At 36.6% G+C, this 236,096-nt stretch overlaps 31 protein-coding genes, 2 long non-coding RNA genes, 1 other non-coding gene and 1 pseudogene across 55 annotated transcripts; 19 read left to right on the top strand and 16 right to left on the bottom strand.

The window, feature by feature from the left end:
• Positions 1–9,960: 9,960 nt before the first annotated feature.
• On the bottom strand, positions 9,961–12,029 carry LOC139778170 (chemosensory protein 4). Its single transcript, XM_071716019.1, has 2 exons — positions 11,729–12,029; positions 9,961–11,336 (listed from the first exon to the last, which is right to left on the bottom strand). Exons 1-2 carry the CDS (start codon positions 11,922–11,924, stop codon positions 11,137–11,139), a joined length of 396 nt encoding a protein of 131 aa, XP_071572120.1. The 5' UTR covers positions 11,925–12,029; the 3' UTR covers positions 9,961–11,136.
• Positions 12,030–13,187: 1,158 nt separating this feature from the next.
• On the top strand, positions 13,188–18,447 carry LOC139778189 (protein sneaky). Its single transcript, XM_071716053.1, has 8 exons — positions 13,188–13,549; positions 14,190–14,405; positions 14,548–14,849; positions 15,546–15,733; positions 15,830–16,001; positions 16,467–16,821; positions 17,237–17,565; positions 17,895–18,447. Exons 1-8 carry the CDS (start codon positions 13,259–13,261, stop codon positions 18,220–18,222), a joined length of 2,181 nt encoding a protein of 726 aa, XP_071572154.1. The 5' UTR covers positions 13,188–13,258; the 3' UTR covers positions 18,223–18,447.
• Positions 18,448–19,098: 651 nt separating this feature from the next.
• On the bottom strand, positions 19,099–22,135 carry LOC139778187 (chemosensory protein 3). Of its 3 annotated transcripts, none has more exons than XM_071716050.1 (3): positions 21,979–22,135; positions 20,395–20,598; positions 19,099–19,439 (listed from the first exon to the last, which is right to left on the bottom strand). In XM_071716050.1, the coding sequence occupies exons 2-3, from the start codon at positions 20,594–20,596 to the stop codon at positions 19,243–19,245; spliced, it is 399 nt and encodes a 132-aa protein (XP_071572151.1). In that variant the 5' UTR covers positions 20,597–20,598; positions 21,979–22,135; the 3' UTR covers positions 19,099–19,242. The 3 variants fall into 3 exon arrangements, with proteins under 3 accessions (XP_071572151.1, XP_071572152.1, XP_071572150.1); XM_071716051.1 differs by lacking the exon at positions 21,979–22,135 and adding an exon at positions 21,737–21,923; XM_071716049.1 differs by lacking the exon at positions 21,979–22,135 and having other exon boundaries at positions 20,395–20,626.
• A 3,757-nt stretch (positions 22,136–25,892) lies between these two features.
• On the bottom strand, positions 25,893–31,184 carry Ada2b (Transcriptional adapter 2B). Of its 2 annotated transcripts, XM_071716040.1 has the most exons (10): positions 30,783–31,183; positions 30,573–30,670; positions 29,769–29,828; positions 29,547–29,688; positions 28,810–29,027; positions 28,127–28,356; positions 27,783–28,014; positions 26,914–26,963; positions 26,275–26,611; positions 25,893–26,196 (listed from the first exon to the last, which is right to left on the bottom strand). In XM_071716040.1, exons 1-10 carry the CDS (start codon positions 30,787–30,789, stop codon positions 26,092–26,094), a joined length of 1,479 nt encoding a protein of 492 aa, XP_071572141.1. In that variant the 5' UTR covers positions 30,790–31,183; the 3' UTR covers positions 25,893–26,091. The 2 variants fall into 2 exon arrangements, with proteins under 2 accessions (XP_071572141.1, XP_071572142.1); XM_071716041.1 differs by lacking the exon at positions 25,893–26,196 and having other exon boundaries at positions 26,285–26,611; positions 26,914–27,003; positions 30,783–31,184.
• A 171-nt stretch (positions 31,185–31,355) lies between these two features.
• Positions 31,356–32,574, top strand: LOC139778191 (cytochrome c oxidase subunit 7A1, mitochondrial-like). Its single transcript, XM_071716055.1, has 3 exons — positions 31,356–31,784; positions 32,249–32,362; positions 32,440–32,574. The coding sequence occupies exons 1-3, from the start codon at positions 31,719–31,721 to the stop codon at positions 32,572–32,574; spliced, it is 315 nt and encodes a 104-aa protein (XP_071572156.1). The 5' UTR covers positions 31,356–31,718.
• A 74-nt stretch (positions 32,575–32,648) lies between these two features.
• Alg12 (Alg12 alpha-1,6-mannosyltransferase) lies at positions 32,649–39,447 on the bottom strand. Of its 2 annotated transcripts, XM_071716033.1 has the most exons (10): positions 39,360–39,447; positions 38,532–38,828; positions 37,960–38,436; positions 37,294–37,426; positions 37,040–37,213; positions 36,721–36,874; positions 36,281–36,425; positions 35,769–35,995; positions 35,182–35,430; positions 32,649–35,104 (listed from the first exon to the last, which is right to left on the bottom strand). In XM_071716033.1, exons 3-10 carry the CDS (start codon positions 38,113–38,115, stop codon positions 33,457–33,459), a joined length of 2,886 nt encoding a protein of 961 aa, XP_071572134.1. In that variant the 5' UTR covers positions 38,116–38,436; positions 38,532–38,828; positions 39,360–39,447; the 3' UTR covers positions 32,649–33,456. The 2 variants fall into 2 exon arrangements, with proteins under 2 accessions (XP_071572134.1, XP_071572133.1); XM_071716032.1 differs by lacking the exon at positions 39,360–39,447 and having other exon boundaries at positions 38,532–39,304.
• Positions 39,448–40,256: 809 nt separating this feature from the next.
• Dnapol-alpha180 (DNA polymerase alpha catalytic subunit) lies at positions 40,257–49,164 on the bottom strand. Its single transcript, XM_071716031.1, has 22 exons — positions 49,102–49,164; positions 48,771–48,983; positions 48,225–48,428; positions 47,723–48,044; positions 47,304–47,634; positions 46,832–47,203; positions 46,368–46,718; positions 46,090–46,291; positions 45,558–45,826; positions 45,290–45,406; positions 45,029–45,212; positions 44,820–44,945; positions 44,559–44,734; positions 44,240–44,480; positions 44,038–44,177; positions 43,723–43,928; positions 43,375–43,639; positions 43,094–43,268; positions 42,857–43,023; positions 42,474–42,722; positions 42,322–42,397; positions 40,257–42,244 (listed from the first exon to the last, which is right to left on the bottom strand). Exons 2-22 carry the CDS (start codon positions 48,784–48,786, stop codon positions 42,036–42,038), a joined length of 4,398 nt encoding a protein of 1,465 aa, XP_071572132.1. The 5' UTR covers positions 48,787–48,983; positions 49,102–49,164; the 3' UTR covers positions 40,257–42,035.
• LOC139778185 (pseudouridine-5'-phosphatase) lies at positions 40,803–42,459 on the top strand. The gene is made up of 4 exons (XM_071716044.1): positions 40,803–40,915; positions 40,996–41,214; positions 41,323–41,555; positions 41,705–42,459. The coding sequence occupies exons 1-4, from the start codon at positions 40,852–40,854 to the stop codon at positions 41,882–41,884; spliced, it is 696 nt and encodes a 231-aa protein (XP_071572145.1). The 5' UTR covers positions 40,803–40,851; the 3' UTR covers positions 41,885–42,459.
• A 215-nt stretch (positions 49,165–49,379) lies between the features above and the next one.
• On the top strand, positions 49,380–51,825 carry Tango11 (transport and golgi organization 11). Of its 3 annotated transcripts, none has more exons than XM_071716046.1 (5): positions 49,380–49,527; positions 50,264–50,494; positions 50,598–50,692; positions 50,759–50,907; positions 50,988–51,825. In XM_071716046.1, exons 2-5 carry the CDS (start codon positions 50,269–50,271, stop codon positions 51,193–51,195), a joined length of 678 nt encoding a protein of 225 aa, XP_071572147.1. In that variant the 5' UTR covers positions 49,380–49,527; positions 50,264–50,268; the 3' UTR covers positions 51,196–51,825. The 3 variants fall into 3 exon arrangements, with proteins under 3 accessions (XP_071572147.1, XP_071572148.1, XP_071572146.1); XM_071716047.1 differs by lacking the exon at positions 49,380–49,527 and adding an exon at positions 49,549–49,786; XM_071716045.1 differs by lacking the exon at positions 49,380–49,527 and adding an exon at positions 49,549–49,708.
• A 585-nt stretch (positions 51,826–52,410) lies between these two features.
• On the top strand, positions 52,411–52,517 carry LOC139778192 (U6 spliceosomal RNA). Its single transcript, XR_011719503.1, has one exon. It is a non-coding gene; the product is annotated as a U6 spliceosomal RNA (small nuclear RNA).
• A 2,370-nt stretch (positions 52,518–54,887) lies between these two features.
• On the top strand, positions 54,888–59,259 carry Ythdf (YTH domain-containing family protein). The gene is made up of 4 exons (XM_071716034.1): positions 54,888–55,557; positions 55,839–55,866; positions 56,512–58,274; positions 58,384–59,259. Exons 1-4 carry the CDS (start codon positions 55,522–55,524, stop codon positions 58,423–58,425), a joined length of 1,869 nt encoding a protein of 622 aa, XP_071572135.1. The 5' UTR covers positions 54,888–55,521; the 3' UTR covers positions 58,426–59,259.
• A 535-nt stretch (positions 59,260–59,794) lies between these two features.
• On the bottom strand, positions 59,795–63,204 carry LOC139778190 (EF-hand domain-containing protein 1). Its single transcript, XM_071716054.1, is given in 4 exon segments — positions 59,795–60,699; positions 61,101–61,552; positions 61,930–62,252; positions 62,703–63,204. Coding segments are annotated over 4 exon segments (1,935 nt in total). The 5' UTR covers positions 63,056–63,204; the 3' UTR covers positions 59,795–59,892.
• A 133-nt stretch (positions 63,205–63,337) lies between these two features.
• On the bottom strand, positions 63,338–69,329 carry Napi-iii (Na[+]-dependent inorganic phosphate cotransporter type III). 2 transcript variants are annotated; one of them, XM_071716038.1, is made up of 6 exons: positions 67,969–69,329; positions 65,698–66,572; positions 65,253–65,459; positions 64,953–65,163; positions 64,126–64,781; positions 63,338–63,671 (listed from the first exon to the last, which is right to left on the bottom strand). In XM_071716038.1, the coding sequence occupies exons 2-6, from the start codon at positions 65,899–65,901 to the stop codon at positions 63,441–63,443; spliced, it is 1,509 nt and encodes a 502-aa protein (XP_071572139.1). In that variant the 5' UTR covers positions 65,902–66,572; positions 67,969–69,329; the 3' UTR covers positions 63,338–63,440. The 2 variants fall into 2 exon arrangements, with proteins under 2 accessions (XP_071572139.1, XP_071572138.1); XM_071716037.1 differs by having other exon boundaries at positions 67,941–69,329.
• A 149-nt stretch (positions 69,330–69,478) lies between these two features.
• LOC139778188 (cytochrome b-c1 complex subunit 7) lies at positions 69,479–70,699 on the bottom strand. Its single transcript, XM_071716052.1, has 4 exons — positions 70,541–70,699; positions 70,376–70,426; positions 69,791–69,957; positions 69,479–69,692 (listed from the first exon to the last, which is right to left on the bottom strand). The coding sequence occupies exons 1-4, from the start codon at positions 70,566–70,568 to the stop codon at positions 69,615–69,617; spliced, it is 324 nt and encodes a 107-aa protein (XP_071572153.1). The 5' UTR covers positions 70,569–70,699; the 3' UTR covers positions 69,479–69,614.
• Positions 70,700–72,628: 1,929 nt separating this feature from the next.
• LOC139778184 (polyadenylate-binding protein-like) lies at positions 72,629–79,077 on the top strand. 2 transcript variants are annotated; one of them, XR_011719502.1, is made up of 6 exons: positions 72,630–72,693; positions 72,755–72,970; positions 74,901–75,208; positions 75,982–76,204; positions 77,013–77,383; positions 78,176–79,077. XR_011719502.1 is itself a non-coding variant. In XM_071716042.1 (5 exons), exons 1-5 carry the CDS (start codon positions 72,657–72,659, stop codon positions 77,327–77,329), a joined length of 1,101 nt encoding a protein of 366 aa, XP_071572143.1. In that variant the 5' UTR covers positions 72,629–72,656; the 3' UTR covers positions 77,330–79,077. The 2 variants fall into 2 exon arrangements, 1 of the variants encoding a protein (XP_071572143.1); XM_071716042.1 differs by having other exon boundaries at positions 72,629–72,693; positions 77,013–79,077.
• Positions 79,078–79,504: 427 nt separating this feature from the next.
• On the top strand, positions 79,505–84,022 carry LOC139778181 (leukotriene A-4 hydrolase-like). 2 transcript variants are annotated; one of them, XM_071716035.1, is made up of 10 exons: positions 79,505–80,428; positions 80,881–80,999; positions 81,089–81,334; positions 81,418–81,486; positions 81,810–82,083; positions 82,269–82,567; positions 82,728–82,991; positions 83,079–83,371; positions 83,439–83,705; positions 83,877–84,022. In XM_071716035.1, the coding sequence occupies exons 1-9, from the start codon at positions 80,380–80,382 to the stop codon at positions 83,665–83,667; spliced, it is 1,842 nt and encodes a 613-aa protein (XP_071572136.1). In that variant the 5' UTR covers positions 79,505–80,379; the 3' UTR covers positions 83,668–83,705; positions 83,877–84,022. The 2 variants fall into 2 exon arrangements, with proteins under 2 accessions (XP_071572136.1, XP_071572137.1); XM_071716036.1 differs by having other exon boundaries at positions 82,323–82,567.
• A 1,096-nt stretch (positions 84,023–85,118) lies between these two features.
• LOC139778159 (polyadenylate-binding protein 4-like) lies at positions 85,119–91,910 on the top strand. The gene is made up of 4 exons (XM_071716002.1): positions 85,119–85,873; positions 88,799–89,109; positions 89,499–90,450; positions 91,052–91,910. Exons 1-4 carry the CDS (start codon positions 85,681–85,683, stop codon positions 91,501–91,503), a joined length of 1,908 nt encoding a protein of 635 aa, XP_071572103.1. The 5' UTR covers positions 85,119–85,680; the 3' UTR covers positions 91,504–91,910.
• Positions 91,911–94,942: 3,032 nt separating this feature from the next.
• On the top strand, positions 94,943–102,750 carry LOC139778160 (polyadenylate-binding protein 4-like). 2 transcript variants are annotated; one of them, XM_071716003.1, is made up of 4 exons: positions 94,943–95,726; positions 98,698–99,008; positions 99,378–100,323; positions 101,868–102,750. In XM_071716003.1, the coding sequence occupies exons 1-4, from the start codon at positions 95,534–95,536 to the stop codon at positions 102,320–102,322; spliced, it is 1,905 nt and encodes a 634-aa protein (XP_071572104.1). In that variant the 5' UTR covers positions 94,943–95,533; the 3' UTR covers positions 102,323–102,750. The 2 variants fall into 2 exon arrangements, with proteins under 2 accessions (XP_071572104.1, XP_071572105.1); XM_071716004.1 differs by lacking the exon at positions 94,943–95,726 and adding an exon at positions 95,798–95,963.
• Positions 102,751–102,895: 145 nt separating this feature from the next.
• Positions 102,896–113,625, top strand: Tapas (tudor domain-containing protein 7 tapas). 2 transcript variants are annotated; one of them, XM_071715999.1, is made up of 18 exons: positions 102,896–105,283; positions 105,630–105,773; positions 106,922–107,078; positions 107,245–107,459; positions 107,825–107,982; positions 108,226–108,331; positions 108,426–108,698; positions 109,021–109,164; positions 109,309–109,650; positions 109,756–109,950; positions 110,042–110,302; positions 110,374–110,625; positions 110,710–111,042; positions 111,139–111,359; positions 111,569–111,767; positions 111,861–111,970; positions 112,051–112,202; positions 112,307–113,625. In XM_071715999.1, exons 3-18 carry the CDS (start codon positions 106,997–106,999, stop codon positions 112,552–112,554), a joined length of 3,291 nt encoding a protein of 1,096 aa, XP_071572100.1. In that variant the 5' UTR covers positions 102,896–105,283; positions 105,630–105,773; positions 106,922–106,996; the 3' UTR covers positions 112,555–113,625. The 2 variants fall into 2 exon arrangements, with proteins under 2 accessions (XP_071572100.1, XP_071572102.1); XM_071716001.1 differs by lacking the exon at positions 105,630–105,773.
• Positions 113,544–122,676, bottom strand: LOC139778157 (uncharacterized). 2 transcript variants are annotated; one of them, XM_071715997.1, is made up of 8 exons: positions 120,773–122,676; positions 120,505–120,688; positions 118,777–120,433; positions 118,146–118,291; positions 117,127–117,483; positions 116,782–116,940; positions 115,331–115,779; positions 113,544–114,790 (listed from the first exon to the last, which is right to left on the bottom strand). In XM_071715997.1, the coding sequence occupies exons 3-8, from the start codon at positions 120,287–120,289 to the stop codon at positions 113,800–113,802; spliced, it is 3,615 nt and encodes a 1,204-aa protein (XP_071572098.1). In that variant the 5' UTR covers positions 120,290–120,433; positions 120,505–120,688; positions 120,773–122,676; the 3' UTR covers positions 113,544–113,799. The 2 variants fall into 2 exon arrangements, with proteins under 2 accessions (XP_071572098.1, XP_071572099.1); XM_071715998.1 differs by lacking the exon at positions 120,773–122,676 and having other exon boundaries at positions 120,505–120,738.
• On the top strand, positions 114,552–115,120 carry LOC139778161 (uncharacterized). The gene is made up of 2 exons (XR_011719496.1): positions 114,552–114,640; positions 114,716–115,120. It is a non-coding gene; the product is annotated as an uncharacterized lncRNA (long non-coding RNA).
• Positions 122,677–122,866: 190 nt separating the features above from the next.
• LOC139778165 (dynein axonemal intermediate chain 2) lies at positions 122,867–126,990 on the bottom strand. Of its 2 annotated transcripts, XM_071716013.1 has the most exons (11): positions 126,811–126,990; positions 126,572–126,733; positions 126,231–126,486; positions 125,903–126,156; positions 125,678–125,837; positions 124,891–125,083; positions 124,682–124,817; positions 124,476–124,622; positions 123,869–124,084; positions 123,696–123,787; positions 122,867–123,318 (listed from the first exon to the last, which is right to left on the bottom strand). In XM_071716013.1, the coding sequence occupies exons 1-10, from the start codon at positions 126,988–126,990 to the stop codon at positions 123,707–123,709; spliced, it is 1,785 nt and encodes a 594-aa protein (XP_071572114.1). In that variant the 3' UTR covers positions 122,867–123,318; positions 123,696–123,706. The 2 variants fall into 2 exon arrangements, with proteins under 2 accessions (XP_071572114.1, XP_071572113.1); XM_071716012.1 differs by lacking the exon at positions 122,867–123,318 and having other exon boundaries at positions 123,499–123,787.
• A 69-nt stretch (positions 126,991–127,059) lies between these two features.
• On the bottom strand, positions 127,060–129,600 carry LOC139778168 (uncharacterized; annotated as a pseudogene).
• Positions 129,601–130,507: 907 nt separating this feature from the next.
• Positions 130,508–134,384, bottom strand: Pdi (protein disulfide isomerase). Its single transcript, XM_071716014.1, has 8 exons — positions 134,014–134,384; positions 132,225–132,556; positions 131,917–132,054; positions 131,587–131,817; positions 131,132–131,503; positions 130,923–131,051; positions 130,752–130,838; positions 130,508–130,596 (listed from the first exon to the last, which is right to left on the bottom strand). Exons 1-8 carry the CDS (start codon positions 134,162–134,164, stop codon positions 130,546–130,548), a joined length of 1,491 nt encoding a protein of 496 aa, XP_071572115.1. The 5' UTR covers positions 134,165–134,384; the 3' UTR covers positions 130,508–130,545.
• A 162-nt stretch (positions 134,385–134,546) lies between these two features.
• On the top strand, positions 134,547–138,492 carry LOC139778167 (methyltransferase-like protein 22). Of its 3 annotated transcripts, none has more exons than XM_071716016.1 (7): positions 134,547–134,904; positions 135,038–135,522; positions 136,889–136,955; positions 137,038–137,169; positions 137,231–137,416; positions 137,487–137,654; positions 137,740–138,492. In XM_071716016.1, exons 2-7 carry the CDS (start codon positions 135,433–135,435, stop codon positions 138,036–138,038), a joined length of 942 nt encoding a protein of 313 aa, XP_071572117.1. In that variant the 5' UTR covers positions 134,547–134,904; positions 135,038–135,432; the 3' UTR covers positions 138,039–138,492. The 3 variants fall into 3 exon arrangements, with proteins under 3 accessions (XP_071572117.1, XP_071572119.1, XP_071572116.1); XM_071716018.1 differs by having other exon boundaries at positions 134,547–134,866; positions 135,017–135,522; XM_071716015.1 differs by having other exon boundaries at positions 134,547–135,522.
• Positions 138,474–145,549, bottom strand: Su(z)12 (Polycomb protein Su(z)12). 2 transcript variants are annotated; one of them, XM_071716007.1, is made up of 10 exons: positions 145,285–145,549; positions 143,766–143,812; positions 143,145–143,322; positions 142,932–143,023; positions 142,629–142,821; positions 142,209–142,574; positions 141,834–142,138; positions 141,344–141,395; positions 141,142–141,277; positions 138,474–141,055 (listed from the first exon to the last, which is right to left on the bottom strand). In XM_071716007.1, exons 1-10 carry the CDS (start codon positions 145,382–145,384, stop codon positions 140,410–140,412), a joined length of 2,115 nt encoding a protein of 704 aa, XP_071572108.1. In that variant the 5' UTR covers positions 145,385–145,549; the 3' UTR covers positions 138,474–140,409. The 2 variants fall into 2 exon arrangements, with proteins under 2 accessions (XP_071572108.1, XP_071572107.1); XM_071716006.1 differs by having other exon boundaries at positions 141,142–141,395.
• A 669-nt stretch (positions 145,550–146,218) lies between these two features.
• On the top strand, positions 146,219–152,434 carry Upf3 (UPF3 regulator of nonsense mediated mRNA decay). Of its 3 annotated transcripts, none has more exons than XM_071716009.1 (6): positions 146,219–146,557; positions 148,073–148,487; positions 148,605–148,756; positions 150,055–150,715; positions 150,997–151,217; positions 151,930–152,434. In XM_071716009.1, the coding sequence occupies exons 1-6, from the start codon at positions 146,408–146,410 to the stop codon at positions 152,140–152,142; spliced, it is 1,812 nt and encodes a 603-aa protein (XP_071572110.1). In that variant the 5' UTR covers positions 146,219–146,407; the 3' UTR covers positions 152,143–152,434. The 3 variants fall into 3 exon arrangements, with proteins under 3 accessions (XP_071572110.1, XP_071572111.1, XP_071572112.1); XM_071716010.1 differs by having other exon boundaries at positions 146,220–146,557; positions 150,055–150,706; XM_071716011.1 differs by having other exon boundaries at positions 146,220–146,557; positions 148,278–148,487.
• LOC139778169 (uncharacterized) lies at positions 148,764–149,717 on the top strand. Its single transcript, XR_011719497.1, has 2 exons — positions 148,764–149,256; positions 149,358–149,717. It is a non-coding gene; the product is annotated as an uncharacterized lncRNA (long non-coding RNA).
• Positions 152,435–155,205: 2,771 nt separating the features above from the next.
• On the top strand, positions 155,206–159,303 carry LOC139778162 (aminopeptidase N-like). Its single transcript, XM_071716005.1, has 7 exons — positions 155,206–156,522; positions 157,155–157,435; positions 157,743–157,957; positions 158,082–158,426; positions 158,519–158,588; positions 158,749–158,862; positions 159,101–159,303. The coding sequence occupies exons 1-7, from the start codon at positions 156,051–156,053 to the stop codon at positions 159,254–159,256; spliced, it is 1,653 nt and encodes a 550-aa protein (XP_071572106.1). The 5' UTR covers positions 155,206–156,050; the 3' UTR covers positions 159,257–159,303.
• A 2,588-nt stretch (positions 159,304–161,891) lies between these two features.
• On the top strand, positions 161,892–165,613 carry LOC139778152 (thioredoxin-related transmembrane protein 1). The gene is made up of 5 exons (XM_071715991.1): positions 161,892–162,137; positions 162,429–162,590; positions 162,746–162,920; positions 163,156–163,257; positions 163,342–165,613. Exons 1-5 carry the CDS (start codon positions 161,980–161,982, stop codon positions 163,648–163,650), a joined length of 906 nt encoding a protein of 301 aa, XP_071572092.1. The 5' UTR covers positions 161,892–161,979; the 3' UTR covers positions 163,651–165,613.
• Positions 165,614–169,926: 4,313 nt separating this feature from the next.
• On the top strand, positions 169,927–171,522 carry LOC139778151 (thioredoxin domain-containing protein 9). The gene is made up of 4 exons (XM_071715990.1): positions 169,927–170,086; positions 170,217–170,454; positions 170,843–171,044; positions 171,133–171,522. Exons 2-4 carry the CDS (start codon positions 170,278–170,280, stop codon positions 171,390–171,392), a joined length of 639 nt encoding a protein of 212 aa, XP_071572091.1. The 5' UTR covers positions 169,927–170,086; positions 170,217–170,277; the 3' UTR covers positions 171,393–171,522.
• A 308-nt stretch (positions 171,523–171,830) lies between these two features.
• Positions 171,831–177,804, bottom strand: Scm (Polycomb protein Scm). 2 transcript variants are annotated; one of them, XM_071715989.1, is made up of 8 exons: positions 177,424–177,804; positions 176,911–177,237; positions 175,755–175,993; positions 175,070–175,637; positions 174,748–174,927; positions 174,086–174,640; positions 173,680–173,834; positions 171,831–173,609 (listed from the first exon to the last, which is right to left on the bottom strand). In XM_071715989.1, the coding sequence occupies exons 1-8, from the start codon at positions 177,446–177,448 to the stop codon at positions 173,475–173,477; spliced, it is 2,184 nt and encodes a 727-aa protein (XP_071572090.1). In that variant the 5' UTR covers positions 177,449–177,804; the 3' UTR covers positions 171,831–173,474. The 2 variants fall into 2 exon arrangements, with proteins under 2 accessions (XP_071572090.1, XP_071572088.1); XM_071715987.1 differs by having other exon boundaries at positions 174,748–174,930.
• A 2,765-nt stretch (positions 177,805–180,569) lies between these two features.
• On the top strand, positions 180,570–223,548 carry LOC139778173 (uncharacterized). The gene is made up of 3 exons (XM_071716025.1): positions 180,570–180,659; positions 180,856–181,029; positions 223,177–223,548. The coding sequence occupies exons 1-3, from the start codon at positions 180,599–180,601 to the stop codon at positions 223,356–223,358; spliced, it is 417 nt and encodes a 138-aa protein (XP_071572126.1). The 5' UTR covers positions 180,570–180,598; the 3' UTR covers positions 223,359–223,548.
• Positions 182,203–220,712, bottom strand: LOC139778154 (phosrestin-2). Its single transcript, XM_071715995.1, has 9 exons — positions 220,630–220,712; positions 211,418–211,471; positions 206,221–206,359; positions 205,398–205,550; positions 196,194–196,341; positions 193,056–193,256; positions 192,487–192,650; positions 184,623–184,904; positions 182,203–184,192 (listed from the first exon to the last, which is right to left on the bottom strand). Exons 1-9 carry the CDS (start codon positions 220,710–220,712, stop codon positions 183,926–183,928), a joined length of 1,491 nt encoding a protein of 496 aa, XP_071572096.1. The 3' UTR covers positions 182,203–183,925.
• A 4,037-nt stretch (positions 223,549–227,585) lies between the features above and the next one.
• On the bottom strand, positions 227,586–231,358 carry LOC139778153 (uncharacterized). 3 transcript variants are annotated; one of them, XM_071715993.1, is made up of 9 exons: positions 231,224–231,358; positions 230,512–230,818; positions 230,250–230,441; positions 230,046–230,168; positions 229,598–229,663; positions 228,821–228,940; positions 228,495–228,733; positions 228,228–228,396; positions 227,586–228,123 (listed from the first exon to the last, which is right to left on the bottom strand). In XM_071715993.1, the coding sequence occupies exons 2-9, from the start codon at positions 230,816–230,818 to the stop codon at positions 227,999–228,001; spliced, it is 1,341 nt and encodes a 446-aa protein (XP_071572094.1). In that variant the 5' UTR covers positions 231,224–231,358; the 3' UTR covers positions 227,586–227,998. The 3 variants fall into 3 exon arrangements, with proteins under 3 accessions (XP_071572094.1, XP_071572093.1, XP_071572095.1); XM_071715992.1 differs by having other exon boundaries at positions 229,598–229,702; XM_071715994.1 differs by having other exon boundaries at positions 227,997–228,123; positions 228,265–228,396; positions 229,598–229,702.
• Between the last annotated feature and the right edge of the window lie 4,738 nt (positions 231,359–236,096).

Genomic DNA, 236,096 nt, shown 5'->3' on the forward strand with positions numbered 1-236,096 from the left:
TATTTTGGAGAAGCAATGCCGATTTTTAAACGATATTTTTTAAATCCTTCTTAAGCCAGGAAATTAATGTGTAAATTAAATGTATATAACGAATTAGTATTATATTATAAACATAATTATTATAAAACGCTTATTACTTCTTATAAAAGTGTTCAAGCGAGCGTTTATCGCAATTTGAAAGTACTATTCATAAATTAGAAGGTATTCTGCGAGTAATCATCGATACACGCGCGAAGAAAGTCTCTGCCTCTGCCACGCTATCGGGATGTCAGCTTAGAAAAATAGCGCTATTAAAACACCAACGGCGAATATTTAAAAAGCGAATTTATCACTCGCGTTTATCGCACGACGATCGTCGCGCGGGCGAGGTATCGGCCAGAATTGGGCGACTTTGCGATTTTTTACGATTTCTGCCGATCATGTGGGCGCGAGCGAACCGCGTAGAAACGACCGAATTAGGCAAATCTCCCTGTCGAGTGCAAAAGCGTTCCGGTCTCGGCGCGAGCTGATTCTGAGACGGGAATGTAACTTTATGGCACTCTTTGTCTCTTAATTGTCATAAGCAGTTTAATTGACTATTTATTCGTCAATGAAAATTGGAGCAGACTCCGAATGTTACGTACAATTTCGAATAAAGATTAAATTGCAACGTGTAAAGCGCGGTTCGAGTGGCAGGACACGGATATCCAGAAATGTTTCCGAAAGACAAATAATTATCTGATTTTGAGTGTTTTGAATTAAACTATCAATTCTGTTCGCTATCACAGGATTAAAACGTGCTGCGCTATCTGCATCTCTACACCGGCTACCGGAACTCTCGAATCGATTATCTACGAGCGTTTATCAGCGTTCGAAAGAGCGATAGGTCGTGACTTCCGGCGCTGAACCGTCAGTACGTTCCCTATCCTCTACGGTAATCGCCATTATCTTCGTTGACTCAGCGGATTTCAGGGTATCTGGTGATCGATCTTGTCGGAATACCTGATCCCGCCGATTCATCGATCTATCCTTTTGGACCCCGCGAATATTAATGGAAACAGCGTTTGTCATTTATGACAGACCGGAATAGGAGATAAAAACGCAAAGATGCCGGTCATTCTGCATTTAAATTACTTTCTCTCCTTAATTTTCTTTTTCGACATATTTTTAAAAGATCGAACTCTCTCTCTCTCTCCCTCCTTTCCCCCCCCCCTCTCTCTCCATCAATCAATATAAATTATATTTAATTATGAAATTTGGTCACGTTGCCAATCTTCTGCCGCGTGAATGAAGAGTTGAGAATATTGACTGTCGTGCGTGGCGATTACGGAAGGGCCATAAATATCGGGCGCATCTCGCTCGGGCCGTTCCGAGAACGATTCGCGCGTTTTACGAATCGCGTAAATAATCTTGCGCATTTACGTCGCAAACGATGATTGTCGCGCGTATTGTATCATCGACTTTATACCATACCGCGTTAACCGCGTAAATTCTCCTCGCTTTCCGCACGTCACCGCCAACTCGTTTGCGCACCGACTTGCCATGGCAGGGTGAAGATGCGTGTCCAAACGCGAACGCCCTATAACTACGTGATTTATCAGCGCGCGCGGGCCCCGCGCTGGTGCCTGAGAGAATTTTTGCAGATAAAAGCTTGTAATTCAATCACTCAGTTATTCCAAAATTATATGTATACATAGGCTGATTAAATTACATTTTAATATTGATTAATATAGATTGCCTTTTTCAATTGTAATAGGCTCCTCTATAAATCCTTGATGAGCATTCGATGATTGTTTTAAAGGCATTAAAATGAACTTTTATTGATGAAATATCGCACTTTGATTAAAAATTGTTCATCAAGCTTAAATTCAAATATAATTATCATCAAATTCTATCATGCCAGTTCTATTATGCCATTGACAATGATAAATTATAAAATAATGATACGAAGAGTTTTGTCGTTTCTCTTTATTACGTTCTATTTTGAATAAAATTAAGAGTTCGAGATTTTTTTTAAGAATTTGTGAATTAAAAAATTTCTAGATAGGAATAATATATCGAAATCTATGTAGCGATGATTTTGAATGGAAAAAATAAGTGTTTCTCGAATCTGATTTCGTTTTCTTTTCGCTGAGTGACGTCTTTTCTTTTTTAAATAACAACGATGTAATATTATAATAAAGCGCCAGGACGGTTTCAGACGTGTCAACCTGGCGGACGTTAGTCAATCCTTGGCTGATCTCGAGAAAAGGTGTCTTCCTACTATAATCACAATAATTGAAAGACAGACCTTGGGGCGGATCGCGCCCCAAGTATGTTTCAATTCGGATGGTATCTGCGAAATAGAAAGCGAGCGGACGAACTGGTGAACGTATCTGGGCGATGGACTGACAGACGGACGGACGGACGCGTATGTCGCATTCCGTGTTTATTATTTTGTCGGTGGGTGGTCCGGAGTGCCGTCTTGGTGGCCGATAGCATCTCTCGTGTGCACGCACCGTTGAACGCAGTCGTCTTGCGTAAGGAAGTAGTCGATTTCTCTCTTCCTCTCCCTCTCCCTCTCTCTCTCTCTCTCTCTCTCTCTCTCTCTCTCTCTCTCTCTCTCTCTCTCTCTCTCTCTCTCTCTCTCTCTCTTCTCTCTCTCTCTCTCTCTCTTCCTCTCCCCCTCTCTCTCTCTTTCTCTTTCTCTCACTCTTTCTTCTTCCATCTAGCGGTATATCACTCTCGCTCGTGTCCTTCCCTACCTACCCTCTTTCTCCCTCTCTCGATCCGAGCCTTTGGGCCGCGCGGCCCTCGCCTTTCTTTCCTTCGTAGAAAGGAGAGTGAGAAAAAGGACAGTGAGGAGAAAGAAGATCGAATACTGCTACGTCGCCCGCGATACTCCGGGCAACGGAGTAGTACCGCGTATGATGTGCGTGCGTGTGATGTGGGCAGGATACTTGGCGAGCGTATCACCGTATCGTATCTAAAAAAAGAGATTCTTTCCTTTTCTCTTTTTCTCTCTTTCTCATGGAGAGATCCGCAAAATTGGCGCGATTGAATGACGATATAAAAAAATGTCGCGATATTCAAAAACAAGTATGATATCTTTTCAGTCATTGACGACTCTTTTTGTTATAAAATTGCTTTGGACATGTATTTTTCGTAAATATAGAATTGATAAGAAGCGAAAATGACAAAAGTTACTCTTTCATTGTCGAACATATCAAACTACGAGATGCGTCACATATGGCAGATACATGATATATATGTCTAAAATAATAAAAGCTTTTAAAATAATTCTATAAATACTTCTCTATATGCTACTCTAAAGAAATAAACTGTAGTTATTCTTTTATTAGTTGTGTGTTAATGATACAATTAAATTTTAATCCGCACAAGTACCTCTTTTATTACGTGAGTTATTAATTTATCCAGTTAACAAGTTACGATATTATACGAACATTAATATAAATCTATCTTAATCTCCTACAATGTTACATATGTCTATAAAAACACGACACATACACATGTAAAATAGAAGAGAGCATTGCACGTCTTGTCTCTTGTTTGATAACGCAATCTAGAAAATTTAGAAATTGAAAAGTAAGTCATTCTTTATCGACGAGATAACTTCATAACTTCAACGTACACATTTACGAGACAAGATAAGAAAAGATAGAGAGTTTATCGAACATGCCGGACGAAAAACATGATATTTATGGGCCAAAAACGCGATTTGATTGTATCGGTTTCGTTATCTAATTCTATCGGACATTTTTTGTGGCAGTTCGGTCCCCCGCTCGCCTCTCAAGCGAGTTTTATGCTCGCACGTGTTTATCGCGAACGAATATCGTACGGCGTCCCGGCTATCGCGGGGCGATCTGGAAATCGCTCGAAACAAGTCGCAGTAGTATAAGCAGAATGGCCTTATAAAATTTCTCGGTGCCTTTATGATAGCGTTTACACGGTCGGGTCTTCCGGGATATGATGCTCGAGCCCACCAAAATCGCCGCGAACGCACAGAATGCGTTACGTCATAAATTCATGATGGCAAGCCTTGCGGATCGCATAAATGTTTTTCACGTTCCTCTGTGCGTCACATCCTTGTGCGCACACTGCAGGAACATTCGGTTATGCTCGGCCTCTCCTTTCGAAGAAATTACAGATATAATAGTTAATATTATTAAATCGAACAAAATTATGAATTATGTATTCTTTGTATTATACCCATTGCATATTTTATTGTATGTATTATATTGTTATACATTTGATGATTGATATATCTATTATTTTTCTTTATTGCGTTTATTGTTTTTCTAGCATAAAGCCATTTAGTCAGTTAAATTAGTCTGCTAACTAGAAATAACTTTATTATAATTAACAATTTGATCTCGGTAAAATAGATCAGCTGAAGTAATAATATATTTTTAATTTTATTATTTCAATTGTGCTAATGTGTCTTTTAGTACGATTTAGTTTAGCACATTAAATTCGCTTAGTAGTAGATATTTTTCAATTATAATTAATAATTCGATATTCTCTTTGTCACTTAGATAATAATTCGATATTATTCGACTATAATGAATAATAAATAATGAATTCTAAGTGAGCTAACGTTTTCAATTATTTTATTAAATCTACTACTTAATAAAATAAAATTATCAAGTTTGTAAAACGTGAGGCAAAAAATTAATAATTTCTTAAATCAATACGCCGAGGCTAACATTTTTTAACAAGACAAGATATCTTTCGAGCAGAAAACTAGAAAACTGTAGGGGACCTACTTACAAGTACAATCGAAAATCTGCGAATTGCGCCAATATATTAAGAAAAAATATATATACATACATATTATATCTTCGATACCCCTATAGTTTGAAATAAAATATAGGTACATATATAGATGTATTATATCTCGCTAGAGATATGTACATCACGCTAGAGAGGCCCGGTCTCGGTTTCGTGCTGTGGGACCCACACAACGACACGGTGCGCACCCTGAAATAAGGTAGCCCAGGCTCCGGCGTCGAGAAGCCGATGTGGGTGGTCCAGGAGAGATTTGCCTTCCGCTAAATATCGCCTTTGCGCCCACGACGTGGGTGGCCCTCTCGCTGCTGGCAGAGGGGAATCCCCCCTCCCTTCCCCTCGCCCGCCCGGCCCCCCCCCCTCCGCTCCGAAGAAGTCACAAGTTGTCTCTTGTCCTCGTTCCTCGAAGGCGATGCTCGCGGTGGCGACCGAAATTTTCATCTTAACGCGGCGTGAACGCCTTTTATTCCGGGAATCGATTCCGCAAACACGATCGCGACACGATGAGAAACAAGGCGCACGTGCTTTCTCTCTCTCTTTCTCGCTCTCCCATCTCGCGAATCTGTAGTCGATCGAGAGGAAACAACGATGCCTACGAGGGTTAAATAGATCGGAAATGATAACGTGAAATCAAGTAGCGAGAGCGTATCTCTCTATTGCCTTCTAATCGAACAGACAAATAACTTTGATCGATATTCATCGATTGTGCTCGTGAAATTAATAAATTTTCTGTGTTAAAAGAAAGAATAAAAGAGGAGAGAAACTGCTAAATATTAAAGGATGAAATTTAAATCAATACTTTGAGTTAAATAACATTTCGTTACTTTTAACTACCATGTGTGTCGGAATTTATTATTTTAATACAAAACAGTATTATTTTCACTCCATTGCTTTAAATTGACATTGTTTTAGGTAAATTAATGACATCTTGAATAGAAGCAGTGGCGACCTATATATAAGAATTGTTAAAAATGATTCAAATTGAGTATAATTTGATTTGATACTATAATGAATTTTACACTAGAACTACCAAGAGTCATTTTGACCCGTTTGACGTTTCTTAATAATTTATTACTCATTTTTAAAACATCTGAAATTTTTCCTGACTTTTATTGAAATTACACAGATAATTAATTTTATTAATTTATTTTCTTTCTTTTTCTTTTTTCTTTTCTAAGATTTCTTCGGTAGAAATAAATATAGATTAATCTCTGGTAGTTCTAGTGTTAACAGTGAAGAAAGAAATCTGTAGCGTGATGTGTAGAAAGTGCGTGAGCGACGATCGATGCTCTAATACGCGTGAGCGATATCGCGAGGGATAGAACCGATAGAGCCGGGTGGATTTATTGCGAAAGGTAGGGAAGAAAGGCGACAAGACGCGTGTGGTCCATCGGACGGCCGACGATGAGTAGGACAGGACCAGAACGACGACAGTATCTTATCCGAGGCACCGGCCGACCGATCGATCAATGGCGAGATCGATGCCTCCTTCGGCCGGCCGACCGATCGGAGTATCGCGGCATGCTTGGCCGCGCAAGTATTTTTCACCCCGCAGGCGGTGGCAGCGGCGGCGACCGGCCGCCGCGCCCCGGCCGGCCGGATCCAACGATAGATTCGTCCTTCTGAATTATCAGCGGTTTTGCAACGAGAAGATGATCGAGAATCGAACTTTTTCGACCTTTATAGAAATATGACTACTGTACCATTGTTGTTATAGTCGACAAAAGGAACATTCGGCGATTAAACATGACTAATTTTATATGTAATGAATAAAAGTAAAAATTATTTCAGAGGTATATTTTTATTACACAGTTGTTGCACGTTAATATATAAATAATTGAATGGATAAATAAATTATCGTTTATTCAGCCTGTATGATAAAAACGTCTATGATATATCCGAGATTGCAGGATGACATCTAATGACGGTTTAATGATATATTATTTATTGACGTTAGAGACGTTATTAATATGTCATTTAACATCACTCTGCTACCTGGAATCTGAAACATTTGAAGAAAATACTATTTATATTGATAAACGGGGAGGGAGGGAGGGAGGGAGAGAGGGAGGGAGGGAGGGAGGGAGGGAGGGAGAGAGGGAGGGAGGGAGGGAGAGAGAGAGAGAGAGAGAGAGAGAGAGAGAGAGAGAGAGAGAGAGAGAGAGAGAGAGAGAGAGAGAGAGAGAGAGAGAGAGAGAGAGAGAGAGAGAGAGAGAGAGAGAGAGAGAGAGAGAGAGAGAGAGAGAGAGAGAGAGAGAGAGAGAGAAAAATATGTCAACATTTGTACGCTCCGTCCGTTTCTCAGAAACGCATTCGTCTTCGTGCGTGCGTTATGAATCCCGACGCGCCTCCGTTCGCATAACGAGGGTGCCTCGATTCTCGAAATCATTATCGCTCGTCAAAAGCCGATCCGGCGTTACGACCCTAAAGACAGGTAGCCTGCTTGAAACGGTCGCACATATGGCGCACCCACACCCGTGACCAATCGCTAGCACGGTCATATCGGCCCTCGTTCACCACGCCCGCGCCGCTATGCCGCGCCGTGCTACGCCGCGCCCGCGCCGCACGCATCAACCAACACGGCTTTAAATGGCGTACCTATACACGCGACGCGAAACCCCGCTTAAAACGCTCGTTTGCATTCTCCGAATGAATGAAGATATTGAGAGAGAGAGAGAGATCCTTCTCTATAAGATTCGATACTAAACGCTAAACGGGCATATAATTATCGTCAATTATCCCATACGAATCAAGTTCGTTACCAAATATATGAAAGAGATCGCCAACGATTTGTATAATATGGTAATTATCAACAACTGCTTGACATTTGACGCTATATTTCCAAGTAGAAAAACTCCGATGACTTAAGTACGTCGATAAACAAAAAAAAAAGGAAAAGGTCAGTTCTAGATCGTGCAACGTCATTTTCGACTTCGATGAACCCTCGACGCCGCGGCCGATCGGACGGTAACGCGCGCGTAAACGCGCGTGCTCGTTCGCCCTGAAATTTTGCCGAGTACAAACGCGCGACGCGGCACGTGGGAAGCCGAACGCCGGGGACTACCGTCATCCCGAGACCTCGATCCCGATCTCGATTTCGATCTCGATCGCGCAAGCGGCCGGCCGAACCGGCCTGCCGCGCCGCGCCGCGCCGCGCCGGTCTCCCGGGCTTCGGGTACTCGTCGCCAGCGACGAAAAATTGCACAACAGCAGGTTTCGTTCGTCGCGGCATATCATATAAGAGAGACAGGGCCGGGGCAACCTAATGCTAATGCGGCTACCATTAGCAAGTAGTGAATCGAATGCAAAGTCGGACGTAAGGTGGGACCACACAGGTCGCGCGTTTGCTCGCTCGCTCGCTCGCTCGCTCGCGGAGGGTTACACGGGGCCAGCAGATGCAGTGCCCCATAAACAGCGGGGCGAGACCACCCAACGCGCTTGTTCCTTCGTTTCGTTCCTTCGTCTGTTTCCTTAATAACCACGATAGCCTGCCTGTTACCGTGTGAGAAGGTGTGCAGGCGCTTCTCTCTTTCTCTCTCTCTTTCCCTCCCCCCCTCCCTCATGCTCTTCTTTCTCTCTCTCCCTCCCCTCTCCCCTCTCGCGCGTGTACGTACGCGTGTATAGTGGATCAAATCGCGAGAGTGGCTCGCTCGTCTCTCTCCCGATCCAAATCGTTTTCGAGCTTTCGTAGGATGACGTCGCTCGACCGGACAGGGGTGGAGGGGATCAGTGTGTAATTTCCGGTAATTGTCGAGTCGCTCTCGCTCCCCGATCGATCCGGTCCCCCCTTGAAGACGTCGTTCGGTACGTCGTTCAGGAAAGCTTGATAAATTGCGCGGCGATTGTCCGTCTCGCCTCTCTCGAATCCAGAGGATTTCTCTTATAATCGCGCGTCGATCCTTCTTCCACGGACGGACGGGGCTCACACGAGGCGTCCTCTCGGAGTCGAGTCGCTCTATCTCCTCTCCGTTCCCTCATTCCTCTCCGCACCGGTTGCCCGGTAACTTCGATATTTTCCTTTTTTCCGCAGTTTATTACGCGATCGTTCTCTCCTCCTTCTTTTTCCTTTCTTCCTCTTTTTTTTTCTCTCTCGTTTCTTTTTTGTATTATAGAGCCCGAGCTTCTGGGAATCACGCGAAGGGTTGCTCTAGCGTGATGACCACCCGCGTTAAGTGCCGAATATCCGAGCTGTGAGAGATATATTTTTGGTAATCTGAAACTTACAAAAAAAGGTCACCCGGGAGATCTCGGTCGCCCTTCGTCGCGTTTCGCTGCTGGTAGCACGAGGAAGTCTTTCCGAGCGATTAAGCATCGCTGCGCGTCGTCGTCCTGCGACGTGCTTCGTACACGTTACTTATTCAAACTTTTTTCACGTGCATAATTAGCTGTAATCATGATTTTCAAGAAAAATTGTCGCACCGAAGTTAACAGTGCGAAATTTGTGTCGCAATCGTGAGGACTATATATTATACCAAAAGTTAAAAAAGAAGAAACTGTCTTCGTTAGATCTTATCTTTTCTTTACTGTAACTTCTAAAGTTGTTACTCTCATATTCTTCTTTCAGCATCCTATTCTGCATCTTTTGCTGATGTTATAATCATCATTCTATGGGCCGATATCACAGTCTCCGATTAACGTGATCCTCCGATTAAACTCACTCTTCGTCTCTTTCTAGGGGGACAGTTAGAAAGAGATGCAGAGTGAGTTTAATCGGAGAATCACGTTAATCGGAGACTGTGATATCGATTAAACTCACTCTGCATCTCTTTCTAACTGTCCCCCTAGAAAGAGACGAAGAGTGAGTTTAATCGGAGGATCACGTTAATCGGAGACTGTGATATCGGCCCTATGTGTACTAAAGGAACCTCTTTATTTAATTCCATTTAGACATAAATAAATAAGGAAATAAAAAAAATATGGATGAGACAAGTTGTCAAAATGAGAGAAAATGAATAATTCTTTTTCATTAGTAAATGAAATTATTAATAACTTCGACATGAAGAATAATTCCTCATCGGCTCAAATGCAATCACAAAGCGGAATCTACCGACGGACATGAGTACTCGTTGTACGGCCATCGATAAAGAAGAGAAATCGCTAAATAACCAGAAATATCTTCCGAGATTTATTTATAATTATACAGACACAGTATATCTCGAAAATATCGTAACAAATATTACTTTATACTTAATATTGGATGCAAATGTGTTTATTTTGTATTATACAGTAAATGTTACAGAATAGCAGCATAAATCTTAGCAAAGTTCATTATAAGAACAAACAGGTAAAGAAAACAAACAGCAATTAATATAATAAGATAATGTATGTTTTTTTGTATTACGACGGGAATGATTAAATATGTAGCTGTATTACAAGCTTTGTAATTGAAACACGTATAGATTTTGAGGAAAAACACATCAGAGTTGAGGCTATCTATCAGGTAATTGCAAAGAGGCTCGAGTGCACAATGTTCTCTTTCTTCTTTATTTTTCTTGTCAATGTATCGCTGTAGATATCGCATTATGGAGTTAGATGTAATCGTTCCTTCGTTGTTATGCAAGGATAATTGTACCGAAATTGCTTCACCTATTTCTACGTGTGGAATCATTATTTGCAGCGAATTATTTTTAATGCTTCTCTCTCCTTTTTCTATCTATGCATCGTACGTTATTTCCCTTTATGTGCGTAATATAATACATTATTGCGATATATACTCTAATTGCACAATTCTAATTATCCTACTACAACACTTTTATTAATTAAACCATTTTCATGAATGATTGGAATGAATCCTTGCCCTTGTATTCTCGATATTGAAATAGAAATACTTTCTGGTGAATCTCTTTTTACACATACATTGCCGATCAATTCTCATTACACGTTATTTACCGATCTACGTGAACAAAAAGACTTGTGAACAAAACGACTCGTTAATTCAAGGACATTAGCTCGTTACGTTAAATAAAATATTCGCCTTTAAAAGTCAAGACTTACTGTCTGATAAATCAAAATAAAGTAAGTACACATTTAAACGTTCAAGCGGGCTTTTAACCAGAGATTTAAATCAAATCTTACGGCAACAAGAGGCTATTACACGTTAGTGCAAAAGTGCAACGTATAATTAACGTAAAACTCTAGTTTGTTTTGTTGTTGACTTTTTTTTAATGTCCCGTCTCAATATACATGGAAACTTCCATGTTCCGAAAGATGATGGAACGCGACAGGGTTTTCCGTTACGCAATCATTACGTAAAGTGAAACCGCCGTGTGTGACAAGGATTACAAGGTAAGCAATCAAATCCGGAAGACGGAGCCGAGGTCGGCATCGGAGTCGGGCATTACGGGTCCTTACGGCGACGGGGAACGGATTTTAGTCGACCCTGCCCCCTTCCCTGGACTTGTTCTCCAGGTAGCGTCGTCGGTACGCCCCGGTAGGGTCGAATTTGTCCTCCAACAATTTCCAGTCGTCCGGCTTATTGTCGATTAGATGATGAGAGATCTTGTCGGCCATATTCTTCTGCGGCTCGCTACATCCGGCGCAGTCGTGCTCCAACGCATCCGGCAGATTTTCTAAAGGGGGACGCATCGAGATTATTAACGCACATGGTATATTATCGGGACGCGCTTTGTCCCGATTCGTTATTGATTGAAGAACGTAGCGAGAGAGCGAGAAATGCCGTACCAGAAATACCTCAATCGATCTTTCAAACCTCCATTTTAAAGAATTCATCTGAAGAATAATATTAAAATAATTTTTATATTTAATAACTATGATAAAATTTTATTTAAAAACTCTATAATAAAAAAGAAGGTGCCTATATTGAAATCTCAAAAATTCTACTTGCTTTCACTGAGAAAATCTCGGCAGTTCCAAGTCTCGAAGTATACACGAGTTATTGGAGTTACGGTTAAAGAGTTAAAGGGCCATGGAGAACGGGCGCCTCGCCGTTCGACGTACTTACTTTTTAGCTCCGCCGCGTCCGGAGTGCAGGGGTTCCGATCGAGCAGGCAACCCACGTATCCGTTCAACAGTCTGTCATTGTTTATTATCGCGTCCACGTCTACATTGTCGAATTTCGTGGTGTACGCCTCCTCGGCGAGAACGGAGGAGGACGAAAGGGCGCACACGGCGATAAGGGCGACGACTAGGTGTCCCATCGTACCGGACAAGAGTGATGCCTTGCTTCCGATTCACTGCTGATGGAGCTCATTACTTCGGATGTCTTATAAAGGAGCCTAGCACGCCTCGTTAGTCGCACGAAATCGTCTTCATGCGTCCTTGCCATAATTTATCGAAAAAAATATGCGAAATGAAGTCACTTCCTGTGTCGATGCAAATAGATATATTTCTCTGAAGAATCTTTTATAAATTTTTTATCGTGAAGTTATTGAATGTCATTAAAATTATTTTAATATTATTCTTCAGATTATTGTATAGATTATTATTACTGTAAGAGAATAATATTAGAAATTTTATGCGTATATTATTATATGCACAACTACTATTGTATATAATTAAGAATCTTATCATTTACGTCATGATTTTTCTATAATAATCGTTATAAAACTTAAAGAAACTTAATGTATTCAAGAAACAAATATCTCTCTTATAACAAAATAGATAATTTAAGAAATGTTACGTTTTTTTTGGTGAGAAAGAAAATGAGAGAAAGAAAGAGAGGCACAGAAAACATAATAATTGTATTAAATAACATTTTTTATAAGTTTGGTAATATGTGTGTAAAAGATTAATCCTGTGTGGTATAACGATTATATTTGCGTCAAGTATAAAAACGTGTAAATGGATAAAGCGCATAGCGATTAAGGAATTTATGTGTCATACGTGAAGAGAATTCTCGTGTTCCGATTCTTTTTTCGTATTCCATAGACGAGATGTATTACGTGTGCGTGACCTCGAGTTTTAGACGACTCGTGCAAGGGACGATTGTATAATCATCGTTATGCATTCCGGCAAAATTTCTCTAATTCGTAAATTTAAATTCCTCGCTCGAGGCATTTTGGCCTTGTATAAATTATCAGCAATTGTAATGCAATATCGTCCTCTGTAGCGGACAAAATTGATTCGCGGAAATCACCTCGTGTGTAATCTCGGCAGCGTACTTTTGAGAAGCATATAATTATAATACAGTGTCACATGAATAAAATAATTTACAAGTACTTTAACTTTGTGATATTTCTCTGCGTTTTTTAGATAAATGTTTTATTTTTAACAATTTTATTTCTAAGCCTGCAATTTATTTTGTACGTTTTAAATAGTTTTGTAGAAATTTTCAATATTTCGATGGATTTTTATGTCTTTAGCCAACTAGAGCCATCTTAGAAAATTCGCACCCGAGGAAAAATCGATTCCATCCGACAGATGGACATTCGTCTGATTTCAGAGATCAACTCTGAAAGTTTCGCGTTTCATAATCCGCGACAAAGTAGCTTATCAGCCGGAGGACTTTTGATTTCGCAAAAGGAGAAAACGAATGCCCGGCTTGGAGCGGATTAATCGCTGCGGCCGTCTGATCGAGGGCGCGCGACGGGATTTCCTGAAATATTATCTGAAAAAATGTCCGACCCTATTTCACATCTGCTACGATCCGATCGGCACCCATCGAAAAGCGAGGGCCTTCATCGGATTTCTCTTCGGATTTGTCGCAGCTGTCGTGTTGTACGAGGGCATAATCGTCGATCTACAATTTGACACGTATACCAGCATCTCTCTGGGAGCCATCCTTGTCGCGATGCTATCGATAGGATGTGCATCATCGATACAGGTAATCTCTTTTCTTACTTCACTCAATTGAGCTAATTACCTCTTTTGCTATATGTGTGTACCCCCTTGTGTTATCCTACATTTATTTTATCGACGCGCTTGACTAAGCATCAACAGTGATGTACCTCTCTCTCCGTGAGAGACATTCTTCTCTCTAAAATTGCATAATCACGTTACTATGTTGACCATATTGCGTACTTTTATTGCTCGGAATCCTTGATGGAGTCGGGTTGAAACGAACGCGTTTGCCTTGTTAAATATTTTACAAATCGGAACTTGCCTAGTTCTGTGAATTTAACTGCGTCGTATATAACATGCATTATGTATAGTCGCGTCACGCACGTTGCCTTGTCCACACAATCCGATTCTTTCTTACATCGGATTACAAATATTTGTTAAGTAAATGCGCGGTTTGACGCGATTTCCATTGATAATAAGAACATGTGGTTACGATAATTATAAGCAGTTTATACATTCACTTTGAAGCAAAATGATTCATTTTTATTCAATTAGCTATATTAGAAGGAACAAGGAAATACATAGGATGTCTAAGCAATATATATAATAGGTATCTTATAGCTCTTACTATATTTAAATAGTTATTACTATTTAAAAAATATTTAAGGTGAGAATTTGAATAGGTGAGATGCATCTGTCTTTTGACAATACCGACCTTCCTCGGCCGATCCGGTCGCAACGTTTTGAGGGCTCTCGTTCTGGGGTACGTAATAGCCGGGCCGATATTCAATCTAACATACAACAGTAAAGAAGTGGTGAGGACTTTCGCTTGCACAACACAGTTGACGTACAATCTCACCCAGACACGCTTCGATCTCATGTTCAAGCCATTCCAGCAGGTGTATCTGCTCATCAGAATAATAATGCAATGAGCACCGTCAGCACCGAATTTCGCAGAAGAGTAGTCGTTTATGCGACGAAACTTCGAATCGCGAAATTACCGATATAATCGAGCTATAATAAATATCTAACGATACGCAGGCGGTGCTCGCCATGAAAGCGGATGCGAACGAGCTGAAGGACACCTTATCCTCGGTGAGAGATTTGATGAGTCCGATAGTCGAGGAAATCGAGGGCGAAGAGGAGATGAACAGGCTGAAAGAGGAGAACGACTATTTGGACGAGCTCCAGGACGATACGAGGAGGAGCGACGAGATCGAGGAGAAACATGAGAAAGAGATCGCGAACGCGAGGTCCGAGGCTGATGTTTACGAGGCGAAGTACAAGAGAAAGATCGAGGCGCGCTGCGAAGAGCAGCTTAGCCGCGGTGCCGAACGGTGCAGGTATATAAGGACATTTAACACGGACCTGATCTAAATAACATCGACGATAACTTCGTGGTCCGCGAATAAGATACGTTTCTCGTGTTTCGTAAATGGATTTCTAGAAATTCATTCCCATGCAGATCCGGCGAATGGTATAGTGATACCAATGACAGGATTGACGAGACGACGATTCTCTTGCAGGAAGATAAACGAAAACCGTAGAATTCATTCTTTCATAGTTTTTGGGAAGAATATTATTGAATATGAAATTAATTCTATTTATTGTTAGCTGTGCGGTTCCTCGTAATAATTTATACATAGAAAGAAAAGAAGGGTCAAATCAAAATTTATATACTCAAAATAACGCGTTCATTATTTTGTTTATATACGCAACAATCTATAAATCTTTTTATAAAAATTTGATAATTTTAAACTTCGATATTACATTATTTTTTCTTGATTGAATTATATAAAATTACTTCATTCAAGCAAGTTTTCTTCGTTTAACGCAATATAATCTCATTTCAAGATTTCAACGTTGAAACTAAAGATATTTTCAAATCAAGAATACTCTTTTTTTCTATGTAGCTGTCGCAAAAATATCACTGCCTTTTAAGCTTCACGTGATACGTGATACATTTTATAAGTCTCTGAATATTTCTTTTGTTCAACTTTATGTTTCTAATTTGTATTTAACATAAGGATGTTTTTCAGAGACATGTTTGGTGACGCTTACGACAAGTGTTACGACACAGTGACGATCTTCGCGGCCTGGCTGCTGTGCTGGCCGATGAAGCTTACCTTCGTGTGCAACTTGGTGCAGGCTCTCGGCGGTTCCAATATCTGCGATCCCGAGGGGAAAGTGGACGCTGGTATCGGCGAGGGTTACGTCGCTTTAAAAAGTGAATATTTTTCGATGATTCGATAAAAATTTAGGAATGAACCCATTGAACTCCCCCCGCGACGTTTTCGCGAGATATTGTCTCCTCTTCGTGAAGGAGCCAGGGATGCGTTCAGCAAAAGTCTCAAGGACGCGAAACTTCAGTACAGAGTGAAGAAGATGCCGGTGATCCTAGATCTTCACGACGCCACAGACGCTGCCCAGGCTGTGATGCACGAATTCAATGCACGCAGAAAAGTCTTTGAGTCAGTGATGATGATTATCAAAAGGTATAGCAAGAATGTAGATAATTTCAAGGATAAATTGTTCCTCTCTTTAGAGTAAAAATAGAAGCAAACTGTGCGGAAAAATTTTGCACGACAGCAAAGCTTGTTTTCTTTTTACTAATAGAACCACACATGTTTATTATATAGTTTAAATATAGTTTAAATATAGTTTATTATATAGTTTAAATATAGTTTTAAATACATTATTGCCTTTTTTTATTATTTGTTTGTATATGGAGGGGTAAAAACCAGAGTAGTGTAAGTTAATTTTTTTTAAACATTTTCTCGTGTGCATAGATGCAATCTGTACAATATATAAATTTGACTTACACCACTCTGGTTTTTACCCCTCCATATGTACGTATATAAGGAAAATTCGGTTCGTTTTCTACTGACCTAAAGTCCATCTTTATAACATATATTTATATATATATATAAATATAATATATATTTTATACAATTATCCAGATGTCTATCCTTCGTTTTCTTGAGAATAATCGTAAGTGCTCAGACGTATCACGAGAAATATCTGGCCGAGATCGAGCATGACAACGTATATGTCACTTCGTACTTCCGTAAGATCGACGCGAGACGAAAGGCTCGCGGTAGTCTGACCCTACTGCCTCTGAAGAAGATCGAGAGGTCGGAATTCGTGGATCCATACAGCCTGCGACCGGGCGAAGTCGAGCGGGTGAATTTGACTGGCCAAACGGTGAAGTTGATCCTCGAGATGATCAGCGTGACGACGTTTATATTGCTGGATAGGCTCTTCTTCGAAGCGCTCGATTTGGTCAGAAGACACTCCCGCATGGAATATACTCAGGTTCGAGATTTGCGAGACGATCCTTGTTATTTCCAGTTTAGATTTGAATTTAATTTTGAATTTAAGTCCAAGATTCTTTCGACAAGTGAACTTTCGAAACAATTCTTCACATATCTCAAGTTTAATTCCCCATTTTTTATTTGCAAATTTGATAAAAAGATTTTCAATTTCGATTAATTCATCTAAACGTAATGCAAAAAAAGGAGGAAATCCATACGATTCTTCGCTTTTGACTTAAGGAAATAACGTAGCTACAATGAAGGTCAAGAGATCTTTAAGCAATGATAAATAATGATTAGCAACTAACATATGCAAAATGGCCAGAACCAATACGGTTTTTCCTAACGCGTTATATAAGTTAATTATTGTTTATCCTGTCCGATCTGTCTTGAACTTTAACTTGTACTTTTTCCAGGCGGGTCATCACGACATGACCTTGGAGGTTCGCGGAATCGGAGTGATAGCCTCTCTGATACGCAGCGTCATCCGCGGATTCAACGTGAAGAGGCGAGTGAAGACCGTGGTGTCCAACAGCGCGTGTCTACCGCGGGCCAGCAGAGTACCGAATTACATGATCCTCAAGATCTACTCGATCTATCTGGCCATTTGGGTGTTGCTGTTCACCGCCGCTTACACCCAGCGGCTGCGGCGCGTGATCTGTTCGTTCTTCTACAGGAAGCGCGAGAAGAGGCGCGTGCTGTACCTCTACAACGAGAGCCTGAGACGTAGACTCGGGCACGCCAGGTAGAGACGGGATTAAATGTATCTCGCGATTATAAGTTCGCACCTCGTCGGATTCTCCTCCGAGTTCTCTATGACTAATTCGAGAAACGGAGGAGGTATACTTTCAAATAGAGAATTCCTAACTGAATAGATTCGAGTCTCCTACGAATAAGAGACTCGGTTTTTTCCACATCGCTCGTTTTGTATGATAAGATTTAATTCCGGATAAAGTAGCTGATCTTACGAATGGTGCTCGAACCATTTTTATGAAACAAAACTCAGATATCAGAATTGATTCAAATCTTCGTGAATATATACATGCCGACCTTGATTCTATCTCCGATATCAAGGTTTATGCGAGCCAGGGTCAAGACTCTGGCCAGGACTCGTCGGCTGGAATACGACATAGATCCGTGGATCGCCCTGAGGCTGCGCTGGCCGGCGCTCTGCGGTTGGTTGGCGATCTTCGCCCGGGCACGTCACAGGTGCCTCGTTTGCGGCGAAGTGGAGCCGAGGAAAGGCCCGCAGTTCCGCAGATGCACGACACCCGGATGTCCCTTCGTCCATTGTCCCGAGTGCTGGGACGACATCGGTAGGATTTGCTATGCTTGCGCGGACATTGGCGAGACAACGACGGAGGACGACACAGACGAGTTTGACACTCACGTAATAAAGTAGAAGGAGGGTTGTACATACGATTTCGTGGATGTTTAATTCGATACGCGGATTGTTATATCATAAACGCCTTATATTATCAAGTCAATTAGATTTATATAATAAAGTTTTTATTTCATAAAAGGAGTTACACGAAGGAAATAACGAGTACAAATTCAGAATTTTACGATTATTTACAAATATGTTTCCAAAAATTGAGGCTTATAATTTCGACGAGTTTTGAATTTCCCGTACTCCATGAAAATAATGTTTTTTTTATAAGATATGCGTAAATACATAATATAAATCTAATTGATTTGACAATTGATATTCAGTATAATGTACAATAGTATAATTAATACCAATATTATATATCAAAAAGTTATCTGTATGCCGATGTATATACACATTATACTGATATTTATATCATTCAGTTTATTATTTAATTGTTATATATAAAAGCGAAAAACATCAATAACATAATCGATATAAAAAATACCGGTTTCAAGATGGAATCATGGAATTTAGTTCGACATTCGAAGATCGATTCTAAATATTTGCGTATTTTTTACATTATCTTCATACTTCGTACATCAAACTCGGGAAACGCAGTAAAAAGTCTCGATCTTTTTATTATGCGTACTTCGCTGCGACGTTGCCTTGAATTTTAATTGCTAGTTTTTATTAGTGTTATTTGAAAGAAGTTTCTTGACACGCCGCGAGCGGAAATCTTCCGCTCGGTGATAGCTATATTCGTGTTGAAGTTTTTTCCGTGTAAAAGAAAGCCGCGCGACTAGGATTCAAGTGAGGAAAATATATATCAGAGGATCCCCTGCACCATCGAGCAACGAAGATAAACACGACGTCATAAATACGCGCGGAACATATCACGATACAGTATATTATGAACGATATTTTATTTGCATACCCGCATATGTTACATTCTAATCGTCAAATCGCAACTAAGAAGGACGGTGAGACAATTAGCATTGCGTCATAATAGTTTTGCAGCATATATTCGTTTCCCTCCACGTCGATTTCTGATTAGATCTCTACGTTTTCCTCCTTGGCCATATCCTCGTACCTCTTCGCGTATTTTCCGTCCGAATCGTATTTCACCTTCAGCTCGTTCCACATATCTCTCTTGTTCAACACCAGGAATTTTATCACCTTTCTGACGAGTGTCTTCTGATGATCCGAACATTTCGCACACTCGGTTTCTAGCGCTTCGGTTATGTGTTCTGCAATTATATGATTATTATTCATCTAACGATATTGAATGCGATCGGGGATACCGATGCTTTGTCTCGATGACGTCAGAATCGACCTTTGACACGCGATACAATTAGCCATCAAAGATCTTAACATGTGATTATAGAGATGTTCTTCCTAACAAATTGAATATTTATTAGTCAAGCGTAATTTAACGAGCGATTCAATGCTTCCTAAGCAAAAACGCTTTACAAGCTTGTTTTAACACAAAAGAAACCGTATATCGGTGAATAAAGTTTTCTTTGCATATCTTACGTCACAAGTTACAAAGTTCTCTGCCTCTCTAAGAAATACGTTTTTAAAGCTGCTTCTGCAAACGATTCTTCTTTTCCAATACATTTACACTCTTCCAGCGTCTTAACGGCAATAAATAATTATGAGATCTTTCGATTAAATATAATTAACATTAGAATCAATGCCACGCACGCAGACTATCCAGACGCGAATAATAATCTAATTTAATTCAACTCGTTTGAAATGTTTTTCTATCCAAGCTGCACTTATAATAGCGAACTCTAATGATTTTTCTGGAAATTTCTTATATTTTATAAAAAATTTTGTAAGAATTGAGACTTGTGAAAAATTCTGAAAAAATATATAAAATTTCCAGATACTCCAGAAATAATTGGATGAGGATTTTCGGAATATTTCAGTATCCGTATATATAAAAACTTCTGATAGATTGCACAGATTTTCTCATATTTATTGAGATTTCTCCAAAGATATGTTGGAAAAATCTGAAATACTTTATTCTTATTTTGTCTGAGTTTTTCTGAAAAATGTTCCAATTCGTATAAAAAGTCTGAAAAATTCTGAGCATTTTAAGAAAGTCTGAAAATTTTTATAGAAATTCTGATTAATAGTATGAAAAATTCCGAGACATTTTTCCACTAGAGAATAAAAGAACACGTGTGCGATACTCACTCTTCAGTTCAACAGCTTCAGCGGGGCATCTAACGTTGGGCTTGTCCAGCATACAATCGACATACCGCTTCAGCAATCGGTCGTTACTAAGAATTTGATCTACATCTATGTTGTCGTATTTATGCGTGTACTCGTCCGATGTGTCCGCGTGGACGTAGACGACGGAAATTACAGCGAACAGGCAAATCACTGCGAGTTTCATGACTGCAACATCCATATACACGTCCGATTAAACGGGATCGAACGAAGCTCGAGTTTGGGGTAACTGCGTGTTGTGCCGCGAGTGATTTTGAAAGAATTTCATGGAATCTACAATCATGTTAACGGCATAAGCGAATATCTATCACTTACGGAAACTTACAACCGATCTCTTACGGAAAAATTATACTACAAAAGATTACTGTAGTTGTGCGAAAAACTGAATTCATACAATAATATTATTATTAGGCTACTAAGATCCAGCCCTCGGATTGTAAGTGGCATTTTTTTCTAATTAACTGTAAGATTCATATAGGTTTACTTATTATTGTTTACATAAATTTTGTATCACGATATTCATCGCGAAAAATTAAGGGAAGATCGATCGCGTTGCGTTTCTTGAAAGAATATCTGCAAGCGCATCTGCTCTTCAATAACATATCAAAATTTGCGAATTTGATTGTTCTTCTTCAAGAACCCTGTTAAATATTAAAGGATGGAATTTAAACCAATACTTTGGGTTAAATAACATTTTGTTACTTTTAACTACTGTGTCTGTCGAAATTTATTATTTTAACACAAATTAAACAGTATTATTTGAACCTCATTATTTTAGTTAAATTAACGATCGACATATTGAGTAGGACAGTGGGCGACCTATAGAAATAATTAAAAGTAATTCAAATTGAGTATAATTTAACACTATGAATTCAACAGTGAAGATCACACGTTGAAGCGGTATTGGATTCGCGCGAGACACGTAATGAAAACACGACGTCGCACGACGATAAAAAATATCGGACGAGGCGTGGTACATTTGCATTTCGATCAGACGCGATTGCGCGGCGAGGAATAAGTCTTGAGACACGTGTAATCTTTTCAGATTAACACTGTTAAATTCGTAGTGTCAAATTACATTCAATTTGAGTCATTTTTAACCATTCCTATTATAGATCGCTCTTACTCAATATGTCGTTAATTTAACTAAAACAATGTTAATTTAAATCAATGGAGTTAAACTAATACTGTTTTGTGTTAAAACAATAAATTTGGACACACACATGGTAGTAAAAAGTAACAAAATGTTACTTAACTCAAGGCGTTGGTTTAAATTTCATCCTTCAATATTTAACAGTGTACAGACCCCTTTTGGGAGAGCGTCACAAATAAATTTCCACATTTAATAATCGGTGCAATTATCTTCTTTTTTGTCGGTTTGCGTTTATGGAACACACTGCCCCATGTGTCGGTGGGGCGCAAACCCGAAAGTTAATGCGACGGTAAATTTATCTGCGACAGTTAATTTAGCTGCGCAATCACGTCCAGCTTCGAAAGCGGAGTCGCGACAAAGGAGTTCGCGCCGATCGACGCACGATAAATGCTCACCTAACACGTATTATTCGCGATCTGACGTAATTGTACGAGATGTACCCGTGTGACTTGACTTTATATAGATGCGAAGAAGCGCACGGCAGGGTGGGAATGGTACCGATTCATTCCGCGAATTCCGCCTTCATCATCAGCCAACACCTTCACCTTCGCACCCGCGATGGAAAACGCTTGCACGCGTCAGCATCGGCTTTAATGACGCACTATCATTTTTCTCTCTTCTCACTAGAGGACTTAAAAATGCAAAAGTGATTATCAACGGAGTGTCATTGCCATGCACAACGATCGCTTCTTCTTGGGGAAAAAAAAGGAACTATCCAGCTGACGCCGTCTCCAATGGGCATAATTTAAAATCTATTTTCCGCGAATGGCACGTTACAGAATGGGATGGAAAATTTTCTTTTTGTAGAAATTTTAGATTTATCACATGATCTATGCATCGATTTTAATCTTCGCATTTGCATACCATTTAAAAAGCGATGTAACTGGCGATTTTTCATTCTATTTACATTCATCTCTTCTTTATAAAAAATTCTATCACGAGAATAGAAGGAGCAATATAATTTCAACGCCTTGAAATTAATATCAATATAAATTATTATTGCGACAACAAAACTGATTATAGATAAAACTGGATTATAAAATTAATATTCAAGGCTCCGCAATGATCGAACGAATAATTCATTTTTGATTTCTGATTTCAGAGAAGTGATTTTTCGAGACTCGCTGTACCTGTAAACATCTCGGGCGATGTTATTTCCAGAAAATGTCAGCTCTATTTTTCATCTCATTTTTTCAAACGTTACTGAACGACTATAACTTTTCAAGACTTGACATGGTCGTTCATCTTTCTGTCATTATTAACAAAAATATCTCAAGCGCAACATACACGCGCATTCTCTTTCTCTCTCTTTTTCGCTCAATTGCATTCGAACTGAAACAAGCAGAAGCGTAAGTAATGCGCTGCGCCGGTTCGAAGAAACGTAGTATACGAGAAAAATATAATTGAAGGATATCGGGTAATTAGAAGAAAAACATCGCAAAAAAACGTTACACGTTTTTAATCTAATAGCTTGATTAGCTATGACTCGATGATCCTACGATGTTTGGAAGCAATTGAGACTTATTAAAGTAATCAGTATATAATTATTACCACGTGCATATTTCACACGAGGCTTTATCTCTCTCTTATCAGTATATAATTATTCCCACGTGCATATTTCACAGGAGGATCAACGTTAACTTGTATTCATCTGGGAGACCAGTGGAGAAGCAAGAAGGTATAGCGTTCACAGAAATCGTCACACAAGTCTTTCTTAAATGAAAATATCGCATAATTTATTTATCGCACAATATGTTCGACGAATATCCTTGTCAGAGTATACATCATAATAAGTAAATTGTAAAGAGTCTAATTTTCTGTTGTTCAATTGAGAAAATAGTGCGCACAGTGTAACACGCGTGTCGAAGATCATATAGACAATTTATTGTGACCGAAGCGGTACTTGATACGTCATTCTTTATCCGACTACAGTTGTTTCGTAAGGATTGTTCTATTAGGGTTAAATTTCGATGTTGACGCGCTATAGCTAAAATATCGACTTTTGCATACATATCGCAAAGACGAGACCTTTAATCGCTGATCTCGATTGCTTACCTACGATACGCACAACGCTTACGAGAGGAAGCCGTCCCAATAATACACATTAGCTATGTATCACCAAATATAGTCGGATAAACGGAAGAGGTATTTGTTTAATATCTATACAAAATATGAGCGAGTCGTTTGTATTTTAGCGTCGCTCTGTTCATACAAATGTTTCTCTTCGCGCGTGCGCGCGCACACACACATACAAATACGCACACACACATACATAACATACGCACGCACAAACGTACAGGCACACAAAGAGAAAGTCTGGATATAGAATTTGTCTACCTACTTAAACCTGAGTAGGTCTTTACTCCTGTTGTTATGTACAAATAGATAGGCTCTCTTTTATATCTACATAATTAGGACCTATATATACATTTCACCGTGTCCCTCTATTTAGACTTACATATACAATTTTAATAAGCGTGAAAATTTCGGGGACAATCGATTTAAATATTTAACATTATGGTACGGCTACGAAATTCCTGCTCTATTACTTTAGTGGTAAGTAATATACAAGCATAAGTTACATTCTGAAAAACATACTCGCGTCGTCATCCAACGTTTCGTAAAATAAAAATCGCAAATTGTTCACATCAGTCGACCCAAAAAGATCATCCGCGAGTCGGATCACTTTGATGACATTGAAATTATCTTAAAAAGTATTCAATGAGATTCGCATCTAAATTGTTTAATTTTTTTATTTATGTATATGATAATATTGATCGATAAATTATTCTTACGTTTTGAATGGGAGAGAATGTAAAAGTACGGCAAAAATAAAAATAGTTTCTCTCAATAATTTTTACATACTTTGTGTATATCGCTTTGAAATAAACATTTCCATAAATGTTTCTTACGGAGGCAGCTTTTGTGGTATCACAAAATTCAACACACGCGTACTAATATTAAAAAGGTTATTTTCGTGGATTTTGACTTTTAAAGTGATGGAAAATAATTACGCTCTCAAAGTATCTGTTAGGTGTCTTTTTCGTTACCGAAAATTTAGTTTAAAATTTTATCGTAATAATAATAATAATAAGGGCGACTCTTTATTGTCGCAAGGTTATAATTCTTTGTGCTTTGAAGCATATTATCGTTAAGAAGGTATTCCCTTGTCGTATATACAAATACTATACAAATAACAGGCAAATTATCCAGTACTATACATCGTACATTAATTGAATATGTGAATATTTGTATCATCCTTCGTCAATAAGGAATTTTTTCAGACCAAATAAAGGAATCAATTATCAAATAGATTATATAGCGTCACATACATAATTATATAATCATGGCTTGCATGGTACGCATAATGTGTATCATAACATATTTTAATTATATGGATTGTCAACCGGTTTATCAAGATTTATCATTCTATATTTCTTGTGAAATAACCAATTTCTTTTATATATTACATCATTAGGCTGAGTTTCCACTGAGCGCGTCACGCGTCGCGTCGTCTGTCGTTAACCAATCTGAACATCCCGTCACAAATAATGTAATAAAATAAGATGTTTTGATTGGTTGCGATGGATGACGCGACGCGTGACGCGCTCAGTGGAAACTCAGCCTTAGTCTTCATTCATATACGTACATTCGTACATATCAATATTTGAATAGCAATATATATCTAGCTAATAAATAACAACAATAATTATCATAGAGTAGTTAATTTCAATAATTTCTATACTGTCTTAAAAAGTTTCGATATATATCTTAGTACACTGCTTTGTATACTACGATATTTTATAACTCAAAAACAAAGATGCATGAATAATCTTGATATTTCCTTATTGCCGAATATGAACATTCAAAACAGAAAGTTGCGCGACGGGCATTATCTACACACGGAAATATAACACAGTGGAAGAATTAATTGAGCAATACGTTCAATGGCTCTACGTAGGCAGTGTTAAGAGATTCTTTCAAATAGCATTTAATTGGAAATGATAAGTAAAATATATTAAGGGCCGATTCTCTAAATATTTGTAAATGCTTGTCACAATTACTGAACTGTTTATTATTTTCGATATTTATAGCTAGCCTATAAGAAAAACCAATTTGAAAACATTATAAAAAAGCCATTTAAAAAAAGAACAAAGAAGCGATTGAACAATTTCCGAGATTTTATCATCGTAGAATCGGCCCTGAACTCATTGCGAGTTTTATCACAAAAAAAACATAAATAGCGCCTGATTATGAATCCATTTCATCCTACGTTGAACAATAGATCGCGTTATATCATAGCAACATCCTTGTTTAAAAGGATCAGCAACAATGCATCTACTATAATATGCATATACATGCGTTTTCTTTTTCTTCCGTTTCCTCTCTTCATCTGTCTTATATTTAACTAAATCAGACTTAAGAATTTTAGTTATATCTAAGACTTAGCTTATAAGATTAGAGATGACTTAGAGTGGCAAAATAGTCGCAAATTTTTACACATTTGATCAATTGGCTGTGATCCAACCGTTAGCTACTAGATAATGAAGAATTTTGCTTTCTGGTTCTGATTGAGGTACAATACTCGATCTTCTATTACCGTTTAAATATTCCTGTGACATTAAAAACGATATTAGCAAATTATATGCAACAGTTACAACAATAAAAGCAAATCGACGTTCATCACTTACTTGTAATAACAATGTCTTTTGCGTCAAATACTGAGTCGGCTTTAGATCAAGTTGAATACATAAGGATTTTTCTTGCTTCGTTAAAAGATGAGACGCAGCCTCCAATTCTATATCTCGCTCTGGGATAGAAGTGCTACCACCGCTGTAACCTTTTTCTTGTGAGGAACTGGGGCTGGAAGTCGATTGATTGGAAGTGTTTGGATTGCTATCCGACTCCGCCCACTGATTGGCTGGAGTCGTCGTCCGATTGTGACTGGTTTGACTGACTGTAGGGCTGGCCAAGTCTTGCTTTACAATGTATTTTCGGTCGATTGAAGAGTAACTTTTTTCTTCTTCTCTGTAAAGAAAAAAGAAAGAAAATGCGCACAATTCCTTTAGCCGTATAGAATATTTTATTAGTAATTCTAGAATTTTAAAAGTTTAACAACAGTCTAAGATATTGTAACAATACTATTGCTGCAACTTGAAAAGGAGCTTTACATAACAACGCTTAACAGAAACAATGAAGCAGACAAAATTTTCATTAAATATATAAATACAAAATAGACAAAGATATGCGTGATGATGTGAGAAGTAGCGATAATTATAAATCCCGCAATACAAAATGTAACATTTGATCCTACAAATATGACATCTCACCTTCTTTTTGAAGTGCTGCGTTGTATTGGCGTGGACGGCCCACTGCTGCCCTAAGTGAAATGCAAACTGATACAATCTGTTCACAAATGCCTGGCAACACGCACCACAAACAGTAGAATTAGTTAAAAATAAGCAAAAGCTAGTATATACAATATAGTTAAGGGTCTCAACTCTTTCTTTTAATTTTTATTGTACATATAAATGTACGATGAGAATAAAAGCCAAATATAGAGACAGTTGTGATTATTTTAAATAATTTTCTTCACATATCCTTTACGAAAGTATGAGATCAATGGAATATATATAAAGTTTATTACAAAAGAAGATAATAGAAATAGTAAAATTGATACATATAACATAATATTAATATATATCTTGTTACAGAGATAAATGTCTTGTCCACACACTTATACATATACAACATATAAATTCAAAGTAAAAGTTAAATGTCTATGTATAAATTAACACTGACACAAGTAAAAAGTTAAATATCTATAATAACGCACACAAAAATGACATGGTATAACAATTATAATAAGAAGCACAATAACATTGCTGCTTAATATCATTTTTTCAGGTGATATTTTGAGTGATATCTGTAGGTATAAAATATTTCAAGTGATATCTGTAAGTCTGAGATATCTTGGGTGATATCTCATAGTAACGTCATACATTGATATGTACTCAGCTTTAGCATGCGTTAGCATTTAGTATTAAAAAACTACGATAATATATCATACTCTTGTTATATAAATATATGACTAGCTTTTACGAATGCACATATATAAAAGTATCATGAAATATAAAATATTCTACATCCATACAGTGCCATAACAAGACGTTATATAAAAATAAAAATGTATACTTACAGATTTCTTTTCAGTCCAGTGATCCACTGTGTCATTTTGTCTTTGAGTCTGCGCAAGAACCTGCTCGAAATGAGCGCATTCCTCGTGTCTCGTAATGCCGTTCTCACGATATCGATACAGCTCCGAGAGCCGTAAGCGCAATTCTCTTTCCCTCTCGAGATTTGTTAGGAACTGTTCGTGCTCTTGTGCTGTGTAAAACTGTGCGAATACACGCATTCTGTCCCTAAATTCTCTGCGTAAAATAAACGAAATGCTTAATACGTTGAACGAGCGAAGACAATTAATCTATCAAAATATTGCGCAAAACACAAAGAAAAAAGTAATAATATTAATATGAATCGTACTTTTCTTCTTTCGTCCATTTTTTCTTTATTCCTTTATCTTTCCTGGATGATGCAAAAAAAGCAGACACAAGCTGGTAATCTCTTACGACGCGTTTTCGTCTGGCTCGCTCTCTGAGATTACTGGTGTACATATCAACTTGTGCTAGTTTAAGTGCGATATCAAGATCATCGTCTTCGGCAGGGTTCAGGAACAATGAAGAAACGAGAGACTCGGCCTCATGATTGTAATCCTGAAAAAGCATCATAATTGTTAAATTGCATTTCTAACAAAAAAATGAGATCATATTTTAAAAATCACACCTTTAGAAGAATAGCGTCACAACTCAAAAATTTACAATTTTCGGGAAAGAAAAAAAACAAATTTAATTCAATTTTTTTGAATTGTGAGATAACTAACGCAATTACAATTATGATATTCTATCATAATGAAATTTATACTGTTTTTTGAGGTCCGGTGGGATTCACTGGTCAATTCACTTACGACACTTCATCCAGCGACCGCAACATAATCAGTTTGAAAGAATAACGATACTTCTGTCCCGTGCAGCGGATTTCGCATATAGACGTGTGACACTTATAGCACGTAGGTAATATTTTAAGCATACTTTTTATAGGCTTAACTCAAAATCGAAATTTGAATTGTGACAGTATTTTTCTAGGATTGAGAAAAGTCCCGATTTTACTCTCTCAAAATCATCTCGTTGAGGCATGTAACCCAGTTGTGCGGCTTCTTCCGGGGTGATGTCCAATGGTGGTAATCTGGACGTGAGGTCAGGGGATAGAGGACCATGATCGGACTTTGTCTGATCCGTAAGATTTGGTACGTAGCTATCCGTAGGTGGCCATGTGTGCTTTCCGATGTTACCATTGAGATACCTAGCGATATATTCTTCTTTCGCTTCTGTAATGATAATGAAATAAATTCTATAATGATGGGATGCCAAATAGCTCAGTGCTAGAACAATTGCCTGCCAAGCTAAAGATCCGGGTTCGATTCCTGGACTCCCACATACATAACACAAGAAATTTAGAATAAAAATAAAAAATAAAGTACCCAAAACTGTATTTAATCCCAAGGTAACTGGGAATTATGGTACTATATTACTCCTCAAAGACCAACAATCTCCAAGCAACAACAATAATAAAATATTATAGTGTAAGGGTGGAGTCCCATGGATCGGATTCCGCGGAAGCGGAACGAGCGGATCACCAATCACAGGACCGTTTCGACGGAATCTTTGAAAGAGTTCTATCAGAATGATCCCGTGATTGGTGATCCGCTCGTTCCGCTTCCACGTAATCCGCTCCATGGGACTCCACCCTAAAAGACGAAGGGAAAACGATACGAACTAATTTAAAAAATCGACTCCAGACTTTGTGAGTTTCTCACGATGTTTACAAAGCATGTCAGTTGAATTACCTTCTGGCGTACGCGTCTCGATATGTTTGCTGATGTCTTCCCAGTTTCCGAAGCCAAACTGTTCGATAGCGTCCAGAAGTCTCAGCTGTTCTCTAGCTGTCCAATTGCCACGGCCATTGAATATGCTGATCGTACCAGAGTCCTAAGTTGATGTTTGTAGAAGTATATTAGTGCTAGCACTTCTGCAGAGTATAATTTCAAAATTGTCTGTTTGGTACATACCATAAATTGATAGGCATGATTATTTTTATGTTGACCAATTTCAGCACCGGCGGAAAAACACTGAAAACAATTTACAAAGTTAATACATCTTTTAATTAATTAATATTATCAATTAATATTTTTTAATCAATATTTCCAATTTTGTAAATAGTTTTCATATTTTTTTAAATATTAAATTTATGGGTCAGAGTATCTCATATTCATACTTTTATACAAAAATAGATTCAAATATCGTATCTTGCCAAAGAATATCATTTCTTGCCAAAAACAAAATGCTTACTCAGTATAAATAATTTAAATGACAAATAATATTCAAAAATATTGATTACTATGAAAGAAACATTTGTGCGCACTTCAATGATCATTACATCACCTGTTAAAAAACTACGATAAATATTCATATACGATTTAAAATTGTAATATCAAAGTTTCATAGACGTCACATTTCAAAATATCCGCCAATACGCCCACGTGTATTTTAGCCATCGCAGCTCCATTCACAAGTTCGTAAATAGAATAAAGGTGCTTAAAAAAGGGGGGAGGGAAAATGGAGGGTGAGAAATGCGGAAACACAAGTGAAACATACCTAAAAGCGGATGTTGACTGAAACTATGAGAGAAGTACGAAATAAAAAGTGAACAGATGGAAAGGAGAAAATAATAAGAAGAGAAAGCGGGGAACGTGGCACGGAGAGGAGAGAAAAGGAGAGCGGAGAAACGGGAAAGGGGTCGAAGAAAGAAACGTGGCAAGGGGGAGCCGAGGCTGTCACGTGACCCAAAATGGTCGTCCGAACGGTCGACCCACCTGCAAGCAAAGGTCGAACTCCGGGCACTCGATGCACTTGACGCGTAAACCCGCGATGTCCTCCTGGCAATAGGTGCAGTTGTACTTGGCGTACAGATCTGAAACGCAAGGCGCATAACGATATAGAGACGGCGATAACGGCAAGGCGGAAGGGGGGGGGTGGGCGGGCGAGCGAGAGGGTCGCTCGACGCCGCGACACGGAATACGCACCCGCCATTATTGTCCCGCTGGATCCTTCCCAGAACAGATTCGGGTGACGTCACCGCATACCATCGGGCCAGTGAGTTTCACGGTATCACGAGGCGCTGGGACGCGGTGCCGCCGCCGTGATCATCATCTTTCCGTTCGCGTATATAGGATCCCGCGCGAGAAGAACGTCGCGGAATCGCGACGCGTCTCTCTCTCTCTTTCTCTCCCCCCTGCGCAGCCCTCCGTTCACCCCGTGCAGACGTGTGTGATCCGCGAGGAACACCGACCAAAGAAAAAAAAAAAAGGACCGGAAGGGTCGTGTTTACGGCTGTTGCGTCGCGCGACGAATACGCATGCGCCGGGCGTCACTCAGCTGCTCGCCACTGTCCGCGCCGCTCTTGATCATTCTTCGAACGTGGCCCTCCGACGACTAGATGACTCTCGCTCCCGCCCCACTTCCGCTTCAACTTACGCCATAGACGTAATAAGTGTAGATCGGGGGGTCGATCCGTGTATCTTGAAACGCGCGAGCCGCGAGGTGAAAATTGCAAAAGTGAAGAAATTCACTAGAGTAGCCGCGATTTTATTTGTCGAAATCTAGTAAATCTGCTCACTTTTGGTAATTTCACTTTTCCTTGATTCTCTCTGGCGCCACGTGACGCGCAATGCTCGCGCCGGACGAAAGCGCGAAAATCGTCGATGTTTCCCCCATTCGACGCTTCGATTTGAATATCTTTTTCAAGAAATTTATCGCCACTCGAATTGATGACGTCAATAGAAGGTCAAAACATTTTTAATATTTTTAAATATATATATATATATATATCACTTTTCTCTGCAATAATTATCTCTTTTTTAAATGAGTGCTCTTTTTTTTAACATTTGGTTTCTTAGCAACCGATAAAACAATGAATATAAGAGCGATAAAATTGTTTATTTTACTTGTCAGCGAGAAGCATGATTTTAAATGGAGTTGTCATTAAATCAGGAATTCCGAAAATGTTCGTAAGGAATGTGCGCAAGGTAACATAATAAATAATTGAGATATTTAATATTCTCGATACAGTATATCATATTAAATATCATGATTAATTATTAATTAAGTATAAATCATTGTTGTATGAAAGAATCGTAGAATATATTTTTATGTATATCTTAAATCGTCTGGGACGAGTCTTAAATGTTATTACAGCTGTAATTAAGTTGTATTGTTGGATTAGTGCCAAATGTATGTCGTGTATCTACTAAATAAAGTTGGAAACGTAGTTACCCAGTTTCAAAATAACTTTTATTAATTAAAATAAATTTTTATACTTTTTCTGTAAATAAAATTTGTCAAAAATTCCAGTTTACATCTTTACAAAGCAAAACTTGATAGAAAGAGGAATAAATAATCTTCTGTGCCAATCTAATGAGTCGACGAAAGATATTTTGCATTTTGAGAAAAAAATGTTTTCTCATTAAGAACTCAATTTAACTCGATTTAGATACAACGCATGTACAGTGCTCCAATATTACGAAGATCGTTCGGCACAAATCAACCGCTTGCAGAGTGCAACAAAGCGTTCGAGAAATTTAAATTGAAGCAAGCAAAGATGCAGGTATACATAATAATTCCAGTCTTAAAAGCTCGACATAAAAATTGCATGTTAATGCATGCATCGTTTTATCTCACTAGTGCGACGACGGGCTTCCAGTCTACTTAAAGGGTGGCATGCGCGATAAAATACTGTTTAACATCACGCTAGCTTTGCTCTTGCTTAACACGCTCCAATCAATCTACACAATTAAGGAGTTCTTGACAAGATTTTAATTTTGCGCGTGTCGAAAGTTCAGCTCTTGGAAGTTCAGATATTTTATTTGGGAATCGACTTGTATAAGCCAGAATATTAAATAATTTCACTTTATGTAAAACATCAATACATCTGGTATATTACGCACGCATACAAACATACACACGACTACATATGTCATGCATTTACGTACATTATTTATATTTAATACCGCTCCTAATTTTGGAAGAGATTTAATAAGGCACTCGATTATACGCTGCAGATGTCGATATTATTCCATCAGTCTGTTAAATATTGTATAATGAATTTCGTGGAAGAGATTTATAATTTATATCAGTTTAAATTTAATTTTTGGTTTGCTACAAGCGAGACGCGGCATATCAAAATTAGAAACTTCTATGTTCAATAAGCAACACTAAATGCAAAAGTCGACGTAAACAGGCAACAGCTCATATCAGTTTAATGTTTACAACTTGTGGACGTATTTATATGTCCGTAATTATAATTTAATACGTAACAAATAAAAATGTAATTATAAGTCAAAAAATGACTATAAGGTATATTCCTACTGTACATAAATTAATATTTTGGCGTATTTGTATAATTTTGCGCTCCGTGAAAATTCGATCATATTTGATATGAATGTATAGTATGCAAAATTGTACAGTATTTCCTTCAAACTATTTTCAAGCTATCGTAAATATCGTACATAAGTATGGGAAAGTCAATTTTATACTTTCCACATATTGATAGCGCGAGCATATTACATATTAAAAAATACAATATTTTTTTATATCACAGAAAAACGTATTTACATTATGTTACAATGTTACACACTTGTTCCGCTAGTAACATTTAATAAAGTTACTTATGAAACATTATTTAATAAAGTTTCTTATAATTCATTCTCTACTTTTGCTATTTTGCTGTGAACTTTCTTTTCCACTAATATTTATATTATTTGAATTTACATTGGTTTCCTCTGCAATCGATTTTCTATTATTTTCTGATATATATTTGTTATTATGCATGTTGGCTGCATGTTCCTTCGGCGATGTCTTTTTTCTTCGTTGTATTAAAGCCTTTAGAGCTTCGTTGAATTGTAATAATGTCTCAGCGATTGGCCGTTCCATATATTTAGCTGCAATTTCATCGAATTGATCGTCTTCCTCCGAGGTTAATTCATGCTTAATGTATTTAAATTGATCTATTATTTCCTTAAGACTTTCTCTAGCATCTTTTACCATCAGTTGACCATTACTTTCCACAGAATAATCAATTTCCTCCGCTATGTGCGAATCGCTCTCAATACGTTTTGTATCATTTGTTGATGCCATTGTATCAGTATCATCACGTATGAAATCTTTCTCAAATTCCTTAAACTGATTTATTATATTCCTTATGCTTTCTCTTACATTTATTGATTTGGGTGTTTTGGCATTCTCTTCTTTATCCTCTTCTTGTACAACTTCTGTCTCAGATAACTCTATGTCAATTTTATCTTGCGACTTTGCAATCTTTTTCGCATCTACTTTTATATCTACAATTTTATTTTCTTCTTCCACTGTATCTTCAGTTTGTTCTAGATTACCTGATTTTATTAGCTTGATTTTACCTTTCTTTTGTGTAACAACTGGCTTCTGTATACTAAATTTCTGTTTACTAAATTCATCATCTTTCATATGTTCTTTCACGATCTTGAGTTCTTCTCCCATTGTTGATGTTTTATCTGTAGATGATGGTTCTTTTAACTCCTGTTCCAATATTTCTATCCCTTTTACCATCTCCGCTGTTACTCCTTTCTTCTTCATTGGTTTTATTGAAAGTTCTATATTTTTTCGTTCATCGTTGACTTCTCTTCTCTGTTTGGCTTCTAGCTTCTTTTCTTGAATCATTTTTTTAACAGTTTCCTTAACACCTTGAGTTTCTTGACGTAGATTTGCACCGTTTTTAGATTTTCCCTTAATGATATTTTCTTCTTCAATCTTCGTTTTTTCATCAGGTTTTACATCACTAATATCAGAAACATCTTCCCATGTAGTACTTTCCATAGATGTCACGTTATCGTCTGGCAAATCATTAAACATTTCTACTTTTTTCTCCATTGTATCATTTTCAGTTTCAACTTCGATATCCGAAAAATTTTGCTCAACAGTTTCTTCGACCTCCTCAAGTTTTTCTATTGACTCCACAAGTTTGTCAACTACTTCCTCTTCAAGTGACGTGTTCAATTTCATGTTTTCTGTATCATTTACCTGGTTTCCAAAATCCATCTTTACAGAAGACCTTGATTTTGCTTTATTAGGATCATATTTGATATTCGATTTTCTTTTCATAATAAATATACTTGGCTTCGTTTTAATCCTAATAGGCGGTAGCATGTTGTGATTTAATGTTATATGCGAAAATCCATCGATAGGATCAATAATATCATGAGTTCTTAGGTAGGGCTTTATATTCGGAGAATACTTGCTTCTTGCTTCCATCAAGAGATGAGTAAACTGTAGCATTTCAGGATCATCGGTAGTGAGGTTCTCTTGTTTTGAATAACTGTAATAAGTGTTTTTTCTATTAAAAAGTACCATGACGCAGGCAGTAAGGAACTTGTTACAGGCAAAATAACTTACACCCAAGAAGCATTGGTCTGTGTAAATCTTGATACCCCGGTTTGTGCAGTAAACACATCAATATGCACATGTACTGGTTCGATTGAGTCTCTCTCAAGTCTGTGTAACTTAGCGATTGCCAATCCTCCAGGATAATTAGAGCTAGCCACGCATAGTAGAAACATGGAGAATATAACATTCAATACAAGATGACCAAAGACTAATAACGCTAGAAAACCATTCAACGTCGTTTTTGCTCTGTTTTCCCATCTAATTTCCAACAAGAAATAGTTTTTACATTATTACATTATATATAATTATAAAGATTCATAATCGGAAGCTTAATTCGCCATCAGTAGCTATAATCTGACCTCTATAATTAAATTCTAGAGTGTTTTATTGATAAAGGGACAAAAAATATACATATTTAATTATTGAAAAAATATAGATTTTTCTTTATATCTTAAGAGCAGAAAGCATAATAATAATAACAATTGTAATTTCGTAATCCTTACAATTATAAATACATTTTAAACAATTATTTTAGTAAATTAGAATTACTGATGGAAAATTAATCAAACTATAATTAAAATGAAACATATACTTACATTCTGTGGCAAGCAGCAGCTGCGCCAATATTCAACAGTGGAAATACGTATATTATGAATCTCAATTCCTTGTGTGGTAAAAATGAAAATAATAGGATGAATATGATAGCTGGAACAGTAAACAGGCGAACTCTAGCATCCCAGATCATCCCAAAGGGAATTAGAAAGTATGAAAGTGCTAGACCTCTCGGCAATGCTGAATAAAAGTACCATAAAAATGGTGATGTCTATTCATTTGTCAAGTTCATTTACGTACTGATTTATATATTGAAAGATTACAAATATCTGTTCAAGGATCTCTAATATCTCAATTAAAAGTGCATGTTTGAGAATTTATGGTAGGTGGCCACATATTATGACCAGAAATTTGAAAAAGTGCTGTAAGTAACCAATCATATATTTCGTAATATGATAGATCGAAAACAATTTTTTCTGACGTTACAATCCAAGATTTACCATCCGAGATATTGAGAATCCTTAACGGAAAAGTTTGTTATGTCTGAAAAGGATACACCCCATTCGCTGCTCTTATTAAGAATAGTGTTGAAATAAAACACTTCGCCTTCTGGCCACACTAAGCGTCTCCAAAATATTGAATCTATAGTAATAGTAAGGGCTAAGAACAATACACCAGCTGGAACCGCAATTTTAAGTAGTCTAAAAATTATTATAAAACATTATTGTATAATAAGCAAAGTAATTTGGAAAGAAATCGTATAAAAGATTAGATATTTTTTAATGATATAAAACTGTAATCGGTCTTTCGTCTCGATGAGATCCAAAGATACTTTCATGTTAATGTATTTAATACACATAACATTTAGAGATTTGACTTGAAAGCTTAAAAATCTGTGCAGTTTTGCAGAAGACCCTTTGACAATTTTAATCATCTCTGTTTGTAATCTTACAGCCATATTAGGAATCAATGGTCCATGACATAATATGTAAATACCTTTGTATAGAAAGTTTCTGGCTCGCTATATCGTATAAAAGGAATAATCCCAAAAGTATGGCGAGTTCTGCTCTGAATATTATTATTGCTGCAGCCGACGACCAGATAAACAACACATGCTTTTGCCTCAGCCATCCAAATAAGGCCACTAATACTACAATATCAGTCCCATTAATTAAAAAGAACATGTGTAATTAATAATATAAATAATGTGAAATTATATGAGTTAAACATTTTAAAATTTAAAATACTGAAATATAAGCTCTTCAATTAACAAAAATCTATACATATACATATATAAAGAGTTTTACTTTATTACCTAAAGGCATAGCCATTATATTTGGCAGTGGACGACTAAGATAGTACATAAAATGATACTGCGTCACAGTTATGATCACAAACCACTTTGCGAACTGCAGCCCAAAGATACTTTGTAAAGCGTGCCTGTATAACTTCAATGTACTTATTACCAATAATCCCAATATTGCTCTTACTAAAAATAAAAAAACTAATGTTAAACTCTTTATTTTACAAAAATATGTGAAATTATTATTATACTTAAAAATTACTTACCCACATACTGAGCAAAAAATTTATTGAGCTTCAGGTAATTAATACCCGCCACCAATGGTGAGGCAAGACCAGATATGACAATAGGCCCCAAAAAAGAGCGTGGCACGACTCCAGGAAATTCATGATGATCATACTAGAACAATAACAAAAATATGATTTGTTAATTAAAAATGTTTTGTGACGCTAAGCGGGAAATTATATCCGAGTGATCTGACTTGCAATAAAAGTATATCTTTATTTTGTCTCTCAGACCTAGAGACAAAGCTGACCCACGTTAACCTATCTCAACATTTTTTATTTATAAATACAAGGTATTGAAAGATCTTCAACCTTTTTCTCTGTCGAGTCGTACGTACATACGCAAACTTTGTATACAGATCAGGTGTTTGCCAGAGATATTCATAGCAGAAAAGGCACAGTATTTAAATAAAGCTCAAAAAATAAGAATTTGTCCGTTAATGCATTATAAATGAATTAGGGGCGGCATCAGCTGATCGCGAGTTTATAAATACGCGTGCCTATCTGGTACTAAATATAATGCGGCACTTTTTACGTGCTGGCTGCTCGATCACGGCAGTCGGCCGGGGCGGACAACGATCGTCGAGCAACTCGGTGGCCTCCATCGAGTCGGACGACCCGATGATCGTTTAATGTTTCAGTCATTACCTCCGTTAAATTGGCGCCGTGATAGAGGATATCGTGCATCGCCTGCAGGTTGAAGCTCTCCTCGACTTTCGTAAACGGGCAGTATAGCAGGTGCATCAGCGATACCAAGATAACCAGCTGATCCATGATCACCGTTGTGCGTTTCACGCAGAGCATACGTTGCCACTCGACGAACTCTCGGGTCTCGTCATGATAAATTCGACGTGTCGGCACGTGAAGGACACTTTTTCTTTCGTTTTCCCTCAAACACACGGTGTAACCACAGTGTTATTGTGAGGCGGGCACCACACCACGTATACTGTTACAAAACGGAGCGACTCGCGCATGCGTCTCCACGCTCCACAAGTTGATTCTCGATCCTCGGCGGAAAATCTCCGGAATCATTTCGTCTCTCTTCCTTCTCTTAGGAATCTCTTTCTTGAAAAAGTCGATGTTGAAATAGCTATAAGCGTCTTCTTGCTCATTAAGTCTCTAAACCTATGATTTATAATGTAATAAACGAAAAAAATCAATCGAGTGGAAAATAATTTGTTTATCTTTATACGTTAATTTAATTTCAAATCGTCTGTTACGTTATTTTAAATCCTGGTCGAACTTCCATCGCAAACGGCTCTCGTTTTTGAATCTTTTAAGTTTCATCAATCTTATCAATCTAATTAAAACCCTGAAAATCGTAGTACGCTGTAATCCTGCAGAGTAGAGATTTATTAATCAAGAAGAATCATTCGCTCGACTCGCAGCAGCGACGAATTGTCTTTTGTATTGGTCCTTCCCGAGGAAATAGGATGCTCGTGACTTGCATTCACCTCCGGAGCAATTCTTCCGATCGCAAGAGAAAATATCTGCTTCTGGGGCGGACGTCCATCAAACTACAAAAAGAAAATAAAATGCTGCTGCGCGAGAAGATGTCTTATTCCTAAAGAATTCTTCAAACTTCAATCAACTCAATTAAAGACGATTTCGACTAAACTCCGATTGATGACGTCTGAAGACGTCTTTCAATGACGTTAGAGACGTATTAAGACGGAATTAATACGTTATTTGACGTCACTCTGCTACCTATGATACTATTTTGTTAATGGATAGACTAATTAATTTGTTGTTGTTTAATACACGGACGAAATAGATTCGGCAAATTATATAATTTAAGTGAAATAATTTACAAGTGAAATTTAACAAGTAATTCTGTCGGTTGTATTAATCGCTGTTTAATTGTCGAGTTTCTTCGAAGTCCTCCTAATTCAATCGACAACATTGCTCATAACAATATTCCTAATTACATAATCGTTGTTCTTATAATCTAATCTATTTCTCCATATATATGTCACAATAAACGACAACAAAGTTAATTAATTCTATTCGTATGAACAAAACAGTATCGAGCATCACTTGATTACTACATTAGTTAATCGGAGTTTGGTCGAAGTCATCCAAAGAAAATTCATCTCGGTGTCATTTGCATCCAACCGAAGATCGTGACAGATCGTGTATTCCAGAGACACGTTTCCTCCGATCCGATTGCACGCGGCACGCGGCAAGTGAGGATTCCGTTGCGCAAGCTCGCCGACGAAGCGGCGGATCATCTGGTGACAGGCAACAGCCAACAGTAGCGACGAAACATTCATAGTGCCCTTTCAGCCAGTTTCAGCGGCAAAAGCAGCCGGTGTGATTACTGTGATTCAGGATTCGCGATGTCACGTGCGAATCGAGACGTTAGGTAGAACTGGATAGAAAGCTCCTTCTCTCACCATTGCCGGGATAACCCGATCATCTCGGTACTATTTGCAACTCCGTTTGATCTGTCGAGAGATTTCTCTCTCCCTGCGGTCTCTCGTCGCTCGAAAGGCTACCGGCAAAAGGATTGACTGATCACGCTTCTTATTTATACGTTCTAAAGGTAAATTATAAAGATTTGAGGCATGAAATAACAAGTGCATCAAAATTTTCACGCACAATACCTACGTGAAGTTTGCATCGAAACGTTTCATTCTCATTCCTCCCCTTCTTCCCCTCAGCTTGTGGTCGATATCAAAAAACGATATATATAGGGTGTCTCGAACGTACTCGTACTTATCACTTGTTATTTCAAGAACTTTTCTCTTAAACTAGAAGTCTCTAAATCAATATTCCTTAGCTAAAACAACATATATAATTTTATATACATGTACGTATACATAATTAGTCAAATGTTTCTAAATTTTGTTTTTTTCTGTGTCTTACGTGGCAATTACCAGCAATAAATATTTTCTTTATTCCGACTTACAATATTTTTTGTTTATTATGAAAAATGATATACCTTGTTATATATTTATATACCTTTTATTATAATATATATTACCTTTGTACATTTATCATGAAAACATCATACAGCTCTATATCAAAACATTTTGCTCATCCTATGCTACATGATAATAAATGCTATACCAGAATACACTGTTATTTCCCCAAAAATTAATATAAATATGTGTATGATATATCAAGAACAGCCTTAATATTCTCTGCGATATTAAAAACAAACGCTCTTATTTTATTGTTGAATACATCTTTTACAACTTATAGTAACCGTTCTCGAAGGAATTATAGCACATTAAAAAATATACTTCGCTTTCGTTTCCTTCATTATAAAACTTGAAATCAAACAATTGTCTTATTATATAAAATACCAATTTTGGTAATCCAGATGTTAAAATGACGAAGAAGGAAAAATGCATTAACACGCGAATAACAGGCGATAGATAAGTAATAGATGAATGATGGTAGATCAAGGCAGTTGACGTAATAATACGTTTTGCAGCATCATCTTTTCGTTTATCGTGGCTGCTTCATCTCATTGCAGTCGTTGCGCTCAAGACATTGGATTTTCGAGTTTTGACCCAGGATTTAAACTGCAAAATGTCCGTCGACGCATATAACAGAGTCACGCACTGCATCTTCGATATGGACGGTTTATTGCTTGGTAAGGTATCGAGACGGAGTCAGATATCTTTCTGACCATTCGATTCGTAATTAGTCCTTATTGTCTGTCTTTTACTTCAGATACAGAATATCTGTACACCAAGGCTTTCAACCGTATCACCAATCGTTATGGCAAGGAGTTCACGTGGGAGCACAAGGCGCAAATAATGGGTTTCAAGAGCAAGGACGTTGCCGGATACGTAGTTAAAATGTTGGAATTACCGTTAACAGCGGACGAATTCAGGCAAGAGATTATTGGGATCTATCAGGAGTTGTTTCCGCATACCAATCCCATGCCAGGTAATGCTCTACATCGTAACACATCCATTGATATCGGACTAAGTTGTTACGTAATTCTGATCGATTTCCTGATACAAATTATACAATCCGTTGTGCACTGTGTAATAGGCGCCGTTCGGTTACTGAAGCACCTGAAAGAGAACAACGTTCCGATTGCGTTAGCCACGGGCTCGGATCGAGAGAACTACGAGTTGAAAACCAGGCATTGGCACGATCTTTTTGAGCTCTTTCATCACAAAGTCCTCGGTGGCTCGGATCCCGAAATCGCGCACGGAAAACCGGAACCTGACATATTTCTCGTAGCTGCCAAGCGTTTCCCCGACAATCCGGATCCTTCGAAGGTAACGTGACTTTCGGATACGGTCGTTTAACCATCAAGTGTAGCTTGTAGAATATCATTTCGATTAAGCATCGTTCAGACTCTAATTTCAAAGCTGATTGAAATCTAAGAGTCAATTATCTACAGTGTTCAAGACAGCTTTCTTTTTAGTGCCTGGTCTTCGAGGATGCGCCGAACGGCGTGAAAGCAGCACTTAACGCCGGCATGCAGGTCGTTATGGTGCCGGACCCGATGCTTCCCAAACGTTATACGAGCGAAGCGACTCTGGTCTTGGACAGCCTCGAGAAGTTTCAACCAGAGAAGTTCGGATTACCGCCATATGTGACGTAGTACATCCTTCTGTTGGTTTATCGCGTGTGACACGGATTTCGTGGACGAAATCATCTTATTTTAAAAATAACTTAATTCGCGTAAAATTTCCTTAATCGCAATCTTTTGTTTTATTTGTATCTTATTCCTTAGCTGATTGGCATGTTTCTCGTTAAACTTCTTTATCCGTGTCGTCGGACAGATCCCCCAGTTCGTCGTAATCCTCTCGCGAACCGGCACTGACAAATATTCCCGCGGAATTGCTGAATATTCCTGTGATATTTACACATGAGAACTTGTTTCGCTTCAATTGTCTGTCAATTGCTTCTTTCAGTGTGTTGTACGCGGCTATCATATCCCGTGGACATTGAGATAACAGATCTGAAAACAAATTGAAACGCTTATTCTTATGTTTCTCTAAATATTGTAATATAATATGCGGCAAAAGAGATTATTACGTTTGTAAGCTGGTTGAGTAATGTCGAACATTTTATGGTAATAGTACAATTGATTGTACAGATCTGTTCCAGAATACTGAAAATGTACAAACGTGTATATATTGTATAGTTTCAAAATAAAAATATATGTGAAACTGATTCAATAAACTTACAACTCGACTCATGGAAACGTCCTTGCACACTGAACAATCTGGAAACTTTTTCGTGAAATCTAATGGCAATCGTCTCGTTCGGTTGGAACAAAGTGGATTTTCGCATTCCAACCAGCCACTATAATACTTGCTAATTGCTTTTCTCATGGCAAGTTGAATTACATTCTGTATCACGTTTGCGTACTTCCAGGGTGGTAATTTACAGTCCTGATTGGGACACATGCTAAGTGATAATTGCCGACCAGAATGCTGCAAAGAATAACATATAAATATTGAACAATATAACTATCACAAAAAATGTTAATTGAGAAGATATGATAAAATATGATAAAATTGTAAAAGAAAAAGAATTATAAAAAGAAGAGAGAAACAGAGGCACTTACAAATTCTGTAACAGTATCCTTAATTACTATTTCGGTATTACATCGCTCGTTTTTACATTTAAATGTCAAAGGAAGACAATTATTGAACCTGTCATCATTAATAGCCAGCGGTAAGTTCAGAGTTGCCTCGCAAGCTATCGTCTTCGGCTTGTAAACATATTGTAAACCTGGCGAACAAATTGGCACATAAAATCATGCATTATTCCATTTGTAGAGCCTACAATAATTCTGAGATACCTAAATTGTTGGCTAAGAAGACGTCGTCGATACCCTCGATTGGGTCGCAGATTCGCAACACTACAGGGAATATTTGACTCAGTAGATAGTAATTAACGTCCACCTTTAATTTCTCACTATTCTTCACTTCGTCAATGTGATACGCTCGTTCCGTCGCGCTTGCATCGGTTCCATCCTAATGTTAAAATAATCTTCATTTCTGCCATCTTTTCGTAGATATTTTTATATTTCTATAATTTATTCGAAAAATTCGCAAATTAAAATTGTAAAATAAAAAAAACCTCGCATATAACGTATGGCAGTGTGTCACCGGCTTTCCACATCCGACCACCTGCTTTATTTAGTCTGAGTGCCACCATAACGTGAGACAATTGTTTTTTATCTGGATACGCATCAGGATTTTTCGACAGTTGTTTGGTGATAACAAATGATGACAGTGGTGCCGTTCTCTCCTTTACACTTTTCGCAACGTTCTGCAGAATTTGCACAACTTGTTCCAAACGCGTTTCGCTCGACTGATCGCAGAGAAGTATGTCCAAAATTTTTCTAAAAGAAGGAGCAAGATAATTTAAATAGATTTAAATAAAATTAATCTATGAAAATATATTATAGCACGTATATCTACTAACTTTCCAGTATCGCAGGCCAACGGACACCAGTCTCTTCTCACAATATCCAGACCCTTGTGTTCCTGCGCCATTTGTATTTGACCATTTGGTAATTTCGACATCGTAACTGCAGCGTATTTCTTCTTTTGCAAGAGCAACAGATATCGGAATACCCCGTCGATATCTAATTCAACTTTCTTGTATCGGTTGTTGACTTCGCGCATAATCTAGAAAATATTTAGTTCTATAATGTCGCTAATGAACATCTCTGCATAACATAAATGTAGGAAATGATATGAATTAGTACAAAATTATACGATGGAGTATCCTTCTCACCTTTCTGCCGATCGAGAAAACGTCATCGTATTCCAAAATGTTGGTATTTATCATCAGAGAATCGGTGTCGCCATAAATCACTTCGTATTGCAGTTTCTCAACCAAATGCTTCGTATCCTCCAGAATCTCCCTACCCTTGGCTGAAGAACAGTGAATGCTTCATGTTATCGGCGTTTTAAATATACAATATTTCGCGTCTTACCTGTTATCAGAGCGGCGAGACCTTTAGCGTAAAATCGACAATGCGTCGCCCCCAAACATCCATACATGGAATTGGCTGTGAGCTTCAACGCCATTTGCCTGATATGGTAATCCATTTTCTGTTCCAGCGATAGATTAGGCGCTTTCATGAGTTGCTTGATCTGCTGTCTGCTTTTGACTAATTTGTGAATCTCCGTCGGGATCACACCTGGCTCCAGATTTGACTCGGGAATATTTAATTGCTGCACCGTGCAAATTACGTTTTAGTCGAGAGTCGAGATATTTACTTCACGGATGTTGTTTGCATGTAAGAGAATTACCTCGACGTCGGCATACGCCGCACCGGGCACGGTGGTGAAACACAAATTGTACTCTTGTATAATGCTCGGATACAAGGAATTGAAGTCCATCAGCAGTACCAGTTTGTCGTAGAAACCTTTCTTCGGATCAAGTACGAGGCCTCCAGCATACGCCGCAGCTTTCCTACGCGGACCATCTAACATATATCTAGCATTAGCACACCTAGTACACATAATAATTTCGTAATAACGACAATGCATAGAAATATATTGAGATCTCACCGTCTCGCCCCTTCTTTTCAATTTTCTTATCCGGCGTTATGTAATCTTTCAAATTAAAAGCATGTAACAACAGATATTCGTTTCTCTCCGCTCTTCCGCCTAATAGCGTCCTTGATAAAATATTACCTATATTCATTCAATTCGCAACATTTAATTATAATTGCATTATTATATTTCATAAATGAAATGAAAAATATAATGAAATGTACCTGCTAAACAAGTGATTTGAAGCGCGAGCGGTATAACGTTGAGATCCATCACTATAGTCATAATGTATTTTGCTTCTTTTAACGTCACATGCATTAGATTTAGCACTTTGTCCGCTGTATTGAAGAACGATAGAGTTTCCGCTGGCGTGATCTCTTTACATTCGTGTTCCTTCGTCTTTAATACCTAAATATTTGTCAAAATTAAGTTGTTTGGTCGGATGAACAATATAATACCAATATTACGAGTATCGTATGACTTACTGCACTGCAGAGTGATTGCAGATCATAACTTCTGACTTTTAAGTTCAATTCCTTCGCCGAAACTTGTATATCACAAATTGGACGACCAACGAATGCTTGATTAAGGATTATTTTCCCCTGTATAAATATTACATGTGTTATTTTATGTTAAAGAAATTATCTTATTTATATGTCAGTTATATAAACATAATTTTAATGTTTTACGTAAATATACCATACTAATTTTACTATTTTAACTTTAATTTATTTAAAGAATTATGTATTTTACCCGAAGTAGGGGAGTAGTTGTTGATTTTAATCTTCCCATTCTGTTCCAATTGGATACTTTTAATGTAAGCATTCTCTGCATCAAAACATCAAACTGAAATGCGCAGTCGTAGCCTATTATTAAATCGGGATCCGCTTTCTGCATTAAAGTTAACAACTCTTCGAGTAACTCGCTTTCAGTTTCGCATTTTATTACTTCGGTATTCGGAACTTTCAGCAAAGCATCACGAATTTGCCGCGGCCACGGAGTATCTCGCGGATGTGTGACAACTGTAAAGAATTGCAAATTAATTACACAGCCTTCATTAAGACATTGTCAATGTCTTGGCAGACGAATGGAAAAATATAATATCTGAGAAGAGTATTTTAAAGATAAAATAATGAGTGTCTTGTTATCTAAGCCAACTAAAAATCTTTTTTCTGTTTCTGAATTACAGAATAAAAAAAATATTGACATTTTAAAATGTTAATTTAATTATTAAAGAAAATGAAAGAAACGATTAATAAATAATGCAACGCAAAAGCAAACTTACAGCAAAATTGACGCTCATAAGGCGGCTTTGGTGGTTCCTTATCGATATTGTACTTATGATTAATTAACACAGCAACCATTACTACTTCATTCTGCAATTTTGCGTTCAAAGACATCCTCACGTTTAGAGTCGCTATCACCATTGGTGGCTTAGGTTTTTCTTGGGAACACAGCGATATATTGTCCATGTCCGAAGTAACCACCTGTTGCATTGTGTAGTATAAAATATACTGTATCAAATTTATTTTTTATTGCTATATGATAAATTCGTTTACATACTATCTGTGGACACCACGCAACTCGTCCTGCAGTGGGCGATATATTCTTAATGTCTAACCAGCAAGGTCCTTTAATTTTTCGTTCTATAAGCAACAACTCTAATGCATTCACTGTTGTGCCAAAGACACGTTCTATCGCCAGACCCGAGTAATTAGAATCAATTACCGGATAGCGTGCATTATATCTGATTTCCAAGTAGTCTGAAGTTTTCGGTGTACCCTCCTTTTCAAAGGCATAATGCTTCTTCACTTCTTTCCACTTAAACTCCGTCATATGCAGTTTGTTGGCATACTCATCGAACTCTTTGTACACATCCTCCATAGTGGTTAATTGCGATTCGGTGTTTTTTATCTGCAATTCACGTAAAAAGAAACTGTATTTGATTTAATAATAATTAGGAAGTACCAGCACATTCATATCGAGTAGATTAGAGAAGAAAAGGTACGTTAAAAAAATATACATACATATTTTCTGGGCAAGACATATATTCTCCTTGGTATAGAATTCACCATAACGCAACACGAACAGTACGTATCGTGGCTTGATACATAAGTCTTGCCGAAGAGATACACAGTTCCAGGATTCTTGTAAGGGTTTTCGTAGGCATCCAGATAATAGAATCTAAATACCTCTTCCTCCTTTTCCGCATCTTTTGTTTTGACCAGTTGCGGTGCTACTTCCGTCAGATCAACGGCATTACCGATTTTCATACTTTTGACAGAAGTCTTACATGCAGCTTTTTGTACATCTATCCCATTTTTCTGAGATTTAATGTTTTTCGCCGACGATGAGAAATCCATGTCCATGCTTCCATCATCAAAATCTATAGTAGATAGCTGCAATATATTTTATGCAATATATATATATATATATATATATAGCTTCGTTCATCTTATTATTTTATAAATAATAAAATAAGCTAATAAGACAACTTACATCTCCAACACATTCACTAAGATCCATCGTAGGGCTCTTCTCCTCCTCGATAATCTGACTTGCATTCTGCTCAACATTATTGGATTCTACTGGTTTTCTTATACTTTGGTCTTCTGGCTTTGACTCTTTAATTTTTGAACAATTATTTGATTCTGCTGGTTTACTTATGCTCTTCTGCGGTGCATCAAATATTACAGTATCATCTTCATCTTCAATTATCTGGCTTTCACTTTGTGTAATATTATTGGATTCCAACACGATTTCCTGCGGCTTTTCAGATATCACTTTATCAACCGGTTTTAGATTTATAGATGAAGACTGATATGTTTGCCTATAATAAATATGTATACGTTTATAGTTGACTTCTACTCGATATAAAAAAGCATACATAGTAGTATAAACAGAATTCATTGACTTACGTAATGTTAGAGTGAATAGTATGACAAAATTTGTTCTTGCTACCTCCTGGTTTAGGACTATTTGTTGTCTTTTTACTCGTAGATATCTCACTAAGCAATTCTCCCAAAATATCATCATCTTTGATCTGAGTTACATTAGCATCTTTCTTAGAAGGCATATTCCTAATCATACTTTGAATATCCCCTTTCTTCTTATCATCTTCCTTTCTTCTTTTTCTAGGTCCAGTCATGTTATGCCTTTGTTTTCTCACTTCTTGAATGCTCTCTTCATCCAGATCATCATCAAAAACTTCCCTTCCATCTTCAATATAACCGCTTTCTCCTTCAATGTTTTAATTCAAATTTAATATATACGTACCTTTTTATGTCTCTGAGAGGCAGAATTAAATATGTTCTTATAACATATCTATTAAGCAAGTTACTTTTTCAATGTATTCTACTTAAATCTAATTTAATAATACAGCAATTTTTTAGCAATTAGTAAATACGAGAACTTTTATACCATCGTCAACTATCCAATCGTCCCGTTGGCGCTTTAGAACGGTGTTACTGTACTCTTTCTCGTCCACTTCGTCGTAAACATTTTCTAACTCTTCAATCTCGTACTTGCGCTTGCCACCGCTCCGAGCCTCCTTCAGTCTTTCCAGAGCCGAGAGTCTACCAGTCTTATCGACTTTCTGACGCCTGGACCTTCCAGACGTAGACGCTAAAACATTGTTCAGTAAGATAAGACTACGGTGATTCTCTTAATTGTACATACATAATAAAATAACAATGTCATATAGGTACAATGCATTCTAACTGTATATCATTTATGGAAGAACTGTTCTTTCAAATTAAACTCAAATTATAAGGATATACTCAATTATGCTCATCTACTGAGTTATCATTTATAGAAATACATGTAAACAAAAGATATGGTAAGGATCCAAATTGAAGGTCCAGGGCAGTTCACGAATGTATAATTGCATTTATCGCGATGGGATACTCGGTTGAAATTGTACCCCCGTCTCATATCATTCTCTCGATCACTTGGCGATCTACCTACCTTGCGAATCGTCCATTATCCTTCCCGTAAATCGCGTTTATCAACACGAGCACGCACGAGGCATTTCGTCCCGTGACAGTCTCGCGTGGTCCCACGAGTTTTGGCGGGAGATGAATGATGAATCTCCCGGACTCCCGGCGAGAGAACCTCGCGATATCTCGCGATTCGAAAGTTCGATTCGATTCGAGATCTGAGTCGTGAGTGAGGTTCGTTCTGAAATGTAATTCTAGCGTAGATATTTCGAGAAAACGGGAGACTGATTGGTAATTGCGTTGTCGCATTATTAATTTTTGTCGTGTTTTGTATTTAGAACGATTTAAAATCATCTTACCTATTACGCGATACTATACGGTCATTTCATTGGCCGATAGGAATCTTTAAGATTACATATAGGTATCTATTTAATTTTTTTCAAAATTAATGACCATATTGTAATCATATTTACTGATCCTTTCTTTTTTCTTTTCAACGTATCCTGGTTGCGTCAATATATAATTTAGCTTGGACGTGATGTAAACGGGGAGCGTTGCAAAACATGGCGTTGAAATTCAAATGACGCCTGATTTTCGCGCGTCGGTCAATTTCGTCGACGTTCGACGTCACGATTTCAGGCAGGAACGGTGCGCCGTTCTATGTCGTGCTCCATGCTCTCGAATTTCAACTTCAACCCGTCAAATTCGTAACGAACTTCAGACAGTTCAGTTCAGACAGCGAAGGTTTTATATCTAACGAGCCGCAGGGTGCGAGAGCCGAGAGGGTAAATATATTCTCTTCTTTACGGTGGAATGCTCGTGTAACAACACCCGTCGATTGGTCGCTAATAATATGCATCTATTCATGATCGCTTTGCGGATGGTGATATAATGCCGGACAATTTCGGAGCGACCCGAGCCTCGATAATGACTCCTAACCGCGAATCTAACGTTTGCCACGGATGAGTGAGTGATAAGAAAAAAAAAAAGAACACAAAAGGACTACACGAAACGCTGACTTCTGGTCTCGTCGACTATGTCTGCGTGAGATGTGTTTATTGACAAGGAAATATTTCTTCGTTGCACCTGATTAACCTATTTAAAGAGAGCAATTGTCCTTTTGTAAATTGAGATAAAGGTGACGTGAGTTCTGTTCTATTTTAGCCGAACTTGTTGCACAGTTCATCTTTCCTCCTTTTCTCTCCAACGTGAGAAGAAAAAGAGGAAAGATGAACAGTGCAAGAAGTTCAGCTAAAACAAACAGGCCTATGGTCAACGCGTCAGCAAGAACCATTGTCTTCCTCGCATTGTCATTGTATATTACGGTTCAATATTTGCACATTATATTAATTTGTAAACAGTCCCATTTGAAAAACGCGCTTATTTTGCCCGTTATTTTCTATAATAAATGGTTTTTCAACATGCCAATGTGTCAAAGTGACATAGCACTTTTATATTTTTGTAACGTTGTACTTGGATTTTATGTAGTCGATTGCCTTCATAATAAAAATGCAATTTCAGTTATAATGTCAAAGACGCACAGTCCAACGCATTTTAATGGGGAAATAGACAACTTTTACGATCCAAACTTTTCTGTGGATATCAACACGCGGATGCGAGTTCCGAAGAGCATTCGTGTAAACGGAGATTACCCGGACGAGGATATTGCTATCACAGATAGAGTTACGTGGAATCAAATACCTGCTATGGAGAAACTTGAAATGCACGTGCCAGAAAGGATTCTTGTTGTCGGTGAGACATTTTCAAACGATTAAACTACTTTCGCGTTTGTTACAGAAATATTTTATTACGCTTGCTCGTTTGCGATAGTCCTACATAAATTTATCTATTGCAGGACAAGAGCAGCATGTCGGTACCAAGGCACCACCGCCAGAGATTGTTTTAGAAAATGCTGTAATGCGCACTGAACCTGCTATAGTCAGAGTACAGGTAATATATTTTAAAAAAATTTACAAGTCGATAAGTTTGCCATTAAATATTTGTCGCTGTCAACAGACACCTCCGAGAATTTTGACTCTGGACAATCATTACTTCCCGGCAGTGGATGAAGAGGAGCTTCTTGAAGATGACGATGAAATCATAAAGCCAATGGAAGTAGCACCTAAAACGTATAATGCAGAAACGCAGATAACAAGACACGTCAGGTAGAGACCTCTTTACATTACTAGAATAGAATCTTTTGCAGAATATCTTATTTCTTATTTGGTGTCGTATCCTCACATAGAGAACAAACACCCTTTAATCCTCTCGACGTGTCTCTACCGCCCAGCGAGGAAGTTCATCACTTACGTCGTCAAGTAGGTAAATTAAACCGCAGAGTGATGGCACTCGAACTAGACATGCTACATCGCCAGCAGAGAGACAAGCTTCTGTATATCGCGACTATAGCATATTTTATTCTAAAAGCCTTCTCCTGGATAACTAGAAACTGAAGCAAGTTGATAAAGAAGGAAAAAGGGGTAAGAGAAATGCCAGAGATATTTATTTCCTTAGAACAAAAAATGTCAAACCAACATCTTGAGCCATTCTTGCTGTAAGAAAGTATAACCAAAGACCTTTTATCAGCGTCTCGTGTGTCATTGGAGATAACGGTACAGCATATGTGTGAATGTTATCGTACGATTAGAAAGACAGATGACAAGTGTAATGATCGATCATCTCTCTTACCGTATTAAAAGTAAATCTCCCTTAACTTTAAAGGATATGTATGTACTCTATTAGATTTGACAATATGTATATGTTATTGTTAATGTATATACAGCATTCGGGGAATTAATAAACTGGGTTAATTTTCATATGATGAATATACCAAATGATAGTCGCACGTATTAAATTTGTTAAGCTAAGTATCTCATTTTCTATATTCTCAGTATTACAATGACATTCTTAGAAACAGTTTATTTGTCGTGCGATATCGTGAAAATGGTATTTATTGCTGTATTTATTCGATTAGTACGACTTATTTCTAAGTAGTTGTTTCTTCTTCGTGGCCATAACACTTAGAATTGTAATCCTAACATATATTGTGACTAATGAGATCAATAAAGTTATTATTATCAAAATTTTATAACATTACAATTAATGTATAAAATTATGTAATTAGGAACAATCTGTACTTATGAGACTCAACGAGTCAACATGAAAACCTTTGTGACAAATTATATTTATTTTTGTACTTCATACTTTTTGTCATTTGGATCACTTATAGATAATTGCTTTTGAAATCATAATAAAGTGTATTAATATATTTTGCAAAATTTTATTTTTTTATCATATTAGTACAAGACTTAGTTTCCTATATATTTTTTGGCAATCTAAAAAAGATTATTACAAATGCATGATTGCATGTAATTTTGATCATCGACAGTTACCGACGGCGAAAAGTTTTCACATAATCCAAATTCGAAGATAAATAAAGGAGAGGGAAACGTACTTGCTTCGGCGATACATATAAAATTGGGACAATATAGAAAACATTTAACATAAATATATTTATAATATATAATAATAATTACATAAAATATAATCTAAAAGTAGTAGTTCCCGATTTCGCCGTTAGACGGCGAAAACTTGTAACTTTTCATTTCTCGTTAGTACACTTGTTTGTATTACTCAATATATAAACCTTATTGTAAGGACGAAGTAATGTACTTGCTTCGGCAGTACATATACTAAAATTGGAACGATACAGAGAAGATTAGCATGGCCCCTGCGCAAGGATGACACGCAAAATCGTGAAGCGTTCCACATTTTTTGCTACCCTGGGTAGCGATCATGTAACTTTTTCTCTAGAGCGGAAACGTGAAAAGTTTCATGTAACTATCTCTTTCTATTGGTGTTGAATAGAGAGAGAGATAAACTTTTCACTTTTCACGTTTCCGTCCTAGGGGAAAAGATACATGATCGATCTTCTGATATATATTTATTATTCATTCATTAAATTATTAATAAAATTATATAATAATTTATATTATACGATTTTATTAATAATTTAATGAATGAATATTATATTTTACGATTTATATTATATTATCTAATTTATATTATACGATTATTTATAAACTAAATGTCCTAGTGATTGAAATGATAAGAAGGCGCGATTAGTTCCATGGTTATTAATTGATAATTAATGGCACTTGGCATCACGAAAGAATTAATGTCTACATAAAAGTTTGTTTATCGGTGTGGTTGAAAAATATTAATAAATATTAATAAATCTATAAATTTAAAAGGAATACTTAAATAAAGTTTCAATAAAATTAAATAATAATAAAATAATTAAAATAATATTGAAATAAATTAAAATATTGAAACTCTTTAGATGTTCTCTTTTAAGGGGGTAGACCAGTGTGACGGGCGTTTTTTCAGGGTCATTTTCAGGAATTAATTTCTAACAAAGTATTTATGATACACCATTAAATTTTTTTTTATTATTTTGAGTACACATTGAAGAACGTGTCCAATTTTTTATGTGTAAAAAAATAAAGAACTCTTCGAGTTAAGTTACTTCGCGCATCCCTATAATTTTCAAGCATGGTCGGATGGTGTACACGATTTTGTGAAAACCAGTCGTCTGAAACAAAAATAAAAAATATTCTCATTATCTATATTGTATTGGCTTTCGGCTGACGGAGCATTTTTTTTTTTTCATTTTTGGCGACGAGAAAAAAATTCCTGAATTTTTTACTGCAATTGGGCAAAATTCAGGAATTTTTTTCTCGTCGCCAAAAATGAAAAAAAAAAAAATGCTCCGTCAGCCGAAAGCCAATACAATATAGATAATGAGAATATTTTTTATTTTTGTTTCAGACGACTGGTTTTCACAAAATCGTGTACACCATCCGACCATGCTTGAAAATTATAGGGATGCGCGAAGTAACTTAACTCGAAGAGTTCTTTATTTTTTTACACATAAAAAATTGGACACGTTTTTCAATGTGTACTCAAAATAATAAAAAAAAATTTAATGGTGTATCATAAATACTTTGTTAGAAATTAATTCCTGAAAATGACCCTGAAAAAACGCCCGTCACACTGGTCTACCCCCTTAACCTTTAGAAGGCGGGGGTGGTCGAAATATCGACCACCCAAAAAACACAAACTATTTGATGTTTTCAGGCAAAATTTGGTGTGTTGAATAAGGGAAAAATAGTAAAAAGAAAAAAAAAATTTTCCCGCCCTCTAAAGGTTAAAGAATTAAGAATATTCTTTAATTTCTTATACTTAAATATTCTTGTAGTATATTTTTAAGTGTTAGTTTAGCATTCTTTCTTATGTATTAATTCGTTTGATAAAAGCATTTTTTTAGACCCGTATTCGTAGTCCGTTCTCATTTCAAGACCGTCTCTGATATCTAATTATGATACATCTTAAAATTGTACTTAAAACGGTATTAAATATAGAGAACCGACTGAATACCGTCCTATGAATACCGGCCTATAAATACCGGCTTTTATGAATGCCGGCCAAAGTCAATGACAAACAGATTCATTCGTATGTACTTGGCCGAAAATGAACGTTTTTTTTTAAGAATCTCTATATGAAATCGTTTGTATTTCGTATGAAGATTTTTGAAGTGCAATTGAAAAAAGTTTGTGAGTCATTCGTTTAATTGTAATTAATTATTTATTTTTACACCCCATGCATTTAGCCGAAATAGATAAATTAATAAAAGTTTTTATATGGAATCGTTTGTATTTTGTATGAAGAGTTATGAAGTGTGATTAAAAAGGTTTGTGAGTCACCCAGATAATGTTAATTAAATATTTATAAACTCGGTAATTAGCCGAAAAATACAGATTTTTAAGTTATTCATGTTGAAAGAAGAAGGCGCTACTGTTCCCGAAGCTCCATTGACTGCCGCACCACCTACATATGTAGGTGTAAATGCATGGGTGTAAAAATAAATAATTAATTACAATTAAACGAATGACTCACAAACTTTTTCAATTGCACTTCAAAAGTCTTCATACGAAATACAAACGATTTCATACAGAGATTCTTTAAAAAAACGTTTTACGAATTCACAGATTCGATCTCTTTCTTCGGAGTCGCGGAGTCGTCGTCGGCTGGGGAGTAATGGGGAGAACCTAGGGAAATTTGCCTGAAATCGCGGATCGACATGCCTGCGAGCGCGAGTGGAAACGGGAGGTCAGTGCACGTCACGTAGTTGTTGCTCGAAGCCGTCGAAGCCGAGGAATCCGTTCGGTGACTTCGGTTCGGTCGTTCGCGGTGGCTCGTCGGCGCTCACAAGTGGGATACGCAGCAGAGAACTGTTCTGTCGGAGACCTCCCGAGCGGGCCGGGGACATTTGGTGCGCGGTCAGGCTCGGTCTGCTCACGCTCGGTTCGCGCTCGACGGCCACGGCTACATCGGGCGAACGCGCGCGCGCGCGCGTGGAGGAACAGCGGGAACCGTGGTAGAGAACGGAATCGCGGACGCCGTGCGCGACGACGACGAAGACGACGACCCGGAGGTGTGTGTGAATAACCGAGCCTACCGCGAGGAAACAAGTCGCCGAGCGAGCGATAGTGAACGAGAGTGAAAGAGACAGACGGACGATCGCTGGATGTAAACGAGCTCGCGATCCCAGCCGGTGCAACCCTTCTCGACTTCGACCGCCTACTCTATCCTAAGAACCTACCTCGTCCCCTCCGATACGGTCGCCACCGCCGCCGCCGCCGCCGCCGCCGTCGTTCGACGCCCGCCGCCGACGTCGACGACGACGACACGCGAGGCAGCCGCGCGAGTCGCAGGTTATGTCAAGCGGATTGGCAGGCGCTGTCTCAAACCAGGTCAGTGTGTTGTGTTGACGCGCTACGCGCCGCGCCGCGCCGTGCCGCGCTGCGCCGCGCCGCGCCGCGCCGCGCCGTGCCGTGCCGTGCCGTGCCGCGCCACGCCGCGCCGCGCCGCGCCACGCCGTTATTGTTGCCGCTACCGCGGCAGACAACTGACACATTACCACCTTCCCACCTTCCCCCCCTTCTCGTACCTGCCTGCCCCCCTGCCACAGTCACGCTGCCGAGGGCTGGCACTTCTCTAAATTTTGTATGTTTTTTCATGCGACGGCATGCAGCGGATGAAAGGACAAACCGGCAACCAAGGTGAGTACCCTGCCAGCACAACTGGCGCCGACGACTTCCCCTGCCTTCCTCCTCGCTGTCACTCGGACGTCTAAGATCCCTCGTAGAAGGAGCGCGTTGAATGAGAGCAGCGAAGAGCGTACTCTTTTATTGGAGGATAATGCTACGTTAATCGTTTGGACGCTCGGAGAAATATAGTTGTGTATACATTGAAGTACTGATAGCCGAAGAATAAGTCTTGTTGCCTGGGTAATGAAGAAATTGAAGCTGGCAGAACGAAATGAAATTCAAAGATTTAAATGCACAGTATCAGTAATCTGAATCTCTGTAGAATACGACGGTGATTGATTTATCATTAGATTTAATTTCAAACCTTTCAACTTGCATAACTGTAATTATCGAGTTAGAAACTTGTCTCTTGTTAATTTACTATCTGAATGATGTAACTCCGATGTAAGGTAACAATAAAAAGTTGTAAATCATCTTAATCGTGCTGTTCTAGTATCCGCAATGCGAGTTTATATTTACTTCGGGAAACAATATTGAAATAATATTAACAATCTCTTTGTGAGGGACGAGCAATATCTTGGCTGCTGTTTTATCACGTGTGCCTAATCGCTACGTATACCTTTGAGCACTGAGTAAACGCAGTTCTGTTTCGGACAGTGAGCAATGGTCCTAAGGAACACCAGCAGCAACAGCAAACAGAGCATGCCGCTGGCGAGGACACTGGTTTCGACTCGTGGCGGGGTGGCAACAATGCTCAGCATCACTCGAGTTATCCGATCGGCACCGGCGATCCGTACAGCCCGTACTACGCCGGTACCTCGTTCCCTTATCAGACCTTCGGCGCTGGCGACGGCACCTGGTCGAACGGCACCGATCCGGTCGCCTTTCTGTCCGGTTACGGCGGTCAAATAGGCCACGATGCCTATGGCATGGATGGCATGTTCTCGGCGTCGGCAGCCGGTGGTGGTTTCAGCGCGTTCGGTCAGCCGCCGTTCAACTACTTTCATGGCAACGGTGACTTCAATACATGGGGCACCCCAAGGAGAACCAAGTATGAGGACTACTATCAGCCACCGCGCGGCAACGAGAGCTATGTTAATCCGGCGGCGAGCGGCACCGGCGAGATCAAGACCATTGAGCAGGGCGTGCAAGGTCTGTCGATCGGCGGCAGCGGCGGTGGTGAGCTACCACGGCAGGATCAGCAGCATCCACAGCAGGCTACGGCGCAGCAGATCAAGCCCGAGCCGAAGGAACCGAGAAAGATAACGTGGGCGAGCGTGGCGAGCCAACCGGCGAAACCGGTGCCGCCGCTCTCGTCCTCGCAGGGAATGAAGAAGAAGGCGGGCATGCCGCCGCCGCCTATCGTGCCGGGCAAGCACAACATGGACATCGGGACGTGGGGCGAGGGTAAGTCTTCCGCACCGCCGCCGCCTACGGCGCCCCCGCCACCGCAGGTACAACCGCCGATTCCGCCACCGCCGCCGCCCGTTCAGAGGCAGCAACGACCGCAACAACCCCCACAGCCGTGCTGGAACAGACAGCCGTCGGTGACGGCGACGCCACCGATTCCACAACCACAGTCGCAAACGCAAATTCATATGCCGCCGCAGTCGCAGCAGCATCAACAGTCGCATCAGCAGCACCATCAGCAACAACATCAGCAAGTACATCAACATCAACATCAACAACAGCAGCAGCAGCAGCAGCAACAGCAACAACTTGCCCAGGGCAATCCATCGCATCCGGTCCTCGACGAACTAAAAGTGAAGAACGACTACAATCCTGTGGATTTTGATCAGACCGCACCTGGCGCGAGGTTTTTCGTGATTAAATCCTACTCGGAGGATGACATCCACCGGTCCATCAAGTATGAAATTTGGTGCAGCACGGAGCACGGTAATAAGCGGCTGGATCAAGCTTACCGGGAAGCGAGTCGCGAAGGTGCGCCCCTTTATCTGTTTTTCTCCGTAAACGGATCCGGTCATTTCTGCGGCATGGCGCAGATGGTCTCCCCTGTTGACTATCAGTCCAACAGTAGTGTCTGGTCCCAGGACAAGTGGAAGGGTCAGTTTCGCGTCCGTTGGATATACGTGAAGGATGTTCCTAATGTGCAGCTGCGACACATTAAGCTCGAGAACAATGAGAACAAGCCGGTAACCAACTCGCGAGACGCGCAAGAGGTCCCGCACTCGAAAGGTATCACGGTACTGCGTATCCTGCATACCTATCGCCACTCCACGAGCATCTTCGACGACTTCGGGCATTACGAGCGCCGACAGGCTGAGGAGGATCAGCGCAAGGTACCCAATGTCATACAGCATCACCATTCTTCCTCCAATCACAGGAACAGGGGACATGCCTCCGATATGTCCAGAGATCACCATCAGCACGGTCACCAGCCTCATCTGCATCAGCGCAAGGTAGATATCTGTTGAGTTACGACTGTTTGATTTGTACTACGACAACGAAATTACCCCCAAACGAGATTGTTCGCTCACGGTCATCTAATGAAACGTTATTCTCTTGCAGGAGCGCGGTGGTCGTGGTGGTAGAGGAGGATCGCGCCAGTAGCGCCTGATATTGCGGAGACGTAATGCCGTTAACGAGAATAATCGATGTAAAGGAAGCACGCTACGACTAATAATCACGTCCTACCACTTACCTTTGCTTTCCTGGATCCACGATGGGCGGCTTCTTCTGTTTTCCTGTGAATCGAACATTCGTTGTTGACCTCGGCCGCGTTGGTCTTTCGTTGAAATGATTAATCCGATAATCAGATTACACTAGCATCGCGTCGGCATCATCGTAAAATAATATATAACCACAACTTATGAGGAAAAGGAAAAAGAAGAGAGGAAACGGAGAAGGATAATACAACAATTTCGAAGGATATTTGATTAAACTCGCTGACGATTATAAAGTATATAGTGTGGTGTTGCGTGCTATTCATCGAAAGGTGTTTCTTAAACGTACAAATCATAGAACAGGACAGAAGACAGGAAGAGAGAGGAAGAGGGGGGGAAAGAGGGAAAGAAAGAAAACGCGGTATAGAAGAAAAAAAAATAAATAAAAACTGTAATATGTGGACTAATCCTTGTAAAATGCTTAAACTTTTGTTGAAAATGAAAAAATCTATACAAGAACATTATATTATAAACAAGTGTCATTTGGATTGGTTATATATCGTTTTAAATACCAATGAACATTCAATCTGGTGCCTGCAGCTCGACAGAAGGGTCGAATTTCCCCTTAATTGTTAATAAGGTGCAGGGGCTTGTTACAACGTTTTCAGTTGTATTTATAACCATCATGCTTCACAAAATGAATTATACAGAAAATTATTGGCGTTTATTTTAGCGCGTATTCTATATCTGTATTGCGAATATATCATCTATTATTATATTATTCATGGACTACAGAGAAATGAGTTGAGGATAATATAACGCGAAAAGTGAAATAATATTACAATTAATCTACTGTAATGTACACGATGACGACGATCATTATTATTGTACCATTTGATGACATTTCATGAGATATGATTCTTATTGTTAAACGCATCTCTGTTTTTTCATTAGATGATTACATTCTTTGCAACGATGGCAACGTTATATCGTGAGTAATACTGAATAATATAAACAAATTCGTGTTCCTTGATTTATAGGGACAAATTTTTCTTTAACGTTAAGCATAAGTAGATACTTCTTTTTGAAAATTAAAAAATTCAGTTTTTAAATTTTATAAAAAATCATGTAAAATTAAAAATAAAGAATAAATATTAAATTTCATATGGCACTCAACTAAAAAACTATTGATAATTCAACGTTCTGCTTTTGATTAAAAAGAAATCTAAATCTGTTTCAAAGAAACAATTTTTTGTTAATATTATTCAGGATTACTCTGTATAAGGTAGTGCTATTTTTATAAAGGACAAGAAAAATTGCTTGTAAAATTTATTAGCAAACCTTATAGGTTTGAATCGATTAAGGGATCGGTATTGAAAACACCGATAAATCCATTTATGCGTTAATTGATTAATTAAGCCGTTATCAATTCTTTATGACCAATCATATCGAATTCTTTGTCCATGCATTTGCTCGCATTAACATCATCCTCCACGTTTTGCGCGATTATATTATCCGCAAGAAGCTTCTGTTCATTTTCCCTTTCTTGTATCTTTTTAGCTTCAATGTCCACGTCATCCTGCAGCGTACCCTCCTGAAGAAAATAATCGCGCAGGTTCTCCCGGACTTCCTGGCAGAATTTGTCGCGGTTCGCCTCAATATAGCGATACACGAACAGATCAGCGCCGGTAATGACGAAGCGATGATTGTACACGTTAATGCGCGCGCCAATGAAAAGATCCTGCGGCGTATAGTACTCCGGATTGTCTTTTCCCGTACACGGCTTCGGAATCAGCCTGGAGGATAGGAAGCAACCCTCGCGTCGACCCGAATTACGCTTCTCGGTCTCGTTGATTTGAATGGTGCCGTCGCTCAGGCTGTACTCCATCACGAAGTCGCGACCCTCATCCTCCGGGTGCACCGCATCCATTCGCGCAGAGTAGCGCAGCTTCTTCGGGAAGTTCGCCAGTTGACGAATAACATTCTTCTTGGGTGGCTTCGGTATGAACGACAAACAGCTGGCGTACGTGTCCTCGGGACTGCCAAACTTTATGTGCGGTGGTATCTCGTATTTCGCCGGCGCTGGCCTTTCCACTCTCGCGGGAACCGGAATCGCGTCTGGCTGCGGTGTACCCAACATGTCGGAGTAATATTTGCGCGTGAAAGCATCGCAATCGTGCAACAGGAAGCGTCGTCCGAATAGGAGGATCGTTTCGCCTACCTGAAGACGAAGTAATAACATGATTCTGAATTCGCTTTTATTTGCTTTATTTAATATTTATATTTGCATATGAACATAAGTTTTACTGAGTTTATTTTTACTGCGCTCCAGTAAAATCAAAAATGTTATTAAAATTCTTTAATATCATCAATTTACAGGTTTTTTTTTAATTCGGTATTATCTTGAAACATATAAAAGAAACTCGCTTCTTGGTCCTTGAACTTTGCTCGTTTCTCCTTTTAGGCAACAAATTTTAAAATTACATTTTGTAATCAAATAGCGTGAATAGGGATATATAAATTATCCATTATTAATACTTAGACCTATTTAATTAAAATGTACTGTTACAACAAAATAGCACGAGGCTGAAAATAGGTCTTACTCAGGCAAATTAGTCTTACTCTAAAATCTTGCGGCGTGCAGTACTCCACGATTTCGGGATCCCCGTATTCCATGTAGATACTCGGGTGCCAAGACGGTAGACTCTGCCAGTTCTTGGGTACGCGCATTCGCTTCAGCAGCATCGCCACGGGATCCTTGCCGTCGTTGGGCTCGTGAATCTCCCGGATTGCCACGGTATCATCCGTCAGGAAATACATCACTCGATAGTGATCGTCGTTCCACGTGGCATCGAACGACAGCACCATACCGTCGTATTCCAGGAAGCGTCGCCGACGATCATCGCCCAACACCCGCGTGATCCCCGTCGGTGTTCTGCACTTGGCGTCGCGCTGCTCCGTGTAAGGATCCGCGGGAAGACTCTCCTTTTCACCGACATCGATGCCTTGACTCGTCAGGAACTCTCTGGTGAACGGATCACAGTCGACGATGTGATAAACCACGCCATAAATGCCTAGAAGAAATGTACTCGATTCTATTAAGGATCGTTTGTATTGTCCAAGGTTGTCGCCCGAGCAAAAATCCTAATTATTGAAATATAAATTTATACATACATGTATGTATATTTATATTTTAACAGTCAGGATTTAATAGCGTTTGGTATTTTAATAGTGCTATTTTAATTTCGTGTGCACATGAGTACACACACACACAAAGTGTCTCAAGAGTTTTTTAATTTCTTGGTCAAAGAACTTATTATTAAATAATTATTTGTGAAAAATATATATGATTTAATTTGTTCTACAATATACCGAGGAATTCTGTACAGATAAAGAGAATGCTAAGAAATATAGACAGAAGGAAAAAGGCGAAAGAAATACATCAACATACAAACATCAATCCCGACATTGAAATCTTTCCAGATGAACAGGTCTCTCTTGACATTTTTCGGGATTCTGCCGCGTCTCACCAGCTTGCCCTGCCGGAAACCAGCGTTCTTTACCACAGGCTCTATCACGCAGAGCGTGTCGTCTTCCAGGTAATAGATGATGTCTACATGACGAACGCGATAATGCTCCTCTGGGGAATTGAAGACTCCTTGGCGAAAGAAGGCCTTGAAGCGGAGGCACTTTTGCGCAAACACCGCGTAATGTGGCACGAATTGCCGATACACGTAGCAAGGCACCCGGCCATAAATCGATGATATATCATATCTGTTAATAATGATAAAAATTAAATAAAGCCAAGTAATTACTTTAATCGCGATTAAATAATAATATTAATACGTACACTATATAATATTTAATTAACACACTTGCTATTGTCTATAAAATGATAATATAATATTGATAATCAAGTATTGTTTACCTGTTTTCATTTTCAAAGTTTATCCGAACGTATCGAGACAAAAGCAAAAGTCATTTTACGTTCATTAATATGTTCATTAATATGAACTATTTTAATTATCCTAATAAATTGGAAAATGTGATTTTATGGCGATTCAATGGATTAAATTCAAAATCGTAAAACAATTATACTAATTACTTTTAATAATTCCAATAATTATTTTAATTAGTTCTGTAAATACATTATTGTTTTATAGAATAATATAATTAATATCAATGCGACGGAGTTTTCGAATAGGAAGGTCTGCAGTTACTTACTCCACGGGATCTAGTCCTTCGGCATATCGAACGGATGCTGCGTCCGTTAATCTTCTTCCGATGCCGTAATTGGTATCGCGTACCACAGGAAAGCCATTTAAAACATCAAGCTTGTGCGGCAATTTGTAATCCTTGACCTTACGAAACGATGCGATTTGTTTAATACGTCGTCATTAGTTATCAAAGCACCAATTTGAAAAACTACACCCCTCGAAATCAATAGCCCACGCAATTCTCCCAATTATTATTCTCTTGATAACGTGGAAATGAAGAGAAAGCTTAATTACAATTATTCGGGCACTTACGCTAATGTCTCGAAAAGTGTATCCCGGTAAAAGGGGAAAATTTGCCATATCAACGATCAAATGTCGTGTCGAGACTAGGAACGACTCTTCGGCCGGACGCCGACATGTTCGCTGTCGATCGATTTACAATTCGCTCCGCTCGGCGCTCGCTCGTTGACTTTAAGATTAAACACATTTCTATAACAACGCGACTGCCTATCGATTTAACTAATTAACCCCCATACCCCATATCGCCATATAACCGGTATCCTCCGCAAAAAGGATGGTGTGGATCTATTCTGGATTGCGATGAGAGGAAGTTGAGAGAAAGCGCCACGAAGCGGATGAAAATTCCTTTGTTCGACCATTTATTTGTTCAGAACTTATTGACAACAGCAGTATTTGGATGGTTTTCTGCGTCTAAAGCGCCTCGGTTGTTCGCAACTGCGAAGGATCACAAACTAATTATCTCGCGGAAAATGGCCATGCAGCCGGCGGACAGGCAGCCGGCCATCGGCACGGTGATCAGCCACGCGAACGCGATATTGCGAAACAGCTTCCACGACACCCCCTCGCCGCCACGCGAGGCCCATCCTACACACACCACCGATCCCACTTTACAGTGCGTTGTTGAGATGGGTAGACCAATTTTACTTGCTAACAGGACCGTCACCGCGGCACCCACCTGCAATCGAAAGTTTCATGTCGGTTTCAACGAGATAAGTAATACATAATTCAATGAGTGGAGAGAAAGGCTCAATGTCTATGAAATCAAATAGGAAATGACTTTGTCATATTGTCTCTGAATATATGTAGAGGAGAAAGAGATAGAGAATAATGGTATATTATTAATTCCTTTAGGCCTACAATGTTCATTGGATTGGACAGCAAATCAGGGATCGCAACTTATACTTTGAGAAAATAAAATAAAATTAAATTAAAAAATTTCATGAGATGTTGCGTGTAATGGACATCAATTCTTATTAGTCATGAAAATCGTGTCATAAATTTATTCTTGTGTACTCAGATATACGATATAATATTTTTCTGCGCGATAAAAATCGGAGACCGAAAAGATTAACTCTGTTTTACGCAAAATTCCCCGAAAATAATCAGTTCTCTAAGGACCGCCCATTTACCTCTATAGTGAATCCGGTCGTGGGAGTGATGCGGGCCAGATCCTGGCCCAAGGTCCGTATAACCCTGCGTCCCCACACCCACAATCCCGTGGAGATACCTAGGCCGCCGTACAGCAGTATGAGTATGGGTGTTTCGGCCTCCTGCCGGGCTGAACCCTCCGCGTATACCGCCCAGAGCGCGATCAGCGGCCCGATCGCGTTACTGACGTCGTTGCCGCCGTGCGCGAAGCTGCCGAACGTCGCGGTGAGCACTTGCAGAAAGGCGAACAGCCTCGATACTTCCGGCTGCTCATCGTCGTCTACTATCCCGTCCATCTGCGCGTTCTCTGCGTCCGCCTGAGTGACCATCAGCAACGGGCTCTCGCTGGTGTTACCGCGCAACTTCGGCGCCAGATCGGCCTTCGCGTTACCATTGCTGCTGTCGCAGGGAGCCTCCGAGATCACCGACAACGCCGTTGTCTCGTTATTCTCTTGGCAGGGGCCAAAGTGCGCCGCCGTCGTTGCCGCTGCTTTCTCGTCGCTGCCGTTCGATGATAATAGTATTCTCGCCCTCTGTCGTGGCACCACGAACACGTATACGTACAACGCAGTGAATTTGCCCGCCAGCAGCGAAATTATCAAGCTACTCCACCACGGCAACTTGTCCATCTTTAATACTAACATATTAAAAAAACACATTTTGAATAAGAAGAAAAATTCAAGATGATGAGGAGTATTGCATGAAGTATATCATTCCCAACAATATATTTTTCTTTTCGCTCTCTTGAAAATATATGATTTCGAATTTTGGGATAAAATGACATACTTCATTTTTCTAAAATACTTACGTTTAGGTCCATCAAGCGCAATTGACATAATATTGATAGCAACGGTCAGACCGTATGCTATGGGGAGAATATAGAGACCTTGTTCAAATGGCTTGTTAGACTGGAGCACCGATTTTCTCAGAACCCAAAAGATACTGGCAGATACAATCCCGCTGAGTACAGGGCTGGCAAACCAGGACGCCGCTATGTTAGCGAGAGCTATCCATTTTACCTGCGACATCAATACGGCTTTAAGTTAGATTACTACATTCATGGGCTATGCTACGTAACGCAATCGCAACGCGTCGTGGTGCTACTAACCCCGGCGGTACCCCGGCACACGAGCGAAAATCCAACTGTAGCACCAACAATGGAATGCGTACCGGAAATTGGAAGTCGTAACGCGGTAGCCAGCAGTAGCCAGATACCGGACCCAGCTAGACTGGATAACGCCCCTATCATCAACTCCTTCTCGTGGCCCTCGTACAACGAGACGTCCAGTATACCCTTTCGCATTGTGTCGGAGACCTGCAGCGGAGGGATAAATCGCCAAGTGAGAACAATTTGCAGAGGTCCAACTTATTACTATCGGTCGCTCTATAAAATCCGTGTGCGAATCTTGCTTTCAGAAATAAAGCAAGCGAGATTAAAGCAAGTTTTGAGAAATATAAACTATATATACATTATTCCTTCGGTTTATAATATTTTTTATTCATTTATGAAATGAATAGGAAAGTTTGACAACGGGCGTTGTCTCGATACCTGCCTTGTATCCTATCAGAACGGCACCGGCGATCTCGAAGACGGTCGCCAGGGCACAGGCTTGGAATATCGTGAGCACCCCGGCGCCGACGCTCGTCCCGAAGCTATTGGCGACATCGTTGGCGCCGATGCCGAACGCTAGGACGAACGCCACTATAAAGCCGACCACTACTATCCAGATCAAGCTCTCATCGTATGGTATACTCATTGTTCTCGTTTCTAACTTAAATCTATTCGGCTTGAGCTTTCGATGCAATGTGTTTGTTGCGTGTATGTTGCTTCTATGCGATTATCCTCCTACTACACGTGTGCATCCGTCAGAAAATTGATAGGCATAAGTTATCATCTTCTCTCTTTTTCCTAAACGCTTCCATAACAAATAATGTCAATCGACTTCTAAGGACCTCGTGGCAAGGAAGAGTCTTTTCTGATACAGAACGTTATATCAATACTGTGTGTAAACGCTTATCCATCAGAATATATCCTTTCTATATATACTTGGATGAATGTATATATAATATATATATATATAATTCTTTTATAATATAATAATGTATCTATATCTTTTCATTGTAGCCCTAATACGATCAATTCTTCGGTAGTTTTGTACATGTAGCAGAGGTAGTGTTTTGGCGCAGCACCTGATTTATCTAACATCGTGATTTCATCGCACATTCGTACGTCAACGATGCACAACTGTGTGCCGAGCTAATATACTCGGAGAAACAAGGAAGGTTACTGGTGGCTGACTATTCTTTCAACGATCGTCGTGTTGTTCCTCGGATCGAGATTGTGACGGGCGATCTTCGTGTCCTCTTGATGCTCCTTTATCAGCGCTTTCCTCGTGTGGAAACACGCCGGTCGCTGTATTCCCCGCATCTGCAAATCGTACAAAACGATCTCATCGACTGTATCTGGCACGACGTATCATACACAATATACAATTTCTATTAACATTGCAAAATCCTCATAGGTTTCTCGTGACTGCCACTCAAAATATATGTTTCAAATCTGAAATCTGACAGTCACAAAATTTAACACTTTTGGTAGTAAAAAAGAATTTGTTCTTTTTCTTTTCTTATCGCTAATTTTTCTCTCTTATTAGTCTTTCCGAAAAAGAACGAGACAAATTTCCCAGGGACGAAACTTCAAACAAGAATTCGTATCTCATGTAAAATATTAAAAAATTGCACATTCCGTATCTTTTAATAGATGACTATTAAAAAAAACCAAATATACAAAATACAAAAATAGATCATCATTTTGCATATCGTTATCTTGGAATAAAATTGGAAAAAAATCTTACAAAAATTACACAAAAAAAGGAGACAAAGAATCATTTAATTAATTCGAAATTTAGTATTCCGATAATGAGGATATCTGAATTATTAGACGAGCAGGCTTTCAACACGAGTTGCAACATTTTTCCTCCCAAATTGAGATACGAACGAGCTGGCGGTGCCGGCTGAATGCAGCATTGCATGCACCCCCCGAGCATTTATTCGATCGTTATACTCCAACCATTTCAATTTCCTCCCCCCCCCTCTCCCTCCGCCGCCAAGAGATTCTAACGAAGCTATTCTCACGTTATCCCCCGATTTTACGTCACTTTCCCTTCTGATGCCACTCAGAATTTCACCCCCGAAATCTCACCCCGAGAGACCGTGCATTCCACGAGACAGCGAGACGAGACGAAAAATGATCGAAGCCGTCCAATTGGCGCCCCCGTAACTTTCAACGCGACCCCTGAGTCATCCACCGCGATTCGATCTTCGAACTATATATAGCGACGCGGAAACTGACAACTCGCGTTGTCACGAGCCCCCAAAATACGCACAAAATTCTCGTGTCTTCTCAATCCCGGGAGGCTGCCCTAAAAATCCCCCGGGACGACGAAATTCCATCGAACGTGCGAAAATTTCAACCTCCGCGTGTCGCCTCCGTTAAACAGCCCGACAATTCGCCGACAGATCCGGAGTCGATTTTCGACCATCAGCGTGCGAACGGGAAAAATGCCGTAGCTGTGTCGCCGAATTAAATTCTCTCCTTCGATTTCTTTCAGACGTCCCGTGTCGGAGACGGTCGGGCCGATTGCCGGGTGCATGCAGAGCGACGATAATCTCTCGAACGTTCCGCCGCGCCGGTCGAAGCTCGAAAACCCGCTTCCTTCGAGAAATGGACACGACCGAGGATCGCGGCCGCGCTCGGCGTGACTTCGAGACTTTAATGTCGAGGAGGCTGAATTACCACGCTCCGAATCATTTTTCGTGCTGACCAGCGCGCGTCGTGTCCTTCGGCACGTTGCTGGCGAGAGGTCGGTGGTCACGCGGTCTCATCCGGCAGGTATGGATACTCGCTCGGCGTTCGAGGGAGGAATACACTCGCGTTCAGGAGGACCAGCGGGCCAGCGGGATCCAACAGCACTCGGAGCCGCCGCGCGAGACGACTCGGACGACGATGAAATCACAACGGCGTTCTTGAAACTTTTGGCGGCCGCACGCACGCTTCTCCTCTCGGAGCGATGCCGCTCACCGCTCGGCTCAGCTCCGCGTGGGGGTGAGATATTGATCCGTCAATTTGCCCGCGAAACGCGTGCCGCACGTATGTAGGGGGATGATGCAACCCAATGACGATCAATGGACGATCCACGAGTACGGCGAGTACGGCCCGGTCGAATCCCATTGGAGCTCTTTCGTTCACCCTCTTCCTCATCTTCGCGGATTTGCGCTGATTTGCAGGACGCTCGTCCATGCATGGGCACTGAGGGACAAGTCGAGGTGCATTAATCGTCTCGCGGTGTGTCGAGGTATCGATTTCGGAGTTGGAGGAAGCTCGAAAAGATGTCAATTTGAAACTCGATGCAAAAGCACATTTAATTTAAAAACGAAAAAAATAATAAAAAGACGGCAATACAATGTGATAAGAATGGGGCTTCGGAAAGTGTGACTTTGGTCAATTTTTCTTTAAAAATTCGCGGACGGAAGGACACGTGTTCAATCACCCTCATTGAGGCTTTCAAATCTAACTATAATAAAATTTCTCGCTAAAATATTCCTATAAGTATATGCGACTTCAAAAATTTCAGTATTTTTCGTATTCAAAAAATTATAATAACCGATAGAACTGCATTTTCTTAATTTCTCTTCTTTCTTGAATGTCCATTTAGAAATTAAAGAAAACTGGCTCTTTTATAAATACTAAATGCTTATCGATTTATAAATATTGTAAATTTTGTAGACATACTCGTTTTATGTGTCATATGAATTTATTGCATTCACTACGCTGTTCTACGCTTTCTCGTGTTTTTTTTCTCGCTCAACTCGTAGACCTTGATGGAGCGTATTAACGTCATTATTATCATTATTATTATTACCGCTTGATTATCGTTTAAATTATCACGCGTACCATCTAAATAATTGATAACGTGCACTTATATAGGAGATATTAATGAGTGACGGATGAACGCGATAACAACCGATGGTAAAATATATACATTTTCCAACAACGACTATTTTCTGTCTGCAATCTATTCAATATCCTTCATGTAATGAGTTAGGAATTATTTAGGGGCATGTGCATTACAATAATTAAACAATAATAATGTTATATTCTATCAATACGCAGCATGTGGCTATTCCTGCGAGATATTTTTCCACATTATCAATTTGAGTCGGCTTATTGTCATTTATTTACTTGCAGTTCATATTATTCATTACTTGGAAGTGGTCGTTTGGGAAATTAGACGGATGTTGCAACGCAACAGAGTACAGAACGTTGCCGCATACTTATTGCTGTTTCCAACAAAAGCAAATATAATTTATTTAATATCTATTCATCTTATGTATGTACAGACCAGCTCTTCTCCGCATTAAAGAACGGATAATCTTTGTTATATTGCTATAGTAATCATTGCGCTACGCTTTACGACGCCTCCCATGCCTCTCTCTCCTCGCGCTCTTTCACAACTTCATCGACGTATGGCTTAAGGTAAAGTACGTCCTATAAAAACATTCTTTCGTTAGCTGAGGAAATTCTAGATCAATCATATTATTACTAGAGTCACATCGATCAATCAATGACAATTGATGTTTACTGACCTCTTCATACTTAGTCCATTCCTCCTCGGGTAGGATTCTCTTGTTGGCGTCCAACTGTATGGCTCTCACTATGCGGAAGTTGCGTAGATCCTTGATTTCCTGAGGCAGGCGCCTCAGCGCTTCGATCACGTCCGCATCTTCAATGAGCAAATCATCCCTCCATAAACCTGTGGGCAGAAAAATTAATTTCTTATAATACAATTATAATTAGTTCTGGATGTACAGTATCCAAACAATTTCTGCACAATCGGTATAATCCGTGAACAAATTGTCATACTCCTTAGCGTTAATTTCTTCATAAAAATGCACACATCCACGTTTAGCTAGTGATATCGAAACACTACTAATCAAGTTCTTGTCATCAAATTTAGCTAATATACAAAATTGATACATAAAAAAAGGCAGCTACAGTACAACTATAGGCATTACTATTTCAAACATAACAAATGCTTGTCTCCAATAGTCCAATAGTCCTCTACACCAGAAAATCAATATATCAACACAACGATGTTAGGTTAGGTCGGGAATTTTACTCCGTTTTTGCGCGATACAAATCAACGACGTAAAAATGTCATTCTTCATTACCGTATTGATTAAATCTGCTGATATTGTAGCACCATTTCTTGAAGCCGACGGCTGAAACAAATAAATGCGTTATGTAAGAATCATTTCACTTGACGATCGATCGCGTGAAGAAACAAAAAAGGAGATTTTATTAAAAGAGACAAGGGAATGAAATTGGCTATTTACTGATCAACTGATTCATTCGCCTGCTCATTTCTAGTGACGCTTTCTACGGGGAAATCGCGAGAAAATACGACGGACTTCACGGTGAGCAGATTAATGCACCGAAATTAAATGGCGGCGTGCGTTCGACTGTCACCACGACGCGCGACACCGGCGCGACCATCGAAGATACGGCCCTGGCAATTCAAAAGAGCAAATAGCATAATTAAATAATAAATATAATACTATCCAACAAATAGTATTTCACATTTTTCAATTATAGAATTGATTACGTTATATAATTATAAAGTTATTTGAAAAATGATATTTGTAGGATAATAACGTGCGATATAAGTATATATAAAGATGTGTGACATAAGGGTGCAGTCCCACGTAGAGGAAAAACCGAACGAAAAAAAAACATAGGCTGCGTTCGGGGAGCGCGCTATTAGCGCTATTTGCTTATTCTATCCTTGTTCTACACTTGATGAGCGATAAAGATAGAATGGTCGCGTTCAGGAGGTCGATATTCTGTATTTTGAGGAGGTGAAAATTACAAAAGTGAACAGATTTACTTGATTTCGACAAGTGAAATCGTAGATACACTAGTGAATTTTCTCACTTTTTGCATTTTCACCTCGTGAAAGATACGTAATAGGCCCCCAGGGGGTCGATTCTGTATCTTGGGACGAGGTGAAAATTACAAAAGTGAGGAAATTCACCAGAGAATCTACAATTTCATTTGTCGAAATCTAGTAAATCTGTTCACTTTTGTAATTTTCACCTCGTCCCAAGATACAGAATCGACCCCCAGAGAACGTTTCTCCAAATATCCGTTCCGATTTTATATGACCGGGTTCCCCATGTACATACATAATACATACCAGGAAAAACGGAAATATTAAAAATCATTTTTTATTAATTATACTTTATAAAAATAATTAACATTATGAGATAATATCTGTCTATGATAAATGGAACAATCTTATGGAATATATTTTACGGAAAAACAAAGATAATTCAAAATTATTGTAAATTTTAGGTAAGAATTCTTTCCGTTTTTCCGTAAAATATCGTCCATAGGGAACCCAGTCATATAAAAGCGGAACGGAATGAAAGTGATTGGTTACCTCCTACTATGCTTCCTTTCCGTTCCGCTTTTTTCCTCTACGTAGGACTGCACCCTGATTTGTCGGCACAAGTTACGCCGCAGTTAGGCCCGGTCTACAATTGATGTTGTAAGTCGTAAAGTCGTAAGAATTGGCCAATCACAGTTCATTATGGCCAGTCTACAATGAGTCGTTAGTCGTTAGTCAGATGTCGGAAGAGAGTCGGAAAAAGTCATAACGTGTTATAAGGCGATCGGAAGTCTGTAATCGGCAATCGTAAGCGATTGGTCAAATGCCATCTCTTACGATCACCGATTACAGACTTCCGATTGCCTTACGATACGCTTATAACTATTTCTTCCGACATCTGACTAACGACTAACGACTCATTGTAGACTGGCCATTAGTCTTCGACCGCAAGGAGAATAATGAACTGTGATTGGTCAATTCTTACGACTTACGACTTAGGGTGCTGTCACATGGCAGTCAGAAATTCGGAAAACGGAATCTCGGAAAAGTAACGGAGAGGGGGTCAACCAATCAGAGTCAGCTCGATCGGTGCGATTTTTCAAGGTCCGGGCTCCCCATGAAACGACTTTTACGGAAAACTAAATGGCATTCTAACCTTAACATATTTTTAAATTAAAGAAATTTCTATATAATTTTAGAGTATAATAAAAAATACGTCGAAGCTTTATTTTTTAATAGACTCTACTACTACGGTAAGTATCTTTTTTCTTCTAAAACAATAAAAATAATTTTTTCAATTTTTACTTATTCCGGAAATATCAGTCCATGGGGAGCCCAGTCACAAAAGTTTCGGACTTTTCCGAGATTCCGTTTTCCGAATTTCTGACTGCCATGTGACAGCACCCTTACAACATCCATTGTAGACCGGGCCTTACGCTTACGCAAGTTACGCCGCATGTGACGATTGTGACGGCACCCTCACAGTTGGTACTGCTGGTAGGTGTCTCCGTGTTGTACACTGTAGTGACACGTTTGTGCATGTTGTGCATTTGTGTGAATGTATGTTCTGTATGTACATACGTTTACTTTTCCCCAGAGGTAGGCACGAGGTAGGCCACAAACTTATATCCACTTCGTGAAACCGTCTCCTTTTTCCCAGCGAGATATTCCACAGCTGTCGCCATGAATTCTGGTGCGCTCAATAACCTTGGAACCTCGCTCTACGTACTCAACCTGCATGTCGACATCACCGAGATGATGCTGGACAAGATATTTTCAACGGTCGGGCCTGTGAGGCTCACAAAAGTATTCCGCGACAAGAATACTAACAGCTCTCTTGGCTACGCATACGTTGGCTTCAAATGCTGGTCCGATGGTAATTTGATATTTTTATTATTATTTTTGTTATTATTATTATTATTATTAATTATCGTTGCCCCATTCCCACAATGGCAGTGGTGGTAATCCACGTGGTCAACGTGAACGTAATCGGTACACGTGAATCGCCACGTGCTACTTTCATACATCGCGCCGACGCGCGCCCTGTTGGATCTGGTTGGATCCTCGTCGTTGCTCCACCGTGGGTGCTTTTCATAAGCGACACAAGTGTCATTCTGTCTTTTTTCAATATCTAGTGAACAACAAAGGGAGCTTTCTAGCAAGCGACACAAAGTCGACGCAAGTATCGTTTTATCTTTGTTACTCATCACCAAAAAAGAAAGATAGAACGATGCTTGTGTCGACTTGTGTCGTTAACTGAAAAGCACCCATCAGTCGTATGTCGGAGTCGGATATTGGAACGTAACCGATGATCCAATGAGGAAAATTCGTTATCGAAAAAGAAATTCTCTTATTGGACCATCGGCATGCGTTTCTGACATCCTACTCCGACATATGACTTGTGCCGGTTCTACAATACATCGCAAACGATGGCAACTGCTAGTTGAAAAGTGTTATTTCTGATTGCCGATTGACAGTTACCGTCGCCAAAAAAGTTAAAAGTTCGCCAACTTTCTTTTTACAATCGCAATTGACAAGCGCAACGTGGAAATAACATTTTTCAACTACCAGTTGTCCATCGTTTGCGACGTATTGTAGAACCGGCTTTATTATAAAACTGGCCTTAATACTTTGACTGTCAGCGTGGTTATCCGGCATTATCATAAGTCTTTTAAGATGCTTGTAAAAAAAAACACTATATTGTTAGCTCTATATTATTTAAAATTCTATATTAAAATTTTAAATGGTACAAACAGCTAAAAATATAGACATATAACAATATAAACAAGTAGATAACAATATAAAGTATAAAGTGCACTATTCAACGTAGTGCTCATAAGGATACAATTTTATCTAATCACATTACACATTATTTCATTACATACTTACCATAATGCAGACTGTGAGTATACTGTAACGCACACGATAAAGCAGGGCACACACACTTTGCCGTAGAACGTAACAGTAAGGTTTCGACCAATCGTGTTGCTCGATTCGGCCGTCTAACCGTACAAGTAAGAATCGAGCAACACGATTGGTCGAAACCTTACTGTTACGTTCTACGGAAAAGTGTGTGTGCCCTGCTAAGACAAAACTTGTTAGGCAGGCAATGTGTTAACTTTTTTTTTAAGCTACACTTTCCGCATTTAAAACGAGATAAATGAACTCGAGATAACTCGAACTTCAGAGATATTTTGTTTGTTATCAATTAGAAAAGCATCTATTTTTATATTATATTAAAAGATAAAATCATGGAAAACATTATTAATATATCTTATTCTGTAATTTTACATTAATTTCAATTGTGAGAGAAAAAAAGGAATCAAAATTTGTAAATTTTAATTGAAAACAACGAATTTACAACCTATAACTTGGTTTAGTAAATGTATTGCGAGATACGCAAACAGAAAAATACAAGATTTATTCTTTTCATATATTATACTTGGGAGGATGAGTTCATAGAAAATCATAGTCGCTGTGCAATTGCTCGTCGCACATTGCGCTCAAGTTATGAGCGAGTTACTTTTTGTACATTTTCAAAGGTTATTTGGAATAAAGACACTTTTGCGTTCCACTCTACAAACATATCCAATACTATAATTTAATTAAAAAATATTGAGTTTTTGCAGATGCATCTTTAGTTTACAAACTTTCGACAGTTGCAAGAGCAAGTGTATTATACACACATAAATTGATTTAACAATAAGGAATACACTTTTAAGCATGGCAGTAAAATATTTAAATTATTCAACTTTCGCAAAGATGATACATTAGCATAAATACATATGTAAACGTTTATGTTTCAGCCGAACTGGCCATTGATATCATAAATTTCTGCATTATAAACGGGCGGCCTATTCAGATCATGCGGTATAAGGACTTTCCCACTTTAAGCAAGTTTGATGACAAAAATGTATCTATTACAAACCTAGACAAAAAGATAGATCATCAAGCGCTGTACGATACATTTTCCGCGTTCGGCAAGATAGTGACGTGTAAGGTTGAGAAAAGCGAATCAAAGGGCACGTCAAAGGGTTATGTCCATTTTGAAACGAAGGAAGCAGCCAACAAATCTATCAAGGAGATCAACAAGATGTTGCGAAGTGGCAGGAAGGTAAAGTAACGCTCTTTACCCATCAGGATAAAAGTTGTCACTCGATTGATTCGTTTATCAAATCCATAGACTTATGTACATAGACTGTGGGAGCGCTTGCAAGGCAAGACTTAATGAAAAGAATAGTTATATTCCCTTTCTATTGTCCTCCGACATGTCCTTGTCGCACAGAAAGAAAAGAAAAGGTTTAAGGTGCCTTTTCACGTTGACGCTCGATCGGCTCGACGCTCATCTTCAGTGAGCAAAAATCTTTAGAAATAATATTTTTTATTTATATATATATTCGTAAAATATTATTACTTGAAGATATTACTTGAAAATAATTAATATTTTACGTATTTCGAAGCCTATTTTTGATTGTACTGAGACGATCAACGACGATTCAGCGTCAACGCTGGATGTTGAATAAATTCAGCTTTATTTCTTGACGCTAGCGTCAAATCGAAACCACGTGACCCTAGAAATAATATTTTTTACTTATTTATATTATATAAGTAAATTTATATATGTATATAAATAAAATATATTATATTTGAAGGTTTTTGCTCGCTGAAAATGAGCGTCGAGCGTCAACGTGAAATGGCACCTTTATAGTTCTTATCACGCAAACTTTCTCCAATAGAAGTTAAGCCAAACAAAGATAGATTGTCCTTGCACTTGTTCTCTCTTTCTCTGGTGTCATAGCTTCTTGTAGAAGCGCTCAGTTCACGTATATAAGTCTTTGATCAAACGAGTGTTTCTTTTTTGTTTCTCAATGTGGATTGCGCTCACAGGTATACATTGGCAAGTTTATCCCACATAAGGAACGCCGAAAGGATTTGGAAGAAAAGGCTGATGTTTCATTGTTCCCAAATTTTCACTTTGACGAGGACATGACTGACAAGCTGAATTACGTTCGGGACGATTACAAGCCACAAAATGCTGATCAAGAATGTCAAGTACTGGCGGCACAGCTTGGCATCTATCGTGACATCATGTTCGCCGAACGTAATACAGGTAATATTAAGGAAATTAAGAATAGAATGTTACAAAAGCAAATTATTATTACGCCTGTAACAATAATTTGCTTTTGTTTAAAGTTAAACCTGTATTTCTTTAATCCTTAAGATACAAACATGGGTATTACGTCCGATCAATTTCTATCCATAAAAGTTTCTTGAAATTTTAAAAAGTTTCCCATTCCTTATCCGCTCCTAAAAAAATGTTCGTCTTGGGAGAGACCTTTGTGTGATGGGGCGAAACCAAAACCATCAGTTCCTCTGTAAATAACGTGTCAAGATAAGAGTTAATCATCCTGATAGAAATCGAGGTGTATATTAGATAAGAATTGGATTAGAATCCGGTCTTGTAAGTTCAACTATGAATCAGTCTCTTGTGTACAGAACCAGGCATTATCCTGTTAAATCCTGTATTGTTATCATTTGTATTATTTATTTTGTCGGAGTTTGTTTTGAATATCTAACAGATTAGTCATGTATAAAGAAGTACCACAGACCGCTATTAAAAATGAAATTAAAAAGTCATAAATGTTTTGAAAGGCTTGAAAGCAACCAGAAAAGTTGTTGTCTTTTAGTGGAATATCTGAAATGGTTTCTATAGAGGATGGTCTGTAAAAATAAAATTATTATTTGTTAATTAAACTTATTTTCTTATCTTACAAATGAATGAATATGTACTTAATTATTGTAACAATATAATTGCCTTAACATTATTATATTGATTATAATATTGTACAATAATAATTGTAGTTGGATTCAAATATTAGTGAAAATAATTGTTACTTTACAATCTCTCTGTGTCTCAGATTTACAAGCAGTTCGTGGTGTCAGACGAAGCCGTTTCAGGACCAGTTTTCGGCGTTTAGAGGGATTACACGTGCGCAGCGAGCAGTCACTGTTCCATTTGCGCGGTTGGCGCAAGCCTTTGACTGGCTCACATTTAGGGCCAGGAGCCGCTCACATCGTTGATCGCAGCGCTATCACAAAAGCAAATGCTAAGAGAATTTCCCGGAGACTCCAAGGAGACATGTATCATGCCTTAGATTCATACAAGTGGGCTTCAGTGTTCCCCTACTCTGGACCCGTTGACTTGAGCATAAAGCGTGGTACTATGGTTCATTAGAACCGGAGATCCGGCTAAGAAGAAGAAGAAGAGACATGTATCCACGACTGACTGGTATCGTTTGAAGATTGCAGAATTTCTGACGCATAACTGCACAGCCAACACGTGACCATTTTGCATGCTCATATGCAGATTATTTCGCATAAGGCATTTCCAGGGTTACATTTGCATGAAAAGAAGCAATGACATTGGCTAGTCATTCCTATACTTCTGGGCTGCGTTCGGAAACGTCACCCGGGTACACACGGGTATACTCCCTTCTCCTTCTAACTCGCTGAGATAGAAAGAGAAGGGAGTATACTCGTGTGCACTCGGGTGACGTTTTCGAACGCAGCCCTGCTGTAGTAGCGAGTGAAGCCTGAAATTGACAGTTTGAGACAGAGCAAGAAAGTTGATTTGCCCCTAATACTTTCTCACTTTTTCTTTCTTTCTCCAGTATAAAATATTTTGTCAAACGCGCGCGTTTGAAAAAAGCACGCATTTGATTAGTGTAACCTATGGAGACGCATGTTTGATGCGGGTTATAACGCGCGGAAACGCGTGCATGGAAACCTGGGATAATGGCGACTCTTGACAGTCGCTCTAAAGGCCTCTGTCCACGATGCTAAAATTTGGTCTAAGTTCTCGGACCAAGTTCTAGCATCGTGGACACAGGCCTTAAGCTAGAGTAAAAAAAGGGCAATTAGGGGCAAATTATATACGTCTTTGGAAAGAAGTTATAACAGTTGCAACAAATGTTGATTTTTTATATAACAAAGTCGGCTGAAAATGTGTGAACTATATTATTTAATTTCTAAAAACCTTCAGAAACTATTTTCTTTAACATATATTCTCTTTTTATAATAGGTCTATGGATGCTTTTGCGTTACACCACACATGCGCCAGAAATCCAGCAATCTTCCAACACTGCTGACCGGTAAGATCATCGGTATATTGCAGGAGATCGACGACAGCAAACCTTTATATGCTGGAGCACATGGAATCCGAGAAGGCCAAACTCGACGAAGCCGTATTACTGTGGTGTGAGCACTTATCAGGCTAAGCGATCGCGCAAAAAAAAAATAATAATAAAACGTCTTATCGATAATCTTTATTTTTAATAAGAAGAATTACATATCGATAAGTTTTAAATTTGATTCGATGTACATCGTGCGTGGTGTTGTCCACTATTTTATTTTATTTCTTTAAATTTATGAAATTATAATCGTGTCAATGTATGTTTTCGTAACGGATTTACTTTTCAAGACGTAACCGGCTCCGAGATATCACTTGAGAAAACAGAAATGTACTTTTTACGATATAAAATTTTAAGGGAGAAATATCTTCGTATTCGGCATATTAGAATGCGGACACGTTTTCTGAATGAGCGGTTACGTTCGCCTTGTGTTTGTTTACTGAAGGAAACGGAATGGTAAAAAGATTCCTAGTTCTAGAATTTTAAGATAATAAGTATTTCTTTCAAGATACATGTATATAAGACTAATGTTCAGCAGATGTAACGATTAAACGAACGGCTTATGAAAAGTTAATTTAATTCAATAGATCTCATGTGTAATAGACAGTATTAGATAGGATATAACCGCAGGCAATTAACGTATACAATTGTTACATCTGCTGAATACGTTTTTTGTTTTAATACTTTTCCGTCTAATATTAGTTTTCAACTATTTCTTACCAATTTTTTTGCAAAGTGTAATTAATTGATTTTATTTCATTATTTTTAAATAAAAATGTTCAGAACAGTGAAATTTTTGTTAAAATGTTATTTTATAATTAATTTTTTAATTATGCTTTAAAATAAAACTGGATTTGATCCGAAAAATGGTTCAAAGTGGTCAAATTTCAAATTAAAAAAAACAAAATTTTGATGTAACGTAAACAAATGATTAGTACCGGGGTGCTACGGAGGCACCTATCATAATCTACCAACAAAACTAAATAATTATTTTGGTTGTGGTACTGTGTAATGAAAAAAATGTGTTGATACGCAGGAAAATTTGTATTTTGTGACTGAATCAAAATATGAAATAAATATGAAATAAGTTCTTTAAAGATGTGATATCAGAATTAAGTCGCGAGCTTGGAAGCCGTTTGTATGATATGTCATGAAAATCTTGGCATTAATTATATGAAAAAAAACCGTCGTTAGTTCTGAAACAGAGAGCTAATATTATTATCGAGGACATAAACGTACTTTCCTTGATAACTTGCACAGTTGTGACTGCATCTGGTTTCAGTTTATCCCTATGGTTTCTATATAATTTAAAAATATTAAAAATATATAGATAAATAATTTTTAACTTATGCAAATATATCACACATGGTATCTTTTATTGCTTAACAATATTTTTCTCAAATTTGCAATACGCAATGTGCGCAGGTTTGTGGAAGTATACGCGATAAACGATAAATATATATCCTTGTCGTCTACACGTTCTTACATCTAATCAATTATCTCGGAAACTTATACATCCTTCAATCTGTGACAAATGGACAAGACATCATAATTACGAAGCATAAAAATAATCATATACATATATCGCATGATTTCTTTCAATAAATATGTCGCGTATTTATTGCACTGTATAGATCGCGTACGATTTTCAATTTTGTGAATTTCTTATCGAGGAACAGCGTTAATACAACGATATATTTAATTTGTATAACGTCATTTCAAAATCGTCTTTTCTTCCGCTATTATTTCCACGATTCTCATGTCGAAATTGTTCAACTGCAAATCTAACGTCTCGATTATATGCTGTAGTGTTATGTTTCAATATTTAAATTTTAAACGAATAAATACAAAAATAAAGCCTAAGTAAATAAGTGTAACCGAAGTAAACAATCCCTCGATTCGTCACATATATATTCAGTCCTTCATATTAGTGGTTGAAAGTCACAGCCTCTTCGGCTATCCGGTATTCTAATAAACATACGATGTTGCCAGACAAAGGAAAATATGAGCAAAGGTAGAACTATATATTACTGCTGTCAGTTCACAACGGTCCGTTACAGAGGATTATTAGGAGCTGTAGAGTGACTGTGCTAAAATGGATATTCTTTCAACAAATAATGATCCATACAGCTGTGCGCTACCAGGTACTTTAATTATTTAATTAGCTACATGAAAATGACGTAAAGGATTTAAAATGTTTTTATTCATTCTTTTTTAAGAATATAGAATGAAATGACAAATGTTAGCACAATTCATATGGGAAGATGAGATTCTCTTCCCATTGTACATACATTTAATATACGTGTCTTTAGTAATTAACAATTTTCAAAATTAGATTGCTATTTCGCGACGTTAATTAACTTACAATATTCTCAAGTGCATAAACTGTGTTAGTATAAAGACTTGAAAATTATTTACGTATTATAAATATATCAAGAAACACGGTAGTGTCTCGCGTAAATGATACCGTACGCAATTATATTAATTTTAATTACAATATATTGTTTTTGTCATGTGCATTACATTTCTATATTACCAATTATTACCAATATTAACTTATATATTTTTTAAATTTATGTACCTGTCTAATTATTAGAACTCGCGCGTGTAAACCATACCCATTTAGAGTTGAATGTGGATTTTGATCAAAAAGTTCTTGAAGGGAAAGCGATTTTGAATATAATAAAAAAATCTGAATGTGAAAAAGGGACTATTGTGAGTATAAGTAGTGAGATATTTCTTTCTACATTCAGCAAAAATTTTGATTTATTATTGATATGTATGGTAATGCCGAATAATTATAGTTTCTGGATAGCTGCAATCTTGATATAATAAAAGTCACAGATTCTAAGACTGGGTCACCGTTATGTTATGATATTGGACTTAATTGTTCTTGCGGAAATATATTTAAGATAGAGTTGCCAGGAAATCGTGTAACATATAAAATAGAGATTGAATACAGAACAAGTGAACATTCACGTGCACTAATTTGGCTAACACCTGAGCAAACTGCCGATGGCAAACATCCTTTCCTATTGTCTAACACTAAGGTAAACTCACAGTTACATATATAAATAAACAAATCAATTTATCTTGATCAACGTACGTTAAATATAGATTTCAAATCTTTTAGTATACATATGCAAGAGCCATGTTCCCATGCCAAGACACACCATCTGTCAAAATTACGTATTCAGCTAAGGTAAAAATTTATACATAGACGGTATTTATATGGATTCTTTACTTGTTTATACATATAAACACAGTAACATGATTATTATTAATACAATTCATAAAGTAATGAAAAGTTTGGAAAGAAATTGTTATGTGTAAATAAAATTAATTTAAATGTATGTTTGTGAATATACATATGTATCTATAATATATTTATAATAATTTATTTATATCTATATATATACATATATGTTTACATGTTCTTTTAAGCTGTTTTGGTAAAAATTAAATTAAACGGTCCATTTATTTTTTTTTATGTATATTTCATGTGTCTTAAATTCTTATTTCTAGATTTCAACACCAAAGAATTTTAGAGTTATAATGTCCGCAAAATTGAAAAATATAATTGTAACTCAAGACCAAGCCATGATATATGAATTTGTTCAAAGGAGTCTAACACCGGCTTACGGGGTAGTTATTGCTGTGGGATCACTAAAGGCGGCGAGAGTTTGTCCAAGAATCAATGTGTATGCTGAATCCAAATTTATCGATGAAAGCCGCACGACGTTTGAGAATTTTGAAAGCATGTTGCAGATTGCCGATGACTTGTATGGATCTCCTTTGGGTAAAACATCAACTAAATTACATATACTTATCAACTTAATAAAACACACACACAATAAGTTTTATTTTTGTAAATTAGAAATCCTCTTTTTTTTATTTATTACTTATTATTTATTATTTATTTATTATTTATTTATTATTTATTATTTATTTATTATTCTTTTGTTATTACATTAAAATTTCTAGATAAACAAAATATATGCGTGCTTCCACCAACTATCTCACCCAAGTATTTCACAGTACAATGTCGAAACGTGATATTTGTATCGCCATCCTTACTTCGCGGAGATATCTCTTTGATCAGTTCACTTGCTCAGCAAATCTCACACTTATGGACCGAGTATTTTGTTGTAAATTATGATCATATGTGGTTGAGTAAGAGTATCGGTATGTTTATTTGCAAAAAAATTTTAAACCGCATGCCGATTAATGGGAAAACGAAGGAATTTTTACGAATGAAAATGGACCGCAAACTGGTAAAAAGGGTAAAGTATTAACTTTTATTACAGATAAAACAAATAAAGTAATAAATAACGTCGAACATGATGCCAGATAACAATATTTTGTAACACACACACACACACACACACGTGCGCGTTTCGGTATTTCTACTATATGTATATTATTACCGAAAATGTATTATAGATTGAAGGATACAAGGATATCGGTATATTACAAAGTTTAATACCCAGATTGGGAAATATTTCGCCTAATGATCTCATGGAACGTGTGCCTTATGAAGTGGGATGTATGCTCTTGGAAAAGTTACAGCATGAATTAGGAGGACCATCGGTATTCGAAAGATATCTTAAATTATATTTTTATACTTTTCTACACAGAAGTATAAACACACAAGATTGGATGAAACACTTGATTGAGTACTGTGCTAATTTTTGTGAGAAAAAAGAGGTGACGCAATTTTTATTCAAATAAATTATGGTTTTATCAGTATTTATATTTTTAGCATTAAAAATAATAAATTTTGTGTTGTTTTAGATGATAACTTCTTTTGATTGGAGCACATACTTTTTTTGCACAGAATCACTTATTCCAGACATTTCAATAACCGCGTTGGAAACAGCATGTTGGAATTTAGCGGAAGAATGGATAAGATGGGATGATAATGCCGAAGATATACCTCGTAAATTCGTAGAAGTAATATCTTATTCTGATATTGAGAAAATAGAACTTTTAAAATACCTATATGATTCGTCTGTCGGCCTGACCGCGATCAAGATGAAATCAATGTCAAATTTTTATGATTCCCATGTCCACACTTATGAAATACGGTAAATATGAGTATCCGCGTTTAGACTGATTCACATTTGCGTAATGTAACACACACCTATTTCTCAGGTTCCGTTGGATACGTTTGTGTATCAAAAATCGATGGGAACCTATAGTTGATACTGCCTTGAATTTTGCCATTCACTTTTCTACGCCAAAGTATGCGTGTTCTATATTTGAAGATTTATACGACTGGAAAGAAATACGTCTAATAACGATCGAAGCATATAGACGCAACGAGAAAAAGTTCGTTCATAAAACACAGGAAAAAATAAATTCAATTATGCGGCTAAATTGACACACATTAACAACCAAATCATCTTTTCTTTTTACAAAGTAAGTCAATATTAACTGACATACAAAGTAATTTATTTATTGTAGAGAAAAAGAGTATAACAAATGTTGTACAATTTATCGAAAGAATGTAAAAATTGATTTTTATATCATACATATTTGGATAACTTAACTAAAATTTAAAAAGTTGTTTATTTTGTATGTGAATTACAGGTCTAAAGATTGAAAACGAGTTGGTGCGCAACATGATATGACAATTCTTATTCTCTAAAAATATTTAAATTTGTGAAAAAAAAATTAATTATATAGAATATAAATAATTTGTTAATAATCGATAAATAAATCTATCTCTGCATGAACATTTCGTTAATTTTTTTTTGTAATAAAATGAAGTACAGCTAGGTTGCTTCATCTAAAACATCAGTCCATGTGACCGCACCCTTAGATTGCAATAGTTCAAGATTTATGCGGTTCGATTTCTGGGATCTCACGATCCCATCATCGAAATTATTTGTTAAAATTATGGATCTAGAAAGCGAACTGCCCGCAGTACAACATATTGGCAACAGATTTGCTCGGCTATCGCAAAAAAATCCGGCATCTCTTTCCGAATTTATTCGCTTTTTACCGGCACAGTCTGCCAATATAATTTGATAACAGATTGTCAACAGAAACCAAACAAAATCTGTCATTTTGTAAACATTTAAATTGTTACGAATCGGATTTTGCTGACAAATTTCTGCAGAGCCAATCCGTCATTATATTCCGTTAGCAGATTTTTTTATATGCCTGTAGGTATTCTATCGACGAAATTTGCAGCAGTCACTTTCAAAATCTGGTCTCGACAGATTTTCCGGGGAGTTAAACGCGCCAATTTCGATCTAAGATCTCATTTGTATACGCGCGCCATTACATGGCGGTGATAATGCGGGGTCTACAATGCGAGTCGCAAGAAATTGACCAATCACAGTCGATTATTCTCCTCAAATTCGACTGTGATTGGTCAATTTCCCACGACTCGCATTGTAGACCCAGCATAATGGGCGCGTTCAGCAGACACAACTGTTGCACAACTGTTGAGTTCGTCTTATCAACCCTCTGCGTTGATTGATTGGTTCTAAAAAAGTAAGAGCCAATCACGTTCGACTGCTACTGAGCGGCTTGGCTGAACACGACCAATCATGGCTGCGTCTTTCTCTCTTGGGAGACACAAGACACAAGTTGTGTCTCCTATCCTAATTTGTGATTGGGTGGATCCAAAGGTAAGAACCAATCACATTCTACTGCTATTAGCCGTTCAGTGAGCGGTTCCTCTACTAGCAGTACTGGCTCAACTGGCTGCACCATTATGGCGCTGACGTTGGCTGACGTGAGCGGCGGAAGGGAGGGAACTACTTCGCTGGAGCGGGCGACGGTCGTTGCGCGGCCCAAGCGTGGATATATAAACGCGCGCAAGGAACAGCGCGCCGTCATTTTTTGGCCCCAGTAAAGGTAGAGTTGTGTTCGCGTTGTGCGTTTGTTGTGTGCGTTTACTTTTCCCCGGAGATAGGCCACATAACCTATGTCCAATTCGTGAAACTAAATAACTCTCCCAGAAAAATCCAAAAAAACGAAAAAAATCGTGAAAAAACTCATCGTAAGAAAAAAATCGCAAAACCGCAGGCGAAAATCATCGCGTGACCCTGGGAAAGATAACCCAGCAGCGTGGTGATAGAAGGGAAGAAAGGGAAAGAAACACCGAGAGAGCAAAAGCCAGAGTGTGAGGCGCCGAGAAACGGACGGAAAATCCATCGTACCCAGTCACGCAACCAAAAAAAAAGGAGAACAGGAACTACGCACGCACGAGGTGAACGCGGCAAGAGGCGCTTGTAAAGAAAACGTGCGCGAGAGACGGCGTGCCGAGAGCGACTTGTCGCGAAGTAGAGAGAGACGAGGCGAAGCGTAATCGCGTCCGCGCAACGAGGACGAACGTCGTTCCGTTTCCCTATTCCCAGCCAGATACCCCACGGCCGCCGCCATGAATCCTGGAGCGCCCAACTACCCCATGGCCTCGCTCTACGTGGGCAACCTGCACACCGACATCACCGAGGCGATGCTGTTCGAGAAGTTCTCGACGGCCGGGCCCGTGCTGTCGATACGCGTATGCCGCGACATGATTACCCGCCGCTCGCTCGGCTACGCATATGTCAACTTCCAGCAGCCGGCCGATGGTAATTTTTCATACTTTCATCATTATTATTATTATCGGTTATTATTATTATTGTTATTTTTATCGTTGCCCCGTTCCCACGATGGCCACGACGACGAGATGGCTGGCGCGGATCAGCGTGGTCGACGCTCGATGCGAGCGTCGGTCGACCGCGCGAATCGCCACCTGCTGCGCTGCGTGCCTCGTACATTTACGCGATACGCGCGGCGCCGCGCCGCGCCGCGCCGCGCCGCGCCGACGCGCGCCCTGTGCCCCGTGCTCCGTGCTCCATTGGACTCGCGCCGTTGCTCCACCGTGAAGCACGTAGAGACCACGCGTCAGAAACGCGGCGGATGATCGCGAACCGAGAATTAGAACTCGACTAATCGAATCATCTTAATCTTAATCCGTTTTCATCCGGTTGATCGAATTCCAATCTCCAATTTGCGATTCTCGACCGTCCACGCGTAATCCAATACGGGCTTAACGGTGGTTAACGGATAAACGGATTTGTCGCGGCAAGGAGAGGAGAGGCGATATTTTTTTTGTCTTCTTGTCGCGCGTTATCTGGAGACACGCCGCCAGAATAGAGTCGTAGAAACAAAATCTCTCCCGAGTTAATACGTTTATTTCGTTTAAAATGCAGAAAGTGTAGCTGCAAAATACAGTTAAAAAAAACAAAGCCACGGGGAATGAAGGAATATAAAGTTAACATATAGATAATGAAGAAAAATCTAAAAGACTAACTAAACTAAAAAAAACATCTCTACTTTTGTCTTTTGATTTTTTAAATTAATGTTAGAATTTCGACCTTGAGTAGAAATAAAAAAAATTCAAGTTTTTTTCCAGTTTAGTTAGTCTCTTACTTGTTAGTTTAGTTTTTTTTTATTGTGACCTCACGTAGAAATTAAAAAAAAAATTTCTTTACAAGGAAAACATTTGTCCTTTTATAAGAAACATTTAGATATTTTTCATTTGTCCGTGCATTTGTTCCTACTATCTGTACTCCGGTCGTTCTTTTCGCGCGAATTCGATCTCCTTCTAGAAGACGAAACAAACCCTCGATTCCACGTGCGCGCTGTTTGAGCGTCCTTCGCCTTACATGACTTTCCCTTTTAAGTAAATCCGAAACCTTTAGCCACCGTGGAAACTTACATCCGTTACTTGTCAAAACAACAAAGAAGCAGGCATTTCTGATGAAGGAATAAAGGAAAAGCGGGATGGAACTTAAGTTTCTTCCTTCTACCTGACTTGGAGTTTTACCCAGTGGATCTGTCCCTTTAGCTCTTTTCCGGCCGTTTTTTTTTCCGCGCGCATTCGATTTCCTTTTGGAAGAAGAAACAAATACTCTTTTTCGCATGCACGTCGTTTGAGCGTCTTTCGTCTCGCATGACTTTCGCTTTTAAGTAAATCCGAAACCTCTAACCATTGTAGAAAGATTCTAAAAGGTTCGTGGAAACTTACATCCGTCACTTGTCGAAACAACAAAGGAGCAGGCATTTCTGCTGAAGGAATAAAGGAAAAGCGGGATGGAACTTAAGTTTCTTCCTTCTACCTGACTTGAAGTTTCACCTCCGGTCGAAATTCCAATGGTGGAAAAGACAAGAGAGACCATCCGTTTCTAGATTTTTCTGCCTGCCTGCCTACATTTTTTGCACGTCTTTGCTCACCATGAATTTTACTCCTTCAATACTTTGACTGCCAGCGTGGTCATCCATAACTAGCATTGTCGTAGTCTTTTAAGACGCTTGTAAAAAATGAACATCGTATATTGTTATTGTAGTTCTACATTATTCATATATTGTGAACTCTATATCACTTAAAATTCCGTAGAATTTTAGAATTTTAAGCGATACAAATAGCTAACAATATAAAGACAAATAGATAACATAAGGGAAAAAATGCGCTATTTAACGCAGTGCTCATAAGAATACAATCTTATTTAATCATATTTTATTTTATACTTACGATAATGAAAATTCCACTGTGACGCACACGATAAGACATACAAAACTTGCTGGCCAGGCAACGTGTTAACTATATTTTGTGGTTACACTTTCCGCGTTTAAAACGATATAAACGAAGATAAATTAGAAAAGTATATATTTTTTATATCAAAAGAGTTAAAATCATGAAAGACATTAATATATCTCATTTTGTAATTTCACATTAATTTCAATTGTGAGAGAAAAAAAGAGAAATCAAAATTTGTAAATTCTAATTGGAAAGAACAAATTTACAACTTGTAACTTGGTTTAGTAAATGTATTGCGAGATACGCAAACAGAAAAATACAATATTTATTCTTTTCATATATATTTGAGACGATGGGTTCATAGAAAATCATAGAAAATCATTATCACTGTGCAATTACTCATTGCGCATTGTGCTTGAGTGATGAGCGAGTTACTTTTTGTACATTTTCAAAAATTATCCGGAATAAAGACAGTTTCTCGCCTCAGTACTGTAATATAGGTAATCCTTCGCTTGGACACGTGGATCTACGGCTTACGAGCCAAAGTCAGACATCTACTCGTAACTATAAAACTGCCAAGCAAAATAAAAACAATGTTTAAACAATGTTTATGAAAACTATAAAGTCGCTAATGTAGACAGATGTATGAATTTTTTCAGATTTTTAAAAATACTTTAAGATACAGGGAAAGTAGCGTCGGAAAAGACAGACCCACGTGTTCACTGGGAAGATACCGAAAAAACGTATTCACTAGCAGGATTAATTTAAAAATATTAAGTTCATGCATTGAGTTTTTGTAGATGCATATTTTGCTTACAAATTTCAGACAGTTTCAAGAGCAATTGTGTAAATTTATTTAATGATAAGAGATACACTTTTCCGATAAGCATGGCGGTAAAATATTTAAATTATTCAACTTTCACGAAGATGACATATATTAGCATAAATACATTTGCGGATATTTTTGTTTCAGCCGAACGCGCCCTTGATACCATGAATTTTGACAATATAAAAGGGCGGCCTATTCGGATCATGTGGTCCCAGCGCGATCCCTCCCTACGCAAGTCTGGTGTCGGAAATGTATTTATTAAAAATCTGGATAAGAACATAGACAATAAGGCGATGTACGATACATTTTCTGCGTTCGGGAATATATTGAGCTGCAAGGTAACGCAAGACGAATCGGGCGCGTCGAAGGGTTACGGTTTTGTCCATTTCGAAACGGAGGAAGCAGCCAACAAATCTATTGAGAAGGTCAACGGGATGTTGCTAAACGGCAAGAAGGTAAAGTAACGCTCTTTATTCATCGATTAGAATAAAAATTGTCACTCAAGTGAGTTGTTCATAAAATACATAGACTTGTCTACATGGACTGCGCCTTCTTATAGGAGCTAGCAAGACAAGACTGATAGTTATATTCCTTTTTCACTGTCCTCAGACATGTTGTCCTTGTCGCACAGAAAGAAAAAAAGAAGGTTTAGCCCTCACCACATTTCATGCAACTTTCTCCAATAAAAGTCTCAAGCTAAATAAATATAGATTGCCTGTGTATCTATTTTCTCTTTATCTGATCATGACGTGTAGCCTCTTGTAGAAGCGCTCAGTCTACGTATATAAGTCTTTGATCAAATTAATGTTCTTTTTTTGTTTCTCAATATGGATTGTGCTTACAGGTGTACGTTGGCAAATTCATTCCGCGTAAGGAACGCCAGAAGGAATTAGGCGAAAAGGCCAAACTGTTCACGAATGTTTACGTGAAGAACTTCGGCGAGGATATGTCCGATGACAAGCTGAAAGATATGTTTGAGAAGTATGGGACAATTACGAGTCATAAAGTAATGATCAAGGACGACGGCAAGTCACGTGGGTTTGGATTTGTCGCATTTGAGGATCCCAACTCTGCCGAGCAGGCGGTGATAGATTTAAACGGCAAGGAGATTGCCGAGGGTAAGCTCATGTATGTTGGGCGGGCACAGAAGAAAGCCGAGCGCCAGCAAGAGCTTAAACGAAAATTCGAGCAGCTGAAGATCGAGCGTCTGAATCGTTATCAAGGCGTGAATTTATACGTGAAGAATCTGGACGACACGATCGACGATGAGCGCCTGCGAAAAGAATTTACTCCATTTGGCACGATCACGTCTGCAAAGGTGATGATGGAGGAAGGACGTAGCAAGGGCTTCGGCTTCGTGTGCTTCTCACAGCCGGAGGAAGCTACTAAGGCAGTTACCGAGATGAACGGACGCATCGTCGGTTCCAAGCCTCTCTATGTCGCTTTGGCACAGCGTAAGGAGGATCGTAAAGCACATCTCGCTTCTCAATACATGCAGCGCATGGCAAATATGCGCATGCAGCAGATGGGTCAGATATTCCATCAGCCCGGTAATACCAGCAGTTACTTCGTACCTACCCTACCGCAGCCGCAGCGATTCTATGGACCCGCGCAGATGGCGCAGATCCGCGCTACTCCACGTTGGCCGGCGCAACCGAATCAAGTGCGACCGAACGCGCAGACCGGTAACTCCGGATTCGCGTCGATGCAAGCTGCACCATTCCGAGCGGCACCGCGCGCTCCTGCTGCACAGGCTGGCGCCTTGCGTAACAACATGTCCGCCAGACCTATCACAGGTGATTATTAAGGAAATTAAAAATATAATATACGCCTGTGACATTAATTTACTGTTGTTTAAACCTTTATATTATTTATTTGACTATCCTGACAGAAATCGAAGCATCAGATAATAATTGAGTTAGAATCTTGAAACACTTGTAAACCCAACTAACGTATCAACGTCTCTTATGTAAAGCCATGTATTATCCCGTGTTATTATCGTTGATATTATTTATCTTATCAGAGTTCGTTTTAAATATCTAACAGATTAGTATATAAAGTAGCACACCTCAAACCGTTATTAAAAATTAAATTAAAAAGTCATAAATGTTTTAAAAAAGGTTTGAAAACAACTAGACAACAAGTTGTTGTCTTTTAGTGAATTATCTGAAATGGTTTCTATAGAAGATGTTTTTTAAAATTATTATTTGTTGATTAAACTTATTTTCTTATCTTACAAATAAATGAATATATACTTAATTATTGTTATGACCACGGTTGTTATAACAGTATAATTGCCATTACATTATTATACTAATTATAGTATTGTACAATAATAATCATAATTGGATTCAGTTATGAAAATAATTGTTACTTTACAATCTTTGCGTATCTCAGGTCTACAAGCAGTTGGTGGCGCCAATATGCAAAGCCGTTCCATGGCCGGACCAGCCGTTGGCGTCTCGCCCGGTCAAAGCCGTCCAACGAATTACAAGTACACGGCAAATATGCGCAACCCGCCGCAAGCAGCCATGGCTCCATTCGCGCCGAATCCTACTGCGCAGCCTGCGGTTCACATTCAGGGCCAGGAACCGCTCACCGCGTCGATGTTAGCCGCGGCGCCGCCACAGGAGCAAAAGCAGATGCTTGGAGAACGCTTATTCCCTCTGATTCAACATATGCATCCGCAACTGACTGGCAAGATCACTGGTATGCTGTTGGAGATTGACAACAGCGAGCTGCTTCACATGCTGGAGCACAAGGAATCGCTGAAGGCTAAAGTCGAGGAAGCCGTGGCCGTATTGCAGGCCCATCAGGCCAAGCAAGCCGTTGCACCGAAAAAGGAATAAGCATTATAACGATAATCTTTATTTTTAATAAGGAGAATTACATTTCGATAAATTTTTAATTTGATTCGATGTACATCGCCGTGTTGTCCACTAATTTCATCTTATTTCTCTAAATTTATGTAATTATAATCGTGTTAATGTATGTTTTCGTAACGGATTTACTTTCCAAGACGTAACCGACTCCGAGATATCGCTTGAGAAAAAACAGGAATGTATACACTTTTTATGACATAAAATTTTAAGGGAGAAATCTCTTCGTATTTGGCGTATTAGATTACAGGGAGTTGCGGACACGTTTTCTGAATGAGCGGTTACGTTCGTCCTGTGTTTGTTTACTGAAAGAACCGAAATTGTGAAAAGATTTCCAGTTCTAGAATTTTAAGATAATAAATTTTTCTTTCAAGATATATGTATATAAGACGGTTAACGTTCAGCAGATGTAATGATTAAACGACCCGCTTATGAAAATTTAATCCAATAGATTTTTAGTATGTAACTGCAGGCAGTTGTTACTTAATAACATGTATAATTGTTACATCTGCTGGATACATTTTTTTATTCTTAATTCCTTCTCATATTTTTTCCCTTTTCGAGACGAACGAAAATCGTCTCTGAATTAAGGAAAATGTTGTGTTTAAATTATTTACACTAGAGCCCGTCGCGTAACGTAGACATAACGTGACTTGTGTTGTAATCATCTGTTTGTTCTAATTTGTCAGAAGGTGGATAATGGTTACTTGGCGTGTTACATTTTGCAAACAAATCTGCGCCTGACGTATGAAAAGGAAATTGGATTGGAACGAAGTTGATAAAATATGTAGCTAGAAATTTAACTGTAATTAATTATGCCGGTTGAGTTAGAGGTGATTCGAATCAAAACTTGAATTAAACTTAATCATCGATTAAGAGCCTCCGCACAAGACTCTCGTATGATAGCGTAGCGTAACGTAACGTAGATCAACGCACAAGAAACACGTATTGACGTATAACGCCGTAACCGATACGTTTCTTGTGCGTTGACCCACGTTTCGTTACACTACGTTATCATACGAGAGTCTTGTGCGGAGGCTCTTAATCGATGATTAAGTTTAATTCAAGTTTTGATTCGAATCACCTTTACGCGCACTTTTTTCTCTGATAACATTACATTCTGAAGTTTCTTAATTATCGAACAATCCGAATGCGAAAAATACTTTGGCTACACCGCTGTCGAGAGAACTCGCAAATTTCAATTAGATTGCAACAGGGAAAGATCTATGCGGTTCGATCTCTCGGATCCCAACATCGAAATTATTTGTAATTTATGAATCTAGAAAGCAAACTGCTCGCAGTACGACAAAATATTGGCAACTGATTTGCTCGGATGTCGCAATAAGTTATCTTTGTCCGAATTAAGGGGATGCTGGAGCCGCAGGCGAACTCGATCAGCGTCGATAAAGAAGTGCTCACCGACTATATCTGTCCTTGTATAGACAAGGATATAGACAAGGATAGCACCTAACCTTGCATCTTCCACTGGTCTAAGTAATATCTTTTTTTTTAGGCTTCAAATCTTACTTCTAATTGCACGATATTATTCCTGACAGTTTTTTATAGAGGGCTGCATCACTATTTTCTATAGAAAAACTGCAGAATTTTTGTATAAAGCAAATATTGTCGTCAGGTGAAGACAATATTAATAAAAATAAAATTTTTTTTTAGTTTATCAGAAAAAATCATGTACAGCCCTCTACATTTTTGTGCGTACTTTAATCGTGTAAAAGGATTTTCCATTCTGTTCAGCCAATTCAAAGATATTGCTTAGACCGATTATGCCTTGTCGCTGTCACTCCAGGATCCCCTTAATATCGCGTTTTACTTGCAGAGTCTGTCGATATAATCTGACAGCAGATTATCGGCAGAAATCGGACAGAATCTGTAACTTTGTAAACATGTATACGTAAATGGAATACGTCATTTAAATGGTTACGAAACGGCAGATTTCACTCAGTTTCTGCAGAGCCAATCCGTCATTGGTCGCGTTCAGCAGACCAAGCCGCTCAGTAGCAATCGAACGTGATTGGCTCTTACTTTTAGAACCAACCAATCAACGCAGAGTGTTGATAAGACGAACTCAACAGTTGTGTCTGCTGAACGCGCCCATTATATTCCGTTAGCAGATTATAGGCCGATATCACAGTCTCCGATTAACGTGATCCTCCGATTAAACTCACTCTGCATCTCTTTCTAACTGTCTTTTCGTCTCTTTCTAGAGGGATAGTTAGAAAGAGATGCAGAGTGAGTTTAATCGGAGGATCACGTTAATCGGAGACTGTGATATCGGCCCTTTATTGTATCCCTGTTGGCATTCTCTCTCCTCCCCTCTCCTCCTCCTCCTCCTCCCTCTCTCCTCTCTCCTATCAACGAAATTTGCAGCAATTATTTTCAAAACCCGTTCTCGATAGATTTGCCTATTCGGGAAAAGTCGAACACGTGAACTTCGATCTAAGATCGCATTTGTATACGCGCGCCATTACGCGGCGCGATAATCGTTGTTTACATTCTTTAATCGACACACATTGCGCGATAATACGCAAATTGCGCAATGTCGTGCAATCAATGCGTGTAAAATGATTGAGAACAGAGCTGACGGTAACTGATGATAAACGCCTGAAGCTTAATAAATTAAGCAGTGAAAAAATAATCGTAAACTTTTCAATTAACGGTTTTTTCTACGTATAACGTCTCCTTTCACAGATGGATTTTCGTTGCACTTTCTGCTCTAGATAAGGACCGCGTTGTCCGTAGGTCTGTATGTTCTTTCTGCACTGCATTATATATTCTACAGTTAAAATGAAACAGGTATATTAGTACAATTAGACGTCAAAGAGAGAGAGAGAGAGAGAGAGAGAGAGAGAGAGAGAGAGAGAGAGAGAGAGAGAGAGAGAGAGAGAGAGAGAGAGAGAGAGAGAGAGAAAAGAGCCAAAAAGTACGGAAATGTCAGCCACGAAGGACAAACCTAAGGGCGTCGAGATAAAAATAAGAAATCTGAAAAGTGCAGGAAAAGTGCATCTAGGAAAGAGCGAACAATCTAGACGCGTTCGACTGGAATGCGACTGACTTCAGGCGCATGAGGCGCATACGCGTGGTCGAGTTTTTAACACGCGATCAATGGCCCGTTGATTTTGAGACAGAAAGGTTATATGTTATATCAGTATTTGTTTTTCTTTTCATTGGCTAAAAGTAACCGAAAGTATCTCTCTGAATAAAAAGAAATTAAAAAAAGTGGCCGAATTGAACGATCGACGCGATTCGGAGATCGCGCGAAATTCGCGCCAGCCATCAGGCGGCTCTGGACTCCTCGAGATGGCGCTGAGGGCGCTTGTGCGGTTCGTGCGGACTACTTCGCCGGAAATTGGCGCCGGTGGTTGCGCGGCTGGGGTATATAAACGCGCGCAGGAAGCCGCGCGACGCTCTTCTGCCTCAGTAAGAGTAGAGTTGTGTTCACGTGTGGTTGTGTGCGTTTCCTTTTTCCCCGAAATAGGCCACACAACCTACGTCCATTCCGTGAAACTAACTCTCCTAGAAAAACCCAAAAAAAGTAAAAAATCTTCGTAAAAAAAAACGCATACAAAAAAATCGCAAAACCGTAGGCGAAAAACCGTCGTAACCTCGTACCGTGGTAACAGCGTGGTGATAAAAAAAAAGGAAAAAAAAAGGAAGAAAGGAGTACAAGCCAGAGTGTGAGCCGTCGACGTCGTCAAAAGAAACCGGACCGAAGGACCCATCTACCCAACAGGCACGCGAAAAAAAAGATTCTCCAGACACGCACGAGGCAGAAGCAAAAAAAAGTAAAAAAAAAAAAAGGAGAAAAAGCGTGCGAGCTAGAAGCTAGAGGGTCCTTGGACGAGCCATATTACGAGGTAGTGGAAAAAGAAGGGGGCAAAGCGAGGAGATCGTCGCGCGTAAGGAGGAAACGTCGTTTCTGCCTGTTTCTGCCTCTGTTCCCCTCGGCGCAGTAAATCTCCCCGTTTGACCCACCGCCGTCGCCATGAATCCTGGTGCGCCCAACTACCCCATGGCCTCGCTCTACGTGGGCGACCTGCACACCGATATCACCGAGGCGATGCTGTTCGAGAAGTTCTCGTCGGCCGGGCCCGTGCTGTCGATACGCGTATGCCGCGACATGATTACCCGCCGCTCGCTCGGCTATGCATATGTCAACTTCCAGCAACCGGCTGATGGTGAGTCATCATCGTCGCCGCTGCCGCCGCCGCCGTCGTCGTCGTCGTCCTCATAATCATCATCGTCATCATCTTAGCATAGCGCCTGTCCCCATGATGGTGATAGTGGTGATGATGGTGGTGGACAACGTGGTGACGCAACGTGGGTCCGCTCGAATGGCCGCCCGCTGCGTGCCACACACGTGCCTCGCCAACGTGCCCACCATATTGGATCCACGTCCTCGCTCGGGCGTAATGGTAGTTAACGGTTAAACGGTCTCGCCGCGGGAGGGGGAAGGATATTTCCTTTTTCTCCCTTTGTCGCGCATTACCTGAAGACCCATGTCCATAACGGATTTAAATGTGATTTTTTTTCTTCTTTCTTCTACCTGACTTGGAGGTTGACCTGAGATCGAAAGGCGGATGTTACAAAAGCGAAAGACCGTCTCGGGGTTTATTTTTTCTATATTGTCCGAGCTCTATTCTCCGTAGATCTGCCCTTTTCTATTTTGACCTTTTGTTCGTTGCGCAAATCTGATTCCTTTCTATGGAAACCCTTGGCGCCACGTGCGTGTTAGTCATGTTTTTATTTTTTATTTTTCATTCATGAAAATGGTTCTGTAAAGTGAGAAAGAAAAAAAGTCTGAAAATGCTTGGTCACGCGAACGAATCTCACGTATCTCGAGACGAGTAACGTTGTCCGCGCGCGGATGTTCGCAGCATTTATTTTTACATGTAAAGCCACGTCGTAATTGTATTCATTCTTCCTTCAGAATTCGATAAATATGTATATGCAAATATAAAAGAGAAATGAAAAAGAATCTGAAGAAACTTTAGTCTACTTTATGTCAAAGTTGCAACCATAAATTGTCGGAAACATCTGTTTCCTTGAATTTTTTTCAAAAGTACAAGGAACGTCGGTTTCTAGAAATCTATTCTAATTTAATATATCTTAATCTGTTTCAACTTCCATAAATATATCTTCGAAATAAATCAGAATAGATTCGTAGAAATCTGCAATCATATGTTCGAGAAGAATTGAAAAATTTTAAAAATAATAGGCTTGTTCGTTTTAGCTGAACTTTTTGCACAGTTTATCTTTTCTTCTTTTCTCTTCAACGTGAAATGAAAAGGATAAAAGATGAACCGTGCAAGAAGTTCAGCTAAAACGAACAGGCCTTATATGTTTCTCACTTGCTCCTATGAAAGAAGTGGAAGAGAATCTCAGTTATTTTTTCTACCTGACATCAGAAGGGCGATTGTGTATCTTGGAACGAAGTGAAAATTCACTAGAGTATCTACGATTTTATTTGTCGAAATCTAGTAAATTGGACCACTTAATTTTCACCTCCTTTCGAGATATACGCTCGATCTTCTGAGGTTGCGAGTCTTTTCAAGAACATTTGAAGGAACTCGTATAAAGATTCATGAAAACTTACATTCGTTATATCTTTCAAAACGATTCAAAGAAATAGATATTTCTGGTGAAAGAAAGAAGGAAAAGCGAGATGGAACTTTCATTTTTTGCGCTACTTGATTTGGAGTTTTACCTGCGGCTAAAATCCCAACGAGAAACAAACGTGAAAGTCTATTTTCAGAAATTTTTTTTTATTGTTTGTGTCTTGTACTCGTCCATTCTTTAATTACATTTTCCGCATTTAAAACGAGACAACTGTAAATGAATTATAGTTCTTTATTATCGATTAAACAAATATCTATTTTTTAAATTGATAATTAAGAAAAATATCTAGGGACAAAATCATGGAAGATATTGACATATCTAACGCCGTAATTCAATTTTAATTTCGAACCTACTGAAGGAAAAAAAGAAAGGAAAGTACGAAGATATATAAATTCTAATTGAAAGGAACGAATCTACATATTCCTCGTTAATTTAATAAATATATTGCGAGATGTGTGCAAGCAGGAAAGTGTGAGATATATTCATTTCACATTTACTTTCTAAATTTTACCTCTTCCTTCACATTTCCTTCAACATCTATGTCAATAAATGTATTCCGTTTTAAAAGCAGAATAATTGCAATAAAATATAGCTACAGGGACCGATCTAAGAGCAAAAAATGAGCATGAAGTTTCCTTTTCTCTCATGGAAAGTGAGTGATTTTCACTTTTTTATTAGTTTAATCTTGAACTTCAGAAAAGAAACTTCGCTTGCGTTCGTTTATTCACATTGGGGGCTATTGGGAAAAAAAATCTATAATATGTGTTATATATTTTATTTTCCCAATAGCTCCCAATGGGAGTAAACAAACGCAGGCTGTCTTCTTTGCAAAATTTATCCGTGCTTTGCATAAATTCGTTTACAAAAGAATCTATTGTTTGTCAAAACATTTTGCAACATTGTATCTCAAAAAACATATGGTGGCACTTGTAAATTATTTTTTCGTGAACATGATTACTTGCAAGTCGATCGATAATGAAAGATAATTTGACTGTACTTTGTTCCAAATTCAAATATCTTTCTTTTCTATCGACTCAATGTGGGGTTCTAGATATTTTTCTTATCAATTCATAGAATGTCTTATCAGACTTTTATCACACGCATTTGTTTTTTTTTCCGATATGAGAGGACGAACTTGAAAGAAATTCATGGACAGTTATTTTCTCTGCAACTACTTATTGTGCATTGCACTTGAGCGATAAGCGAGTCAGTCTAGAGCCGTTCTTGTACGTATCAGTTATAAGTACCTAGTAATCTGAATTAAACACGAGCTCTTCTTTTATTAGTATATTTAAATTTGCAATTTTTAATTAAAAAATTGTGTGCATTAAGTTTTTGCAGACGCATCTTCAGCTTATAAACTCTGGGCAGTGTCAAGAACAATTACGTACACACATGAATATTTATTTAATGATAAGAAATCGGCTTTCGATAAAAATAGCGATAACGTCTTTAAATCTTTTATCTCATTTGACTTTTACAAGGACGAAACATTTTGCATAAATACATTTGCGCATATTTATGTTTCAGCCGAACGCGCCCTTGATACCATGAATTTCGACATGATAAAAGGGCGGCCTATTCGGATCATGTGGTCACAGCGCGATCCCTCCCTACGCAAGTCGGGCGTCGGAAATGTATTTATTAAAAACCTAGACAGAAACATAGACAATAAAGCGATGTACGACACATTTTCCGCGTTCGGGAATATATTGAGCTGCAAGGTTGCGCAAGATGAATCGGGCGCGTCGAAGGGTTATGGCTTTGTACATTTTGAAACAGAGGAAGCGGCTAATAAATCTATCGACAAAGTTAACGGAATGTTGCTAAATGGCAAGAAGGTAAAGTAGCACTCTATAGATTTTAGATTAAGATAAAAATTGTTTGACTTATGCCCATTTCTATCTAGATTAACTTTAATCTTGGTTTAACTTATTTTTTATCTTTTTCTGGGTTTAAGAGTTAGAACAAGATAAAAAGTAAGTTAAACCGAGATTAAAGTTAATCTGCTTTGGTAGAGGTGAACTTTAGACCCACTTTCACTCTTAACCGTAGGTTAACTTACTCTTCGTCTCTTTCTAAGGGGGACGTTGGAAAGAGACAAAGAGTGAGTTAACCTAAGGTTAAAGTTAACTGACCTTTGTGGAACTGGACCTAATATCGAGTTAACGTTTTTCTCCTGTTTCTCAATATGGACCGTGCTCTCACAGGTGTACGTTGGCAAATTCATCCCGCGTAAGGAACGCGAGAAAGAGTTGGGCGAGAAGGCCAAACTGTTCACGAACGTCTACGTGAAGAACTTCGGCGAGGATATGAACGATGAAAAGCTGAAGGAGATGTTCGAGCAGTACGGGACCATCACAAGCCACAAGGTGATGAGTAAGGACGACGGCAAATCACGTGGGTTCGGATTTGTCGCGTTCGAAGACCCGGACGCTGCCGAGCAGGCGGTGATGGAACTGAACGGCAAGGAGATTGCCGAAGGCAAGTTTATGTACGTCGGGCGGGCTCAGAAGAAAGCCGAGCGCCAGCAGGAGCTTAAACGGAAATTCGAGCAGCTGAAGATCGAGCGTCTGAATCGTTATCAAGGCGTGAATTTATACGTAAAGAATCTGGACGACACGATCGACGATGAGCGTCTGCGGAAAGAATTTACGCCGTTCGGCACGATCACGTCTGCGAAAGTGATGATGGAGGAAGGACGTAGCAAGGGTTTCGGCTTCGTGTGCTTCTCACAGCCGGAGGAAGCTACTAAGGCAGTTACCGAGATGAACGGACGCATCGTAGGTTCCAAGCCTCTCTATGTCGCTTTGGCGCAGCGTAAGGAGGATCGTAAAGCACATCTCGCCTCTCAGTATATGCAGCGCATGGCGAACGTGCGCATGCAGCAGATGGGTCAGATATTCCAACCCAGTAATGCCGGCAGTTACTTCGTGCCTACGCTGCCACAGCCGCAGCGATTCTATGGACCTGCTCAAATGGCGCAGATCCGCGCGACACCGCGCTGGCCGGCCCAACCGAATCAAGTACGACCGAACGCTCAGACTGGCACCTCCGGGTTCGCGTCGATGCAAGCTGCACCGTTCCGTGCGGCGCCGCGCGCTCCTGCCGCACAGGCTACCCTGCGTAACAGCATGTCCGCCAGACCTATCACAGGTGATTATTACAGTTATCACAAAATTAGCCTTATGGAATGCGTACGATAATAATTAAATCTTCGTATTGTTATTATTTATATTATTTATTTTGTTATATAGAGTTGGTTTTGAATATCAAACATATTAATTCTAATAAATATTCGAAAAGCTTTATATTTTTGACCGTTTTCGAATCTGAAAGTGGCAATTTATAAATGTCTTTAAGAGGTTGAACAATTAAGAAATTTTTAGCGAGATATCTGAATGTGAATTGATCTGCCTGTGATTTTCAAGATGTTTTAAAAACATAATTCGTATTTGTTGACAAAATTTACTTTCTGTTCATATTTGTATCTGTAAATAGAAGGCGATTTTTAAATGTGACATAAAAAAAGATATATATTTTTTAAAATAATATGTAATTTAAATAATTTTATCGTTTATTATAAAGATTACTATCTATGAATCCATCAAATTTCCTCTATACCTATGATTATTTTGGCATCTACTAAATCACAAAGTTTTATTAATTACATAATTTAATGACTGTTTTTCAATATAAATAGATAAATAGAAGATAAGCAGTGACAAATTTTAGAAACTGACATTGTGTGTACTTTTAAAAATTACAAAAATCTCAAATAGGTAAAATAAGTATATATTGATTAATATTTTTTACAGATGCAGGTTTTGAATTGTTTTGTAGTTTATTAGAAATGTTATATTTTGCTTTTTACTCGCATAAATTTCCTGTCGAACATGAATTCGTAAAAATTAGGTCTAATAATATTTAAACTGACTTGAAAAGACGTGTTAAATTCTTAGGTATCGATAATAGATTTATAATTTGTATATGAAGATATGTAAGTATATATATGTTTCGTGTTTACATACATTTCTATGTATGTATAAAGATGTATATAAACACAGAACATATAGATATAGATGTGTGTTGTATTGTGATAATAACAGTCCTCCAAGAATTTTAAACAGTTGAGATTCGTAACGTTTAAGATTTTAAAACTCCAGACATCTTCGAGACATTGACCGAAATCCATAGAAAAATAGTTTAACAACCGAGTAGTTGGACTTTTCGAAGGAATAAAATGTCGAGTGTGTGGAAATGTTTATTAAATTGTTTAGTATTATTGAAAGTGTTTATAGTGTTGTGAAAAACTTGAGTCTGTCAATTTCATATGTGTAGCGGCGTAACGATACATCTAACGTGATGATATTCTTCCAACCGATCCAACGTGATCGTAATACTTGCTTCTTGTATTGAATTGTAATCAATTCTTTTACGGTCACTTCTTTATGCATTATCTAATTACGAGAAGAATAATAAACTTTTCTTCAGAAGAATGGAACTATGTATAACGCGATGTGTGTGTTCGACATATAATTTCCAGTATTAATTTTGCAATTAAATGAATAACTGCTTAATTATTGTTGCAACAATACAATTGCCACAACATTACTACACTAATTTGTAATATTATATATTATAATGACATTTATTTATTAGCGAAGATTATTACAATTGACAAATTCTTTCTGTTTTAGGTCAACAAGCGATTGGTGGCGCCAACATGCAAAGTCGTTCCATGACTGGACCAGGCGTTGGCGTCTCGTCCGGTCAGAGCCGCCCGTCGAACTACAAGTACACCGCAAATATGCGCAATCCGCCGCAGACGGCCATGACTCTACCTGCACCGAGTGGTCCTTCTGTGCAGCAGGCGGTTCACATTCAGGGTCAGGAGCCGCTCACCGCGTCGATGCTAGCCGCGGCGCCGCCACAGGAGCAAAAGCAAATGCTAGGGGAACGGTTATTCCCTCTGATCCAATGTATGTATCCACAACTGACCGGCAAGATCACCGGTATGTTGCTGGAGATCGACAACAGCGAGCTGCTTCACATGCTGGAGCACAGCGAGTCCCTGAAGGCCAAGGTCGAGGAAGCCGTGGCCGTATTACAGGCCCATCAGGCCAAGCAAGCGGTCGCGCCGAAAAAGGAATAAGCGTTATAACGATAATTCTTTATTTATAATTTGTGAAAATCTCGATTGTTTTTGATGTTGATTCTATGTACACGCGTTATCCCTTCATTTATTTTTTATTTTTCTGAATTTAACTTAATCATCTAAGTATGTTTATGTAACGAATTTACTTTCAAAGACGTAATCGGCAGGTTCAGATTGACTGTCGCTTGAGAAGATGAGAAATGTATGTTCTTTTCACGATGTAAAATTTTAGGAAGGGAGAATACTTCCACACACACAGAGGTTGTGCCATTCTTCGTATATCTTTGGATATGGAGAGTTGCGAGCACTTATACAGAGTTAGTGGGAATAACCGTTCGCCTAGCATTTGCTTACCAAGAAAAAACAAAGTGTGAAAAGATTTCCAATCCTAAAATTTTACGATAATAAATTTTTCTTTCAAGATATACGCGATCGACGTTTAGCGGGTGTAACAATTAATCTGTTTGTTGTTGATATTAGTGAGAAATTAATTTTGTTCTAGAGATCTAGTGGATGGATTGTATAACTCCAGAGGCGATCATTGCCTAATGGTGTCTATAATTGTTACATCTACTGAATGTAATTTTTTTTATTCCCTCCCCTTTTCTATTTCCCTTCTCGAAACAAACAAAATTGTTCTTAAATCAAGAAAACTGTTAAATAAGATTTACATTTTAAAGCATGTAATATAGCTTAAATATCAATGTTATGTGCAATCCATATGTTTGTCACAGTTTATCAGAGGATAGATAATTGGTGCTTAGCTTACGTTCCGCAAATCTGTCGCAGCTGTAAGCTGATACGTGTGAGATTAGGAGTCATAGGATCTCAGCTATCATTCCAATCATTAAATTTGACCTTTGTTATATCTTACGTACTTTATTGCATCATCTTTTGCTCCCCTTTTTTTTAAGTTTTTGATAAATATTTCATTCTGAATGTTTGATTGTGGATGTATAGATAATGTATACGATGTACATTTGCACATTTGTATATGAAATTTATATTATCCTTATACATACATTTACATTTAAAATAAAATGATATAAATGTAATATATATCATTCATTTGCTGCAATAATAACAGTTACGTGTTATCTCTTCCTTCGATGTATTGAATTCTCACCATTCTTTTACAAACAACTCAAAAATGACTTTGAGTTATGTTATTGTAGCAAATAAACTGGAAATATATATACATATATCTTTCAATCTGTATAGTCACGCACGAAGCACTTTCAGGAGATCAGGCGAAATAAGTGAAAGTCAATTAACTTTGGGCGAAATTTTAACAGAATTAAAACTTAAAATACTGATACAATTGTTATCCAATCGAGCCTGACGCTTAATGAAGATTCTTTTGGTAGAAAAACATCACATTTTTCATATTATTAATTAGAATCTCCACAGATCTTGAAAATTTCAAGACTCAGAATTTTTCGGATTCTTTGTACGTATCGGAACGGTTTTCAGAAAAACTCAGACAAAATAATGAAATATTTCAGATTTTTCCCGTCAACACATCTGAATAAAAAGAAAATCCGCGCAAAAAATTTCACATACAGATAGACACTTAATCCTTCGCAGAACACGTGGGGCTTTCAAAGACCCACTCGATATTTCCATTTCGAATTTTACGGAGATTTTACGAACTCATAAAGAAACCCCAAACAAGAATCAGGCATATATATAACGGTAAATAGATTCTTAAAGCCTTTGAAAGTACACTTGAGTTTTTTCAGATTTTTTATGGCACCAATTAGCTTGAAAATCTTAACTGGCATAAAAGACCCGGGTGTTCGACGAAAGCAGCAGAATTATACGTGTTCTGCGAAGGGTTAAATATTTCGAAAATCCTCATCCAATTATTTCTGAAAGTATCTGAAAAATTTGATAATTTCTTCTGAATTTTTTATAAATCTAAAATATGAGAAATTCTTAGAAAATTTCTGAGTAAATATGAGAAATTTTTTAACCAGGGTTTGTCGCACGAAATTACTTTATTCGGGTATTTTAAATAAAAAAAAAATAAATAAAAGTTCTTATGTATTTCTGCTTTTTTTTTATATATGTTACATGTATTTATTCTAATTTGACTCGATAAGAAAGTCGGACTCAGTCACAATTCGCGCCGCGAGCATCCGTTTTCAAACAAAAATCGGCATCGAGTGGTAAAAGGGCGGGAAACCGCTCGCCCGATTTCAATGGGAATAACTCGTGCCCGCGCGGGAGGGAAGCAGTTATATTCTTTTTTCTAATTGCCATCTCGCATTTCCGGGAAGCAGGCACGTGATTGGCGGACACGTCACGAGTCACGACCCACTTCGCCGAGAGTGCGCCGAGTGTCAGCGCGAGCGAATCGGCCGTTGCGTGGTGTTGTGTTGCGCGGGAGAGAAGTGGAGAATGGTGGAGAAGTGGAGAGCGAGCGAGCGAGCCAGTGAGGTCGGCGAGAAAGAGAGAAGAAAGTATACACGAGTAGCGCGCCTCTCGGCTCTCAGCTAGTCCAGATCCAGACTAGTCGGCAGTGTCGGCACCGTCGGCACTTGGCACTCTTGGCAGTCGGCTCGGTTCTCGCTTGTGTCCGTGTGTGGTCCGTGTGCGTCGTAAACCGAACATCGAACGACGAAGATTCATCACGCCAGTCGTGTGCTCGTGTGTGGCGCGTTTTCTCCGTGGACAGTGCGAGGATTCCTTGGTTGCGAGAACATCGGTGAAAGCGAAGCGAAGGGGAGAAGAGAAGGAGGAGGAGGAGGAGGAGGAGGAGGAGGCGGCGGCGGCGGTGGTCAGGTCGCGCCCGCTCAGGTCCGTCAGGTTCGTCTGCTTCAAGCGAGCGCTCCTGCGAGCGGGCGACGGCGACCGAGACGACCGTGAGCTCGTCGTCGTCCAACGCTCACCGGCGGCGACGACGGCAGGCGGTAGCGGCAGCGGCAGCGATCTCGACTGTTCGAAGGAGAGAAGGTACGTTACCGCACACACACACACACACACAACACGTCCTGCCTGCCCCTTCTGCCCCCTTTCTGCGCGCGCGAGCGCGCGCTAATGACCCCGTTCTAATCGTCGCATGGTATCGTGGCCGACTTCGTCGTCGCAGGGGCGACAATACCGATACCGATATTTCGTACTCGATCCCGATTCGCGCCGCTCGCACCGCACCACCGATCACGGCATATGGCAGTGCGGGAAACGTGGAACTTGTCTCTCCTCGCCTAACGGGGTCGTATTTGTTTACATCCGTCAATCCCCGAGCGTTAATTCAAGTGGCGGTTTTGTTATTTTTCTCATGATGCACCAACGCCCGCAGGTACTCGAACGTAGGCTGCGGTTTGCCGGATAGACAGGCAACTTGGGTGTTGGGTGCACGCTCGTGTCCCGCTTCCCGCTGCGTCACAGCCGACCCTTTTGGGCATTGAACGTTGAAGTGGAAATGCGACGAGTATTGGTGAAGGTACTTATTGTGATTTAGTTCGACGTTAAATGTCTGGCGTATTTCCTGGGCAAAATGGAGAAAAGATTGATATTGACAGGTGAAAAAGATAATTAGGCAAGAAGAGGTACAATAAACCATCGAAGGCCTGGAACTAATTCGATGGAACGTTGCTGACATTGCTGATTGTTGGCATTGAAATACCTCGTGCAGCTTTTCTCCCCCCTTTCTCTCGTCTGTGAAGAGAAAATGGTTGTAGAGAGTTTCTTAAGAAGGAATGATGGAGAAATATGAATGACATATATAGGATAGATTTTGATTATTATGTTGATTAATATATCAATCCCAATTAGCGATTATCAATATCCTTTTGTGTATTACCATGTTATTTAGTTATTATGATACATCCGAGTAAAATATGAATGAAATAAACATGTCCTATTAACAGTTAATTATATATGATATGCTAAAAGTGCATATGGTACATTCTTCATATCTTATCACTTTCTTCCGGATGACCACATAATTTCCTGAAATAGTTCTTCCGTGTCTATTTTTAGATTTTTATTATAGATTTATCTTATTTTAATTTTACATTGAAAAAAATCTATTTTGACAAGGTTAAGGTACAACTGTTTTTCCTCATTAGTCTGTAGGGGAACGGGGGGGGGGGGTAGCCCCAGACATTATTGAAATTCAAGTATACCGCGTGTCTATGGCCATTGTTTAAACATTCTGCATATGTCGAGAAACGCAGAAGGGCATATTAGAATGTTTAAACAATGGCCATAGATACGCGGTATACTTGAATTTCAATAATATGCCCTTCTGCGTTTCTCGACATATGCAGAATGTTTAAACAACGGCCATAGATACGCGGTATACTTGAATTTCAATAATGTCCGGGGCTACCCCCCGTTCCGCTATATGAGATCAATCTAACAAAATGTGTATTTTAAAAGATCACTTTCTGCGAACACATGTCCTCCTGCCTTCGTTTATGCCACAGTTGATTTCTTTATCGCTTGGTTTCTTGTTGCTTTCTTCAGAAAATTCTGTTTCTTGTTGCTTTCGGGAATTTTTCGAGAATCTTATGAACATAGAGCTTCATGTTTTATCATATAATTTAATTATATAGGTACATTAATATTTTTTTAAATCTGTTGCAGGTTATCGACTAACCTAACTGAGATTTAAATATCTGTCTTCTACCTGTGTTCTTTCTTTTATGAGAGAGAATCACCATGGATCAAGACGAAGTTATAAAGAATTTACGGTCATGCCTGATATCGTGCAAGGGTGGTATCAAATTAGATAATTTAAGAGGTAAATATTATCAATGCTCTGTTATTACGAAGCAATTTGAAATACAGTTATTTAAGCTTTAATACACTCTACTAATGTCTTCATAAATATTTCTGTGTTTCGCTTTATCTACTAATCAATCATTCTTAAAGACTGACATAAGAATTTTACGATTTTTACTTTGCAGCGGACTACCGTACGATAGCAGGGGAACCATTAACTTTTAAACAATTCGGATATTCCTCTCTCGAAGCTTTCATACGCAGTATACCAGACGTTACAGTGAACAGAAAAGGTGGAGAACTGTATGTGGAAGCTTTACCTTCCAAGACTTCGGCGCACCTTACAAAATTAGTTTCGCGACAAAAGACACGACGAAAAGTACGACCGCAGCCGAAAAAAGTAATCATTTTACTAGTACTTTGTATTTCCTAGAAAGTAATTGCTGCCACACAAACACATATATACTGACTATTTCACTCTAAATATCGATTAAAAACATTATTAGATCCGAATGTGTGTTTTGTAGCATACATTGGGAGCTTTCCAGCAAGCGACACAAGTCGACACAGGTATCGTTTTGTCTTTGTTACTCATTGCCAAAAAAAAAAGATAGAACGACGTTTGTGTCGGCTTGTGTCACTTGCTGGAAAGCTCCCATTGTATCAAATTGTTGAAAAACTGTTATTTTATGCTTGCTCTAATGTTAAAACTTCAACAATTCAGCTATTTCTGTACTGTAATTAATTATAGAATCTCTTTTTCAGTGGAGCCCACCTCGACATGCGAGAAATATTCCGCCTGCTTTTAAAAGTAATAATTTCAGCGGTCGTTTTCAGCCTACCAGGAGTAATTACGTTAATTCTCCAAATTCCTTTACTAGATCAACACCCGACAGGAGTAACCTGTATACAGATTTTAGCAGGTACTTGTAATATTCAAATTCCGCGTTGTTTATTAAAGTAAAAAAATATAACATATCTCGATAATAAGTACCAATAACTACTGTTGTTTTTATTTATTTTTATTTATTTAAGTACGACTTGATACGTTGTTCTCTATTCCTGATTTAATTATAAGTTTTTCGTATAAATTGATTAGTCGATTAAAATTGCTTAATATATGCCGCGTAAGATATAAGTAATTTTATATATTTGCAATATTTTAGACCTATTCCTCTTATGGAGTCTATAGTACAGTACCCGTTACCGCTACCGCAAAATAACTTTAAACCAAGCTTCGTGCCGCTTACGCCACCAAGTTCTCCCACTAAAGTGAGTGCACGTTCAGCCTGCAAATTCCAAATGATTTAAAATTCTTGCAGATTTGAAATCTGCATCATTATTAATCACATTACAATATTTGTAGAGACTGAAAGATAAAGTGACAAATCCCAATATAGCGACTGTAAACCAAAGTGTTAATAATTGTAAGACTATTGAAGAGTTAAGATTCAAAGTATTAAATGACAATACAGCAGCGTCGTCTGTGATAAATCAAAAGCCAAAGACTGTGGAACTGAGACCTCCAAAACTGAGTGAAAGGCTCAAAGTTATTTCTGCAACGCCTTCACCGCCGATTGATAACTACACCAACGGTCGTACATCTACGCCTACCCCATCCATTTTTAATGTCCCGCAGGTAAGAACAGCAGAATGATTCATGTTGAAATGTTGTTGTATAAAGTATAATTATAAGCTATATAATACGAATAATATGAAAGTCTATAGTATACGTGAACTAAAATATAGAACGTATATAGAAAAATATAGATTTTCAGTACTGACAGTGAATGTCGGAATGCAACCATAGTATAACTTGGTTCTTTTTTTAATTTTTTTTTTAAGAATAAGGGGGGAGAATAAAACAAAAAAATAGCTTTTTTTCTCGAGTCCCTTCTCTGGCCTTGATGAAACTCCACAGGTGCGCGCGTTTCTTTCATAATATTTTATTGCTCTTACAGGTAGTACCGCCATTAGAGGCTCCCGATTCTCGGAAAGAGCTGGAGATTTATGCTAATGTGCTAAACTTACCATCACCGGTTTATAAAATGTATTCAAAGAAGGAAAAGAATTCTTCCAAGATCACCATCTATGCCAGCGTGAAAGTAAATACATCGATCAAATTGTATTTATTGAATAATATTATTGCAAGATCCAATTTTTTACATTGATTAATGATGAATTACAATGATTATCTACATTGATCGATGATTACAAAGATTTTCTACATTGATCGGTGAATCTTGCAGGTTGGTACGCATACGTTCCACACATTTCCGGATGACGCAGCGTCCGAGGAGGAAGCAGAGAAGATCGCTGCACGATTAGCTCTGCTAAATCTGGCTAAGGAATCGTCTAGCCCCGAGGTGACGACCGTCGATACGGAATTGATGAAAGAACGCATTTTGAACATCATAACTCGACATCCGAGTGGGGTCTTTATGCATCTACTACCTGAATATTACAACGAACAATATGGGGAGGCCTTGCCCTTTAATTGGGAAATAATCATTGAGAAATGCTCAGATATAAATCAAGAGAAAGGCGTCGGAAATTCCATGATACTGTGTCGATCCTTCCCGAGTTTGAAAGTAATATACAATATACAATACAATATACAATATACAATATACAATATACAATATATTTCGACGATCGCGCAGATCGAAGTAAACATTTATATTTCTCTTTTTTAGCGGTCGGAAAGCAATTCCACTCCATCCAGAAATATTTCCGAGAATATCTACCCGCCTAACGAGAAGATATTATTGAGCCCGATTGGACCTGCCGCACCGGATGTATTACCAGTACCTGAAACGACCATTTGGCAAGTGTGTACTACTCACGTTGTGAACACCGTCGAAATTTGGGTTCGACTCGGCGATCAAAATGTGAGTGTCCGATCGTATTCGTTTATCCATTCGCCTTTTCTTTTATCTTTCGTTTATCTTTTCGCCAGCTAAAAGTCATCTTACTTTCTAGAACGAATTTGTCGATATGATAAACGAAATGACAAGGCACTACAATCAAGAAGTAAATGAACCCATCTCGCCAGTGGCATGCGTAGTCGACGTTTTCTATGCCGTTTTCGAGGATAACTATTGGCACAGAGTTGAATGCACAGATTTTAATGACGAGACCGGAATCGCTACGGTTTTCTTTATCGACGAGGGTTATGAGGAACATTACAAACCTGAAGTTTTGCATCCTTTGGACAAGAAATTTTGCGTTCTTCCACGTCAAGTAATTCATCCGTTTGATTTAGCCGTATATTAATCCGATTGCATCTCATTACGCGCGTTTTTACTTTATAGGCTATCAGAGTAGGTCTTCAAGGATTGAAGGACTTCTGCGACTGCACCCAGATAGTGCCGGAAATTGAAAATCTTCTTATAGTCGATCAATTGTTTTATGTGAAAGTACATGGTATGGATACCGATGAATACGGCTCATCCGTACACATGGTGACTTTTTACGACACCAGCAAAGACGACGAAGATGTCGACGTAAATCAACTCTTATTCGAAAAAATCTTGGAGAGCATGGCTGGTGCATTCAAGATGCATGTAATTGTCATTTAATTTGTTACTACGATTCTCTATTATTGAGATCCTTTTTTTTTACTTATGTGCATTGGCGGTCTATCGCAGGCGGGGCAGGTGACCGAATTGTCCGTTGTGCACATAGATGAGTGCGGTAAAATTTATGCGCAGCTAAACTCGCTCGCTAAAACTGTACTAAACAGTGAAAACATGTCGCAAATGTTTACGAACAAAACGATGACGGTGAATGCGATTAATTTCACGAAAATGTACCTTGTAAAGTGGAATTCGCAGTGGTACAGGGCAAGAGTGACAGATATTCCTGGCGAGCAGGAAGTAACGGTATTTCTAATCGATATTGGTCGAACCATTTTGATACCGAGGGAAACTCTATTTCACATGGACAGAGTCTCGAAGGCTCTGCAGCACATCCCTCCGCAGGTAAAAAAAAAAAACTTTCTCTTTGAACTTAAATTCAGTGTTTTTTTAACATATTGTGATGATAAAACTGACATGTGTTCTTGTTTGAAAAATCAGGCGATACAGATCTTTCTGCACAACATTGACCAATCAAAGTACAACAAGAAGCTTGTAACACGATTTCGTGAAATAGTTTCGGACATGGATTTACTCTTAGCGAAAGTCATCAGGATCAGCCCATCTGGAATTCCAGTGGTCGAAATTTTCAAAAGAGTCGCTCCGAGCAATATGTTGGCCTCGATAAATTCATCGTTGATTTATGACGGCGAACTGTCGAAGTAAATTTTTGCCTATTTTTTAACGAAATGGACCGTATCTATTTTTATGCGCGTTCTTTATGTCTTTATATATTTTTTTATTTTACATTTTATACTATATATATATATATTTACAATTATATATTGTTTACTTCATTTATATAAGTTTTTGTGCTCTTATAACTTTGTACTAACTGTATGAACTTGACTAAAGAAGCTTCTATGTATAGAGTCAACGAAGACGCCAACAACAATACCAAGTCCAAGAAACGTTTGGATCGCAAGGCTTCTCGCGCTCCCGAGGCCGTCGGCAAATTGAATCCACCAGTGATTTCCGACATCGGCCAGTATTTTGACGTCCACGTCACATTGGTCGCGCATCCTGGACATTTTATCGTGCAACCGTTAAACGATACAAATGAATTACAAGTACGTAAAAATTAATAGGCACTTTTCAAGTGTATGTAGAAATTTAATTAATTGATGAAATTATATTCTTATGCTGGATCTTCTCGTTTCCAGGCAATGATGGTCGATTTGCAAAACTGTTATGAAGCGAACGATAATCTGCCTTTGGAATCTGTCGGCGAAAACAAACTCTACGCGGGAAAACTTCGAAATGATTGGTACAGGTATGCAACTTGTATAACTTCACAATGTAAATGAAACGGGTTAATAACAACGATTAATAACAATATTTTATTCACTTTAGAGTATACGTTACTAATATTATTAGCGATAATGAAGTATCCGTATATTTCTGCGACTACGGTGACGTGACGATAATATCCCGCAGCAGTTTGCAACCGTTGAAGAGCAAATTCTTGAAATTGCCGTATCAGGCAGTAAAGGCTAAACTCGTCGGTAAGAGAAAAGCGTCTTTTTTCTGCACAAATGTGTCTTTCAGCTTAAACACTTGTATCAATTCTTTACAAGGAGTTCTAATAATAACTTTTAACATTGTTTAGGAATAGAGCCAATAAATGTCGACTGGACAGTGAACGATTGCGTCGAATTTAAGAAACTAGTGCTTGAGAAGAATTTTGTCTCTGTAATCGTCGAATCCGTGTTCGATCATCTGTCGCCAGTCAATGGTACCATGCTGGGTTTACGATTGATTGACGTTAGTACAGATTCAGACATATACATTGATAGACTATTGGTAGAAGAGAATCGTGCCAAATACATCGAAGGATTTGAGGGTCTTCCTCCTTAGCTCGTTACATTAGTCGGTTGGCAGAAATATTTTTATTTTCTTTACGATTATGTTATTGTTATCCTTCTACAATGCCGTGATAATAGATCGCTTAATGCACTACGAACCTGTCGTGAGAGGATTAACGCATGAAAGTGTTTCTAAGGTTTTATTTTTTTTTCCCGTAACGGCACGGTGATGCATTGGCGCGCACGTGAGCGTTATAAAGGAATAAGAAAGAATATTTAAGGTTTACGTTAATTAAATTCATCTCCAGTTAGTTTTGTTACTTGAAAATTTTCTTTTTTTTTTCTTAAGTATCAAGAGATACGAGCAAAATGATACGCACAAAGCGGGATTTAACTTATCGAAGAAGCTCTTGTTCTTACTCGTTTTTCTTACTCGTTTAAAGGCGTATTTGTGATTACACGCGTGTATTGCGATAGTCTTTAACATTTACCGTTATTATTGTTAATTACGTTTTTGTTATCACATAAAAATGTAATTATCGTTAAAGTTGTAACGAAGTGCAGTTTATTTACAAAGAAGTTTTATTATAATTTTGTTGTATTTTTTTGAAGACATTAGTTTTATGTCAAGTATTCTTTAACAACATTATGTTGTGTCTCTTTTAATTTTTTGTCGTTGGTTAACTTCTCGCAGGGTTATTTCATGATATTAAACGAAACAGTATGATTGTCTAACGACAAAAGATTGGCTGTGTAATATATTAATTAAGTGACAGCATTCCATATATCTATAAATAAAAATATACATCTATATGTATAGTTTCTATATATGTACATTGATATATAGTATATATATATATATATATATATATATTCTTCCATATATATATATATATATATATATATATTATACACACATACACACACACACACACACACACACACACACACATATTGAACATTTATGATTAGTCGCTTCCTGGATTGGAATAATTTACTTTTTTGCCATGTGTAAGCGTGTCGTTAGAAATTCTCACGAAGTTTATTTGTAACGAATATTTTTATTTTTTTATTGATCTGCAACTAAAGTTACAGCGTATAAAATAAAGTTTATGTGTAATAATTTTTTCCGCACGCATTTTATTCCTTTACATATTATTAATAATATAAAATTAATAATATTGTGAAGTTGTTATATGATACGATTGAAGATCGAACATCGTCGTGTTAATGCGAGGCCAATATAAGAAAAAAATAGGAATTTTGAAAGGGCCAGTGCAAAAAATAGAGGTATCACTTATGCTCGCTCATTTTCTATGAGGAATGTAACATTGCTGATCCGTGAGCTGTCGCTTTCAACTACCTGGACGGAATCCATCTCCTCGGCTACGGCAGCAACCTCGACGTTTTTATTGAAATTCGACATTTCAACGATATAAGTGCCGGCGCTATCCGGAGAGCTTATATGCGACGACTCGGGTGTGTTTGTTTTTTTGAGTGCACCTGCCGAGTGAAAATTGAATGAATGACCCGGACTCTTGGATGCGGTCGTGAAGCTGGACTGCGTATTACTATTTCGGAGGGAACCGTCGTGGGATCTCGTGGAGTTTGCGACGCGGTCTTCGAGGAGCATATCTCGTTGAAGAACGACGTTGTCGGACGCATTGGTCCAGAAACCATCACGCTCGTTCGCGCTGGAACTCCGTTTCGCTTCAGCGACGTCGTCGAAAAACATTGAATTGCCGAACAGTATCGAGTCGATCTTCTCGATGATGGAGTGCAGTCGATCCCAGCTCTTCTTTCTCCAGTTTCGCTCCATTTCTCTCGAGTGGTGCGACATCATCCATGGTTCGTTATCATTATTTTCAATTTGTATTATCGTGTGTTCGGTTGTGGGATGGCGAGATAAAGGAATTTCTTTCGTCCCTGCTGTGCTGGGTTTACTTTGACGAGATGGAGGACAGCTCAAGGCATTCAGGATCACTTCGTTACCCCGCGTTTGCGACGTGTCTTCCGTAAGATGTAGTCCAACGTCGCTGCCGCTTGCGTTTTTGTTGTGTCTTAGAACACGTACCGACGTGGGACTGCCGAATATCGAGTATGCCAAAACGTGATCGTAGGGATGGTAATCCACACAGGTAACAATTGTCTTGGCCGAGCTACGCCCACCGTTCGTGTACCTAGCTACGTGTTTACCTGTCTCCAAATTCCAGATATTCAATACGGAATCCTCACTACCGCACATAACAAATCCACCGCAGGGAGATATACAGGCTTTCAATTGTATTCTATAAATAAGAAAGAAGAAAGATTCAATAAATCGAATTAATAAATACACAAATTTTTATTGTAAGAAATGAACCAATGCGTGGGCCAGACAGTGGGAAGAATGAGAAGAACAGCGGTAATGATGAAACAAGTATAATGTGTGACAGAGATTTAGAGGGTTTGATATGTTCACGCAAAAAAAATGATGTGAATAGAGAGGTAGAATAGAGGAAGGTGAAAAAAAACACGAAAGAATGTACAGTGGACAATAAATTAAAATTAAAATAGCAACGTCGAGATATATGATAAAAAAAGAAACAAGGAGAGATGAAGTAAAAACGAGCAAAATGGAAGGAAATAAAGTAAAGAGAAGAAATAAATATCAAAAAAAATGTCACGAAGTTAAAAAAAGTAGGAAGAAGGCAAAAAAAAAAGAGAAAGAAAATTCGGTATTGTTGAATGTTGTCTTCGTATGTTATTTAGGATGTATAAAAAAAGTTAATTGCAATGCTTAAAAACGCGAGTATGAAGAATGCATAAAAAATGTTCAGCCAACGTGCCTTTGATTGTTAAATCGTTTGTACTTTTGCAAAATCACCCCGGTCGCGAGATCTAGCATTCGCAGGCCGTTGTCTCTCGAATGTACGAGGAGTCTAGATTCGAGAGGATGTAAAACAATCGTGTTAATAACGACGCCTTCGATCTCGCGAATTTTTATCTTCCTCGAGATGCATCCCGTCCTCTTCGACGGTATCCTACTGTCTCTGCGGATCGTCCAAAGGATTATCAGTCCCACGCTGTCGGCGGTAATCAAGTTACCGTTCTTTTGAAATACCATAGAATTGACGAAACCCTCGTGGCCTTCCAATTCCTGGTTCAGTTCTCGCTTCCTTGACTTCCTGTCGTCCGCCCAGATGCGAACTACTCGATCGTAACATCCAGTTGCCACGAGCGTCGCATTGCCGGGCCCGTACTTGGCGCAATAAACATACGAAGGATGTGGCAGCATCTGCAATAAATTTGTTTTGTGTACACTTATTTTATATAACGCGAATTTTCTCTCGACACACGTTTCTTTAACGCATGGTACATTTTAAAGACAGTCTGCCACAGGTCGCGTTATATTTTAAACAGTTTTGCTTAATTTGGTGCGTCTTTTTAATTATGTATAAGAATATTTAATAGAAAAAAATAGCGCTAATATGTTAAATACGCAATTATTGTTACTGATAAGGTGCACGATTTTACTTAGTTAGATATTTAGAAAATTAAAAAAGTTCATGATTAATTAAAAATTAATATCATTAATCTTAACGAAACGGATAAACATGAATGAATCACATACAACATAACGTTCATAAAACCTTCATAGTTCCATAATTCATCTCCATGGATGTTTATTGAATTAATTCATGTTATCTTGATAAGATATATTCATCATATAAAATCCATTATAAATGTCCATTACACAACTACCCATTATAAAAGTCCATTAAACATCTACGATCCGTTATAGAAGTCTATTAGATATAAAATTACCCATACAGCACAGATTGTTGCAGAAAGCTTCCAGAAAGGTTTCAAACCTTTCTGAAAGCTTTCTGCAACTTTGAAACCTTTCTGGAAGCTTTCTGCAACAATCTGTGCTGTATGGGTAGATTATATTGGAAGGATATTAGATATAAAAGAATATATGATAGAATTACATATTTAAATTTATACAAGTTATTTAAAATCAAGTTCTATACGTTAATTATTTAAAATTTTCAATAAATTTTGTGTATATTCAGAAAAATTTATAATATTTATCTCTTAATTTTTATTTAATTATATTTTTTCATGATTTTCACAAAAGATTTACACGAATATGAAGTTAAATGGAAGTATCAAAAGTCCTACAGATATTTAGTAGACATGGGAAGTTATATGGACGGCAATAAAGGCTTTGAATTTCTATAGTAGACGTCTGCTCGACATTTATTAGAAGTTTTCGTTCCGTGTGGTCAGTTACCTCGATGTGCTGCACGATCTGATTGCGAACATCCCAGATACATGCGGTCTGATCCGCGGACGCCGACAACAGGCAATGATCGTCGCTGGACCAGTTTAGAGAGTACACGAAACTCTTGTGGCCGAGAAATCGAACGCGAATCTTGCCTAAAGTTTCGACCTGAAATCGAAGTAACAATAACTACTTTATTACAATCAGTGAAACAAACGACAATTTTCAATTGCAATCATATTGTAACTGAATTTTACGACCTTGTCTTACAGAAACTTAATTATTACATCTTTCTTTCATTCTCCTCTCCTCTAGACGCGGTATTTGTTTGCGGTATCTGCGATATTGACGCACCTCGTAAACGACAATCGGGTAATAGTACTCCTCGGAATGGACGCAGGCCAGATACTTGCCGTCGTTGCTGAAGGCGACGTAGAAGCAACCTTTGTCGCTCACTTCCGTCTCGAACATCTTCTCGTTTGGGATTTTACAAGACTGAGCGGCTAATCGCGCCCATTTAGGGAGACCTATCGATTCCGATGTACATTTCGAAAGATCCCGCGAGTCCTTTCGTGCATCATCAAGGAGATCGTTTATCGGCAGCTTTTGATAAAGTACAGGCTCGAGTTTCGGTGGTGGAACTGATGTCACAGTGACCAAAAGACTGCTGGGATACTTGTCCCTGTTGTTCGACTGCCACCAGGTAAAAACCTATACGAGACGAAAGAAATGAATAAAATTTTCTGCGATATGGTATTGTTGCAAAACTCTGCGTAAATCACCCCAAAAAGAATCGTTATCTACTCCGTTGCTATGTTAGTTTTACGGAAAAGTAAAAATTGCATTCCGCAAATAGAAAGTTATACGATCCTTTTCTTTAGAGTCATGTATTACGCTAAATTATAGTCTATTACAGTCGGCAATATAATTCAATGTCTGTTGCTTTCTTCCTGGTTCATTCAACGGATTAGCTAAATTTCTGCCACAAAGGCGACAAAGACTGCGTTTTCATGGGAAATGCGGAATATATGTACACAGAAATGTATTATAAACACACTCACTTATTAAAAACGGTAAAACGGGAATATTTTAACAATGTATAATCGAATAGCAGTACGCGAAAAAATGATTTATTTCGATGTACAGCGCGAGAGAAAAATTCATAAATTTATTCACTCTTCGCTTTTGATGTCGCGTCAAAAATCAAGCGTAACTGCAACAAAGAGCTAGAAATTGTAATTTATAGTAAATTATTCAAAGTGGAATGCAAACACATGCATATGCAATTTTTATGAAAGTTCTAAGGAGTTTAAATGGCAATTCCGAAAACTTTTAAATACTGAAAATTCGCTTGAATAAGAACCCATGAATACCTCGCATTTTTGTCTTCCGTATTTTTTAAAGCTTCGCCTGGGTTTATAAAGCTGCAGTCGCACCTTCTTGCCGATATAAAAAGTATTATTGATGCCTACGGGTTTGAGGAATGCCCAGGCGATTTTGTTCCAACATCCCTCGCTACCTGAAATACCAGACCCAAATTATTAGATTTACATGATGTTTGCAAGCGAAAATAAAACTCAATGTCATCGCCAAACTACAAAATTGTGAGTCACTAAATGTTGCAATGGATATTATCAGTGATATTTACAATCAAGTAATCTATTTAAAATATGCTGACTTTTTTTTCAAAAGTAATATTAGCAACTTTCTTTCGTGAGGATTTTTGTGGTAATTACTTGGATCGATCTTACATTCGAAGGCATTTCTATTGCCCAGTATTTCCCTAAAATGTATCTTATATTAATTACTTAACGTAATTCGGATAATTAATTCATAGGAAAAAGGAAAAAAAGCTCTTTGATGTAAAGTTGCAATAAAAAGGTCTCTCTCTCTCTCTCTCTCTCTCTCTCTCTCTCTCTCAATCATAGAATCAATATACACTCTTAATATTTTTTAAACCAACTAACTACATAATATTCTTATGAGATCTTAGTAGAAACTTGCCAATTTTGTCGTAACTGAGGCTCGCGTCGGCGAAGCTCAGGAGCTCCATTACCTCAAAGAGGATCACCACCTGTTCGCCGTCCTCGCGTCTCATAATCGCGTCAAAGTTGTGCTCGAAAATGAGCTCCTCTTCCCAGACCGGTATCATCGATCTGTTCTTCTTGAAGTCGAACTTGCCGGTGATCATCGGCTGAAGATACGCGCTGCTGTTCTCCGTCGTGCTCTTCAGATACGAGCCCGTGCGAGCCTCCACGATGTGAACCCTGACCATCGGTCGCCTCACGTTCACGTAATCGGCCTCAAGCACGTCCGCCCGGTGAATCGTCACAGAGATAAACTTCATCTCCTTTTCCTTCTCCTTCGTTGCCTCCTTTTCCTGTCTACGTTTTTTCTTCCTCTTCCTTCTGACCCTCACGTCCTCTGCCTCTGCCGCCGAATTCGCATCCCTCGCGGACGAGCTGACGAACGCGTCGTCGCCGGGGTGCTCCTTCTTCTTGAACAACGGTCGCTCTCTCCTCCTCGACGATTGATCGCGCGTCGTTTCCGGTTGGGATCTCCGGCTGCTCGAGACTCGCTCCTCGGAGGTGATCGAGCTCGACCGAACGTCGGTGATTCTCTCCAAACTCGCCGACGAGTCGGGTTCTCTAACGCTGTTTCTTCGGCTTCCCGAGGATCTCGCTTTCGAAGAACGATCGTCGCTGTCCCCCGCGAGACGCTTGCCCATCACCATCTCTTCTCGTCGATGCTTCCTCGAAGAGTCGCCGGACGTAGTCCCAGCCTCATCTACGTCCTCAATGTTCGAGCGGTCGCTCATCCTCCTCATTTCGATCTTGGTGCTCTCCCGTTTGTGATCGGTCTCGATCCGGAGCACCTCGTCCTCGTTATCGGACACGAAGGCCGGATTGTCGAAGAGGACGTCGCTCCGTCGCGGTCTGGTTCGCGGCGCCGGTACCGGCGTTTTACGCGAGTCGTCGATCAACGGGGACGCGTCGTCGCTTGTCTCGGGCAATCGGATCACGCCGGCGTCCTTGGACCAGCGTTTCCGCGGTGGCCTCTTCGGGTCCGTTCTCTCCGCTTCCGTTTCATTTGTCACGTTCGCCACGGTGTTCCATTGCTTCCTGCGCCGCGGTTTCTCCTCGAGAGACTCATCCCTCTTTTTCGGCGCCTCGAATTCCTCTATCAAATCCAACGACTCCACCATCAAATCATCATGTTTGGGAAGATCCTTCGAGGAACTCCTGCGATCAGAGGAGCGATTCCGAGGCGTTTCGCTCGCTCGCGAAGAAGCTTTGGAGGATCGCTTAGTCTCCTTACTGTCCGGGGGTTCGATCGTAAGAGTGTCGTCTCTTTGTTGTTGCCGCCGGCCCGAACTCTCACCACCGTTGTGAACGTCCACGACGACGTTAACCGTCGTCTTCGGCGGTATCGCGCTCTCCGTCGACTCCTCCAAGAAAGAGGACACATTGCGCGATCTCCTCAATCTCCTGCCCCTCGACTCGACGGACTTGGCCATCTCTGCGATTATGGTTTTGGCGGACGTGCCGCTAAGAGAAAGAAGGTCGCTCGCAAGGGAACATCGCGTGTGCTCCAGTTGTACGAGCTGATCGATCACTCACGAAACTTGCAAATTCATCGGACGTGTGATACCATCGCGGCCCTGGAAAAAAATAATTTTGTCCTCGTTGTAATCTTCATTAACATTCATGTGCATATGTAAACTTTACTCACGATATATAAATACTACGCTGACTACGTTGTCCTACGTGTAGCGAGAACCGCGTTACTAACAGGCGGCACACCAGGTGTGGGAGTACTTTTGATTACGCTCAGCGCAGGCATGGATCGATCGATACGGTGGGCGACCACGAACTCGGAACTCGTTCACAGCCCTCTTTATGCATCTCTTCAATTTCTGCGCAGACAAACCTTACACGTTTTAATTCGCAAAATGTTTATACGAGATAAAATGGAAAGTGGGACAAAAAATAATTGTTACCGCGATCGTTTTCCTTAATATTTGCCTCGAAAAATGCTTCCATCAATTTTCCCTCTTGGAACACACTCTCCGCAATTAGGTTCATTAGCACTTGGTTCCAGTAAATTTTCACGGCTAATTTCACGGCTGTTGGATTTCTGTCCTTTATTTCTCTGATCCGAAACGTAGCTCGCCTTTCAATTCCTGGTTACACAAATTGGCTTTGTGGCATAACCACAGGTCAAAAAATCTGCACAATTATATATTTGTTTCTTTAAGCTCCACACAATAGCTCTGCGAACTCTCTCTGTTACATATTTTTTCCACTCAAAGCGAAATAGATATATACCCGGAACTCGAAAGTAAAAGTTTTTCGGAAAGACAAAATCGGTGAAGAAGACAATAGGCCCAAGCGTTAAAGGTGACTTATATATGTGACAGCTGAGAGCTTCCTTAATGGTTTTTTTTTATTTAGAAATGTGTTTCGCAAAAGGAAAAGTAAGAAGAGAAAATAAAAAATAAACTTTTCACGATAAACCTGGCAATTTGCAAAACGTTGCGAAACGATTGTCTGCCCCATTGGTGCGTGTTTCCAGCTCTACCAACTTGAATCCGTTTTCCCAATGCTAATCGCTACAAATGTGGCTATCCATAAATATTCATTATTATATAATTCGGAAAAAAAGCTCTTCGATTCTTTTGCAGGCGAATTAAACTGTATAAATTATTCCATATTTGTATTATTACAGTAAACAGGAGTAAATTACAACATGAATAGTAAAAGAAAAAGAGGAGAAAAAAGAAAAGAGAAAAAAAATACAAAAATAAAATGCAATTTTATTGATTTAAAACAAAAAAAGTATTAGAATAATTATCTGACAATCAAGACTCGGCTAATTTTGAAAAAATCGATTTAGTCAATCGTATGACAATTCTTTCTTTATGTTAACAATATGCATATATATACAAATTAGACACTAATTTAAATATGTGCATATATGTTTGCATACAAGTACAATGATTGACACTATGACTATCCAGATAACGCGTCATATTTATGAAATATGCCCGTAAACTGACAAGCGTTTGCATAAATAACATTGCATGTAAAGCTGCGTCCGCAAATGCTCAGAAATTGTATTGAATTTGTTTCAAGCAACGGTATTCAATATTCGTTACATTTTCCCAGCAACAGTTTACGCCTGGAGGTTTCATTCGGTGTACAGTTTACATATTATTGATGGAAGCAATTTACATATTATTGCTGCAAACAGTTTGCAGCAACAATTTACATATCTTTGCTGTAAAGTATGAATCCTAAACAGAGCTACGATTCATGTTTACACAATGTTTGTGGCAACGATACATAAATTATTTTCAGCGACACATTTACATGATTTTGAACACTTACATTCTGCTATCAGAGTAATATGATTAGACATTTTAATTTAAGTATAATCATATAACCCTGAAAAAATCATCGCAGTGACTATTGTTCCTCGACCGTTTAGGTCAGGTTCTTCCTGGCAAAGTCATAACAGCAAAATAAGTTTGGAGCACGTTGATAGCCTCCCCGAGTTTCATGGCGAAGACCGTGGGATCATTTATCATATCAATCAATGTACTGATAGAATTGAGATCCAGTAGGATATCAGTGAGCTTGTGAGGCATGAAATTCGGGTACATGTTACAAATTAGCGGATACAAGTACTCTCCGATTATCCGCCTTTGTTTCCGTCGCGGCAAAGTGGATAAGTGCGATAAATCAGGCATATTTAGGAAATGCGAATTCTGCATGGGATACATCGTATATTCCTTAAAAAGAAAAAAATTCTTTTAAGAAGAAAATTAACAATCGATACGTGTGTGCAATACAAAATAAGCAAGCTAGGACAATTTTTAGTTATTGAGCAAATCGCGGGTTTGATATTTATTTATGAATTGTAAGCATTTGACCGCTATATTATTATATATTTATATCGGAAAAGTGCGTGATATCTAAATTGGATACACAAACATAAAGTTTACAACAGAAAAACGAGTTTTGTGATAATAAATGTAGCAATAGAATTAATTTGAGACGTGTGAAATCCGTTAAAAAATATGATGAAAATCTTAGATTATTCCGCATATTATTCATAATCAAGAATTCTTCAAAATCATGGAGATTTTGAATTTTTTAAAACTGTTACATCTCCTACTCTATCATATAGTCGCTTAAACACACAACTTGAATCATATTATTATAAATAAATTACTGTACGATCAAACAAAATGACAAAATGGAAGAACGCGTTTCTTTAGCCACAGTTTTCCGCTCCGTTGCTATAGATTGCGACTTGTCGTTGAAATAGAATATGATTCAGCATATTCACACTTACCTCGTTATTTAACTTTATTCAAAAAAACGCAGAATTAGAAAAAATACAGGAAGTGTTCTTGCCAAGTACGAAACAAGCTAACTGACTAAAATTCGTCGAGTATTGCGAGCAAAATAACTAAAAGGGATGTTTTATGTAACTCTCCGTTATCTTGAGGCACCGCCTACTTCTGTCTCTGCCAATCGTCTGGAAACAAAAATCGAAAAAAAGAGGAGAGTCAAAATAAAGGAAACGCTAAGGTGAAAAGGACGAAGAGCGCAAGAAAAGTTTAGGTAAAAATTAAAGAAAAAAAGGCAAGATGGAAAAGGCAAAACGTGACTTCGCGTTTTCTATATGGAATGCATGTATAAAGAAAATGACGTAAAATATTGACAATATTAATATTAAAAATGCAAATATATTATTTTAACATACGTTTGGTTCTTTAGCTGTTTTAACGAAATACAAACTATTTTCTCCTAGAATGTTTATTTGTTACAACTTATACTGTAATAATCCAACTAAGACTGGCTAAAATATCTTATATTAATTATTCATAATTAAATTACATCATTGTAACTTACATATAATTATTTTAACTTATAATCGCACCATTCTGCATCACGTTGTTATTTAGCTCAACGGTATTTGCTTCTTCCGCTTGTCGCGTTAATTCCTGTGCAATAATAATCGATATTTGAAAATGTATCTGCGCGGAGTTGATTAGATATTATTCAGTGACGCAAAATCCCCTTACCGCATTAATCATATTTTCGTATTCCTGTTCGCATTGCACTATCAGTGCATTCTTCAAATCGCCGGAAAATTCTTTAGAATCTTCTCGTTCATCTGGTTTTGCGGAAATATCGGTGAAATCTGATTCACCGTGCGTCTTCAAGGTCCTCATTTTCAATCGTTGTTCCCTGTTTTTCGCTTCTATCACTTTTTCGCGGCGCGTCTCACGATCGAAAAGCTAAAGAAACAATGTGAATAGTGTTACTATACTGTATTAAATTATAATGCCAGAAGCGAAAATTCGTGCAAATATTTTGCGCAATACATTGAGAGATAAATTGGAAATAAACTATATCTTTCTTATTATATCTCACTTATTATATCACAGCCTATAAAGTTGGATCTAAAAATTTTTCTTTTATTAAGCTTTTAAGAATGTACTAAAAATTTATAATTATATAATTGTAACATGTTATCATGTATAACAATAAGAATAATAATTATCATTAATTAGATATGTCGTTAGAGATTGATATGGAAATAATAAAATACTCAGTTTCTTCTTCTATTCTTCATGTCTCTTATGATAGTGGGCAGAGAAATTAATTTTTTATTAATCTGATATTTACCGCGGTTAATAGCAATTTATCGTTCTTTTGATTGATCGTCAAAGCTTCCGAAAATTCGAGCAGATAAGTCGAACCCTTTTTATTCGCCACTGCAGCCAGTTGACCCTGCTCGTGAGGTCGTAAACAGGTCAAGCTTTCGTCGCAGACCTTCGAATGGATTATATCGTTAAAATTTATTATCGATAAGCAAGAGCCTAATTAAATACCTTTATGCTAAGAACCGGACTGTCTTGTTGAATTAGAAAATCCCACACATCTAAAGTCCCATCAACTTTGATCAAGTAATACACGGAGTAACGCGTAGCGCTCCAAGCACCACCGGTTAAAAAATCACGGTGTCCGCTGAAAAAATTGACAATGAATAGCAAGGCCGAAGGTTTGCTAAACGAATTTCCTATTATCCCATTTAGCTTACGGCGTCCAAGCTATGCAGGATTCCCTGCAATCTTCTGACCAAATTCTCGTAGTCCAATCGCCGACCGTCAAGAAATTTTTTACGAATGTCGGGTTTCTTTCCAGACTTATGACCGGCCCATACTGCGCTTTAAATCTAGTTGCGATCTTCTCACCGGGCGTCTTACCTTTGCGGTTCCCTGATATTACGACACCTAAAGGGCAAAACTATTCTCATTGTCATCACTAAATTATCTATTTTTTTCTTTCTCATAAAAGTTCATAATTAAGTTCATTGTTATCGAATAATTACTCGTTGAGTTCAGCTTAGAATTCTATTTAAAAGTTATATCAAGTTATATAACTTTTACTTAATCGCGTACATATGTATATGTGTATGTGTGTATATTCTGATTCTTCAAATGTTTTTCATATTATATAGTGCATAAAATTATAAGTAAAATTATTCCGAATTTAAACACAAATTATAGATTGTCTAAGGTAGGCTTTATGCAATATTTATCGACTGCATTTTTATATATTTTTATAATCCGATATTGAGCGAATAATTTTTCTTATCTCTTCTTGTAATTTTTCGTGTTCTCGATATCACTGTTTTACTTACAAAACATTCAAATTTTTTGAAAAATTATTCAATCACTCCAAATCTCTTTTTATTTTATAGTTTGGTGGAGTAATTTCTTGTATAATATACACTAGCATGAAGTCATGTCAAAGTGTGATGATAATGTTTCATCAAGTTACATTTAAATATGCAGTTCGCTCAACGATGATAAATTGGTCTATACCGTTTTCCAAGCCACACATGAAACGTGTCCCTATCGAAGGTTCAAACTGAAGAGCCGAAATGCCGGTAGCTTTGTCCACATTCTGATCCTCCGGTTTCAGCAAGTCTATTACCAAAGTCTCTGTCGGAACCTGCAGCTTTCTGGTGTCCCACCACTTTATCTACAAACAAACAACATGCAGACTCATCATCGATGCGGTGATTACAATTTTGTGCGAGATTACACCTGTCCGTCCTTCGAGGCGCTGAAAAACTCGGTACCAGTCTTGGAATTAATCCACAGGGTCTTGTCACAGGGATCTCTGTGGCTAAACTCGACCGAGCTGGTGTCTACCATTTCTGACCCTCTCCTAATGTCCCAGTATGCCACCTGTCCTGTCATCAGACCACCTACCAAGGTGTTGCTGTCTTTGGGGTTGTACTCCAATGTCAAAATCGGGCAGAAGGGTTTTAATGTTATGTAAGGATTATTCGGGTTCTCTATACGGAATTGTTCTTCGTAAATATGCCGATCAACAATTAATCAACCTCGATCCCACGCTTACTTAACGCACCTACTTCCCAGATGTACGACGTATAATTGCTGGAGGTTTTTTTGAAGTCTACGTTGCAATAACTGGCCGCAAAACGATTACCCTGGTCCGGCGACCACGACAGATGAGTAATCTGCCGTTTCATCGTTAAAGGATCGCGATAAACGTTCACCGTACGCGAGAATGCTCTTTGTATCAGCGGGGTCGCCTCCACGTCGGCGAAGTATTCTTCGTAAATGTTGCAAGCGTTGTTTTGCAAAATACAGTGCTCCATCGACTTGAAAAGAATGTTTCGTACGAGTGTATAAGGTAGGTCCAATAGTTTTAAGAGAGCCGACAAGAGTTCGTCTACAGATATTTACAGGTAGCAACTGAAGCATCGTGTGAATATACAGTTCATCCTTCTCGATCTTACGCCTATATCTAACTGTCTGTTCTAGATCCTTCATGTTTATGTCCTTCGGCCAACCACCCTCGTAATGAAACATTTTGTTGTCCTTATACGTCGCAGTAGTTGTATTTACCTGAACAAAATATGTATTTTATCCATTATAACTTTGCTGTACGTTTTCCATAAATGTCGATTAAAAATTCTTTATACCTCGTGAACAGCATAGACTTTACTGCATTGCGTAGAGTGTGTCACGGGATCCATTCTAACATAATTACTCATTAACGCTGGATTCGATTTGACTTCCATTTCTACTTTGTCAAAGTCAGAGAAGTTGCATCTCTTCCCGAAATGCATTCTCTTCTTCGTATAAGCGTACTCCGCATCCATCGTGTACAAAGATAAAACTTAAATTAAACGTAGGGAAATGAACAAATCTAGGGTGCACACGCGTTACAATTTTAGTTTAATATTAAAATTTTATTTTCCACACTTATTAAGAGATACTTAATGGCACAAAACATTTCGATTGCTATTACCGTGGCGCAATAATATCATAAAAAATTTTATTTAAAAATTATAAAAAAAAATACATTCTGCAGAATTCCGGTCTATTCCTCCACGAAAAGTGGATATCAATTGGACAATACAAACACAGTGGTTACTATAGTAACAGAGAATATATCATGGTGCGTGCGAGACTTAGCTATCGGTCCTCACTAAGACCGGCACTTCGGGATTTAAACCTTGATAGAGAATAAACATTGTCTTATACGCTTGCGCGTACTCCGCGCTCGCAGGCTCGATGCTAGATTTGACGTTGGGTATCACGTCGCGTAAAACAATTTGGGTCAATGTATTCAGGTATTTGGTGCGCTGCAATTTTTGTATAGCTTCGTATAGCGACAAAAATTGCTTCTTGTTACAGTACTTTATGTTATATGCTTTAGAAAAATCTACAACAAAATTGAGATTAATTGAGCGAAATTAAATCAAGATTTAAAGCTAGTCAACATACGCGTAAAATGTGAAATTACTTTTAAAGTGCTCCATGCAGGAAATATTCCAAACGCCGTTCGACATCCATTCTCTTGATAAGGAAAAATCACAGGATGGGTTTTTTATAATCGGTTCTGCAATATTCTTAATATCACACTGTTTGAACGAGGCTCCCAGCTCGGTGGAAGTAATGATTTTCATGTCATTGGATTGGATCGAATCTTCGCTAAAAATGCTACTAAATGCAGTTATCGATTTTGCTGCCTTATTAAGCAAATGAGGGTCTTCTAACATATGATCTTGCATAGCTATATTCTGCAACAGATGAAATAAATATAAGGAGTCGATCTTGCATAATTTCAAGAGCACGCCCCTTCTCCCTGCATTTACATTACTTACCATCGCTTCAAATTCTTTTATAAAAGTATCGACCGATTTCTTGTATCTAGTTTCTTTAGTATCGTTCAAGTTATCTCCTTCAGTTTTTAAAAACGCGTGGTAAGTTCTCAGTACCTTAACAATATCGTTCGGCACATTAAAATGCTGGAGCGCTTCCACTACATCTATTGCTACAATCTGTTCTTGAACGGATTGACGCGAATTATTCCCATGTAATGGACAATCGTTTTTAATCTTCTCAGGAGAAGAAATTGAAGCGCTCTCGGTAGATTGTCGTGTCATTTTGTGTATCAAGTCGCTTAATTCAGCAGCTGATGCTTCAGGTGACAGAGACTTTCTTGACTGAAATATAAACGCGCGAAAAAAAACATGTTACATTCAAAGTTTTTCAATATTTTATCGTACCATATTATTGCTACGTACATTTTGTGAGATATCATTAGGATTACTATCACCAACTTGTGATTTATTTGCCGAGCTTATCTTTTTAACGTTCAATTTATTTTCCAGTATAAAATTCTTTCCTTTCTTTAACTTTCCTGTGACTTTTGCAGACGATACCTTTGACTGCATTTTATCAAGTGCGTTACTCTGCTTTGTACCGCCGACAGATTTTCTCGTCACGACGGAAGTTACTTTGTCGTTTTGAGGTGCACTTGATTTTTTACACTCGGGGCTTTTCGCGATATTAACGTTTTTCGTTGTAATATTGTTCTTCGATACTTTCCTGCGATCGCTAGTCGACGCAGGATTGGATAAATAAATACTTTCAACCGTGTCCTTCCTTGAGACTTTCTTCTTTGACGCTACGTTAAACTTCAATTTTTCCCGCAACTCTTGCGCCAGAATGATCGCTCTACCTATCCCCGCGGCGATCTCCTCAGCTTCATCCTCATTCTATTAATTGATGATAAATAAAACAAATTCATGCATAGGCAAAACATAAATTATAAACAAAAACACAAATATGAATCATACTTTTTTACAGTTACAGATGCTTTCGTCGGTTTGTTTCTCGACGACGGTTTTCACCTGCCACGGCTTTAAAACGAATGCTGCTTCGTCACAGTCTCGTCTCAATATTTCCTTCACTTCCTCCGTGATTAGCAAAGTGTTATGTAACAGTTCGTACAAACCTGACAAATTCAATGTACGGTCCATTACTTCCGTACGTCTGCGATCCTAGTAAAAGAAATGTAAACAAAATGTTATTATAGAAAAATGAGAAATTAATGAAATGGGAAAAAGACATTTGCCCGTGCCACTCAAAGCGTTAATTACGCAAGTAATGTAGTTATTGCCTCAGGCAACAAGATAGCCATAAATACCTGTTTATGATGTGAGATATAATGGCTGTGTAACCCTCACATCATTTTTGTGCAAACACATTATAATTGATTGCCGGATACAAGCTGAACACGCGAGCTTGAACACTTGATAATTCACACGTATAGAAAAAATATTAAAAACTATATTTATATATACAGCATATAACATATGCTGTATACTATATATCTATATATAGTATACAGCATACATTTACGTATAGTAATGGTAATAAAAAATAGACATAAGCCAGAATAGAATATATATAATCTTCATATATTAAGAATAATGTATATATATATAATAAAGACTTAATTATACATACATACACACATATATATATATGTATATATATATATATATATAATTTTTACTTTTCTTTCTTTTTTCACAATATGTGCCTCATCGCTAATTTCCTAGAGTTTCAGTCAATTAAAACTAGGAGAACATTGAAACGGCTGCCTATCCTAACTATATATATATATCTAAAACCATCACCCGTTGTGACAGTTTTAAATGCTGTAAATTGGAAATGTGTTTATAAACCACTAGCTCTCACAGAGCGCTCGAAGACTTGCTTCCGCTTGCGCACCGCAAGGAGCAACAAATCGTTTAGACATCTGTCGACAAAATAATAGCTTTTATAAAAAAATAAAGAGTGATTTCGAGATGTTCTTAGATTAATAATTTACCCTCCCGTTCCATAACGTGGAGTGATAAAAGCGCGAAACTATGAACGATAAAGCGCCGCAGTTTTCAAAGGGCAGAAAGTCACATCAAGTCGACATGCACATAACACAAATGGCATAATCATATAGAAATATTCATATATTCGTATTATTATCGCGCATTAAATGCCTCAAGTACATTGCAGACTTTTATGATTCTCCGTTTACGTAATTTGCATGCTATTAGGATAAAATAATTCTATATATCACGAAAGTACGCCATTTGATATCAGCTGATATCAGCTGTGACAATAACCCTATGGAAAAGTGCGAACGCAAATTCTTAATTACAAATTGTACACCGCGACATTTACCTAAACTTAATTCCTAAAATGTGTGAGGATGCACCATCGAGTTCTTTTTTTTTATCTTTATAAGAAATTAAATATTTCTGTAAAGCGGGAAATTGTGGAATTCATTGACTGGATGCAGGAAATATAACAGACGAGTCAATGTTGATTTTACTTGTTCTTATAATAATGATTATGTGCGTTTACAACTCGTCCTTCCTTGGCACGTCATCGTCCTCATCCTCTTCCCGAGCCTGTAACGAAATAAATAATACAGCATAGTTACAACATAAGATTATATTCATATCATTAAAAAAATTCTAGAAGGAATTACTACAATTTACTATCTTTCAGTCCAAAGTGTTTGTATTATCCTTTTTTTGCGCTTAAAAACAATCCCTTAACATACCTCTTCTGCAGCTTCGCCGTACGATCCACCGCTTTCAATGAATTGGGAAAGACCTTCGAGTGTCCTCTCACCGTTATATTCCACACCCTAGAGCAAAATTGAAATAAGCGCATTTTAAACATACTGTAAATATGATAATACAAATTGCATGAACGTAAAAAAGGTTCGTACTTCATTCGTCCCCTTCTTGTAGAGTATGAGCGTGGGGAAGTTGCTGATCTTTATGTCCTCCAACTCGTTAGCAGTGGCATCCATCTTCGCGATGACCAACTTGTCGTTGTCCTTGTATTTTTCGCCGAGCTGAAATTATGTTCGATTAACAAAACTGCTTTCGTTTACCTATGTCATTAGGAATAAATTCCAACGAAAAGGAAACGTACCTTCTCGTAAATGGGCGCTAGCTGCTGACAATGACCACACCAAGGTGCGTAGAATTCAACGAAAACATCCTTTTCCTTATCATGGGCAATTTCGTGGAAGTTTGTGCCGACAAGAACCTTCACCGGGGTCTTATCCCAGTCCTCTGGCAAGTCTTGCGTAAGCAGGTGTCTCTTCAATTGGCCCTCCATGAAAGCGGTAACAAATGCTAGGACATTCTCGGTGGTCAACTCTGGATTTTCGGGCTTGTACTTGGCCATGTCTTGTTCGAGCTTGATAAGCCGCATAGCGGGCACATCCTCTCTCTTCAAACCGAAGAATTCCAGGATACGTTCGTGATCGGTCTCATCACAATCGATTGTCACAAACAGGACCTGCGCATGGAATATTTTAAAGCATTATATCAATTCCTTTCTGAAATGATGCAGCAAGATAAGTGACGCCTAAACTTCCGTACCTCGCCACGGTATTTCTTCGCCGGCTCGTGAATACCTTCGACGTATTTCTCAAAGTGACCGGCTTCTTTACTGAGGAACACCAACAAGTGGCTCTTGATGTCTCCGCTGAAGATCTTCTGTGCCGTGTCCTGGTTGAATTCAACAACCAGAGGTAACGACTGTACGGAAATGAAGTTCTGCAAGGCTACCGGCGTAAGCTCTCCATCAAAGACAGCTTTACCTTCATCAAACTATAAAGAATAGAGATTAATTAAATTTGAGATCGCGCTTCCAAAAGAGATATTAATTTGATCCATAATTGTTCCTGTTCTTATACTATACAGACGTACCTTCTTAAACAGCACGACCTTTCCATCTTCGATTCCGTGTTCGCTAAAGACTTCGTCGGCGCTTGTAATACCAAACACATGATCGTCCACCGTGCTGCCAACTTCCAAGAATACCTTGGCGGCATCACTTTCCACATCCTAATAAAGTCGTTACATATTTATATAAACAGATAAGCTGTTGCAACAGATTACTTCTGGTTATTACAATAGGTTTAAAATACAAGAGATCCAGAGGTAGTAAACAAAAAAATGGCAGATTATCCCACGTAAGACAAGGGAATGTAAAGAGGATGATTTTGATTTCGTACCTTAAAGAATCCAACAATGGTGACTTTATGCGCGTCGATGAACGCCTTGGCTTCATCAACCGTGGGCAGGTCTTTGGCAGGCGGGCCAGTCTTCTTGAGCAGCCAATTTACAATCTCGTCGGCCTGACGACCACCGGTATAGTCGATCTGGGCTCCTTTACGGTAAAACTTGAGAGTGGGATATCCCCTCACTAGGTGTTTCTCAGTGAGTTCCGTCTCGATTGTCGCATCTATCTTGCCCAGTTTGATCGGCGAGTTAGCCTCCTCCAATTTCTTTGCCGCCTTAGCGTACTCGGGCGCCAATGCTTTGCAATGTCCGCACCACGGGGCATCTACAACGAGGAAATATAATGTAATTTATCGCAGCTCGATACTACTACTTGCTAGCACGATAAGATAATCATCTCTTAGCAAAAATGTGATCGACTGTAATACTTTTGTCTCTTTCACGACTGAATTCTTTAGTGTTGAACATTTTAATCTTTCAAATTTACAATTCTTGATTAATCTGCAGCTAGATCTATAAGGCATTGCAATTTTGTATCAGAAAATAAAATCTACTGAGCTCTATGGAGTCAGAGCCATTTAATTCGATACAAAAAAAAAATCAGGAAAAAAAGGAGGAACGTCAGAAAACCGTGATGCGGAATTTGAAAAATTCAAATAACATTTCAGATATTTAGAAAATTTATTCAGTAACGTCGGAGTATTTAAGATACCATATGGTCGCTTATGCGTCTCAAAGTCGACAGATAGGCGGCAGATAGCGATCTAAAATTGATAATCAACGTATCGAATTCCGATTCCGATAGGAAGAACGTGATTAATTCTGTCCTCTAATCCGTACACGTCGACTACAATCTGTATCATTTATGGATGCTGCGCCGACGTCGTCATCGTCATTATCATTATCCTAGAGTCATGACGTGACGCTACGCCCGATCCCGCAATCACCGGGGCGATTGCAGTTTACACGACGCGTATAACGGTAAAAAAAATACGCCAAGAAGCGAGAGCCGTCTATCCTCGCAGCTGCACTCCTCTGCACTTTCTGCCCACCCACGAGCGAGACGAACGCGTGGAAAGAGAGGAGGAGGCCCATAGAAAAATTAAAGGAGAGAAAGATGTAAGAATGTAAGAAACAATTCGAGAAGATCGCGAGTGGGCGGCCGAAGGCCGAAATAAATAGATATCAATACATAGACGAACGTCTCGAACGCTCCGAAAAAAAAGAAAGGACGTCCAAATATGGATCTTCTCCGGGCGCTTTTTGCACCTTTTTTCCGTGGCCGTCGCACGTCCGGCGCACAGATTCCTTCATTATTCAGAGAAAGAGAGTAGCGGTGGAAGGGAGGGAGGGGATTCGCGGAAAAAAACCCGACGGAATGTCTCTCGGCCGGGCGATCGCCGAAAAGTCACGACCCCAGACCCCCAGCGTGCCCAACCGGCCTCCCGTTATCGTCCTCTCTCCCTCTCGAGGATGACTCGAGTGATGACGTGTAACGCGGAGCCTCGCATCTGGCGAAGCCGGCGAACGAGCGGGCGCGCGCCCGCGATAAAACGGAGCCCTCCAAACGGAGTCCCCCACGGGTCGCGACCCACGAAACCCTTTCCTCGGTCCTCGAGGGTCGTCGGGTCGTCGGGCCGCGTCGCGGCCGGGTACAGAGAGTGCAGGCGCGAGGGTGCAGCTCCAGAAGAGCAACAGATACACACGCAGGCAGGGTCACCGAGAGACGGAGACTCGCGCTCCGCGGGAGCGGAAAAAGGGAAACGGAGCGTATATACTCACAGAACTCGAGGAGCACGTAGTCGTTGTCCTGGACGACGCTCTCGAAGTTGTCCTTGGTGACCACGAGGACCCCGTCCTCGGTCTCGACCTTGGCGAGGGAGGTCGCGGCCAGGCAGAGTGCCGCCAAACATAATCCACCGACGAATCTCATGCTGATCGGGATATACCTCACTCTCTCTGTTTCTCTCTCTCTCTCTTTCTCTTATCCCTAATCCCCGTCTATCTCTGGGTCTCTTTTTCCTCTTTTCCCCTGGCGTTCCCTGCGGGTTGAAAGCGCGGCCTACCTCGGCTAGGACGAAGACGTCGACGGGACGAGGACGGGAGAAGCGGGAAGACACACACACCGTCCACGAGGAGTACGCGCGATGAATGAGCGGACGCGACGCTGCGTCGGCGGGCTTGTAGGCTCGCGTTGGCTCGCGGACCTCATACGCGTGGCATCGTCCTCATCGTGGGGATCGCTGATTGGCTGGACCCCTCCGGCCGCGGCCACCCGCGCGCCCATCGTCCGTCCGCCAGTCCGCCGTCGCCGTCTCCGGCGTCTCCGCGGGACCGGCGCCGCGGCGGGACGGTGTGTTACCCACCGTCGCGCTGCCGTCGCCGCCGAAGCCTTCGGCCGCTTCCTGGTTTCGGTGAACGATAAAAGCTCGCGTGGAATCGCGAGGCGACACGCGGCCGGCGGCGCCGACGGATTTAGGATTGGCCCGTCATCGGGTTTCGCTCGCGGAGTTGATTGACGTGTTATTCCTCGAACTCGATCGCGGTCATCGCCGCGAATTACCGTTCGATGATCAGCGCGAAAGTATACTCGACCTCGACGGATTGATGCTTGAGCGGGATAAAGAGCCGGGGGGTTCGATTTTTATAATATATTACAGAAGTAACGCTCGCGTAAATATGTAGTATTAAACATTCTTTTTACGGAAATACCATTTATGTTCCAATGCACAATTATTTTATACATATTTTTGATTCGATATATTAAAACAATTTTGTACAACAGATTTATTTCAATATATAACAGTTTTTCATCCTGGCGACATTGAACAATTCCGTATTGGACAAACCGATATAATCTTACGAAACACGGCGATGTTCTTACATTTTTATCCACACGGCGAGTCGCGCGACTTTGCCGATTGTGCCTGGTTGTCAAAAGTCACGTGGCGTCATTGGAGCCGCAATGGCGCCGTGCAGGCAGTGAGGCGACGTTGGCGATTTAACAATGCGACCGAGAACAGGAGCAAGCCCAGGCCCAGGAGAGACGAACGAGCACGGTGACGGAGTCACCGCGAGATTTGTCGACGTCACAGAGATCAGCGGATTAAATTCAAATGACTTCGATCTCAATTCGGCCAGATTGAGGGTTCATAACCGCAACCTCTGTTTGTGCGGTTGCACGGTTGAAGTAATGGCAAAATGACAAGCACAGCTGACGAGAATGCCGCGAAGAGAGCGCGTACCAAGAGGAAACGGCGCGACGATTGTCCGCTCGGAACAAGAGCCAAGGTGTAACGATTAAGCCGCTCTCAATAGATCCATAGAAAAGCGCGATTAGTATTTTATTTATTTTTATATTTTATATAATTCAAAAATACACATTGAGATTCAAACGTTACGTATATTTTTGAAATGAGAGTAATTAATTTGGACGACCAAATCTATTGAGATTTTGAGAGCATCTACTGCAAATTTTGTCAATAGATTGCCAGCAGAAATAATACAGAATCTGCTAGGTAGCAGAATATAATGACAGATTGACTGTAGAAATTGGACAGAATCTGCCGTTTTGTAACCATTTTTAATGTTTACGAAATGACATGATTCTGTTCGGTCTCTGCCGACAATCTGCTGTCAGATTATATTGGCAGACTAGAAGATACTACGTTTACGCGAGCGTTACTTCTGTAGTAACTTACGATATATCACTCGTTTACGCGGAGTAAATTATCGCAAGTTACTACAAAATCCCGTTTACGCGAAGAAATTATCATAAGTTACTACAGAAGTAACGCTCGCGTAAACGTAGTATCTGTCGGCAAAACCCAAGTTTAATGCAAACATATGATGATATGTACTGGATCAGTTGTAATATTTGAGTTAAATCTGCTGCCAACTGTTGTCATGTGGGCAATTTGCTTATTAGATAAGTATGAGAAAAGTGCAAATTTGACGATAAAGGCATCAATGCATCAAAATTTTATTTTTGTATTAATATTTGTTATTATCATGACCATAAAATGCATATTCTTCGTGAATCTCTGAATAATAGAATTTATACAATCAAAGAATTATTACAAATTTTTTAGCAGTTTTTTAAACGACGATAATTGTATGCCGTTTATATATACTTAAATTATTAAATTATTAAGTCTGAAGATTCAACGTAGATTACTCAATACAGTAATAATACAGGGCAACGTGATGGCACAGGGATTATGGATTATGTAATTGTCGTGTTAAGACACAAATTCCCGAAATAAATGCAGTCACGAGGCTGTAATATTGGTCGGTCGCGACGAGCTTCATTATCGTTTGACGGGCGTCGTGGTACGAAGTTAATCCCTGATTTATTTACGCGCGTTATAATTTCCGACGCGCGACTTGAGACGTTACTTAGTGTTTTATCGAGTCTTTATTATTAATATATATATATATATATATGATTAAAAACGAATTAGCATGTTACAAGTGAAATGTCATGAGCTTTACATCATTATATCTTGTATAATATATATTAAATATTATAATAAATAAAAAACTGTATAATAATTTATGTTAATAACCCGTAAAATACGGATCATTAATAATTATATAATACTAAACATATCAGTTTAAAAAGAATACGTTTATTAATAATATCTTTTTATCTAAGATGCATAAAGTAACGTCGGAGATATACACGGAAAACGATCGTATCTCTGAGAAGCTTGGCAGTGGCAGTAAGTCGTGTTTAGCGAATAATATTTTGGACTTGCAGGTAACAAATTAATGCATATCTTAACGTACAGCAATTGGTTTCAGATGCGGTAACTAAATTCGCTTTTAAATGTCCGTCTTATATGATCGAGGCAGAATTCACAGCCGGGACGCTAAATTATGACAGTGACGATGACCTAGATGTAGATAGAGACAGAGAAGGAGTAATTCTAATAGGTACAGAATTAATTATCATGTATACTTGTATATACATATATTCAGTGAATTGCATTTACAGAGCATAGCGTATCTACAGAGCTCAGTTTGGTCGGATTGCAAGTGTGGAGAGCCTCTCTCTTGTTAGCCGACTACATCCTGTCGCATCCAGACTCGTTTAGAAGTCAAATAATTCTAGAATTAGGATCTGGAGTCGGTCTGACCAGCATCGTGGCGAGTTACCTAGCTAAAGAAGTCATTTGCACCGGTAATGCAAATACTCAAAGCCCCCCTCCCCCCCGTTAAGAACTTTAATCTTATTTATCCGAATATTCCAGACATCAACGTGGGTGGTATATTGAATCTGATACAACTGAATTTTCTGAGGAATCATACATACGTTAGATCGAATTATCGCATCGAGGAAGTAAATTTTTTAAACTTACAATGGTCGAAAAAGTTGGAGGAGAGATTGCAAAGCGCAAATGTTGTATTGGCTGCGGACGGTAAACTTAGTAATTCTATATTTTAACAAGTGTAAAATAGATATGAGAAACGATCGTATTATTGTTATTCTTTTTGGATTCGTAGTGATCTACGATGACAAAATCACAGACGGATTTGTCCGCACATTGATGAAACTTCTACACACGAAGAAGAAAAAAACAATTTACGTCGCTCTTGAGAAAAGATATGTCTTTACTGTCGCCGACTTGGACACCACTGCCCCGATGTACGAAGAATTTTTACGTTGCGTAGAAAAGTACAAAATGAATTGGTCTGTGGATCATATAAATATAGATTTTCCACGCTACTTCAAATATGATAGAGTGAAACATTTGGTTTTAATGAAGATACAAAACAATGCAAGATCTGTTGCATATGCATAGCAAATAGTTTTTTAATTAGATATGCGAATAATACATTACGATAACACGTAACATATTATCGTAATTATAAAATATTTCTTAATATTACAAAGAGAAAGAGAGCTTAAAGTTGCCACATTAAGAAATTAAGATCTCTGTAGACGAAATATACTGACGAAATATAGTATTATAATTACTGTAAGTTATAAAAAAAATAAGTTATTTAAAACAAGATTATATTGTGGACATTTATATTTGTCGATACATAAAACAATCAAGTAGTCAAAATTTAGCACAATTTCAAAACAGGATTCAGCTTAAGCTACAAAATCTAAAAATCTATTCCTTTTAATCCTTCGAATTCACGTAACGAATAACAAACGATAATTTAAGGATTAATTAAAAGGAAAAGCGAAGATACTCGGATTGTGATAAAAATGACAATTATATAATACATATTTCTCACGTCCACATATTTATTTCGTACTTTATAATTTCCTATTTACAACCTACCATGAATAATATTATTGGACAGTGAATTAGAAGTCGCTCGAAGAGAACGATAATTCCGTTGAACTTAAAGCTCCGGCGGCACATCCTAAGATTAAAAAATTTCATTAGACTACCTATAGTATAAAGAAGACATTATATATAAAGGAATGTAAGCGCTTCTTCGAACGACCACGGCAGTATAAGTTGTATATGTTACACGCAAATTCATAACATTTCTAATATGATATACTAGAGAGGTCTGAATTGCTCGCGAAAGGACGACGATCGCCAAAGAATGAGACGAGTGTGTTGCGAATGATTAATCTCATTAATTCAAATCGAGTATAATAATTCTGCGATTTTTAGAAATAACAACGAATGATAATATTCGATATTTCTTAAATATCGTCGATCGTCGTTCTGCGAATTCAGGCCTGCGCTTGGTTTGGTAAAAGGCACTTTCACTCTACCGATCCGTCTCGATGTAGAAAATGTAAAGTATAATTTACAGCCTCACAGGTTTTCTTATACTTTTTTTTATGTGTGTGTATATATCTGTTTGTATATATACATATAGATATAAAATTGTTATATATAATATACATAATTATTATATACATAAAATATATAATAATTTTATATATATATATGCACACGCTTGAAATCTCAGAAATTGTAACCGCAACATTTTTTACTCAGCCTATTTCCGAAAATGATTAAATTCAGGGCGATAAAAAGTTCATAAAGTTCGGCTACGATTAATCCGCTTATAAAGTGCGCGCTTTCCTATATAAAAGAATAATCTATCGGATGTAAAAAGACGTCTCGTGATCGCGAGTTGCCTCGCATGCAGAACGTAGAACTAGAAATTCTTTTTCATCGTGCCGAAATTACCTCCAAAAATTAATTTTCAAATTCTGAGATCGTCAGTTCTCCGCTTTTGTTACAATACAAAATTGCGCATGATGAAATTTTGCGTTACTTCTGGAATAGCTGCTTCGCTATGAGTTTCACAGATCAGTTGTGCAGATATACCAGAATTTACCGGAAATGTTACGTAAATAAAAGCATTAAAAAAATGAAATAATAAAAAAACGCCACTGACTAGAAAAAAAAAGAAATGAAGAATAAGTATGATAAAATTCGCATGTTTAGCAAGCATCGTGCTTTATTGTTCGCAATCGGAATCATCGACACAGAGGCGAGCAGAATAAACTCGTTCGCCAGACATCTTCCCTATTATCTCTCTTCTCGATTCATAATAATCATTCACATAAGCTTTAAATTAAATCTCAAATATCGATTTAACAGCTAAAACAATAATTATCCGGTTTACTCAATAATGTCAATTGCATAATTGTCTATATTACTTGCAACAAATACTGTACAAAAAAGAAGATGCAATTTGCATTAAAAACGCGCGAAATCGATCTTACTACTATTGATGAGTAGCTACTGGAAGCTACCTCCGTTCGGGGACGGCTTCTGGCTAGCGGATGCGGCGACGTTATTGTTGTTCGTCGCCATGCTCGCGTCCAGGACCAGTTTTCACCGGTACTCGATGATACTCGCGCTCTCGCCGGCTTGCATTGACAACCGGTGCAACGGGTTTGCGTCGCGCTGCTACTTTTCGTCACTTGCACTACAGAGTTTGTACTTTTGCGGATAGATCGTTCGACCGCCTGCTCAAACGGCGTGCTTGTACCTTCTGATTGAATACACCGTTGGGCATAATCTTGCTTGCGATGCTCCGCGTCGGAGAAGATTATATCGCCGAAGAACGATGGAAGGGCGGGATTCGCCCCGACAACGGAATTTTGCATCGAACTATTGTGAATGACAGTCTTACTCCTCGACGACGGTGGCAACGGCACACGTCATGTTATGTTGGCTTCTGTGCTTACGTACTGATGTTATGCATATTGTTGTGCATCTTGGCATTCTGCGAGTTGGGCGAGGCCAACGGCATGGAGGCGGTTGTCGTCTTTCGCCTGGCGTTCGACGACGAGCTCGAGGAACCGTCGTTGTTGAAGTTGATCTTAACACCGCCCGTCACACCACCTTTGGATGTGTCGTACATTAAATGTGCATGCGCACCTGTAGCCTTCCAATGCTCCACTTGAGACTCGTGTGATTTCTGCAGCACTTTACGCACATCCCCATCCTCGCCGCCCTCCTTCATGATTTCTTGCAGCTTCTGTATGGTCTGGTACAGTATCACCGGACTGATTAGTCCAAAATCAAACAGACTGCACATGTGCAATACGAAGTTGCGATAGAGGTTCTTCATAAGCAACTCCTTCCCCTTATTCTCTAAGAACATTTGGCAAGCTAGTGGTATCTGGCAGTCTCCCACGTATCCATGCTTCATCACATGCAGGTTCCACATTTTCATCAGCTCCTTCTCGCCCTCGTTCACATCCGTAAAGTCGTCGATCATCATCATTGTCTTTGTTTGCAGCCACTTAGGGTCGTTCTCACCCTCGGAATCGATATCCATTTCTTTGGGGTATATAGGCAGGCAAGTTACAGTGTGATGATACAGTCTAAAGGATGTATACATGTTTATAATGTAAATACAAAAGATTATTTATACTATAACTATCGTAATTGTTCATGCCACAACGCTTACCTGTTGTGGCCGGTGATATAAGGCCTCTGACTTTCAAACTCATTCTCGTCAAGTTCAAGAAACTCGGACAGGCTTGGCTTCGTTCTCTTCGGACGGCACACCAGGATATTCGTCACGCTCGTACGTCTGGTTGGTCCTGTTCTTGAAAAAGGTATACTAGACGGTTGTGAAATTAATTCGTGAGGACTACCTGCATACGAACCATCATAGCATTCGTTTATTGCTACGTCAATTCGGGCACCTTGTGGAATTGGCTGCAAAAAAGAAGCATTCACAATCAATTAATGTCACAGCATGGAGAATAGATCTCTTAATTTATTTTATCCAATCAAATTAATTGCTTATTTCTCTCCAAATGTATGATTATCATATATCAATGGCATCAATGGAAAATATTGTAGTTGCAAAATCTTTCAGGAACATTATATCTATGAGGTTTTGTGAAAAACATAGAATCCAGGTACATATCGGTGAAAATTTTGTTGATTGCTTAGAAGTTATAATTATTACCGCCTAAGAAGTACTTACTGAAATAGTCGCTGATAAAATAACGTTTAAAAAATGATAATTTCCTGGAAATATCAAAAATGTGCAATATTTTTTATTGATGCCGATATATGTAAATCGTATATGTGTAAATGTTCAAATTGTACTTGTTACATATAAATAATGTAAATGTAAAGTGTGCTTACCACGTATGTGAATGTGAATCGCGAATGACACAGCTTCAAATGCTTTAGAAGCGAGTACAGTTTGCCGCAGTCCAACGAGCACCAGGGGCAGTGTAGATCTTCGCAGGCCTCTGTCTGCTGCCGGCTGTTATTGTTGTACAAAAATTGATAGACTATCTGCTGAGTTCCATTAGCGTCCACCTTCTCGTTGGAGATGCTAATTCTCGACGAGGGCGTTAGCGGACTAGGCGTTGGCAGTGTTGCGTTATTATTATTATTTGTGCTATTGTTATTGTGATTTACGGAAGATGAACGTTCGAAACCAGCTGAAAAGATAACGGTAAACGTTTAAAGCGACGTTTCCGTGTGATGTGGTGCATATATCGGAGAACTGACCGTTGGCCGATCGATTCTCTTTATTGTCGCCGCTCGGTATCGGAGGTATCGGCATCGGTCTATCCACCAGACCGTTGCTCGGTTCCATCGTCCAACTGAGCCGGAATTTTAACGTCGGTCCTTGCCTGAACATGTCGAACGGTTCGCAGTCTTTGATGTCGGCCACAGTTTCCCAAGAACTATGTTTCTTAGGACTGGATCTAACATTGGTCTGTACTTCCTGCAAACCTAACTCATACTCGCCGTCCGTCAACAGGCATCGATTGTGCTTGTCATACACAGTAAGCTCCGAGCCATACTGTTTCACTTCTTCGCCATTGACCTTTATCGCACCCAAGGACGATTTACGACGCTTTTGAGCTGGTTCTGCAAAAAGACACCGTTTGTAATATATCCTAATATATTAACTGTTGCCCTTACCTTCTAAATCACAGTTAGTTATAAGGCAGCCATTGTTAGACATGCAGTAAACCCTGAGCAAAAGCATATAAGTCTTCGCTATATGACCGTTATTTAAGCTGAAGGATTCATTGGGTATGGAAATCGTGGATGCCTTCGATGGAGGCTGACTCTCGGAAGGATTGATTGGGACCTCACTCGTACCGACTGAAACCTAAACAAATGCCATATCTTAATCGAGAATCAATTCGATGGAAAACTTAACTTAACTAAATCAGTCTTTTTTATTTAAAAAATTTTAAATTTAACAGGTACCAAACTTACTTGCATGATAGGCGAGCTAACGTCTTTTCTTTTCTTATGGCAGATTTTCAGCAACAATGTTTCCACTTTGACAGGCTCCTGCGATACTTCAACTACAATTATACATTACAACTTCAAGAAGTACATCATCGTTACACATGAGACGTCTCACCAAGTATCATCAAAATATTTTCAGATATATGTAGGAAAAAAGGTTGCGTAATCGAGACGTACCTCTTTTATCGTAAAATCCTAAAAACGTAAGAGTCATGTATCCGCGAACACCGAAATTCTGTTCCTGCTTTTTCACTAATTTATCCAGAATTGTTTCGGCCTTAAATCCTCGCCGTGACTTGTGACTTCTGGACATACGTTGCCGCATATACGTTAAATTTCTATATAGAAATATTGGCTAAAAAGAAATATGAAATTTCAATATACATCCATCGATCAAGGAAAATTAGCTTGTGATTTTTAAATAATTTGAATATTTATAACTTATATTAAACTTATATTTTATACCTACCATACCATAAAAATTTTACATATAGAGACATATGCAGACATTTTAAAAAGCATATGAAAATATAAACCACGATCAAGGCAATATCTCAACTTCTCAACTGACAATGAGTCAAAGGAACATATCTTAACTTACCTTCATCAAATGCTTGTATCGTTACGACTATTTACTTTCGTATATCTCGTTACGTTAAAAACTATTGATACACCATATTTTCGAAATTATACATTCGCGTAGAACAAAAACGAACAAAATATAATTAACGCTTTGAGGGCAACGCAAGTTAAAATTACAAGCAAATCAAGGACACAAAGAAGATATCGTCTACTCACTGAAATTTGGTTTCTTGTGCGGAGGAACCGGTAAATCTGCGTTGGTTCTGAAAAAATAAGATATTTAAAGTTACAGACCGAACGTTAAGACATTAGAATAAATTAAAATCTAGTTATACAACATATAAAATTACGCACTACTATGAAAATTTATGTACTGTTACGACAAAATGCATTCCAATTTCCAATGTGAATATTGTTTTCTCTTCATAGTTTTTCTCCGCCAATTTTCATGCCAATTTGCAGTATTGTTACATGTATATGAATGCGTTAAACGCATTATTCGTAATTAATTTATTTTCTTTAATTTATTATAAAATTTTGGATTAGTCTGGATTTTGACAAAGTGTACAAAACAAACGAGAAAAAATATAAGTTTATATCACATATATACCTACATAATGATAACTATATAACTTTGCAAAAATTAAGCTTGTAACTTGGCGATTTTACATTTGCTCTCGTCAGAAATAAAACTTTATTCACGTCCATATTATTAGTACGGGATAGAATCCCCAGATGGCCGCGAGACGATCCACTTTCTCGAATTTAAAAACCGTCTCGTCGGATTTAAAGGTAGCCCGAAACAAGTCGAGATACGATCCTTCAATCAGGTATCAAATGGGAGGTGATGAACGGGTTTGACTCAAAATTATTTGAGACGCCTGCAACCCTAGTTGTTACGACGCTAGCAGGTTAAACCCCTCTGATCCCATAATTTTTTTTTTCATCCTCATAAAAATAACGTCTCGGAGTTTCTCACGGGTACTCGCAAAAGCAGAGTACACATTTCATGTTCATCATCTTAAAACATTTAAACGCATAGCGTAGACATGACAACGTAACAAATAAACGCGCATTTCCATATCTTTGCTCAATTCTCGTCTCTCTGCAATACGATTTGATCGCAATGAAATACTTCATTCGCGTCGATTTGTAAAGCCTTCTCCGATTTTTTTGTGAATCGCGTAAAAAAAAAAAGGTTTTAGCCTCCTTTTTCCTCGCATATATTTCCCGCGAGGGAGGGGGTGTATGTAGCGTACGATTGTGAGGAATTCCTTCTTCCTCGAGAGGAAGAAACAAGAAACGCCCGCGCGACGGGGCCGACGAGAAGAGAAGACTCGGCAGCTCGGCACAGGCGAGCGCGATGACAGGTGTCCGCGCGTTTCGGAAGCGGCGGAGGACGCGGAGGGCGCGGAGAGCGAACCGACGCGCGCCACGGCGGGCGCCCCAGTTGACTCGGCGCGGATAGGGTTAGGTCCGGTCGCGACGGCCAGCGACGGCGGCGGCGAGATAACGGCGGGGCCCCCCCGACGTTCGCGGGGGCGTCGCGCGCCCTCCGCGGGCAGGGTGAGGAGGAGGGAGGGGAGGGGAAGGGGGGGGGGGAGGTATCGACGCGGGGGTGACCGGAGACGAGGTTGCGGACCGCTTATCGCGACACGGGGTGACGCGCGGCCGCCGATAGGCGGCAAGGAGGTGTAAAGGCCGCGGCGGCGGCGGCGATGTTTTTTTCGCTTACTTTCGAAGGCCTGCAGAAAGAGCTCGTGGTCGGCCTGGATCTGATCCATACGAGGTCCCTTCTGCCCGTCGAGATCCTTCTCCCGCTTCTTCGGCGGCATTTTCGCGCGGTCCTCCGTGCACGACGAGCTTCCCCCCTGCGGTAACTCCAACTTTTCTCTCTTTCGGCCGCGCGAAAAGTTGCGACGCGACAACGACAACACCCGCCCCGCGCGAAAACTGCGGCGGTCCGGCGGCGGCCCCACGGCGACTGACGCGACCCCTCGCGGCGCGCGCGCCATATATCCCCATCCCGTCGGCGCGCATCGTCGTGAACGCGGCGGCGCTGAGACGGCGGACCATCCGCGGAGACGATACGCGACCTCTGGCAGGAATCGCGAATCGCCAAGAAGGTTTTTTCGAAGAATATTATTTCTCTGATTTTTTTATACAAATTAATTGAAACATATATTTCATAAATATTTAAAATTCTGAATAATAATGAGGAAATCCGCGCAATTTATTAGAAATTTCATACAGATACTGAAATATTTCGAAAATTCTTATCCATCAGTTATTTCTGAAAGTATTTTATCTGAGAAATTGACATATTTTTTCAGAATTTTTCATAAATTTAAAATATGAGAAATTCTTAGAAAATTTTTGACAAAATATAAGAAATTTTTTCAACAGAGGAGCAATTTATTCTGCCACTTCTTGTGATTTTTTTCAGCACGTGGCGACGATCCGATCATCTCCCGCAAAGCGCGTCCACTGAATTTGTCCAAACAGCTGACAACTTCATGGTTCATGACGAAGTGACACTTATCGCGCGGGGAGAGGCCAATCAACTTCACGAAAAAGCCTGATTGGCTGATCACGTTGATTTTTGCCGCGCGGCAAGCGTTTCCGTCCGTTCTGTCTGCGCGAGCCAATTGGCCTTCTCCTTCGTGCCAAGGACTGCCAGGATCGAGCCAAGATGGCCGCGATAATCGCGTAAACGCGGAGAGGATCAAACGTCCTTCGTTTGATCGTCCTGAGGGCAAAATTGTACGACATATATTTTGGACCGGTGCGAGTCCGGCGCGGCAACGAAAGTTCCTCGAATCTCGGAGGGTGATCGCGAGCGCGTGTCGTGAGTCAGAATGACCGAGGAAGCGCAGCAGCAGTCCGAGGGTGCTGGGACTGCTGGGCAGACCGACAGCTGTTCCGTGCAGAACGACACGCAGACCACTTCGTCGGATGTCGGAAAGGCCAAAGATAACAAGAAAGAAAAATGTCGTCCCATAACAAAGGTTCGCCCGGACCCGATAACGGATGCGAATTTCTCTCGCCGCGACAGGGCAGTTTTTTATGGCTTCCCCCGACGTTTTCTAACGACAGTACGAGACGCGACATAGGTTATGTCAAATAACTCGGCTGATAGAACCGGCCGGATTTTAAATCTAAGTAAAATTTTGAAGCGTAAAATGATCTCAGGCTTGAACAGAGATATCAGTTGTACGAGCTCAATGAACATTCTTTAAACAACGCTCGAACTCCCTCAACATTAGTACATTCCATGCTATATGTATCTCTTTCACCGGTATTCCACGCTGAACTTTCCATATAGGTTGTTTAATATTTTGAGTATATAAGCAGACATATTATATTTCATAAAATATTTCATTTATTGATTGGTATGTTACATATACAATTAACAGACCTAGAATGATCATACATCAGGTACCATCTGTAGTATGTATGACCTAAATGGACAGTTGTGTGACTTAAAACATTAAAAGAATCAAGTCAAAGACTCAATAGGTCATTATTGTTAGACTATGATATATAGAGAAAGATTCAGAATAAAAGTTTAATGATAAATGGACGTAATAGGCCTATGTGACGAGTTGTTGAAGATGCTTCAGTCTTCGCTAACTGGAGAGGCATAAAAAAAATACTGATAAGTAGCTTGTGTGAAAAGTAATTCTTTAATCCAGGAGTAACCACTTTTTTCTCGCTGCATCTCAGCAGCGAGAAAGTGAAGCTCAGTCACAGTAGTTTTCTTTAGTGCTGGTCTACAACCTTGCTTTAAAGGGTATTTAAGCTCTAAGAAATTTAGCTCCGTAAGAAATTGACCAATCACAATCGAGTATTCTCCTCACATTCCATTGTGATTGGTCCATTTCTTACGGCTTAGAACTTAAATACTCTTTAAAGCAAGATTGTAGACCAGCACTTATGGATTGTAAATCCATACCTATTTTCTTTTATTTCTCCTTACTTTTTTAAGGCAATACTGGGTAAATTTATATACATGGGCTCAAGATATCTCATGTACTAATAAGTTGTAAAACAGTCAATAATATACAATATATAGTTAATAATAATGACTTTTAATTGGAGTAAAAAATATTCCAGATAATTGTTTACGCAATAAAAGACTTAGATGACTATTCTCAGATTAAACATACTATTACATTATTCATATATGAATGACCTTCAACTTTATGAAAACCTCACGGGAAACCAAATATGTTTTTCTTTGTAATTTATTTTTTTGCCATGAAACATCAGGGAGAAATGGGGTTTTTTAAATGAAATTTTGATGTTGCTCGTATTGAATGATGGGATACTTTCATAAACAGTGTCATTCATATATGAACAATGCATATGACATGGTAATTGATATATTAATGTTGAGATCAATTGTCTTAGAAAATACAAACTTAAGGTGTTTATACATTTTTACCTGAAGTTATATCTTTTAAACTAATATTTTTTGCGAAGTGTATACGAAATAATGTTATGTTGTTAACTGGGATTAGGTGGTGATCAGAAGGTTGCCCCCAACAATGACTCAGGATCAATTCTTAGAGCAAGTTTCACCACTGCCGGAACATGACTATATGTACTTCGTAAAGGCTGACATGTCCCTTGGCCAGTTTGCGTTTTGTCGCGCCTATATTAATTTCATGGAGCAACAAGACATCTTCATTTTTCGGGAGAAGTTTGATAACTACGTCTTCGTAGATTCTAAAGGTGTGGAATATCCCGCAGTAGTGGAGTTTGCACCCTTTCAAAGATTACCAAAGAAACGAGTGGGCAAGAAAAAGGATCTCAAATGCGGCACCATCGAGAGCGACCCGTATTACATAAGCTTCTTAGAAAATTTAAAAAATCAGGACATTGATTCAAGTGTAGCCCAATCGAAAACCGAGTATTCTTACCAACCACCAGACAGTGAGTGCTTTTCGTTTTGTGTATATTCAAGTAAAGAGATGTATACATATTATATATGCGTATACATGTATGCGTATAAAGGAAAACTTTTAAAATTATAATGATTGTACTGTACAGATACAGTGAAGAAGATCACGACAACTCCACTGCTCGAGTATTTGAAGCTTCGTAAGCAAGAGAAACAACGTCTTCGGGACGAAAAACGTGAAGATAGGCGACGGAGGGATATAGAAAGACGGAGGACTAAAGACGATCCTGTTATTTCTAAGGTAGAGTAATCGAATCGATACGTCAACTGGCAACAAATACAGTACGGAATATTATGGGATAATAACCATTTTGCTTTGTAATTATTTCTTATCCAATATTCGGTCAAGACAGTTTCGTGCTGCGTATATGTCATTCTTTACTGTATTTGCTGATACCAAATATTGATTTTCATCTGCAGCATATATATAATGCGGAAGACGAACAATCACCCAATTTTCCCACATCTCGCCACCCCACAAATGTCAAATTTGAAGACGCGTTCTTTCAATGCTTTGTCGAAAACGGAAGTACATATAAATACGGAGAGAGAGAAGAGGTTTTTCTCAATAGATTTTTATACAGACGGGTGCAAGGGAAATTTTATAAGACTCACGAAAGGTTTTACGAGCACGTTAAAAAGACAAAACCGATTAGAAGCATTGATGTCAAGAAACGATATTTAACTGGCAGTAATCAAGTTAACTGCAAAACTTATTTCTGTTTCTACAAAGGCGATCATGTAAGAAAGTTTTTCATTAGCAAAAGAAAGAACTCATATTTTTCTCCGTTGAAATCTTTAATGCGCCAGAATATATTTGAGATTCTTTTCGTTTACGCTAGTAGCCGCGAATTTCTTCCTGACTTTGACCTGCAAAAAGCTGTGGTACAATGTTTACGCCGAAAGAATCGTATGTTACGTCAATGCGGCGTGTAGACAGAATCAGCTCAGGATTTAACTTTGTGAATTGATCCACTGCTGTATCGTGAGACAGACGGAAAAATTGATGCTGACGAGCTGGTTTGGTGGTGGCTCTCGGGAGAGGAGTGTTTATCGCATATTTATCGCAATTAATTTTATATTTATGGTTTTCTTGAAACTTTATGTAATTCCATACATCCATATATAGGATACTTTGTAACTGTTTTAATCTGTACCCAATTTTTGAAGAGAATTTAAAAAAAAAAGATCTGATTTATATATTTGATAGTGTGCTCATATTTCGTTGTAAGACAAGCGTTATGAAGAAGTAAATAACATGCGCAAAACGGCATAGAGTCTGTGAGACGATAAAAGGCAATAAACTACATTGGAACAGTGATCGACATCAGATAAATATTTCGGCCTGATTTTCATGTCGCCGACCATTATCCCTTCACGTTTTGACAAGTTTGTCCAATGGTCTGTTGCCGCAGGCGGCAAAAAAGGAATAATGGGCATCAACACAAAAATCAGGCCAAATGTTTATCTGATACTGACCATATTAAATTAATAGCATAGATATTCTAAAATAGATGCACAGTGTTTAATTTTTTATAGGTTTTAAGGAATCCAGATTTGGATAAAGAATCGAGCAAAGACGATAAAGAGAACAAAGAGGAGAGGGATAAACTTTCGCCGAAGGAGCTGAAAAATAGAACTAAAAGAGACGAGAAAATAAGAGAGAAATCAATGCGAGATCGAGAAATTAAACCTATCATTAAAGGGTATAGAGAGCGAGTTGACGATAGGAATAAGGAAAGAGAGATCAAGCAACGGCGATACGATGAGAAAAAGCCTTACGGAAGACGCGACGAAAGAGAGGAGAGAAGGATCGATCTCCGAGACGACAGAAGGTATGAGATGAAGGAAGAGTTTAGGGAGCCCAGAGACAGAAAGGTAGAGGAAAGACGCGGAAAAAGTTATGAAAAAATGAGACAAGAGAAGAAAAAGTTGGCAGAAACGAAAAAACAGATTGCCGACGCCAACGGGGACGACAACACAAATTCAAAGAAAGCGAAGGAGGAACATGATATCGTACAGGAGAAGGAAACTGGAAACGGCAAAGAGTCGGTATACAATGGAGACGATTTAAGGCATGCTAAAGACAATGAATGTGAGCCACATAATACTGCCGAGGATAGGATAACAATGGATGCGGTACAGAATTACCAGGATAGTGTGGAAGAAGGAACCGGTTCAGTCAATGCAGGTGAAAAAGGTTTATTCGTATAATTATCATACAAGAGCATTTACTTCTTCCCTCATTTTTTTTAGCGTTATTGATTCCAACATCTTCAGGAACTTAATAATGTCCTTTTATATAAAACTAGATAGAAGCTACTCCCGTCGTAAAATAAGTACACATTTTGACGAATGTTTATCTAGTTAGCAACGCAACAGAATCGATTTTGTAAATCCGCTAAATAAACGAGGGAGGATATCTGTGTACGAATATTTTTGTGACAAATGTAACATGATGTAACGAACACATTTGCACAGATGTCAACGATGAGGACGATTCCGAAGATAAGGAATCAAAAGTTGTAAAGAGGCGTAATTCTCTCGAAAGTAGCGGCGAAGGCGGTGCAGGCGATGGCAATTGCTTACGGCGTCACAAATCGTTAGATGGAGGAGGCCAAAGTAACCTCCAGAAGAATGATAACGAGGAAAAAGAAAAAGATAAGAAAGATCCACGATTGGAGCGTAGGATACGAAATAAGGTGAGAGCTTCTTCGATGACATTATAGCCCGAATTAAGCCTCTCCAATGTAAAACTGCAGTCCCATGGACTTTGATTTTCTCATTAATTTCGTTACAATCACAATTTTTACGGGCAAGTGTTGTAAGTCTCTTGTCCACCTCTGGAGAAAGGCTGTTTGAAAGTTTCTCCAAGGAAATAATCGCAATATTGCAATTTGTTTATTCGCAGTAATTTTGAAATGAAATACATATTTTGGGTTTGTTTTTATCGCGGTAGAATATTTTTTCATTCAAAAATTTTAATGCTATACATATATGCAAGATGAATTCCCTAAATTAAACCCTAGGATCTTTTGCTCAACAAGCAATTATTTTAGTACTGATTTGATCAGTATCTCAAGATGAGAGCTATGTATTGTGTAATTTGTGGATACATCAGGTAAAAATTGCATCATTCAATAGTATGTCTCTGCATGTAAAAAAAAAAGCGTCAAGGGTTTATGATAAATATGCAAAGTAAACATACTTTCTCAAACGTGGAATGTATCCCTTCTTTCAATTACTTTTTTAATTCTCTAAGATCCGCGAATCTATATTTTTTTCCGTGATATATTATTCATAAAACCTATACTTGGTTTCGATGCTTGTACATAAGATTTATATTTTCTCTATCAATCTCATTAACACACTAATTTGAGTGAAAATATTGATTGACTATACAATCGATTGTAGGATCGTCCAGCGATGGAGATTTACCGACCTGGCATGGGCAAGTTTAGCAAGCAACGACTGGAACGCGAAAAATCCAACGACGAACGGGCATCCCTGTCGCAGAGCCCCACGCCAAATCCCAGCGTCTCTTCCGCGACCGGCAAGTCTGGAAAAGTTAGCGCGGAAGTACGCTCAATGACGTTCAAACGTAGCATCACTCGTGATGTAGCATAACAGATTCTCATTTCCAATTCTTATCATTCGGACATACTCCACCAGACTCGCGAAAGACGCTTTGACTTCTGCGCACGGCAGAATTTTCATCGCCATGTATAATATAATTTTCCTCGTACTGTATAAAACATACCGCCATCTTTGACATGTGTTAAAATGATAATTCTATAAGCATATGTTAGATAAACATTTCACGCACAGTCTGATTATATCATACATTTCGCGGGTTTCTTTTCTTTTTTTTTTTAGATGCAATTTTATTACTGTAATAATAAAGAATTAATAAATACAATATGGTTTTTTGTATTAAAATATATTTAGAACAACTATGGGAATATCGATTTTAATGATTAGGTGAGTTTTTTTGAACAATTTTCCAAAGATTATTGAAATCTTTTATCGTATAAAGCAAAAACAGTGAACTACAGGATAAGGATATGTAGTAGGGACAATTCTTCGTTTTCGACTCAGCTGCGCAAATTTGCTTGCGCATCTCAAGCGACCATGTTCTTTGGATGGAGTCACTCAGCTACAGTATGCTACATAGGCCGCTTTCTGGCATTACTGGACCTTATAGATACATTTCTAGCATTGAGGAGTCATAACGGTAAGCGTTCATTACAATTAATTCTAACAAAAGTAGATATATACCTATTAGCACAATTTTAATGTTATTTGATCAAAAATTAGTCACCGGAAATAAAACATTTACATATTACCCTTTGAATGTGTAGATAAGAACATGTGTGGAATGCAAGCATAATAGTTTTACAATTATCAAAGATACCTCTCCCAAAATTGTCATATTAACATTAAAACGTCTCAAAACAGTATATCATTCTTGAGCCACAATACATTTGCAATAAAAAAAGAAATGTTTTAAAATTTCAATTTTTATTGGATTTGTTTGCGCAATTAAATGTAAGAAATGTTTAATACCCCTTACACAATAGCAATTAAGTTAACGTATTGCCCGTATCTGTACTAAAACTATTATTATTTATCTACATTAATTGTAAATTTGTTAAATAAAAATTTGTACAATTAATTTTTCTAACCAACTAAATACGAAAAAGTCGTGGGACAATAAACGAGCAAATTAGGTAATTACAAATTATGCAAATTAAACAAAATGTGATTTATATCGGACTGTCTAACTTCCGACAGTTAGATATATAGTTAAATCACATTTTATTTAATTTGTAATTTTATTTTGCTAGTTTATCATCCCACCGACCTTTCCGGCTGTTTTGCAAACACGAGCCTGACCTTAGTTTATTGTTTTTCTCAAGTTTTGAATAAAATTGAATTTTCACATTACATTTTGTTTACATTTCTTAGTCTTCGAGCAAAGATACGTTCCTGAAAATACCAGAAATCTATTTGGAAAAGTGCTATGGAATTTATAAAATTCCTACTAAGTGGCCATCTAATACTCATCTTTGTTACGGCTTTTTCTCCCGATGGAAATCCAAACATCGAGTTCGGCATATTGTTCGATACCGCGGTACCCGAACTCACAGCTGATTTCCGTTTGCCTGCTCATATAGTACCGAGACATTATAATATTGAATTAGACATCGACATGTATACTTTTCACGGCACATGCAATATCAGCCTCGACACAACAACAATCAACACTCACAACCTTCCGTCAAACATAAGTTTACACTCAGTAAATTTGATAATAACTAATGCCACGTTGATTAAAGGTGTTGGTGCAAATGCATTGAAGTATAACTTACATGATATTATATATGTTACCAAGCAGGAAATTGCCATTCTTGATTTCAAGCATAAGTTATCACCTATATATAATTATACTCTGAATATCGTATTTTCGGGTATCGTGGCTGAATCGGGAGGCTTATTCAGAACTTCAATAACTTCATACGTAAACAGGGATGGACATAAAGAGTGAGTATAAAAACATTTTCTTTCTCTATAAACACTATTAATAAGATTTAAATTAAAAGTTTGTTAGCTATACCGAGAACTTGCACATTATATGCGATATTTTAATCATTTAAATAGAAAGTTTTGAAATAAATTTATAGAATTTTAGAGGGATCTAGAATATGTTAATATCATTTTATTTTAAAGAATGTGCGTTTATATAGGCCGGTATTTATAGTCAAATCTTATTTCAAGACCGTCTGAAGTAATATCCAGGTAATATCTTAAGATGCTAATACGGTTCTGTGATTGGTTATAATGACACTTTAAGATTGTACTTAAGACGGTCTTAAATATAAGAACCGACTATGAATAACGGCCTTAGAGAAGATTAATATTTTGCAAGGGGTGGTAAAAACTGAGTTGACTATAATTTTAATTCGAGGCCAATAAGAGCCCATCTAATATTTCAGAAACATTTCAGAAACATTAGAATTTTGCAGAAATGTTTCTGAAATATTACGAAATATTACATGCCGAGTGGGAGCCTAGTGCTCGAATATATGTGCCGTAAAAAGACGATCTTTTTCCCCTTTTTCCTTTCAATTTTGTTTACTGTACGTACTCATTGCAGATGTAAAAAAAAATGATCAACTCCCTACTGGTTTCGATTTTTACTAATTGTAAGACCATCTTTAAATGATAGTTCTATATGCAGTATATATAAATTTTGTATTACACGTTAAAATATCGCGCATGAAACGAAAAGAATGCAACTATTAAAAAAAGTAAATGAGTAAACAATTTTCCTTATTAAATAGTCAAGAAAGTTTAGAAAAAGTTTGTGATTTCTCTGCAAAGTACATAATCCTTTCGGCGGTTTAAGAGTGAGCTTAACTGCTCATGTTACAACACTTAATCCATTAAGGTGTTTGTAGAATTAATATAAATTTATACAAAACAAATCTTAAGCGTATTTGCAATAATACAAAAGTATGTAAGATTTGCAGTAAGATCTGCAATGTCAACGTTGCATTATATTTGAATTATAAAAATGTTTTAAAATTTCTGCTTATATTTATTTTAATAGCACTTTTTTTATTTCTATTTGCACAGCTTTTATAGCACAAAATTTCTAGCACTTTTTCGTTACCTGTCTTATATTCTCTTCCATTTCTTCTTTTTCAAACATATCTTTCTTTATTTTTATATTTTATTGTTGCCATGTCAAGTGATGTCTTAGTGTATTTCTGTAGTGATAATTTATTTTGTTGTGTTCTGATGTCGGTTTTTTAGCATTTTTTCATATTTCTAACTCAAATAAACCAGATTTTCTTTACAATTTTTACTATTTCTTCTTATTTTTTCTATGTTTGATAGTTTTTTCTTATCTCTTTTATTAACATTTGACATATAAGATTTCATTGATTTTTTTTTCTCTTTCTATTTTTTACTTTACACTAAATGTTTTTTTAATTAGTTTTTGTTTTATCTTATAAAGATAACTTATAAAAATAAAGGAATGTTGTATGTGTTTAATGTTTAATTGGAAATGAGGTAATAGATTATTAGAAATGCTGTATGTTACATTTTTAGTAATTACTTGAGCTAAAATTTCGAACAAGAAGGTACATGATGTGTGCCATTGAATCTATATATCTTTACATCTTTATTGTTCCTCAACTTTTCTGAACTTTTTCATCTTTATTTAAGATATAATATAATAACTCTAAATAAACCACAAACTAATCACCTCATTTTCAATTAATTTTTCTTTACTGCATGCATGAGATACATATCTTTTTTCATCTCTTCTATCATTTAATCATGTTCTTACACAAATTTATATTAATCATTCACGTATCTACTTACTTCTCACGTTTGTAAACGAATACACATATTATTTATTAGAAGAATTTATCTTTTAATAAATCAATTAAGTTATATCTCAAATTAATATATCTCTTTTATTTATATTATTATATACAAAAATCATATAAATTGATACAGACATGCAAACATACAGCACGTATAAATTAAGTAGTAGTTTTATTTTTCTTGATGTGATCTGCTATAATTTATATATAGTACGTATACAATGTTACACTAATCAGTTTTATTTGCAAATTTCTGTTAGCTCAGCTTCTCCGAACGATTTCTGGTCTGCCATGCAAGCTGCGCATAATGAAGCAGTAATTACAGGACAATTTAACATAACAGAAATGATGGAGCCTTGGATAAAGCAAAATCATTATCCTGTTCTAAATGTAATGCAATATTCTGAATACTATACCACAGTTAACGTTTCGATACACAATACACCAGAGGCTCGGTGGATTCCTGTGACATATACTACACAGTCGGATATCAATTTTAATGCTTTAGTTGGTGTTTTGTTACAACCACCAGTTTCGTATGTGGATTTTGGATTTAATGCAAGTTATTCAGAAGATGATTGGATAATATTTAACATTCAACAGCTTGGTAAATATTAAGCAATTGCATTTTATTATACTTCTGTGTCTGCTCTATATGATAAGATTTAGTAAAACTGTAAAAAAGGGATCAATCACTTTAATCTTAACATACGGTTGTATGTCAGAATCAAGGTCGTTGGAATTGCACAATTTTCTATAAGTTCTTTTATTTTATTCTAAATGTGTTACTCCTTATATTTTATATTTATATTTTAGTTACATTATATTACGTTAAAATTTGTTCACGCAAACACCTGATGTTGATTTTTATTTATTAATAATTTATAATATTTAACACATATTTTTGTCAGCTGTGCAATAATCAAATTATTAGTCATTAATTCAATTTTCACAGTAATACGTATAATATATAGAAATAAAGATCAATTTTGCAAAAATTTTCATGTTATCCTATTATAAATGCGTTGTCGAGTAAATCTCTCCAGGATACTTGACTTAATGTTATGTTTCATAAGTGCACAGATAATTAATTCGAATTTTTTATTTACAACACAAGCAGATTTAAACATTCTTTTTATCTGATTCAAAAGTAAAAAGATAATGTTTGGAAATATTTTTCATCAAATGCGATATCAAAATGATTTACTGGCAGATAACGTTTTGTTTATCATATTACAGGATATTATCGTGTCAACTATGATGACAAGAGTTGGACAAGAATTGCACGCTTTCTCAGCTCTGAGAACTATGCGGAAATTCATGTTCTCAATCGTGCTCAAATCATCGACGACGCGTTTTACTTTATGATGTCGGGCAAACTTAATTCTTCCATATTCTGGGAACTCACGAGCTATTTATCGCAAGAGACAGACTATGTAGCATGGTATCCCATGCTTAAAGTTATTGAACGCATGTCATATATCTATCCATTTCGCGAAAGTCAGCAAGTCAAGATAAAAGTAAGTTTTGTTAAAAAACCTATGTGCAATTGGTACGGTTAGAACATCGATTTTGTATTAAGAACTAATAGGTAATTTGTCAAAAATTAATACATGACGTGCGAGACCCTACCGCATCCCTTGATCGATTATATGTATACAATGTGTGTGCGTCTGCCATAATATTAAAATATATGCAATGATTAAAAAATGAATAAAGAAATATCAGTATCTTGTATTGTTTAAAATTTTAATTAAACGTATATTTCCCATGCTACATATTTGAAAATTGACTAACGATAAAATTATATTGTTTTACAACATTTAGGAAATAGTACTTAGCCGATTGGTTCTTCCACTTCTTCGTAAAATAGGATACAAAGAGTGTCATCCCGACGAGAATAACGAGGAGTGTCCTAAGGACGAGAATCACCTTCTTAAAAGTTTGAGACAAGAAGCCGCAAAATGGGCGTGTGTTTTTGGCGATGTTGACTGCAGGAGAGAAGCTAACGCTAAATTGAGATCGCATCTATTAAATCTTGCGTAATTTTTCGTATAACATTGTTTTATAGTTATACTTTTATTGTATTTCCAATTGCTTCATAAATTATTTTTTCTATCGCGATTATAAGAATACGAGTTCAATTTTTACGATCATTCTTTTTAGAATCGACTATTCTTTGCCGTGGTGGAGAAAGTGGACATTTTGCCATGGTTTGTCGACAGCGGATAATGTTACCATTTATATAGTATATAATATCTACTTAAATCAAAGTGATACCAAAATATTAGAATTTTTGACTTGCTCCGATAACTATCGTCAAGTCATATTAATGTTAATGGAAGGAATGAAATCAACACCTCGTATGGGGGGTTCTACTCGAGTAAAAGAACAAAATAAGATTATACCGAGAGACTATATTAATATGTTTCATTATATTGTTGAAAGATATGCAAATAACGAATCAGCACTTAATTACATATTATCCAATTGGGTCGAAATCAAGCCCGAGTAATAACATTCTCTTTTATAAATATATTCTACTTGAAATTATGATAGTTTATATATGCCAACTATATATTATGTCTGTTTTGTTTTTATAGAAAAATTAGTACAACTGCAGCATTAATTGACATTATAAATCATGTGTATTCTCCGAATCATCTTGATAAGGTAAATTTCATTTTACTCATTTTCTAACAATAAGTCAAACGCTTCTTATATTTTGCTTATTATCTTTTTATTAATCGGACTTCATATCTCAGATTATACCACAAGTATTTCATAGATTATAAATATTTTGATTAAAATGTTGAAGTAATATCTGTTTTAGATAAAAAAATTTGTGGAGAATATGCAGAGACAAATACTAACTGATGCTGTTTTCTGGAGAACTGATGAGTTCTCTGGCACAGACGTAACTGGTTTGGCATTTACCAGACAAGAGGTTTGTATACAAATCCAAAAATATGATCTTACTTACAATTAAAATACTTATCCGAGCATCAATATTATTTTAAGTTTACAATTAGCTGTGCACAACAAGTATACTTCATGTGTTTAATATTCAATATGTAATATATATTCTTTCACATTTTTTATGCAACATATTATAATATCTTACTTCAAAATTAATTATTGTATAAGATTTACAGTGTGTACATAATGTTGAAATTGTTTTGCAGAGATACGAAATGATTAAAAATAACTACGTCAGTGTATTAATGTCGAATATTAAAAGCAAGATAGACTTACGCTCATCTCAAATCAAAAGACATATTCTCTCGTATTCATGTACGTTTAACTTTATAACAGGAGACGATAAATGCAAGCATACTTAGTTGTAAAATAAACTTAATTATAAAATAAATATATTAATTGCTATAAACCTGATGTTTTATGATAATTGCGTAATTAAGTTTAATACATTTAATAGTTATCAGTCATTTTACTCATTTTTATGTACAGGATGTTTCTGATCCAAGCTTATAGACTATTGATCTTAAGGATAGAAAAAGTTTATACGGACATGTGTCCAAAAAAATGTACTCAAGTTATTACAGACTTTTTCTAAAATATTAAAAATAAATTTTCAAAAATTTATTTGTTATTAAAATAGCCAATGTAAATTTCAAGTAAACATTTATACTAAATCAAAAGTGTGATGACTTCCTCATGCAATAGTATATCTTTCTCGCAGCATTTTATTACAAACTATCTAACACTCTCGAAATTTTTGAAATGCAAGTTGTTTATTCAGACATGTTTGCATGAATCTTTTTTATCCAATAGTAAAAATAGGCTCTCAAAGTCTGGTCAGATTTTTCAGAAATAGCTTTAACAAATTAGTAACTTTATTTATATTTAGTACTATATATATATATATATATATATATATATATATATCTATAATAAGACATTTTATTAATAAGAAAGATTATTACTTTTTATTTATTAAATCCTCAAACTCCGTACTGATATTTGATCTTCAAAAAAAATTTTTCTACTTCGAAAATTCGATAAAAAAGTTTTATTTGTCAATTGTTATTTGACCTGAGTTTTCTATAACAATTAAAATATTTAAACTTGGAAAAACCACGCCAGTATACTAAGATCAAAATTTAAATATCTATCTTAAATCTATCTAAACTTCTCTCGCAGAAATTTTGCAAGTTGATTTATTCATCACATGTCGAAAATCTTTTTTATCCAATAGATTTCAAAAATAGGTTAATCTCAATAGTCTAGGTCAGATTTTGATCAGATTTTTTAGCTTTTAACAATATTAAATAACAAATTTTGCTTTATAATGTTTTTCCTACTTATTTATAAAGAGTATTTATAGATATAATCAATGAACCGGGAAGATCATTTGCCGCGTGTCGGGTACATTCGGAAAGGCCGAATGGGCACTACCATCGATGGATATAAGCATCGTGGACGGTGTCAAGTGGTTAGCGTATTTCTTTCTTGGAGGGGTCAAGTGTGCCCTAAGCTGAAACGATTTGTCCCGTCGCTGCTGACGACACCTGGGAGCATCACCAAGTCATGGGCCAGGTAAATCGTTATTCTATCTCCTTTTGATTTCACGTTGATTCATCGAATAGATTACATCAATTCAATACGATTTTTCAGGTTGATACCACGCACTCAAGCAATAGTACAAACGCTGCAGTCGCAGGGAGTCGTGTCCAAACACAAACTGCTAGAAATCTGGGGTTCGGATAAAAATGTGAGATTTTAATTTATAAAATAATATTTAGATATTATCATAGACTTCTATACAATACTAGACCGCTGACAGACATCTCGCCCGTGATGCTTGCCGCCATGTTGATTTTAGTCAAGATATGCTATATTACTATTCTATACAAGTGGTTTTATACAAGATTTCTATACAATAGTCTGGCATATACCGAATGTCCAAAGAAAGGGTTTAATACTACAGGAGTAGTGGTCGATTTCGGCATCCAAGTACGCTACACGTCGAAGGCATGACTTACAAACTTATTGATAACATGTACCAATCTTTAACACAAAAACATTCGCCTGCTTCGTTATGTACTGTAATAACGAATGCAGATAAACGCACATCAATGAGCAACTGAACACCCGATAGTGACTTATTGTTAATTCAATATGGCCGCACCCTTCACTAACACTTGCACCTTGCACTCGCATCAGCTTTTCGGCAGTGCGTCCATAGATGTTAGTGGTCTAGTATAAAAGTCTGTGGTAGTATATATTTATAATAATATATATATATATATATAATATTATTATATATAGTATATATATAGTATATATATATATATATAGTATCTATAAATAAGACATTTTATTAATAAGAAAGATTATTACTTTTTATTTATTAAATCCTCAAACTCCGTACTGATAAGGTTACGCCAGAGAGGAACTTGAGAGCGATCACGCGTTTTGCTTTAGGCCCGTTCGTTTTAACTGAATTTCTTGCACAGTTCATCTTTTCTCCCTTTCTCTCGAACGTGAAAAGAAAAGGAGAAAAGATGAACCGTGCAAGAAATTCAGCTAAAACGAACAATGTTTCTCTTTCGAATAAATTCAAGAATCGAGCCCAAGCGGCCAATTCTCTTTTCTCCGTTCGCTAAGCTTTTGTCAAGAGGATGCGTTCCGAAATTTACCGAAACCAGCGTCTCTTGTTCGCTCACGTTCTATTCATGGTTCCTTCTCGCATCTCGGACCAATTTCTGATTGGTCAAAGAAAATGTCCGCGTTCAGCAGACACAGCTGTTGCACAACTGTTGAGTTCGTCTTATCAACACTCTGCGTGGATTGGTTGGTTCTAAAAGTAAGAGCCAATCACGTTCGACTGCTACTGAGCTACATTGGTCTGCTGAACGCGGCCAATGGCTACTGCGCATCCTTGTACTTGCTACACCTGTCTTCTTTACATCATGGTTCTATTATGGTTCTATTAGCTCCTCGTTATCCGCGGTAGTCGCCACTCGCCACTGTACTGTCGTATACGGCGTATGGCGCCGGTGAGTTTTGGTTAAAGTCGCCGAGTGAGACGTCGCACGAAAGGATGGGTCCCGTATTTTGTGCCGTTTACGTCGCGCTGTTGTCCGTACACGCGAGCGCGTTCGCGGACATGCACACGCGGCGAACGAAGGACAGCCTGGTGGAGCAATTGAACGAGGATAACTGGGATCTCATGCTAACGGGAGAGTGGATGGTCGAGTTGTAAGTGTGCGACCGTGCACGTCGACATCACGTCGTGGTTGATGGCGTGTCAAAAATACTCCGAATTTGATTGTCATTGACGAGCGTTAAATTCCCGTGAAAAATACGCGGGGGAGTCACGCAGTTCGATTTGATTAACGTGATATATGTTTATTTTATATTTGATAGCGTTGTGAGAGAGCTTTCATATTTAAACTGAGTTTTACAATTATTTTAACGTATATATGTTAAAATCTGTGACAGATGATATATAAAATAGTTTGTTAGAATCTAACATATGTTATTTGTTAGTTATGCGCCATGGTGTCCAGCGTGTAAATCACTTGAACCAGTCTGGGAGGATCTGGCATTATCGAAGAAGGAGCTAAATATCAATGTTGGAAAGATAGATGTGACGAATTCTCCAGGTCTTAGTGGTAGATTTATGGTTACAGCTTTGCCCACAATATATCAGTAAGTTTGTTATACCAATAATTTATATTATATTTTGTTGTTATATATGTTATATATGTTAACATAATTACTTTATAATATTTTGTAAATTAATTAAGGAATTTGTATTATAAATTCAATAACTATATATCTTGGAACTTTTTTTAATCTTCTAGTGTGAACAATGGGATATTTAGGCAGTATAAGAGCCCAAGAGATAAATCCTCGTTGACCGAATTTGTGTCTAAAAAGACTTGGATGAAAGTGGTTCCGATATCTAGTTGGAAAAGTCCAACTTCAATCCATATGTCAATTTTAAGTCAATTTTTTAAGCTGTCCCAAGTATTACGAGTAAGTATATATGGAGGGGTAAAAGCCTTAGTGGTGTAAGTCAAATTTTTTTAAAATATTGAGTTGTGTGCAAAGATACAATTTATATATTGTATAGATTGCATCTATGCACATAAGTCAATATTTTAAAAAAATTTGACTTACTATATATGTATATGTATATATATTTTTATACGTTATTACATTATTACATCTGTTACAAAAATTTTAATGGAACATTACTGTCTCTGCTCAGAATATCCACAATCAACTTTTAGAAGATGTTGGAGTACCTGTGTGGGGTAGTTACTTGATTTTTGCTATTGCAACAGTTATTTTAGGCACAATGTTAGGATTGGTGAGCGATATGTTTTATATTATGTAACATATAAAATTTATTTGCCTAGCAAACAGGTGATGTTAACTGTATTTATCATTGTAGTTCATCGTGTGTTTGATCGACTTCATTTTTCCACAAAAACCGGCACAGCAACAAGGCAAGAAGAAACAGAGTGGCGCAACGGACGGTGCTACTCAGGAGAAAAGTTCAGACGAGGATGAAATTGCAGAAAATATTGGGGATGATTTAATAGACGAAGAAGAATCTGAAGCAGAGGAACCTGAAGTGAAGGAATCTGAAGCAAAGGAATCCGAAGCGAAGGAAGTTGAAGCGAGTGAGAAAGATAAAGATACTAAAGCTGATACTAGTAGTCCCAATGTTCGCAAGCGTAAGCCACGCAAGGCTGATTAGAGATACTAATTTGTTTTATGTAAATATTCAACAAACATGAATTACTTGCGACTAATCTTTGGTGATATGCTCCCAAAGTCATTCCTGTGCGCCAGTACGATATGATATTGTTATCCCACATCTCAAAATATGGATAAGTAGTGTGGATCATCCAAGTGAATGATTCGAAGAAACGACGGTGTCTACCGTCACTTGTATATGTTTAAAAATTCCAGTGAGAAAGAATTTCAGATTATTATTGTCTGTAAACATTTTCTTATCTACAAATACATTTTGAAAATTTGAAAATAGATACCTCAGGTATTATTCAGTAAAATTTTAGGATCTTGCAGGCGTTTCTGCTGTCGAATATTCTCAGGGCTTAATCCTCTCGTTGAAGCAATGAGAAAATGTAAACATGTTGGAAGGACCTTTTCAAGATCACGATAAATACGTTTAATAGATTAGCAAGTCGTTTATTAGATGGTAGCTGAAAGTTTTTGAACTAAAGAATTCTTTTGATTATGAAGCATTTACTTTTTGCATGCTTTTGCTACAAAACGTTTCAAATTTCAAGAAGATCTTATAAATCGAAATATTTGTATAAACTTTTTTTGAGACTAAGTCTAAAAGACACTTGATATTATTTTTTAAATTATTTATATTTCATATAGTGATAAAAGAAAGAAAATGTTGAAGTAATAATTGTATGAATATCGTGTTTAAGTATCTAATCTTTAGCCATCGGGAAAAGAACTATAATAGCATATTACCTTCTTTAAGGTTATAACGTTACAAAACCATTTATAAATCTATTTATTAATTATAGTTGATATATAAAAATATTACAAATCTATTTACATTCTTTTTTTCGATCACATTTTTGAATAAAATATTTTAAAATAGTAAAAAATGAATTGAAAACTACTTAAGAGTAATTATTACTTTTATAAGACTTATATATGCACTCATATTTCTTAAGTTCAAATATATACAGTTATAGTATTTTGCAATTATAGTCATTTAATATATGATCGCGCATTTATTTATATGAAAAGAGAAATTACAAGTCCTTTCATAAAAACTGATGTTCTAACTAAAGTATTAATGTAATATATTAATAGCTGATGTTTATTGTTGTCAGCAATTAAGAATTGTGGTCATTGCATACGCATTATTTCTGATAGCTTTTTTATAGCCTTTTTTACTGTGACCACAGAATTAGCCTATTATGTGTGGAATATTTTATATGCTGCAGATGTTTCTATGAACCTGATTTTTCTCTTTCTCTGTCAATAAATTATAGGAATTTCCATCAATGATCCATGAAATAAAGCAAAGTGTTGCAATAAACAGTACTCGCAATAAAACATAAATGGCATGTTTAGAAAGGCCTACTTTAGCTTGTTACATTTGAGTTTATTTTTACAATTACAGTATAAAAAAGGATTTTTAATTACAAAGAACATAATCAAAAAGCTTTTTTCACTTTATTGCAAGCATGCATGCATACATGCTACTACACTTGAAATATGAATAAATAAAGTCTCTGCCCTTAAAAGGGTATGATTATCGAATATTGTTTACATTTTTATTTGTATAATATATATTCGACCATAATTCTCAGTGATTTTTTTTATTGCAATGTCTTCCGCATATTATTTTCAATACATCGGATTAAAATCTCCATGATAACAACGACATTTATATATACATATATAATACAAGTTCCCGTTATTTAATAGTATTTGGCATTGGTATAATATGGAAAATTTACTGCTTTGCTGTGTTCCATATTTAAACCGATTTTTCCGCTTTTCTGGTACACGATTTATATTCATGCCTTTAATTATTCATTCTCTGATAAGTAGGACGTTATTAATTATGCTAATATCAAGGAAAAATCAGCGTGAAGCTAATGAAAATCTCTGTAATATTTACTGCCTGATAAAGTTTTAATAAACGATTTAAATCAATGATATAATTATAATGGACTTTTTGTAAACATCTGTCAATCCGATTTATTTTAAAATGTGATATCATGACTAGTAATTTAAGTGAGATAATTTGTGTGTATTTACTGATATTATATAAATTAATTAAAATTATATAATACGCTAAATTTTAAAGAAGAAAGAACATTCCAATAAGATAGATATATTTAGCAAATTTATATATATTAGTAGAGAATTAGAGATAAAATATTATTAAAAATCTTTTTCGAGAGTTTGTGATTTGTTTAAAAAAAATTATTTAATTAAAATATTTAAAATTTACGATATATATAAATAAATATACATATTTTTTTAACACTTATAGCGTCAGTACATCCATTTTCGAAATTGGTACTACGTAGCCACGTTCATTTTCCGACACTGCCGATAAAACATCATTTTAGTGCGCGTCCGTGCATATCTGCAAATTACGCGGTTTCATCTGATAATGCACAATTGATAATGATAATTTTATTTAATCTGGTACTAGTATCGAGGAAAAGGTATATATATAAGCAATATTTTTAAAGGCTGTCCTGCTTGTACCGAATGTCATTGCGATTAAATGCATTTTGGACTTTGCATTTTCTTAGTTATAAATTAAATATTAGTTTTTATCTTAGGTTTTAACTAACATCCGTTAGAAACAGGTCAACCTATAGAGGCCCTCCACCGCCCCCGCCGATTCCGATCGGCGGTCCTCTTTTATTTACAATACATTTTTTTCACATTTCTATCGTTTATTTTATTTCTTTTACAATTTACTTTACAATAATGTACAACATTATAAAAGAGTTACATTACAAAATTGATTTGAGAATATACGATAAAATTATATACAATATTTCTTTTTGATATAAAATTATGTATGCAACATTCGGTATGCGTACAATAAAACGAAATTCTCAGAAAATAAAACATGTGGCTATTATGTAACATTTTTTTATTATTAAATAACTAGTTCAAAGTTTTTTTTTATTTTATTTTTAATATACGCGAGCAATCACAACCAAAAAAAGATTGTTAATAAATGTATCACTTATATTACTCAATCAAGCAGAATGTCAATTATTGTCATACTATTTTTGCGAAACTCAAAGGAAATGACCAATACGCGAAAAAATTAACAAAGCTTTGATGTAAGGCAATGATCAAACTGAAAAATACGCGACGAATGAATTACGATCTCAAATCAATTCCGATATGAATTAGGGACTCGTCGCAACGTGCACGCGAGTTCCCTATAATTATTTCTTTACGCGATAATAAATGTCATTTCACAAACATTAAACGTTTCTTAAAATCGCGTCTACGACTTTAATTACATATATAATTACATATAATCAAATAAACTGAATGATATAATTAATTGCGCGTATGAACTTTAGTTCTCGTTTTACTTTCAACAACGAGATCGATTTTATAAGCTTTAAAAAATCGCGAGCAAAAATCGTGTTATCACCGCGTTCAGTGGTGGAGGATAACTGGCCCAATAATTTGACCAGATCACGATCCCTCCGCCGAGTGGCACGCCAGGTAGTATTCGACACCGAGAAGAATGATCCGCATAGTAGAGAGCGAGCTGTGCTCTGCTACTATCGTGTTCCACGAGATCAATCCGCGAAGAAAAGTTAAGTGACCCGTTGAACACCAAAGATTCCGCTGCGGGAGGAAACGAATCTCGGATCTTCCGGACTGCTCCCGATAACGGTCATTTCGGCAGTGAGTTAACGACTATCACCTCTTTCCAAATATTTGGATAATGCAAGTATTATGCAACTCCCGAATATTTTCACGATAATTTAATTGGTATTCAAGTATTCATCACAACAACTACCTTATAACATCAAGATTCGCGCGCGAAAATATATTCTTCCATTATTAAGAAGTACATTTTTTTATTACAAAAAACATGGATAGAACAATTCCTATCGAAGAGTGGTTACAAATAATTATATTTAGAAATAATAAAATACATAAATCTTTATTATGGTTTATTAAATGTGCGAGTACAAAAGTTCTCGGGTACCGAGAGTTCTCGCGGCGCGCGCAAGTAATACGCGACACGTTCAACGTTGCCGTCGGTGTCGGTGTGAGACGTCGTCGGTCGTGTAATTCTTTTCTCGTGAACGAAAAGAAATTCGATTACGGGGTGTTGCAAGCTGAAAATTGTAATTCCTAAAAAACTGCTTTCTTTAGATACTTGTGCTGCGAAAACTAACGATTTGCGGACATTTTGTCATTAGGGAAAGTTATTGTACTCGCCTAGCACAATCCGGCACAATTTTAAAAAATTTGAAAATGTGAATTTCTTTTCTCACCTCCATCCCCTTTGGCTCATTATTTTCAACCCCTGCTACTTTCGATTCTTTTTTAGCCGTTTTCTTGTTGTGCCCGTCCAGCACAACTCAGCACAAGTCGCAAAATTTCATTCCCTGTCACGGTTCAAAAGTTATAGCGATTTGAAAATTGGAATTCCTAAAAACTGCTTTCTCTAGATGGTTGTGCTGCGAAAACTAACGACTTGCGGACATTTTGTCATTAGGGAAAGTTATTGTACTCACCGAGCACAACCCGGCACAATTCTAAAAAATTTTAAATTGTAAAATTTTTTTTCTCACCCCCATTTCTCCCCCTCCCTTAGCCCATTATTTTCAACCCCTGCAAATATTTTTTATCTGCCCAACAAAAAGAGATATCGAGTTTATTCCAACGGCACAACGTGGCACAAATTATTATCTATCAACCAAAAAAAAAAATGGGTTTATTTCGATAAAAGTGCGGGGCTAGTATAATTTTGTTTTTATTTTTTTTCTTAATTGTTATCGAAGTTATCAATCTCGCGTTTGCGGCACAAGTCAGCACAAATTCAGCACAATACGGCACAATTAAAAAAAAACTGAAAATTCGAAAAGTGCGGGGCTATCAAAAATTTTGTTTTTTTTAATTTTCTCGAATACGCTTTGAGTTACGGAGTTGCGGTTTGCGGCACAATACAGCACAAACATAGCACAATACGGCACAATAAAAAAAAACTGAAAATTCAAAAAGTGCGGGGCTAACTTCACACACGTGAATACAATTCCGTTATTCGTTCAAAAACAGACACGTAATTCGCTCGTTCACGTAATTCGTTGCGTTTACAAATGTTTTAAATTTATTTGTATGTGATTGTTTATTCTTCCTAACCTCTACTTTATAGAAAATTAACATTAAATTGTATCGTTTGTAAAAATTTCTTCGTGATCTTTCTTGCAGCGCGGTGATCGCGCATACCATAAAAGACGATAAACCGACGTCATCAAGATACTTAAAAATTATAAAACATTCTCTGTTGCTTGTTCTCCAAATATATTATTCGTTTTGCTTACAAAAAATTTTTGTTTGTCTCGTATTCGGATTTTTAAATTGATAGGAGATACATATCTTTTATTTGAAATAACCCAGACAGCACACATATCCAAAAGCGGGACATAACACGTCTAAAAGACGGGACATCTTATATGTCCCGATTTTGGACATTGTGCTGTCTGGGAAGTGTGAAGGTGAAAGAAGAGAAAAAGTGAGAGAGGGAGAGAGGGCTATTAGATATTTAACATATAATATAAATATATAAAATAAGTTTATATTTATATTATATGTTAAATATCTAATAGCCCTCTCTTCCTCTCTCACTTTTTCTCTTTCCGACACTGTCGATAAAACATCATTTTGGTGCGCGTCCGTGCTACATCTGCAAATGTATACACAACAAAATGATGTTTTGTTGGCAGTGTTGGAAAATGAATGTGGCTAGTACCAATTTCGAAAATGGATGTACTGGCGCGGTAGTGTACAGGGGCTTTTGACGGTCCCATGAAAAAGGCTGGGATGGCCCCTCAGGCTTCTCTCTGGCAAAGGTGATAAGAGAAAGAAAGAGAAAAAGAGAAGTGACAAAGAAATTCAAAGATACTGCATTGCTCAGTTCGGGTCGATTCTGTATCTTGGGACGAGGTGAAAATTACAAAAGTGAGGAAATTCACTAGAGAATCTACAATTTCATTTGTCGAAATCTAGTAAATCTGTTCACACTTTTGTAATTTTCACCTCGTCTCAAAATACAGAATCGACCTCGTGAACGAAACGCAGCCATTTGGGCGCGTTCAGCAGACACAACTGTTGCATAACTGTTGAGTCCGTCTTATCAACACTCTGCGCTGATTGGTTGGTTCTAAAAGTAAGAGCCAATCACATTCGACTGCGACTCAGCGGCTTGGTCTGCTGAACGCGACCATTTGTTGATCGTTGATCGTCTACCGACTCCCACGGCCACGCTTTCAGCATCAGCGCAGTGACATTTCTATATATGGTTATTGGTTAAAAAGTGCCTTGGAATTATAAGTACATACAGCGAGTTAAAATAAAAGTCGAGTTGTCACCGAATTGATAAGTAAAATTCCTGTCTTAAACGCCGAGCATTAAAAGTATGAATCGTAACTTTAACAAATTGATTGATATTCTTTAATCATATTTTGTATTTAACATACACGCTACATGTGGAAAACTATCTTTATTTTGCATTGTAACCTTTTATATCTCGTTTACATACATCAGACCGGCAAGAAGATAACGGACGCCCAAGATATCCACAAGTATTCTTCCAATTGACAGCAGTATGGAGGCAGTACTTGAACAGAACATCAAAAAAGTTGCCAATCACGTTGAGCAGCAGTTGGACGCAGAATTGGAGAAATTAGACAATTTGGACATCAGTGATTACGAAAAGATACGCGCGCACAGACTAAACGAGCTGAAACGGATGCAAAAACAAAAGCAGGATTGGTTGGCTTCGGTAATATGTCATGCCATGTTTATATTCGCCTTAGAGCCTCTGCACAAGACTCTCGTATGATAGCGTAGTGTAACGAAACATGGGTCAACGCACAAGAAACATATCGGTTACGGCGTTATACGTCAATATGCTTCTTGTGCGTTAATCTACGTTACGTTACTATACGAAAGTCTTGTGCGGAGGCTCTAACCGATACATTTTTTGTGAGTTGATCCACTTTACGTTACGCTATCATACAAGAGTCTTGTGCGGAGGCTCTTAGAGCATTTAATATTGGAATTCTAAATATTGTATTAAGAATGCATATAAAATTGTGTCTCAAAAAATTGTGTAACTGCTGTACAAAATGTTATGTAACAAAGTATGTATAACTTATGTATTGTTACAGGGCCATGGAGAATATGCCGAGTTATACGATGAGAAAGAGTTCTTTGAAGTATCTAAAAAGTCAGGAAACATAGCTTGTTTATTTTATAAAGATGATTCTCCACGATGTAAAATAGTGGATCATCATTTCAAGATTCTTGCAAAGAAACACATCGAAGCGAGATTTTGTAAACTAAATGTTGAGAGATGTCCCTTTTTGACTGGTATTATCATGCTTGATATCTTTTTAAGATATATTTTTTTGCAATAGTGTATTTAAATGTGATAATATTGTATATTTATGCATTACAGAACGGTTACGGATCAGAATTATACCTACAATTGCGCTAATTGTGAATGGTAAAACCAAGGATTATATCGTGGGTTTTACTGAATTAGGAAATTGTGATGATTTTTCCACAGAAACATTGCAATCCCGTCTTGCACAATCCGGCGTGATTAATTATGATGATGATCTGCAATGTTCAGAAACCAGTAAGAAACCATTTATATTTAGACCAAAAACCAAGACCATTAAGGGACGCAGCTCAGATGATTCTGATGACGACTGAGACCACATCCAAATACAAAAGTTTATACATACTCATTCGTATTTTTCTCATGTATTAAATTTCAGCACTGTGTTCTCTCGTTTAATATAGTAAGCTTTTTGTAATAAAGTTGATAAATTTTATATTTTAATACTTGGGATACATCTAATTTTTTTTAGCAAAATAGTTAAATTTCTATACACTAACATTTTTTTGATTATATTTATATTAAAATGTCTCAATAGATATGTGTAATTTGAAAGATTGTTGGATTTATCGGCAATCGAAAAACAATTTCTCGTAATACTTGTATAATTCAAAATAAATTATATAGTTACAATGTGTGTTAAACTTACAATTAGTTGCATTTCAATATATTTTATTATGTGCTGAGAAAATTATATGTACAGGATATATATACAGGATTATATACCACAGGAAAAGAAGGAAAGATAAATCTTACGTACTTAAAATAAATTTTTATGTTGAAATATTACAAAGAACATATGTTTTTAACATATGTTTAATTTTCCTTTATATAGTTTATATATTCGCAAGAGTAGTTTTACACAAATGTGACAATACGACGTTTTTTGGACCTTGGAAATAAATTTATGAATTATGACAAATAAAATAGAGAAAGTAACTTCGTGTAATGTGTATAAACTGTCATATATTTGCAAATTGCAATGCAAAACATGAGAGACAAGTTGCTATACAAGTTTGCTGTACAAGTTATCGAGAATATCACAGTAGTAATGCAATGATAAGTCGTACATAGTTAACTAATTTTACAATTAAAAAAATTTTTCCGAAATACCTGTAGCTTATCTTATGTAAAAAAAAAAAGATACAATATCACACAATAGAAAAAGCAACACGTTGTATTTATCAAATTTTTCTTGTATGCTAGAAGGTATATGTGTCTAAATACATTTAAATAATCTATAACGTAACGAAAATCTATAATTTATTTATATTTTACGAAGAAAGAATTAACCCTTAAATGCCACCCGGGGTCCAGCGGACCCCAGACCCTTTAGAATGATATATTTTCAAATGTTCCCGCCAAATATGGAGTTCATATTTATTTATTTATTATTTTTTTGATTTTGGAGCCAACATTTTAACTGTTGGCGATCTTAATTTTTTATACTATGTTGAAATTGAAATTTTAACAATATAAGCATTTTATTCTCTTTTCTAAGCCTTGAACAACATTGAAAATAATTTTCATAACTAAATATCAAAAAATCAATAAGTAAGGAGACATTTTTCATGCTGGGGTCTTTTAGACCCCATGTGTCATTTACGAGATTCTTGAGAGGTGTGGCATTTAAGGGTTAATTAAATTTTTTAAACTTTTAAAATTATTAAATTACGTCTAAATATGTCGAATAGCACATAACAGGAAACTGAATATATTTGTGATAATGTCATGTACATTAACAAAAATAAAGTACTAAAAAATGTTTCAATCTGTGATATTATGAACGTTACTTATAAGTATCACAAGACAAATATCTCGTTTACAATATATATGTATTTCATGGTACTGCAAAATAACATACAACATGACTATATTTACAAGTATATGAAATGTCATTATCTTTTGTGAGCATATATATATATATATATATATATAAATATATATATGTATGTGTGTGTGTGTGTACGTAAGAACTATATTAGATTTAATATGTTTATCATTGCTTATCTAATACATGGAATCGAATTAGGCTAATCTAATACTTAAAAGGCAATAATAAATTTATTAACAAAAATACTTGCGTTACAACTAATTAATGTGAATTTATACTTCTTCTGAAATAATAAAACAATGGTCTGATTTGTTTGAAAAGCTTAACTTTGATTCTTGCTTATCTCAACTTTAAAATTATATAGATATTATATAGAATATAGGTATACGAATTCAGAAACGAATCAAATGTTAATGTGTATTCACACTATCATTATCATCATTATCAACAACCTATATATTAATTTATTTTTATTATTGTGAACATAAATCTGATTAACTGGTTGAAATGCATAAAGTGCCTATGTTTCAGATCACTATACAGGTATTCATATCTGAGAAAATCACATAAGCATATGTCTTCTACCTTTAATACGGTTTACCAAATTGCAAATCTTAAGTGCTGGCCCAAGTTTTAGCCCCATGTACTTCATCATCATGTCGCTATTGAGAAGAAGTAGAGCTTTGCCATCAATTTCCTAAAAAATGTCGTTAATTTCATGATAAGATACATAAGGCACGTTGAATGCATGTTTATATTTAACTTACATGTTTCCTGAACAAATCTGCATGTTGTCCCAATGCTGGGTCTGTAATGGCAATATAATGGATTACATCTTCAATAGTCCATTCCGCTGGCTCGGTGGGAGGAGTGCGATTTCCAGAAGTTTCAGATTGAGTAGTAGACGTCGCTGCTTCTAATTCTGTATGTAAATATGTCGTTAATTAGCGTATTTCATGAAAATGCTATTTAACATCGAGGTTAATTCCTCAATATTCAAATTCTCGAGATAGCACAAAACTCTTTTTTATACTATATTATCTTGAGCAATAGAGCAATAACTATTTATACGTTTTTAAATAATAGTTATGAATATTTTTGCAATTCGCAGTTTATCATTTTACCTACAACAAAGTTTTATAAAAAAAAAAAAATATATATATATATATTTACCAGGGACAGATTTTCGAGCTTGCTTGCTTGCAGATGGTGATCCTGCAGAATTGTTTGTACTTTGTACAGTAGTTTGTTGAACATGCTGTTGCTCAGTTGACGTTAAGTTTTGTTGATTTTCCGATGACCATTTTCGTTTTTCTCCTATAATCAGCTCTTCTTTAACAGTGGATTGCGGTTGTTGCTGTTGTGGTGGTGTATTGGGACATTTGTTGCAAGGTTCTTTTCTTCTGACTAACATGTATTCACATGCACGGAGGTCTTCAAGTTGCTGCCTTATGTATGTATAGAAGTCTTCCTCCTCCAGGAAAACAGGTAACCTAACAGCGGCAGGCTTCTTCAGAGTTCCCATACTCAAATTTATGGTTTCGCCTTCGCCGTTTATCAGTAAACTCAACATTTGCCTGGGATTCATGGCTGCCATTAAAAATGCCTGGAAGATGTCTCTTGCAACATTTGTCATAGGACCAGTGCCAAATTGCGCTGGCATGGCTTTGACTTTTCGAAAGTCAAAATATGGCCCACAGTAACATTTATGGTTGACATAAAGTGTAACTGCAATATACAATCAAGTCGTCATTTGAAATATTTGCATGAACTTCATTTCTCGTAGAAAATATGGCACGTCGTATGTGTTGGATGTAGAATTATAATTTACTGACCGTTCTCAAGCGGCTTGGTATTGGCTGTGCTAGTATCAGGTTCCGTAGCTAGCTGTGGTGGTGCGTTTGAGCCTGCAGGACTTACTAATGCAACTGCAGGTTCTCTACTAGTGTTGCTCCCAGAGACTGCCATTACTAACAAAACATTACTGGTGGACCTAGACCTAAACTTGTTGGGACCTGCTGTATAGATTAAAATTGAGAACATTATTAAAACTGTGGATTACAAAAATTTGAATACTATATAATGTTAAGAGATATATGTACTGATTGATGCACAAAAGTTATATTAGTAGAAGTTATAAAATATTTATATATGTACATTTCTGTCTTGGTGGCTGCAATGGGTGTCCACTTTTGAAACACCATCCTGCAGGGAAAATATCTCGGGAGTCATAACGACACCAGTAATCAAAAGCACCGCGCCAACCATCAAAAGTAATATGTATCATGTCGTCCTTAACCGCGCCGACGGTCGCAGTGCATATAAGTTGTGGGTTTTTCTTATCGATTGCTTCTAACTTATGCCCGACTTCAAACAAATTAGAGCGTGGTGTCTTTGGTTCACGTTTGAATACTTTTGACGGTGCCATCTCGGCACCGTTTAAAGTTTTTAGGAGGAACATTGGCCAACTGGAGGCATTCATCCGAAAGCCTAATGGCGGTTGAAGCATCCCACCAGATTTCTCGCAGTAGCCTATCGGATGTATCTCGTTACTATCGACCAACCGCCAGAAATCATTCTTGTTATCAGAACCATCTAATCTTAATCTCAACCGTGGTCCAAGAACCCCTACTACTGTGGCGATACAAGTTGACGTCAAGTTTCGTGGATCTAATGCTTCCAATTTCATATTAATCTTAAATTCATTCGTTGGTGGAACTTCATGCTGAAATATAAGCAATGTGTAATGTATAAAGTGAGAGCTCAGTATCCTTCTGTAAGCATTGAATCAATTCTACAATAAAATTAAATAAAAATTACATATAACTATATTGTACTGTACCTGTTTGAAGCATTCAGTTGGAGCCGCCGTGCTATTTGTTTCCCTTAAATAAAGATCCCAATCAAAAGTCTGATAGGTTTCATATTGAAATGTTCCAGTAGATGTTGACGGCGGGTGAGATACAGTTGTGTGATTATTTGTACTAGTGTAAGATTGCGTCAATGGTACATTATTGTTGCTTTGTAATCCAGACGGAGCTGGAGATGGGACAGGGGATGGCGACGATGGATCCCTGTTGTCTAAAAATTTAACGTTTGTTTGAATCGCTAACAAAAGCTCCTACATAATTAGAGCCACTTTGACCAAACTTTATTGTTGATTAAAGGGTTACTTACTAACATGACAAAATAATTAATGTGACCATTTGTATTTCTGGCGATATAATCGTCCTAACCCAATCTTTCATTAAGCCTTGTGTCCACGATGCTAGAAATCGGTCCGAGTTCTCGATTCAAGTTCTCGAATAGAAGTAGTTGTATTTTGATGACTCTAGATAACGTTATAGTCGAAAGATGTGGGGTCGAAAGCTGAGTATGAACCCAGGCCCGTGGAATAATCCTCTTTTCTGTATTTATCAAAGATTTATAAAAGTTATACATTTCCATTGTCCAACGTCACATTGACCATCGTTGACTATTATAGCTATTTATAAAGTAATAATGTTGGCAAAAAAGGAATTGAATCGGTATGAACCTAGTAACTAGTACAAAAAATGGGACGTGCTGCATTTTTTTCATTCGAGCTTTCTATTCGAGTTTTGCATCCAAGTTTCAGTAACTTTTCCTCGATCCGAGAACTCGGACCAAGTTCTAGCATTGTGGACACAGGCCTTTACATATCTTTCTTTTCTACAATACACGAAAAGATATGTGACAAAAGATTGGGTTAGAACGATTATATCGCCAGAAATACAAATGGTCACACTAATTATTTTGTCATGTTGGCAACCCTTTAATCAACAATTAAGTTAATCGAAGTTTGGTCGAAGTGGCCTTTTTATGCCCGTTTTCACCAACGTCGTTTAACCTGAACCTTAATTGAATTCGCTCTTTGTCACTTTCAAACAATCTCCCTTAGAAACAGACGAAAAGTGAGTTAAACTAAGGTTGAAATTAAACGACGTTGGTGAAAATGGGCATTAGACATAGTCACTTACTTTTCTTCGTATCTGCTTGCGTCTCCTTTTTCTGATACACATTTAAACAGGGTGAAGAGCAGAAATCCTTCGCCGGGCAATCCTTCTGCTCCAGTCTGAAAGGCGAACCTCTGATCACGTTGTCGCACTGTACACAGGTACTCCGTGTATAGGTTTTGAGAGATTCGGACAGACACGTGTGCGAACAGAACTCCTTCTTGCCGTGCTGCGTGGGATGAACATACTTCAACGGCAATTTAGTCTCTCCGCACCATGTACATGCACCAGTACTAGACGGAGCTGTAGTACACGCAACAACGTTCTTCGGTTTTGGCGGTCGCCCTGGACCTGCGGAACATAAGAAAGATACAGAATTCTCGCTTGTCGAAATGACATCCCGATAAATATTTGCCAAAGAAATGTGGCCGAACAACAGAAAATCGCGATAGTAAGACGGGACGATGACGAGGCGGGAAGGAGATGAGGCAAAATATTCGAGGTTGTAAGGTTATTTTCGCAAACGTTCTCGCATACCTCGCCCTTTGTTCGGCGTAGACATCCTCCGTCCGTGCGTGGACAACTATCGATGGTAGAATCGTCCCTGGGATCCAACTAACGCAACCGCAAGATCGGGCTCATGTTCGTAGTACGGAAATAAATTTCGGCGCCGTAGGTCGTCGCGGGACCGAGCAGGACCGAGGCCAAACGAACCCTCGATTCGCGCGAAGCCGAATTAACTACCAACAATCACTTGTACGGGGTGAAACCAGCTGTTTGCGAGCTTCTCTACGCGACCCGCAACTCGTCCCGCAACTCGTCGTAATAAATGTAGCTCGACGGTCAAAATAATCTAAATATCGCGCATTAAAAGTTGTTGTGTCAGTCCGCCATATTGCTTCAATTTGGCCGCGCAATCCGCGCACAAGAGTGGCGAATGAGAAGCAAGATAAGCTTTCAACGAGATAATTTAGGTCTGTTCTTTTTAATGTCCACTTTTATTATTAATCCAGATTAATTTTAATTCCTTTGCGCTATAAAATTATAAAATTAGGTTGAAGGCACTACACTTATTCAGCATTCGGAGTTCCTACAAAAAAATTTAATTTTGGTTTAATTTTCTTTTTATCGATCTCTTTATAATTTTTAAAATTAGAAAAATAAGTTAAATTTAAAGTTAATTTACATTGGTAAAAATGGACATTTTAGACGCTGCATTTGCTGAAGAATTAAACGTGGTGTATTTGGTAATGGGTAGTCGACATTTATGGTCGTTTCTTACATAAACAAATATAAAGTATGTAAAGTATATAAAGAGAGTTATATACACAAAGTTTCTTTTTTATGTTATATACATACAGAATGTTCTAAATTTAACGGCCAATATGCTTTATGGACGATAATGAGAAAAAATGTTATATAAACACAATTTAAGGCCGGTATTCATAGTCAGATCTTATTTCAAGACCGTCTTAAGTAATATCTTAAGATGCTAATACGACTCTGTGGCCGGTATTCATAATCAGATCTTATTTCAAGACCGTCTTAAGTAATATCTTAAGATGTTAATACGGCTCTGTGATTGGTTAATGACATCTTAAGATTGTACTTAAGATGGTCTTAAATATAAGAACCAACTATGAATACCGGCCTGTGATTGGTTAATGACATCTTGAGATTGTTGTACTTAAGACGGTCTTAAATATAAGAACCAACTATGAATACCGGCCTAAATTTATTAAAAGCTTAATTACTAAAAAGTTACAAAAAAGATGAAATGTACCGCGAATGGAAAAAATTTGCTCCTGTAGTATAATACGTACAGCATAATTTTAATAATGTTTCAAAACGTTCGCCGTTCTTGTCGGTGATTCATTTCTGGCGTCCCGTGGAGCGGATTACGCGGGAAGCGGAATCAGCGGATTGCCAATCACAGGACCGCTTCGTCGAAATCTTTGAAAGGGTTCTATCAGAACGATCCCATGATTGGTGATCTGTAGGTTCCCTTCCGCGTATAATCCGCTCCACGGGTCGCCAGTCTGACGAGTATTGAGAAGGGGGAGGAGAAATATGGAAAAATGATTGGAACAGCCTATAGAGAGTGCATCTGAATGAATAGAAGAAAAATATACTTGACGTTAAAAAGACCGCCTGAAAGTCCGTTCAGACGAATCTGCGCGCAAGGCGAACAAGGAGAGTCGACCAATCATGTTCGATAAACAGAAAACATGCTCATGCGCGTATCAAGCGACCATGTTCTTTGGATACAGTCACTCAGCTACTCTACTTGAAACGAGGTGAAAATTACAAAAGTGAACAGGGGCTCGATTCTCTAACGACAAACGTATGCGTAAAATCTGCACTAACAGAAAAGCTGCAAGCTTATTGGCTAAAAACTGTGCGATAGCCAATCAAATTGCAGCCTTTCTGTTAGAGCAGAGTTTGCGCATACGTTTCTCGTTAGAGAATCGGACCCCAGATTTACTTGGTTTCAACTAATGAAATCGTAGATACTCTAATGAATTTCCTCACTTTTGTAATTTTCACCTCGTTTCAAGAACCGCTGTTGCGGTTCTTGAAGCGTTCCGCGTTTTGTTACATGGGGTTGAATGTCTTATGAAGCATAAAAAGGCGGTAGCGTATCATTTTTAAATAATTAAAATTCTTTAAGAAATAGAACAGTTTCTTACAATTTTTTTACAAGATAGAGAAAATTTTCTTTGCATTTAAAATATTGCAAGCACATGTTCTTTTTTTTCAAAGTAAAATTAAATTTTTATTTCAATGTAACTGAGACGATCAACGACGATTCAGCGTCAACGCTGGATGTTGAATAAATTCAACTTTATTTCTTGACGCTATAGCGTCAAAGCGAAACCACGTGACCCTAGAAATAATATTTTTTACTTATTTATATTATATAAATAAATTTATGTATATATATAAATAAAATATATTATATTTGAAGATTTTTGCTAGCTGAAAATGAGCGTCGAGCGTCAACGTGAAATGGCACCTTAAGAAGACAGGTGTAGCATTGCGCATAATGGCGGCCGAAGAATACGACAACCAATGAAATTTTGGTCCGGAACATCACGCCACATTCAAATGTAGCATTAGTCAAGGTCCGTGACAAGAATACAAACAAAATTAAAAAATTTGTAAATATAAAACAAAACTCATAAATTAATAAAAATATGTAATACATAATAAATTGATGATAAAAGAACAATTTTTACATTGACTTCAAGTCGACTTTCGTCCTTAAAAATGTCGACTTCTCTGCCAAGTCAGTTTCGGTAGAAGTCGACTTCAAGTCGACTTAAAGTCGACTTTTTGCTCTTAGGGTAGTCATTGATTAATAAGTAGTAAAGGAAGATTAAATTATAATATCTAAAAAAATCAATCTATAATAAATTTGATATTTTGATATGTTTGACTTAAATTTATGTTTTACAATTTATTAATAAATATATATTTATAATGTTTTACGGTAGATATATTTATTTACGAACCTTTATCACGAAATACGTGTAACGACTAAATAATTATCTGTCTTCTACCATGGGAGGAGCCATGTTCCTTCTCGCATCTCGGACCAGTTTTTGATTGGTCAAAGAAAATGACTACTGCGCATCCTTGTACATACTTGCTCCACCTGTCTTCTTTACATTATGGTTCTATTAGCGCTCCGTTATCCGCGGTAGCGGTCATGGCTGCAATTTTGAAGTTCGGTTTAGCGGCGACAAGCGGCCGGCAAATTACTCCGAAAGGTATTTAAACGACAATTATAGCGGATGACATTACGTCGCGCTTTGAGGTAGAAGCATTCGAGATACGTTGATACTCGTTATTTTAATCAGCGACACGGTAAGAATGTTGTTCGTAACGCGACGCGACACGTAGATATAAATAGAAAAAAAGGTTATGTCGTGTCGTGCGTGTTTATTGTTGCGTATTTTGTTACAGGCACAGTAGTAAGTACACGTCGATTCGCCAGGATGTCCGAGTTATTGGACAAGGTGCCCGACGTGGATATCGACGGCCACGGGAGATTCAAGTATATCCTGATCAAAGTGCAGGACGACGTCGACAAAGCTAGCAAGAAGATCGTCAGGGGATACGCGAGAGCGCAGTGGCACGGTAAGTTCGCACTTTTGCAGTACGTGTATGTCGTATATTCGCATTATATGTCTTGCCGCTAAATGACGAGCAACGTTGAACATCAGAGATGTTGGGCGATGTTGAAAAAAATAACTCGACGTCCAAATAATTAATTTAAGAAAATACTTCAAAAACGAGAACGATAATAAGTTAATTCGTAATTTCTTTATAGCTGTTTAATAGCTATAAACTTTAGCTAATAAATTATTATACATACATTACATAGAGTTTGAGGCTAGACTTTGATCAAAATTTGATTGAACGTGTGAATTGAATCGGTGATTAATTTAGTGCACGAGTGCTTATAGTAACATTTTTAAATTTTATACAGCATGGTGGAAGACTACATGAGAAATTGATGCCAGATACCTCCATCTTGCTGCGACAGTCTGAATTCGACGTTATGTTATTAGTGTCTTATTTAAAAATTTAAAAATGCATCTGGCATCTGCGCAGAACCATACGAAATTTGTCTCGAGTATGAGTGCACCTGTATTCTTCCACCATGCTATACAGTTCGTCGTTCTTCCTCAATCTAGTTTTTCTTTCCATGCACAACTACAAAAGATTTATAATTTTTTTTCTGATAAAATACTATAGATATTTCTCATTCTCGATAAGTTAATCATAGATTAAGTTAATCAGAATTTGATCGAAGTCAGCCTAAGATATAACGAACAGAAATAAGGAATTAAACGTAAGGGATTAATAAGGGAAGAATTAATTTTAACATGTAGGAAGCTGCGCTTTAGTTCATAATAAAGGAATTAAATTTATATGTTTGCTGTATATTAAGTAAAATCTATTAACAAAATTTAGTAATGTAGAATAAAAGAAGTTATGGATATAAGGATTAATCGAATCTAAAAGCATTCAGATATTGATCAATTTAGCAAAAAAATCAAATATTTATTAATTGATCAACTTTGCCCATTCCTATTTAATGTTCAATATAGTTGAGGCTCACTCGCAAGATTCTTAATTTATGCTAAAATAAAAGGATTACGAAAATCATAATACCTCATGAATCACAGAATATAAATCTTCGCTCGCAACGATTTGCGATGTGTTATCATAATTTCAAGAGTATAATCATATCCTATTGCAGATAGGACGTGATAGGTTTATATATTATAGAAATTTATATATAACTATTATATAAATACACATATATGTATTTATTTACAATGCTAAAGATACAATCTGTACATCTTTACATATCTTCATTGTGGATACAGAAGCGATTGAAGTCATCATTTGACATAGGTATTAATACCATCTCATTTGGAAATGATTACTATGATTGACTTTTTTTGGTTAGTTGTATTTGTAAGTTTTCGCAAGATTGGTCAGTCAATACAATTGCAGACAAAAGCATATAATTGCGCAAATTGTTTCATTATTATATAAATAAAATGTTAATGATAGATGTGATGGATTTTATATGAAAATAAAAAAGATTTTGTAAAATCGAGACTGTAGATATACGTGGATAATTAATTTCTCCCAGTTAAGTTTAAATGTACTTTCATTTGTGAATACATTTTAAAATCTTGGTCACGATTATAATATCGAAACTGCAACTTGTCGTGAAAAATTCTCACTTCAGACTTCAGAATCCTTAAGAAGAAATCAAAGTTACAGTTATCGAGAGATATACAATTCAAATTTTATCTAGCGATAGTAGGACAATTTGTACATTAATTATTATAATAAAAAATAGATATCTTTATCTCCTTGGAAAAATATCTTTGATATTTTTAATTCGGTATATATCAGTATAGAATGGTTGTAGATAAGTTCACAGTTTGTTACAAGAATGAGAGAGAAGATGTCTATTCTTCTCATTCATATGTTCTTTCATATGTTTTCGAAATCAACGAATGCAGAATCTAGTTGCAAGTGATTAAGGTGGCAGTAGGAGACTTCTCATGTGTTAACCGAGGAAGATATAAACGCAAACAGTTTCAAGCTGATTCATATTCACGAAGCTTTAGGTAGTTAGCGATAAAATTCTCGTAGTTTATAAGAATAGAATATATTACATGTATATCGTCTTAATATTATTTTCAATGGTGTAAATATACAGGGATACATATCTCTTGGGAGATCGTCCTCTTTCATGATAAAAGCTCTAGATGGAAGATGAACTCATCAAGTTTTTCAATGAAATTTATCTCTTTTTATGCTGAGAAATACGACTTGTGTATGATACATTAGTAGCTTGCAACTTCACACTTGATTACAACAATGACATTCATTGAAACGTTTCTCTTTTATTGAGAGCGATCAAAATTCTTCTACGATCTGTGCGATAATACGATACGAATGTACGACTTTTCGATTCTTCACGAAAATACAATGTCTTAATTAATCGCGCTTCTATAAAACTTTCTCTACGAAATGTAAAGCGTAATAAGTTGTTCATTGTTTTCCCAAAATTGCATATATAACTCCCGAATCTGCACTTTATTTCATCCAAAGAAAAGAGAAACGAGATATCCACATTTATATCCACGTGTACATCCAACGATTCAGTGTAACGACAATTGACAAGGTTCACTTATCTATACATCATCTTATCCTCTTTTCTCTTTTTTCTCTTTTTTTCATGCAATTGTTGCAAGATTTTCTTATGAGAAAACGAGAGAAATCACAACAATGGTGCAGGCAAAACGCTATCAGTCAATCGTCATCTGATGCTACGAGATTTCCATTTATTCGTTTACTAAGAGGCTCTTCTGAAGCAGCACCAAGCTCGTTGAATGCTGATGCCGAGTCTGCAGGTCTTGTGATTCGAATTCTTGATGGCTTTCATATCGTTGTTTTTTCTAACATACTGCCGCGACGTCGCGTCGTCTCGTTGCGCCCGCTCTCAGGTGCTGTCGCTCTCCTCGCAGTGTTCTATTAGGTCCACGTCGGTCACCGTTGATTCTTGTTCCTTAATGGCCTCAAGCTTGTTTTCCTCATTTCGGCGACTACTACTGCTGTCGGATTTCTCCGTGCTCTTTCCAAGTTCCATCGGTGCCTCTTTGATAGGGGATGGGAATCCCACGAGGTCCGGATCCGTGTTACTGTGCATAAGCGTGAAAGGCAGCTTCAAAGATACTTCACCGCCCATCGCCGAAATAAACAGCTTGACCTTAAAAAGAAAACAAGAAATTGGGCATTTTCATGAAATATTTTTTTACGTTACCTTATAGCCGCGTATTATATATTATTTGGATTGATAATTACAGAACGTGAGTCAATTTGCTTAAATGAAATGGAGATGAATCGACGAAAAAGATGTTTTATCTTTTTCTTAAAATAGTATTGCGTTAAATATGAGAATACGTGCTGTCAAGAATCATTTTTATCCGAAATGGGAGCATCTAATATGTCATATACCTAATAAATTTTTATCAGAATTTGTTCTCATACCGGGAGAGTATGAGATTTCATATTTTTTCTGCAATGCTTGGTTCAGGTTTCTAAAGATTGCTTTATCTCCTAAAATAAGATCGCATTTGATGCGATTCTAAAATAGGCGATCTTCATCACATTTCCTTTTTTCTCATATTTAAGAGTACCTTCACGTAATAAGATACGTAAATCGTATAAACGTTCCTATCATCGGGTTTGTTCCTAGGGCTAGTAACCGTTGATGCCAGACTCGCTCCGGTTTTCGTGTAACTGTCCTCTAAAGCAATCCAGTTCTTAGTCGTGCCCTTAACAAGCCTGAGAGTGTAAGTCTTCCTCAAATTACCGCCTGGCCCCAGGGGACAGTTCTCTTGCGAGGACATAAGGGCCACGACATTCTTGAATTTGCCGTTGCTGAACATACAAACGTCCACGTGTTGCACGACAAATACCTGCAAAGCAAACATTTCCTCACATAATACGGATAAAGGAGTGACTTTTAAATTATTATCTATAATTGTGAACAATCGTGGTTTATTCGATCTGATTTATTTTTGAAACATAATTGGAATATACTTTATGATATAGTTATGTTATTATATATAGATTCATAAAGGTAGGCGATTTATTAAAAAAAAATAGTATTTTATAGAAAAGCCAGTTAATTTTTTTCTTTATATCTCAAAATAAGCAGTAGAAACATGTAAAATTTATCTAAAAAATTATCTCCTGAAAAGATTGCAGCATCTTGTCGCTGATTGTAGCAAAAATATCTCTAAAAAGAGTTCATTTTGTAAAATTACATGTATGTAAGGTAAAGTTTTGAAGGGGCTTCGTGAAATTGGTGAGCAGAAACTTTAAAACAACATGTCAAAAGGATTATTCCTGTTTTAGCGACCCTCTTCTCGATCATTTTTGTCGATCGGATTAACACATTATCATCTATTAAAGTCAATTGTTATTCAGTGACATCTGTTGTATCCATATGTCGGCCACGAACTTAAATTTGACTACGAAATGTAATTCGTATAACTTACTGGTGGTCAAGGAGTGTCGGTTTGTTTGCTTAACTGTTTTGGAACAAAGTTAACATGGGGGTTGCGACCGTCCTTTCTGGTCGGTGGGCAGAATATCGGCAGGGTGTACCGTGTTCCTATTTTCAAACAACGTTCTCCATTGCTGTTAATGAAGTAGAGCTCAAAAGCGCCTGATGCGAACGCAATTTCCTGTCACGGCGTAACCTTTGGCGTTTCCCCCCGGGTTGCTTTCTCCTTGAGAAAGAGAGAGATTTCTATTTGTATCGCAAGCGTTCTCATAAGAAGGGAATGTCGGACAGATTAACGCGGATTATCGCAGACGGATCCAATTCAGTGTCGTCGCCTCTTTGTCTCTTGCTCCTTGCGTATGTGTGCGAAACAAATTGAATTATAGCTTCGACGTTCCTCCTCGTGGTTTTGCAAATAGCTTTGAGTGGGAAATGGCTCCTGTCAATTCCTGTCCGTCGTCGGGAAAATCGCCGTTGTCGTTTGTATGTTATTGTCTTTTCTTCATGAGGTGGCAAGATACGTTAAAGAATCAATTTAATAGAATCTCTATTTAATCTATTTTGCTGTTCTCTTAACGTTTTTTGAGAGGAAGAAAATTAGCCATTCGCGAAATCCCAAAATTTTTCCAAAGAAGTTAACTTATAATTTCCTTTTTAACTTCTCAGCTATTTCATCTAGTTGACGACGCTTATTGACTTACTCACCCATGTATAGAATATTTAATTGGACATCGGATAGGAAGCTATGAATTCTTGAGTGAGCAGACAGATGCGTGTAACCGCAGTCTCGTTATGGGACGCTTCTCAAACTTGTTTCTGCAGCTGTAGCACAAATCTTTGTAAAAAGAGCGATTTTTGCGAGAATTTAAATTATAGGGGTATAGAAGGCTCGGCGGATATCGATGATTAAAACATATTTTAAGGTGACAGCAATTTTTACGCGTATAGTTCATCAGGTATCGACCTATAGTATTTTAGCACACGCTTGTCATCTGTACTACTTCTTGCTAAATTTCTAAATTAGCTTTGCACATGTTATAGTATATAGATGTATTACTAATGCTTGTCTTCTGTTTTAATTGCCTGTTAATACACCCGCTTACACTGACATACAGGATTGCGGTAGTTCTCCTTGAATTTCTCCTTCGAAATCGACGTTTTGAATTAATCAATATTCTGGGCCAACGATCGCTATTTCAGCTATTTGAGCCTCCGCTTTCCTGACAGGCTTTCCTCTTAAGCCTCGATTAGCGGTGAGCGGTTTGTCAACTGTATACAGAATCTATTCAATTAATTCATTCCGTACTATAACTATGGATTTTCGTGACTGCGTGTTTCCCATTAGTAAAATATAAAGGGGGATATTAAAGAAACATTGCAGATTTGTATTAGCTGTATGTTTATCTATTTTTTAGAGCTATATATAAAAATATTAATTGTTTTTATTTTTTTTTGTATATAAATGTAGAATCTTGTATAAGTGTAAATATTGTAAACGATAAAATTAAATAAATCTATGTACGACTACTGTACGAATGATAAAATAAGTGTAAGACTTTTTTTTTAAACATCGACACTAGAATTAAATTGTCCTTTAATTCAAATCTCTCTACATTCTGCATTTTCTTCCTTTCAAACACATTAACGTACTAGGATAATAGTGGAGCATAAAGGGGAGAAGCACATTTTGAACGTTTCTGTTTGTCTCTAATATCCATTCATAGTCTTATTACATAAGTTACACTTACATAGTCGTATACCGAGAGAGTTGGATTAGATTCGCTAATTTTGCCTTAAGTAAGATGCGAACTACAGACACCTATTAGATCGCAAGGGGATCGTGAGAGGAGCGTGAAAATGAAGTCCTGAAATTGGACTAAGTTATACATATACTGGGGATTTGTCGAGTAATCAACATTCTCTTACACAGGGAATTGTTAAATATTTTTGACTTTAGTATTCTCTTCTTCTGGATTTTTTATTGAATAATCAAAACAAGTTTGTGTATATATCGCGTGTAAATAAAAGTTTTGAAAAAATTTTCTGTTATAAAATATTCGAGCAGAAATATAAATAAATCATTTTTATACTTCGGAACCTGTCAGCTGATAAAAGCTGAAAACAATTGCTGCTAAAATTTCATATGGCTCCATGCGATAGTTTATTTTCCGCGATTTTTTTCCCTACTACAACAATCATCAGAGCGGACTTCTTGAAAGGCAATGGAAAATTTGTCCATTGTTTATATAATTCATAAAAGCGTGGTCTCGCATTTTCGGAATATTACCGTCATTTGAATTGTGTGATATTTGCATAAGAGTGCAAAGTTTATTCGCGCGATATATTTCCAACACTTTCGCCTTGCGTAATTATCGACATGTAAATATTATGCTAAAACACGACTGCTATGCAAATATTTACTCCTTTCAGAAATTATATTGTTTACAAAGTTTCACTTGGTGGTAGACCATCACCGATGCACGTTTAGTAATTTAGCGTAGATGCAAATGCAACGAGCATAGGAGGCCAAGTAATCAAGTAGTCATGACGTAAGAATATTAGATGTGGAACATGATGTTCCTTATTTCTACCTTGCAAGCACACAAAATGTACAGTTTATTTATTCAATAAACTGGTTTACTCACGCAGGCTTGTATGAAAATTTTTCATTTCTTTTTGCTTTAATTTCTTATTGACTCCTTTTTTCATTCATTACCTACAAATTAGTTTCTGTATTGAATTTTTGACAAAAATTTTGTCAATCAATTAAATAAAGAACATTATTATAAATATTTATTATAAAGAGCATTATATTTTGATGAAAGTAAACATATGTACCTATATATAGATATCTGATTAGTTTAAAGTAATATAGCAATGTTTTTTTAACAAAACATATATGGTCGATACTTGAAAAAAATTAGAAAATATTGCTTGTTATTTTCCAAGATAAAAATAACAATTTACTGGGCAATTCCACGTCAAATCAGACAAGAAATGACCTTGTATTTTTTAAATCGATCGAAAAATGTTTTTTTTTTGTAAAATATACATAACTAATTGTAAGTAGTGCGGCGCATCGATTTCTTCGGAATTTTTTTGCTGGAAGAATGTACAGTATAAATGACATAATTTATAATGTTGAATACAATCAACATTCTACAAATCACATTTTCGTTATAAATATTAGATTATACATTTTAAAAATTGTGCTGTATTTTTGGTAAGATAAATCATTACTGTACTGTATAATTTGACCATTAATTTTCCTTTTTGTTCTTAATTGCTAGGATTTTCTGTAACGGGTGTTGTGTCCTAATCCTTACCGGAAAATCCCTATAAGTCTAGACTTTCGGCGCTCTTCTATAGTAGAGTAAGCCTCTCCGTCTTTAAGCCTGTAAGTGATCTCAGCTGTTTGTAAGATTATGTTTATAGTTTCAGTATATTTTTGCACGCGTGAATGAATTGTAACACGTCTGTCATGCTATTTTACCTTTTCATCTTCTGTGCGGAGCTCAACAAAATAGCAATTTTAGTAATGTAAACATGTAGTACAGTACTACACTGCACAATTTTAAAAATGTAATATTTATGAAAATGTAATTTGTATAACATTATAAACTATGCCATTCATACTGTACATTCTTCCTGCAAAAGATTTCCGAAGAAATGCGCCGCGCTCGAGCCAGAGATGCGAGCATGGCGCGGCGTGGGCGCCTCAATCATTAAAAATATATAAAAAATATAATCTATCATTTTCCTATAAAATAAAAATATATATAGTTTTAAAATGAGATGGAGAATAAAAATTTTTATTAAAAAAATTATTATTAAAAAATTTAAGTATTATTAAAAAAAATTTTTAAAGTGTACTTTTTAGTGAAAAAAATAATTAAATATTTCATCTTATAACAATTGAAATTTGCAATTTCTTGTGACTTAAACTATTTTTATAAAAAGATTGTCTCCTTAGTTTTAAAATGCATTTTTTAAGATTTCTCTACAACAAATATAACCAGAGATATTAATTTTTAAAGTTGACGACTTCTTCATTTTTCACAAAAATTGTATTGCTTATAACTTTTGCAAAAAGAAATATTTTGGACAAACAAAAATTTGTAATCTTATTTTATTTATTATACCTTACGTGAAAAAAGTTTCGATCGATTTAATAAATACGAGATCATTTCTTGTTCGATTTGACGTGGAATTGCCCATATGTCTTTTTCATTGCTATTTTAACTAATGGCTTCTCTTTATATTCTCATTGAGCGAGAGATTTGCCTTTGATCAAGAGTGTTCACGAAGTGTGAGATATATCACTTTGTTTATAAAGATCAAGTTTCTTTGATCAATAACGTTCCCTTGCAGCTTTTGCGTTGCAGGTATCAACTGTATTATCGCGTAGCGTTTAATTCTGAACGTTTAACTCTCCTGAGAGAATTATTCACTTTATTGTAACAGCCGCTAGATATTGAAAGAGGTACAGAAAACGAGAAGGTTGGCAACAGAGAGAAAATGTGCACGAGTGTTTGGCATTATTCAATTTAATCCTATGTTTTGTTTAGTGTATTTAAGCTTAATAAATTATTACTATGAAAATAAATAGTTATTCGAGCGATTGCTACTTAATATGATTGATGGTAATAAATATATTTATATCATCTTGAAAATATTTGATTCTATGCTCGTTATATAATATTTAAGGACATATTGTTTTAAAAGAAAGGAAATCAAGTATTTCCGAATTTTGCGCATGATTTATCGGTCACAAAGTGCTGTTGAATTATCAAGAACTTATTGCTTATTGGAAAGATCATTCCTTTTTAGATGGCCTATTCGAAAAGCGTTAATAAAAAGCTACTTATTAAATTTGAATACATGAATATAACAGTTCTTTTATTAAAATGCTAAGGTAGTTTCATTGAGCCCGTGGGATATAAATGGTCTAACGAGTTTATTAAATTTACGGAAGTCCAACGAGAGGTGATAGTTAACTTGAAAAGTGGGAGTGGCACTATTAGATATATCCCTAATTAATAAATGAGACTTTGTGAAACCAAAAATATTTGTCTTGTTAGCTTTGTTCTAATTTAATTAATTAAAATTATTTGTAAACACGTTTTCAAATTAATGTAACTAGCGCGGAAGGTTCGAAGGAATGAAACGATACAGGCTCATAACTTTTATGAGAATTTGAAGAAAAAATGACACAAAATAAAGAAAAATGGAAAAGTATAAACAGAGATCTCTCCAAAAATGACTGTTTAGATTAGATTAAATTATTTTATTATTTCACTTTTTTTTAAAAAGATATTTTCATTGAAGCTTGTGGCAAAACCCACGTGCATGAAGCAATTAAAAAGTTTAATTTAAGATGTCTTAGATTAATCTCGACAATTTTCCCGACTTCACGTTTTAGATTTAATTTTAGATTAAATAGGGTAAATAGGGCAATTTTGTGATTTTCTTTGCATGTCCGAAATTTCTTTCGCGATTATTGCCGAGCGTAATCTCGTAGAAAAACACCGCTGATTGATCCCTTTACGGATGATTAAGCCTATTTTTCTTTTCGTCACGCAGGAGGATCAGTTTTACGAGCGGTCTCTTTTGCATTCCGGCACCAGACGTTGCATGCATGAGAAATTGCGGCAAAAAAAAATGGAAAGAATGAATGGATGCGAAACGCATGCGTGTCTGATAAGGAGAGAGACCGGTAGACGCCTCGGGTCATGAATATCTTAGTATTTAGTCCCCAAAGAGCGTCGGAAAAGAAACAATTGGCGGGATTCACGTCCGGTGTTCTTTGAAATATCGACTGCCGTGCGGTAACTACCGAATCATGAGTGCAGGAATCCGCTGACGTTCCACGAGTGGAGAGTACAATATTTCCCACTTAACCCATGAGCACGATTGCGATTGATCGCTTTGGAAAAACAAGAAAGAAAAATACTGTATTAATTGTTCGATTGTTGGAAAAACGGTGAGGTCATCACAGGCCGCTGACAGATAGTCTGTCACATTGTGGAGAGGCAAACGCTTTTTGATTAAGTCCTAACTGATTTAATTAAGAGTGAGGGCTGATACATAGTATTGCCTATTAGTCTGTAATTTGCAAGAAATTTAGTTTTCAGCAAAAATTCAGTGAAAAATCCTGTGAACAAATTCTTCGTACGGTGAATAATTCTTTTTTTCATATATGGAGGGGTAAAAACTATAGTGGTGTAAGTCAAATTTTTTTGAATATTTTCTCGTGTACATAGATGCAATCTGTACAATATATAAAGTGCATCTATGCACACGAGAAAATATTTTTAAAAATTTGACTTACACCAATGTGGTTTTTACCCCTCCATATGTCAATATTGCTTTGATGGAAAAAGATTGTTTTTTTATTTTTTGCAGCTAAGCAATTAAAGTTTAAAGCGGAATAGTGCACTATTTTGAAAGAGTGACAGGAAAATCCATTTTCTGACTTTTCTTCCGGTGTTACGCTTTCGCATGCGTGTAATATCAAATTTTATCTCACGTTATCTAAAGCCAAAAATTTATAGGTACATGTAGTATTTATTTTAAAAAAATATTTTTTTGTAGCGCTTAATTTTATGAAACAGCAATAATATGAATTATTTTGCAATGAAAAACAAACGGTAATAGAGAGATCATCTTTATGTGTGTGTATGTGTTAAAGTTTATTGATAAAGAACTGTCATTTATCATTTTGTATGTTGTTATTAAAATGAATGTTTTGTACATTACAGTTGTTAAATAAATAAAATGGAATTTCTTTTCATGCACTCATATTTTATCAATTGAAATATTAGAACATATATTTTATGTGCCACATATTACACTTAATTCTTGTTATTTAGAATAACTCTGATTAAATTCCCGCCCTGAAGCGTAATGAAGATGAATGTGTTTGCGTGGATATGTAGTAACAAGTACGGATTATATCTTTAATAGTACGTACTTTAACCAATATGTACCTTTATTCTCCTTACTGATTTGCTGCTATTGTTGCTAACATTGACGTGGACATTGATTGAGTCTCCGTGCTCGTAGATTGAATGATCTAGCCCTGCTTCCAATCTGACACGACCGTCACTTAATAAAAATGGCTTTTCTACTGCCGCATGTGGTCCCACGTTCTCTGCGAAAATAAGAGCGAAATTCTATATGTCATTTGTTCTGATTTGTACTCCCTGTCCGCGATAAATGCGATGAGATCGTTTTACTAACTGAGAGAATAAGATACGGAGTATCTTGGTAGATTCACATCAAACTCGAGATACGTGCTATTCAAGAACTTTCAAAGTCAAGCTCTGTCTCGTCTCGAAGGTCTCAATCCGGACTACTGTGACTACACGTAGTCACAACATCGCATTGAAAATCAGAGATTTACGGCAAATTAAGGCACAGTGAGAAAATAATACAATACAATACAGATACTTACAGATGTGAAATGGGAATAGCAGTAACTAGAGCTTGAAGTTTAATGACAAGTGAATCTATGTTAATAATGTACGTCGTGTCTCGTTATATAATCGCGACCAACCATCGTCCTCAATGATCTCATTTTCCGCTAACGCCACTCTTGTTTTGGATTCTTGAATTCTCGAGCCAGTTGATGGTTCTTGAGAGAGAGGCACACTGTACATAGTCGTCGAGGGTAAGGGCGGCTTCTTGGCTCGCTGAATCACTCGAATGCCCATCCTGACGGTGGTTTTACGATGCAATCGTTCGTCCGCCCGTTCCGCTAAAATTCACCGAAATGTTAACGATGGGATAAAGCTGGTGGTAAACGCGAGTCAGTTCACGAATTTATCGTCGCGAATAGTTGAACAGATCTCTCGGGAAAAATATCTTGCTATTGAATTTATGTTAGAAATCAAGACTTGGTATTTTTAGATTCAAGAGTCATTCTTTTTCTTAGGAATTATTGCGTGATTGCGTGATTGTAGTAGGGGAGACCGGGGCTCGTTGGCACTGTTTTCACAATTTCGGCATTTGAGTTTTCAAACAACTAATTATCATGATTAAACAGTACTAATATGATAGAGAGAACCTTTTTCTACATTTTCATGCCAGGAACGCTCCTGTATACTGTATAGTTTCTTTGTAATAAGTGAAATACGAACATGCTGCATTGTAGCCAACTTGCCCCGATAGTAGGGCAAGTTGGCTATGCGACAAAAGTCCATGTTAAATTAATGAAAACGTAATAGAAACACAAAACGGGTAACAGATATGTGCTTCTTGATAAAGATTGTATCTTTTAAAGTTATTTTGTAATGATCGAATAGCAAAATGCTGTTGCAGAAAAACAATTGTAAATTATTTTAGATGTAGCATTCTTCAACATAAAAATATTAATATAAATATATATCTAGCTTCTATAATATCAGCATTGTAGGTAGCAAATCACATACACAGGTCTCACGCGCACGGCAACAACAAGTCAAGCTAAGCGTGCCTTGATATGAGCCAACATATCCCATCCCTATATACGTTTGATTTCAGTCATTTTATTACAATAAATCACTGTTCTTCCTCAAAATAACATGTCGATGTCGTATAGTAACAGAAACGTTTCTTTTAACTAATGATACTTTTATTTACTTCTCAAGCTGAAGAACATTAATACGATATCTTGAAACGCTCGAAAATTTACTTGCCACCTCTTGAATCAGAGTCTTCTCTTTTTCTATTGTAATACTTGATTGATTTAAATAAAACTTTGGGAAAAGTACCTATGTCATAAAAGAGATATTTTGTGATAACTTTTCCATTGTTTCTTTCGCTATAAATACATAAACGGAACGCATTGCTAACTTGCCTCTTGTGCCAACGAGCCCCGGTCTCCTCTAATTTGATATCGATGAAGATTACTTTCTATTTCTAGAAAGAAATTATGCATGTAGCATAAATATGAAAAATTCTAATCAGGAAAGGTACAGGAGTGTTCCCCTCCGATTTTAATATGTTGTTTTCTAGACAAAAATAAGAGACACGTATTTTTTTATATGTGCCCGTACGCATGTTTAGGGGCTAAAACACTCCTTTGAAAAAAATCGACTTTCTCTCTCACTACAAAAACAAATGTATCATTTTTACACATTTAAAGTGCGTTATTCATTGTAGACACTTTTTACACACTTTATCGTGTGTAAATTAAATTCACTTCAGGTGTGTTTTTAATTTACACACGATAAAACGTGTAAGAAGTCTACAATGAATAATGCACTTAAAATGTGTAAATGTAACACACTTGTGTTTGTAGTGTGCAGTCTTCAAAAATAAAGATATCATTAACTAAAATAAAGTTACATTAACGTCACATTAATCCAAAAGTGTGCCACGCTTTATTATAAAAGTAGACGCTACGAAACAACTTATATACAAGTTGTGCAATGTGCAGTTCCGTCATCATTCTTATACCATCGTTCGTCATATTTTAAATTTGAGAAACGGATCTCATCGGATGCCATTTATCGGATGATCTGATACCAGACGGCAACCAACCTCCTTAACACGCTTAAACTGTGTTACTTTTTTCCGTGTTATTTTCGCTCGTGTGTTATTATCAACGTGTGTCGCATCGTAGAATATGTATAAAATAGTATTTCGCGTATTGATTCAACACGCTTTATGTGTGTTCGAATTAACGTGTTTTGCTGATATTGCTTCGAGAAAGTGTGTACATTGCACCTTCTAACTATGTTGAAACTACACGCTTACGTGCGTTGCAGAACGAATAAGTGTGTAATATCAACAGCAGTCGCTCAGTACACGTGACAAAGCGTATTATGTTTTATTTCCACACGTTAAACGTACGTCGAACACACTTATTTTTTGTAGTGCTTTTGGGCCGAATATCTCTGAAACTATAAAAGATAGAAAATGAATTTTTTAAACAAAAGTTGAATGGTTTGAAGAGTACTTTAAAATAATAATAAAAAATGTTTTAAAATTTTTACAATAAAATTTTTATTTTTTAATAAAAATAAAATAATTAAATAAAAAAATTTTATTTTGTCATTATTCTAAAGTGCTCTTCAAACCATTCAATTTTTGTTTAAAAAAATTTTTTCTATCTTTTATATATATATAGATATTTATTCGTCCCGAAAGAGAAAAGCCGATTTTTTTCGAAGGGGTATTCATACTAAATATGCGTATGAGCACGTGTAAAAAAATACGTGTTCCTTATTTTCGTCTAGAAAGGCAACATATTAAAAGCTCATCAAAATCAGAGGGAGACACTTCTTGTAAGTGAAGAATTTTATATAATAGAAACTCTATAGGACTCTAAGAAACTAATTATAGAACTATTTGAGATAGCTTTATATAATATAATACTTGGAACAGAAATAGATTTTAAAATCTTTTATGAGAAATTTATTAAGATATGTTTATTTTTTCCACGCCTCGAATCGACTGTAAACAGAAAGTCCTCTGTTGTTCGATAGAGATGCTTCGAATTCTTATTCCTGCGTAATTGTGTGTCCGGGAGATGGAAAATACATTCCCTTCGTTCGTAAATACATTTATTCCTACTTCGTTCACGAACGTTCGTAATTACACCTCGCTTCGAGTTGCTGTACGCCATTGTCTTTTATTCGAAGTGCATACGTGCATTCGTCGAGACCGAGGAAATAAAGCCCGAGAAAATCGGCAAGCTTTTTTCACTCACCAACGTAAACTCTGACGTCGTAGCTGTTACCTATAGGTGGGCCATTGTATTCCTTAGCTGGTACCAGTTGCACGGATGGTGGGGCGAATGAGGGAATTTCTATGGTGAACGCGTGTGCATTAGGTCCTAATCTTTTGATAAGTGCTTCCTGTAAAAAGAAAGGTCTCGGTTCAATATATCTCAATTTCTCTTTGCACTTTCCATTAGGTAATTGTTAGAAAAATTGTGGCGCTCCTCCACGACGTGATAATTCGTATGCAGATTTCTCGTCGAGATAGAGTCGACGAAAAGAAAATATTTTTACGCAATTTGGAGATACGAACGCAATCACCATTTACAGGGTAGAAAAATATTTTGATTACGCGCATCTACTTTAAACGTACATAAAAAAATTATAACAGGGCTATCTGTATTATGTTGTTGAAAAGAGCTTTTATTTAACTTATCGGCGACATTTCTGATTTAAAGAAATAATAATTTCAAATTCTTGTTCATGTATGTATTTATATTGAAGATAAGAAGATTTATCGATAATCAGGATTTCTTTTTTTGGAGATTTTGTACGCGGAATATAGATTATCATACGTTCTATATTCTGTTGTATATATTTCATAAAGTACATTATATCGAAAATATGAGAGAAAGGCATGCTATAACGATCTTTCATTTAAAAAGTTTTCAACGAGGATAAAGATTGAAAAATAAAATGCTGAAAAAACTTTCAGCGAGGCGTATTATATATTTGAAATAACATTTATGAAAAAAACAAATATTGTTAATTTGCCACATCGATATTTATCAATATAAATTTTATTATACATATGAAATATCACGTACGCGATTTTTACAAAGGCACTGTCATTCTCATTTTTAAATAAATAAATAGCTGATTATATATATATATATATATATTCGAATTTATATATAAATGAACATCAATCTATTCTGCGGATTTATTATCAAAATTAAACATAACTAATTAGGTATTTATACATGTTCAAGTGAATAATAATGCCATCGAGAACTTTGCGGATCTGTAAATGTAGGTATGAGTATTATGGATATGTTTACCGAATTACAAAATAAAATATGAAAATTAATCTTTAGATGGGTGTTAAAAATTTTTGTCCATAAGTACTTAAAATTTTTGCGAATCGATTTCGAGAAGTAGAAAGTAAAAAAAAATGCTTCAAAAGATTTGTTTTTTGTACGTGCTTATACAATATTTTAAATGTGAACTTAATTCAAATAGTCTTTTATATAGAGAAATTGTATATACAAGTAAAAAGACGTACTCAGAAATGTAAAATATTTTGAATTAACCTGTAGAGGACGGGAAGTCTATTTTTAGGCTCCACGGGGATCGCTTATTTTTCGTAGTATAACACTTTAACACATATATGGAAATTAGAAATAAAAATCATAAAAAGTCATGAAAAAACTTGCCCGTTCTTTAAAGGTTAATATACAATTTGCATACTTTTTTAAGTGTAATATATGATTTACATATTTTAAAAATAAATATTCTACCATTTTTCATATTCCAATTAATCCAAATGTGTTGTAAGCTAGACGTACATAACAAAAAATAAAAATTTTACGTGAAAATCGGACATACTGACTGACATATTGGATACGGCAAATTGGCATAAATCCATAAATACATTGTCGTTGTTATAACATTTGTTTTATATGCGATGATTGAATAAAACACATCTAAAAGGTTTGCTATGATATTACTTAATATTCTTCACTCTGGCAATTTTAATTGTTAAAATTGATCGAAATTAAGCGATTCGTAAACATAAAGAAAATGTTTTCCGAAATTTAAATGACAGAAATAAACCTTGGCACTTTCAAGTGTTACACATGTGCATGATGTCAACAGTTTCTTTTTTTATCGCCTCAAGCAAGGAGTCTTGCGTTCGTTCTTTTTCCTAAAAGACATTCATTAGCGCCAGTAATTACGTAGTTCAAATTCCCAAGCGTAGCAATCATCAGCGTAATTATCTTTTTGGAAAAGTGACATGTACCTTGCATACGGTTTCACCGTATGCTCGTGGGATTAAGGAATTTAGAGAGAAAATATCCTATCGCATGCTTAAATCGCACATTAATAGCAATGAATACGTAGACAGTTTTGAAATTGATCTTTCTTTAAATATCGAGGAGCATCAATAGCTGTCGAATATAAAGAAATATACGACTGAAAAGTAAACGATTTTCCAGGAATTAAAAATAAGTAATAAGACTTTAATCGTTATTTTAAACTCAAATGATTTCTACTACAATAAATTTGTGTAAATTGCGTCCAGTTGTCAACACACATTATTGATATTTAATATTGACAATTTGACATTTATGATAAATGATGATTTTCCTCGACTGTTTAGCTGAAATATCGGTTTTAAATTTGTCGAGGAGTAGGGGAGACCGGGGCTAAGCCGACCCCATTAACATGATAATAATGGGTTACCGTACACCTCTCGCTTTCGCACTTCTCGAATTATACGAAAGTATAATGTCGTATAACGTGTATATTTGTTTTTGGTTTAAATTTGATTCTCTCCCCGTGTCCTTCGAGTCACTGTAAGTACCGTGTCTAAGGAACATCTGCGCGCAAAGATAATTCCGAGTCGGATTAGGAGGCAGCGCGTACCTACTGGCTTTTCTGTTCCATCAGTTCAAGGATTCACGATGGCGAATCGGCGCGGTGTACGCGTGAACGCGCGTGATAATAAAACGAAGGATATACTATCTTCGCGAAGGAAAATGCGGGCCAAGGTCAGTTCCTTGCCAGACGAGGGTCAAATCCAGTTACGACATTTTACCTGATTTTGTATAGAGTTTAGAAATCTCTCTCGCCTTTTCACAATGCTGTTATTTTAAGATTAAACGTGATGAATACTGTACCTACTATTATAAAGAAAACGCGATGTAAAGTACGCGTCTATCGTTCGGAGTCCTTGAGTGAAGAAGGAAATACGATCATGAGATATACGGATTTAGATTCGAGAGTGCCGAAGTACTTACGATTCTAATTTTCTTCGGAAGAATGTAAGAATTTGGAACAGTTGAGTATCATTGAAGCAAAATCCTTTTTTCGTTGATTGTATTATTTGTGGAAAATTTTATACGGGAAGGAGAAAAATGGTGGATTTATATAAATGATTATATCTCATATCGATTACTTGAAAAAATCATTTTATTTTTTGTTGCTCCGACGGAGCAAAAATTTTTTGTTTTAAAATTTTGCTACCAAATATAAAATCCTTCATTAAAAAACATAAATTTAATTTAAAAATTATATTGTCATGGAAAACATAACTATTTTCAATTTTGGTTTACCAAAATAGTTTATAAATATAGGAATATGCAATCTGTACTTTACAACAAGATAATATGACTTCAGAAAACGTCCAGATAAAAAATAAATACGAAACAAGCAATAATACATATAAAGATACTTGGAGGCAGTAGTATATATCGCTATTACTTCAAATTATTGTTTACTAATTGTAAGATAACAAACGCATGAAGCATTCGTGAATGATAATGTATTAATGTTATTTGTTCTAATGAATATTACGTATCGTATTAGCATAATTACGTCGGTTTTGGATAGATTATAGCATAGAATGATGCGTTGTTATGCGTTATCATTGTGCACATGTTATGTTTCCCGTAAGTGCTGCTATTGAAATATTCAAGTCACATATTAATGAGCATTGGTTATGTATTTTCTGTGATATTCGAAATTCGAGCGATCCTCTTATATCATGACCCATTTCAACAAGGATTCCTTTCGTGGAATGTGCATACAACAAGCTCACAATAATGCATATTGATTCGACGTATCCTTCCCTGAGAGAGAAGTTCCGATTTCATACCGCAGAGATATCCTCAAGTTCTTTTCCGACAGATCACCGACAGACCTTTCTGATCTTCAAAGTCGTGGCTTTATTAAAACGCTAACGGGGTTCATGTGTCAGTAATTATTGATAGTTTTTGTGCGGCGTAACATTTTTATTATTTTATCATAATTATGATGAGCTTGAAACGTGGATAAAAATAACGATATTTATGAAATGTAGAAATGGAATGAATATTAATTACATTTTATGTCTCGCCGCTTTGGAGAACTGTTATCTCACCGCGGTTATTGTGGGGCTCGACCAACAGGGAAGCGCATTCGCTGATAAAAAAGGAAAAAAAGCGACATTCACACATACTCTGGCCGTATTTTCACGAATTTTTTTTTCCCGTCCCAGAACGTGGCTAACTGCAATTTATTTCTTTGGCTTGCCGACCGTCTGTCGTGCAGAGGGAAATACGGTGATGTACACATGGAACTCGTGACATTTTGACGTTCAACGTGACCCGAAAGTTTTTTTTTCCCCTTGATATTCTATTACGGGCAACATTTGTACGCATCGTCACAATTTTATTCGCTTTCGAGTGCAATGCCGCGACTTCGTTCTCGATAAGCCTAACGCGATCAGTCTTTAAAATTCCATCGCGCTGATTACCTCCAGTGTAACGTACAGACAGCGCTTTCTATCAGATTGCTGAACGCATGTGTATGTGTTTCCGATATTTCGCGTGCTTTTATTCGCCCGATGCATTTCTCTCTCGAGGTAGCAAGGCATTTTCTGTGCATGTCGCGTTTATCTTCGGATCGATCCTGGAATTGAGATCGCGCTCATTGTCGAATGCTCACGTAGGAAGAGCCGAGGGCGCGATAAATAATATAATTTTCACGGCAGCCTGCGAAACCTTCTGTCGTTAGGTCGAGGTCAAGGCCGCGTTGCCGCGGGGAATGATTTTGTAGCGTACTCGAGGAGTAGCGTGCTCTTCCGCTGAAGATTTCAGATTTCCTTTGGCGAACGCGATTCTTTGGCGAAAATTTCAGATTTTCCACTCTCCCTCGAGAGCCCTTAACGAAAATTCAATCGTAGCATTCTTTTGACATTATCGATCGCTGATGCCGATAATACGCAATTTTGACCCGAATTGGCAATTTTGTGAATAACCGTAAATTTTCTTAAAGAATATATCGTGGAATATATTTATACATTTGGAATCAATTTTTCCTTGGTGAAAATATCGAGGAAGATTATCAATATCATCATTTATTGCAATTTTTGATATCGTGTATTTTTGCAACCGCGTCTCTATTTAAAAATTTCTTAAAATAAACTTTACTTGAAATTCGAAGGAGAATAGTTATCTATAAGAATATACATAGTACAGTAATAAAATGCGTGAATTTTGTTTGACTAAATGGCAGTATAGTATAGTATTATACCTATACTGCCTATACATTATGATTTTATTATAGAAATTAGGTACAAATTTAGATTTGATCATTACCGATTTTTAATTTATTCAAGAGCAAAAATAAAGCATCGATCTTATGTGTGCGATAAATATTATAAGACAAATACGATACTAGTAAGAAAATTACTTGTTTATGTGTATTTTATTTGTCAAAGTATTTTTTTTACAATGCACTCCATGGCTGGCATTGTGTCCTGGAGACAACTGCGGTGATATCCTACTTTTTTCAATACTAGATATAACTTGAAATTTTCTCACGTCTCTGCCATTTATGGAGAAATATGTATATATTTTTCAATATTTTGCGTGACAGTTCACGCGATTGCACATATCTTGTTTTACTGAAACTTTTTACGTCACCTTTCTCTGTTTTTCATTAATCGGATAATGGTAACTTTCTAAATTAATTTATTTTGCAGCAATGTACAGACGGCGTCATTAATGCCTTCCTAGCTGTGTTCTGGGGATTTCTATAGTGCACGTTACATGTACTATGCCTTCAGGTGGAAGGCATTAATGACGCCGTCTGTACATTCATATCTGCATTTTCAAAGGATTTTATCGTGTAAATGTACATTGTGTAATATCATGAACATCATAATAATTAACGTGATTTGTTGAAACAGACTTTTGTTAAACCATTTTCAAGGTGCATCGAAAATTAATATGAAAATTATACCAAAAAATATTTGAAAAAGAGATACGTATTCATATTTAACGTATATTTGACGATTTTATAATTTACAAGCTACGAGATTTTCCAATAATATATTCGCGAATTTATCTCTTATTTTTACGAAAAATACTTCGTGCGTACGAATATCATTTTTAGCTGGTTAATTGGTGCGCTGTGATAAAAGAGCGTGTAGTTATTTTAATGTGAAACAAGATCAACTTAGGTCTTTTAAAAAGGCCTTACTTTACTTTAATTACGTCGGCGTATTATTAATACATGATGAAAAATTTCATTTTATATCTAATTGTAAGTTAAAATAATAGAGTCACTGCTTTATATCTAAATTAAAGTTATAGTCACAGGATTTTATTTTGACATCAATATTATTTGTACATATTTGCAGCAGTGATAGTTACAAGGAGATTATCTAGTAAATTGTAGTTTAATATCTTCTAAGTAATTATGGTTTCGTTGATCACATTAGTCTTTGTTTGACCTAAGATATATAATTTTTCAGTGTAGCTAAATCCGATAGAAATCTTACTTTTTATAATTTTACAAGAGACGTGTTTTGACGCCATGAAAACTGCAAAGAGATTTTCACCGGTTGATCCTTTTTAGTTTCGCTCGTGAAGAGAATTTTTCACATGGCTTTGACAGTGCGTTATGGGTTCTCCAGTTTCACAGAGAATTTCGGTCTCCTCCAACATCTACCCTCGTCAAGATATCCAGAAAGTATCCAGTTGATACAAACGTGATACGTTTGCGATAGGTTCTTATTCTGGTCAAGAGTAATCAAAGAACTCATTTCGCACCGTATTATTTTGATGTACCATTGTTGAGAAACACCATATGAAAGCCTTATTTATCTTTTTCATGCCGTATTAATATTAATTGCCTGCAAGACGATGAGATGCTTAGTTGGAGTGGAGATGGTTAGGTTTATGGTATAGTTGGAATGGGGATTAGTTATAGGATAGCTCCGTTCGGAAATGTGATTCAGATACAGATCAGAGAAACTCTCTCATGTTCCTTTTAGTTTTTCATATCATCGAGATTTTTTAAGACGTTAGGGATTAATGCGTTGCAATAAATCGTATTGTCGAAAACTAATTGTAAAAATATTGTTAAAATCTCACTTACAATTTGCTATATTGGGTATTTGCTATATTGGGTGTCCCAACGAAAAGTGTCCACCAGGATTATTTTAGAATCTAGCGATTTTTCCGAAAAACCCCGAGATAAGTCGATTTGCGAGGGAGACAGGTCTTCGTCATAAATTCACCTACTTTGAGCTAACCCCCTAAGCGGGAAAGCTCTCTCTTAAATGGCAATCTTAAATGGCAACAGGGATTAAGTGACACATTATTTTAAAAGTCTTAATTCTTTTTTACTCTTTTATCGATCTTATATGATATAAATAGTTCAATACGGTATTGTTCATTAACATGCAGTGTTAGTTTCTATAGTTCTAAGTTCTAATATGTATTGAGTTTAATCATTAATTGTTTATCAGAAGAATTATATTACATTAAATAGAAGCAAGTTTATTTCTATTTTTTTCAATTTAGAAATATCTATTAAGAATCAGTTAGTATGATTCCAAAAGGAATCTGTTTGTTTTTACAATTGATGTTTGTGTCTTTTATTTTTCGCTTTATTATTTCGTACATTTTTTTCCGTTTCAAATTTTGCAACGTTTGTTTATTCATATGTGTATCGCGTTCCTGCAAGGTTAACTTAAAAGCATAAAATTATTTTTGTTTCTCTGTGCGTTAAACCAGAATGCATTGTAGGATGATGTGGCGCAATCAGCGATGTCGTTGTACCCGAATTCAAAATTTTATGATCGCGTAGCGCTGAATTTCGCTCGCGGGACCGGTTACGCGTACGATTTGTGTGCCTATAAAAATCAGACGCGGCAAAGAAATAAGCGAGACAGCTTTTGAAGTTGCAAGATTTAATTGGCAGTTCGCAAAAATAGTTTTGCGTGCTCGATACGGAAACGTGATTGAGCGTTCCCAATATAGCGTGATATATTCGATATCGCGTGAGTGTTTTAAATCGCTTGTTGTGTGATCGATATTTTTTAGGTATATATTTCCGGTATATTTTCGATAGATTAAATTTTTCATGATATAGACACAAAAATGTATTTTACGTCAGTTTATTTATTGTTATACGAAGAGTTTTTTTTATACCACTTCAAAGTTTGAACAAAATTAAATCAGATTGCTTTTAGAATGCATGAAGATAATTAAGGAGTTTTCATTCGCATAATAAAGTGTGATGAAGATATAATAGGATTTGTGTAGTCGGAAATTCATTTATCATTTCATCGTCTTCATCTTTCTTGCGAAGTGCTTAGGGAGATTATCAATATCTACTAGTGCCGAGACATCCCCCGATTGCATCCAATGTCCTGTTCGAAATGCATTGCTTCGAAATTGCAGCGTAGTGCATCGCGAAATGCAGGGTGCTTGAAATTCTGTAATCGTGTAGTGAGTTGAGAGGGTGCATACTTATTTCTCTATTAAGTACAGTCGACGATATTATTATATCGATATCCTAATCATTATATCGTTAGACAGGACGGTCGGACTAATTATGGAGTTCCTACAAATCACAGTTTCTATACACAGCGATAAGTACAGTTTAATCAAGGAAAGCATAAATTGCACTTATACTGTAACCTAAATCCTTGAAATATATTGGTCTATATTTCACGTCGCGCAGTTAAGACACGCTATGAATACATCTGTGCTCGTAACGATGATGCGAGTTTCAACATGTGTATATGAATAGCGGGTACGAAAATCGCCGCGACTCACGACGAACTGATTCGTGAATTTACTTTCTTTAATTATCACCGATATTTTCGCTCACATTTTTCAAGCTCGAGATCTTTCAATATAATACATTGTGTAGTGAAAAAATGATAAAATAAAAAAGAAATCGTTATTTTAGAAATAATATTTAACGAGAACGTGCGATTCTTGCATAGTAGGGTAAACTCGGGTAAGATGGCCATACAGGAAAGATGGCCAACCCATGTTCATTCGATGTTTCATGGCGAGTTAGATTGAGAGAACGTAGGTTGGCCATCTTTCCTGTATGGCCATCTTTACCCTATGTCGTAATCTGTGACTAGTGACGGTCGATTTTATTGTAACAATTTGCATACCAACCTGTAATGGGCTCTTAGTTTCCAGATGATGAGCTCCCACGTAGGATGGGTACAGTTGGGCCAGACACATCATCGCCTCGTTGCAAAATTTCAAGCCCATTACTTCTTCGTCCTCTCTTCCGTAACGGAAAGTCAGCGTCACCTGACCGAATACCTATAAAAATAACAATTCGGCTTGTTTTTAGGATAATATGTACATAATCGTGATGAATCTACAACTTTTGACTTAAATTATTTTATAACAAAAATTCTTCTTTTACATCCCGTCGGAGATTATTACAAAAAAATTACAAATGTTAAAACGCCGTTGTGTACGTAAAATATGTGTTTAAATGTACTAGGAATATTTCAAGATATATTATCTCATTGAAAATGAGTAAGCGAGCGTGTCAAGATGTTGGCATAAGAAATATGGTATAGCCAATCCTTCATCTTTTTTTCCTTTCCTATATTGTGAGAATTGGAATCGCTCACAATCCAACTTTAATTAACTCCGATCGAACGTCAGAAGAAACTTTCCAGTAGAGTTAACATTACTTATAACTAAGTAAGATGCTTTATGAATTCGAGAAGCTTATTTCAGTCATTGAACTTCACATTTCAAGATTCGATAGTCTTAGTCCCAGCAGTTTTTTTTATATATATATCGAGTTTCTTGTAAATGTTATACAGTTCTGAAAACAAATTGTAAAAAGGGGTTTACTAGATTTATATTTTGTATGTGACTGTGCAGTCTTTTCGATAAACATTCTAACAGTTATAAAATAGTATTAAAAAAAATAAATATTTGTAATTCGTTGTTTCATAAGACGAAGGTATCTTACCTTCTTTTCGCGCACATAGTCGGAATCAACTAAGAGGACACCTAGAAGTTTGTTGTCATTGATGGCTTCACTGACGATAATATCTCTGCTGGCTAAGTAAAGTGTCAATTTATTATTCGGCGAGGTTTTCTTGTATACCCTGCAGATCAGAAAATATTTTATGTTAAAAGAAGATAAATTTGAAGGATTAGATCCAAATAGTATTTAAATTAAATTTCGTAGAATATTAAAATTCATATAATTCTCCGTTTCAGTTGAAGAAAAGTTAGAAAGGGTTTAATGCTGCGATGACGTATAAAATGTGTTGTAAATGCAAATTTATTCATTGGATTTGTAGCTTGAACATTCAAAAACAAAAAGACACGGTGTCTTCTTTTGTATCTAAAAAAATGTTTAATTAGAGTTAAAGTCCTTTGGCTATGGCTGCATGATGCGGAGCCGCACCGCTCCGTATGCACAGGTCAATTGCGGAATGCGATTGGACATTCCTAATAACGACGAGACGTAAAAAGAGTCACTAATGTGACATTTTGTCTGAAAAAAGTGTTTAGTGGAAAACTGTAGTGGCGTTTCGTTCTAAGGAATCAATTAGTGGGAAACCACTATACATGCGCGTAGCAGCTAGAAAATTAAATTTGTACACGCTATAGGTACACATTTTTTGGTAAAATACAACATCTATAAAGTAGATAAGGAATAGGATACATAAAGGATGTACAGAAAGGCTAACGCAATGTTTTTTCACAGAAGTATCGCAAATCCTATAATCTACCAAAACTTTCGGCAGAGATTCATTATATCATTAGTTTGTTGTCTCAGCGTCGAGAGTCTTTGCACCTGTCCGAGACAATTTATCGGTTAATTCATCTTATGGCGAAGTCGCTTCTGGCTTACAATTAGAGCAGTTACTACTGATTGTAATACGGATTGACGTAGGTTTGATCCGCTTTATTTTTAACATTTATCAAAAGCGAGCCATCAATTTTACCGGGATTTTATCTGCGTGCCTGCGTGCCGCTCGATATCAGTTGCATTCATTAGTTACAGTGGCACATTGTCAAATGCGTAGTGCGCTCGCGTATGCTGAATAAATATGCTTATTTAAACGCGATCGACTGTATTAATTGCTATACATCAAGATACGCATTTGATTTTGGCATCTTTTTCACGAGATAATGATTGTACAAAGCGCACCCACGTACGCGTTATCATCCTCTCTATTATTTAATACGCGACAGCAATTAACAATGGCTTTGCTGATCATCGGCGAATTTATTCGAATAATCGTTCAAAAGCAACAAGTAATTAAAATTATAATGATTCGTGTTCGTGGAATTATTTGTCTGCATTTTGCTTCGAATAAATAGGGCCGCTCTTTGTGATATGTAACGACTTTTGCACTAATTAACAATGATGTTTGGCATCCCGGTTAGTTGATAATAGTTAGCTAAGACTCTTATCTCAAGTGCCCTGATGATGCCGTTTGTGTCAGTACGCATTCGAGAATGGCAACTAAGATTACATTCTCTCTAGGCTTATTGGTAGATAATGAATTTAGGCTACATTATCATGTGCGTATGCGTATTATGCTTGATACTAGTAGGACAAAGTAAAATTGAAATCTTTAGTTACTGATTGCAAGATCCTTAGTCTTTGTCAATTCATTGTCAATCTTTCTCAATGCACAAAATAGAAAATATAAAAAAAAATTAAAAGAATTTAGCTTTATTTTCAAAATTAAAATTTGCGCTTAAAGTTTAAATAATTGTCGAAACAAGAATATTGGCAGAAATAGGAGGATTAACATCAGCGATCGATACTTTAGTACGTACGATTGCATAATATGTGCGATCAATATCTTATGGTGCGTGTCATTAAGCGTTACTGGCTCTTTCTAACGAAGCGAGACGTTAATTAATGCAAATCTACCTTAGAATGCTCATGGTATGGGTAACGTTTTTTTAATTAAACTCCGAAACAGAATCTTCTGTACTGCAATTCATCCCGTTACTTCGACGGAAATCTTGTTTTTAAATTAAATACGAGGTCTGAAACCACCGTGCGTATTAATCAAACTTTACCCGGTGTGGTTGTACGTATAAGTACTTATTGTAGAAGTGTTTGAAAGATGCTTGCTGTTACGGCGCGTTAAAACAAGATTTACGACGAACTGACTGCATTTCACGGAGATTCTATTAGATGTTTTCAGTTGGAATTCTTTTTGATGCTCTTTTCTCGCATCAGTGTGGACTTGCTCTCCCTTAATATTATTTAATTAAGTATAAATAAACGATAGCAGAATTTATGTTATCTTTAAGAAAAGATCGTCACATTAAATATTGTTATACTAAAAAATTTTAAAATAAGAAATTTTTGATAAAAATTAACCCATAATATAAATTTGAAGCTTATTTATATATTCTTAAATAAATGGCTTTCTTTCTTTAATAAACATATGTTTATAGGATTGACTCTGTTACTATTGTCAGTAAGACTAGGCATACATTGAATAACCCCGAATAAAAAAAAAAGATTTTTATTTTATCGCGTTTTAGATTGTTTTTTCGTGTTTTGATAGCACAAGTGACATGCAGCTGAAAAACAGAAATGCGCGCTTCAAAGCAAAATAAAATACGAACGAGCAAGTTGTACAACTGAATAGTTAAATAATAGAAGCATTTTTTAAAAGCGTGAAATATAACGTACGTCCAGAACATGTGTAATAAAAAAATGTCTGAAGCATAGAGTTCAGAGAGAAAAACAATTATACTTTCATTCGAAGCGAAAACTTTTCGCTAAAATGTTTTGACTTGAAATAGAATCGAAAGTTTGCCTTGATTGAACTAGATATTTTTTTTCTATTTTGTTTAAGGTAGTTGTATCGCAAAACCCATTTTCATGGGAATTTTTTAAAATTTGAAGTGGTGTAAGTCAAATTTTTAAAAATATTTTCTCGTGTGCATGGATGCAATTTATATATTGTACAGATTGCATCTATAATGCACACGAGAAAATATTTTAAAAAATTTGACTTACACCACTATGGTTTTTACCCCTCCATATGTAGTTCATTGCCGCTAAAGCTTTAAGTCTTTTCTTCAATACTTTTTATCTCATTAATCTTCCTTTGTAACGTTCAACAGACATTTTTGCTTCTATTTCTTCTATTCTATTCAAAATAACCTCGATAGCATACTAACGCGAGCGTCGCGAGCTAATCTCGATGGTATACTGACATTACTGACGCGAGTAAAAACAGTAAAAACAGTACAAGTTCAGTCAAAAGTTTTACACAGATAAGTAGAGTTTTCCGTACATTATCATATTGCAGTGTGACCATTATTTTTGACTAGTACTGTCGCGATACAATTATCTTAAAATAGAAACGTATTTGTTTTGTACTGTTTATTTTCTGTGTCAACGTTTATTTAGTCTAAAATGACAGTTGAATTCGAAAGATCTTAACAAACGAAACTAGAGATATAAATATATCATTGCTAGGCACGTGTTATGGAACTTTTCGGAATTATTTTCGCTAGAAAACCAATAGAAATCTAGGAAATAACTAAACAATTCCGATCGGAATCAATTGCGAAAAATTCCTTAATACGTGACCTGTAGTCAGAAACGTAGTATATTGATATTTAATGCATTTTATAAATATAATAAGACGATCTGCTTCTAATATTTATTTATGTTCGACACATGGATGAAATGTTATATCCTAGTGGTAAATCATGTATAAAAATTCCTGATAACATAAATATACAGTAAAAAATTTTGTGTTAACACATTTCACGTGTCCCAATTTGTCCACTTTAATTTTGATGTTAATTTAACAGAAGGCAAATATGTAAATAAATAACACAAGTAATATGTGAAAAATTAACAAAAAATTGTAACACATGGACGCTATCTGGAAGCAAAGTTTATGCTAAATTAACATATTTATAATGTTAAATTTAATTAAAATTAGAAAAGGATAAAATGCTATTTTTACATTAAATGTTATTTTTTCTTCTCTTTTTCTTATAGAAAATCAAAGACAGCGATATTTCTTTATAATATATAACATAAGAAACATGTCGATTGAACAGATGGAAACTCTTATAAAAATTAACACAATTTAGATGTTTATTTTAACATATAAAATATGTCACTAACAAAAGAATTCGTGCATTTACATATAAATATAATTATTTTAACTCTTAGAAACGGTGAATATTAACTTAACGCAGCAAAATCAAAATAACACAATGACAATATGTTACATTAATACAAGTATATGTTAAAATTTTAACACAAAAATTTCTACACGGGTATAGAAATCCACACAAAATACAAAATGTTTTTTACCGTGTATGCATTTGTATATGCAATCTGACACCAATACTTTGCGCGTTTACGATCTTTTTACTATCTTACATATATTTTCGTTGACGACAGATAACATTACTTGAAAAAAAGTTTTCCTCTTTGTCACTGTGTAAAATGATCAAATACTGTATATTTAAGGTATCATCCCTTTAGACTTTTTTAAGCGAATTATCCAGACCTTGAAGATCCTATATAATACTTTTCCTCTTCCCACCGAATAAGCTACAAATACACCCAGAATAATCGGATCAAGGATTTCTCATGACTTTAATTATTCAATTTTCCAGCTTTTAGTCATATTGTATAAATGAGATACATAGGTAAGCGTATCTATATTAAATTTTTGTTAGAGCTGTGTGTATTAATATTAAATATATATAATATTAAAACTATAAATTATTAACTATCAGCTGTTATTATCACCATCCATTTTTGTTGAGCATTATGTGAATTTAGATAGTTTTTTGCGTTTTTTGTTATTTACAATAATTATTTCTGACAAATTTTCGTCACGATTTTAATTTGCTAAATTCAAATTCTAAATAATAAATTAAGATAATAGATTCTAAATAAAAGATAAGATTCTTTCTAAATAATAAATAACAAATTTAAACATAAGGTAAAAATCGTTTATTATATTTAAAGGTAAAGAAAATTAAATGTGAAAAATATAAATGTGCAGTGTATAGCAGATGCATGTGTTATACAAATAGTATTTTTTGATACTTTACTAATTTTTCGTTAGAATTACAAAAATGAGATATAATGTGAAAAGATTACGATTTATAATTATTTATAATCAAATCTAATAACATATTACCTTTGACTGCTGAATGTGACATCCGATATGTGATCCGGACTCGTATCGATTTTTCTGAAATACAGAAGAAACGAGCGGTGTTACTTATTGGAAGACTACATTTATTTTGAATGTAGGTGAATGTATGAAAATTATATAAAATTATGAATTTTTTGCATTTATCACGGAAAGAGCATGTAAATATTTTAGTTGACGCGATATGATTTATTTACCATTGCAAAATTATTGGCATTGATCGGTCGGAGTTAAATTGGGGAAGCAATCTCAATTGTTGACATTTCACTTGCCAACAGTAGTATCGTGCCGGCTTGTTTATTCCTCCCACGTTTCTCGGTTGTTGGAAACTGGAAAAGTGCGACACGTGCCATAGCAATCTATACTAGTCACGTTTTTACAGGGACTGGAGATATTTATATTTGTGTTTTGATTTATATTTGCCATTAGAGAGCATAGACAGAAAGCAATTTATTTTAAATGCTTTATATTCATCGAAGGATTATGTTACACTTCAAGTCACGTAGGAAAGAAACGTTTTTTCTTTTAGATCGGAAAGATCTTTCTTTGTTTTTCAAATTTTATAAATTTGACATTTATATAATTTACTATACACTTTTTATTTCTCCGATACCACTTCTTATATTGCTCCGAAACAATTCAAACAAGTTTTATGTAACTTTAATTATAAGGAGCTGACTTTTTAATTATTTTCGCAAAAAGTCCGCGTGAAAATCGTTGCAAAATTGTTCAAACGAGGCGACGTACGTGTGATTTTAATTAATAAGTTAAAACGTGCGGTTTACACTGTAAGCGAGTTATGCAAGTTCGTAATTTGTTGCCGTTTTAATTGTAGGTTGCCATAGATGATAGTTTTGCGTCGTGCAAAATAGTCGCGGTTTTGTGCCGTTTTTGTGCGGAAAAAAATGAAATAAATATGCACGGGTTTGTGCGTCGGGCGTGAAGAATTTTGTTCTCGAAGCTTTTATATTTATAGCTTAATCTCTTTGTGACACCGGTGAAAAATATTTTCCAAGCGGTAATAAAAAAGTTTATTTAGTCAGATATTATATCGAAAATTATTTCAACAATACCAATTTCTTATGGAACTCACGATCAATTCCAGTTAATTAAAATTTAAAAACATCTAATAATAAAAATATTTGCGGCATTGCAAATCAAAGATCTCAAACAAATTTAGTATTACCTACTTAAATAAGTAGATAATAAATCATAAAACATTTATTCACGATTAACTGGATTAATATTAAGTTGAAATTTAATCGAGATAAAAAATTTGAAGCGGAAAAAGAACTTTGCTAATGTTTTGTTAAAATTATTCTTCGTTAATGGCTTTTTATCGCCTAAAATAATTTGTGAAAGATACAGGTATCATCTGTTGATAGCCTTAGACTTCGGTCGCGTCGCAATTGAGTAGATCGCGGGGCGTGACGCTGATACTTCTACGTGATTGTAATTTATCGTAGCGGTAATTGGATTACAGGGAATTGTACACGATGCACTATACACATTATCCGACCTTGAGAATGATAGATTACCTGTCAGCTTTGTCAGTATTTGTAACGTTCTTCGTTGCAACACCGTTTATACTGGTTTGCGCGATGTGCTATCCAGGCTGTCCTTTGCTAATCTTTAATAGGCATGTGAAAATTGGTGCCATAATTGGACGCTAAAAAATCTAATTTTTTTTTACAAAATTTAATTACGTTTTCTTCACACTTTATGAGCGAATGTAATTTTACGAAAATTAATTAATCGCAGCAATTATTTATAAACGCAGTTATTTTGCAACACTGTTTTTTTTATTGTATATAGCTGATTGAAACATTGCACGTATTTGGCACGTATTTCAGGAAGATAGCTGAAAAAAATTAAAATACAAAAAATTCATTTTTATAACATGCTCTTATTTAGTAAATCTTGCTGTGCAAGCCACGGCGTATGTGTATATATCTTTTTCCATTAACCTAATTAGAAATTATACTATTACTAAGCATTTTGTCAAATTTTTTACACTCGATATAACGTGAGCCTCAGTAATATTAATTGTTAATATCATTATATTATCACACTATCATATATCTATATCATGTTTTTTTTTGCAATCTCTCACGCTTCAAAATGTCGATGCTAGAACGCGTTTAAAAAAATCGTAACTGATTGTAATATATCCTGTGTTCCTGTGCAAATGTTGCAATGCAAATGTTCGATTGGCCCCGAATAGCATAATAGCGCATAAACAGCAGTGTACAACGGGGAAATGCGCATATTGCGGACGATAAACAGAAAAAGCCGTAACCTGGCGTTAAGATCGCATAAATCATTGGCATATAAACATTTAAAATGGCACAGTTGTTCATAGTTGCAACTCTGGCGCAGAAGTAAATTTCCGATTATGTTTTACGGTGAATGTTGTGGATTAATTGCGAAAAATTCAAATGTCCGATCTTTTTCGTAAAAATGACAAACGTAGAGATTTTGATAGACGTTTTATTATTTAAATAAATGACGCCAACAGAGTTGGACTGTTTTCGCTATCAACATATATGTATTATAAAATATCATTTGAAGTACATCGATATTTCGTCAGATTGATAAGATTTATTATGGAAGAAATAAATGATTTCTCAACATGGTCTCTTGCATGGTCTTGCGCATTCTGAGTTTTACGTGAATGCATTCGAACCTTCATTATTATCCACTTACTTTAACTATAATTGATCTTTATAATGGTAATATTATAATGATTATAATGACAGTATTATAATACAATAATAAGATTAGAGTTTCTTTGTATTGCTATAAAAAACATCTTATATTATTGATGACATATTACTACACAAATACTATAATAAATATATTTAATAAATAAATATACTTATAATAAGTATATATGTTTTTAAATATATTTAGTAATAAATATACATATTACATATTATATGTACTATCTATAACAAATATATTTTTTACATGTCGTACATAGCCATGAAATATTGCTACAACTTATGCGAACGATATTTCCGAATTTTATCAGGTTAATACATGGCTTTGTAAAATATCGCGTTTAGTAAAATATAATGCGTGTATATCGATACCCGAGTGCATCGCATGTGCGTAATCAAGTTATCACAGTGTCAACTTTATCACAGTTTCAACTTTATCGTTATGGTTTTCGAATTGAATGCGACAATCGCAGGGCGCAATCGCCTTTCTCCACGCATTCGAATTTCAGGGTGCATCGAGACGTTAACGTTGGTCGTTTCGCATCGCGGCGCCCATTATCGAGCGTCGTTTTACGAGAACTGCGTGACTCGATCGACGCAGCAATGCAATTCTCGTGGCCCAGGTGCAGGCAACGGAAACGGACGTCGCGTCGCGTCGTATGCCATTGCAGGGGCTTGAAACCTAAAGCGGAGTGGACGGAATAAAAATTTTTTCGTCGTCGATGAAAGCACGTGCGTAATGTGGTTTTCCGATGCACGAAGCCAGCGCGCGCTCGTGCCAAGAGGGACCAAATATATGAATGACGCGACGTTTGATGAAGAAACGTGACTTTATACGCGCACGTCGAAATAAAACATGGCTTTTTCATCGCATCATATTTTCTATAACAACAAAATTACTAATAAGTTTCTAGTAGTATGATATATTCGTAATAATTTGAAAAGATAATTTTACGTCTTTATTCTCTTCTACATTACACGGGATATATATCCTACATTCAGCGTCAAAGGCGGATAGCATTTAACCCTCCATTGCCCTCGTTCAGCAAGCGTTAGTGCTCTCGTATCAACGCCGTGCCGCGTCTGTACTTGTATCACTGGATTAGTGCGGCGTTGTTTTTTTTTTCAGATCAACACAGTTTTAATCCCGTATCACACTACGGATTAGGATTGAGATTGGACTGAAATTTAATCAATTATAATAAAAAAACTATAATCAAGCTTAGTGAATTTTGCTCTGATATGAGCGTTCGTCTCATACGAGGATCAAATCAACGTTAGTTATTCGTGGCAATGTCAATATTACTTGATTGTGCCTTGTCAAAAATAATGTGCCTTGGGAAATCATTGTTCTTCAGTGACGTACAAGCGCAAATACGAAATAGATAGTTTTGGAAGGGTCAAGGTTCAATGTTTTCGTGGTGATGCTACAATCTGAATCGCGGTTGACATGCCGGAAATGGGAAATAAATCCCACGAGCCGAGAGCTGCCCGCGTTTCGTGTGGGTCTGATCAAAATGGCAGATATTCTTATCGCGTCCACGTGATATTTTGTTGATGCCGGGTTGGCCTCGATGAATTACGGTTTATTCATGCGACGGCGTGTAACGCGATGGGACTAGGTAAGCTTCCATCGCACCGACAAGGTTCTTGGTTAAAGTGTTGGGTTGTGATCTAGCGAGGTCATTGCGAATGCGAGGCCCCAGACGGTCGTCTATTTTGTTACTATAATGAAACGGTCTCTTTGTTATCGCGCCGAGAAAATCATTTTCCTTCATCGTGAATTTCATCTCTTCTTTCTTATTAAACGTGTTGTGAAATTTTGTAGATTACTTGATAAGGCTAAAGAATAGAAAACGTTGATGCGGGCGGACAATACTTTTGCTAAAATAATTATATTTCCGGAACGATCGCCATCAACATTCATTTATATCTTTTGGGGAACCTTGAGGTAATTAATTTTAGCTTTTCCTTGAGTCTCTGAAGTTTCGAGAAAAGTTATTAATACGAAATAATGAAAAATGAAAATTAAAAGATACGACAAGTAAAAGTTATGAAAATTTCTATCCTAAATTCTAGAGGATAGAAAGTTTCTAAATTACCATATATTAAAATTCTTTTCGCAGGAATGATGTTTTCTCGGTATAGCACTTCTACCTAGAGTTCTACCGAAAAGTGTCATGACTCAAATCGATCTTGATTTAAAAATAAAGAGAAAGTTACTACCAATTTTCTTATAGTGAAAACACACACATGAAGTTCTTATCTTGTTATCATTATATATTTTTGAATCCTTATCAGTCAGCGAAATTTTAATCGCTTGCGAAAGACGCAGATAAAAATAGGCTTTAGTCTATTTTTAGTATTCATAGAAATATAGAATTTATTTAATAAATAAAAAATAATATTTATTGCCAGAATCCTCCTTATAAAACTCCTATAAAATGGTTCTTAAATACATTTAGAACTGCGTGAAAACTCTTTTAAAATACACACAGAACTCTCGAAAATCGAGAGCGTCTCACGTTCATTCACGTAAAAGCGCCTTTCTTGGGTGTAAAAATTCTAAAACAATGTTTATCTACAGAACTCTATATAAAATGTTTAAATACATTCAGAACTGCACGAGAACTCTTTTAGAATAATTAGAATTATTTAGAATCGTTCAATATCTAACTTTTGTTCCCATCAAAGACAACTTTTTCGAGCGATAAAAATGAAGAAAATAATGTTTATCGCTAGAATTCTTTTTAGAACTTGATGTAGAACTATAAATCTTTTAAAATCTTTCAATGATTATTAAAAGAATTCCCGTGGGACAAAGTAAGACGCTGCCTAAACCTGGCGTCTTAGTTTGTCCTTTTTTGTATTTTAATAACCTGCATAACTATTTGTTTAATCTATAGAGAACTGTAGAATAATTAAAAATAAAATTAGAATTTTCAATATTTTATGAGCTCCACAAATATGCCAGGTTCATACACATAAATTCTTCCTGGAACGTATCAGGAACTCTAAAACCTTTCGTGCAAAAACGAAATTTTTTTTTAATTTTTATTTATTTTTATTTTAGCTATTTCGTTATTATTCCGTTTTCTCTAATAGAAAACACAATAAAAATCTAAGAAATAACTGAACAATTCCGATCGGAATCCATTCCGAAAAGTTTCATAATACGTGACCAGGGCACGTATTATGAAACTTTTCGGAATGGATTCCGATCGGAATTGTTCAGTTATTTCTTAGATTTCTATTGTCTTTTCTAGGGATAACGGAATAATTCCGATCGGAATTTATTCCGAAAAGTTCCATAATACGTGCCCAGAACTCGGTTGTTTGCATCAGAATTCTGAAAATTCTGATAACTTCACAGAGGTAGATGTCCATACAATACACTGTCACTCGGAATTCATTGTCTCCCGTTCAAATGGCATGCAATAGTTACGCGAATCGATGAACGCATGTTGAACCGCGGTGCATGGTACAATCTTCCTGGGAAATGGATCGGGCAGCGATGCACGTTGCGATTTGATGTCATCGAGAGGCTCGTATTGATATCTTGATATGTGTTACATACAAGCTCTATTGCGATATTATTTGCTTGGTTAGTATGATCGTTCTGTGCCGTTTGCACTTTATGCGATTACAATTTTATATTGAATTTTTCTCGACGACTTGATTCAAGCTCAAAATAATAAAAAGTGCACATTCATTCTACTAGCAATAAATCCGATTGAAATTGACACTTAAACCAGGTAATAAAAATGCAATTGAAGGTGCTCGACAAATTCCTTTAGTACATATTTCGTAGCGAATACAATAGATAACGAAACAATATAGTATTATTATATTATCGTTAAATTAAGGCACGTTAATAAATTGGTGCGGTATATTTAACTAACTATTGTTATAAATTGAAATTTACACGATAATTGCATACAATTGTAAGTTATGACTCCACTGGCTCTAATTTGCATTTACCATTTCGCAATACACTCATCGCAAAACATATTGCGAAATCACCTTGAACTAATTAATTACAGAGTATATATATATATATAAATGTTTGAGGCATTATACTCGTATGTGATTTTGATTGTAAGCCACATTATGTCATTCTCAATCGGATTTGGTCCTATCAAACTTAAATCTCTTCAACCCTATTAAAGTCTTTTTCTCCTTAACAGTAAGGTACACTGTAGGAAAAATTAGTACTCGTGAGTTTTCATTCCATTTGATCCTATGCAATCATCTGTAATATAAAACCTTTTTATATTACATTCAAAGTAGCTTAGAAAAGCTTCAATGACATAAGAATAATATTTAAAAAACCATCCGGTTAAGATTAATGATAACGTAACATTGAATTCTCTTATAAGATTCATTAACATTCCTGTTTTTCTTTGCAAAAATTTCACAATCAATATTTTGATGAAATATAAATCATAATAAAAGCGGCAGGCCCCCCTGTAAATCTACGATTAGCTTCTATAAAAAGTTGATGAAATATTGCATGGTTATTGAAATATTGTCGGTAGATAAAAGCAATTTTAATGGTTCGTGGAACACTTCAGGATATCACAAATGTGCCAATCATCATAGCGCCTTTTTTGTTCGTAAAAAAAATAGAGGGCAGGAGCCCCTCCTATATTATACTTAGGTTAATGAAGTAGCAGACTGCTAGAAAATTAATTAGTTTGATAAAAGCTTTCAGCATCGAAAGCTGCATTTCAATAACTTGTCAGACTCTTACATTTTTTATTCCTTTTTGTTAAAGAAAAAAATCAATCAAATTTTGCCGATAAACTTTTGTGTACGATATCTATTATGCGCAACTAATCTCAAATTTTACAACAGTTATAATTTCTGTTTTCAATTTTTTATTAGGTATTAATTACTAACGCAACTAATTTTATACACGTAAAAATTGGTAAAATTAAGAACAAATTAATCTTTTATTAAATGCAATTAGTATACAAATAATACAATAGTACAAAGTTGTGAGTAACTTGATAAGCGCATAAATTAACAACCGGGTAAATATAATTACTTAAACTTAAGCGTTAACGTTGGCTAATGTTGAGTGCACTGCAAATTCAAGTGTGTTATTTTAGCTGAAGCTCTTCATACACATTTCTTACCGTTTTAAATCATAAAGAAATATATGTGAAAAGAACTTCAGTCTAATGTATCATTTTTAGACATTCATGCGTGTAAAAATAACACACTTGGATTTGCAGTGTGTGTTTAAATAATATCAGAATTAATTTATCTTGAAATTTAAGCGTTAATTGTAATCGGAGCAAACCATTGACTGTATGGAATTTTTCAAAGGCTGTACGGGAGTTTTTAATTGCAAATAATAAGCTGAAATCCGTTTCGAACGAGTTTATCATAGTGTGTTATCTGACATATAGGCTACGGTCAACGTGACGCTACAAATGCTTCGAAGCATTCCTCTTCTCTTTTCTTTCAATGAAGAAAGAAGGAGAAGAAGAACGCTCCAAAGCATTTGTAGCGTCACGTTGACCGTAGCCATAGTGTGTTGAAACGCATATCGATCTGATATGTGGCGTATTATTCTCTATCTCTTTCTCTCTTTGTCGATTTCTGTCTAATTCTCTCTCTCTCTCTCTCTCTCTCTCTCTCTCTCTCTCTCTCTCTCTCTCTCTCTCTCTCTTTCTATCTCTTTGTCTCTTTGTTTTTTTTATTCGTCATGGTGTAAAATCGTTTATTGCATGTCCAATGTTATTTGTTTTTAATATTTGTATATAACAAAACAGTAAAAACGCTCGCGGGATATGTCATCGCAAATATATGAAAGAATATACAAAGGGAATAAATCCACCGCGAAAGAATGTCTGGCAAAATTCATTGAGTAAAAATGGTAGCACTGCCCAAGCAATCTTCTTTTGTGAATGCGATGGCAAGGCCGTTCTTTCTTCGTTGCAACGACTAAGGGAAGTATTCGTGGCTCAAGAGTACTTTTGCCGAGCTCCGAATTTATTATGTATTGTGCCTTTCTGTGGCGCGATCGCTGATGTAATTAAGATCTGTGAGATTCTCGATCATAGACTTGCTTTCTCCGATACTTGTTAGAATACGCTTTTATACTGCAAATACTGTTCCTTTTACGCATCCTATACAACAGAAATTCTAAAGAATATGAATGGTAAAGCGGTATTTTTTATCATCACTCTTGAAACACTGTTCAAGTTTTATGAAACATATACAAACACACACACACACATTCTTGATATATTTTTGATTTGTATAAAATTAATTGATATTAAATTTTGCTACTGCTTACTCGACGTTCTGCCTAAGTGCTATTAAAAAATGCACTTTTCCACCTAGTTTGCATTGGATGGAAAAGCACCCTGTTTTACCCTGTCAACTCCGGCGATTTCTCGTAGAACGTGAAGTGCATAATTTTATCCGGTTGTAAAAAAAAAAAGCCCGGCCTTATCTCACCTGCTACATATGTTTTGCATACGTAATAGGGATGTAGCTGGAGTACTCGTGCTTACGTCTATGTCCATCAATGTACTCAACATGACAAAAAAGATATATGCATTAACACTTTATAGTCTGTGCAAAGCAGGACGACAAGCCGGACAAGCGCGCTCGTAGTTGTTTTTATCAGTTCTTTTCATTAAAAGCCGCGTCAATAACTTTGTCCGTCGTCTTCTGTTTACAAACAAAAGGATTAACGCTCCATTATTCATTAAGTCTGTTTTTAATTTTATTGAGAATTTATTAATTTCCATAAATGGACAAAACGCGATATTAAGGATACATCAGGACGGTCAGGATACAATGTGTAAACACTTGATAACTGATTGTTATTATTCGATCGTGGGCGTGTATTTACGTGTTATTTCTGTGTCCATTATGAAAATTTACATAATCATTAGAGGAAAATTATTGTTACGTCGAACATACAATTTCATTTAGAGTGGCGTTCATTATAGGAACTTGTGCAGTGCATAAGACAGTTTCATTAACCGATATTAATAAAGTTCTATTCTTCTTACATTTAATTATACATAGTTGTTAGGTTTCATTAAATGCATTGAATATCTACAGATGTAAACAAAACGAAAACAAAAACACGTATATTTACGAGTACAATTCGTACTCTAAATAAGTTGAAGACAACTTCTATGGATATAGGCAAATGATTTGTATTCATCTCGAGATATTATTCAGTTGTTAGTGTTCTAGAGGAAAATATTCGATGTTTAAAGATGCTTGTTTATTGCGCAATAAATAATTTCGTTTTAACATCGAAATCGAATTTTTCTTTTCGCGTTTCTTCTTACTGTCTTTATTGATAACGATCGTCGATTGATTGCATCAGTCAACGTTACTTGTTGTCGATTCATAAGCGACATCCTGCATCCTCCGGGAAGAAAAAAAATACACTTCGCAATTTTTTTACCTACAGGTTATTTTTCTGAGGAATCACACCGTTTTCTAACATACAATACACGCTGTTTTACAAACAATTTGTACGTTATCTCTTTTTTTCGAGACTTTTTAAAATATTATAAATAATAATAAGACGTGTTAAAATAGTTAAAATATATTGTTATACGAAATAATACTTATCATTATGTGATAACAATATAGTATTATAAAAGTATTTTTCTGTTTTATACACAAATTTATTTCATAAATTGATTCAACTAAGTGTAATTGTGCTATATTTCGTCGAATTTCTAGTATTATATATTGTTACACGCTATGTGCTTGTAGTAATGTAATATGAAAGAATATGCCATGACAATACATTTAAATCTAACAATATTGTATTTGCTATTATTGATTTTCTCTAAAATTGTTTGCGCGCGATAATCATGATATATTATGAAATAAATCCATTATATGCATACATATCAACTTCTAAATATGAAATGCACAATTATTTATAAGAAGTTTTTATTTTTTTGTGATGTACCTTAATAAATGACTAATAAATTACATTTGTTGATACATTTTCCATGGAATAACAAAACTTATGAAAGTAGCGATTTATAAACTTATTCTCTCTTTTTATTACTTTTGTTTTGATATAACCTCTTTCAGTCGGCATCAGATTATTTCAATCTTCGTAAAATACGATTATCGTGATAAAAAGAAAAAAAGAGAACGGGAAGAAAATGTCGGAAAAGATTGTAATACAAACGATCGATATAGCTGCGTGTATTCACGAAGTGAGATTTCATGTTGTATACTTCTCTAGGCATTATCCGAGATCGGACGTAATGCGTTCCTTCGTGAATATATTCATGATGAATTGTACACGTTCCAGTATCATCAGCTTTAAATCTTGTGCAATCACTCCGCATGTCCACTTTATTTCGCGTAATGCGTAATTTGTTATATAAAAAAATCGTATTTTATACACAATATGATTTTATATACGATACGATACGTTTGAAAAGAACACTCAGAAAAAAGTGTAGCATCAGATAGTACAATTGTGAAGATCTCTTCTACAAATAATAGTACAAATAGGGACAGGGATAAATTGTAGTAAATGAGTCTAAAAAATTGTTCTAAAAAATTATTCTCAGATTGTCTGAAATCAATTAGGAATGTTCAGTGTAAAACTCGGGGCAGATGGCGCCATGGCGTTCTGTCCTGTCATGGCGGCGTCACTAACACTAACTCAATGACAAACTGCTTAAGACTGTAAAATATTACAATATTAATTCGCGCGTTTGTTTCACAGAATCACAGTTTTTGTGTTTGCATGTGACAAAATAAATTTGCTACAAAATTGTAGTTAATCGGTGTATTTCATATTTTCTATTACATTACAATTTAAAGTTACTTATCTGACAAAATAAGGTCTACAATATTGTGTTAACTTTTTCCGAGAGATTTTTCTCAGTGAAGCTTTTTCTCGATAAGTTTATAAAGATAAAGGATATACAGGGATGTTCTCGCGTAATTTACAAATAGGGTATCCAGTTATCTGGTAACTGCAAATGGTGCAATATCATATTTCAGGTGCGTTGATGATGAGACTTTTCGTGAAAATAGAGCCGGCCTTATTCTTGACCGGTGTGCTATTTCCTTTGCAGCGCATACAATTCTGCGCTACTCAGCGTTTTCTGTCGCCTGCAGCTTTTTCGCTGTCAACTGTTAAAACATTCCAGATAATTGGTTTTGCTACCATTAAATGGATATAATGATGAACATACAAATTCGAGAAAAATATGAATTCTCCGGAAATCTGAACGATTCTTATGGGAATGTCGAGTGTTTTTTTTCTTTCAAAGCAAATATTTGTAATTAAATTGATATGATATTGCAATGTAAACGTCGCTTAGTATTATGTAATGTAATTAATTAATTACGTAATAAATTAAATTGAGATAATTTTCTCGAGTTTTGATTTATTATTATTGTATGATTGTATAATCTTATTACTGTTTACGGGAAGTGTAGTAACATTTCTCCAATTGGATCGAGAACGCCGGGCAACCGAAGAAACGTGGAAAGGATTCTAAGGATAAAGAGGGGTTTGAAGTTACGATCCAAATTGAGAGATAAAAAATGGATCGAGTCCCTTGCGGGTGGCTTTTGCCCTGGTTACACGCGGGGGCGTATCAAACTCAACGTACTGTCGCATAAGTGTTCCGGATATTTTGCTGGTATAGATGCAATGCGTGTGTACGTCACACCGTAAATATCGACACGGAATCGGGCGGTATAAATACGTAAAGGAGTGAGAGGAAGTTGAGGAAAAAGTATACGGATATATAAAAGAACGTCTCAAGGGGAATTCCGTTATTCATATTTCAGAAGCGCGAAGAGGAATTCGCATCGAAATGCTCTTATGGTGTTTTCCGCCTTTTCGAGCGGTTTTGATGTTGCAGATCTCGCATTTCCGGCAAACACAATTTTCATATTTTTCTTAGACCGCTAATTATACACGCGGCAGAGGGTAATTACGAATTTATATACGCATAAGTCATGTGTTTCGTAACGTTTTATATCTTTGCGAAACTTTTTATGCAATATAAAAAGATACTGCGCTTGTGAATACTTGCACTCTGAGTATGCGTATAGCCTGTGTACGTAAAGAAAGAAGCTATAAATTTATGCACAGAAAAAAAGAATATTCTTGATTTGAAAATATCTTTAGTTTCAACGTGGAAATCTTGAAATAAAATTATATTGCGTGTTAAATAAAAAGATTATAGTGATCGCTTGCTTATATACGAAACAATCTATATATCTTATAAGAATTTCAACTTTCTGTTTCAATATTTTTTTCTTGGTTTAACTATATAACGACTTCATTCAAGCAATTTTTCTTCGTTTAACTTAGCTGGCGCTAGACTATGCGCGATTCGTGGTTCGTGATTCGCGGTTCGCCATTCGCGCCGGTTCGCCAGCGGAGCGGTTTTTTGACGAAATCAAAGAAATGAATCTCTTCATTTCTTCATCTCTTTCATTTCGTCAAAAAACCGCTCCGCTGGCGAATCGGCGCGAATGGCGAACCGCGAATCACGAACCATGAATCGCGCATAAGCTAGCGCCAGCTTAACGCAATATAATCTCATTTCAAGATTTCCACGTTGAAACTATTTTCAAATCAAGAATATTCTTTTTTTTGTACGTCAACAGTACATTAGAAAGAATGAATATATATATAAAAAGTAAGGATATAATTAATAATTAATAATATATAACAAAGTTATAGAAATTCTGGGTTGTTTGTAAATGTATATCTTTTTACGCTCACGTGCTCAGGTATATGTCTTTTGAGAACCTTGCCTTCCATTCGATTGTTCCTTCCGTCGCGTCGTCAAATCTCTTGGTAGCCACACCCGAGGTTTCATATGTACTACTTGTATCGTGGTTTCTTGTTTCAACCACTCTTCAGATATCTACATGCACGTTCGAATTGTCGCAAGCATCCTAGATATTTCGCTCCCACAATGAAATAAAAGTTTGTTGTTGTGTATAAACTTACCTAAGGATTATTGCATGATGATATGAAAGTGCAAGACCGTTGATCTAATTCGAAAGTACTAAATACGAAAGTATTAAATTTATTTTTAATATTTATGACTATTAATAAGAAAATTGTGTCACACAAATCTGGAAATAAGGAAGAGTTGTACAATATCTCTAACGACTCTAATTCTACCAGTGAGTGATATTTGAAAGACAATCATTAATGTAATTAAATATTAGGTCATTCCGTAAGTATATATATAATGCGGCTTTTTTCAAAGATATTTTTAGGAAAAAAAAATTGACATTTTAATTGTAATCTAAAATATATTTTCCATTATTACTTACAACTACTTCTCATCTTAATCTTAAATTTTCAATTCCCTGGCGATAAAAGTCTTTCGATTTTGAGCTAAAGAATAAATCAATCTTCCTTTTATACCACATGCATCATTTATGAGATGACCCAATATTCTTATCACTTTCGATTATTAGCATTTAAATATATTAATTTATATGTTGTAAAGAAACGTGGTTATATTTTTGTTTTGTTTTGTTCCACTAAATAGTTCAAAATAGAATGTGTATATTTTTGTTAGCTGTAACAAGTTTCCTGTTTCAGCTCCTGTGCTCACCCCTCTATTAGTAATACTACTGTCGGGGTTGAATTACGCGTACTGTATAAATCTACATACATTTTGACGTTTGTTGCCATTGCTTCGTTGCAAGCGGCGTTTAGCTTATAACGCGTAAGACCGATATGAAACTGGTGGGGCTTCGTTAAATATGTATTGAAATTAACGACGCGGCAATAAACAAATATCGCATTATTAGCAGTAATGATGTTGAGAACATTATTCAACTAACTTGCATATTTTGCCAATAATTATTTCGCGCTTATCAATGCCAGCCGTTAGCAATTGAATATGAAATTCATCTCTGCATATTGTGTATCTTTTAATATTAAAGGTAGCACCTTTATTTATAACGGGGTTTTCTACCCCTACTTCATATACAATGCTTTTTATTATAAATATACAAATATAATAAAAAAGTGTTCAATTTAGAAATTTGCAGATTGCTTCCTCAATTTGGCAAATTTCTCATAGATAAAACTTTATGAGCGAAAAAAAATGATCAGGAAGCAGTTTTACATAAAAATTTAGAAATGCTGCAAAAATCAATGTAAAATTACTATATCGCATTAGTTTGTGTATACACTGAGAAAAAAATTTACTAAAATAAAAAAAATTTAGCTTAATTTTAGTAAATCGCGTGTTTGCATGCAACTGTGAACGCGTTTTTTTAAAATAAGAAACTGTATGTATTTATTTGAACAACATAATTCTTTTATAAAGGAAATAATTAATTAATTATAACAAGTATTTACTACAATGCAGTTAATAATTATTGAAATATAATTTTTATTTTTTACTAATTAGTAATTTTCTAATTATATTTATTACTTTCAACAAAATGCATTTTTTCATTAAATAAAGAATTCATAAACTTTAAGAAGTATTTTGTATACAATATAGTCAATATTTATAGAGATATGAATCTTATGTTTTATAAGTTAACAATTTTCTAATAATATTTATTTAATTTAAAAAAATAATTTTTCTATAAATTATTTTTACCTATAAGTAAAAACTTTAAAAATTTTTTCTAAAACATATATAAATTGGCGTCCAAGCGCCAAGAGATATCCTTGTAGAGAGAGAGAGAAGGGATTCTTCCACTTATATATATACGAGTCTTACGACAGTGGACTCTGTGGTTTTCGCCTCGCAGGGAGTCTGCTTATATATTATGGTTGGATATATTTTAAATTTGAGAAACGTTTCCCATCATACGCCACCTAGCAGCGTCGCGCGTCGTTGCGAACTTATAGGATTCCGTCGAGTTAAAAATGCTTACAAATAAAATATTCTTTTCCTTTTTTTGTCGAATATATTAACTTTATTTCAGTATGCGTTTCCTTAAATGTAATAAATTGCACTAAAGAAAATATTTATTTCTTATAAGTACTCCATTTATTATTTTTATAACTTTGGAAACGTGAAATTAAGTAAATATTTATTAAAGTGCCATTTCTAAAATTAAAAGATTCGGATTTAGTATTTTAAAAATTCATTTCCCAAGTGGAAATTGTATTTGGGCCCTGGCCGGGCTATGACCAGTTTTCCCGAATAATTATCGGGCCCTGATCGGGAAAACTCTTCAGAACCTGCCTTGGCTAGGCGACGCCTATCCTGACCAGAAACCCACCGGGAAGCCAAGGCAGGCCCCGGGCATTTTCCCGACTTGGGCCGAACTAGTATATGGGAAAGATAGCCATAGCCTAGTCGGGGCCCGATCACAGCTTTTCAAATATCCCGATTCAGCGGCAAATGTCCTTCTACCTGTTTCAAAATAATTCTCGGGCTGAAATAAATATACTACGTATATAAATAAGAAGCATTAGTTTATTATAAATAACATACGTGAAATAAACATTTTTAGATAATCTATATACGTATTATGAATATTGTATAATCATGAAAAAATTAAACCAAACATATAATAAAAACGTAGTAAATTAAGAAACGTGAAATAATTTTTTTTTAATTAATAAACATTAGTTATATATATCGTACGTAAAATAAACTTTTTTTATAGATAATCGATATATACGTATAAATATACTATGAAAAAAAAGTATATATATAATAAGAATGCATTACATTAAAAAACATACGTGAATTGACTTCTTTTAAAATATTAGAAAAAGTTTTTTTATAGATGTTGCATTTATGTATTACAAACACACATTAAATAATTAAAATTAAAAAAAATAAAAAATTTGTTTTTAAATAAAAAATTAATCCTTTCTTCTCCGCTGTGATCGGTGTCCTTCCCAGTCTTTGGCATTAGATAGACAATTACCGAGTGCAGTATACGAATCTTTTTCATTAATGATTGCACCGTGTTTGTTAGTCAATACATCTAGAAAAATATTTATTAGACATCGCTTAAATAAAAATACAACGACAACATATTCAGTAAATACAAATTTTCTTGGGGTATTTTTAATTAAGTATAAATATTACCTATTATAGCATTACAGAATAGAGTATTTTTAAGTACCATTTTCCCTTCCACCTGCTTTTGAGCAGTGCATTGAAGGGCCAACTCCCGGGATAGATATTTTTTTATCATGTTTGTCACCGATCTTGTCACATTGTTGTGACGATCGGCCAAAAAATGCAACGAAGCAAACTACAAATATAATATTAAGTATAAAATATAAATTAACATTAAAATATTGTGCAATATAAGTGTAAAATTTGTAAGCACAAATAAATAAAGCAACTTACATAGTCCCGCTTACAGTCCTCATTTAAATTTAAACACTCTTCAAAATCATTAAATTCATCTAAGGATTTTAACGGCAAATTAATCTCATATTTCTCGGTAAATGTTTTGCTATTTACGCCCACACCATGCTGAATCACGTCAGAAGCTTCCAGTAGTGCCATAATAGTATTTTGGTTTTTCTCAAGTAATTTTATTGATTGCAATATATCCTGCAACGCATCCATGAGAATTTTAAATGCTGAAAGATTAACAACCTATTGAGAGATGCTATACATTTTTTAAATATCTATCTACATAGTAAGGAAACAAGAAATGAAGGCCTTACCACGAGAGTCTATGTGCTCAAATTTTTTACTGTTCGTTTTTGAACCATTTCTTTCCACTGACGACGGTATCAAAGGACATGCTTCATTTTTATTTATATTGTTCGAAGAGTGCTTTCGATCTGTAATACCAAATCACATACAACACAAAATCATAGATAGAATAATAAATTCATTTTACATAATTAACAAACTTCATCCAATCACAATCGTTCTATTTGTTGCTGCTTGGTAGCAGTCAAATCCAATTTTCAAGTTGTCTAAGGAAGAAGTTGAAAATGGGAAAAGTAGTGAAATTTTGATTATGACGACAGAATATCAATGTTCTTAAAATTTAGCCGAGGAAATAATGAGCGGTCATCCCACTATATTGCAAACTAATTTTGAAAAAAAGTCAATCCAACTGATACATAGGTAATAAAGTGACTACTTAACAATTAGTTGACTATGGAAGTAACTAGTAAATTTAATAATAATAATAAATAAATAATAATAAATAAAATGTGTAATAAACAAATAAAATAATAATAAACTGACTAGTGCATACAATAAGAAATAATAATGAAATAACTAGATCTGATAGAAAATTTTTTGTAAAAGTAGTGTATAGTTAATTCAAAGTACAAACTTTATTTAAATTTACTCTATTTAAATTTACTACTAAATATATTTTTCGTAAATCTATTTTCGAGTAAAGTTTCATTTCAAGAAATTTAAATACTTTGACTAAAAATACAAAAAAGAAAATGACTCCTGTTCTTTAATTATATAATACTTACTATTGTCTCCAATAGACTGACATTTAAGCTGTTTCCCTTGCATTTTATTCTTGGCCACACGATTCTCTGTATTTTGAGATAAATGTTTTATTGATGTCTTCGGTACTTTGTTTTGTACAGCACAATTTTTATATGTCATACGTGGAAAGAAAGATAATAAATATTAATAACACATACAATATAATCCAAAATAGTAACTTTTCCTTAAAATGCTTCGTTTAATATTTAAGTAAATATGGTCCGCGCGCGAATGTACCAACGTTATTTTGGCTTTAAGCAAGACTTAAATATGTGTCTGCCTTTATTTATTTAGAAAGAAAGATAAAGATTGATAGATCAATTAAGTCTCACTTAAAGCCAAAATAACGTTGGTGCAATCGAGGCTAAGCAGTTCTCAAAAACCCTTAAATTTTACAGCATTACAATTATGTAGATTTGTTTTTCTTACCATTTTCATCAATAAGCTGAAATTCTTTCTGTGATATTGTATGAGTTTTATGTTTTATGATATCTACCCCTTCCTTCGAACATTTTGATGAAGAATGTGATTGCTTACTTTTGCCTCCATGTGCTATAAACAAATACAAAATATTACAATATTGTTATTAATACACATTATATAAAAATAATTATGTGAGATTTCGAAACATACTTTCGGGTAATGGAAGTGGCTTAACGGACATGAGTGCTTTTACATTACTAAGCTCTTTTTTTAAAGCTCGAGATTTGCAAGCTGCTTCTATTTCTGCTGCCTGTTCCTCCGGTTCTAATTCAGTGTCCGATGTAAAGACAAATAATTTATCTTGCAAGCTTTGCAATTTCTGAGATGCTTCATTGTAAGACTCTGTTAATAATATATATTTAAAATGCTTGTTATTAAAATATGCAAGTTCGTTATAATATGCATTACTTACTTGCGCGACCTTTGATTTTGAACGAATAAGTTGGCCAAAAATTTGGTGGGTCAGCTGAAGCCTTCACTAATTTTTCTAATGATTGCTGTACTTCAGCAGTATATGGAGGTGGCTGGAATTTTACCATACATTTTCCCTTTTTCTTGTCATAATCTACCCAGTTAATGGGCACTATATCTAAAGAGCGTTTCCCTTTTCGTCCCCTCATAACAAATTCAATTATTAGGAATTTATTATCCTCGCAGGAGTCATCATCCGACGACTGCTCTGATACACTTGTATGAGGTGCATATTCTGATTCAGACATCTGTAAATAAAATAGGAATATATTGTAATATTTTATATATTAAAAACAAGTAAAGACAAAATAACATATTTTCGAATGATATATTTTCAAACAAGAATTTCAAAAATATATATTTTTATATTGAAAAACAAATATCGTCATTATAAAAAGAAAACAGAATAATATCTGTCATTAATTGAACAATGTTTTGCAGGAAACCAATTTTAAAGTTATTAATGAAAACAATATACAGTTTCGAAAATTGATAAAAATTGAAAACTAAGCAGAAATAATTAAGAATTTGATTTTAATTCTTCGAGAATTTTCGAGACTTGTTATCAAATTAAAAGACACATGTGCCTCATAGAAGAAAACTGTTTAAATTAAATTAAATTCAGAACAATTTTTAGAAGAGAAAATACTTACTGTTTAATTCTGTCTTCTTTGAGAGCGTCGACAAAGGCGGGTATGTTATGGTGTTATAAGATAGCGTTGGCTGCAACTTTGAAAGTCGCTTTGATCATCAAATGTCGCTCTTTTTAATTGTTTGTTCTTTTTTTATTGAAAGAATAGGCGTATTTAATCTTCCACGAGAAATTGTAATGTCTTTTCGCTTCCTAACCTCCTCTTCCTAACCCTCTTCTTTATCGAGGAAACACAAACTCTGGATCCACTATCAATCTATTATTTTCTAACGTGACCACTATTTCTTGAGTGAAGAATCTCACTTCTTGTTTCTCTTAATCGAGAGAAATATGGAGTCGTGACTTGGGCACATGGATTTACATCTTCTAAATGTCGCAAGCTTCCGTTGGTTACAATGGTATGAACAATAACGAAATAATAAAGAAACGAATCGTTCGATGTGAAGTAAGCGCAGTGAACTCGATCGCAGTGACGTAGGTATAATAATCGATAATCGATAAATTATTGCAAAAATAATGAAAAGTCCTGAGAGTTCCAAATTAATGCAGAGATATTTTTGCTCACATTAGAAATCTGTTTCTGATATCTTTTTCTCAATGTACTTTTAATGAATTCATTGACATTTTCAAAGAAAATTTTCAGTTAATGACAAGATAGTGAATGATAGACTAATTTTTATTAAATTTTGATTTCTTATAGTGTTTAAAAATCCTAACCTAATACTTAATACTATTACATATATAAACGATAAATCTTTTTATTTGACATTTTATAGATGCAAATATCCTATTGCAAAAACTCGTTCAGGACTTTGTGGAGCAAAATTTAATTTTAATTTTAATAGTTTATTACATATATTATTTATATTCACAGTCCTTAAAACTGCCGATGGCTCAAGTTCTATCTCCCACATGTTTGTGACATCTGAATTTGAAGGATATTTATATACTGACTTTTTCACGTTGATTATTTTTCCTGTTACGTATACAGTTCTTTCTTCGGTAAGAGACATATACAATATTTTTAATATAGTGTTATCTCTTAAAAGCACTAAGTCATTTTTCTCATTTTTTGATATAATTGCACCATTATATTTAATTTCTAATACTTCATTATTGTCAGTTTGTCGTAGGATTTCAAACGTATAGGGTAATGTACCCTTATTAACTTTCAACATCTTCTGCTCATGTCGTCTTCTGCAATATTGCGCTAAAGGCCGTTGTTTTAATTGAATCGACTTTTTCATTTTACCCAAAAAATTTTCAAACGAGAACGCACTGATGGCCATCAAATTGCAGCCCATATTTTGAACGTCATCTGCAAGGTGTTCCAAGTTGTGCGTATTAAGGACAACAGACTGCGAACCATATATGTCTGATTTTGTACGAACATACGTTTTGAGATAATCCTTGGCATATTCACTATAATTATTCACAGTTTGTCTACCGCACAAGATCCTACATGCCATATGAAATAGTAAGAAATGTTTATATGTTACATCATTCAATAAATTTTTTAAGACGATTGGTCCATAATATAATAAAAAAAATTTGTATTCTGTTGCTTTCCATTTTGACAGATACCCTAGTTCTCTTGGTTTGCGCTGGAAATCCTTGGGAATACACTGCTGTATATATTTTAGTCTCCGAGACAATTCCATCTTCTGGTCTTGATTCAGTTTTACCTTCAGATTTGACAAGAAAGAATCCAGAACTGCTTTCATTTCACCAAGACAGCCTAGATGCATAAAATCGAGTACAAAACTCGAAATCATATCCACTGGTGGATATATCAGAAGTAAAGGTGATGCACCGACATGATGATTAGGCTGATCGAAGTTTCTGAATGTCTCATTTGTCCTTTTCGTGCAATTAGTAGATAAGAAAACAGTTACTCTGTCCTTTTTTTCTCCATTTACTTCGCATCTTTCACATGCATTAAAACCTACGTGACCTTGGATACATTTCAAGAATGCCCGTGCTGGTGTATCACAAATAAAGCACTTTATTCGTAATTTTAGAAATTTTCCTCTTATTTCAAATCCATCAGTTTGAAGTGAATTTACCTCATGAATAAACTTTTGCAAGTATTCTGTTAAAAATTTTGGTTTTGAAGTACCAGAGTATATGGCGATAGGATATGGTTCATAGTGCATGGTCTCAGAGTGAACTTTACCTAAAATTGGCCAAAATACTTGAGAACTAGATTTAAACAAATTTATCCCATCAACATTGACTTGAAGAAATATAGTTTCCTCATTAAAAATTTCATCTCCTAAACAATCTCGCAATCCTTCTTCGATACCGAAGTATACATATTCTCCTGGTGAATTATTCGCACCGATCATTGGTTCGATAACATAGTTTGATGTTACTGTGTGTAAAAATGTTTTTGATGATTTTGGTAAGCTTGGCAACAACCTATTGCGTAAAATGGCAAGCAGTTTATCGGCATGAGCATGAGGAATTCTACATTCTACTATCCATTTATGCAATAATGGAATTTCCGGATTTTCGTCTGGAAGCATGATATTAACGTTTTCTGCTTCTGAGATTTCATCTTCATTGTTTTCTGCATCACTCCGATCAATTTCCTCTTCTGGGTCAATTGACCCAAAGTTAGATTCCGAGATATCATTGCAACTTGCTTCAGAACTTAAAGACTCGTTATCATTAATATTGCTTAAATTACACGGGATGTCGTTTTCATCACGATTCAAGTGCTGGTTATCTGTAGATGTTGATGCACGTTCACTATCATCACTTACTGAAGATGCACTTGAAGAGTTTAATATTTTATTAATTATATTTCTCATTTTCTTTCTTGCTTTATACCTTTGATTTCTTAGTCGAGCCCCATATTTTTTCGCTTCCATTATACAAATTATAAAAATAATTCCAACCAAAATCTAATATGTAGTGTTATGTATATATATATATATAAGTTAGGTTAGGTTCAAGATCAAGTCAGACGCTGGAAATGCAAGTAAGATGAAAAGCGAAAGACGGAAGTAAAAAAAAATCCTCATTGCAGCAAAATAAGAAGTAGGGATGTAACATCGTGTAACATTAATTTATTAAAAAAAAAACAATTTTAAAATCACATATTTTACATTTTATGTGCTATAATAAGAGAATTTTTTTATTCAAACAGAATCATTGTATGCAATAATATAACAATTTAATTTTAATATAACAATTTAATTTATTTTAATTATCAAATTAAATAAATAGCGTATATTATGTCAAATATAATAAATAATATTATTTAATAAATAAATGGATAAATTTGATGAGTTAATAAATTTTTATTTAATAGAAAGCTTAATTTGTAAAATGTTTTAAACATTTATAATTAAGCTAAATATATATCCACAATTCTACAACAGTTAATAAATATGATTACGGTGCTCGATGGAGAAGTATAGTCGACAAAGAGCATGAGTATCGTATAGCCGGTATCGTTGATATACATAAAAAATCTTTAATAAGCCTGATATATGCTGCTATTGCTACTTTCATACAATTTATTTGTGTTTGCTTACAAATATTTGATGTAACAATTAACTTTTTGTAAATTAATTATATAAGAAATTGGCATATTATCTCATAATAATAAGCTATGCAAAGATCTTAGTCGACACAGGCTCCGGTTTCAGTAAATGGTCTCTATTGAGCCTGAGATGTTCATATTTTCTCAGTAAACATAGTTTCTACATGAGACATTTACAATTATAATTTAATAAAAGTTAATGAATTTGCATGATTACTGCAGTCCTCGATGAAGAGATGCTATCTATAGCAGCGACTATAGGAGAAAGAACTGTTGCAAAATGGATTATTTTCTAAAGTTTATATTGTTTAAAAATATATTATAAACAATTAAAATGTTTTTTCCTTGCGTTCAACAATCCCTCATCAAAACCGGATGTAAAAAGACTGCGCCGAACCAGATCGGGACCAAACCGGGCGTCCCGACCAGACGCTCAATACAATTTTACGTATAAACCCGCTTATATTTCAAGAATATCGGGCAATATCATGTTGGGATCAAGGCAGGCGTCTCGACCAAGCGTATTCGACAATTATTTCCTAATGTCTAGTTAAAAGGCAGGAATACAAGACAGCACCAGATTGGGGCCAAACCGGGCATCTCTGAACTGGCGCGCCCGGAAATTCCCGACCAGGCCCCGGCCGCAAATCGGGAATATCCGGGCAAATTTCCACTTGGGTAAGTATACTTTCAATAAATTAGATTACACTGTAATATAGTAAACCTGAATTTGATTCAAGTAAACGTTTCAAGAAGAAAACATTTTCTGATTTTAATGCTTTAGTTTACTATAGTCAAATTAATAAGTTTTACATTTTAACATTATTTATTTAAATTAAGTAAATCTAATTTTAGTAAATATATTTACTAAAAGTAAGCAAATTTTTTTTTCAGTGTATGTACTTATATGTGTATATATGTACATGTATGTGTATATGTGTATTTCCATCTCATAAATGATTATATCTATAAGTTGCTGGTTTCACATATTATATGCCAATTTGATAATAATCTGTCAATATATACGATACGTTGGACTGTCGATACTCGAATGTATCGATATCCTCGCAAAAGTGACGAATTGTATTAAACAGTAAATCATTTCGTCATATGAATCAGGAAACAATAATACAGGAAAAAGATATAAAGGATTAAGAGATCGTGAGAGTAAGAGAAACGAGGAAATCTGGTGGAAGTCCACCATATTTTTCACTTAAAAAGCTTCCTATGTGAGAAAGCCTAAGGTAAAATTATAAAAAACTTATATATTTAAAAAAAACCGGGCACAGTAACAACTGTGCCGCAAACAACAACGTAGAAC

This window comes from Temnothorax nylanderi, unplaced genomic scaffold, assembly GCF_030848795.1.
Source record: "Temnothorax nylanderi isolate EJ_2023f unplaced genomic scaffold, tnyl_v1.0 TNYL_tig0174_pilon, whole genome shotgun sequence".
NCBI classification, from domain to species: Eukaryota; Metazoa; Arthropoda; class Insecta; order Hymenoptera; family Formicidae; genus Temnothorax; species Temnothorax nylanderi.

Coding starts and splice junctions, on each gene's coding strand:
- LOC139778167 (XM_071716015.1), top strand. CDS start 135,433: ATGACAAGCACAGCTGACGAGAATGCCGCGAAGAGAGCGCGTACCAAG. Junction 136,956..137,037: donor TGAGAAGCTTGGCAGTGGCA/GTAAGTCGTGTT, acceptor AATTGGTTTCAG/ATGCGGTAACTAAATTCGCT. Junction 137,170..137,230: donor AGAAGGAGTAATTCTAATAG/GTACAGAATTAA, acceptor TTGCATTTACAG/AGCATAGCGTATCTACAGAG.
- LOC139778170 (XM_071716019.1), bottom strand. CDS start 11,924: ATGGGACACCTAGTCGTCGCCCTTATCGCCGTGTGCGCCCTTTCGTCC. Junction 11,337..11,728: donor GGACGCGGCGGAGCTAAAAA/GTAAGTACGTCG, acceptor GTCCCCCTTTAG/AAAATCTGCCGGATGCGTTG.
- LOC139778153 (XM_071715992.1), bottom strand. CDS start 230,818: ATGTCTGAATCAGAATATGCACCTCATACAAGTGTATCAGAGCAGTCG. Junction 229,703..230,045: donor TCAGCTTATTGATGAAAATG/GTAAGAAAAACA, acceptor TACAAAACAAAG/TACCGAAGACATCAATAAAA. Junction 228,397..228,494: donor AGGACTGTAAGCGGGACTAT/GTAAGTTGCTTT, acceptor TTATATTTGTAG/TTTGCTTCGTTGCATTTTTT.
- LOC139778188 (XM_071716052.1), bottom strand. CDS start 70,568: ATGAGCAGGCGAATGAATCAGTTGATCA. Junction 69,958..70,375: donor CAGCAGATTTAATCAATACG/GTAATGAAGAAT, acceptor TTCTGCCCACAG/GTTTATGGAGGGATGATTTG. Junction 69,693..69,790: donor AATGGACTAAGTATGAAGAG/GTCAGTAAACAT, acceptor ATGTTTTTATAG/GACGTACTTTACCTTAAGCC.
- LOC139778184 (XM_071716042.1), top strand. CDS start 72,657: ATGTTCTGTATGTACATACGTTTACTTTTCCCCAGAG. Junction 72,694..72,754: donor ACGTTTACTTTTCCCCAGAG/GTAGGCACGAGG, acceptor CCTTTTTCCCAG/CGAGATATTCCACAGCTGTC. Junction 72,971..74,900: donor CTTCAAATGCTGGTCCGATG/GTAATTTGATAT, acceptor TTTATGTTTCAG/CCGAACTGGCCATTGATATC.
- LOC139778160 (XM_071716003.1), top strand. CDS start 95,534: ATGAATCCTGGTGCGCCCAACTACCCCATGGCCTCGCTCTACGTGGGC. Junction 95,727..98,697: donor CTTCCAGCAACCGGCTGATG/GTGAGTCATCAT, acceptor TTTATGTTTCAG/CCGAACGCGCCCTTGATACC. Junction 100,324..101,867: donor GTCCGCCAGACCTATCACAG/GTGATTATTACA, acceptor TTTCTGTTTTAG/GTCAACAAGCGATTGGTGGC.
- Scm (XM_071715987.1), bottom strand. CDS start 177,448: ATGTCTACGCCGAACAAAGGGCGAG. Junction 173,835..174,085: donor AGCTCGAAAATCTGTCCCTG/GTAAATATATAT, acceptor ATTTACATACAG/AATTAGAAGCAGCGACGTCT. Junction 173,610..173,679: donor CAGATTTGTTCAGGAAACAT/GTAAGTTAAATA, acceptor GACATTTTTTAG/GAAATTGATGGCAAAGCTCT.
- LOC139778151 (XM_071715990.1), top strand. CDS start 170,278: ATGGAGGCAGTACTTGAACAGAACATCAAAAAAGTTGCCAATCACGTT. Junction 170,455..170,842: donor AGCAGGATTGGTTGGCTTCG/GTAATATGTCAT, acceptor GTATTGTTACAG/GGCCATGGAGAATATGCCGA. Junction 171,045..171,132: donor GAGATGTCCCTTTTTGACTG/GTATTATCATGC, acceptor TATGCATTACAG/AACGGTTACGGATCAGAATT.
- Ada2b (XM_071716040.1), bottom strand. Junction 28,357..28,809: donor AACGAGATGATTTTGAGAGA/GTAAAATCGGGA, acceptor ATGCTTTTTCAG/GATTACAATCATGAGGCCGA. Junction 26,612..26,913: donor CGCAGCACTTCAAAAAGAAG/GTGAGATGTCAT, acceptor TTTTCTTTACAG/AGAAGAAGAAAAAAGTTACT.
- LOC139778185 (XM_071716044.1), top strand. CDS start 40,852: ATGTCCGTCGACGCATATAACAGAGTCACGCACTGCATCTTCGATATG. Junction 41,215..41,322: donor GCATACCAATCCCATGCCAG/GTAATGCTCTAC, acceptor ACTGTGTAATAG/GCGCCGTTCGGTTACTGAAG. Junction 41,556..41,704: donor ACAATCCGGATCCTTCGAAG/GTAACGTGACTT, acceptor CTTTCTTTTTAG/TGCCTGGTCTTCGAGGATGC.
- Tapas (XM_071715999.1), top strand. CDS start 106,997: ATGGATCAAGACGAAGTTATAAAGAATTTACGGTCATGCCTGATATCG. Junction 107,460..107,824: donor TACGACCGCAGCCGAAAAAA/GTAATCATTTTA, acceptor TCTCTTTTTCAG/TGGAGCCCACCTCGACATGC. Junction 109,165..109,308: donor CCATCTATGCCAGCGTGAAA/GTAAATACATCG, acceptor TGAATCTTGCAG/GTTGGTACGCATACGTTCCA.
- Napi-iii (XM_071716038.1), bottom strand. CDS start 65,901: ATGAGTATACCATACGATGAGAGCTTGATCTGGATAGTAGTGGTCGGC. Junction 65,460..65,697: donor CCGTTCTGATAGGATACAAG/GCAGGTATCGAG, acceptor CCTCCGCTGCAG/GTCTCCGACACAATGCGAAA. Junction 63,672..64,125: donor CGACCGGATTCACTATAGAG/GTAAATGGGCGG, acceptor TTTCGATTGCAG/GTGGGTGCCGCGGTGACGGT.
- Pdi (XM_071716014.1), bottom strand. CDS start 134,164: ATGAGATTCGTCGGTGGATTATGTTTGGCGGCACTCTGCCTGGCCGCG. Junction 132,055..132,224: donor CCATTGTTGGATTCTTTAAG/GTACGAAATCAA, acceptor CGACTTTATTAG/GATGTGGAAAGTGATGCCGC. Junction 131,504..131,586: donor CGAAGAAATACCGTGGCGAG/GTACGGAAGTTT, acceptor TTCCATGCGCAG/GTCCTGTTTGTGACAATCGA.
- LOC139778187 (XM_071716049.1), bottom strand. CDS start 20,611: ATGGATGTTGCAGTCATGAAACTCGCAGTGATTTGCCTGTTCGCTGTA. Junction 19,440..20,394: donor TGAAGCTGTTGAACTGAAGA/GTGAGTATCGCA, acceptor ATATAATTGCAG/AACACATAACCGAAGCGCTA.
- LOC139778189 (XM_071716053.1), top strand. CDS start 13,259: ATGCCCGGCTTGGAGCGGATTAATCGCTGCGGCCGTCTGATCGAGGGC. Junction 14,406..14,547: donor TGTTCAAGCCATTCCAGCAG/GTGTATCTGCTC, acceptor AACGATACGCAG/GCGGTGCTCGCCATGAAAGC. Junction 14,850..15,545: donor CGCGGTGCCGAACGGTGCAG/GTATATAAGGAC, acceptor GATGTTTTTCAG/AGACATGTTTGGTGACGCTT.
- LOC139778191 (XM_071716055.1), top strand. CDS start 31,719: ATGATTTTAAATGGAGTTGTCATTAAATCAGGAATTCCGAAAATGTTC. Junction 31,785..32,248: donor TCGTAAGGAATGTGCGCAAG/GTAACATAATAA, acceptor AACTCGATTTAG/ATACAACGCATGTACAGTGC. Junction 32,363..32,439: donor TGAAGCAAGCAAAGATGCAG/GTATACATAATA, acceptor TTATCTCACTAG/TGCGACGACGGGCTTCCAGT.
- LOC139778152 (XM_071715991.1), top strand. CDS start 161,980: ATGGGTCCCGTATTTTGTGCCGTTTACGTCGCGCTGTTGTCCGTACAC. Junction 162,921..163,155: donor AGCTGTCCCAAGTATTACGA/GTAAGTATATAT, acceptor GTCTCTGCTCAG/AATATCCACAATCAACTTTT. Junction 163,258..163,341: donor TAGGCACAATGTTAGGATTG/GTGAGCGATATG, acceptor TTATCATTGTAG/TTCATCGTGTGTTTGATCGA.
- LOC139778165 (XM_071716013.1), bottom strand. CDS start 126,990: ATGGATGCGGAGTACGCTTATACGAAGAAGAGAATGCATTTCGGGAAG. Junction 125,838..125,902: donor GCGCCTCGAAGGACGGACAG/GTGTAATCTCGC, acceptor GTTTGTTTGTAG/ATAAAGTGGTGGGACACCAG. Junction 125,084..125,677: donor CATGTGTGGCTTGGAAAACG/GTATAGACCAAT, acceptor TTTGCCCTTTAG/GTGTCGTAATATCAGGGAAC.
- LOC139778162 (XM_071716005.1), top strand. CDS start 156,051: ATGCAAACATACAGCACGTATAAATTAAGTAGTAGTTTTATTTTTCTT. Junction 156,523..157,154: donor ATTTAACATTCAACAGCTTG/GTAAATATTAAG, acceptor ATCATATTACAG/GATATTATCGTGTCAACTAT. Junction 157,958..158,081: donor TCGCATCTATTAAATCTTGC/GTAATTTTTCGT, acceptor CATTCTTTTTAG/AATCGACTATTCTTTGCCGT.
- Dnapol-alpha180 (XM_071716031.1), bottom strand. Junction 47,635..47,722: donor ACTATTCACTCTAACATTAC/GTAAGTCAATGA, acceptor TATTTATTATAG/GCAAACATATCAGTCTTCAT. Junction 44,481..44,558: donor CGGCGTATGCCGACGTCGAG/GTAATTCTCTTA, acceptor TGCACGGTGCAG/CAATTAAATATTCCCGAGTC.
- Ythdf (XM_071716034.1), top strand. CDS start 55,522: ATGTCAAGCGGATTGGCAGGCGCTGTCTCAAACCAG. Junction 55,558..55,838: donor CAGGCGCTGTCTCAAACCAG/GTCAGTGTGTTG, acceptor GACGGCATGCAG/CGGATGAAAGGACAAACCGG. Junction 58,275..58,383: donor CTCATCTGCATCAGCGCAAG/GTAGATATCTGT, acceptor ATTCTCTTGCAG/GAGCGCGGTGGTCGTGGTGG.
- LOC139778154 (XM_071715995.1), bottom strand. CDS start 220,712: ATGTTGAGTACATTGATGGACATAGACGTAAGCACGAGTACTCCAGCT. Junction 193,257..196,193: donor CGACGTCAGAGTTTACGTTG/GTGAGTGAAAAA, acceptor GGTGAATTTTAG/CGGAACGGGCGGACGAACGA. Junction 192,651..193,055: donor TGAGATCATTGAGGACGATG/GTTGGTCGCGAT, acceptor TTATTTTCGCAG/AGAACGTGGGACCACATGCG.
- LOC139778159 (XM_071716002.1), top strand. CDS start 85,681: ATGAATCCTGGAGCGCCCAACTACCCCATGGCCTCGCTCTACGTGGGC. Junction 85,874..88,798: donor CTTCCAGCAGCCGGCCGATG/GTAATTTTTCAT, acceptor TTTTTGTTTCAG/CCGAACGCGCCCTTGATACC. Junction 90,451..91,051: donor GTCCGCCAGACCTATCACAG/GTGATTATTAAG, acceptor TGCGTATCTCAG/GTCTACAAGCAGTTGGTGGC.
- LOC139778173 (XM_071716025.1), top strand. CDS start 180,599: ATGGCTGCAATTTTGAAGTTCGGTTTAGCGGCGACAAGCGGCCGGCAA. Junction 180,660..180,855: donor CCGGCAAATTACTCCGAAAG/GTATTTAAACGA, acceptor ATTTTGTTACAG/GCACAGTAGTAAGTACACGT. Junction 181,030..223,176: donor CGCGAGAGCGCAGTGGCACG/GTAAGTTCGCAC, acceptor ATCATATTTCAG/GTGCGTTGATGATGAGACTT.
- LOC139778157 (XM_071715997.1), bottom strand. CDS start 120,289: ATGGCCAAGTCCGTCGAGTCGAGGGGCAGGAGATTGAGGAGATCGCGC. Junction 118,292..118,776: donor CCTCAGTTACGACAAAATTG/GCAAGTTTCTAC, acceptor CTGGTATTTCAG/GTAGCGAGGGATGTTGGAAC. Junction 115,780..116,781: donor AGATCGTGCAGCACATCGAG/GTAACTGACCAC, acceptor AATTTATTGCAG/ATGCTGCCACATCCTTCGTA.
- Tango11 (XM_071716045.1), top strand. Junction 50,495..50,597: donor AGAAAGGATTCTTGTTGTCG/GTGAGACATTTT, acceptor TATCTATTGCAG/GACAAGAGCAGCATGTCGGT. Junction 50,693..50,758: donor CTGCTATAGTCAGAGTACAG/GTAATATATTTT, acceptor CGCTGTCAACAG/ACACCTCCGAGAATTTTGAC.
- Upf3 (XM_071716009.1), top strand. CDS start 146,408: ATGACCGAGGAAGCGCAGCAGCAGTCCGAGGGTGCTGGGACTGCTGGG. Junction 146,558..148,072: donor AATGTCGTCCCATAACAAAG/GTTCGCCCGGAC, acceptor AACTGGGATTAG/GTGGTGATCAGAAGGTTGCC. Junction 150,716..150,996: donor AGTCAATGCAGGTGAAAAAG/GTTTATTCGTAT, acceptor ACATTTGCACAG/ATGTCAACGATGAGGACGAT.
- Alg12 (XM_071716033.1), bottom strand. CDS start 38,115: ATGCTCTGCGTGAAACGCACAACGGTGATCATGGATCAGCTGGTTATC. Junction 37,427..37,959: donor ACGGCGCCAATTTAACGGAG/GTAATGACTGAA, acceptor TTATTGTTCTAG/TATGATCATCATGAATTTCC. Junction 35,431..35,768: donor GCTGCTGCTTGCCACAGAAT/GTAAGTATATGT, acceptor GTTGGAAATTAG/ATGGGAAAACAGAGCAAAAA.
- LOC139778181 (XM_071716035.1), top strand. CDS start 80,380: ATGGATATTCTTTCAACAAATAATGATCCATACAGCTGTGCGCTACCA. Junction 81,000..81,088: donor AATGTGAAAAAGGGACTATT/GTGAGTATAAGT, acceptor GAATAATTATAG/TTTCTGGATAGCTGCAATCT. Junction 83,372..83,438: donor GTCCACACTTATGAAATACG/GTAAATATGAGT, acceptor CCTATTTCTCAG/GTTCCGTTGGATACGTTTGT.